The 268427-nt window shown below is 59.5% G+C and overlaps 17 protein-coding genes across 45 annotated transcripts; 10 read left to right on the plus strand and 7 right to left on the minus strand.

The window, feature by feature from the left end:
• Window positions 1–2572: 2572 nt before the first annotated feature.
• Window positions 2573–26034, minus strand: TCF7L1 (transcription factor 7 like 1). Its single transcript, XM_059870501.1, has 12 exons — window positions 25750–26034; window positions 25611–25671; window positions 24587–24717; window positions 12353–12436; window positions 11380–11512; window positions 10079–10181; window positions 9745–9828; window positions 8017–8160; window positions 6972–7131; window positions 5584–5691; window positions 3649–3727; window positions 2573–3581 (listed from the first exon to the last, which is right to left on the minus strand). The coding sequence occupies exons 1-12, from the start codon at window positions 25948–25950 to the stop codon at window positions 3169–3171; spliced, it is 1701 nt and encodes a 566-aa protein (XP_059726484.1). The 5' UTR covers window positions 25951–26034; the 3' UTR covers window positions 2573–3168.
• Window positions 26035–29679: 3645 nt separating this feature from the next.
• On the plus strand, window positions 29680–43195 carry DBNL (drebrin like). Of its 3 annotated transcripts, none has more exons than XM_059870490.1 (14): window positions 29680–29813; window positions 30179–30234; window positions 31967–32079; window positions 32707–32781; window positions 33045–33191; window positions 33646–33723; window positions 34892–35043; window positions 35652–35706; window positions 36261–36326; window positions 36418–36520; window positions 39685–39795; window positions 40882–40985; window positions 41843–41948; window positions 42210–43195. In XM_059870490.1, the coding sequence occupies exons 1-14, from the start codon at window positions 29731–29733 to the stop codon at window positions 42347–42349; spliced, it is 1389 nt and encodes a 462-aa protein (XP_059726473.1). In that variant the 5' UTR covers window positions 29680–29730; the 3' UTR covers window positions 42350–43195. The 3 variants fall into 3 exon arrangements, with proteins under 3 accessions (XP_059726473.1, XP_059726475.1, XP_059726476.1); XM_059870492.1 differs by having other exon boundaries at window positions 34895–35043; XM_059870493.1 differs by lacking the exon at window positions 39685–39795.
• Window positions 43196–44559: 1364 nt separating this feature from the next.
• On the plus strand, window positions 44560–51594 carry AEBP1 (AE binding protein 1). Of its 5 annotated transcripts, none has more exons than XM_059870439.1 (21): window positions 44560–44844; window positions 44961–45371; window positions 45584–45655; window positions 46027–46089; window positions 46183–46269; window positions 46786–46917; window positions 47007–47096; window positions 47448–47579; window positions 47658–47732; window positions 47809–47918; window positions 47999–48138; window positions 48226–48310; window positions 48388–48532; window positions 48620–48708; window positions 48973–49096; window positions 49172–49368; window positions 49632–49811; window positions 49889–50228; window positions 50318–50457; window positions 50531–50630; window positions 50710–51594. In XM_059870439.1, the coding sequence occupies exons 1-21, from the start codon at window positions 44601–44603 to the stop codon at window positions 51255–51257; spliced, it is 3504 nt and encodes a 1167-aa protein (XP_059726422.1). In that variant the 5' UTR covers window positions 44560–44600; the 3' UTR covers window positions 51258–51594. The 5 variants fall into 5 exon arrangements, with proteins under 5 accessions (XP_059726422.1, XP_059726423.1, XP_059726427.1 ...); XM_059870440.1 differs by having other exon boundaries at window positions 46789–46917; XM_059870441.1 differs by having other exon boundaries at window positions 44561–44844; window positions 47511–47579.
• POLD2 (DNA polymerase delta 2, accessory subunit) lies at window positions 51556–57485 on the minus strand. The gene is made up of 11 exons (XM_059870487.1): window positions 57323–57485; window positions 56318–56559; window positions 54147–54268; window positions 53498–53621; window positions 53310–53424; window positions 52947–53145; window positions 52762–52842; window positions 52349–52506; window positions 52126–52253; window positions 51948–52049; window positions 51556–51870 (listed from the first exon to the last, which is right to left on the minus strand). Exons 2-11 carry the CDS (start codon window positions 56535–56537, stop codon window positions 51713–51715), a joined length of 1407 nt encoding a protein of 468 aa, XP_059726470.1. The 5' UTR covers window positions 56538–56559; window positions 57323–57485; the 3' UTR covers window positions 51556–51712.
• Window positions 57486–57668: 183 nt separating this feature from the next.
• LOC132339903 (proactivator polypeptide-like 1) lies at window positions 57669–59398 on the plus strand. Of its 3 annotated transcripts, none has more exons than XM_059870525.1 (5): window positions 57677–58021; window positions 58349–58480; window positions 58558–58704; window positions 58784–58958; window positions 59301–59398. In XM_059870525.1, exons 1-4 carry the CDS (start codon window positions 57926–57928, stop codon window positions 58949–58951), a joined length of 543 nt encoding a protein of 180 aa, XP_059726508.1. In that variant the 5' UTR covers window positions 57677–57925; the 3' UTR covers window positions 58952–58958; window positions 59301–59398. The 3 variants fall into 3 exon arrangements, with proteins under 3 accessions (XP_059726509.1, XP_059726508.1, XP_059726510.1); XM_059870527.1 differs by having other exon boundaries at window positions 57865–58022; window positions 58353–58480; XM_059870526.1 differs by having other exon boundaries at window positions 57669–58021; window positions 58784–59398.
• A 1545-nt stretch (window positions 59399–60943) lies between these two features.
• Window positions 60944–67355, minus strand: GCK (glucokinase). Of its 2 annotated transcripts, XM_059870488.1 has the most exons (10): window positions 66662–67355; window positions 64478–64640; window positions 64218–64372; window positions 63885–64004; window positions 63700–63795; window positions 63273–63372; window positions 62496–62679; window positions 62128–62283; window positions 61277–61510; window positions 60944–61195 (listed from the first exon to the last, which is right to left on the minus strand). In XM_059870488.1, exons 1-10 carry the CDS (start codon window positions 66704–66706, stop codon window positions 61051–61053), a joined length of 1398 nt encoding a protein of 465 aa, XP_059726471.1. In that variant the 5' UTR covers window positions 66707–67355; the 3' UTR covers window positions 60944–61050. The 2 variants fall into 2 exon arrangements, with proteins under 2 accessions (XP_059726471.1, XP_059726472.1); XM_059870489.1 differs by lacking the exons at window positions 63273–63372; window positions 63700–63795; window positions 63885–64004; ... (1 more) ...; window positions 64478–64640; window positions 66662–67355 and having other exon boundaries at window positions 62506–62636.
• A 761-nt stretch (window positions 67356–68116) lies between these two features.
• YKT6 (YKT6 v-SNARE homolog) lies at window positions 68117–72634 on the plus strand. Of its 2 annotated transcripts, none has more exons than XM_059870523.1 (8): window positions 68117–68218; window positions 68768–68889; window positions 70260–70342; window positions 70433–70533; window positions 70815–70919; window positions 71061–71126; window positions 71512–71613; window positions 71908–72634. In XM_059870523.1, exons 2-8 carry the CDS (start codon window positions 68786–68788, stop codon window positions 71941–71943), a joined length of 597 nt encoding a protein of 198 aa, XP_059726506.1. In that variant the 5' UTR covers window positions 68117–68218; window positions 68768–68785; the 3' UTR covers window positions 71944–72634. The 2 variants fall into 2 exon arrangements, with proteins under 2 accessions (XP_059726506.1, XP_059726505.1); XM_059870522.1 differs by having other exon boundaries at window positions 68123–68214.
• A 146-nt stretch (window positions 72635–72780) lies between these two features.
• Window positions 72781–91906, minus strand: CAMK2B (calcium/calmodulin dependent protein kinase II beta). 9 transcript variants are annotated; one of them, XM_059870474.1, is made up of 21 exons: window positions 91774–91906; window positions 89062–89156; window positions 86921–86980; window positions 86723–86777; window positions 86577–86642; window positions 84542–84614; window positions 83765–83867; window positions 83369–83452; window positions 82801–82895; window positions 82481–82603; window positions 82318–82401; window positions 81986–82028; window positions 81476–81550; window positions 79464–79501; window positions 79311–79382; window positions 77830–77874; window positions 77559–77607; window positions 74977–75052; window positions 74798–74892; window positions 74295–74529; window positions 72781–74229 (listed from the first exon to the last, which is right to left on the minus strand). In XM_059870474.1, the coding sequence occupies exons 1-20, from the start codon at window positions 91836–91838 to the stop codon at window positions 74297–74299; spliced, it is 1629 nt and encodes a 542-aa protein (XP_059726457.1). In that variant the 5' UTR covers window positions 91839–91906; the 3' UTR covers window positions 72781–74229; window positions 74295–74296. The 9 variants fall into 9 exon arrangements, with proteins under 9 accessions (XP_059726457.1, XP_059726456.1, XP_059726461.1 ...); XM_059870473.1 differs by having other exon boundaries at window positions 79464–79504; XM_059870478.1 differs by lacking the exon at window positions 81476–81550.
• A 1456-nt stretch (window positions 91907–93362) lies between these two features.
• NUDCD3 (NudC domain containing 3) lies at window positions 93363–118615 on the minus strand. Its single transcript, XM_059870498.1, is given in 7 exon segments — window positions 93363–94417; window positions 94953–95141; window positions 99504–99647; window positions 103822–103954; window positions 116469–116761; window positions 118290–118577; window positions 118580–118615. Coding segments are annotated over 7 exon segments (1194 nt in total). The 3' UTR covers window positions 93363–94306.
• Window positions 118616–125945: 7330 nt separating this feature from the next.
• On the plus strand, window positions 125946–134336 carry SLC20A1 (solute carrier family 20 member 1). Its single transcript, XM_059870467.1, has 11 exons — window positions 125946–126118; window positions 126261–126727; window positions 126815–126955; window positions 127055–127140; window positions 128314–128410; window positions 129967–130086; window positions 131587–131835; window positions 131920–132469; window positions 132715–132900; window positions 133152–133236; window positions 133685–134336. Exons 2-11 carry the CDS (start codon window positions 126412–126414, stop codon window positions 133844–133846), a joined length of 1992 nt encoding a protein of 663 aa, XP_059726450.1. The 5' UTR covers window positions 125946–126118; window positions 126261–126411; the 3' UTR covers window positions 133847–134336.
• An 871-nt stretch (window positions 134337–135207) lies between these two features.
• On the plus strand, window positions 135208–139409 carry LOC132339883 (cytosolic purine 5'-nucleotidase-like). Its single transcript, XM_059870483.1, has 18 exons — window positions 135208–135311; window positions 135740–135813; window positions 135899–136016; window positions 136096–136191; window positions 136277–136368; window positions 136459–136516; window positions 136631–136724; window positions 136828–136881; window positions 136983–137066; window positions 137195–137236; window positions 137679–137786; window positions 137944–138010; window positions 138095–138265; window positions 138440–138491; window positions 138574–138634; window positions 138755–138931; window positions 139053–139154; window positions 139254–139409. Exons 1-18 carry the CDS (start codon window positions 135223–135225, stop codon window positions 139299–139301), a joined length of 1587 nt encoding a protein of 528 aa, XP_059726466.1. The 5' UTR covers window positions 135208–135222; the 3' UTR covers window positions 139302–139409.
• A 1312-nt stretch (window positions 139410–140721) lies between these two features.
• CKAP2L (cytoskeleton associated protein 2 like) lies at window positions 140722–147799 on the minus strand. Its single transcript, XM_059870466.1, has 9 exons — window positions 147589–147799; window positions 146715–146781; window positions 146058–146124; window positions 143678–144762; window positions 142700–142892; window positions 142036–142191; window positions 141641–141704; window positions 141208–141355; window positions 140722–141115 (listed from the first exon to the last, which is right to left on the minus strand). Exons 1-9 carry the CDS (start codon window positions 147608–147610, stop codon window positions 140872–140874), a joined length of 2046 nt encoding a protein of 681 aa, XP_059726449.1. The 5' UTR covers window positions 147611–147799; the 3' UTR covers window positions 140722–140871.
• A 1033-nt stretch (window positions 147800–148832) lies between these two features.
• IL1B (interleukin 1 beta) lies at window positions 148833–151725 on the minus strand. Of its 2 annotated transcripts, XM_059870507.1 has the most exons (6): window positions 150323–151725; window positions 150189–150237; window positions 149918–150107; window positions 149645–149815; window positions 149390–149535; window positions 148833–149304 (listed from the first exon to the last, which is right to left on the minus strand). In XM_059870507.1, the coding sequence occupies exons 1-6, from the start codon at window positions 150361–150363 to the stop codon at window positions 149092–149094; spliced, it is 810 nt and encodes a 269-aa protein (XP_059726490.1). In that variant the 5' UTR covers window positions 150364–151725; the 3' UTR covers window positions 148833–149091. The 2 variants fall into 2 exon arrangements, with proteins under 2 accessions (XP_059726490.1, XP_059726489.1); XM_059870506.1 differs by having other exon boundaries at window positions 149918–150237.
• A 92-nt stretch (window positions 151726–151817) lies between these two features.
• On the plus strand, window positions 151818–177696 carry OGDH (oxoglutarate dehydrogenase). 5 transcript variants are annotated; one of them, XM_059870446.1, is made up of 24 exons: window positions 151818–151940; window positions 155111–155352; window positions 159972–160160; window positions 160584–160674; window positions 164320–164364; window positions 166729–166844; window positions 167973–168127; window positions 168537–168683; window positions 169143–169233; window positions 170105–170284; window positions 171327–171455; window positions 172008–172187; window positions 172347–172499; window positions 173168–173270; window positions 173486–173614; window positions 174498–174648; window positions 174739–174866; window positions 174954–175132; window positions 175270–175341; window positions 175809–175931; window positions 176495–176567; window positions 176977–177140; window positions 177243–177397; window positions 177481–177696. In XM_059870446.1, the coding sequence occupies exons 2-24, from the start codon at window positions 155131–155133 to the stop codon at window positions 177599–177601; spliced, it is 3096 nt and encodes a 1031-aa protein (XP_059726429.1). In that variant the 5' UTR covers window positions 151818–151940; window positions 155111–155130; the 3' UTR covers window positions 177602–177696. The 5 variants fall into 5 exon arrangements, with proteins under 5 accessions (XP_059726429.1, XP_059726428.1, XP_059726431.1 ...); XM_059870445.1 differs by lacking the exon at window positions 160584–160674 and adding an exon at window positions 160793–160895; XM_059870448.1 differs by lacking the exon at window positions 164320–164364.
• ZMIZ2 (zinc finger MIZ-type containing 2) lies at window positions 177620–185428 on the plus strand. Of its 6 annotated transcripts, XM_059870455.1 has the most exons (19): window positions 178728–178822; window positions 179541–179662; window positions 179908–180022; window positions 180111–180313; window positions 180399–180591; window positions 180672–180926; window positions 181003–181176; window positions 181266–181331; window positions 181406–181577; window positions 182172–182316; window positions 182789–182999; window positions 183075–183180; window positions 183334–183491; window positions 183577–183644; window positions 183830–183898; window positions 184014–184258; window positions 184340–184515; window positions 184635–184847; window positions 184961–185428. In XM_059870455.1, the coding sequence occupies exons 2-19, from the start codon at window positions 179613–179615 to the stop codon at window positions 185066–185068; spliced, it is 2727 nt and encodes a 908-aa protein (XP_059726438.1). In that variant the 5' UTR covers window positions 178728–178822; window positions 179541–179612; the 3' UTR covers window positions 185069–185428. The 6 variants fall into 6 exon arrangements, with proteins under 6 accessions (XP_059726433.1, XP_059726435.1, XP_059726434.1 ...); XM_059870450.1 differs by lacking the exons at window positions 178728–178822; window positions 179541–179662 and adding an exon at window positions 177620–177795; XM_059870452.1 differs by lacking the exons at window positions 178728–178822; window positions 179541–179662 and adding an exon at window positions 177620–177795 and having other exon boundaries at window positions 184373–184515.
• A 621-nt stretch (window positions 185429–186049) lies between these two features.
• Window positions 186050–188177, plus strand: PPIA (peptidylprolyl isomerase A). The gene is made up of 5 exons (XM_059870529.1): window positions 186050–186203; window positions 187183–187213; window positions 187314–187402; window positions 187597–187769; window positions 187876–188177. Exons 1-5 carry the CDS (start codon window positions 186135–186137, stop codon window positions 188009–188011), a joined length of 498 nt encoding a protein of 165 aa, XP_059726512.1. The 5' UTR covers window positions 186050–186134; the 3' UTR covers window positions 188012–188177.
• Window positions 188178–192524: 4347 nt separating this feature from the next.
• Window positions 192525–199196, plus strand: LOC132339836 (steroid 21-hydroxylase-like; the record flags this gene model as incomplete). Its single annotated transcript, XM_059870353.1, has 10 exons — window positions 192525–192687; window positions 192969–193058; window positions 193611–193762; window positions 194221–194316; window positions 194594–194701; window positions 195396–195482; window positions 195840–196025; window positions 196676–196836; window positions 197863–197966; window positions 198530–199196. Coding segments are annotated over 10 exons (1395 nt in total), but the record flags the coding sequence as incomplete, so codon positions are not given.
• Window positions 199197–268427: the final 69231 nt, after the last annotated feature.

The following is a 268427-nucleotide window of genomic DNA, read 5'->3' on the forward strand; positions in this document are numbered from 1 at the left end:
TGCGTCCCCCACCCCGCCCCTTCCCCCGGGGCTAATCTGGGCAGGATAAAGGATCAAAAGGAGAAACAATTAGCAAATGGAAGAATTTAATGATGCTAATTAAAATGTATTAAGTGTAGCCACTGCCTCTGCAGCAGCTGCTTTGGCAGGAGCCCTGAGGACGGGAGCAGCAGCCTCACCCCGGACATCTGGCGCGCCCTCCCCTCCAGCCCCCGAAAAAAGAGCTCTGAAAAACCTCGGAGCTCGTGGTGGAGCCCCTAATTAGCTCCATCTCTGCAGGAGACCCCCGGGACCTCATTAGGCTTTTCAATTAGTGCCTGGCCAGCCTGCAGGGGGGAGGGCTGGGCCGGGGAGGGGGGGCTGCAATTAAGCAATGGGGAGGAGGTGACAGGAGGAGCCCCGGGTCCAGAGCGAGCCAGGAGAGCGCTGGGCTGGCCCCAGGTGCTCCCAAGGTGTCCAGGGAGAGCCAGGGGAGCTCTGGGCTGGTCCCAGGTGCTCCCAAAGAGCCAGGAGAGCGCTGGGCTGGCCCCAGGTGCTCCCAAAGAGCCAGGAGAGCGCTGGGCTGGCCCCAGGTGCTCCCAAAGAGCCAGGAGAGCGCTGGGCTGGCCCCAGGTGCTCCCAAAGAGCCAGGAGAGCGCTGGGCTGGCCCCAGGTGCTCCCAAAGAGCCAGGAGAGCGCTGGGCTGGCCCCAGGTGCTCCCGAGGTGTCCCGAGAGAGCCAGGGGAGCCCCAGGCTGGCCCCAGGTGCTCCAAGGAGCCCCTGGCCAGGCTCGGGTGGGCAGCCCCTGGCCATGAACCCCACGGGGCAGTGCCCGGATCCCGGCTCTGCCCAGTGGGGGCACCCAGGGCGGGCTCTGCACCCTGGGGACCAAGTGCAGGGACAAGCCCAGCCTGCCCAGCTCCCGAGCACCCCAGGGCTTCGGGACAGATGTTCCTCTTCCGTATGGGAAAGCACTGAGTCAAACAAAGGAATATTCTCCTGCTGAAGCCCAACATCTGCTCGGAGCTGTCTGGCTCTGGCTGGGGTTTAATCCTTGTGACAGGTCTCTCCATGCCTCTAATGCCCCATGAAATCCAATTCAAGGGGCTGCTTGTCCACAGCCTGCTCCTGGTGCTGGGGAGAGCGGGGCTGAGCGTCCTCCTCACCAAAACCACTTTTTTGGAACGGTTTCTCTCAAAAAAGCTCCGTTTTGGCTCTTTTCAGGCGACGGCCAGGCACGCTCTGGGTGACACCCTAATCCCCTCGGCCCTGGCTGTGTGACACGTGGCTGCTCCTCCCCTGCAGCAGGCCTGCTCCAGGCCAGAATTCACACAGGTTTTCCTCTCTGAAAGCAAGAAATCTGAGTAATTTGGAGGGTGGAGTGGCAGCAGCTCCCCGATCTGGGTGTGGCCACAGGAAGGGCACTCGGAGGGTTTGGGGGCCCCAGAGCTGCTCACGCTCCCAGCTGGGCTCTGGCAGCTCGGGGATGCTCCAAGCTGGCAATTCCAGCTGCCCACCTGATGGTCCTGAGCTGGATAAGGTGGCCACACTCCTGCTGGAGGTGCCGCTGCTGCTTGCAAAGGCATCAGGAGCTTCCACAAGGTTTTGGAGCTGGCCCCAGGTGTGTCCCCAGGGCTCACGTCAGGGCCCGTGCTTGGGGCCTGGTTCAGGTGTGAGTTTTTGTAGTTTTGCTCAGCTCTGGTATGAAAATCCTCAAATCCAGGTGTTTTCTGCTGCAGATATGGACGCCAACATCTGGAAAACACAGCTCCTCCTCAGTCCCATGAAGTTCCCTTTCCCCTCCACCTGCAGACAGGTGCCTACTGCTGCTCCACTTCCTTACAAATACTCCCCTGGTGGCTTCTCAGCACTGGAAAGACAAGAGGCGTGTCACAGCAGGAGGAGAACGTGCCACTGATCCCCCAAATGCACCGAGGTCCCACCAGAGCCAGCAGCTACGGGCTGGGCTCACCCATTGCTGGTGCTGTCACCACCACGCCGTGGTGCCCAAAACAAAGGGGAGGTGCAGGCAGAGAGCAGCCAGGCTGGGCCTGGGAGACAGGAGCAGGGCAGGAAGCTCCAGGGGGGATGGAGCAGGGCTGTGAACCCCCTAAATTAGCTCCAGGCAGGTGCAGCTCCAGGTCAGTCTGCAAGAGAGACAAAATCGTGAGATCCAGGGGGAAATCTGGGGGTTTTCCTGCTGAAATAGAAGGAAAGGCAAGAGTCCTGATTCACCCAAGTACTGAACTGACTGAGGACTCCAAAGGGGCTGCAAATCCACTGGGTTTGTTTTCTGCTGGTCCTTTTTCAGGCCTGGTTTGGAAGAGGCAGGCCCAGAGCACCCAGTACACACCAGTAGCTCCCAGTCCTGGCTTGTCGGGCACTGGTTCAGCAACCCCCCGTGTCCTGGTGCTGGGTAACTCCAGCAAGCTGTACCCTGTTGGTGACACCCCAAACCCCCCAAGCCCATGGCCAGAGGTGTTCAGGGACGCTGGACCTGGGGAGCAGGACTGGAATTCCATCCCGAGGTATTTCCCAGGGAGGTGGCAGAGGAAAAGTGGCTTCCCACACAGACCACACTCACACCGCGAGCTGCAGCTGTAGTTTTATTTCCTTTTGTGAAAAATAACAGGATTTTGAGGTGATAAAAACACAACCCCTCCCAGGGCTCAGCCCCAGATCCTGCCCAGCCCAGCACGACGGCGGGCAGGAGCAGCATCCCCGGGGCAGGACCAGCCCCGTGCCAGGACAGGGCTGGCGACGGGAGCAGGATTTGGGAGCAGCTGGAGGCGTTCCTGCTCCTGGATCCGGGATGGAGTGCCAGTTCCAGTCCACACCTGCCGTGTCTGGTGCTGGCACCACCGTGAGGGTCCATCCCCGTGCCCCACGGCAGCGATGGGCACTCAGCTCCTCCCTCAGAGATCCCCAGCACCTTCTGGAGGGTCTATTCCATTTTTTTTCCTTTTTTTTTTCTCCTTTTTTTAATAAAAACAGTCTTTAGGTTGACTGCAGGCAGCAGCTCTGAGCAGAAAGCCCCTTCCTCCAGAGCCTGCTCCCAAAGAGTTCAGAAAGGGTCAAATATTGACCAATAATGGTTTTGGCTGCGTTTGAATCTTGATTGTGGCTTCTGCAATGTACAGCGGGGAGGGGACGGGGTGGGGAGGAGGACGGGAGGGCCAGGTGTGTCCCTCAGTCAGCAGGTTTGGTGACCAGGGACAGCGGCTGCGTCTGCAGCACGGCCAGGGCGGCGGGCACGGCACCGGGGGCGGCCAGCAGGGCCGGGGGGGTCCCCGAGGCAAAGGGGACGGGCCTGGAGAGCAGCGAGGAGGAGGAGGAGGAGGAGGAGGAGGAGGAGGAGGAGGAGGAGGAGGCTTTGCTGGCGAGGACGGCGAGCTGGGCCCTGGCCTCGGGCTTGGTGGTGAGCGAGAGCGGCTGGGCCTGCTCCGAGTGCGTGGCGGCCGGCGCGGCCGGCGAGGCCAGCGCGGCCGACGGCGTGGCCGGCGAGTCCAGCATGCTGCCGTGGGACGAGGCCGGGCTGGGGCACGGCTTCTCGGCCGGCAGGTAGGGCACGCAGGGCTTCTTGCTCTTGGCGGGCAGGGAGCCTGCGGGGACAGGCACGGCGTGAGGGGCGCGGCGCGGCGCGGGGGGACGCGGGCGGGGGGCACTCACCGTCGGCCTCGTGGCTCTGCTGCTGCTGCTGCTGCTGCTGCTGTGCCAGCTTCTCGCGCTTCCGCTTCTTCTTCTTGCCCTGGAAAGGAGAGCTTCAGCTCCTCCCGCAGCTCCTGCCCGCCACGGGGGTGCTGGGTGGGAAGCACGGCTGGCAGAGCCACGTGGAGGGGCTCGGCACTGTCACCCGCTGCCCCAGCAGCCTGAACTCTGCCCCCGAGCACAGCCAGCCCCCTCCCCAGCCCCCGAGCACAGCCAGCCCCCTCCCCAGCCCCCCAAACTGCCCCTGAGCACAGCCAGCCCCCTCCCCAGCCCCCCAAACTCTGCCCCCGAGCACAGCCAGCCCCCTCCCCAGCAGCCCAAACTCTGCCCCCGAGCACATCCAGCCCCCTCCCAGCACCCCAAACTCTGCCCCTGAGCACAGCCAGCCCCCTCCCCAGCAGCCAGAGCCCAGGAAGCACAGCTAGCCCCCTCCCAGCCCCCCAAACTGCCCCTGAGCACAGCCAGCCCCCTCCCCAGCAGCCCAAACTCTGCCCCCAGCACAGCCAGCCCCCTCCCCAGCACCCCAAACTCTGCCCCCGAGCACAGCCAGCCCCCTCCCAGCACCCCAAACTCTGCCCTTGAGCACAGCCAGCCCCCTCCCAGCAGCCCAAACTCTGCCCCCAGCACAGCCAGCCCCCTCCCCAGCCCCCCAAACTCTGCCCCTGAGCACAGCCAGCCCCCTCCCCAGCCCCCCAAACTCTGCCCCCGAGCACAGCCAGCCCCCTCCCCAGCACCCCAAACTCTGCCCCCGAGCACAGCCAGCCCCCTCCCCAGCACCCCAAACTCTGCCCCCGAGCACAGCCAGCCCCCTCCCCAGCACCCCAAACTCTGTCCCTGAGCACAGCCAGCCCCCTCCCCAGCCCCCCAAACTGCCCCTGAGCACAGCTAGCCCCCTCCCAGCCCCCCAAACTGCCCCTGAGCACAGCCAGCCCCCTCCCAGCCCCCCAAACTCTGCCCCTGAGCACAGCCAGCCCCCTCCCCAGCCCCCCAGCACAGCCAGCCCCCTCCCCAGCAGCCAGAGCCCAGGAAGCACAGCCAGCCCCCTCCCCAGCACCCCAAACTCTGCCCCCAGCACAGCCAGCCCCCTCCCCAGCCCCCCAAACTGCCCCTGAGCACAGCTAGCCCCCTCCCAGCCCCCCAAACTGCCCCTGAGCACAGCCAGCCCCCTCCCAGCCCCCCAAACTCTGCCCCCGAGCACAGCCAGCCCCCTCCCCAGCCCCCCAAACTCTGCCCCCGAGCACAGCCAGCCCCCTCCCCAGCCCCCCAAACTCTGCCCCTGAGCACAGCCAGCCCCCTCCCCAGCCCCCCAGCACAGCCAGCCCCCTTCCCAGCAGCCAGAGCCCAGGAAGCACATCCAGCCCCCTCCCAGCACCCCAAACTCTGCCCCTGAGCACAGCCAGCCCCCTCCCCAGCCCCCCAAACTCTGCCCCTGAGCACAGCCAGCCCCCTCCCCAGCAGCCCAAACTCTGCCCCTGAGCACAGCCAGCCCCCTCCCAGCCCCCCAAACTCTGCCCCCGAGCACAGCCAGCCCCCTCCCCAGCACCCCAAACTCTGCCCCCAGCACAGCCAGCCCCCTCCCAGCCCCCCAAACTCTGCCCCCGAGCACAGCCAGCCCCCTCCCAGCCCCCTAAACTCTGCCCCCGAGCACAGCCAGCCCCCTCCCAGCACCCCAAACTCTGCCCCCAGCACAGCCAGCCCCCTCCCCAGCGCCCCAAACTCTGCCCCTGAGCACAGCCAGCCCCCTCCCCAGCACCCCAAACTGCCCCCGAGCACAGCCAGCCCCCTCCCCAGCAGCCAGAGCCCAGGAAGCACAGCCAGCCCCCTCCCCAGCACCCCAAACTCTGCCCCCAGCACAGCCAGAGCTGTGGGGCTGGGGGCCCACGGGGTCACACGTACGTAGTTGTCCCGCGCCGACCAGGTCGGGTAGAGCTGCGAGTGCAGCTGCCGCTCCTTCCGCGCCAGCTCGTAGTACTTGGCCTGCTCCTCCCGTGAGAGCGAGTGCCACTGCGGGGCAGAGCATGCTGGGGACCCCAGAGCCACCCCAGGAACCCCCAGAGCCACGCTGGGGACCCCAGAGCCACCCCAGGAACCCCCAGAGCCACCCCAGGAACCCCCAGAGCCACGCTGGGGACCCCAGAGCCACCCCAGGAACCCCCAGAGCCACTCTGGGGACCCCAGAGCCGCCCCAGGAACCCCCAGAGCCACCCCAGGAACCCCCAGAGCCACGCTGGGGACCCCTAGAGCCACGCTGGGGACCCCAGAACCATGCTAGAGACCCCAAATGCACACCAGGAAAACCCAGTTACCTGCGAGGATGCCCAGAGCTATGCTGGAGACCTCAAAGCCATGCACTGGGAACTCCAGAGGTGGCTGGAATCCCCAAATCCACACTGCTGACCCTGAGCTCCTGCTGCTCTGGGCTGCAGAGCTCCATCCCTCCCCATCCCAGGTCACCAGGACCACCCTGGGGGTCCCCGGGCTGGCAGTGCCCAGATGTGGGGGCTGACCCAGGGGCTCGGAAGGGTCCCTGGGCTGGCAGTGCCCAGGTGTGGGCTCTGCAGGCTCCCTGGGCTGGCAGTGCCCAGGTGTGGGCTCTGCAGGCTCCCTGGGCTGGCAGTGCCCAGGTGTGGGCTCTGCAGGCTCCCCGGGCTGGCAGTGCCCAGGTGTGGGCTCTGCAGGCTCCCTGGGCTGGCAGTGCCCAGGTGTGGGCTCTGCAGGCTCCCTGGGCTGGCAGTGCCCAGGTGTGGGCTCTGCAGGCTCCCTGGGCTGGCAGTGCCCAGGTGTGGGCTCTGCAGGCTCCCTGGGCTGGCAGTGCCCAGGTGTGGGCTCTGCAGGCTCCCTGGGCTGGCAGTGCCCAGGTGTGGGCTCTGCAGGCTCCCTGGGCTGGCAGTGCCCAGGTGTGGGCTCTGCAGGCTCCCTGGGCTGGCAGTGCCCAGGTGTGGGCTCTGCAGGCTCCCTGGGCTGGCAGTGCCCAGGTGTGGGCTCTGCAGGGTTGCTGGGCTGGCAGTGCCCAGGTGTGGGCTCTGCAGGCTCCCTGAGCTGGCAGTGCCCAGGTGTGGGCTCTGCAGGCTCCCTGGGCTGGCAGTGCCCAGGTGTGGGCTCTGCAGGGTCCCTGGGCTGGCAGTGCCCAGGTGTGGGCTCTGCAGGCTCCCTGGGCTGGCACTGCCCAGGTGTGGGCTCTGCAGGCTCCCTGGGCTGGCAGTGCCCAGGTGTGGGCTCTGCAGGGTCCCTGGGTTGGCAGTGCCCAGGTGTGGGCTCTGCAGGGCCCCTGGGTCCCCCCGTACCCGCCGGCCCAGGATCTGGTTGATGGCCGCGCTCTCCTTCAGCGTGCACTCGGCCACCACCTTGGCCCTCATCTCCTTCATGTACAGCATGAAGGCGTTGAGCGGCTTCTTGATGTGGGGCTTCTTCTCCTCCTCCTTCTTCACCGCCACGGGGGATTTCCTGCCGTGGGAGGGAGCGGGACGGGGGGTCAGGACCCCCAGGAGCAGCCCCAGGGATGGGGGGGGTCAGGACCCCCGGGAGCAGCCCCAGGGATGGGGGGGTCAGGACCCCCGGGGCTGGGTCAGGACCCCCAGGAGCAGCCCCAGAGATTGGGGGGGTCAGGACCCCCGGAAGCAGCCCCAGGGATGGGGAGTCAGGATCCTCGGGAGCAGCCCCCAGGACTGGAGTCAGGACCCCCAGGAGCAGCCCCCGGGATGGGGGGGTCAGGACCCCCGGGAGCAGCCCCAGGGATGGGGGGGGTCAGGATCCCCAGCAGCAGCCCCCAGGGCTGGGGTCAGGACCCCCAGGAGCAGCCCCCGGGACTGGGGTCAGGACCCCGAGGAGCAGCCCCAGAGATGGGGGAGTCAGGATCCTTGGGAGCAGCCCCCGGGATGGGGGGTCAGGACCCCCAGGAGCAGCCCCAGGACTGGAGTCAGGACCCCCAGGAGCAGCCCCAGGGATGGGGGGTCAGGACCCCCGGGAGCAGCCCCAGGGATGGGGGGTCAGGACCCCCGGGAGCAGCCCCAGGGGCTGGGTCAGGACCCCCAGGAGCAGCCCCTGGGGCTGGGTCAGGACCCCCGGGAGCAGCCCCTGGGGCTGGGTCAGGACCCCCGGGAGCAGCCCCTGGGGCTGGGTCAGGACCCCCGGGAGCAGCCCCTGGGACTGGGTCAGGACCCCCAGGAGCAGCCCCTGGGACTGGGTCAGGACCCCCAGGAGCAGCCCCCGGGACTGGGTCAGGACCCCCGGGAGCAGCCCCAGGGATTGGGGGGGTCAGGACCCCCAGGAGCAGCCCCCGGGGCTGGGTCAGGACCCCCGGGAGCAGCCCCCCTCCCGTCCCCCACTCACGAGCTGCCTGCAGGGCTGGAGCTGGGCTGGGAGGGCTCCTGCTTGACGATGGGGGAGACGATGGTGGGGTGGGGGATGCCCGAGGGGTGCAGCCCGTGCGCGGGCGGCGGCACCATGTGCGGGGAGAAGCGGCTGGACATCAAACTGCGGGGGGCACAGCAGGGTGGGCACGGCAGCCAGGGACCCCCCAGAACCTCCCGGGTTCAGAGACCACCTGACCCCACCCAGCTGAGCTGGAAAGGCTGAGAACGTGCTGGGGCCCCAAAGGCACACTGGAAACCCCAAACCGTGCTGGAACCCCAGCCCACCCTAGAGACCCCAGCCCACCCTAGAGACCCCAACCCACCCTACAGACCCCAGCCCACCCTAGAGACCCCAACCCACCCTAGAGACCCCAACCCACCCTAGAGACCCCAACCCACTCTAGAGACCCCAAATCCACCCTAGAGACCCCAAATCCACCCTAGAGACCCCAGCCCACCCTAGAGACCCCAACCCACCCTAGAGACACCAAATCCACCCTAGAGACCCCAGCCCACCCTAGAGACCCCAAATCCACCTTAGAGACCCCAGCCCACCCTAGAGACCCCAACCCACCCTAGAGACATCAAATCCACCCTAGAGACCCCAACCCACCTTAGAGACCCCAAATCCACCCTAGAGGCCCCAAATCCACCCTAGAGACCCCAAATCCACCCTAGAGACCCCAAATCCACCCTAGAGACCCCAGCCCACCCTAGAGACCCCAGCCCACCCTAGAGACCCCAGATCCACCCTAGAGACCCCAGCCCACCCTAGAGACCCCAGCCCACCCTAGAGACCCCAGATCCACCCTAGAGACCCCAACCCACCCTAGAGACCTCAACCCACCCTAGAGACCCCAGCCCACCTTAGAGACCCCAACCCACCCTAGAGACCCCAGCCCACCTTAGAGACCCCAACCCACCCTAGAGACCCCAACCCACCCTAGAGACCCCAGATCCACCCTAGAGACCCCAGCCCACCCTAGAGACCCCAGCCCACCCTAGGGACCCCAAATCCACCCTAGAGACCCCAACCCACCCTAGAGACCCCAACCCACCCTAGAGACCCCAGATCCACTCTAGAGACCCCAGCCCACCCTAGAGACCCCAAATCCACCCTAGAGACCCCAAATCCACCCTAGAGGCCCCAAATCCACCCTAGAGGCCCCAAATCCACCCTAGAGACCCCAACCCACCCTAGAGACCCCAAATCCACCCTAGAGACCCCAGCCCACCCTAGGGACCCCAGCCCACCCTAGGGACCCCAGCCCACCCTAGGGACCCCCAAATCCACCCTAGAGACCCCAGCCCACCCTAGGGACCCCAAATCCACTCTACAGACCCCAGCCCACCCTAGAGACCCCAGCCCACCCTAGAGACCCCAGCCCACCCTAGGGACCCCAGCCCACCCTAGGGACCCCAAATCCTCTCTGCACTCCCCAAAGCCACGCTGGACACCCTGAGTCCACCTGAAAGCCCCCAGGTCCCAGCCCAGCTTTGAGATGGTGACCCTGGTCCAGCCCCAGCGATGCCCTGAGCCCATGGGATGTCCCCACTCCCCCACCCCTGGGGAGCAGCACGCCCTCCAGGGGCATTTTCAGCCGCCTGGGATTGGTCTGTGCCCAGGCTCTGTGCCCAGCCAGGAGTCCCAAAGCCAGTGCCAGCTCGGGGTGGCCCTGAGGGTCCCTGCCCTGCCGAGACCCACCTGGACATGGAGGCGTTCATGGCCAGGGCGGGGTACGGGTGCCGGAAGCCACCAGCAGGAATGGAGTACACGGGCTGTCCTTGCCTACAAAAACACGAGTTTCAGGGGGAAAAAAGATCCCTTTCCATTTCATGGGCACCCTTGGGCTGGTCTTTCCATCTGCAAGATTCCCAAGTTTTCCAGCTGCAGGGAGCCCCTCCCTTCCCACCCCACCAGAGCCTGCAGCATCCTGCTGAGCCTGCAGGAGAAGTGGATGGAGCAGCAGGAGGAGGAGGAGGAGGAGGGTCTCAGTGAGCCTCCCAGGGTCCCCGTGCCAGGGTCAGCCCGTCCTTACTGTGGCACGAGCCAGCCCAGCGGGTGTGGCAGCTGCCCCACGGCTCCAGGTGACAGCGGGTAGTAGGGGGGCAGCTCGGGGGGGTGCGGCGGCCGTGGGATCCCTGTGAGGGGCAGAGGGAGCCAGGAGGGGGGTCAGGACAGGGGCACGGCCCCAAGGAGCCCCCCGTGCCCTCCAGCACCTTTCCCTTGAGCACCCCTATCCCTCAGCAGGCGTCACCCAGGCTGGGCAGAGCTGAGACAGCCCCAGCAGAGCCCTGGGGGATCCCCACACCCCAGCCTGAGCTGTCCCTGGGCAAGGACCCCCCGGTCCCTGGCTGCACCCCCAGCCCCCTCCCAGACTGGCGTGAGGGGCAGAGGCAGCATCCATGAGAGAGCCCCTTGTTCCCAGCCCATTCCCCCTGCTCCCCCAGCTGTGTCCCCCAGCCCCGCTCACCCCCAGGGGTCCCCCAGGTGTCCCCCAGCCCCGCTCACCCCCAGGTGTCCCCCAGGTGTCCCCAGCCCTGCTCACCCCCAGGTGTCCCCCAGGTGTCCCCAGCCCAGCTCACCCCCAGGTGTCCCCCAGGTGTCCCCAGCCCTGCTCACCCCCAGGTGTCCCCCAGGTGTCCCCCAGGTGTCCCCAGCCCCGCTCACCCCCAGGTGTCCCCCAGCCGTGTCCCCCAGCCCCGCTCACCCCCAGGTGTCCCCCAGGTGTCCCCCCGGTGTCCCCAGCCCCGCTCACCCCCAGGGGTCCCCAGCCCCGCTCACCCCCAGGGGTCCCCCAGGTGTCCCCCAGCCCTGCTCACCCCCAGGTGTCCCCCAGGTGTCCCCCAGGTGTCCCCCAGCCCCACTCACCCCCAGGTGTCCCCAGCCCCGCTCACACCCAGGTGTCCCCCAGGTGTCCCCCAGGTGTCCCCCAGCCGTGTCCCCCAGCCGTGTCCCCCAGCCCCGCTCACCCCCAGGGGTCCCCCAGGTGTCCCCCAGCCCAGCTCACCCCCAGGTGTACCCCAGGTGTCCCCCAGGTGTCCCCCAGGTGTCCCCCAGCCCCGCTCACCCCCAGGTGTCCCCCAGGTGTCCCCCAGGTGTCCCCAGCCCTGCTCACCCCCAGGTGTCCCCCAGGTGTCCCCCAGGTGTCCCCAGCCCTGCTCACCCCCAGGTGTCCCCCAGGTGTCCCCCAGGGGTCCCCCAGGGGTCCCCCAGTCCCACTCACCCCCCGGTGTCCCCCAGGTGTCCCCCCGGTGTCCCCCAGCCGTGTCCCCCAGCCCCGCTCACCCCCAGGTGTCCCCCCAGGTGTCCCCCCGGTGTCCCCAGCCCCGCTCACACCCGTTTTGGGGTCGATCTCTGGGGACAGGTGGCCGGGCGGTGACCCGGGCGGGAAGGGCTCGCTGCTGTAGGTGATGAGCGGCGTCAGGGGGTGCATGTGATGGGCGTGCTGCACCACGGGCACCTTGTTGGACTGCGGGCAGAGCGTGTGGCACGGCTCACCCCACGGCAGCAGCCCCTGGCAGCGGGGCAGCACGGCCACGGCGCCCCGCCAGCCCTGCAGCTGCCCCGGGGACGGTGTCCCTGCCCTGGGGAAGGTGTCCCTGTGCCAGGGAAGGTGTCCCTGCCCCAGTGACAGTGTCCCTGCCCAGGGAAGGTGTCCCTGCCCCAGTGACGGTGTCCCTGCCCCAGGGAAGGTGTCCCTGTGCCAGGGAAGGTGTCCCTGTGCCAGAAAGTGTCCCTGCCCCAGTGACGGTGTCTCTGCCCCAGGGAAGGTGTCCCTGCCCCAGGGAAGGTGTCCCTGTGCCAGAGTCAGTGTCCCTGCCCCAGGGAAGGTGTCCCAGTGATGGTGTCCCTGCCCCAGTGATGGTGTCCCTGCCCCAGGGAAGGTGTCCCTGCCTTGGGAAGGTGTCCCTGCCTTGGGAAGGTGTCCCTGTGCCAGAGACAGTGTCCCTGCCCCAGTGACGGTGTCCCTGCCCCAGTGACGGTGTCCCTGCCCCGGGGAAGGTGTCCCTGTGCCAGGGAAGGTGTCCTTGCCCAGGGAAGGTGTCCCTGTGCCAGAAACAGTGTCCCTGCCCCAGAGACAGTGTCCCAGTGACGGTGTCCCTGCCCAGGGAAGGTGTCCCTGCCCCAGGGAAGGTGTCCCTGTGCCACAGACAGTGTCCCTGCCCCGGGGAAGGTGTCCCTGCCCCCTCTGCATTTAGGACCCCTCCCCAGCCCAAACCACTCCCGAATTCCCCACGGCATGGGAGAGGATCGCTGTCAGGACCTCGGGGTGCTGGGAGCCCACCCCGGGGCTGGGGGCTGCTCTCACCAGGTGGGCGGGCGAGGGCGAGCGGCTGTCCTTGAGCGTGGCCCCGGCCGGCACGTCCAGCAGCGGCCACTTCATCTGCAGGTACTGCGGGAGGGATGGACACTGCCTCCAGGAACCTCACACTCCCCGGCCCCAAAAACCCTGCCCCAGGCCTGAAACACCCCCCAGCCCCAAAATCACCCCAGCCCCGGCCTCAAACACCCCCTGACCCCAGAACAACACCCCCAACCCTGAAACATCCCACTCGGCCCCAAAACATTCCTACAGCCCTCCAAAATAACCCTAGTCCCAAAAGATTCCCCAGCCCCAAAACTTCCCCCAATCCCAAAATATTCCCTAGCTCTGAAACAACCCACTGACCCCAAAATATTCCCTGGCCTCGCCTGCACAGCCAGCTGAGGACACCCCAACCCACGGGCAAAGAGGTTTTGGGGGTTTTCTCCATTTCTGGGTTAACATCTCGCTGCACCTCCGGGGTGTCTCCCTGGCACCCCCAAAGAAAGGGGCTTTGTGCAGCGTTTGGGGGGCCAGAGGCATTTCCCCAGGACAGCAGGAGGGAGGGAGGGTCCCTGGAGATGCCAGGGCTGGAGAATGTGGGAATGTGGCTGGAGCAGCTGCCTGCAGGAATTTCCCCAAACACAAACCTTCCTGAGCTGAGGCAGCTGGAAGGAAAACCCAGCAGGAGTTTGGGGCAGCGTTAACCCTTCCAGGGCTGGGGGGTTCCTCCCCCCTCACACGGCCTCCTGTCACCCCCAAAGTGTCCCGAGTGTCCCCTGCAGCACCTCGGGCAGGGGCTGGCAGCTGGGACACCCCGCATGTGTCCCACAGCCTGGAATGTGGGGGGCCCCACGAGCCCGAGCTCACCGTGACTGCCAGCCCCACACCTCCCGTGGGCTGGCTGTGACCTGCCAGCTGTCACTGTCCCCCCTGGGCTCACTGCCACCCCAGGTTCACTGTCCCCCGTGGGCTGGCTGTGACCTGCCAGCTGTCACTGTCCCCCCTGGGCTCACTGTCACCCCATGTTCACTGTCACCCCTGGGCTCACTGCCACCCCAGGTTCACTATCATATCACCTGTGGGCTGGCCGTCACCTGCCAGCTTGCTGTCACCCCTGGGCTCACTGTCCCCCGTGGGCTCACTGCCACCCTAGGTTCACTGTCACCTCAGGCTCACTGTCCCCCGTGGGCTGGCCGTGACCTGCCAGCTGTCACTGTCCCCCCTGGGCTCACTGTCCCCCAGCCCTCCCTGGCAGGAGGAGCTGCTCCCCAAGGGGCAGCTTTGCTGCACCCTCCAAACCCAGCTCATCCTCAGCTCCAGGGCAGCCAGGATGTCCCAAGAACTCCAGGGCCACCCTGCAGCCACACTGGGGTGGCACTGGGGACCCCCAGCTGTCCCCAGCCGAGGCCCCACACTGGGGTGGCACTGGGGACCCCCAGCTGTCCCCAGCTGAGACCCCACACTGGGGTGGCACTGGGGACCCCCAGCTGTCCCCAGCTGAGACCCCACACTGGGGTGGCACTGGGGACCCCCAGCTGTCCCCAGCCAAGGCCCCACACTGGGGTGGCACTGGGGACCCCCAGCTGTCCCCAGCCGAGGCCCCACACTGGGGTGGCACTGGGGACCCCCAGCTGTCCCCAGTTGAGACCCCACACTGGGGTGGCACTGGGGACCCCCAGCTGTCCCCAGCCGAGGCCCCACACTGGGGTGGCACTGGGGACCCCCAGCTGTCCCCAGCTGAGACCCCACACTGGGGTGGCACTGGGGACCCCCAGCTGTCCCCAGCCGAGGCCCCACATTGGGGTGGCACTGGGGACCCCCAGCTGTCCCCAGCTGAGACCCCACACTGGGGTGGCACTGGGGACCCCCAGCTGTCCCCAGTTGAGACCCCACACTGGGGTGGCACTGGGGACCCCCAGCTGTCCCCAGCCGAGGCCCCACACTGGGGTGGCACTGGGGACCCCCAGCTGTCCCCAGCTGAGACCCCACACTGGGGTGGCACTGGGGACCCCCAGCTGTCCCCAGCCGAGGCCCCACATTGGGGTGGCACTGGGGACCCCCAGCTGTCCCCAGCTGAGACCCCACACTGGGGTGGCACTGGGGACCCCCAGCTGTCCCCAGCCAAGGCCCCACACTGGGGTGGCACTGGGGACCCCCAGCTGTCCCCAGCCGAGGCCCCACACTGGGGTGGCACTGGGGACCCCCAGCTGTCCCCAGCTGAGACCCCACACTGGGGTGGCACTGGGGACCCCCAGCTGTCCCCAGCCGAGGCCCCACATTGGGGTGGCACTGGGGACCCCCAGCTGTCCCCAGCTGAGACCCCACACTGGGGTGGCACTGGGGACCCCCAGCTGTCCCCAGTTGAGACCCCACACTGGGGTGGCACTGGGGACCCCCAGCTGTCCCCAGCCGAGGCCCCACACTGGGGTGGCACTGGGGACCCCCAGCTGTCCCCAGCTGAGACCCCACACTGGGGTGGCACTGGGGACCCCCAGCTGTCCCCAGCCGAGGCCCCACATTGGGGTGGCACTGGGGACCCCCAGCTGTCCCCAGCTGAGACCCCACACTGGGGTGGCACTGGGGACCCCCAGCTGTCCCCAGCCAAGGCCCCACACTGGGGTGGCACTGGGGACCCCCAGCTGTCCCCAGCCGAGGCCCCACACTGGGGTGGCACTGGGGACCCCCAGCTGTCCCCAGTTGAGACCCCACACTGGGGTGGCACTGGGGACCCCCAGCTGTCCCCAGCCGAGGCCCCACACTGGGGTGGCACTGGGGACCCCCAGCTGTCCCCAGCTGAGACCCCACACTGGGGTGGCACTGGGGACCCCCAGCTGTCCCCAGCCGAGGCCCCACATTGGGGTGGCACTGGGGACCCCCAGCTGTCCCCAGCCGAGGCCCTCGGTGCTCCCCCAGCTGTGTGACCGTGTCCAGGACAGGGCAGGAGGTGCCCCCAGCCCAGCTCAGGGGGCTCCCAGACCCCCCAGCCCAGGCCAGCGAGGGCTCGGGGACAGGCGGCGCGGGGGGACGGCACCGGGGAAGCTGCGGGGATAAAAGGCTGGCTCTCATCTCGAGGCCATTTCGGGAGCCTGGGGAAGGGAAAGGGGAAGGGAGCAAGAGGGGGAATCTTTCAAAATATACAAAGTGGGGGGAGCTGGTGAATGGTTCAGTGGTGAGGTGGAAAAATGACGCCCCCTCCCCATCCCTGGGACACAGCCCCCACTGTCCCCCCACCGGGTCCGAGCTGTGAAACAGCAGGAAAAAAAAAGAGGGAAATAGTTGAAAATCGGTCACATTCCAGAGAGATTAGAGCCAGTCCTGGGTCCTCCTTACCAGCCAATTAAAGCCAGGGGTAACCCCTTCCCTGCAGGAGCCCATCCCCCTGGGAGCCCCCAGACCCCCGGAGAAGGGGCCAGGGGATCCCCTGATGTCCCACTGGGGGCGTTCACCAGAGGATTTCCACTCCTCCTCCCCTGCCCAGGCACCAACCCAGCTGTGCTGCTTTCCTGGGAAGGGGAAGAGCCCCTGGTGGGGCTGGCTGGGGCCTGGGTCCCACCGTGGGTCCCACCGTGGGTCCTGCGTGTCCCAGGGCTGCAGGTCCCCGTGTGTCACATCCTGCTGCTGTGTCCCACCCCAGGGCTGCAGGTCCTGGCAGCTCCACCTGCTGATGTCCCATGTCCCGGGGGAGTTTGTCACCCTGTCCCAGGGTTCCACCACCCAGCTGCGTGTCCCAGCCCCTCCTGTCCCTCTGTCCTGGTCCCAGCCCCTCCTGTCCCTCTGTCCTTGTCCCAGCCCCTCCCATCCCTCTGTCCTGGTCCCAGCCCCTCCTGTCCCTCTGTCCTGGTCCCAGCCCCTCCTGACCCTCTGTCCTTGTCCCAGCCCCTCCTGTCCCTCTGTCCTGGTCGCAGCCCCTCCTGTCCCTCTGTCCTGGTCCCAGCCCCTCCTGTCCCTCTGTCCTTGTCCCAGCCCCTCCTGTCCCTCTGTCCTGGTCCCAGCCCCTCCCGTCCCTCTGTCCTTGTCCCAGCCCCTCCTGTCCCTCTGTCCTTGTCCCAGCCCCTCCTGTCCCTCTGTCCTTGTCCCAGCCCCTCCTGTCCCTCTGTCCTGGTCCCAGCCCCTCCTGTCCCTCTGTCCTTGTCCCAGCCCCTCTTGTCCCAGCACTGCTGTGCAGGTGAGAAGGGCTTTCTGAGGGAACTGGGTTTTCCAGGCTGGATCCCAGGTGTCCCAGGATCACCCAGCCCAGCCCAGCTCCACTCTCCAGGCTCTCCAACTCATCCCAGTGCTGCTCATCCCATCACTTGTCCCAGCACAGGCTCCTCCCTGCTGGGATCAAAGCCTTGGTACCCCTGGCCTCGTTTTGGGACAGAAAAGCTGTTTGGGACCACCTGGGGCAGGAGCCTCCCTTTGCCTGCAGAGGCTCCAGCCCAGAGAGGACCCCCGAGGAGCCCCCTGGGGAGGACCCAGGTGATCCCAGGATGTGAGTGCTCCGCCCCCTCCCCAAACCCCCCAGGTGAGCTGGGACGATTCCCACAGGCATTTAAGCACCCATCCCTTTGTCCCAGAGCAGGAGGCAGGGAATGGCCACCCACCCTCATGCCAATCCCCTTTCCAGCCTGAATTCCCAGGGCTCTGCAGAGTCCCCGGAGCCCCCCTGGAGACCCCCAGACTCCCAGCCTGTTTGCACAGCTGCAGGACAACCAACAGCCCTTCCCCCTCCTGCCTCTGCTCCCTTTCCCCCAAAATTCATCCCAAAGTCACGCCAGGCCAGGCAGCACGGCCAAGCACGAGGGCAGAAAATGGGGGTTTGCAGGATGTTTGAGGGAGGCCCCCAAAATCTTTGTCCAGGTGTGGCCACTGCAGCCCCATGGCACCCCCAGATCCAGCTTTGAGCCGTGTCACCGGCTTGTTTGGGGAAAAAACACCCAAATTTGGCTCCAGGAGTGGCAGGGAATGTGATTTTTGGGAGAAATGGGGATTCTGGGCTCATCCAGTTCCTCAGAACTTTGTGCTTGGGCTGAGAAGGTGAGAAAAAACCCCCAAACCTGCCCTGGCAGGAGGGTCTGGGGCTGCAGCCAGGGGGGCTGCAAGGGGGATGGCACCAGTGGGGACTGGGGGAAGCCCCAAACTGGGGGAAAAAGGGACTGGGAAGGGGGAAAAGGAGAGGGAATGTGGGACCTGGTCTCTCACCTTCCTGAGGCAGGACTGGGTGTCCTTCCCAGCCCAACAAACCTCCCCAGTGCCAACAACCAGGGAGCAAAGCCAGGAGCATCCTGGCCCCACAGCTGCTGCATTCCCTGGGATAACTGGGGAGGCAGAAATCCCAATTACAGCTGGATTTACAGCCCCGGCAAGGAGACATAAATCTCTCCCCCACCCCCGCCATCCATTGGCTTCCCAGCCAAATAATCTCCTCCAGATGCTGCCCATGAACACCAGGATGACAAACTCCAGCCAGGAGACTCCTGGGAGGGTCTCCTGCACCCTCACACCCCAGGGAGAACCCCAAAAATCCCCCAAAAGAGGAGTTATTTTCCCTGCAGGACTCAGGGTTTCTCCAGGCTGATACGGGGTTGAGGAGACATCTCCACGTTCCCTTCTGGCATTTTTGGTGACACCAGCCAGGCAGAGGGTGTCCCAGCTGGGGACAGGGATTTTGGGGAGGGAATGATGCTTGTGACAGCCTAACAGCAGATGATTGTCCATTCCCATAACAGCCACAGACACCAGGTGGGAAATGCCACTGGGGCTGGGAGATGAAAAATAAGTAAAAAACCCCAAAAAACCTCAATTTGGGAGGAGCTTGGAGAGGAGGCACCTGTGCAGCCTGATCCCCACCCACAGATCCCATGTCCCCACCCTGGGGACACTGGTGGCATCCGAGGGACAGCTGGGTGCCAGAGGAAGGTGGGATTGGAGGGGATTGGAGGGGGTGGGTGGGGTGGGATGGGGTGGGATGGGATTGGAGGAGGTGGGATGGGGTGGGGTGGGATTGGAGGGGGTGGGGTGGGGCGGGGTGGGGCAGGGTGGGGCGGGGCGGGGTGGGGCGGGGCGGGGTGGGGTTGGATGGGGCGGGGTGGGGTGGGGTGGGGTGGGATTGGAGGGGATGGGGTGGGGCGGGGCGGGGTGGGGCAGGGTGGGGTGGGGCGGGGCGGGGTGGGGCAGGGTGGGGCGGGGCGGGGTGGGGCGGGGCGGGGTGGGGTTGGATGGGGCGGGGTGGGGTGGGGTGGGGTGGGATTGGAGGGGATGGGGTGGGGCGGGGCGGGGTGGGGCAGGGTGGGGTGGGGCGGGGCGGGGTGGGGCAGGGTGGGGCGGGGTGGGGTGGGGCGGGGTGGGGTGGGGTTGGATGGGGCAGGGTGGGGCGGGGTGGGGTGGGGCGGGGTGGGGTGGGGCGGGGTGGGGTTGGATGGGGCGGGGTGGGGTGGGGTGCTGGGGATGAGGCTGGAGCACTGCAGTGGGGACAGCCCAGGGTGGCCCTGGCCCACACTGGGTGCCCCAAGCATCCCAAGCCTCCCCCACCCAGAGAGGACCCCACTCCCAGCCCCTGCTCCCTGTCCCCACACCCAGTGCCCCAAACCCTGCTGCTGGCCCAGGCTTCTGTCTGCAGCTCCCAGACCTGAATGGATCCATTCATGTCCTGCATCCTCCTGGGGATCCCAGTGGGAGCAGCAGGCTCAGCCTGCCTCAGCACCAACCACCCTGTCCCAGAGCCCCCAGAGCATCCTCGGGCTGGGCTGGCACCAGCACAGCCAGCTCCTGTCCCACAGCCCCTGGAGATGACACCAGCACAGCCAGCTCCTGTCCCACAGCCCCTGGGCTGACACCAGCACAGCCAGCTCCTGTCCCAGAGCCCCCAGAGCTGACACCAGCACAGCCAGCTCCTGTCCCACAGCCCCTGGGCTGGCACCAGCACAGCCAGCTCCTGTCCCACAGCCCCTGGAGATGACACCAGCACAGCCAGCTCCTGTCCCACAGCCCCTGGGCTGACACCAGCACAGCCAGCTCCTGTCCCACAGCCCCAGAGCTGGCACCAGCACAGCCAGCTCCTGTCCCACAGCCCCAGAGCTGACACCAGCACAGCCAGCTCCTGTCCCACAGCCCCTGGGCTGACACCAGCACAGCCAGCTCCTGTCCCACAGCCCCAGAGCTGACACCAGCACAGCCAGCTCCTGTCCCACAGCCCCTGGGCTGGCACCAGCACAGCCAGCTCCTGTCCCACAGCCCCTGGAGATGACACCAGCACAGCCAGCTCCTGTCCCACAGCCCCTGGAGATGACACCAGCACAGCCAGCTCCTGTCCCACAGCCCCTGGGCTGACACCAGCACAGCCAGCTCCTGTCCCACAGCCCCCAGGGCTGACACCAGCACAGCCAGCTCCTGTCCCACAGCCCCTGGGCTGACACCAGCACAGCCAGCTCCTGTCCCACAGCCCCCAGGGCTGACACCAGCACAGCCAGCTCCTGTCCCACAGCCCCTGGGCTGACACCAGCACAGCCAGCTCCTGTCCCACAGCCCCTGGAGATGACACCAGCACAGCCAGCTCCTGTCCCAGAGCCCCAGAGCTGACACCAGCACAGCCAGCTCCTGTCCCACAGCCCCTGGGCTGACACCAGCACAGCCAGCTCCTGTCCCAGAGCCCCAGAGCTGACACCAGCACAGCCAGCTCCTGTCCCACAGCCCCTGGAGATGACACCAGCACAGCCAGCTCCTGTCCCACAGCCCCAGAGCTGACACCAGCACAGCCAGCTCCTGTCCCAGAGCCCCTGGGCTGGCACCAGCACAGCCAGCTCCTGTCCCACAGCCCCTGGGCTGGCACCAGCACAGCCAGCTCCTGTCCCAGAGCCCCTGGGCTGGCACCAGCACAGCCAGCTCCTGTCCCACAGCCCCTGGGCTGGCACCAGCACAGCCAGCTCCTGTCCCACAGCCCCCAGAGCTGACACCAGCACAGCCAGCTCCTGTCCTGCCCCTCCCTGCCCTCTGCCAAGCCCTGAGCAGCGTCCCCAAGGATCCCCAGCGTCCCCAGGGATCCCCGGGCTGAACACACAGGGTGAAATCCTTGCCAAAAAAACACCAGAAACGGCAATCCGGGAAGGGGCACATCAGCCCTCCCCCCTCCTCCTCCTCCTCCTCGGGAGCCTTCCCACCTCCATCCCCTTCCCCAGACTCCCAGAGAGGAACACAACAGAGCCGCTCCCGACCCCTCTTCCCTTATCCCTCCTCTTCCTCCATCCAGGATGCACCGGGCACTTCCCCCCGGGTTCCTCTTCCCTCCCAAGCTCCCGCCTGCGACTTCAAGGAAGGAAAACTAATGAAAAGCAGCTGCTGGGAATTCCAGAAGGATGATGAATGCGCCTCAGTCCCGGAACAATCCCAGGGCTGAGCAGAGGCGCCCCGAGCACTTACTTCATCGCTTTAATTTGGGAATCGTGTTAGAAAAGGAGGGAGGAGGGAGATTTGGGGGGCGGGGGGGAGTGGAAACCTCCTGTAGGTCTGCAAACTCCGCCCGCAGGGTAATTAGCCGAAGAGCATAATTAAGGAGCGGGATAAAGGGGCCATTGTGTGCGGCAGCTCTGCAGAGCGGGCGGGAGAGTCTGGGAGGAGGGAAACTGAGGCACGGGGAGGGCTCAGGGCCGGCAAGGGCTGGATCAGCCCAGCAGCTGCACGGAGCGACACGGGCAAGCCAAAGAGTGGGAAAAAACAGGGTTTTTCCTTAATATTTACCAGGTGGGGAAGGAAGGCGGCGCTGATGGGGGCAAATCCCAAATCAACCAGAAAATCCCGAATTAGTGCAGCAGGAAGGAGGAACTGCCGTGGTCCCAGGAGGCTGAGCATCGAGCGAGCCCCCACGCCAGAAAAATCCCCCCATTCCAACACCTCCATCCGCATCCCAATGCCAAAATCCCTCCAGGCTCTGCCAGAACCGCCAGCAAGACCCGCCCGGTTTTTGGAGCAGCCCTTTTCCCTGCCAAAAATCCGTATTTTAATCATTTTCCTTGGCAGCAGCGCAGTTAAGGATCTATTTTCTTTAGGAGACAGATAGGGCTCTGTATCCTCGGGAATTCATCGCAGGAGTGGCGCAAAAAAAGCCGGAATAAGTCCAGGTTATGGATTTTTCCCTCATTTATTTTGGGATCGCAGCCTGCCGAGGCGCATTAATTACACCGAGGTGCATTAATTACACCGGCATGGCGTCGGGAGAGCTGTTTGGATGGAATTCCACGCCCGAGGAAGGTTTGGATTTATTTAAATCCTCGCCTCCAGACTCGAATTCCTGGGGTTAAACTGGTTTTTTTGGGAATAGTGCCAATCCTGCGCATGGTCTCGGCTTCGCTGCTCCGTGCCTGGTTCCCATCCTCTTCCCAAGCAGGAGGAAGATGCTGGGATGAGGTTTTACCCCGTATGGATCCCTCTCATTCTGGGGTTGGGGTAAAACCCATCAACTCCACACCATCCTGATGGAATGGATCCGGCAGCACGGCCATAGGGATTTGCATCCATCCATCCAGCTCAGGCACATCCAGAGAATTTCCTCTCCAGCCACCTCGGAGACCTTTGTGTTGTTGGGAATGATCCCAAGGAGCCAAACAGAGCCCCACAGGTGCCCAGCTCCTGATTCCCCACCAGGAAAACCAGGCAGAATCGCTGCTCCAAACAATGCCATCCTTAGATTCCAACAAATTCCTTCACCAGCAAAGCAGAGCCCCAAAAATCCTCCCTGGACAGAAACTGCCAGGAAAGTGATACTGGGGACCACGGAGACTTCCCAATCCCAGGATCCCATTTGGAAGTAACCCAGGAGCAAAGTGAATTCACTCAGGTTGAAGAGCAGGAGCATCCGTCCATTGGGGCTGGGTGGGTTGGCACAGGGGTGTGACTTCTCCTGGTTTGGAGCGTGGGAAGGCACCGTGTAACCAGATTCCTAAACGTTTCCCAGATTTCCATAGACATCCCAGATTTCTAAAGATTTTGGAGTGGAGAAATGCAGAATGCCCGGTATTTCAAAATAAGTCCTTCAGCTGTTTGTCAGATCAGCCCTGGCACCTGCAGGCTCATCCATGCCCAGGATCCACCACCTTCCTGGAGCACCTCCTGGCCCTGGAGGTTATTTGGGCTTTGGGTTTCTTCTCCTAAAATCTTCTTCTCCCTTCCCTCCACAGCACCTGGCTGCGAAACACGAGGCTGGGTTCCCCGGCCTCCGGGATGGCTGGGTCCTGCAGACCACTCCTTCCCTCCAGCGCTGGGCCAAAACAAGGAGACGAGGGAGAGGTGGTTCCCAGGGCAGCCCGTGCCTCCTGCCACCCCGGAGTTCCGCGTGTCCAGGCTCATCCAGAGGGTGGGAGGCGGGTTTGGAGCTCGGCGCTGCAGGGCTGGATCCAGAGCGGACTGGGAGGCTGCTTCCAGCAGAAGGCTGGGAAGCTGTGCCTGGATGCATCCAGGAGGGATCAGGGGGCTGTGTCCAGCTGTGACTGGATGCTTCCGGAGGGATTGGGGGGCTGTGTCCAGCAGAGGGCTGGGAAGCTGTGCCCAGGTGTTTCCAGGTGCTGTGTCCAGCTCCATCGAGGATTCTGTTCCCAGAAGGCTGCAGTGAGCATTGAGGAGGCTGAGCCTGCATGGATCCAGGGTCAGATCCAGGATGCTGTGCCCAGATGGATTCAGGACGGGGTCAGGGATGCCTGGATGGATCAGGAACAGGATCCAACAGGAGATCAAGCATGCTGTGCCAGCAGGCTCTGGTGTGGGAGGGAGGATGCTGCACAGGATCACAGGTGCTGTGCCCGGCTGGATCCAGACCAGGACCAAGGACGCTCTGTCCTGCAGTCTTCTGTTTGATTGAGGATGCTGAGCCTTGCTGGGGCTGGCACAGGATCAGGGGTGCTGTGCCCAGATGGACCCAATCTGGGACTGGGGACACTGTGCCCATGCAGGGGCACGATGCCACCCTGGGATCTGGGGGATCCCTGTGCTGCCATGCCGTGGGAAGGGGGCTCGGTGCTGGGCAGAGCTCAGCTGCTCTCTGTGCGCGAGTGGCCGTGGGATCCAGAGCATCACAAAACTCACCCAGCCCACCCCCAGCATTCCCAGTCCCCCCCCACACCCCTCACTAACTGGAGGCCCCATTCCGCCGGAATTCAGCCCAAATCCTCGCTTTCCCAACCCCAGTCCTCCCCCTGAAACATCCGGGAGGCGACACCGGCTCCAGCCCCTGTTAATTAATCTCCTTTCTGGGATTCATTAAATCATCGTTAGTGGCCGCTTGTGACGGATCCCAAGCCCAATCCCTTCTCATTATCCCGCATTCCTTGCCAGTGTTTGGCATCGCGGTCAGTCCTGCTTCATCCCCAAAACCTCATAATCCCAAGAGTGACAAATTGGGAATACAACATTTATCCAGCCGCCGGCAAAACGCCGGGGTAATTAGCTGATCTGCCCTCCCCATCCCGGGATTTGCACTGCACGCCCCTCCAACCAGTTGCTTCCAGGAAAGCAAAAGTAGGAAAACACTGAAAATACGGAAAACCCTCCAGGGGAACCAGCCGGGTCCCGGGATTTCCAGCCATTATCAACATTGCTACCCCAGCAGGTTCCACATGGGAACACAGTTCCTGTGGGTCCGGAGGAATAACGTGGAAAAGCATCACCGGAGCGAGAAATACACCTGGACAATCGGGAGCGAGGGGGGCTCCAGCCCGGGGGTCCCACTGTCAGCATCCCTCCCCGGAGGCTCGGGACCCCGGAGGGCTGAGAATTCCTGCCAGGATGGCCCTGCAGGAGCACCTTGTGCTCCTAAAACACCTCCACATCCCCCAAATTTCTTCGGGATGCTGCTCAAGAGGTTGAGCGGGATGGTTTGGGGGTCGAGGGATTCTGCTGAGGGGAGGGGGTCGCTCCCCCTCTCCCAGCCCCCCCAGTTCTCGCTCAATTTGCTTAATCACTTCTCCCCCCGCGGCCAATGTTGGCCCATTAACGGCTTTAAAACCCTTTTAAATGAGAAAAGCAGCAGCTCAGGGTCAGGTTTCGGGGCGGGTCCCCCGGAGCGAAGCCCCCCCAAACTCCCCACCCCCCTCAAAGCTCCCCCACAAAAGGGGCGAAGTGAGCCAAAACTAAAAGAAATAAACCAAATTTCTCGGGTTTTTTCCTTTAGCATCAGGCGGTCGCTTTCCAGCAGGACGGGCTGTGAGGCTTAGGGGGGTCTGAGCTCCCGCAAAAGGTGAGGAGAGGCTGGGGAGGGTCCGGGGGGGCACTTACGGTGCGGGCTCCGCCGGGGGAGAGGGCTCCGTTGGCGAGGTAGGGGCTGCCCAGCTCCGGGAGCATCAGGAAGGGGTAGCCGGGGTACGGGGGGCCCTTAAAAAAAGCCCCATCTTGCTGTCGTCTGACCACTGGGGAGAGAAGGAAGGGGGGCGTCAGGGGGCGGCGGGTGGGGGGCGCACGGCGGGGTGCGGGGGGGGTTGCCCAAGTCCCGTGGGGGAGGTCCCTGGATCCTCCGGGGGTCTCCGCCTGGGGGAGGGCGCCCAAGGAATGTTGGGGGGTCCTTGGTTCTCATGGAGGGTGGGTGGGTCCCTCTGGGGAGCGCAAGTCGCTGGGGGGGGGGTCCTTGATTTTCTGGGGGTTTCTACTTGGGGGGCACCTGGGTACGTCCCTCTGGGGGTGCCCAAGTCCCTTAGGGGGGTCTTCGGAGGATCTCCGCTGGGGAGGGGCCCGGAGAGGTCCCTTGGGGGTGCCCCTGGTTCTTCTAGGGGGGTCCCTGCCGCTGGGGACGGGGATCTCGGCTGCGGGGCGCAGTCCCGGGGGTGGCGGGTCCCGGTGCCGGTCACTCCCCGAACGGAGCCGGCCCCGGGGGCGTCCCGAGCCCGCTGCTCCGTGGAGCCACGGGGGGCACCGATCCATCCCCGGGAAGCGACCGGGGCCGGTGACCGGGGCGGGGGGGTGGGAGAGGGGACACGGGAGCTGAACCGGGGGACACGGCGGGTGGGCACACGGGGGGGGCGAGGACACGGAGGGGGGAATTGGGGGAGGGGGTGAGGACACCAGGGAGAGGAACACGGCGGGCGGGACACGGGGGGAGCGGGACACGGGGGGACACACAGGGATGAGGACACGGCCCTGGGGGGACACCCGGGGAGGAGCGGAGGACACGGGGAGCGGAGACGGGGGGGGCACACAAGGGGTCCCGCCCGCAGCCGGGGGCGGAAACAAAGAAGTTGGGAAGTGTCGGCGGGTCCCGGGGGATGCGGCGGGGAGCGGGGGGGCGCCGGGAGGGGGGGTCCGGTACCTTCTGCCAGAGAGTCCCGCGGCTTCTGGAAACTTTCCCGGGGCGGCGGGGGCCGCTCCGCCTGCGGGGAGAGGCGGTGAGCGGAGCGGGGCCGGGCGGGGGGCGCCTCCCCCCGGCTCCCCGCCGCCCCTCGCCTCACCTCGGGGCCGGGGCCGACCACGGGGCCGGGGCCCCCCCGGTTCTCGGTCTCGCTGACCAGCGAGGACTTGAGCTCGTCCAGGTCCCCGTGGGCCGAGCCGCGCCCCGCGCCCTTGTCCTGCTCCTCGCCCTCGTCCTGGAAGGCGATGAGCTCGTCGGGGGCCCCCAGGTCGTCTCCCCCCGTCGGTTCCAGCTGCGGCATCGTGGGGTCCCGCCCCGGCCCCGCCGGGCCCCGCCGCCGCCGCCGCCACCGCCCGGAGGGTCGGGAATGCGCGGGGCGGCGGGGCGGGGAGGAGCCGGGATGCAAACCGACACCGGGGGCCGGGCAGGGGCTCGCGCCGCCCCGCCGGGCCCGCACCGCTCCGCACTGGTCCCGCCGCCGGCTCCGCACCGGCCCCGCGCCCGCCCCGCACCGGGGCCACGCTCGGTCCCGCCGCCTCTGGGGCTCTCTGCACGTTCGGGGGCCCCCCCATCCCGTCCGGGCTCTCCCCGTCCGGTCCGTGCCGCCCTCATCCCATGCGGGGTTCCCCCTCCTGGTCCAGCGTGTCCCAGCTGGGTGCCCCGTTCCCCGCGGGGTGACACTCTGAGTGTTCTCAGCTTGCTCATGGCCTCCCCTTTCCGTCCGTGCTCCTCCCGCCCTGCCCTGGTGTCCCCCTCGTGCCCTGGGTCCCCCCGTCCGCCCCGGGTGTCCCCTCCATCTGTCCCCCCATCCGCCCCGGGTGTCCCCTCCATCTGGGCGCTCCCACCCCTGTCCCCCATCCTGTTCAGCTGCCCCCAGCCCTCCCGGGGTGCCCTCGCTGCCCATTCCCGTTTGGTGCCCCACGGGTCAGGGGGGCCCACACCCCACCGGGGGCACCCTGGCCCCCCACGGTGTCCCCAGCCCACCTCTGTCCCCCACCCCAGGGGATGCTCCGGGGGACATGCCCATCCCTCCCCACAGTGGGAGCAGGGTCCTGCCGTGATGGGACCGGCCAGCCCGCGGGACAGATTCTTCCAAAAAAACCTTTTTCTCCTTTTTTTACAGGGTGGGCTCGTTCCCCCACGGCAGGCGCTTGCAGCGCTGCTGGGGTGGCACCAAACGGGGCTTAATCCATCATCCCCGAGCCATTGTCCCTGTGCCATCACCCACAGCCTGGCCGTGAACCCCAATCTCAGCCACCTCCAGCCCCCAGACCCCCGGGGCCAGCAGCCCCCACCGCCCCCCGGCAGCCCCTCGCTCTGCGCCACAAAGGTTCTTCAGTTGCTTTGCCTGAAATACTTCATGAAAAGGCTTTTGTACCATCGAAATCGCTGGTGACCCCAGTCCCCCCTGCCCAAGATTCCCAAGGAAAAGCAGGAGGCAGCTGCGGGGGGTCGTGCCGGCTGGCCCTTCCCCGCTCCCAGCCCTCCAGATGTTTTATTGCCCTGCGTTTAATTAACATTTCCAGCCACGTGCTGAATGGGGAGCTCACATCTGCCCCTTCTTCCCAGACTGCTCCTTCTTTAGGGGCACACGGAGGAGGGGTATGGATGTGTCCAGGTGTCTGTGTGAGTCCCAGGATGCTGAAATATATAAATAGTCACCTAGGGCATTATTTTTGCCCATATTTCCCGTAAATAACACGGGATGAGCCCTCGGGGCCTGAGGAGGTGGCTGGTTCCCAGCAGGGCACGCCTGGGGGTGAACGTCCCGTGCCACCCAGCGCTCCCCAAAACTTCCCCTCCTGTGACCTCCTAAACCCTGAAACAGGCAGCCCTGCAGGTTTGGGGCGTTCCCCAACATTTCCGTGGGTCCTACAAACACGGGAGAGCCTCCTCCGTGGGTTTCACCCACCCAGAGGTGACAGCTGGTGTTCGGGGGGCCATGGCCGGATGAAGGGATGGGGGATCCGTGGGATGGGGGATCCGTGGGATGGGGGATCCGTGGGATGGGGGATCTGTGGGATGGGGGATCTGTGGGATGGGGGATCCGTGGGATGGGGGATCCTTGGGATGGGGATCCATGGGATGGGGGATCTGAGGGATGGGGATCCATGGGATGGGGGATCCGTGGGATGGGGATCCATGGGATGGGGGATCCGTGGGATGGGGGATCCGAGGGATGGGGGATCCCTGGGATGGGGGATCTGTGGGATGGGGATCTGAGGGATGGGGGATCCCTGGGATGGGGGATCTGTGGGATGGGGGATCCGTGGGATGGGGGATCCGTGGGATGGGGATCTGAGGGATGGGGGATCCATGGGATGGGGGATCCGTGGGATGAGGGATCTGTGGGATGGGGGATCCGTGGGATGGGATGGAGGGGTGAGGGGTGCAAGGTGGCACCATCTGACACCCCAGGACCCCTCGCCACCCAGAGACACCCCCCTGCTGTTCCTTGGTCACCCCAGGAAGTGTGGACACCGCGGGACCCTCAGGCCCCCCAGGACCCTCCATCGCTCCGTTCTCCATCTCCAGCCCCATCCCACCCCCTCAGACACATTTTTCCCTGGAATTGGGGGCACGAGGACCGTCACTGCCTCTGGGGACAGCCCGGGGTCTGGGGGGGCTCGGTAACCCCGCTCACCCTCCCGGGGGGGTGGGGCCCGTTATTTTCCCCATTCCTGGAGGTCGTGGGTCATGGATGAGTCGCTCCCCCCATGGCCCCCGAGGGTGGAGGGGGGCTGAGACGCCGCAGGAATTTTGGGGTGCCCCCCTAAATCTCCCCATCCTTGCTGCTCTCCCAGCTTTAGGGAGCCCCGAATGTGGGGGAAGGCTCGGGGGGAGAAGGGGGCCCATGGAGCGGCACCCCCCGAGCGGGGCCAGCCGGGCGATGGCAGCGGGGGACAACGAGCCGCTAATGTCCCATTAGCGCGTCCTGGGGACACCGCCCGCGCCGCCACTCGCCGCGGGTCACCTCCCGGGGCCCCCGGCCTCCTCCTGCCCCCCGAGTTCACCTCTTCGGGAGGGCCACCACCCCGGGGCGGTGAGAGGCACAGTTTTGATGATTTGGGCTAAAATTGAGTGGCATTTACAGCCCAGGGAGCTGCAGGCTCGGAGGCGCTCCCCGCACGCATCCCCGGTGTGCCCCCCGGCCGGGAAATGAGGGAAACCCCCGGAAACGGCGAGGGTCTGCCCCGGGGCTGCGGCTGAATGCTGGGGGGGGGTCTCCTGTCGGGGTCCGTTGTTTTGGGGGGGGGTCTCCTTACTGGGGGCGTGGCCCTGTCGGGGTCCCTTATTTTTGGGGGGGGTCTCCTTACTGGGGAGGTCGCCCTGTCAGGGTCCGTTATTTTGGGGGGGGGGGTCTCCCTTTCGGGGGGGTCTCCCTTTCGGGGTCCATTATTTGGGGGGGTCTCCCTTTCGGGGTCCGTTATTTGGGGGGGGGGTCTCCTGTCGGGGTCCATTATTTTGGGGGGGGGGTCTCCCTTTCGGGGGGGTCTCCCTTTCGGGGTCCGTTATTTTGGGGGGGGTCTCCTGTCGGGGTCCATTATTTTGGGGGGGGGTCTCCCTTTCGGGGTCCGTCATTCGGGGGCGCGCTCCGGGGTTTGAGGGGCGCTCTCTCGATCGGGGGCGTGGTCTATACATCTAGGGGCGTGGTCTAGCAAGTGGTGGGCGCGGTGTAGCGTCTCGTGGGCGTGGCCTAGTAGGGCGGGGCTGGCCGGGGCGGGGCCTGGCTCTTCCGGGGCGGGGTAGCGGGGGCGGGAGCGGGGCCGGTATCACCGGGGAGACCCGGGGGCGGGGCCGGGGACACCGGTGGGGCGGGGGCGGGGCGGGGCTGGGCCGGGGGCGGTACCGGCAGCTCCGTGTGGGCGGTGCCGGTATCACCGGCGGGGCGGGGCCGTGCCTGGGGCGGGGCCGGGGCGGTGCCGGTATCACCGGCGGGGCGGGGCCGTGCCGGGGCGGGGCCGGGGGCGGTACCGGCAGCACCGGCGGGGCGGGGCCGGGGCGGGGCGGGGCCGGGGGCGGTACCGGCAGTACCGGCGGGGCGGGCCCGGCACTGCCGGCGGGCGGAGCGGGCGCGGCCATGGCGCTGAACCTGGCCAAGAACGGGCGGGCGCTGCAGGAGGCCTACGGGAGCGTGGTGGCCGCGGGGAGCCGCACGGACTGGTGCGGGGGGCGGCGGGGCCGGGGGCAGCCCGGGGGGCGGCGATGGGCGGGGATGGATGGGGAGGGGGGCTCGGGGGTGGGGGGATGGGGGATGGGGGATGGGGGTGCGGGGCGATCCGAGCGGTGGGAGCGAACCGGGGGTGGGCGCGGGGGGGAGCAGGTCCGGCGGGGCCGGTGGCTCTGGGGGGCATGGGGGACAGTGGGGGGGGTTGGGCGGATGTGGGGTGGGTGAGAGGGGCGGTGGGGGGGTCTGGGGGGATCAGGGGGTCCCTGGGGGCTCTGCACCTCAGAAGGTGCCAGGGGTGTGTGAGCAGCCCAGCCGAGCACTGTGCTGGCTGAAAATCCCATTTCTGCCTTAATTTTAGGGCTCTGTTCACCTATGAAGGCAACAGCAATGACCTGCGAGTGGCCGGCTCTGGGGGTGAGGATTTGGGGGACCTTTCCCCGTTTCCAGGGGCTGGGGGCTGATTTTGGGGACCATTCCCCGTTTCCAGGGGCTGGGGGCTGATTTTGGGGACCATTCCCCATTTCCAGGGGCTGGGGGCTGATTTTGGGGACCATCCCTCTGTTCTGGGGCTCTGGGGGGTTCCAGGGCTCACCTCACTGCACCTGCCTGAGATGTTGGGGGGATTTAATCCCCGAGGGTGTGCTGGGGGTGCCCCTGGGGGCTGTGTCGGGGTGTCTGGGGGGATTTTGGAGTGAGGAACACAGAGCAGAGCCTCTCTGCCAGCTCTGCTTCTCCTTCCCTGTCCTTTTCCTCCTTTCCAGAGGATCCCAAGTTGGGATCCTGGCTGCTCCTTGCGTCCCTGGAGTGTTTCAGGTCCCGGATTTGGGCAGGACCACGTGCTGCTCCAAAGCCACTCGCTCAGCCAGGGCTCCCTGCTCAGTGCTCCTGAAGCCCCTCGAGCCCAATTCCCTCCTTCCTGCAATTCTTTTCCATTTGTTTTTTGCCTGGCTGCTGATTCCCACCCAGACACCCCTGGCTGGGCAGCTGAAGCCTCCAGGAAGCAGCAGCACATCCAGGCTGGAATTTGCATCCTCTCGTCCCTCCCCAGCTTCTCCCTCAATTTCCAAGAGCTTTCCCAGCCTGTGGAAGTTCCTGGGATGCTCCACAGGGTCTGGTGCAGCCCATGGAGCCCGGGGTTTGGTGCTGGGCAGTTTTGTTGAGGAGGACTTTTGTTGGCTCCCAGATGGGGTTTTGGGGGGTTTTGGGGGGTTTTGGGGAGCTGCAGAGGGTGTGCCCTGAGCTCCCCCAGCATTCCCTCACCAACCTTCAACTTCCCTGCCGGGTTTGGAGCCGAATTTAGAGGCAAACCATGAATATTTAATCGGGAGGAGGAAATGATCTGGGTGATGCTGCAGAGCAGGGTGAGCTGTGCTGGTCTCTCTGCTCCTGCCAGGGCTGATAAGGAGCAGTGGCTCCTTTCCCACTTGTCAGGGCTCAGACAGCCCAGCACAGGAGGAGCTGTGGTCTGGGGGGATGTTTTTGGGATGAGAGTGTGCATTTTTGGTGGTTTTCCTCCTTTCCTGGTGTTTTTTTGGCGTGGTGGGAGTGAGCAGTTCCCTTCCCATTGCCCCTGCCTGAGCCCTGAGTGGGATTTTCCCTCTGGGGCTGGCTCCCAACTGCCCAGAGCAGCTCTGGGACCACCCCAGCTGGGTGTGACAGGAGGGAGGCGTGGGGCAGGACCCCCCCGGTGCTCTGGCAGGACCTTGCCCCGTGCTGCCCTTCTGGTTCCTTCTCTCCTTCCCATCCTGCAGAGCAGGAACAGGGCCCAGCAGTTCCTCCAGCACTCCTCAGCCCCGTTCCCCCCGAGGTGTTCCTGGCTCTGGGGCAGAGCTGGCTGAGCCCTCCGTGAAGCTCCTGATCGGTCAGGGCTGTGAGCAGCTCCTTCCCCCTCTCCCTCCCTTGGCTGGGGCCCAGGATCTCAGACCCGTGGGGGTTTGTGGGGGCCTGAGGAGGAGGAGGAACGGGGTGATGAAGGCTGCTGGGGCTGGGTGGGGAGTGCTCAGGCCCTGCCTTCTCAGGGCAAGCAGAGAGGCTGGGGCAGCCCCTCGGCTGTGGGAGCCTGCAGGGAGCAGAGCTGGGGGGCTCTGGCTGCTCCCAGCCGGCGCAGGGCGGGCTGGGCTCACCCCTGTGCTCCCTCCCGGGGCAGAGGGGGGCCTGGAGGAGATGGTGGAGGAGCTCAACAGCGGGAAGGTGATGTACGGCTTCTGCCGCGTCAAGGATCCCAACTCGGGGCTGCCCAAATACGTCCTGGTCAACTGGGTGAGTGGGGACAGCCCTGGGGACAGCAGGGACAGCCCTGGGACAGCCCTGGGGGCAGCAGGGACAGCCCTGGGGACAGCAGGGACAGCCCTGGGACAGCCCTGGGGACAGCCCTGGGACAGCCCTGGGGACAGCCCTGGGGACAGCCCTGGGGGCAGCCCTGGGACAGCCCTGGGGACAGCAGGGACAGCCCTGGGACAGCCCTGGGGACAGCCCTGGGGACAGCAGGGACAGCCCTGGGACAGCCCTGGGGACAGCCCTGGGGACAGCCCTGAGACAGCAGGGACAGCCCTGGGACAGCCCTGGGACAGCCCTGGGGACAGCCCTGGGACAGCCCTGGGACAGCCCTGGGGACAGCAGGGACAGCCCTGGGACAGCAGGGACAGCCCTGGGACAGCCCTGGGGACAGCAGGGACAGCCGTGGGGCAGCCCTGGGGACAGCCCTGGGGACAGCCCTGGGGACAGCCCTGGGACAGCCCAGGGGACAGCAGGGACAGCCCTGGGGACAGCAGGGACAGCCCTGGGGGCAGCCCTGGGACAGCCCTGGGGACAGCCCTGGGGACAGCCCTGGGGACAGCCCTGGGGGCAGCCCTGGGGGCTGGGGTGAGCTGCTGGTGTCTCCTGCAGACAGGGGAAGGTGTCAATGACGTGAGGAAAGGAGCCTGCGCCAACCACGTCAGCACTGTGGCCAACTTCCTGAAGGTCTGAGCCTGCTCTGCCCTCCCCAGGCAGTCCCCTCGTGCTCTGGGTGGGAGGGAGGGACCCCAGACCACCCCCCTCTGCCCCCCTGCCACGCTCAGGGACATCTTCCAGTAGAGCAGCTTGCCCAGCAAATCCCCCTGGGTATTTCCTGCTTTTCCTTCCCCTGGGAGCTCTGGAGCACAGCCAGGAGCTCCCGGGGCAGCTGCTGGGTCTGGGGGCTCCCAGAGTGACCCCTCAGGCCTGTGCTGGCTCCTCCTGCTCAGGGGGCTCACGTCACCATCAATGCCCGGGCAGAGGAGGACGTGGAGCCCGAGCTCATCATGGAGAAGGTGGCCAAGGCCTCGGGGGCCAACTACAGCTTCCACAAGGAGAGCAGCAAGTTCCAGGACTCGGGGCCCCAGGCTCCCGTGGTGAGTGGGGCAGGGGGGCTTTTGGGGGGGGGAAGGTCTGGGACCCCATTGATCCCACGGTGGAAGGGGCACCCTGGCCATTGGCCCCTCTGGAATGTTCAGCCTGGGGAATAAAAGAGTCCAGGGAGAACTTGGGGCCCCTTCCAGTGCCTGAGGGGGTTCTGGCCCATCCAGTGCCACCCCTGCCAGGGCCAGGGACACCTGCCACCACCCCAGGCTGCTCCAAGCCCATCCAGCCTGGCCTTGGACATTCCGGGGATGGAGGAGCCACCTGTGCCAGGGCCAGCAATTCCCCATCTCTGGCAGCGTGCACTGGCCTCACCCAGGCCTCCTTTAGACTGTGGGGCAAAGCATCAGGTCATGGGAGCGTCCCAGGGAGGTCCCAGGCTGGGCTGATTTGGGCTGATTTGGTGACAAAAGGTGCAAGAAAGGTGTTTTCTCTGTGTCTGCTCAGGGCTCTGTGTACCAGAAGACAAACGCCATGTCTGAGATCAAGAGGGTCAATAAGGACAATTTCTGGGCCAAAGCAGAGGTGGGTGAGGGTGTGCCCTGGAGCACAGGGTGTTGGGGGTTAGCTGGAGATTGTTCTCCAGTCTGATTCCGTGTCTGGGAGCTGGGAGTGCTGCCTGGGATCAGGGACCAGGGAAGGGCAGAGCTGCTGCCCTGGGGTGCTCCCAGAGGGGGGCTGGAGGTGCTGCCTCATCTCCTTCATCTCACCTGAGTCTGGCCCAGCTGGCAGGGCTGGGCTGCTCCTGGCTCTCCTGGCAGGGCTGAATCCCAGCTCCCAGCAGACCCCAGCAGGGTGGGGAGGCTGGCTTTGGCTGCGGGGCTGCTCCCTGTTCCCTTCCCTTGCACCTTGGCGTTTATGGGGTTAAGCAACGACGTGTGAACCTTCTGACTGGAAAGGTGCCCTGGGATCCACCCTGGGCCCCGGGGGTGTGCTGTGTCCTTGGAACCCACAGTGTCCCTGGGACCCACTGTGTCCCCCCAGACCTGCCCTGTGCCTTGGGGTGCAGAGGGCTGGAGGGCTCGGACCCCCCGGCCCTGTGAGCCCCCATCCCCGTGAGCCCCCGTGAGCCCCCATCCCCGTGAGCCCCTGTGAGCCCCCATCCCCGTGACCCCCATCCCCGTGACCCCCATCCCCGTGACCCCCATCCCCGTGAGCCCCCATCCCCGTGACCCCCATCCCCGTGAGCCCCCGTGAGTCCCCGTAAGCTCCCATGACCCCCATCCCCGTGCCCCCCGTGAGCCCCCATCCCCGTGAGCCCCCATCCCCGTGAGCCCCCGTGAGCCCCCGTGAGCCCCCATCCCCGTGACCCCCATCCCTGTGAGCCCCCATCCCCGTGACCCCCCATCCCCGTGTGCCCCCGTGAGCCCCTGTGACCCCCCATCCCTGTGAGCCCCCATCCCCGTGAGCCCCCATCCCCGTGACCCCCCATCCCCGTGAGCCCCTGTGAGCCCCCGGCCCCGTGAGCCCCATCCCCGTGAGCCCCATCCCCGTGAGCCCCCATGACCCCCATCCCCGTGAGCCCCCGTGAGCCCCATCCCCGTGAGCCCCCATGACCCCCATCCCCGTGAGCCCCCGTGAGCCCCATCCCCGTGAGCCCCCATCCCCGTGAGCCCCCATCCCCATGACCCCCATCCCCGTGCCCCCCGTGCCCCCCGTGAGCCCCGGCCCGGTGCCCCGTGCGTGCCCCCAGAAGGACGAGGAGAACCGGCGCCTGGAGGAGCGGCGGCGGGCGGAGCAGGAGCGGCAGCGGCTGGAGCAGGAGCGGCGCCAGCGGGAGCTGCGGGAGGCGGCGGGGCGGGAGCAGCTGTTCCAGGCCAGGGCCAGTGAGATCGAGGCCCAGAAGTGAGTGGGCTTCGGGGAGCCCGTCCTGCCCGCCGCGGTGCCCGTGGTGCTGGCTGTCCCTGTCGCTGCCTCTCCGAGCTGCCCCCACTCCAGCAGGGTTTATTCCTCAGGGAGGGCTGGGTTCCCTGCAATTCCCACTGCTGGGACTCCTGCAGGCCCAGGAAATCTCCTTTGAGAGAGCAGATTCGAGGGCATCTTGATCCAGCTGTGGAGGGAACATCTCGCTGGCTGCTTGTGCAGCATCACCCCTGAGCCTCCCTGCCCACCCATCCTGCTCCAGGACTCTCCCCCTTTTGCTCCCCAAACTCTTGCTGGCACCCATGGTCCCTGTCTTTGGGCTGCCAGAGGTCCAGGGGGCTCCAGCCCCACGTGGAGGACTCCAGGGAAGCCCACCCAGCTCCATATAAAGATGCTCCTGTCCCTGTCCCCAGGGGGATTTCCCTGGAATGACCCCACTGCCTTGAGCAGCTCCTGCCCCTCTCACCTGCTCCTCTCCTCGAGGCAGGCTGCAGCACCTTCTCTGGCCCCCAGGTGAGGGATGGCCTTCCTGTGCTGGGCCTGGAACAGTGGGGTGGGGTCTCAAAGTTTTAACCCCTTTATCCCCACAGGAGACTCCAGCAGCAGCAGGAGGCTGAGAGCAGGGACAGGGAGCAGCAGCAGTGGGTGAGCTCTGTGCTGGCCCCAGGCGAGGTTTGCCCAGGTGGAGGGGACAGGGACCTGGGACAGGGCAAGTGGAAATGGCCCCCAGGTTGCCCAGGGGAGGTTTAAGTTGGATATTGGGGAAATTCCTTGGTGGGAAGGGTTGTGCAGCCCTGGCACAGCTGCCCAGGGCAGGGATGGCATCCCTGGGGGGATGTCACAGCTGGGGGATGTGGCACTTGGGGACACGGCTCAGGGGTGGCCGTGGCAGTGCTGGGGAGCACTGGACTCTGCTCTCAGGGGTTTTCCCACCCAAAATCATTCCCTGATCCCGTGGCACCAGGCCCGGAATTCCCACATGGTCCTCCCGGATCCGGGGCTCCCTCCTCCTCCTCCTCCCTCCGCCGCGGCTCCCTGGGGCCCGAGGGGGGCAGAAGGGACAGAGGGGGGCAGGTGGCTCTGTCGGGGCTGGCCAGGGCGGGGTGGCTGGTGGCCCAGCCCTGTCCCTGTGGCCCAGCCCTGTCCCTGTGGCCCAGCCCTGTCCCTGTGGCCCAGCCCTGTCCCTGTCCCTGTCCCAGGAGCGCGCCGAGGAGGGCGAGGTGCCCCGGGGCGTCAGGAGGAGCCAGTCGGTGGAGAAGGCCCAGGTGAGGACCTGCCCGGGCCAGGGGGGCTGCCCTGGGGGGGCTGCCCCCTGTTCCTGAGCCCTGAGTGACCCCGTGCCCCCTCCCCGGGCAGGAGGCAGCCACGCTGATCGCGCAGAGAGCCGTCAACCCCCGCGACATCTTCAAGCAAAGGGAGAGAGCGGGGCCGGGGGACACGGGGCTGCCAGCACAGCCAGGTACGGCCTGGGGACACTGCCAGGGGCTGGGGCACAGCCAGGTACGGCCTGGGGACACTGCCAGGGGCTGGGGACACTGAAAGGGGCTGGGGGCACAGCCAGGTGGGGCCGGGGGACACGGGGCTGCCAGCACAGCCAGGTACGGCCTGGGGACACTGCCAGGGGCTGGGGACACTGAAAGGGGCTGGGGGCACAGCCAGGTGTGGCCTGGGGACACTGAAAGGGGCTGGGGGCACAGCCAGGGGACAGGGCAGGGGCTGGGGACACAGCCAGGTGTGGCCTGGAGACCCTGAAAGGGGCTGGGGCACAGCCAGGTGTGGCCTGGGGACACTGAAAGGGGCTGGGGGCACAGCCAGGTGTGGCCTAGAGACCCTGAAAGGGGCTGGGGGCACAGCCAGGTGTGGCCTAGAGACCCTGAAAGGGGCTGGGGGCACAGCCAGGTGTGGCCTAGAGACCCTGAAAGGGGCTGGGGGCACAGCCAGGTGTGGCCTGGGGACACTGAAAGGGGCTGGGGGCACAGCCAGGTGTGGCCTGGGGACAGGGCAGGGGCTGGGGCACAGCCAGGTGTGGCCTGGGGACACTGAAAGGGGCTGGGGGCAGTCCCCAGCCCCCCTGGGCCTCCCTGCACCTGGAGGGGCCCCGCTGGGGCAGCAGCCCTGCGAGGCCACAGCTGCACACCGCTGTTCTCTGCTGGGCTGTGCCCAGCTCCAGCCAAGTTTTAATCACAAAGGCAGCAGATTTCCACACTCTGACTCCCCTGCCGAGCCCTGAAGTTATTTTTTATGTGATTAGAGTTCTGTTAGGGCCAGGAGAGCACCACTGTCACACTCTGTCCCCTCTGCTTGGAGCTGCACCCAGGTTTTGGCAGTGCCCCAGGCAGGCTGCTGTGCTGCCAGGGGGGCCCGATCTGATCTCACTGAAATCAGGAAGTGTGCAAGGCAGAGCTGGGAGCAGCTGAGGAAGTGGCTGTGGGGGGCACGTGACACCCCTGGGTGACTGCCTCTGCCACCTCCTCATCCTCCTCAGCCCAGCCCCCAGAGCTCCTTGAATTGACCCAAATCATCCCTTTCACTTGGTGGTGGGAGCAGGAGCCCTGCTTCCTTGGGCAGGCAGCCGTGCCACGCTGGGAAGGGGTCGTTTTTGATGGTTGAAAATGTCGTTTTGATGGTTGAAAATGTCATTTTTATGGTTGAAAATGTCATTTTTATGGTTGAAAATGTCATTTTGATGGTTGAAAATGTCGTTTTGATGGTTGAAAATGTCGTTTTGATGGTTGAAAATGTCATTTTGATGGTTGAAAATGTCATTTTGATGGTTGAAAATGTCGTTTTTGATCATGAGGAGAGACTGACTTTGAGGTGTTGATTAGGGTTGGATGGTTTTCATGGAGGAAAGGGAGATAAATGGCCTGGAATGGATCAGAGACAGGGTAGGCAGGAGTCTTGGTGCTGGCAGGGCTGGTCCAGGAACTCTCCTCGGGTTCTGTTTGCTTTGGAGGTGGAGGTGAGCAGAGAGCAGCTCAGTTACCTCCTGCCACAGGAAATGCACTGGCAGAAACCAGTTTGCATCATCCCCTCCCAGTCTGATGTCTGTGGCCTGCCCTCCCAGGGGCTCCAGCTCTTCCTCCTCCCCAGAATTACATCCATTCATTACTTTTTAAATTCCCCCTTGGCTGCTGCTGCAGCCAGTTGCCAAACTCGTTTTCCACAGCCAGGATTGGAGCTGGAAAATCCTGCTTGGGAGGGTGAGCCAGCAGTGTGGGGGTGCCCAGGGGGGCTGGGAGCCCCTCCCCGAGCAGCCCTGAGCCCCCTGCCCGCTCTGGTGCCCAGGGGTCCCTCCCTGAGCCCCCTGCCCTCTGTTGTGCCCAGGGGTCCCTCCCTGAGCCCCCTGCCCCCTGTGGTGCCCAGGGACCCCCCTCCCTGAGCCCCCTGCCCCCTGTGGGTGCTCTGGGGTCCCTCCCTGAGCCCCCTGCCCCCTGTGGGTGCTCTGGGGTCCCTCCCTGAGCCCCCTGCCCCCTGTGGTGCCCAGGGGTCCCTCCCTGAGCCCCCTGCCCTCTGTGGTGCCCGGGGGTCCCTCCCTGAGCCCCCTCCCCTCTGTGGTGCCCAGGGGTCCCTCCCTGAGCCCCCTGCCCTCTGTGGTGCCCAGGGGTCCCTCCCTGAGCCCCCTGCCCTCTGTGGTGCCCGGGGGTCCCTCCCTGAGCCCCCTCCCCTCTGTGGTGCCCAGGGGTCCCTCCCTGAGCCCCCTGCCCTCTGTGGTGCCCGGGGGTCCCTCCCTGAGCCCCCTCCCCTCTGTGGTGCCTGGGGGTCCCTCCCTGAGCCCCCTGCCCCCTGTGGTGCCCGGGGGTCCCTCCCTGAGCCCCCTGCCCCCTGTGGTGCCCGGGGACCCCCTCCCTGAGCCCCCTGCCCCCTGTGGTGCCCGGGGGTCCCTCCCTGAGCCCCCTGCCCTCTGTGGTGCCCGGGGGTCCCTCTCTGAGCCCCCTGCCCCCTGTGGTGCCCAGGGGTCCCTCCCTGAGCCCCCTGCCCCCTGTGGTGCCCGGGGGTCCCTCCCTGAGCCCCCTGCCCCCTGTGGTGCCCAGGGACCCCCTCCATGAGCCCCCTGCCCTCTGTGGTGCCCAGGGACCCCCTCCATGAGCCCCCTGCCCCCTGTGGTGCCCGGGGGTCCCTCCCTGAGCCCCCTGCCCCCTGTGGTGCCCGGGGGTCCCTCCCTGAGCCCCCTGCCCCCTGTGGTGCCCAGGGGTCCCTCCCTGAGCCCCCTGCCCCCTGTGGTGCCCAGGGACCGCCTCCCTGAGCCCCCTGCCCCCTGTGGTGCCCGGGGGTCCCTCCCTGAGCCCCCTGCCCCCTGTGGTGCCCAGGGGTCCCTCCCTGAGCCCCCTGCCCCCTGTGGTGCCCAGGGACCCCCTCCCTGAGCCCCCTGCCCCCTGTGGTGCCCAGGGGTCCCTCCCTGAGCCCCCTGCCCCCTGTGGTGCCCAGGGGTCCCTCCCTGAGCCCCCTGCCCCCTGTGGTGCCCAGGGACCCTCTCCCTGAGCCCCCTGCCCCCTGTGGTGCCCAGGGACCCTCTCCCTGAGCCCCCTGCCCCCTGTGGTGCCCAGGGGTCCCTGACTGAGCCCCCTGCCCTCTGTGGTGCCCGGGGGTCCCTCCCTGAGCCCCCTGCCCTCTCTCCCCCAGGGAAGCTGCGCAGCCCGTTCCTGCAGCAGGAGCTGAACTCCGTGCCCAGCCCTGCCTCCCCCAGCAGGGGGGTCTGGGGGTCCCCCCCGGCCTCCCCCGGGCCTGCAGCAGGTTGGTGCTGGCTCCCTGCCCTCCCCAGAGCCTTCCCCCCCCTCTCCAGCTGATCTCAGGGTTTGGGGTTTGGTTTGCCCCGGGCTCTGCCTGCAAGGGGCTGAGCTGGCACTGAAGATGAGGATGGTTCCTGCCCCTCAGCTGGGGGCTCAGCCCCTGGGCAGGGGGTGTCTCCTGCTGGAGCTGGGCTCTGTGCAGCCCCAGCCTGCCCCCAGACCCGCCCCAGGGGCTGTCACAGCCAGGCTGGGGCTTCTCCCCTGTGCCCCAGGCCCAGCCCCGTGCAGGGGCTCCCCTGCCCCAGAGCTGGGCTGGGCTCTTTCCTTGTGCCAGGGAATGGCCAGAGGGCAGGGACGGACGGAAACTGGGCAGGGATGTCCCTGTCAGCGTGGGCAGAGCAGCTGGCAGTGCCCAGGCCAGGCTGGGCACTGGGGCTGGGAGCACCTGGGGCGCTGGCAGGTGTGCCTGCCGTGGCAGGAGGGATCTTCCAGGTCCCTTTCAGCCCAAATCATTCCAGAGGCCGTGTGCTGACTCAGGCTGGGTAGGAGGGTGGTGCCAAGGGTGCCCCTGGCTCCCTGGCAGTGCCCAGGCCAGGCTGGGCAGGGTTTGGAGCACCTGGGCCACTGGGAGGTGTCCCTGCCATGGCACTGCTCTGGGGAGGAACTGACCCAGGGCAGGGCTGGCTGTGCCCAGGGCTCTCCCCCTGTGCTGCAGGTGGCACCGGGGGCTGGCCTTGTCCCCAAACCACGGAGTCACACCTGGGTTGGGCTGGCATGGGCTCTCAGGATCCCCCAGCTCCACCTGCCCGGCCGTGCTGGGCTCCAGCTCGGTGTCCCCAGGCCACTGTCACCACTAGATGCTGCTCTTGGCCAGGGCTCTGCTCCAGCCCCTCCCCTCCCAGGCAACTATTCCATCCCGAGGGGTGCATCCCTTCCCTGCCAGGGGTAGATCTGTCCTTTGTCCTTCCCTCTGCTCCCAGACCCCTCCTCACTCCATCCCCGGCTGGACTGGGGACCAGGGGACCCCCAGCCTGGGCCAGGTGGGGGGACAGGGCCTGGCTTTGGGGACAGAGCCCTGGTTTCTCCTCAGGACGAGACTCTGGGTACAGTTCTGGAGTGCCAGGCTCCCACGGGGAGGAGAACCTGTACGAGGAGCCCCCGGAGCCCTCGGCCATCTACGAGGAGCCCCCCCAGGTGAGTCTGGGGGCCCTGGGTCTGGCTGGGGGAGCGTGGCTTGTCCCTTCCCCAGGATGAGCCTGGCACACTTTCCTGAGCTAAAATCGTTGGAAAGGGGGAAGCCCAGGGCTCAGGGGTGCTCAGGATGCTCCCGTGTGGCAGAGGGGGCTGCTGTGTCCCCTCCCAGGGGGGGCCCTGGTGCTGAGTCCCTGCACCCCCTGCACCCCAGGGCTGCTCCAGCTGTCAGTGCCAAATCCCAGAGCCAGTGTGGGGAGAGGATCTGCCTCAGCCTCCTCCAAAGCCCTTCCTCCTCCTCCTCCTCCTCTTCCCTGCCCCTCTGGACCATCCCAGCTGCTCCTGGTGCTCTCCAGGGGCTGCTGCTGTGCTGCCCCTCTGGTTTGTTCCGTGCTCACCAAACCAAGCATTCCAAGCATGTTCTCATTCTGGAGCTTGCCTGCAGGTGCCCAGCAGGTTCCAGGGGATCCCAGGGGAGATGGGCTCCGTGCTCCCCTCAGCCAGCCCAGGCTCTGGCAGGAATCTTTCAGGAGTGGGGCCTGTCTGCTGGGGGATGAGCTCTGTGCAGCTGGGGTCCCGAGGGCTTTTCTGCCACTGGTGTTGCCACTGGGGTCAGGTCCCAAGGGACAGGAAGTGCTGTTGAGCCTCGTGGCCACGCTGGCTCTTGGGCTCAGAGCTGCTTTGCTCCCGTGGCAGAGACGTGGCACGGCTCCCCTGGAGCCCAGGTTTTATTCCAGAGGCACCCAGACCTCCAGCCCCCCTCCCCAAGCCTCAGGGGCTGACGGACACTCCTGGGCACTGTTGTTCTCTTCCCTCCCCCTGTTCTCCTGCTAATTCCTGCTCTGCTCTCCTTCCTGAAGGAACAAGCTGACGGTGCCAAGTATGACTACAGGGTGGAGTACCAGGAGCCCCCAGACCTGGCGGGGAAGGGGCTCTGTGCCCGGGCACTCTATGACTACCAGGCTGGTGAGACCCTCTGAGCCACTGCCCTTGTCCCAGGTCCCTCTCCAGCTCTCGTGGAGCCCCTTCAGGCCCTGGAAGGGTCTCCCTGGAGCTTTCTCTGCTCCAGGGGAACATTCCCAGCCCTCCCAGAGGGGCTCCAGCCCTGGAGCAGCTCCGTGGCCCCTCTGGGCTCGCTGCAGCAGCTCCAGCCCCGTTACCCGGGGAGCCCCAGGGCTGGGGTGGCTCCGGGGCTCTGACCCCGCTGCCCCCTCTGTCCCCTTGCAGCTGATGACACCGAGATCTCCTTTGACCCTGAGAACATCATCACCAACATCGAGATGATCGACGAGGGCTGGTGGCGCGGCTACGGCCCCGACGGCCACTTCGGGATGTTCCCCGCCAACTACGTGGAGCTGATCGAGTAGGGGGGCTGCTGGGGGGCTGCTGGGGGCCCCAGAGCCCTGGGACTGCGCCAGACCCCGAGCCCACCCAGCTCCTGCCTTGTGGCTTTTTCTTCTGTCCCTCTCTCTCTCAGTGAAGTGCCATTCCCCAGCCCCTCGGCAGTGGGGCCCCCAGGAGCTGCCCCCTGCCCCCCCAGCTGCCCTTGGGTGGGGGAAGGAAGGGTCCCATCCCACCCGGAGCCCTCCTCCCTCAGCTCTGGAGTGGGAAGGAGGAATTTTTCACGGGAATTTTCAGGGAACAAATGACCTCCCCCCTGTGCTCCCTCCCTCCCTCCCTCCCCGTGACCCTGGGCCTGCCACAGCCACACTGGAGAAGCCACCTTCCCAAGCTTATTGCATTCATTGGAAAAGCTCATCAGAGTAATTTTGGGATCCTGCAGGGTCTGGCAGGGCCAGGAGAGGTGACTCCTGGCCCTGTTCCCAGCACCCTGAGCAGACTGATGTGATCCTGAGCTCTCCTCCCTGCTCTCCCCGCTGTTCCCCCACCCCAAACATGCTCTGGGATTTGAGCTGGGAGTGAAAAACCTCTGCAGCTCAGATCCAGCCTGGCCAGGCACGTGGGACCCCCCTCCCCACCCCAAACTCACTGTGAACAAGGAAAAGCCCAGCCCAGCCCCTCCCTCTGGAGCTTCCTGCCCTGCTGTCACTTTAGGAATAAAAGGAGAGAAAGGCTTGGGGGGTCCCAGCTCACCCCCCTCCTGCAGGTGCTGGGGGCCATGGTGGCTTCTCTGAGCCCCTGCCCTGAGCTCCTTCTCCTCCCCGCTCCCCCCGGGCCCCCCCAGCCTCAATAAAAGGGCTTTTCTTTGGTGATGGGTGCAGCGGGGTCCTGCTGGGGCCTGGGAGGAGTGCCAGGGCTCGGTGTCACACGGCGAGGTGCAGGTGGGGCCCCCCAGCTCCGGGCAGGCCCCAGCATTGCTGGGCAGTGAGTCACGGCCGGGGGGGCCACGCGTGGGCCGGGGCTGGGGCCGAGCTGCCACGTGGCCCTGCCACCAGCGGGGCCCGGGGAGCCTGCGGGGCCGGGAGGGTGGGGGACACCCGGGACACCCCCAGCATCATCCCCGGGGCTGCCTGGGTGTGCTCCCCCAGCCTGAGCGCCAGCCCTGCCAGCTGGGGGGTCACACGGGTGTGATGTGTGTGCAGAGAGTGTGCCCTGCATCCCCTGCATCCCCTGCATCCCCTGCAGGCTGCCTGTGGGCAGGGTCCCTGTGCTCTGCATCCCCTGCGTGTGCAGGGTCCGTGTGCCCTGTGTGACCTGTGTGGGAGGGGATCCCGTGTGCAGGTGTGTTCTGTGTGTGTGTGTGAGATCCCATGTGCAAGGTGTGAGATCCCATGTGTTCTCTGTGTGTGTGTGTGTGTGTGTGTGTGTGTGATCTCATGTGCAAGGTGTGTTCTGTGTGTGTGTGTGATCCCATGTGTTCTCTCTGTGTGTGTGTGTGTGTGAGATCCCATGTGCAAGGTGTGGTGTGTGTGTGTGTGTGAGAGAGCTCATGTTCTGTGTGTTGTGTCTGGGATCGTGTGTACAGGGCACAGGGGCACAGGGGGTGCTGGGGATGAGGTTACAGGGGTCTGGGGGTGCAGGCGGTGCCAGGTGTGGGGCACAGGGGTCTGGGGGTGCAGGCGGTGCCAGGTGTGGGGGCACGGGGGTCTGGGGGTGCAGGCGGTGCCAGGTGTGGGGCACAGGGGTCTGGGGGTGCCAGGTGTGGGGGCACAGGGGTCTGGGGGTGCAGGCGGTGCCAGGTGTGGGGCACAGGGGTCTGGGGGTGCAGGCGGTGCCAGGTGTGGGGCACGGGGGTCTGGGGGTGCCAGGTGTGGGGGCACGGGGGTCTGGGGGTGCAGGCGGTGCCAGGTGTGGGGGCGCAGACGGGCAGGCGCTGCCGTGTGCCCGCCCGTGCTGGGAGCGCGGTGCCGGTGCCAGCCCCGGGGCCGGGCTGGTGGCACTGGGCTGGTGGCACCGCTGTCCTGCTGCTCCCCAGCCCCTGCGAGCCCCGCACGGCGCCGGTGTGGGCTCGGTACCAGTCCCAGCCGGTGCCGGTGCCGGTCCCAGGCTGTCCGGTGCTGATCCCGGTGCCAGTGCGGGTTCCCGGCAGTCCCGGGGAAGTGCCGGTGCCCGTCCCGTTCGGTGCCGAGCGGGTCCCGCCCCCGGCCGAGCGCCGCCCCCCGCCCGCCCGCCCGGGGCTCTCGGGGCTCTCCGGTACCGGGGCCGGTGCGCAGCGCCATGGTCCCGGCGGGGCCGCCCCGCTCCTGCCTCCTGCTGACGGCAGCGCTGCTGCCGCTGCTGCCGGTACCGGCACCGGGGGCGGCCCCGGGCCCCCCCGCGCTCTCCGACGCCGAGATCGAGGAGTTTCTGCGGGGCTTCCTCGGACCCGGGGACGGCGGGGACCGGGACGGGGACGGTACTGAGCTGGGCTTCGGTACCGACCTCGGCATCGGCACCGGCACCGGCACCGGCACCGGCACGGGTGAGCGCTGGGCACCGGGACCCCCCGGGAGCGGGGCTGCGGGACGGGGGCTCCCCCGGGCCGGCCCCGCCGCGCTCACCCCGCCTCGGCGGCCGCTCCCCCTCCCGTCCCCGCAGGCGCTCCGGGGCCGCTGCCGGAGCCTGAGAAACCCAGGAAGGGGAAGAAGGAAAAGCCCCCCAAGAAGCCCAAGGAGAGACCCCGGGGCCCCAAGAAGGACAAGGTCAAGGACAAGGACCGGGGCAAGAACAAACCCCCCAAGAAACCCAAGGAGAAGCCACCCAAAGGCTCTGAAAACCCACCAAAAGGCTCAGGAAAAACCCCAAAAGGCTCAGAAAAGGCCCCAAAAGGCTCCAAAAAGCCCAAGGAGAAGCCACCCAAGGCCACCAAACCCTCTGGCAAGAAGCCACCAGTGCCACCAAGCCCCCCCACTATCCAACAGCCCTCCCAGGGCAAGGAGGATGAAGAGACACCCGAGTTCCTGGAGCCTTCTCACAAGGAGGAGGAGGAGGAGGATGGAGGTGTCCGAGGTGAGCTTTGGGGACACCCATCTTGCCCCTGGTGGGGCTGGAGTGGGAGCTCTCAGCAGAGCTTCCCCCCCATCCTGGCAGCACCTTACAGCTGGCTGGGCTCTGTCCCCCCACTTTCCCCCCATGGGATTTTCTCCCTGCCGTGGGGCTGGGGGGGCCAGGACAGGGCCTGGGGAGGCCGTGCCACCCCCTTGCTCTGTCCCTGTCCCCAGGAGAGCTGGAGGAGCCCCCAAATGAGCGCTGGGGGCTGGGCCGGGAGGACTGGGACCCTGAGCCCCAGCCAGGTGAGTGCCCAGTGCCAGGGCCACCACCCTCTGTCCTGGGAACGCTCCTCTGCAGGCCAGGGCCACTGCTCTGCACCCTGGGGCTCTCTCCTTGTGTTGGGACTCCCTCCCTGTCCCCCACATGTCACCTTCCTGCCCCCCTGTGTCACCTTCCTTTGTGCCCCATCTCCCTGCACCCAGTGCCATCCCCTTGCATGCCAGGGTCACCTCCCTCCTCCCTGGTGTCCCTTCCCTGCCCTGGACCCATTCCCTGCTCCCGTGTCACCCCCTGTGTGCCCCAGGGCCACCACCCTCACCTCAGGGCCTCCCTCCCGTTCTCAGTGCCACCTCCCTGCTGTCCCCTGCCTCAGCCCTGTGTCCCTTCTCTGCAGAGGAGCCGGAGCCCCCGACCCTGGACTACAACGAGCAGCTGGAGCGGGAGGACTACGAGGACTGTACGGAGCTGGGCTGAGCCGGGGGCACCGGGGGCACCGGGCACGTCCCCCTGCCCCTCAGCACACAGCCAGTGCCACCCTCTGTGTCCCCAGTCGAGTTCATCCGGAGGCAGCAGAAGCCCCCCAAGCCCCCGGGCAGGAGGAGACCTGAGCGGGTGTGGCCCCAGCCCGAGGAGACACGTACGTGGGGGGGGGACACGGGGGCTGGCACCCCTCAGGGTGACACTGGGGACAGTCCCCAGCCTTGGGAACACAGGGAAGCAACCCTTTGGGGCAGCCTGGAGCTGGGGTGGACGTGGGGACAGTGTAAGGGGTGCGGGGACCCTCTAGGGGTGTGGGGATCTCTTGGTGGCACAGGGGTCCTGTGGGGACATAGAGGGATCCTGTAGGGACACAAAGGACCCTGTGGGGGCATGGGGACCCTGTGGGGGCATGGGGACCCTGTGGGGGCATGGAGGTCCCATTGGAGCATGGGGAGCTCTTGGGGGGACACTCGTGGGGATCTCCTGGGGGCATGGGCATCCCAGTGGGATACAGAGGGGTCTGGTGGGGACATGGGGACCCAAAAAGGAAATGTGGGTGCCCGAGGGGTGTGCTGACCCCAAAGGGACCCCAGAAGGGACAGAGGGCACCCTTCAGGGACATGGGGACCCTCACTGCATCCCCATCTCCAGCACGGCCCCTTCACCCCCCAAGCAGGGCCCGAGGAGCCCCCACCACAGCCCCCCCTGCAGCCCCCCCCGCAGCCCCCCCCGCAGCCCCCCCTGCCCGGCCCGGTGACCGAGGGCGACTACGGCGAGGGCTTCGAGCCCCCGGACTACGATGACTGTGAGTGATGAACGGGGAGGGACGGGGAGCCCCAGCACCCCAAACACCCCCATCTCCAGAACCTGCCCAGACCCCCCTGTGCCCCCCAGGGTCCTACGGGCTGCCACCCCCCCCCAAGCCCCACGAGCACCCGGACAAAGAGGACGGGATCGAGACGGACGAGGAGAAAATCAGAGCCTGTGAGAGGGGAGGGCAGGGCCCGGCGGGGGGGACACGTGTGCCCCAGGGTCGATGGCAGAGCCTCAGGGAGGGTGGCATGTGCCTGGGCTGGCTTCCATCCCCATGGTGGGTGGCACATCACCAGGGCGGGTCACGTGTCCCGTGGTCAGTGACATGTCCCTGGGATAGGTGACACATCTGCATGGGGAGTGTCACTCCCTGGAGTGGATGTCACATTGCCAGGGTGGATGTCATGTCTTCAGGGATGGGGGCACATCCCACAGGAGTGGGTGGCATGTCCCTGGGGCGAGTGACATGTCTGCATGGTGAGGGAGGTGTCATGTTCCTGGGGTGGGTGTCACACCCCTTAGCATCAGTGGCACGTTCCTGGGGTGGGTGGCATGTTCCTGGGACTGGTGTCACCTCACCAACAGCGAAGCCCAAGAAAGAGGAAGAGGAGGAGGAGGAGCGCTGGGCGGAGGAGAAGGGCCAGGACCGCAAAGGTGGGTGGCAGCCCCCATTCCTGTCCCCTCACACCTGTCCCCGTCCCTGCCCCCTCATTGTGCCTTTTCCTTTGCCAGGAAAACCCAAAAAACCAGGAGGGAAGAAGTGGGATCCAGATGAGGAGGAATGGGCCCCTCCAGCAGAGAAGAAAAGTGAGAGTCCCCATTCCTGGTGTGACAGGGACACCCTGATGGGGGGGGGAAGCTCATCACCCCTTTCTGTCCCCAGGGTGTCCCCCCATCGGGCTGGAGTCCCACCGCATCGAGGACGACCAGATCCTGGCCTCCTCCATGCTGCGCCACGGGCTGGGAGCCCAGCGCGGCCGCCTCAACATGCAGGTGAGGGTCAGCCCCTGCCCCACGGTGACAGCCCTGCCCACGCCCCATGGGTCATGGTGACAGCCCTGCCTGCTCCCCAGGCGGGCACCAACGAGGAGGATTTCTTCGATGGCGCCTGGTGCGCCGAGGACGACAGCCGCGCGCACTGGCTCGAGGTGGACACGCGCCGCGTCACCCTGTTCACCGGGGTCATCACCCAGGGCCGCGACTCCCAGATCCAGTACGGGCACCTGGGGCTGCAGCCGGGGACCTGGCGGGGGCAGCAGCCTGGGGACCCCTGTCCCAACCTGTCCCTGTCCTCCCACAGCGATGACTTTGTCACCAGCTTCTACGTGGGCTTCAGCAACGACAGCCAGCACTGGGTGATGTACAGCAACGGCTACGAGGAGATGGTGGGGGCTGTTCTGGGGGGGTGACAGGGCAGCCGTGGGGAGGGAGCCTCTGGGGTACATCTCTCCCTCCTGGGCAGATGTTTTATGGCAATGTGGACAAGGACACGCCGGTGCTGAGCGAGTTCCCCGAGCCAGTGGTGGCCCGTTACATCCGCATCTACCCCCAGCGCTGGAACGGGAGCCTCTGCCTGCGCCTTGAGGTCCTGGGGTGTCCCCTCTCTGGTAACAGTCACCCCAAAGCAGCCTGGGACCACAGGGGTGGGACCTCTGCAGCCATCCCCCGCTGCTCTATCCCTGTCCCTTCCACAGCTGTCAGCAGCTACTACACCCAGCAGAATGAGGTGACCTCCACGGACAACCTGGACTTCCGACACCACTCCTACAAGGACATGAGGCAGGTGGGCATTGCTGCGAGGGCTAGGATCCTTTGTAGGGGATGGGACGCCCTTGGCTGTGGGATCCTTCATGGTGGTGGGTTCCTCCATGAGGAGTGGGCACCTCTGTGGTGGTGGGCACATCTTTGGGGCATGGCATTCTCTGTGGTTGTGGGCACTTCCATGGTGGTGGGCATCTTCATAGGGTGGGACCCTCCATGGGCATGGGATCGCTGCAGCTCTGGGCTCGTCCCCCCAAGCACTGCCCCATGCCTCCCCACCCTACAGCTGATGAAGGTGGTGAATGAGGAGTGTCCCACCATCACCCGCATCTACAACATTGGCAAGAGCTCACGGGGGCTGAAGATCTACGCCATGGAGGTCTCCGACAACCCGGGCGAGCACGAGACGGGTGAGGGAGGTGTGAGGCACCGGGGCCCCCAGCCACGGTGCCGGGTGTTTGCTGACCCTGCTGGGCCCCCTCCAGGTGAGCCCGAGTTCCGCTACACGGCGGGGCTGCACGGGAACGAGGCGCTGGGCCGGGAGCTGCTGCTGCTGCTGATGCAGTTCCTGTGCAAGGAGTACCAGGACGGGAATCCCCGCGTGCGGGGCCTGGTCAGCGACACCCGCATCCACCTGGTCCCCTCCCTCAACCCCGACGGCTACGAGCTGGCCCACGAGGCGGTGAGGGGGCCACGGGGCAGTGAGATGGGACAGCGGAGCAGCAGGGGAGGATGTGGGGTGGGCTGTGGGGCAGTGGGAGGGGATGGCAAAGCAGTAGGATGCAGCCCCCCCTCACAGCTCAGCGGCTGAGGGGGGGCTGCAGGGCTCCAAGCTGGGCACCTGAGATGTGTCAGGGGAGGGGATGGGACCTGGAGCAGTGGGATGGGACGTGGGTGGTGACACACAGCCCCCCTGGACTCACCAGCGTACTGGGCTGCCTGCAGGGCTCTGAACTGGGCAACTGGGCACTGGGCCACTGGACAGAGGAAGGCTTTGACCTCTTTGAGAACTTCCCTGACCTGGCCTCGGCACTGTGGGCAGCCGAGGAGAGGCGGCTGGTGCCCCACCAGTTCCCCAACCACCACATCCCCGTCCCGGAGCACTACCTGTCTGAGGATGCGGCGGTGAGTGCAGCCCAGGGCATGGGGCCGGGGACAGAGTGGCAGGGGGTGACACCTCATGCCCTGTGCCCGCCTCACAGGTGGCAGTGGAGACACGGGCTGTCATGGCGTGGATGGACAAGAACCCCTTTGTGCTGGGAGCCAACCTGCAGGGTGGGGAGAAGCTGGTGTCCTTCCCCTTCGACACGGCCCGGCCCAGCCCCCCGACGCCAGCGGCTGCCCCTCGCCCGCTGGACTATGAGGACGAGCGCCCCGAGCTGCAGGAGACCCCCGACCACGCCGTGTTCCGCTGGCTCGCCATCTCCTACGCCTCGGCACACCTGAGCATGGCCGAGACCTTCCGCGGGGGCTGCCACGCGCAGGACGTCACCGACGCCATGGGCATCGTGCAGGGCGCCAAGTGGCGTCCCCGGGCTGGCAGTGAGTCGGGGCCAGGGGCCTGGCTGCCCCACAACCCGGCCACTGGCAGGTGAGCGAGGGGCTGGGTGGGCGTGTCTGTGCTCTTGCAGGTATGAATGACTTCAGCTACCTGCACACCAACTGCCTGGAGCTCTCCATTTACCTGGGCTGTGACAAGTTCCCCCACGAGAGTGAGCTGCAGCAGGAGTGGGAGAACAACAAGGAGTCTCTGCTCACCTTCATGGAGCAGGTGTGGAGTGGGACACGACCACAGCTGCCCCACCTGTCCCACACAGTTCCACTCATCGCTCTTCCTCACCCAGATCCACCGGGGAATCAAGGGTGTGGTGACAGACCAGCAGGGAGAGCCCATCGCCAACGCCACCATTGTGGTGGGGGGCATCAACCACAACGTCAGGACAGGTAGGGAGTGTGAGGTGCTGGCAGGGCGCTGGCAGCACTGTGCCACCCCCACCCCACCTGCTGCCCCCCGAATCCGCAGCCAGCGGCGGGGACTACTGGCGCATCCTGAACCCGGGCGAGTACCGCGTGTCGGCGCGGGCCGAGGGCTACAACCCCAGCGTCAAGACCTGCCACGTCCTCTACGACATCGGGGCCACCCAGTGCAACTTCGTCCTGTCCCGCTCCAACTGGAAGCGCATCCGGGAGATCATGGCCATGAACGGGAACCGGCCGATCCGCCGCGTGGTGCCGGGCCGGCCCATGACGCCCCGCGAGCGGCTGCGCCTGCGGCTGCGCCTGCGGCACCGCATGCGGCTGCGGGAGCAGCTGCGGCTGCGGCGCCTCAACGCCACCACCACCGGCAGCCCCACGGCCCCGCCGCCCAGCACGGCCCTGCCCTTCCCCTTCAGCAGCACGGCCTACACGCCCTGGAGCCAGGAGCCACCCACTGCCGGCACCTGGGAGATGGACACCGAGACAGAGGTGGTCACCGAGCTGGTGACAGAGACGGAGGGCTGGGAGTCGCACACGGGCACGGCGCAGCCGCTCACCACGGCCGAAACCTACACCGTGAACTTTGGGGACTAGGGACACGGGACCCCTCACTCTGCTTCAAGCCACGGTCGGACGCTTTGGCATCCGCCTCCAACACCTTCCCTGAGCCCAGGCAGCTGTTCCAGGTGGGCTCCAGCCCCTCATCTTGCTGCTTCCAAGGACTGCAGGCATTGTCACCAACAGATGGGTGCTGTCAGGGACATGCTACCCCATCCCTCAGAGCCAGGCAGGGCCAGCCCACTGTCTGTGTCCCAGCGGGGTGGCAGGGGTGGTACTGCTCTCCTGGGCAGGGCCCATGGAGGCGGGCACAGCCTTCCTCCCCTCCATACAGTTTTTGTTACACAAATAAATCAAGTTATATTGGTATGAACATCTGGTCCCTCCAGTGCTTCCCCAGCTCTGTCACCCTCCCAGACGACAGAGAGCGACAGTGGGTGCCAGGACCCCTCGAGGGGTGGGAGCTTGTGCAGTCTGTGCCCTCCCTGTGGTCAATGTCCAACTTCCATGTCCCCGTCCTCACTGTCAGCCCCGAAGCTGGAGAAGGTGATGGGCTGGCAGCTGAGGTCGCGCAGGTTGACGAGGCAGGCAGTCTGCGTGGCACTGAAGTCCGGCACTGTCACCAGCAGCACCCGCTGCCCCTCCTCCCCTGCAAACACAGGAGGGTGTCAGGCAGAGGAGCCCCCCGGCAGCCCCAGGAGGGTCTGGGGGTGCTGTGAGACCCACCTTGGAGCAGCTTGGACTGGAAGCGGGGCGCGTTGCCGCAGAAGTAGATGTGAGGGCACTCGGTGAGGATAAACGGGTCAGATTTGTAGAATGGGTAACAGCCTGGGGAAGATGGGAATTAAAGGGGGAGCCCCTGGCAAAGCCCCCCCATTCAACAACCCCCCAGCCCTCACCATACCCAGGGTGTCTGGGGCTGTGGGGCTGATGTGCCCTGCCAGCAGTGTCCACTCCAGGATCTCCAGGTAGTCGTCCATGCTGCTGTACTTGAAGATATCACTGATGTTCTGTCCTGATGTCCCTAAAAACCTGCAACACGGAGGAGGGGAGCCGTAGGTGCTGGACGTGCCGCGCCCCTCGGTCCCGCGGCACTGACAGCCAGCAGAGCTGGTGGCTTTGCTGACCTGACGCCGTCCAGGCTGGCCTGGTAGGGGTTGGTGACGAGGCGCAGCGTGGCGTAGGCGCTGGCCAGGGGCAGCATGCAGCGGTGCAGGGGCTGCTGCGGCAGCGTGTAGTTGGTGGGGTCGAACTCGCCGGGCATCACGTCCACGGGCACCGAGGTCTGTGGGTAGAGTGGGATCAAACCTCCCTCCAAGGGGGCTCAGGGCAAAGCCCTGGTGTCACTGCTGTTCCTTTTCCCCAGGACACCCTGCTCGGCTTCACCGAGGATCCCAGGAGAAGGATTTGGTGCTTACAGGGAAGCTGGGTGCTGGGGAAGGAGGTTTTGCCACCCTGCACCTCAGACTCTGCCCTGCCTCCAGAACAAGGCTCCCTCCCCCAGAGGAACCCGACCTCCTGGCCAACCCCGAGCACTCACACAGAGCTGCAGCAGGATCTCATCCAGCATCTTCACAGCTTCCACGCTTGCAGCCTGTGTCTTCTTGGTCAAGTACTTGGCCTGGGTAAGTAGGAAGACAGCGAGGGACAGCCCTGAACCCCTCTGCCCCCTCCCCACACCCTCCTAGTGCCTCAGGCGAGGAAGCAGCCCCCTCCCTGCTGTACCTTGTTGATGGTGTCTCGGCTCTGGGTGTTCTGGCTCAGCAGATTCCCGGCCAGAATGACACGGGTGATGTGGGCAGCACAACTCTGCTCACCCTCTGCACCCAGCTGCCCCGTCACCACATCCACCAGCAGCTGAGTGCTCAGCAGGGCCTCCCCACTCATGCTGCCCAGCCCCAGCCCCGAGGCCAGCAGCACGAACCTGCACAGATGGAGAGGCTCAGGCAGTGTGCCATGCTCCCAACTCAGGGGCTTCAGAGAGCCAGGGCAGGGGGCCCAGACCCCCTGGCAGCCCCCCTGGCAGAAGGGGCTCAGGGACACAGCAGGGACACAGTGCCAGCCCCAGTCCTGCTGCTGCTGCCTCACCGGTCGGAGCTGGGCCCGCTCCAGGGCAGCGGGGGCGGCAGGTCGGCGAGGCAGTGATCCTCCACCAGGAACCTGCCATCCTCCTGCTCACAGCCGTACACAGCCACGATGGTCCCTGCAGCACAGCAGGCACTCAGCCCCAGCCAGCCCCTGCAGGGCGGCTGCCACCAGAGCCAGCTGTCCCTCACCTGTCACCAGCCTCTGCACATCAATGGCTCCTTCCAGCTTGATCCGCTGCAGCTCGTCCTCCAGTATCAGCTCGTCACAGGGCTGGATGTACTTGGGCAGGGGTGGCTGAGGCACCAGGTTGTGCTGCGAGGGTACGGGGACAGCTCTGATGGTCTCAGCAAGGACCAGGAGCCCCCAAGGACCCTTCCCAACCCCAGCCCCCCATCACCAGTACAGCCAACACCCCAGCTGGGGGCCCTGGCAGCTGGAACCCCCTGGGTGGGCTGGTTTCACTCACTGAGCAAGAGTGGGGGCAAGTGGGTGGGGGAACAGAGGGACAAGGGCTGGGTTTAGACTGGATTATGGGGAAGGAATGTGAGGGCAGTGAGGCCCTGGCACAGGCTGCCCAGAGCAGCTGTAGCTGCCCCTGCATCCTTGGAAGTGTCCAAGGCCAGGTTGGATGGGGCTTGGAGCAACCTGGGCTAGTGGAAGGTGTCCACACATGCTGGCACCAAGAGGTGACACCAAGGTGGCATCCAGGGCCAGGCCATCCTGCTCAAATCTCTGCCAGTTCCCTGGCTAGAAGGAGCACAGGGAAGCCATGGTGAGCTCTCAGGTGTGCTGGCACAACCCTCCCGAGCTGTGTGGAGGAGGGGGCGAGCCCCTTACCTCCTCGCTGATCTCCTGCAGGATGGAGGGCTGGAGCTGCATGGCCTTGAAGAGCGTCCCCACCACGCAGCACTTCTCTCCCTCCTGCAGCTCCGAGAGCCTCCGCAGGGCAATGTCATTCCCTGTGGAGACACGGGGGTCAGTGGCCCCGGGGTGGCAGCAGGCAGGGGCAGGGCTGGCGGGAGCACTGAAGGGCCCTGGTGCTGGGGAATGTTGGGAGCCTCCTGCCTCTCCTCGAGGCACGGCGCCCAGCTGACATGTGTGGGCCAGATGGGGCCAAGGAGCATTCCAGAGCCTGCAAGCCTGCAGGCATTTCCTCTGCTGGGGGGAAAGCTGGGTCACGATGCTGCGCTCAGCTCCCACTAACAGCTCTGCCTGGGAAGGGCCCAGGATGCACCCTGGGCATGGGGGGCTGCTGCTCCTGCTCTCCACCCAGGGGATGACCAAACAGGAGATCACTCAACACCCCAAACCTGGCCTCTGCCAGGGCCAGATCCTCTGCCCCAGATCCCCGCTGGAATTCAGGATCCCCCTCACTTCCACAGAAGGTCCTGGCATGCTGACAGGTCCCTGGGCTTTAGGCAGGGATCCACAGGGGATGTAGGCTGTGAGAGGAGCAAAAATCTCCCTCACCACAAGGTGAGCCCAAAACTGGGGAGGCAGAGGCGCTCCAGCCCCATCCAGTGTGTGTCCTCCCATCCAGGATGTGGCCGTGGCACTGTCATTCCCTGTTTAAACCAGCCTGAGCCTGAGGCCCTGGAGAAGAGCAAGGAACCTCCTCTCGGTCTCCTCTCCCAAAGCAACACTGCTTGCACCAGCTCCTCATCCATTCTGGGTGACATTTCTCCTCCCCAAAATCCCACTTTGCTCATCATGTGCCGCTGAACGTGACTCTTGTCCCAGGGAGAGCACCCCGCTGCCATCCCTGGCACCCCACACTGGAAACATGGATTCCCGAGCCCAGGAATGCAAACACTCTGAGTCAGAACAAAAACAATCCTGCTGAAGTTTCTTATTTTTGGCTCAAACTCCCCAGAATGTGTGTTCGGGGGGAGGGGGCTGTGCTCTCCAGATTTTTGCCTGCAGGCGCTTCCTGCTGGGAGACAAACCCCAGAATCTGGTCCCATCCCAGGACTCCAGGAGGTGGAGCTTTACAAACCACTAGGTCCTGTCACACTTGGCAAAGTCCAGGGTGGCCAACCAAGGAGTGACATCTGCAGTGGGACCGGCACTGGCTTTGCTTCCACACAGCCCACGGGGCTGGGGAGAGCACAAGAGCAGGCGTCTGGCCCAAAAGCTCCCACTGAAGGGGTTTTTGCCCATAGAAGGGCAAAGCTGAAGGAAATTTGATCTCAGGCCGTGCCCAGGCTGGGGAGGGGGGGCAGAGCCCCAGCAGTGTTGCTTCATCCCGCGGATGGAAACTCTGAGCGAGGGTCCCACCCGCAGAACCACAACCCCCCAGGACAGGAAACAGCCCCCCCAGCACAACCAGCATCTCTCAACCCCCCTGCACCCCACTTCCTGGCTTGGGTCCCCCAGCCCCACCCTGACAAACCTCACACTCAACTCCAGCTCCCTAAATCCTGTGGGGGGGGGATGTGACAATCGTGGTCTCCCTGCCCTGGGGCAGTGTTTTCCGGGGCAGTACCTTCCCCTGGGTAGTGCCTTTCCCCGGGGCAGTGTTTCCCCCTTCCCTGGGGCAGTGTTTTCTCTGGGACAGTGTTTCTCCCTGGGGCAGTATTTCCCCAGTGCAGTGCCTTTCCCCTGGGGCAGTGTTTCCCCAGTGCAGTGCCTTTCCCCTGGGGCAGTGTTTCCCCCTTCCCCGGGGCAGTGTTTTCTCTGGGACAGTGTTTCTCCCTGGGGCAGTATTTCCCCAGTGCAGTGCCTTTCCCCTGGGGCAGTGTTTCCCCCTTCCCCGGGGCAGTGTTTTCTCTGGGACAGTGTTTCTCCCTGGGGCAGTATTTCCCCAGTGCAGTGCCTTTCCCCAGGGGCAGAGTTTCTCCCGGGGCAGTGTTCTTCTCAGTGCTCTGCCCTTTTCCCCTGGCGGTGTTTCTCCTGGGGCAGTGTTTGCCCTTTTCCCCTGGGCAGTATTTCCCCGAGGCAGTGTTTTCCTCAGCGTTCCCCTCTTCCCCTGGCAGTGTTTTTGCCCCGGGGCAGTGTTCCCCGCTCACCCCAGCGGCCGCGGGCGCGCCGCTCCAGGCGGGGCCGCATGCCGGCCAGGCGCACGGCGTAGACGTGGGCGTACTGCCGGGAGAAGCTGCGCTCGCCCAGCCGGAAGGGCTGCGACAGGTCCGAGTAGCCCGCCACCGGCAGCCGGGGGAAGGTGGGGGGCTCGCCCGAGGGGGGGGCCAGCAGCCCCTGCGCCGTGGGGGCCGCCTGCTCCGAAAACATCCTCGGGGATCCAACCACGGCTCTGGAAAGCAAACCGGGGAATGAGGATCTGGGTCCCGCCTGGCCATCGCTGTCACCCCAAGGCAAAACAGTCTCCCCGAAAATGATCTTTCCACCCCCAAAATACAAACCGCGTCCGGGTCTGACCCTCCCTGTGCACGCTGCACCCCTCGGCCCCCGTTCCTCCCACCCAGGGCATGCCCAAACTCATCCCGGTGACCCTCGGCCCCCCTTCCTCCCACCCAGGGCATCCCCACACTCATCCTGGTGACCCTCGGCCCCCCTTCCTCCCACCCAGGGCATCCCCACACTCATCCTGGTGACCCTCGGCCCCCCTTCCTCCCACCCAGGGCATGCCCACACTCATCCTGGTGACCCTCGGCCCCCCTTCCTCCCACCCAGGGCATGCCCACACTCATCCCGGTGACCCTCGGCCCCCCTTCCTCCCACCCAGGGCATCCCCACACTCATCCCGGTGACCGCACCATCGTCTCCTGCGATCCCCCGCAGAGCAGGACACCTGAAGCCCCCACAAAGCACACCGGATCCCCGCAGGCCCCTGTCCCCGAAGGACCCAGTCCCTGCACAGCCCCCTGGCCGTGCCCAGCGCCCCCCCATCAAACACAGTGCCTCCGGCACGATCCCCCTCCCCGCGGCACCGGGAGCCCCCAGGACACTGCAGCCCCCCAGACCGCAGACCTCACAGGATCCCCCAGCCGGGTCTCCCCCGCTCCCAAACGGGTACAGCCGCTCGGCCGCGGCCCGGGGCTCCCGCAGGTCCGTACCGGGGGGGCGGTGGTCGCAGGCCGGTCCGTGCCGGGTCAGGGGTCGGTCCGTCCCGGGTCAGGGGTCGGGGGCCGAGGGTCGCCGCCAGTACCGGGGCCCGCCATGGGGGCGGGGCCGCGGCGGGAAAAGGCGCGAACGCCGCACACACGGAAGCGGTGCGCCGCGCGGGGAAGTGACGTCAGAGCCGCCGCGAGAGCCGCCGCGGGCCGCGGCCGGCGCGAGACCGCGGGGGGGGGGGGGAACACGACATGGCGGGGACCGGGACAGCGGCACCGAGCCGGGTCCCTCGGGACCCATGGGGTGAAGGACACACCGTGACCGACCCCAGGGGGGACACCGAGCCCTGGCGCTCCCCGGAGCCCGGAGGGGTCCCGGGAGGAGCCGGGACAGACCCCCCGGTAGGCCCTCGGGGGCCCGGCCGGTCTCTGAGGGGCGAGGCTGGGGGTGCTGAGCTCCCCGTGTCCCCTCCGACCCCCTTCGCGCGGGGGTGGAGTTGTGAGGCAGGAAGGGCCCTGGGGAGCAGCCGTGTTGGGCTTTAAGGGGTTTTGGGGTTTCGGTCCCCCACCCCCACAGCCCGCCGCCCCGCTATAAAAGGTGTCAGGATGCAGGCAGCCACCCACGGCCAGTCAGTCCCCTGCTGTCACCGGCACAGTGGGCTCACCATGGCTGCCACCCTCCTCCTCCTGCTGCTGCTGGGAGGTAACGGGACCCTCCTGCCTCCCCGGGGGGACGGGCACCGCGAGGGGAGGGGACAGGACACAGGGGGACAACGGGAATGGCAGCTGGTGTGACGGAGCTCAGGGGGCTGGGGTCTGTGTGGGGAGCTGTGTGTGGTGGGGATGGGGTCTGTGTGGGACAGGCACTCAGGGGTGTGGGAAAGAGAACAAGGGGACAGGCAGGAAGGGTGGTGGGGATGGGGCTGAGTACCTGGGGCTGGTCCTTCAGGGTCTGGGCACCTCCAGGACCCCTGGGGACCTCGGTGATGGGCACCCAACCTGCAGCCACTCTCACTGTCCTGTCCCCGTGCAGCAGCAGCACAGGCTACGGCCCCCCCGCCCTGCCAGGGTGACCCCAGCTCCTGGTGCTGGGACACGGCCATGGCCATGCGCTGTGGCTGGGAGCAGCAGTGCCAGCACCTCCAGGACAGCCTGGCCCTGGTGAGCACCCCAACCCCAAGCACTGCCAGGGCCACCCGGGGGTCCAGGCAGCCCTGAGGGTCTTTGTGTCCCCACAGGGGAATGTGGCTGATGAGGACAGCGTGGCTGATGGGGACAGCGTGGCTGATGGGGACATGGTGGCACCGGGCAGGGGGATCAAGTGCAGCCTGTGCACCAAGGTCCTGAAGAAGATGCAGGCGCTGGCAGGTGACAACCCCGACAAGGTGAGGGGTGATGAGGGCCTGGGGGGCCGGGCCGGGGGGCCTCTCCCTGTGTTCCCCTGACCTGTGGTGGCTTTGGCAGTCGGCGGTGAAGGCAGCTCTGCAGAAGGGCTGCCGGGCGCTGGGCCGGTCCGTGGGCAGGCGGTGCCAGCAGCTGGTGAGCAAGTACCGGGAGCAGATCACCGAAGGGCTGCAGAACGGGGACATGCCCCGGGACATCTGCACTGCCATGGGCATCTGCCGCTCCTGAGCACAGGGTCAGTGCCCACCTGCATCCTGATCCTGCATCCCCATGCCATACCCCATGTCCCACACCCTGTGTCCTGCACCCCACATCCTGATCCTGCACCCTGCATCCTGAACCCCATGTCCTGCCTCCCGTATCCCTCCTCTGTGTCCCACACTTTGTGCCCCACATCCCTCACCCCACACCTGCCGGAGGGGTGAGAGTGTGCTTGGGGTTTCTGAACCTTCCCTGCTGCACTCTGTAGGGTGAGGGTGAGCCAGGCCACCCCCCAGAGCATTGTGGAGCAGGGGGAGGGCTGGAGGAGCTGCTTCCACTGGCCCCTGACTCCGCCTGCTCTTTCCTTTCTCCACAGGCACAGCCCCCAGTGCCCCCAAACCCGACGCCGCTCCAGCCCCGATGCCCCCACAGCCCAGCCATCCCCCTCCCCCACAATAAAGTCCCTCCTCTGGCTCCAGGGTCTTGTTTGTCTGCCCTGGGGGTACACGGTGACAAGGGCGTATGGCACCAGGCACGGGCAGGGGCCAGCCTGGCCCTGGCCTGCCCCCAGCAGGGCCAAGGTGACACCAGTGTGCCAGCGGGAGGGTGGGGATGTGTCCCGTGTGGGCTGGGGTGAGCGGTTCCCTTCACACACCTGGGTGGTCCTGGCTGTCACTGTCCCCTCCCCATGCACCCCATGCCTGGCACTGCATCTGTCCCTGGAACTGTCACTTGTCACCTGCTTGTCACCAGTGCTGCCATGGGCTTGGGATCGTCCTCACTGTCCCAGCTGAGCACAGGGCATCCCTGCTTCAGTCCCAGCCAATCAGAGCACAGGGAGCCCCACACTCCTCCCCTTCCTTTAATTCCAGCCAATTGGAGTGCAGGGAATCTCTTCTGTTTGCCCCCAGCCAATCAGAACAGAGAGACTGCGGTTCTCTGAGGGCTGCCACCAATCAGAGCTCCAGGATGTCTTTCTGGTGTGAGCCAATCAGAATGCAGGGAATCCTGCAGGCTGAGGGCTGCAGCCATGCAGAGCAGAGGGATCCCCGTCCCCACCTGCAATGGGGATCCCTGGGGATCTCAGTGCCACCCCTGGGGCCCTCAGGAGCAGCACCCCTGGGTGGCTTTGTCCCTTGGGGTGACATGGACACCCCCTGTGTCCCCAGCCCCTGCGTGGGGTGACCCTGCACTTTGTGAGGACACCAAGATCCCTCAGCAGTCCCAGCCCCACACCCTGTGCTGATCCAGGTGGTCCTGGATGCCCAAGAGTTGCCCCAGCACCCTGAGATGTCCCCGTGTCCCAGGGCCCCCCAGACCCCAGCAGTGGCCCCAAATATCACAGATGTAACCCCAGACCACCAGGAGGGCCTGTACCTTCGGGGTGACTGCAACACCCTGAGTGGGCCCCAAACTGCCAACACCCTGTGGTGTCCCAGGAGGACCCCTCCACCTGGGGTGCTCCAGACCCTCAGAGTGGCACAAAACCCTCGGTTGCTTCCAGAGCCTTCAGAGAACCAACCACAATGTGCTCTGGTACTGCCAGATCCTTAAAAGAACACCCACACCCTGGGGTGCCCATGAGCCCCAGAGGGACCCCAACACTCTGCTCCAGAGCCTCTGGTGAACTCTCTGGGGTGCCCCAGACCTTTCAGGGGACATGGGTGGGCACATGGCTGGAGGGGACCCTTCAGTATGCCCCCCTCCATCTGGCCCATTTCTGGTGCACTCTGGTCAGCCTCTGCACCCCAGGGATCACTGGTGGGGAGCTCCTCTACCCTGACATCCCCCCCAAAGTACCCCCAAAGAGCCCTTATCTCTAGGCCACCCCCCTTGGGGGGCTTTCTTCCAGCAAAGGGGCTGGGGTGTGCTGGAGCCCCCCTTGCTGCAGCTGTGTGAGGGTGAGGGAGGGAGATGAGGGCATGGGAAGCTCCGTGGCTGCCCCATAGGTGTGGGGCAGCCCCATGGGGGTCTCTCTACCAGCACGGGGAGAGAGCAGCACTGGCCCGAACGGCCCCAGAGAAGTCCACACACACCCCATTTATTGGGGGGCCGGAGCCGCCTCCTCCCCGCGTCCGTGTCTGCTCCCAGAGGAGCGCCGGCCCCGCCATCCCCCGGAGTCCAGCTCACTGCCCCATCATGCAGGCCATCTTGCAGGCCACGGCCGAGATGAGGGCGGCCCCGCGCCCGCTGCCTTCCTCAGACTGGATGAAGGTGATGTCGCAGCCGGGCGTCAGCTGCCGCACCGTGGCGTGGAAGTGGTCCTTGAAGCTGGGGAGGGGGAACACACGGGGTCAGGGCTCGGGGGATGAAGGGAGGGCACAGGGGTGTCCTGGGCTCTGGGGTCCCCACCTGGGATGGAGCTTGTAGACGGAGCCGTCGACGCCGACGGTGATCTTGAGGGTGTCCTGGCTGCGGCTCTCGCGCATGCGGTTGATGACGCCGGCCAGCCCGGCCGAGCACATCTGGGCAGCGCGCGTGGACACGCTCTCGCACACCCGGCGCACGATCTCGCAGTCCGTCCGCGACGGCAGCAGCTCGAAGGCTGACAGGATGTTGTAGATCTGCTTGCGGTCGTCGGAATCGCTGAGGTAGGGGGAGAAAAGGGCATTGGCAAAGGCTGAAGGGTGGGGAGCCTGGGTGAGGCACCCGGAGAGGGATGGGGGAGTGAGGGGATGGGGGATCCTCACACGGGACGGCTGTATGAGGTCCCAGGATGGGGAACCCCAACTGGGTCAGTCACAGCGGGTTGGGGTGATGGGATAGGGGACCCCAAATGGGGCTGCTCTAGAGGGCTAGTGTGGGGTGATGGGACAGAGGGACCTGGCAGTGGGCCCCCCTAATGTGGGGTGATGGGACTTGGGGGCCCCAATATGGGAAAGAGCAGGCAGGTACGGAATAATGGGATGGATCATGATGGGGCCATGACAGGGTACAATGTGGTTTGGGTGGCAGAACACAGGGACTCCAAGGTGGACAGTCAGAGTAGGCTGATGTGGGGGAACAGGATAAAGGACCCCAAAATGAGGCAAAGAAGACTGCTATGGGATGATGGAACAGGGGGAACCCCTGTGGGACAGCCCAGTGCAGAGGAAGAGCACAGACTCCTCAACATGCCTGGAGCAGTGCAGAGTGAGAGCACAGGCCTCCCAGTGCCATGCAGCCTGGCAGGTGGTTTGGGGGTGCCCCCCCCAGCCTCATACCTCTCAATCTGGGACATGAAGCGGGTCTCAAAGGTCCCGCGAGTCTTGAGCTTCTCAGAGGCCTCCCCGTTGAAGAGCAGGTTCTCATCCACCAGCTTCAGCAGCACCAGCCGCACAATCTCCCCCATGTACTTCCCCCCAATGATCTTCTCGTACCTGCGTGGGGCACAAGCCAGGGGGCGGCATCAGAGCTGGGATTTGAGGGCTCACATCCCAGAGCACCCCCTCTTTCCTCCCCCCTCCCTGCTGGATGTGTTCCCGTGCGCGGGCATGGCCCAAGGCGGAGGACGCCCTGCTGGGGGCTGAGCCCAGCGCGGTGCAGGGACGGGAGGGGCGCCCAGAGGAACTGGATCTCTCCTATTCCTTACAGTTGCTGACCGGGGTTAAGGGAGGTCTCGTCCACCACGCGGTCGTACTCCAGGAGGAACTCGTCCAGCTCCCCGGAGGCACCAAAGGCCCCCCACTCCGTGTTGACGCACATGCGCCCCTCGTCGCCCTCCACCAGCTCCACGTTGTGCATCTCCTCCATGTAGCAGGCGTTGCAGCCCGTCCCTGCCAGGAACTGGGCATGGGTCTGGGCAGGGGGCAGCACTGACACCCCCCACCACAGCCCTCCATCCCAGCTGGGATAAAACTGGGACAGTGCTGTGGAGCAATGGGGAAGAACTGGAGGGGTCCAGACATGCCAGGGCAGGGGTTGGGACCCATATGGAGCCTGAGGGATGTTCCTCAGGGTGACTGGCACCATGGTATGCAACTGCTTCAAGGGTGGCTCCAGGACATGGGGAAAAGGTTTCAGACTAAAAGAGGGGACATTTAGATTGAATACCAGGAAGAAATCCTTCCCTGTAAGGGTGGTAGGGACTAACACAGGCCAGAGCCACCAACAGCCTGGGGCCAGGGCAGCCCTTTGGGGACCAGCCCTGTTATGATGACCACCCCCTTTCTCCTCCCAAAGTGCCCCAACCATGCTGGGGCCAGGCAGTGCCATCGGGTGTCCCAACCGCAGGACGCCTCAGCAGAGTGCCACTGCCACCCCCTGTGGTTGGTGTGTCTCCCCAGAAGGACGGGGCAGCAGCAGGGGAGCGGGCCCAAGGACAGCTCCCTGTGCCCAGCCACGTGTCCCTGCAGAAGGGGCATCTTACCCACAATCATCCCAACCTCGCACCGGTGATCTTCGTAGTAACAGGAGATCATTGTGGCCACCGTGTCATTCACCATCGCCACCACGTCCATCTCAAAGTCCTGGGGACAGGGACCAGTGTGGGCTCCTGGGGGGCCAGGCTGTCCCCAAACAGGTGGGTTTGGGGCGGACAGTCCCCAAGGGTGAGGGCCTGGGCACGTGTCATGCACCTGTGTGTGCACACACATGGAACAGCCCTGCCCAGAGACACACTTGGCTCCAGCAGCCCCATCTGGGGACAGCTATGCTCCAGTGGTCCCTTCCTGGGGACACAGCAGGCTGCAGTGGCCCTGTGGCAGCAGAGGCAGGCTGCAGTGAGCCCCTGGTAGGACAGCTGGGGTGCCCAGCTGTGGGTGCCAGGCGGTGCCAGCACAGTGGGATCCTCTCACCCCTCGCCGTTTGATGGCATCCCTCAGCAGCCCCACCACGTTGTTCCCTTCTGCGCCCGAGGCTTTGAAGCCCTTGGTCCAGTTCAGGAGGATGCCCTGCAATGGGGGTCAGACCGAAATGGGGCTGTGGTTTAGGTGAGGCTCGGGGACCCCCAAGCCCTCATGCTGCCCGGACACCCCCTCACCTTGTCGATGTCCTCGTGTCGCACAGGGAAGGAGAAGGTGAAGCCCAGGGGCAGCTTTTTGTGCTTCATCTGGTGCTTGTCCAGAAAATCAGAGATGCACTCGGAGATATAGTCAAAGAGCTGGAAGACAGGAAGTCCAGCCTTTCCTGAGGGATGTCCCCACCCTCCCACTGCCCTTGGACAGATGCTGTCCCCCACCACGGGTTCCCCAGGCCTGGCCACCCCCAGCTTCTGCTGGCTGGATGGATGAGTGTGTCCCCTCAGGTGTTCCCCCTAAACACAGACAATGAAAGGGACTGGGATGGGATGGGATGTCCCGTGTGCTCCACTGACCATCTCAGCCGTCCCAGTCATGGCATCCTCCGGGATGGAGTACATCTGGTGCTTCGTCTTCACCTTCCACTGCCCCTCTTCCCCCTCGCCCACCTTCACCAGCATCACACGGAAATTGGTGCCGCCCAGGTCCAGGGACAGGAAATCTCCCACCTCTGCAAAGCCAGGGAGAGGGGGAGAAGGTGATGGGCTCTTGGTAGGCTCAGCCTTCCACAGGGAGCTGGAAGGGTGGCACACAAGGGACTGGAGTGGCACCGTACCAGAGCCCTCGGGGGTGGAGCGCACGTAGGTGGGCAGCATTTTGACAGAGGCTTCCTCGTGTGTCTCCAGCTTGAGCCCTCGGTCCATCTCCTTCTGCATCCGGTACATCACCTTCTTCAGGTCCTCCTCCTTCAGACGGAACTCCGACAGGATCTGCTCCACCTGCACACAGCACAGCGTCAGCCAGCGATCAGGAATCTGGGATGCAAGGGGCCTGAACCACAAGAAATAGCCAAGTTTCCCTTCCCCCAGCCCTGTTTTCACATGGACACCTCGAAATGACTTATCCTGTTGCTCTGTTATTCTCCTGCTGAGCAGGGAATCCATAGCACTGTCATGAGGCACCAAGGCCCCTTCTGGTGCTTTCTGCAGGATGCCACGGTCAGCTCTGGTGTCCCTGGGGGCCAGGGTTGGCACTGGGCTCCTGCCATCCCTGTTAACCAGTTGAATTGTTTGGGTGGCTGAGAAGAAGCCGTCACCATTCCAGCAGTGACCTGGGACCTCCCATCCTGATGAATCCCAGAGCCATTCCCAGCCAGGAGTGCTCCTGGCCATGCCCTTGAGGAGCACAGCATCTCCCACCAAGGATGGGGGATTCTTTAATGATGAAGATGCTGGTGTGGCCCCCTTGCTCCCCTGGGAGCATCCCTCTCCCTGTGTCCCACTGGGAATCGCGAGTACCGTTTTTCACCTACCAAATGTGGGGCTAAAATGGGGCAGAGAGCAGGCAGGCAGGAATGCTCCTGGGGACTGCTGCCGCCTTGTCTCGCTGCCAGGGAGAGCCGCAGGGCCCACTCCAGGGAAGCACCTGGCAAGCAGGATGCGTGTTTATCCTTTCCGTAGCAACCCCGGGCTCGGCGCAGCCTCCATTAGGCGGCAGAGCTGGGGCCAGGTGCCCCGGCTGTCAGATGGAGCGGGGCCGGCATTCCCTCCCGGCCAGCTGCAGCCGGCAGCATTAGGGCTCATTAGTCACCGCCTTTCCCCGGCACACAGATGTTTGCCTCGAGGCTGCTGCTTCCTGACAGGTTTTGGGGTAGGGGGCTCAGGAAAGTGTTTGGGGTGTGGTTTGGAGCGCCCCAGCTCTGGGGGCACCCCTTGCCTGGGCTCAGCCTGGCTGCCCTGGCACATCACCTGGCCCCCAGTGCCATGGCTGCAGCACGGAGCCCCTGGAACAGGGCTGTGCACCCACAGCAGCACTGTGGCAAGGTTTGCCCTGATCCTGAGGGTGTTTGGGCAGAACGACTGGAAAAATCCTGCCAGGAAAGCATGGAGCTGGATCTGATCATCCCTCCTGGGCTGTTGGCTGCAGGTATTCAGTGCCAATCCATCCCATGGCACCACTTGGCATGGGAACCCCAGATCTGCCACAGCCAGAGGGTCCTCGTCCCAAGGGTGGCACCTGGGAGTCTGAATTTTATTTCTCCAGAGTTTTTCCCATCTCAGCACCTCGTGTCCCTACTCATCTCCCCACTCGCCTTCAAAACCATGGGTTTGGCCCTTCCCTATCAGGACTTGGCTCTTCCCACATGACGTTATTTGGCTCTCAGCTTCCCATGGAAATGATGTGCTCCAACACATCCCACCAAAGGGATGGGGCTGGGAACCCTGTGGCTGCTGGCTGCAGTGGCCAGTGACACCCATCTCTGCTGGTCCAGCATGTGATGAGTCTCCTCGGTGTCCCCTCAGTGTCCCCTTGGTGTCCCAGCTGGCAGCAGGGGATGTCTCCACTGTCCTCACCCATGACCCCCTGAGCTCAATCCATCCGGGAGAAGATGCTTTCCACAAACAGCTGGTTGTTGGCTGGGGATGAGCCCTGTGTCACCCTGTTGGGTGCCTCAGTGACCACGGTGACAGCCAGCTGAAGGAGGTGACAGGCCCCATCTCATCCTGGGGATGCAGCTGGGCAATGCTGGGAGGGTGGGAGTATCCCAGGCCAGCAGAATGTCCCACAAACGCCCCCAGCTCCATCACGAGCCCCCCGTGCTGTAGGGCCTGTACTGTGCTGGGGGGTGACCTCAGGGATGGGGACCCCCAGGGCTGCCCCTCGTGTCCTCCCCAGCAGCCACCATCCTCTGGCCTGGAGCCTTGGGAGCTGCTGGGAGCACCAGGGAAGGCAGGGCCCCGGTGAGGCTCCGCACTCTTCCCCTCACCCCCCGGCCCCCCTGGCCCCTGAAGCACCTCACCTTCTCCTTCCTGCTGCTCTCCATCCTGGCTCGGTGATCCAGCATGGGGGCAGGCGCGGGCTGGGGCGGGCTGCGGGCCGAGCCGTGCCCCCCTCGGCCGCTGCGGCCCCACCGTGGTGCCCGGCCCGGGGCAGCGCCCTGCCCTGGCCTGGAGCGCGTCCGCCGGGCCCTGGGCTGCTCCGTGCCGCGTCCCTCGCTCCGTCCCTCGCGGATGCTCCACTTTCGCTGCCTTATCTCATCCGAGGGCCCGAGCGGCCCCGGCGAGGCGGTCCCGGCCCCCTCAGGCGGAGCGGCAGCGAGCGGGCCCCGGGGCCGCGGCGGGGTCAGCCCTGCGGCCCCACATGCTCTGCTCGGCTCCGGCGGCTCCCTCAGGGACTACGGGCTGCCTGGGGGTCCCAGCCCAGCGCGGGGGGCTCCGGCAGCCCTAGGGACCCCTGGTGCGCTGGCCGGGCTCGGCCGGGACCCTCCCCGCCGCACCCCGCCCCGGGTCACCCGTGTCCCCGTTGCCGTGCCAACGGCTCGATGGTGGCGGCAAGCACTCCAGCGGCCGGCTTGGCAACCGCGCTCCCATGGCGACCGGGCACGGCCGGGGGCAAGGGCGGCCGGAGCGCTGCGGGCCCCGGCCCGGGACAGCGCGGCACCCCCGAACCGGCACCGCGGGGACCGGGATGGCGCCGGTGTGGGGCCGGGGATGGGGCACCCCGGCACCCCCGCAGCCACGTCATGCTCCCGGTGTGGCGGAAATAGGGGAGGTCCGAGTGGGATGAGGAGCACCCCGGTGATGGGTGGACCCCAAAAGCTCCGGTGCCGCTCTGGGACACGTCGGGAAGCCCGGACGGTGACAGCCCTGGGGGCTCTGGCGGGGCACAGGGTTTTGGGCGGCAGGGCAGGCCCTGAGGGATGCAGGGTCACCCCACAGCATCCCCTGCCCCTCCGGGGTCACAGGAGGGCCCTGGCAGCCCTGCCCCTGTGTCACCAACCGCGAGGGCTCCCCACATCTCTGAGGGGTCCGAAAGTCGCGGGGTTCAGCCCCTACCCCCCCACCGTGGAGGGGTCCCCACCCCGGGGCAGAACCGCCCCATGGAAGGGTCCCCACTCCCCAGGGAGGCCCCCAGCACCCGGCGGAGGCTGTTCCCGCTTCTCAGAGAGGGTCACTCCACCTCGGGGACAGGGCCCCACGCAGGGGACCCCCGGCCCACACAGGGGACCCCGGCCCATGGAGCAGAACAAGCCCCTCCCCAGGGAGAGACCCCGCCCCAGGGAGCGGAGCAGGCCCCGCCCCCGCTGCTCCGCAGGCCACAGCGCCCCCTGCTGTCCGCCCCGAGGAACGAGCGCCGCAACTCGGGCTGCGCTGATTGGTCGCCCGGTTGACGCCGGAATGCGAGGAGGCGGGCGCTGATTGGCCAGAAGGCTGATGGGGCGGAGCGATCTTGGCGCGTGCGCACGGCAGGAGGAGTCCCGTGGCAGGGCAGACACTTCCGGCCGCTGTGTTCCACTTCCGGGTCGCGCCCATCGCCGCCCGGCCGCCGCCCGCGCTGAGCCGCGACCGCCGCGTCGGTACCGGGGGGTCCCGAGGGGTCCCGGGGGGGTCTCGGAGGCAGCTGGGCTTCCCGGGGGCCGAGGGCTGGGTTGCAGTGGGTTGTAGTCGGGAGTGGCCGCGATACACTGGGTGGCGGGGCTGGGCTATACTGGGGTGGGTTATACTGAGTTACACTGGGCTGTACTGGGGGGTTTTACTGGGTTATACTGCGCAGTACTGGGCCATACTGGGTCATTCTGGGTCATACTGGGCTATACCGGGGTGGGTTGTACTGGGTTTTACTGGAATGGGTTATTCTGTGTTATAGTGGGCTGTATTGGGGTGGGTTTTACTGGGTTTTATTGGGTTTTACTGGGTTATATTGGGGTGGGTTTTACTGGGCTGGCCTGGCCTGGCCTGGCTGAGCAGGGGTCAGGGTGAGGAGCCAGGGGAGGCTCTGGGGGTAGAGGCCTCCAGGGGCAGGGGTTTGACTGCCTGGGTGGGCAGGAGGGTCTGGGGGAGCCCCAGGGGGGTCCGGGGTGTCCCGGCCCCCTCCCGGCCCCAGCCCAGCCCCTGCTCTCCCCCAGGCCCCCCGAGCCGCCGCCATGAGGCTCTACAGCCTAAGTGTCCTTTACAAGGGTGACCCCAAAGTGCACTTGCTCAAAGCTGCCTACGACGTGTCCACCTTCAACTTCTTCCAGAGATCCAGGTGGGGCTGGGCAGCTGCTGGGGGCTGGCTCAGGAGCACCTCGGGCAGGGGAGGCAGCAGCTCTTGGGCTGCAGTGGCATTGGGAGAGGCTTTTCCTGGGGGAGGGTACGCCAGAGCTGCTCCCTGGGTTTGGTGCTTGGCCAGATGATGCTTGGCCCAGGTGTGATGTCTGGGGTGTGTTGAGCTGGATCTGGGATGAGCAGGGCTGTGGAACCTGCTGGGCAGGAGCACAGGGCTGGGCTGAGGAACTGGGCAGGGTCAGGGAGGCAGAGGAAGGCACTGAGTGCCCACTTCCTTCCAGAACACTGGGAAATCAGAATTCCCAGTGGAAATCAGCCCTTGGGGACACATCCTGGCATCCAGCTGGCACCTGGCTGGACTTGGTGGTCTCGGATGGTTTTTCCGTGGTGTGTGTGAAACCCTGGGGCAGTGGGGCTGGCTGCAGGACCCTCCACGTGGGGAGAGGTGTCTGTGCTCCCCCTCTGATGGAGCAGGGATGTTCAGGATGTCCAGGAGTCCTTGGGCTGGGCTTTCCCTGCAGTGCAGGGTCTCTGTGGAGCTGGTGTCTGGGCTGGGAGCAGTGCAGACCCCTCAAGGGATGTAAACTGGGAGGCAGTTTCCCCTCTGGAGCTGCTCCCAGCAGTGGGAGGCTGTCAGAAAACCAGTCAGCCACCCCAGTCTGTGCCCAGTGACGTTTCCTTGGCACCCATCACCTCCCAGGCAGGAGCTGTCCCCCTCCCTGGTGTTTGGTGAGCTCTGTACCCCATCCCTGGTAAAAATCCCTTCCTGGGGTTTCCCAGCTGGGCTGGGGACTGTGTTGGCTCACCTTGGCTAATCCCAGCCTGCCCAGGATGGGGTGTCCTGGAAACAACTGTGTTTGACTCCTGCTCGTCACTTCTGGCCTCCTTTCCCTTGCTGAGGGGTGCTGAGGAGCCTGTTGGACGAGCCTGAGCCTGGGCAGTGTTCTCCACATTAGAGCAAGTCTGGCTTAGGGGTGTTCCTTGCCTTTGACTCACAGTGGCTGGGTGCCTGGGGGGTCAGACACCCCTCCCAGCCCAGCTCCTTCCATGCTGCAGCTGGTCACCAGCTGCTGGCCAGGCAGAGCCGGGCTCAGGGGTGTTTCTGCTTGCCAAATCCCCACAAAGCAGGTTCAGCCCGAGGACAGAGGCTGTCGCTGCCCCGGGGGGCTCTGGGTGCTCCCCTGGGGACTGCCGCTGCTCGGGGGGCAGGGGCAGGGCTTGTTACCCAGCACAGCGGGGGCTGTGGCACAGCTGGCTCCCCAGCCTGTCCCCAGCCTGTCCCCAGTGTCCCCAGCCTGCCCCCAGTGTCCCCAGTGCCCCCAGTGTCCCCAGCCCTGCCTGTCCCCGCAGCGTGCAGGAGTTCATGACCTTCACGAGCCAGCTGATCGCGGAGCGCTCGGCGCTGGGCAGCAGGGCCTCTGTCAAGGAGCAAGGTGAGAGCTTCCCTGGCCCCCCTGGGAAAAGGCACCCCCAAACAGAGCCTGGGGGGGCTGCTGCCACCCTGACAGGAGTTTCCTTGGCAGAGTACCTGTGCCACGTGTACGTGCGGAGCGACGGGCTGGCTGGAGTGGTGATTGCAGACAATGAGTATCCCCAGAGGGTTTGCTTCACCTTGCTGGACAAGGTGAGGGCTCCTCCAGCCTCCCTGCCCTGGCACACAAGGGCTTTCAGGCACTCAGGGCTGGCCACCTCGGCCTGGCCATTATTTGCCAAGGCTGTTTGTTCACATCTCCTCCTGGGGCTCCAGCCCCTTCCCCAGCTCTGTCCCTGCCATGGCAGGGCTGTGGATGAGCTGTGAAGTCCCTTCCCCAAAATCTCCAGATCTCCTATTTTGATGAGCAAAACCCTTCCAGCCACTGTGGCCCCACAGCTGTGGCTCCTAACTGCTGCTTCCTCACCTGGCAGGTGCTGGAGGAGTTCTCCAGGCAGGTCAGCAAGATGGACTGGCCTTCAGGGTCACCTGCCACCATCAGCTACTCTGCCTTGGATGGATACCTCAGCAAATACCAGGTACAGACCCCCTGCAGGTGTGCTCCCCCAGCCCTGGAAATGGCAGGGGGCATCTGGGCAGCACTGGCACCTGCTGGGACCCTGTGCACCCTGGTGCCCCTGTGTTGGTGCCAGCAGCATCTCCCTGCTGTTTGTCCCCAGAACCCCCGTGATGCTGACCCCATGACCCGAGTGCAGGCGGAGCTGGACGAGACCAAAATCATCCTGGTGAGGCTGCAGGGCTGGGTGCTGGTGCCTGCACAGGCCAGAGGGGCCCTGGGGCACCTGCTGGGGCAGGGTAGAGCCCCCCAGGCCATTCCCCAGAGACCTCCCTGGGGTGGGAGCTCCCTTTTCTCTTCCCCTTTTTGCCTTTCCCCCCTTTTCCTCCTTGGGCTTTTCCCAGCTGGCAGGACACGAGCACCAGGGCTCTGCCCCTGCTCCTCATGCCAGTCTCCTCCCTGCTGGTCACCTCCTCTCTCTCCCTGCCCCTGGCCAAGTCCCATCTCCCCTGGGGCTGCAGGGGCTCTAGGAATGTGGGTGAGGGGTGGTGGCACCCCCACCTCGTGCTGCAGGCTGCTCTGGGGCTGGGGCTCAGCACACCTTTCCCTGGCAGCACAACACCATGGAATCACTGCTGGAGCGTGGGGAGAAGCTGGACGACCTGGTCTCCAAGTCGGAGGTGCTGGGGGCACAGTCCAAAGCCTTCTACAAAACGGTGGGTGTGGAGGGTGACCCCTCCCTGAGGGGCTGGCAGGGAGGAGGGTCACCCTTGGGGGGCACAGCTCGGGGGGCCAGGCAGGGATCCCCCCTGGTGCTGCAGGCTTTGGGCCTGGAGGGAGCCTCGTGCCCCAGCCCCGGCTGCTTTCTAAATCCCCAGAACAACAGGAGCCTCCGGGCCACCAGCCTCTGTGCTTTGTCCTCCTCTGGGCTGTGTGGGACCCCAGGGGGGTGGCCCTGAGACCCTTAGACCCTCGGGGGGCTTCACAGATGGTTTTCCTTCTCTTCTCAGGCCCGAAAGCAGAATTCCTGCTGTGAAATCATGTGACCTGGAGCCCGGGGTCTCCACCTCCGGAGCACCAGCCCTGCACCCCCCTCCACAGCCCCCCCAGGGCTGTTCCTGGGGCTGGGCCGGGGGTCCTCAGCCCCCTGGGCTGATGTGACTGTTGTCCACCTTGAGGGGACACCAAGGCTGGCACCGGGCCAGCACCCCGGGGGCTGGTCACACTGAAGACCCCCACCCTTGCTGTTCCTGGGACAGCTGGGACCAGGGGGCACCTGGCCACGCACTCCCCTGCCTTCACAGCCCCCTGAGCCTGGAGGAGCCCCCCACTGCTGGCCGGGGGGCTGAGGGGGCAGGCAGAGCCCCTGCTGCCAGCCCAGGCAGCTTTTATGTATTTGTGTCCTAAGGGTGAGCTGGGGGGTGGGACAAGGGGGGAAGGGAAGAAGGTTTTTTGGGTGGGAGGTGCTCTCTGCCTCCCTGGGCAGCTCCTCCCCACACTCTGAGCCCGGAGCTGTGTCCTGGTGCTGGGGAGGGGGGAACTCACCACCCTGCACCTGAGAGCCCCTGCCCTGCTGCCACAGCTGGGGTGGGGGGCTCAGCACCCACCAGGGCCCAGCAGCCCTCGCTGCCTCCTCCTCCTCCTGGTCGGGAAGGGAAAGGCTGGGCTTGGGCTGTACCTCGGGTTGTTTCTATGCCCTGGCTGCACGGCCAGGGGATAAAGTGTCTTTGGCAGTTGTTCCCTGGTCCTCTCATCTTTGGCAGTTGCAGCCCCGTTCCTCTCTGTGGCGTCCCGGGTGGGGTTTCAGTCAGACACATCCTGGGCACCCCAGCAGGGATGGATGCACCTGGCCTTCCCTCTCTCCACCTCTTATTTACTAATCGTTGGTTTTTCCTCATAATTTATTTGCAGTTTTCCCGAGACAAAAACGAAATCAGAGTCATCTTTTACACTTACAAGGCTCAGAAAGAAAAGACGAAGGGATTTTTTTTGGGGGGGAGGGGGATGGGGGGATATGCTGGGGAGGGGGAGACAGAAAAAGAATGAGAGAAAAGGGGAGGAAGGAGAAAAATTTGGCAACGATCCACCAGCATTCATGGGACAGGAACAGCTCAGCTCCTCAACATACAGCGTTAGCGCCCGAGGGTTGCTCCCGCGCAAAGGGCATGCAGAGAAATCAACAGAATAATTAAAAAATAATTAATATCCCCCGCCCGCCCCGCCCCCTCCCCCCAGCCAAAACCAGCCCTCAGCGTGGTGGGGATGCCCTGGGGAATGGGTGGGGAGTACCTGGCGTGGAGTGGAGCCTCCCCGGGCTGGGGGGGCCGGGTCCCCCCGGGCGCTGGCCGTGGGAGGGGGGTGCAGGGTGTGCTGCCGGTGCCCCCGTGCTGGGGGGCCCGGCGGAGCAGCCTGTGCCCCCTAAGAGACCCATTCTCTTAGTCTAAAGTGCTTTCAATGCTGCGTCAGTGCTGGCTGGATCGTGCTGAGCCCCCCACCCCGAACCCAACACCCCCAGCTGCCCTCTGCCCCCTGATGTGGCACCCACGTCCCCCCTGCCAGAACCTGCCAGCACCCCGAGTTGGCACCCGTGACAGGGGGTGCTGGGGTGGGGAGCAGCGGGGTGGGGACACGGGGGTGCCACTGGTGGACCCTCCCCAAGGCACCCTCGTGTTCCCTGCGCAGCAGTGCCCAGGGTCAGCCTCGGGCCCCCACGGGCAGCACTCCCAGGGGAGGCACTGGACTGGGCTGGGGGGGAGAGAGTCTCTGCCTGTCCCCCCCACCTCACTCAACCCCTGGCAGCCCCCCGTTGCTGGGGACCCCCGTGGGAATTCAAAAATAAATAGCTCTCTCTATGTACAGGGGCTGGGGCAGGACAGAGCAAAGCGGAGCCCAAAGAACAACATCCACCACCAGCGACAGCAACACGCCATGAGCACAGCCGGGAGGGGGGCCGGGACCCCCCTTCCCCCCCAGCAGAGACGGGCCAAGGGGGGGGGCTGAGCCCCCCAGCGCCCTCGCCTGTGGCCGAGCGGCTGGGTTGGATTTGGGGGTGTGGGTGGGGGTTTGGGATTGGGGTGGGTTTGGTGGGTTTTCCCCCTTTTTTTTTTTTTCTTTTTTTTTCTCCTTTTTTTGTGGTCTTCATCTTTTTTTTTTTTTTTTTTTTTTTTTTTGTCTTTTTGTTTTCTGCAAACACAGGCACCGGAGGGGGGAGCGGGGCCGGGGTAGGGGGGACAGGCATGCGGACGCGTGCTCGGGGGGCCGCAGCTCCGGCTGCCGCCTCGGCTCCCATCGCCGTCTCCATCGGGCTGGAACCAGGACAGCCACCGCCAGCTCTGCGGGGACACCGCCGTGAGCCACCGCCGCGGCTCCCCGTCCCCCCAGGCCGAGCCCGGCTCACCTTCACTGCAGCGGGGCCACGGGGGCCCCCGAGCCGTGGAAGTGCACGTTCTGCCACTTGCCGTCGCGGCGGTGCCAGACCCGGGTCTCCTCGGACTGGCTGGTGCGGGGCCGGCCCTGCGCGTCGATGTACTGCGTCAGGCGGATGTAGGCGATGCACGCCGCGTCCTCGCCGATGACATGCACGTGCGGGTTCAGGATGGTCGTGTGGATCGGCTTGTTGTTCTTGGAGAGCACTGCGGGGCGGCGAGGAGAGCGGGGCTGGCACGGGCACGGGCACGGGCAGGGAACAGACAGGGATGGGGCAGGGATGGCGACAGAGAAGGGGCAGAGGTGGGGGCAGTGCAAGCGGACAGAGGGCCCAGCAGGGGAGGGCTGGGGACAGGCAAGCGAGGTGAGCAGGATGGGCAGGCAGTGGGCAAGAGACGGGACAGTGAAGGAGGCAGGAGGGGTCGGGCTGGGCTGGCCAGGGAGAGGACGGGCAGGGGCAGCTCGGGTACTCACAGTTCTCGAAATAGAAGCGGTGGAAGTCCATCCCCTCCACCAGGTTGCCCAGTGCCTCGGGCTCAAAGGAGGTGAGCCCCGGGTCGCAGATCTTCCTGCAGGCAGCAGGTGAGAGTGGCCCCGCCTTGCCCCACCCCACTTGGCCCCGCCCCAGCCCCGCCCAGCCCCGCCCCACTCACGCGTAGGCCTCGAAGTCGCCGTTGTTGACGGCCTCGATGAGCTGCTCCGTGATCTTGATGATCTCCTGCTTGCGGGCTGGGGGCACGCCACTGTCACCGCCACCGCCCCAGCCCCCGGTGACACCGTGGGGGGTGAACGGGGTGGTCATGGGACATGAGGGGAGGCTTGAGGACAGACACAGGGACAGACAGACAGACCTTGGGGGCAGAAAAACCTCGGGGACAGACAGACAGACCATGGGGACAAACACAGGGACCTTGGCACAGACAGACCGACCAGGAGGGCAGACAGGGCAGACCACAGGGACAGACACAGGGACCTCGAGGACAGACACAGAAACTATGGGGACAGACAGACACCCCTTGGGGACAGATAGGGACCACTGTGCTCCCAGGACCGGACCCCCACAGCTCTGCCACAGCAATATTGGCATCATCCTCTCAGCACATCCCATTGCTGGCCCAGTGCCACCCCTGCCATCCCAGTGCCCTCCCAGTGCCCTCCCAGCATGCTCAAGCATCCCAGTGCCTGCTCAGCCTGTCCCAGTAGCTCCAAGGGCCTCCCAGCACTACTCCTTCGAGTCCAGTACATCCCACTGCCATTCTAGAACAGCCAGTTCATACTGGTGCTTCCCAGTGCATCCCAGTACCCTCCCAGTTCCATGCATCCCAGTGCAATCCTAGTGCATCCCAGAGCTGCTCGTGTGCCCTGATGCATCCCAGTGCCAGCCCAGTGCATTCCAATACACCCCAGCTCAACCCTACTGCATTCCAGTGCCAGCCCAGTACACTCTAGTGCATTCCAGCTCCATTCCACTACATCCCAGACACATCCCAGAGTGTTCCAGTACCATTCCAGGGCATCCCAACATATCCCAGTTTACACCAGTACATCTCCAGAACCATCCTACTGCATTTCAGTGCAACCCAGTGCCAACCTACTGTGTCCCAATGCCCTTCTAGTATATTCCAGTTCACCCCAGTTCCATCCCAGTGCCACTTCAGTGCATTCCAACACAGCCCAGTTCCATCCCAGTATCTCCCAGTGCTATTCCAAAGCATACCAGTACACTCCAGTTTGCCCTGGTGCATCCCAGTAATATCTCACTGCATGTCTGTGCCAATCTCTGTGTCCCAGTGTTATTCTAGTGTATCCCAGTGCACCCCAGCTCCATTCCAGTGCATTCCAGTATCCCCTAGTTCCATCCAGGGCATCCCACTGTCACTCCAGTGCATCTCAATTCATCTCAGTACCATTCTACTGTATCCCAGTGCTCCCCAGTCCATTCTTTTGTCACCCTCATGTGCTCCAACCACCTCAGTGCCACTCTGCTACAGCCCAGTTTGTCACAGTGCATCTCAACGTCCCTCCTGTGCCCTCCCAGTGCATCCCAGTGCCACCTCTGTGCATTCCAACACCGTCCATTTCCATCCCAGTATGTCCCAGTACAGTCCAGTTTGAGTCAGTGACTTCTCACCACATCTCAGTGCCAACGTTCTGTACCTCACTGCTATTCCAGGGCATCCCAGTACATCCCAGTACAGCCCAGTACAGCCCAGTTCTACCCAGAGAACCTCTTGGTACCATCCCAGGATGTCCCAGTATTATTGCAGTGCATCCTGATGCCATCCCAGTGCCTCTTCAACTAACCCCAGCTGCCATTCCAGGGCCATTCCAGCATGTCCCAGTCTATCCCATTTTCATCCAAGTGCACCCCAAAGCCTCCCAGTACCCTCCCAGTGCACCCCAGCATGCTCCCAGCGCATCCTGGTGCCACCTCAGTGAATCCCAGTGTCAGCCCAGCTCAATTCACGCCCCAGATCAATTCCAGTGAGTTTGAACATTCTCACAGTGCATCCCAGAAATGTCCCAGTGCCATCCCAGATCCCACCCAGTGCATTCCAGTGCTGCCCCAGCACATCACAGTGCACCAACTGCATCTTGGTGCCATGCCAGTCCCCCCCAGTTCATCCCAATGCAATTCCAGTGCAATCCAAGGCATCCTAGTGCCAAAGCATCCCAGCTCTATTCCAATGCATTCCATCCAGCACGCTCCCAGTGCATCCTCGTGCCACCCCAACGCACCCTGGTGCCATCCCAGTGCATTCCAGTGCCATCCCAAGGCATCCTGGTGCCATCCCAGCTCCTTCCCAATGGAGTTCAGTGCTGCTCCAGTGCATCCTGCTGCTACGCCAGTGCCATCCCAGTGCCATTCCAGTGCACCCAGTGCATCTTAGTGTCATCCCAGCACATCCCAGCTCCCCCCAGTGCATTCTAACACATTCCCAGTGCATCCCAATACATCCTAGTGCCATCCTAGTGCATTCCACAACTGTCCATCACAGTGCCATCCCAGTGCATCCTGAAGCCATCCCAGGTGATCCCAGTACCATTCCAGTGCACCCCAATGCATACTTTCGCCATCCTAGCACCCCCCAGTGCATTCAAAGACCCTCCCAGTGCATCCCAGTGCCATTCCAGTGCAACCCAATGCATCCCAGCACCACCCCGGTGCACCCAGCTCCCTCCCAGTGCATCCCAGTGCACCCCAGTGCACCCCAGCCGCCCCCACGCCCGTCACCTTTGGTGTCCTCGTCCTCGATGGTGGTGTTGGTGCTGTCAGAGGACTCCTGCTCGCGGGGCGGCGGCGGTGGGGGGGAGACACAAACAGGGGGTCAGACCTGGCCCCGGGGGGGACGGGGAGGGGGGACGAGCCCGGCCGGGGCTCGGCAGGACCCCGGCAGTGCCGGACGCCGCGGGGGGACCCCGCTGTCCCCACGGCCCCCGCGCTCCTGTCACCCCCCCGGCCATGGCTGATGCGGGGGATGGAGGCGGAGGGCGGGCAGCGGTACCTTGGCGCCGTCCCCCGGGTTATGGATTACGGTACTTTGAGGCTCCTACAGGAGAAGGGAGAGAGACAGGCGGGGTGGGGGAAGCGAGAGCCCGGAGGGGACAACGAGGAGGGACGACGGATTGAGCAGCACGTGGACAGGGGCGAGGAGAGACCCAGACCGGGTTTGGGAAGGGGATAGAAAGGGGGAAGAGAAGCAGAGAGTCATTAGTCCAGCAAAGCCAAATGGTTTAATTCACAGACATGGAGGGGGAAGAAAGGGGGGAAAGAGGTGGGCAGAGCCGGGGGAGAGACGCAGTGAGGCCAAAAGGATGGGCTGGGCTGGGGGCCAGCTCTGTGCCCCTGTCCTGCATCCCGGTGCCCAGGGGCTCCACTCACCATGCATCTGAGCATCCTGGGCATCCCTGTGCCTGAATCCCAACCATCCTGCTGCCTGCACGCCGAGCACTGCCCATATCCCTGCGCATCCCTCAGCTGGCACCCAGACCACTGTTGTGCCTGCATCCCAACTATCCCACTGCCTGCATCCCAAACATCCCCTGGCTTGCATTCCAACCGTCCCTGTGTCTGGATCCTGAGCATCTCAGTGCCCACATCCTGAGCACCCCCATCCACAGCTCCCTGCTGCCCATCCCACTCTGACTGTGTGGGGTGGGCACCCCTTTTTCCACATCCTGCACTCACCGACCAGCCAGGCACACCTTCCCCAGTGCACAGCACTCTGTGCCAGCTGGGCATCACCCTGCCTGCATCCTGCTCTCATGGTTCCATGCCCCCGCCCTTGTAGCACCCCTCGTGCCATAAAGGTCACAACGGGCACACCTGCACCCACATCCTGCACCTACCTTGCTGTTGGCATGGCCACAGCACCCCCAAATCCTGCACCTGCTGTTCCAGACAGCCATGCCTTTACTGCGCCAGCTGGGCAGTCCCGGGTCTGGATCCTGCACTTACCTCACCTGCGAGGTCAGCAGCCCCATCCTTGTGACCTGCACCTGCCTTGCCACTGGCATCGCAGGGCGTCCCCACCCCCCAGCCCTCCACCCATCTGCATTCTGTGTCACCAGGTTCCTCCTGCCTGTGCCTTGTCCCCATTATGGGGCATCTGTGCTGTACCCTGCACTCACCTTGTCCCCATCCTCATGCCCTCATCCTGCACCCACCTACAGCAAGGTAGGTGGGCACCCCATGGCAGGTACATCTCTGTGTGCGTATCCTGGACCTACCTTGTCCCTACGTGGGACACCTGCACGAGCGTGTCCTCACCCATGTCACTGTCCCCACGGCTGAGGGAGACACGGGGCTGTCCCTTCACCCACCTGCTCTGTCCGGCGGGGTCCCCCTGTGCCCCCGTCCTGCACACCCCTCTCCATCCTCGGGACACCCCCTCCCCAGGAGCAGCCAGATGGGATGGGATGGGATGGGCTGTGGGATGGATCCCATGGGAGGGGGATTTGGGGGCGCAGGGCAGGGGTCACCTACCAGAGCGGTGGGCGGGAGGGTCCCCTTGGGGCTGGTGACGCCGGCGCTGCCTTTGGTGCTGTTGGTCTGGGGCTGGAGGGGACAGATGGGGGGCTCAGTGCCATGGGGGGAAGGAGACCCCCCTGGGCCCCCCCGGCCTCTGGGGCCCCTCACCTTGACGCCGTCTGCCTTCTTGTTCAGTAAGCTCTTAGCTGCTGCGGGGGGAGACAGCGTCAGTGTCCCCCCACACGAGGGGCACGCAGGTCCCCCCAGACCCAGGCTCCTCCCAGCCACCCAGCCCGATCCCACCCTGGGCAGCACCTGCTACCCCAGTGCCAGAGAGGGGGAGCACACCAGGAAGGTGCAGTCCCCATCCTGGGGGAGGTCCCCATTTTAGAGGGGTGGTCCCCATGCAGGGAGGGGTGTCCCCATTCTAAGGGGGCTCCATTTTGAGGGGTGTCCCCATGTTGGGGGTATTCCCTTACAGGAGGGAGTCCCCATGCTGGGTGGGGTGTCCCCATCCTAGGGAATCCCCCTTTTGGGGGAGTTCTCCATGCTGGGAGGGATGTCCCCCACCTGGAGGAGTCCCCAGTCTCAGCAAGGTCCCTATCCTGGGGGAAGAGAGCGTCCCCACCCAGGGAGGGGTTTCCCCAACCTTGTGGGACCATCCTGGGGGGTGTCCCCCTCCTAGTGGGAGGTTCCCAAACTCAGGGGGGTCCCCAACCTTGGGGGGCTGTCCCCAGCCTGGGAGGGATGTCCTCAACCTGTGGAGATCCCCATCCCTACCCTGGAGGGAAGGGTCCCCACACTCAGTGGGTCCTCAGACTGGGGGAAGGAGGTGTCCCCAACCTGAGGGGGGTCCCCATCCTGGTAGCCCCCACGTGGGGGGGCAGGGCTGGCTTACCTTGGAGAAATGCAGAGAGGAAAGCGAGAGAGAGGAGTGGGGAGGGGGGCAAGAGAGAAATGGGGAGGGGGGAAAGGAGGAAAAGGGGAAAAACATAAAAAAAGAACATAAAAAAGATGAGTTGAGTACAGGGGGCGGGGACAGCCGCCTGTGCCCCCCCGTCTCCCTGGAGGGGGACAAGGACGGGCACGGGTATGAGCATCTGTCACTGCTACTACGACCTCTGGCCGTGACGGGGACGTGGTGGGGCACAGGTGGTTGTGGGGGTGTGGAGGGCAGGGGGTGTCATCTAGAGCAGCCTCATCATTCCTCCACACTGAGGGACGCCTCCCCTGGCTGGCATCACAAGCTGGGGGGAGATGTGTGGTGACAAGTCCAGTGACAGCAGGGCACCCATCGGCACCAAAGGAGGGGGAGATGACCCACACATCCCTCCCCCGTGGCCCTGTCTCTCCTCTCTCCCTAGCAGGGTGTCCCCAAGGGTCCCGGTCCCTCCTCTGAAAGCAGGCGGGCGCTGAGAGGTGGGGGTTTAAACCAGAGCCGAATTGGGGGGCGGGAGAGGGGGACCCCTGGAAGGGGGCCGGTGGTAGCCCTTGGTGTGGGGTGGTTTAAGACCCGCCGAGTGTTTCGCGGCACCACAAACACTGGCTGCAGCTCTCAGAAGCCACGGGGAGGCACATGCCGGCGGGGGGACACGTGCAGGGGGGCACATGCAGGGTGGGGACGCAGGGGGGGCACGGGGGGACACAGGACATGCAGCCTGTTTGCCTCCCCCCCTTCATGCACTGCTGTGCCCCCCCTGTGTGCAGGAGGGGTGGGAGCAGTGGGGAGGCATACCCGAAAATCACCCCCCACCCCAGCTCCCCGTGTTGACCCAGATGGGCACCTGGGGATGCCACCACCGTGCACCTGGGGATGTCACCTGTGTGCACCTGGGGACGCCACCAGTGTGTCCCCTCCAGGGTCAGGCACTCAGCAGCCCCGCCTTGGGGGTGGGAGCTGCTGCAAGGACCCCTCCCCGGGGCCGGGTGCGGGATGACAGCGGGGGGACAGCGGCGTCTCTCGGTGCCCGCGGGGACGGGGGAGAGGCTGCGGGGGCAGTGCCGGGAGGCCATGCATGCGCTCCGATTTCCGAGGAGGGCACCCGAAACCCGTTGGGGAGGTGGGAGGCAGGGAAGAGGACGGGTGGGAGAAGAGGGTGACGTGGGGATGAAGGATCCGGGGACACACAGAGACCAAGCGGGGCCGGGGGGCCGGGGGGGCCCTTTGCGGACGCGTCTACCTTGTTCCACCAGCCCCAGCGGGGCCCCGGCAGCGGCCGCCGACATGGTGGGAGGAGCGGTGGTCTGTCTGCCCACTGCGGGCCGGAGAGAGAGAGAGGGAGCGGAGCTCCTGTTAGGGGGCCACAGGGGCTGCGGCCGGGACCCCCGCCTTCCCCCCCCCAGCGAGAGCTCTCGGGGCGCCCATCACCCTGGCCCCAGGCCTGGCGGGGCTGCTGCTGTCCGTCCCCCTCCCCGTGTCGCCCCCCGCAGCCAGCGGGGCGGGGGGGACACACGGGGACCGGGCTCTACCTGCTGCCGTGTGCGTGGGGCGGGGGGCGCGTCCGGCCCCACCTTGGCTACCACATGCCCCGTCCTCACCGATGGGGAAAAAATGGGTGGGGGGGTTAAGGAAGGGAGGGGAGAAAGAGAGAAAGACAGCGAGATAGAGAGAGGGGGGCACCGGCCCGGGGGGGGGCGTGGAGGGGGGATGCGGCCCCCGGCCCCCCCGGCCAGGGGGAGCCCCCCCTTACCTGAGAAGTTCCTGGTGGCCAGCATGGTGGTGAGGATGGCACCCTGTGGGGACAGACAGTGTGAGCCAGGGAGAGGGGCTGGGCTGGGATGGGCTGGGCGACATGGAGGGGGACAAATGGGGTGATGGGATGGGGTGGTACAGGATGGGACCCACAGGACTGGGACTGCAACACCCCATGGGAAGGGACTGTGCCCCACGGAAGGGCAGTGGGCAGGGCAGGGGTCCCAAGCGGGCAGGGAGGGTCCCACAGGAGAGCCCCACGGAGAGGCAGAGTGGTGCTGGGGGGATAAGCAGTGTCCCCAGCCCACAGCTCCCCACCAGCCCCCTCACCTTGAGCTTCCTCCGGGCATTGAACTTTTTCAAGCACTCCACTGTCTCCTGCCTGTGCATCATGGAGGCCACGGTGGAACGTTGCTGTGGGGGACACGGGGGTCAGCACCAGGTGCCAGGGTCACTGGCTGGGTGCCATGCTCTGGGGACACCCTGCACTTACGCAGACCCACGGGTGCTTGAGGGCCTCGTGGGCTGTGATGCGCTTGGCGGGGTTGATGGTCAGCATCTGGTTGATGAGGTTTTTGGCTTCGGGGGTGACCGTGTCCCACTCAGGTGAAGGGAACTGGGGGAGCACAGGGATACGGGGGTGACAGCTGAGCAGGGGCAGCCCCATGGCGCCCGTGTCACTCCACATGCCCACATATCCCCAGCTAGCCACCAAAGACAAGCCCACAGCCACCCCCCGGCTCTGCCTGCTGCAGATCAGCTGTAGGTCCCAGAAGGTTCTGGAGTTAAGGGGCCCTGGCACTGGGCACTTACATCGTAGGCCCCAGCCTTGATTTGTTGGTAGAGTTTGTGCTGGTCCTCGTCCCAGAACGGCGGGTAGCCCACCAGCAGGATGTACAGGATGACCCCTGGGCCAGGGAGAGTGGGGTCAGGGCAGTGCAGGGACCCCAGACCACCCCTGGCTCCCTCCGGCCCTGCAGTGTCCCCATGACAAAGCAATTATTCCCAGCATGGGCCGTGCCCTGTGCTGGCAGGATGGCACAGACAGGGGACAGTGTGGCACTGCCGGGCACATGGCACAGGATGGCCCCAGGATGGCGTCAGAGCTGGAACAGGAACTGGGACAGGCACAGAAATGGGGTGGGAAAGAGGGTGATACTGGGATGGGATAAAACTGGAATGGAGCCTGGAAAGTGCCAGAATGGGAGTGGGATGGGATCAGAAAGGGACTGGCAGTGATGGGGCAGGGATTAGGATGGGATTGGGCAGGGGCTGGGCAGGGATCAGGGCAGGGACAGGGGCAGGGTTCAGGATTGGTACCGGATCCAGGTCTGGGATGGGGCAGAGAAGGGGCAGGGCCAGGGCAGGGACTGGCTCTTACCACATGCCCAGATGTCCACGGGTTTGCCATAGGCCTCTTTGCGCAGCACCTCAGGGGACAGGTAGCCAGGTGTGCCTGCAAATCCTGGGACAGGGACAGAGAGAGCATGAGGAGAGACAGGTGAGCCACAAGGGGAGGGGGACAAGGACAGGACACGGGACTGGGACATGGGGCAGGGATGTGCTGGGCAGGGGTGGGCACGGGGCAGGATGCTGTGGGCTCAGGGGCAGGGACACGGTGGGTAGGGGATGGGGCAGGGGTGGGCCCGGGGCAGACGCAGCAGGAACTGAGCAGGGACTCAGGGGACATGCAAGGACACAGCAGACACAGCGCAGGGGTCCAGAGCAGGACACGGTGGGCAGGGGCTGTGGGGGACAGGGGGGCAACAGCACTCACCAAACCAGGCCTGCTGATCCCCCTGCACCTCGATGGCAAGGCCAAAGTCGGCCAGCTTCACTGCTGCCCCTTTGCACTTGCTGGCCAGGAGCAGGTTCTCTGGCTGCGCGGGCACAGGGAGCACCAGGCACGGGCAGCACCGGGCACAGACACGGGGGAGGACAGAGAGGAGGATGCAGCAACTAGAGGGACTTTACTGCTCCCAGTGACCAGGTCCTACCCCTCCACCCCCTGTGCTGTGGGGCTGTGGCTGTGGGTGCCCTCTGCCAATGGCTGAGGGTGCCAATGGCACAGCCCCTTGGCCAGCTCAGGTTCTTCCTGTGTCTCGCTGGCCTCATCCCAGCCTCCCCCCGTCCCCCCGTCCCTCTGTGTCCCACCATCCCTCTGTGTCCCACCATCCCTCTGTGTCCCACCATCACCCTGTGTCCCACCGTCCCTCCCATGTCCTGCCCTGACCCCCAGCCAAGCTCCAGCTGCTCCCACCCCCATGCCCCCCATCCCCACAGCTCACACTCCCCCCGGGGCAATGGCAATGGGAGGGGATGCAGTGAGACCCCCGCAGCAGCACAGAACTGTGACACAACTGGGGGACACGTGTGCATCCCCAGGAAAGGTGGATGGAGTGCTCAAAGCTGAAGGGACCCCAAAGCCCAGCAAGATCTCAGTGAGTCCCCAGAACTCACCAGGCCAGGGCCACCCCCGGCTTGTGGGGACCCCAAGAACTGGGCAGGGGGAGAGGGGCAGAGGGAAGGAGGGGGAGTGGGGGGACACACTTACCTTGAGGTCCCTGTGGACCACCCCCATCTGGTGACAGTGCAGGACAGCCTCCAGGATCTGCTGGATGCAGTGGCTGCGTGCAAATGGGAGGGGTCAGAGGTACGCTACCCCCCCACCTGCCTGGCACCCTGTCCCCAGCCTGCACCTCCAAACTCAGGGGAACTGGCAAGAACAAGTGGTGACCTGAGATTTGTGTGCATGACAACCCCTCTGTACCCCGGCCAGGGGGCTCAGCCCTGGGGCACCACCCCTGGGGGGGGTCCTGGGACATCACCACCTGGGGGGGTCATACAGAGGGGTTACCCTTGGGGAGAGCCCCACCTGCGGTGGGTCACTGCCTGGGGGACACCTGTGGGGATGCCACTGCCTGAGGAGGGGTCATCCCTGAGGGTGTCCCTCCTTCCTGGGGGGCACCACGCCTGGGGGCATATCCCTGTCTGGGAGCCATCCCTTGGGGTCACCCTGGGCCGTCATCCCAGGGCTGTCACTCCAAGGGGGTCACTGAGTGGGGTCACACCTGTGGGATCATCCTCTGGGGGGTCACTGCCCGGGGGTCACCCCTCAGCGCTCACCAGGTGAGCTCCACCCTCGGCACAGAGCCACGGGGACCAGCCCAGTGGTGCTTCTGTGCCCACCCCTGGCCCCCACGGGAGTCCCCCATCCCTGCTGCCGCCCAGACACTGGGATCCCCCAGACAGGACTCACGGGAAGGGGAAACAGGGGATGGGGGGCGGATGGAGACGAGACAAGAAAGAAAGAGGGAAGGAGCGAGGGGATGAGAGCCTGAAATGGGGGTGAAGGGGGGCCCCGCTAGCTGGGGGAGCGGGGCAGTGGGGGAGGGGCAACTGCCCTGTGAGGGGGGAGGCAAAAAAGGGGGGTCAGGGAGAAAAAAGAGTGAGGAGAAAGCCCCACACCAGAGCGGGGTCCTGAGGAGCGGAGCGGGGCCGGGAAGCGGGGGCAGCGCGGGTGGGGGCAGCGAGGGGGAAATGGCCCCCCCGGCCCCCCCCAGATACTGACCTGCGGCTCCCTCTGCTCAGGGGCAAAGTGATGGGTGGGAGGAACGCGGGCAAAGAGCTCATGGACACAGTGACTGCAAAACAGAACGGGGGGCGGGGGTGGGGGTGGGATGGAGGGTTAGGGGTGGGAGAGGGGCAGGGGAGGGGCAGGAGAGGGCAAAGGGGGTGGGAGGGGGGCGGGATGGGGTGAAGGGGTGCAGGATGGAGGGGTAGAGGGTGGGAGACGGGGGCAGGGTGGGGTCAGGATGAGGTAAAGGGGGTGGGAATGGGGGGCAGGTTGGGGGGTGGGATGAGGTAAAGGGGTGGGAGGGAAGAAGTGGGGGCCGGGATAGGTTGGGGGTAGAGGGGTGGGAGAAAGAGGCAGGAGAGGGGCATGGGAGGATAGGAGGCATTTTGGGGGCAAGGACGGGTGGAGGAGGCAAAACAGAGGGCAAGGGCTGGGGGGGCAGCGAGCGGAGGGCAGCGGTGGGACGGACAGACACACAGATGGACACACGCACAGAGCCCGAGCAACGTGTGATGGGAGACGAGAGGGACAGAGGGATGGGGGGATGGATGGAGGAGGTGAGGAGCACGAGGGGCACAGGGACGGGGGGAGGCAGAGATGGGGGGAACGAGAGAGGGGGAGAAACAATGTTGTGAAAGCCCAGAGACCACGGGGAGGGGCACACGGCGGCACACAGGGCACTGGGGGGCTGGGACAGCACACGAGGGGCCCTGGGGCCCCCCACTTGCCACCAGCCCCCCCAGCACAGGTCATGGTAGTGCCAGGATTCAGCGGCAGAGGGGGGAGCATGGCGGGGGAAGTGGAATATGGGGGTGCCCCAGCTGGGGGCCCCAGCCCACCCAGCAGCAGGATGGAGGGGCTACAACAACACAGGGGCTGAGGGGGTGCACCCCCCTCCCGCTGGGCGCCCCCCTGCCTGCCTGGCTGAGCTGCCCCATCCCTGCAGGCCCCCAGGGCAGGGTGGCTGGGGGTCTCCAGGGCTTTAGGGGGTGCACGGGGAGGGAAGGCTCACCTGGCATCAGCCTCACTGTAGTACTCCCGTGCCACAATGTCCTCAAAGAGCTCGCCGCCTGTCACCCTGAAACACAGCCAGGCCCCACATCAGCCCGGGAGCCCCGGGGGCCCCGGCATCCCCTGAGCCCCTCCTGCCACACTCACAGGTCAAAGACGAGGTAATGGAACCCCTCCTCGGAGATGCTGTCGTGGAGCCGCACTGTGGGGACCAAATGGGGACAGGGACAGGCTCAGTCTCAGCCCGCCACCAACCCTCTGGTCCCCACTCCCAGAAGCTGCAGGTGTCACTCGGGGTGTCCCCAGGTCCCCAGGGGTGACACCCCCGGTGTCCCGGTCACTCACCGATGTTGGAGTGCTTGAGCAGCCGGCAGATCCGCGCCTCGCGCTCCAGCTTCTGGTGGTCTGGGGGGGCAGAGGTCAGGGGGCACCTGCCCGGCCCTGCATCCCCCTCACCTGCCCTGCCCTGCGCCCCCTCACCTGCCCGGCCCTGCACCCCCTCACCTGCCCGGCCCTGCACCCCCTCACCTGCCCTGCCCTGCACCCCCTCACCTGCCCTGTCCTGCATCCCCCTCACCTGCCCTGTCCTGCACCCCCTCACCTGCCCTGTCCTGCACCCCCCTCACCTGTCCTGCCCTGCACCCCCTCACCTGCCCTGCCCTGCACCCCCTCACCTGCCCTGTCCTGCATCCCCCTCACCTGCCCTGTCCTGCATCCCCCTCACCTGCCCTGTCCTGCATCCCCCTCACCTGCCCTGTCCTGCACCCCCTCACCTGCCCGGCCCTGCATCCCCCTCACCTGCCCGGCCCTGCATCCCCCTCACCTGCCCGGCCCTGCACCCCCTCACCTGCCCTGTCCTGCACCCCCTCACCTGCCCTGTCCTGCATCCCCCTCACCTGCCCTGCCCTGCACCCCCTCACCTGCCCCCAGCCCAACCCCAGCGAGAGGAGCTGAAGATGCCCATGTGGGAGCCACGTGGCTCTGTGGGTGTGCAGGTATGCACTGGGGGCAGGGCTGGGGGCTGCACCTGTGGGCTCGTGCACGTGTGCCTGGGTGTGCACGTGTGTACAGGTGTGTACAGGTATGGGTGGGGTGTGCAGGTGTGTACAGGTTTGCAGGTATGGGTGGGGAGTGCATGTGGATACAGGCACGCACACTCTGCAGGTGTGCACAGGTGTGCACATTCATCTGTGGGCCTGTGTGTGGGGCTGTGCCTGCCTGTACACAGGTACAGATGGGAGTGCAAGCACCTGTGGCTGTACCTGTGTGTGGGTGTGCAGGCGTAGTGTGTGTCCGTGCCCTGCAGCTGTGCACACAGGTGAGTGTGCCTGTGTGTGGCTGTACCTGTGTGTACCTCTGTGTGCAGCCACACAGCTCCGTGGCTGTACCTATGTGCAAAGGTGTATGTGTGTGTGTGGCTGCCCCATGTGCATCGCTGTACCTGTGTTTGTACGGGGTGTGGAGTGTGCAGCTGTTCCCCTGTGCGTGGTGGTTCCTGCATGTGCTGGTGTGTGCAGGTGTGCAGCTCTGTGTGTGCCTGCAACAGCCACTGTATGAGTGCACACGTGTACCTGTGTGTGCAGCTGCACCTCTGGATGTGTCTGCATTCAAGGGCACACAGACACGTGCATAGACATGCACACAGCTCACACACACGTGTGTGTGCACTGCTCACACCTGTGCACACAGCTCACACACACACACACACACACACACACACGTGTGCACACACCACACACACACCCCCTGTGCCACTCTATGCAGCCTCTTATCCAGGTGCACATCCTGAACATCCACACCCCCGCACACTGTCACACATCCCACACCTGCAAACACCTGTGCACCCCCATTGCTGTGAGCACACCCCACAGGCACCCACTCTGCTCACAGATGTGCACACACAGCAGTGCCCACCCTTGTGTGCAAGCACACACTCACACACTGTTGTGCACACTCGGCTGACACGCGCTCCGCTCACACCTGCCTGCACACCAAGCACACACACCTGTGCACACACACTCAGGTACCCCCCACTGTTCACTGTGCACACACCCACCATCACACACACCCCCATGTAGACACACCTGTGCACACACAGCTCACACCTGCACACACACAGGGCTGGCACCTGTGTGTGCACACCCTCCCCTCCATCCACTTACACCTGCATACCTGCAGGACACCCCTCAGGGACAGATGAAGTTCTGAGGGGCCCCGGGGGAGGCAGCAGGGGGATAACGGGGATGGACAAGGCCAGATCCCACCCCTGGAGCATTCAGCCATCCCTCCCACCAGTGCCACTGGGCTCACAGCTGTCACACCTGCCATGGGCACCACAGGTAGCCCGGCTGCCATGGCACCAGGGGTACCAGAGGTGTCACAGTGCCATGGCCACCAGGGGCTATCCCAGGCACCAGGCCTGTCTGGGAGTCCCCCCGGGGGTGGCAGAGGGGTGCTGAGGAGTCCCAGGCTCCTGGGGGTCCTACCTCTGGCTGAGAGCTTTTTGGTGTTGATGATCTTAGCAGCGTACTCATGGCCAGTGCAGAGCTTGACGCAGCGCCGGACGACCGAGAAGGCTCCCCTGGGGAGGGACAGGCTCAGCATGGCCCCGAGCACGGGGGGCGTGGGGGCGGCCCCCACCCATGACTCAGCACCGGGTCAGGGGGCTGCACCCGCCGTGACTCAGCACCAGGGGGTGAACCCCGACTCGGGGGTGGGAGGGGGGGCCCTGCCGGGGGGGCTGGGGGGCACCGGGGGGTGGCTGGGGAAAGAGGGGGGGGCTCGGTGCCACGCAGCATCACAGGAGGGGGGGGTCGCAGGAAGGATCCAGCACTGGCAGCTCGTTGCCATGGGAACAGTGGGTGGCCCGGATGGCAGCAGTGGCCGTGGTGGCGGTGATGGTGATGATGGTAGTGGCGGTGACAGTGGTGACAGCGGTGGTGGTAGCAAGGGGCACAGGACCCAGCTCCGAGTATGGGGAGCTGCAGCCACCAGCTGTCCCCCCCAGGGACAGGGACAGAGATGAGAAAAGCAGGGTCGTGCCCATGCCAGGTGGAAGCACCGGCAGCCCCTTCAAGTGCCATCAGCTCCTGTCCCCCTTCCAGGACCCGTGTCCCTGCACATCCCCTGCCTGTCCCTTGCTGAGGGGGCCAAGGCAGCCTCAGGGCACACAGAGGAGATCCCTGGGAAGGCTGGGGACATGGCTGGGACCAGCACCACCCCAGGCCTGCCACGGAGAGGGAGCCATGTGGGACGTGTGCCCTGGGAGGGGAGCAGGGCCTGGCTGTCTCCTGCCACTGCCCCACCTCCCCATGTCCCCAGGCACCAAGGGCCCCAAGCTGGCCAGAAGAGTGGCAACCCTCTCACCACCAGGGGAAAAGTGGGGGCTCGCAGGGCCCTGACCCCTCCCTTCCCCACGTGGCCTCCAGGACAGGGGACATGGTGGGTGCCAGTCCCTGAGGGGGGCACACTGTCCTGGCCCGAGCCGTGCCTCAGTTTCCCCCTGGCAAGAGCAATACCCCCCCCTCCCCCGGTGACGGGGGGACACATGCGCGATGGCTGGCAGGCTACACCGAGAGATGGGAAGGGGGAAACAGGACCACGTTGCCATGGCAACCAGGATGGGCTGGATTTTGGGCAGAGCGAGAGAACAGCCCCCGATTAGCACCATGTTCCCCCTGCTGGCACCCCCAAAGGGACTACAGCCACCCCTGCAAAACGGTCCCCCCATCTAGGAGGGGGTGCACCCCCCTCACCAAGGGTCTGACCCCCTCCCCGCTCCCCTCATTTTACTCCCAGCCAATCCCTGCCCGTGGATGGGGGGTAAACTGCACCCCCCATGGCCCTGGGGGCAAATGAACCCCCCAAAACAGCTCCTCTCCAGCTCCCCACAACACCCACCCGAGGGGGGCACGATGGGGGGGCACAGCTGGGGGCCTGGAAGGATTCAGGGCAGCAGAGGGGCCCTGGGAGTCATTAAGGCCCGGGGGGCCCAGGAGGGCTGGAGTCTGTAAGGACCCAAAGGGGGAGTGGATTTGGGGAGTTATATAAGGCCCAAAAGGGTCTAATAGGGGATGGGGGGAATATGGTTTAAAAGGACCAGGAGGGAGAGGGATGGGGGGGTAAGGGGGGGTCTGTGGAGATGGGGGAGGGCCTATGGAAATGGGGGGGCTGGAGGGATGGGGAAATCCATCAGGGTGAGGGGCAAAGGGGGTCCTGAAAAGGGAGATCTAAAAGGAGCAGGTGCCTATAAATAATCAAGGATGGTCTGGAAAATGGGGGGGGGGGGGGGTGGTGCCAAATAGGGGTTGTAAGGACTAGGGAGGGGGGATTGAGGAGGGTGGAGGATGTGGAAGGGACCAGGGGGGGGCTATAAGGACTGGAGGAGGTGGGGGCTTCTAGGAACTTTGGGGGGGATCTGGAAGGATGGGGATCTATAAGGACCAGGAAACGTGGGGGGCTGGGGGGTCTGTAAGGATGGGGGGGTCTGTGGGGATGGGGGCAAGGGGGCTCTAAGGACTGAGGGGGTCTGCAGGAGGCAGGGGCAGGATTAGGAGAGCTGGGGGAATCTGTGAAAACTGGGGGGGTCGAGGAGGAATTGGGGGGTCGGTAAGGATGGAGGGTCCATAGGGTCAAGGGCAGCTGTAAGAACTGAGTGGGGGTCTCTAGGGACAGGAGATTGGGGACTGCAGGGGATCTGGAGGGATGGAGGAGGGGTCTGGGGTGACCGGGACTGCGGGATGAGGGCTGATCGGGGAGAGTAAAGGTGAGGGTCCATAAGGATGGGGAGCAAGGGGGCTGCAGGGACCAGGGGGGGCTACGGGCGGGGGGGGGCCCAGTGAAGCTGAGGGGTCCGGGCTGCCGGGTAGGGCTGGAAGGGCCCAAGAGGGGGGCGGTATAAGGGGTGGGGGCCATTGGGGGGGGCAGGGCCAATACCGGGGGGAGGGCAGTACCGGGGGGGGGGGAGCTGGGCAGGGCCGGTCCCGGGGGGGGTGGGCTGGGGGGGGCCGGTCCCGGGGGGGGCGGGGGGGGGGGCCAGTCCCGGGTGTCCCATCCCGGGGGGAAAGGGGGGGGGGGGGATGCGTCACGTCTGCACCGAGCGGCTCCCCGAGCCCCGGGCAGCGCCCCCCGCCCCCGCCGCGCCCCGGGGCCGGGGCCAGGGCCGGAGCCGGGGCCGGGGCCGGTGCCGCCGCCCTTACTTGCCGATCTCCTCGTAGAGCTGGTACTCGTCGGTGAAACGGGTGCAGGGCACGGTGGTGGCCATGCTGCCGCCGCGCCGCGCCGCAATGAGCCGCCCCGGCACCGGCTCCGCTCGGCTCCGGCTCCGCCCGGCGCGGGGGGGCGGGGGGAGGCGCCGGGCCGGGGGAGGCTCCAGCCCGGGACAGCCCCCGCCGCCCCCCCGCCCGGGATCCCCCCAGCCCCCTCCGCGGGCACCCCCACCTCGGAGCTGCCCCCGCACGCCGGGGGGATCCCCTTGGTCTCAACAAGGGCCCCATGACCGGACCCCCCGACCCGGGACCCCTTTATCCCAAATTACCCTCGGCAATGGCATGCCAAGCCCCCACCCCTAAAGGCCCCATATCCAGACGCCCCTTCCCGGGATTCCCCCCCCCCAAACAGCCCTGTGTCCAGGCTCCCTCCGACAGATCCCCCCAAGGACCCCAAATCCAGACTCACATCCACACTCCCCACAATAGGAGAACAGGAGTCAGATCCAGACCCCTCTCAAGAATCTCACAACCCCCCCAAAGGACCCCAAACCCGCACCCCCTCCGGATCCCACATTCTCCCCCTAAACAGCCCCAGTATCCAGACAACCTGCTCAAAGACCCCACATCCATGCCCTCCCTTCTCCCCCCTCGGGGAATCCCCCCTATTCCCCCCAATACCGAGCTCCCTCCTCCCGCACCACTGTCACCCCAAACAACCCTTCCAGGCTCCAACCCCTCCCCAAGCAAAACACCCGGGAGAGGTCGGGGCGGGACAGAGTCACCCCCCTGCTTCCCCCAAGGGCACCTTGAAGCCCCCCAGTGTCAGCAGCACAATGCGGGGGTGGATTTTGCTGCGGGGGACACACAAACGGCCGCCCTGGAGGGCAGCAGCAGCCACAGGGCTCGGGGACAGCGGGTGTCCCCCCCGTCCCGGAGGGGTGGGTGGGTGGGCGCGGGTGGGCGGCGGGCGGCTGGCGCTGCCGTTGCCATGGGGACCGTGGGCGGCCGGGGGGGGCCGCGGGCCCGGTGAGCGCATCAGCACCGGGAGATGCCGGCACTGGCGGAGAGGGAGAGGGGTGGGTGACACCTCGGGGGTGGCATCCCCAAAGCACCCACCATGTGAAACCTAGCCAGCTTTGGGGATCCCAGATCCACGCCCCTGTCCCGAGGACACAAAAATCCAGCACCTCTCCCCAGGCATCTCATACCACAGCCCAAGGAGTCCAAAATCTAGCCCCCCTCCCCCGGGATCCCACATTCCAACACCCCCGCACCCAAGTAACCCATAAATCCGGCCCTCCGCAGGGCATCCTACACCTAGCCCCTCCCAGCGATCTCAGAATTCACTCTCTCCACCCCCAGGAATCCTACATCCACACCCCGAAGGACCCCCAAATTCTACTCTCCCCCAGGAATCCCATATCCACCACACCACCCACCCCGCTGTCTGGAGCCCGTGCCGGCAGACAGACAGACACCCTGGGCTTGGTGTCCCTGTCCTTGTCCCCTAAGCAAGGTGATGGTGGAGAACAGGGCCCACTCATCTCCCCAGGGTGGCACCGAGTCACTCACAGGCCCCAAGGTGACATGTGTTTATTACAGGCTGGGGGTGAGGGGGGGGAACTGGCCGGGGACCCCCAGCCCACAGACCCCAGTGGGGAGGGCTGGGGGGAAGCTGTGAGAGCCAGGCTGGGCTTGCTGGGGCCTCCTCTCCCAGGCAGCCCCCACTCTCAGACCCCAAAGTACCACGCCAGGGAAACCCGTATGTTTCAGGGGCTCCTGCCCAGCTGCTGGCCATGAGGGATGGACCTGTAGCCCCCCCAAACGCCACTGCTGTGGGGAACACCCCTGCTGCTCCCTGACAAAGGGGGAGCAAACCCTCGGGGATGGCTGTGACCTCTGCCCACTCCCAGGTGTCCTGACAACCGTCCAGTGAGGAAGTGAAGGAGGGGGAAGCCAGGAGAAGGCCTCCCCTGGGGCTGGGTAGAGGGCGGGGGCAGCACAGCCCCCTTGGGATACCCTGGAGTGGGGTAGGTGAGAGGATATGGGGGTGCCAGGTGGGCAGGGTGCTGGCAGAGGCAGGCAGGGGCAGGCTTCCCCATCCCCACTGCCCCTACCCAGCACCCATCTCCACCTGTGAGGGTCAAAGCTGCCCTGTGCCAGGGCAGGGAGGGCTCCCAGAAACCCCAAAAGCAGTATCCTGCTCCACCAAAAACAATAATTATGCCACCCAACGCGACCCAACACGCTCCCTCTATTCCAGAAAAACATGGAGCATTGGCAGCTCGAGGTGAGGGGAGGGGAGAGGAGGGGAGGAGAGGGGTCCTGCTGCCCAGGTTGCCGTGGTGACAGGATGTAAATCTGCCCACTTCCTCAGGCTTCCCCTCACAGCATGGATGGGTGCCGGCAGCGTGGATCAGTGAGTCCCGGGCACTGGCGCTGGCTGGGAGGATCCTGGTGGGCATCCAGGGGCAGGCAGGTCGCCTCTCCCTGCTTTATTTTTCAGTTGTTTTTGCCACTGTCAAAACTGGACGGCGCCGGGGGAGATGTTGAACATGGAGGGGTCGAATTTCTGGCCGCGGAATGGCGAGCCCTCGGTGTCCCAGCCCTTCTTTAACATCTCATGCACCTTCTGCAAAGAGGCCGCAGGCTTCCGTCAGCCCGGGGTGACGCCACGCTGCTCCCCACACCCCCTGCTCTCCCAGCAGCTCATTCCACAGCCCTTGGGGCTGCGTGGCCACCTGACCCATGGGAAGGGATGTGGGCAGCAGTGCCCCTTCCTGCTTGGCTGGCAGTGGTCATTGCCAGGGGCACACACCATTTCTGTGCCTGGGAAAGGGCAGACAGCACCCAGAGCAGCACCAGGCGGCTCCTGGGTCGGGCTGAGCCCAGACCCATGTGGGTGCAGCCCTGAGCAGGGCCAGCTGGGGAGAGAGGCTCAGGGATGTGGGGTCCATCCCTGGTACAGGGGTCTGGGCTTACAGGCACCTCCCAGGCAGGAGTTCATGGCAAAAGATCAATCAGCAAAACCTCACCCCTCCAAATCCGAAATGTTAGTGTGGGGGAACATGTGAAGAGGAGCTCTGAAATGGAGCAGAGCCATGGGGCCCCTTTTCCTGGGGATGGGACCCTTGAAAGGCAGGTGGCCCAAGGTAGCCAGCACCTACCAGCTCATGGCTCTGGGGCTTGCCCTGCAGCTTCTGGTGGTAGTCAAAGGTGAGGCGATCCAGCACAGCATGCTCCTCCTCGTCCACCGTGGCCATGGAGCGCTCCTTGTTGATCTTGTCAATGTCGATCTGCTCCTCGCCCTCCAGGATGGCATTCCACCAGTACTCATCCCCCTTGTTCAGGCTGATCTGGGGACAAGCTGTGGGTCAGCGAATGGGGAGAGCAGCCCCTGTCCTGCCCAGGATGTGGCTGGTACCCTGCCCACCTCACAGTTCCATGGCAGGGATGCAGAGCTCAGCTGACAGCAGCATGGCGCTTGCCCACCAGTGGAAGTCAAGCTCACACTAATCCAGCCTCACAGCTGGCAGAAGGGTGGCATGTGCCTCCCTCCCTCAGCAGCCAAAAGCTTTGCACAACCCTGCTGTGGGCCCCCACAGCCCCACCTCACACCCTGAGGATGAAATCTCAGCCCACGCTATGGCTCAAAGTCAGGACCAGTGTCCCCCAGCAGTGCCTGCCTGGGGGTGACACTGGCCTGGGGCCACATGGCTGACACAGCAGCAGTGGCAGAGCCCAGGACTGTGGGATGAGGAGGCTGTGTCTGGTGGAGTGTGCAGCCATCTTGCCTTTCTCTAACCTAGAAGGAACCTTGGCCTCAGCTCCTCTGGCTGGTGGGTGGCAGCACGGGTGGCAAAGGAGGCAAGGTCATCACCTGCTGCTCTGTGCCACCCCTGCTGACTGCTAGCACCTGCTTCCCGTGGCACCACAGCTCAGCAGCAGCCCTGGAGGGATGGACAAGGAGAGGGGATATCTCCCTGCTCCAGCCAACACCCTCGGTGGGAAAAGCCACCTGCTGCAGTCACAGGCATCCTGGTGGCAGTGCCTCGAACAGAGCTGGCTGGCCAGAGGGGCTGTGCTGAGGCCAGCATGGGGCATCCTGCAATGGGAACTCCAACTTGCTTTTAGCTTTTCCAGGAAGAGTGGGCTGCTTCCTCCCATGTTATTTTAGCACTAATCCCAGCAGCAGGGCAGATTTATGGCATTTGTCGGCCTCTGCAAAATCATCAATAAAGGCAGACAATACAATTTGCTCAAACCTCCCAGGAAGCTCAATAGCTCCGGAGGGGAGAACACGGACAGCCATTCCTGTTACGGAGCCAAGCTTCTCCGTGGTGTGAAGAAAAGGAACCAATTAATACAGGAAGGGGGTGGCTGGGGTTTAATCCTTCTGGGAGAGCAGAGCCGGTAAAATATTCCAGCTTGGGGAAGGAGTTAGTTTTTCCAGCTAGACAGGCATGCTTGTTCTCTTTTTAATTGCACAGTTCCACTCTGGAGGGGAGGGAGAGCCACTGAGGGTTTGCTCCTGGGCTTCCCAACCCTGGGTGGGCAGGTGGAGGAGTGGAGGAGCCCCCAGAACATCACCCTAAGACAGAGAGCAAAGCGGAGGGACAGCAGCCCTGACTGTCCACACTTGCAGCAGGAGCACCCTTCAGGCTCCTCAGGTTTGGAACATGAGGGATGACCCCGTGGTGCTGCTGGCAAGCTGTGAACTGCCCCGGTGAGGGCTCTCAGCAGTATGGGGAGGGCAGGGCTGAGCACCATGAACTGTATCCCCTCAGCCTCACGGCTCACAGGATGGCAAGCCGAGACTGCAATAAACCTTCAAGGCAGGACTTGCTGACAAAAGCCCAAGCGTGGAAAACAAAGGCTGAGAGGAAGAGAAAAAGAGAAGGAATGGGAGAAAAATCCTCCACAACGAAAATAATACCAAAAGGAGTTGTGCACAACACCCAGTGGGGATTGCTAAAAACAGCGAGGTTATTTTAATCTCACTTTCAACAAGCAAGCGGGTGTGACAGAGAAGGGAGAGCACAGGGATGACACCCAGGACCAGGGTACTGTGCAGCATGCCACAGGCAGGGTCACGATCCTGGGACAAAATCCTGAGCAGGAGGAATGGACAGGCCCCCTTCCCACGTCACCAGAGCACTGCGGAACAATGCCAGCTGGATTCTGCTGCCGTGCACACGGGTGTGCCAAAGGATGAGATGAGAAACATGTTGGTGTCAGGCTGGGCTCCAGCTGGGAGAGCTCCATGGAGCAGGAGGCGGAAGGCAGAGTGGTCTCTGAATGCTGGTGAGGGGAGTTCTGGGGCTGCTGGAGTGTGAGTGACATAATGAAGATGATATATGAATAAGAACACCAGGCAGGATGGGGGAAGCAGAACTAGGTTGGGTTGTAAGACAAAAAAATCTTCCCAGGATAAGAGCTAGAGGAGAAGGGAGTCTGCTCGTGGCACGGCCGTGAGTGGCATCCCAGAGGGAGCTGGGAGGAGGCCAGGGAGGCTGAGGACAGTGAGAAAGCTGTTACTGCAGCCACCTGAAGAATCTGGGGATCTTGATGATCCCGGACACGCCCTGCAAGAGGACACAGGACTCAACAGCCTCTCTGCACAGCACTGAGACCTGTTCAGACAGACAGGACCAAGCAAGAGAGATTCCACCTCCTTGGCACCAAGACCAAGTTCTGCTGCAGGGATCACATCAATTCACAGACCATGAACATGCAGCATGGACAGGGCCACCAAGCTGCCCCAAGCAGTCCCCAAGGCAGGCAGGATCTCCTTGGACAACCCCAGCACTGGCAGTGGGTGAGCTCAGTTTTGGCTACATCCACACCCTGCCAGAGAATGCCACCCCTGGGTCTCACAGGGAAGCTGGGCAGCAGGCAGCACCTTGCAGCTTCTTGCAGGAGGGAGACAGTCCAACTGCTGCATTTGGAGCTCACACGGCGCGATGCACAAACTGGGGCACAGAAAGGGTCCATGTGCCACATAAGCTCCAAATGAACCCCAATGGCCCCATCCAGGCGCTGAATGAAGCAATGCCTTCCCACAAGGGTGGGAGTCCCCTGATGAATGAATCGGGAGGAGGCGCAAACCACTCCTGGCTACTCAGCGCATGGAAAAAGGAGCTGCTCTTGGGCGAGGATTACTCACTCTGCTCCAGTTACCTTACAATTCTTCAAGCGAGATCTCATCCCACCATCAATATGTTGGCAGCCAGCTGGAGATCCTCACAAGCCTGGGCTCGTGCTATTCCAGGCAGGACCCAGCTCTAGGGTCGGGGTGATGGGCCCCCTCTGCTCCCCGCGGCCACTCTGGGAGGCACCGAGCCTCGCTCCGCCCGCACCGTTCCCAGCCTCTGACGGGCACTCAAGAGACACTGCCTCCCTTGCTGATGCTGGCAACACCCACCAGGGACTTCCAGATTTCCATCCACACTGTGGAGCAGCCACTCATTGGGCCACCTCCTCTTCAACGCATTCATGCCTTTCCAGGATTGTTTCTTTGTCCCAGATAATTTTCAAGATGTTTATGAATATTTACAAAATGCAGGTTAAGGATGCCAATACCACATCCCTTCAATGGCCTAGCAGCATCAGAGGAGCTCCTCTCCCTTGCAGGGATCTCACTCAACCTTTTGACACCAGCCTGTCACTCGAGGTACGCCCCTGTGGATCAGCAGTGGTCGAGTGGCACTGTGCAGCCTCCCCAAACACCATTCACAGGATTCCTGTCTCTGGCAGCATATTTCCACTCCATTTTCCACTGTGAGGGCTTGGATTTGGGTGCTCATCTGCTGCCACCCTCGTGCCACAGGGAGAAAGGCTCAGAGCCACCTCACTCCCTCCCAGGAGACAGTGTGTGTCCCCTCCTGGGTCTCACAACAGCTTTGGGACTCCTGAAACTCTCCTGGAAAAGCCTCTGGGTAGAAAAGGATAGGGCAAAGATGGTCACAGGTAGCAAAATCCTGCTCCTAGCACAATCCTGGCCCCCAAACTGGTATATGAACTTTGGAAACTGTTTGACACTCAAGATCCCAGGGTGAAGGGCAGAACTCCTGCAGCAGCTCTGGCTGTGAACACAGCTGAACTCACACGCTCAGCCTGAACATCTGGAGCACTTCAGAAATGAGGCTTGGAGCTGGGAACCCAACAATAATACACAGCTGAGCATCAGCTGCCCTGAGACCTCCTTGACAGGGATGATTTGGGACAACAGGCCCACAGCAAACCACCTGCAGGAGGCAGAGGGGCCACAGTGCCCACCTCAAACAGGGCAAGTAGGAATCCCATGACGGGACAGAAAGGAATGGGGGGGAACAGGCACCTGCCAAGATGCTGGGGTCAGAGTGGGGCCAGGAGAACTGGAGGGCAGAGTCAGCAAGGCCAGGTGGGCAGGACCAGCACTGCAGTGCAGGGCCCCATGCTGGGATTGAGGGCAGAGACCACCCTCAAGTGATGGGTGTGCTGCCCACCCTCAGCTGGAGCTGGGGACCCCTCTGCCCGGCCCAACAGTTGTGCTGCCCAGCCCACACCCTGACAGCCAAGTCAGGAGTAGGAGGCAAGGCACAGCACACAGGCAAGGGCAGCATGAGCCAGGAGCTGGACAGGCAAAGCCAGACACATCTAGAGCTGCTCCAGTTTCCTGGGTTAAGCGTGGCAGAGCTGCAAGCCAAGGAGACACAGCTGGTGTAGACCACCCTTACCAAAACACACTTCCCAGGCTCCAGGCTCCACAGGGAACTCTCCGTGTTGATCTTGTGGGTGAGCTTCCCTTCCATGAGGACGTGTTGGCTGCTTCCCTCCAGCACTGCTACACGAATTGCACCACTGCTGATATCCACAGACACCTGGAAAAAAAGACAGACACAATAATCCTGAAGGCTCCTGCTTCCCTTCTCACTGTGCAAGCTGGGGTTTGGGGTCAAGTGCACTTGCAGGGGATGAGAGAGAGAAGAGCTTCCAGCCCTGCCTGTAGCAGCAGGGTGTGAATCCCACTGTTCTCTCATAGCAAAGAGTGACAGTTTGGAGGAGAGAGGGAACCTCTTCAGGGAAAGAAAAGCAGTACAGCCCAGCAATCGGGGGGACCCCTGACGGATTCAAGTTAGCTGGTTCTACCCCGTGCCTCAGTTTCCCCTCAAAGAAGACCAGTAATGCTACAGGCCTCCAAACAGCATCCACAGGTTGGACATCTACTTGCTGTGAGAGAGCTCTTTAGGGGTGTGTCTGTCTGCCACCGTGCCAAGCTGGTCATGACTGTGTGATGATCCTGACTGGTCATGATCCTGATAGCTGAGCAGGGGCTGATAGTGTCGAGGCTCCCACACCAGGGCTGCAGCAGGTAATCCCCTATTTGCTGTACCATGCTGAAAGCTTGCTCCTTGGCTCTGCTTCTGCTGCTGGAGCCAGCCCTGGGCTCAGCCCAGGCCTCCTGTCGGGTGTGTGAGGAGGGGCTGTGTGCAGGAGGAATGCTGCAGCACGCTTTCCTGGCTCCCAGCTACAGGGGCAGCTCTGTCCCCAGGAACAGGGCCAGCTCCCGCCCACAGCAGCCATATGGGGAACCCTGCTCTGACCTGCCATGCAGGTGACATGGCTGTCCCCTGGGGAGACAGAGGCAGGCTGTGAGAGGCACGCAGTTCTCTTGGTCTCTGTAGAGACCATATGTTCTCTCCTGTCCCCTCCAGCCCTGAGGTGCTGCCAGCAGAGCCCGTGCCAAGCCAGGGGATGTGGGGAGGACCTGGCTGGGAAGGGGCAGGATTGTGGCCCCCTGCACTGGCCTGAGAGGAGGAGACTGCAGTGAGATTTGCCTGCATTCTCTCCCAGAGTTCCCCCAGATCTTCCTCCAGCTCTGCAGATCTCATTTGAAATGTTATTACATTATCCATTACCTAGGAGACTTCCAGCAGCTCACTAGCTCCACGCAGGCAGAAGACAGGCAGAGCTGCTCCAGCCAGGGAGGGAACGCGGCTGTGTGTGACTGATGTCACCAGGGTACAGCCCCCGGAGCTGCTGTGTGCTCCAGTAGGGGCACAGGAGGCCCAGCTCACACAGCACAGGGACTGAGCTCCAGGGGGAGCTGGGAGCAGGACTGTGCTCACAGGGGACCGGGGAAGGGATGAGAGGATGGCAGAGGACAGCAGCTGTCACCTGGCATGTGGCTCTGGACAGCCTCTGCAAGAGCAGCTGCCCTGGGATGAAAACACCTCCAGGGGAGGTGCTCTCCCCATGGAGCAGCTCCCTCAGCCCAGTGATGACACCTTACTGCAGAGAGGCAAGGGGATGAGGCTCTGCCCTCCTCTACCATCATCTGCCCAGGTTCCTGGGTGCAAGGACAGAGCTGCTGATGCTGGGCTCTCAGCACGGGACAGGGCCTGTCCAGAAAGGACCAAGGGGAAAAAGGCAAGGTGACTCCTAAGCTGAAGACACGGACGGCACCGGTCTGCAGCAGGCATTGTGTCTGTGGGTTCTGCATGGACAAGAACAACCAAATGTGAGAGGGCTTTATTCACAGGTGGCTGCACGAGATACCTGGTGGGGCCAAGGAACACCTTTTAGGTAGCTCTGGGACCAGCAACGCCTTGGGAGAGGGAGCAGAGAAACCCAAACGGAAGAGGAGATACAGTCTGGGAAGACTCCACCTGGCCACTTTGCTGTGCAAGAAGACAACATGAGAAGCAATTGCAACACCTCCTTCTATCTGCATCTAGCAAGAAGGTCCCACCCAGCACACCAGCCCCCCAGGAGTAGGGACAGGGGCAGCACATACCCTGCTGGAGAGCCCTGCCCCTCCGTGCATGGAGGGACATGTCTGAGAGGACTCATGCATGCACAAGGTGGTACCTGTGGACAGCCCTCACCTGGGCAAGGCCAAGAACAACCCACAGTGCTCTCGCAGCTCTGAAGCATCTTCTCCCTCCCCACGTGCTCCCTGTGAGCACCTTTGCTCCCCGGAGCACCTGGCTGTCCCCAAGGAAAGCCAGCTCTCACTGTGTGCTGTGGCCTTTTCACCACAGTGATTTCTGTGCACACTGCACGCCCACGCCCACCCACGCAGCCCAAACAAGCAAATACAAACCGAGAGAGGAATCGAGCTTGTCTCCTTTTGAGTTCAGCAAAGAGAGGGCCTGGAGTCATCATCTCTATTTGAGGGCTCAGATCCATGGACCTCTGTAGCGCCCACAAGTAGATCAGAGGGAGGGGACCATGGAGGAAGAAGATGTTCTCACCTACCCAAATCCCCATTCCTGCTTCAAGGACACCTGAGCTCCATACAAGGAAACCTTAAGCTCACCAGAGCAAAATGTGCCATAGCAACAGCCTGAAACCCAAAAAGTGTCATAAGGAAGACTGTGAGCAGCATTAGAGTTGGGTGCACTCTGAACCCAGGGACCAAATGGGGAAATTTTTAATCTTGCCTTGGCAGGCAGAAGCCAAAAACCTGGTAATTTTTTTAAAATATGAAGTTGTCTGAATGCAAGAGAATGTTGCTCTTGTGCAAGTACCCATGAACAACATGTCCAAAGTACATGGAGATTTTAAATTGCTCTGAGCCCTCCTGCTCTGGCCCAAGACCCAGCCTGTCTGTTCTCATTCCGAGGCTGGGAATACACAGAATCATTTGGAAATGGAAACTCAGCTGCCAAGAGGAGCCCCAAGGATGGATGAACAAAACACCAGGAAAAAGAGTGCAAGAGAAGGGAAGTCCAGCATCTGAACAACCAATTGCTTCAAGAGGGCAGCGTGGGCAGGTACTGGGGCAAGGGTAGAAAGAGCCATGCCACAGGCACTGGCAGAGGAAGGGGATGTCTTAAAGCCCCTCTGCCTGCTCTGAGGTGCAGGGACTCTTCCACAGCCATGGCACAGTCTTGAACCAAGGAAAGGTTAGGAAACCACATCCTGTCTCCACTCCCGTGAGCTCCTGCAGGCTCCTGAACCTCCCAATGGCCAAGGATGGAGCAGACAGAGCCCTGTGGGGGGTTTTTGGCAAGAATACAACTTCCCTGGCATGGAGGAAACTTCTCTAGTCAGGGAGAGGAGCCTTGATCAAAGTTTGATGCAGAGGGATGGAATATCCATCTGGACACCCCAGAATCCCTTCAAGAAACAGAGTGGGTTTGTTTTAGAGACCCACTGGGAGAGATGCATCTTCCTGGTGCCCTGCTGTGCCTGTGACAGCCGTGTGCCCCCTCACCCCTCTGGCCCGGGCTGCTGCTGCTGCTGCCAGTGACATTCCTTGGCATGCTGAGGAGCTGTGTAGGCTGAAGCCAGTGACAAACTCCAGCATGCTCCTTTCAGCCACCCTGGAAGCAGAGGAGAGCAGGAGGTGGGGGAGCACAGGCTTCCCAAATGGAAAAATACAGAGGGAAGGGCAGCACTTGATAAAGAGTTCTAGCTCCAGCTAAGGCCAGCCACGGGCACACTCCTTCTGGGTCCCTGACCAGGAGGGAACAGAAGTGGTGCAGGAAAAACAACGTGAGCACAAGCAGAACAGGAAGTTCCTGCCTGAGCCAAAGAGAGAGGAGAGACCTCTGTGCACAAAGCCAGCCAGGAAGAGGGGCTGGCCCGCAGCCTCCACCCCAGGCCGGCTCCCTTCCATCTAGAGCAGGTCAAGCCACACAGGGGCTGTGCCTGATCCAGCTCCCCAGTGCCAGGGGAGCTGTTCCAGCAGCTCCTGCTTCCAAACAGAAGGCAGAAGACACTCAGAGCCAGAGGAACAACTGAGGAAGGGCATCCATCCCCAGACAGGCTCCGAAACATGCGTGTGAGTATGCAGGTAGTGAAAGCAGAAAGAAAAAGCACAGAAGGCATGAGGCAGAGCCAGGGAGCCTAGCTGAGATGGAGCAGAGGACACTGCAGCACAACAGGAACACGGACAGGCTGTGATCTCAGTCCTCACAAGACTCACACTGTGGAATAAGGCACAACCATATCTTGGTCCTTCAATACAAAACACAGTCTGCCAGGAAAGCTACGCACCCCAACGGTAAGGGAAATGCTGAAGAGACACCACTCACATCACTTTACCTGTTTGCCCTTGACAATGTGCTTGGGCACAGGCACTTTAATTTCCAGGTCACTGTAATCTTGGGACCAGGTGTAATTCTCTCGCACAGCTCCGTTGTAGCTGTCAGGGTTTGTCTGGAACTGCTCCTGTCTCCTGTGGGGGGAGAAAGAAGAGACAGGTTAAATGTCAGATAGATCAGAGCCTGGAGAGAGCAGGAAGCCTGAGAACAGGATGCAAGAAACCAAAGGGAGGGCATAGCCTCTGCTTGGTCCTCCTACAGCATCTCCAAGGCTGGGCTCCTGCAGAGTCTCCCCCTCACTGCTGGCTCTATGGAAGGCAGCAGGTCCAAGTAAGCAGGCACAGGACAGAGGGACCACAGCCACCCTGCCCACTGTGGGTGATTCACATTCCTGTCTCCCCAGTCTGCTGTAGGGACAACAACCCTGCTGAAGGGACAACGGGTGAGACACACGATGGTTTGGCTGCCCAAAAGGTGCAGAGTGGCCCCCAGTGGGCCCAGGGTGCCTTCCTGGCCACCTCTGCTCCAGTGCAGAGTTCCTCGTTCCCTCCACTTCCCATCAGCTGGAGCAGGGACACTGGCACAAGCTGGGTGTGAGCTGTCCCCCAAGCCACTGTCATGGCTGCAGAGGTGGTGGCCTATGGTTGTGACCTGAAAGCACAGCAAGCACTGGTTCTCCCCACCCCGACTTTAACATTTGGGAAAACCACCAGCTGTTATGAGCAGGGCAATTGCTCACAGGGAGGTGATGAGCTGGGGACCAGGATGCCTCAAAAGCCATACCAAGGTGCCTGGACAAGTGAATCATGGGCAACACTCTGAGCACAACACTCTGAGCACAACACTGCCCCTTCCAGCTGTGGAAACGCCAGAAAGCTGAGGAGATGGCTGCAGGGGTAAGATGGAGTTTATCAGATCAATAAGCAATAATCAATACAGTGTTTCCAGACAAGAAAAGAGATCACCACACCTATATCCCTTTAAACTGCTGGGCTGGGGATCTATTCCACTGAACCCTCACAGAGAGGGCTTTCAAATAAAATCAAATCTCTTCTAAAGATAGCTGTGGTGCTAACAAAAGGCAGAGTTATTTTAAAATGTTTTGATACCCACCTAGGCTTCAATGTAGAGCTGGATAAACATGGGGCTCAGGAACTTACATAAAGGGGGGGCTGGTGAAGAGCAGCCCCAGGGCACAGACAGTCCTGGGGAGCCTATCTTCCTGTGCCCCACTGCCTTCCTGGCACCCCCACTCTGGGGGGGCCCTCACCAGTATGGGGTGGGGCTGGCTCCAGCAGCACAGTGCCCTGAGGGTTATGTAAGAGCCATCTCTTTAAATTCAATTAGGCTGTAAGACAGCTGGAGGGGGCTGTCAATGTGGCTGCACCTCCCCATTTTTTTTCTCTTTGGTTTCACCGGGTGCACCAAGGGTTTCACCTGCCCTGTTCCACCTGTGCACCGGGGTAGTTCCGATCCGCTCCCAGGCCCTGAAGGCACTGCTGGGACTGGCAGCTCACAGGCTGCCAGCCTCAGCTGGCCATTTCAGGGGGCATCGCTTCATTTTTCGGGCATCTTGGCCTTGCCTGGCAGTCGCCCATTGGGTGCCCATTGCCATGGAAACAGGGTTGGCATGGCAGCGCGCACCGGGCTGGTGCGTTGGCTCCAGCTGTCGCTTCCCAGCCGCCCCCGGACTGGAGGAGTCAAACAGGCTGGAGGGCGAGGAGCCGAACGCTGCAGGCGACCAGGGGCTGTGCTGGCAGGGTCTGCAGGGCCCAGCGCTCACCCCCGTGGGAAGGAAACCTGCTGAAATGCAAAGGCATGGCCCCAGGCATTGTCTCTTGTGGCCCCTGGTCCCCACCTAGGAACAGCCCAGTGGTGGCAACCAGCTTGGCTCTCAAGGCACAACTGTCTCAGAGACCACCCTGCCTCAGCCCCTGGCATGGAGGAGGGTCTGTGCAGCCCAGGGCAGCTTGGCTGGTTAAATACCCTTGCAAGATGTTTACCCATGCTGTGGGATCTGCCCAGGCACGGCATAGCTTCATGGGATTCCTGCTCTCCACCCCAGGCTGGTCACAAGGCCATACGGTGAACCAGAGGACAAATCTGACCCGATTTTAAACCCAGCTGGGTTTTTTTCCTCCTAAGAGAGTGTTTCCTTCTAAGCAGTGTGGGCCACTATCTGTTCTTCTGTGATCTTCAGGGGCAGCAGCATGGAGGGGGTTCAACATCCAAAGTCCTACCTGCACCACCCTTCAGTTCTCTGCAGCCTCCCTCCATGAGAAGCCCAGCCTTCTAGCTCAGTGGCCATGCTGGCCAAGGCGGAGCCCAACCTGGCTCCTCCCAAACCTGCCAGCAAGTCACCTGGAGGAAGCTGGGAATTGCCACCCCAAGTGTCGATGGCTCCCCACAGTCACAAAAGAACCAGACAAGAACCATCAAACAGCTGTTTTCCCTGGCCTGTTCCCTCTGGACCTCTCCTGGGAAAAAATCAAAAGGGAGCAGGAAGAGGCAGTGGGCTTATGCCCAGCCAAGGCTTGTGAGACCAGATGCAGATCATCAAAGGTGGGAGAAATCCACTGGTACAAAGGCACACACAGTGAGATGCCAGCTGCAAATGCCACACAGCCTCAGCATGGATAAATACACTCACTGTCACAAAGCCACCAGGTCTGCGTGGATGTCCCTTCTCTTCCTCAGGAGAAGAGCACCGGGGCAGAGCAGATCCCAGCCAGGCAGTTCTGGATGTTGTAGCCCCACTGGGAGATTACCAAATGCCATCTCACTGCTCATGAGGGCACGAGTGGACTCACCAGCCCCACAGCCAGTTTTAACTGTGCAACAGGGAAACTGAGGCAGGACTTGCTCTGCAGGGACGCTGTCCAACGTCTCTCTGCTCAGTACAGGAACTGTGCAGGTGACAGCAGCCTTACTCCCAGCCCAACTGTCCCTGTGGGACAGCTCTATCATTCTCCAGAGCTGCTACTGTGCCAAAACTGGAGCACAGCCAGTTGAAGAAGGGACATGTCACCACCACCTCTGCCATCACGTGCAGCTCACTGGACGAGCTCAGCCCCACTGCCTCGGCCCTGCAGACCCTCATCCAGCTTCAGGGGGAGAAGTCCCCCCTGAAGAGTGTCTAAACCTCCCTCCAGCCACAGCTGCTCATCCTGGGGGTGTGAGTTCCAGAGCCATCACTTCTCCACTCCTCTCCTCCCCAATTCCCAGTCCAAATCCCTCCAGATGTTTACCCAAGACACCACCAACCTCTGCTTCAGCTCTGTTTCCAATGTTAAAAATCCATGCAGTGGGCTTTGTACCCCTGAACAGGATCACTGGGGGACTCGCAAAGCCTGGATAATTTCACTGCCAGTGTAACTGCCAGCTCTGGAGCCATGGAGGATCCAGGGTGGTGAAGGCAGGCCACAGCCTTGTTAAGCACTGCTGACAAACGGCTGACAGCTCTACCACCTCCTGGAGCAACTCTTCCTTTTCTGGACGTTTTCCAACCAGATCTCTGCCTGGTCCAACTGTGCTTAGCACACACCAGTGTCACTCCAGAATTGGACCCTGCTCCTTGGCTGGGAGGCAGCTTCCCTCACCGTACACAGGAGACAGCTCTGGCTCACAGCAGGCTGGGCCAAGCCACGCCGCCACGCCCGAGGTGGCTCTCCTGGCCAAAGGCATCCGTCACGTTGTCTTAAGAGCACCACTGTGCAGGGGGCAAGAGAACCTCCTGCACCAACACCATGGCTCCTGCTCCCATCCCCAGACCCAGCAGCTGAAGAGAGAGGTCAGATCCAGCACGCATGGGTTGGGTGGCGATTGTCCACGCTCCTGGTGCCACGGTCACCCACCGGACTGCCTGAACGCCTGCTGGGTTGGGGCAGGTGGTGGCAGGACTGAGAGGAGGGAGGGTGACAAAGCACCAGCTTTTAAACCCAAGGGTTTGGCACTGCGTGCACTTGGCTGCCGGGTGGTGGGGATGGTGGGGGTGGGTCTATGTGTTCTGTCTTGTTCTATTTTTGCTCGCAATGTGTCATTTTGGGGGAGGTGAAACCTTTAACAATGCACCGTCGAGAAGCAGCCGATCTGTTCCCCACTCCTCAGAGCCACATGGCACAGCCGCTGCGCATCCCTGGGACTGGAGCCACTCCCTCCCTACACAGGGGCCAGACCCTGGGCAGCCACACAAGGGGGCAAGCCTCCCGGAGAGGTGGCAGCGCTGTCCTCGCTGGGCATGCTGGATGTCAAGCCCCATACACAGATTCCTGGGCATTTCTTACCCCGGGAATCCCAGCTCCGTGGGTTGGTGACGCACAATGAGCTGAGCAATGTGGAAATGGCAACAGCAATCCCCGCTCTGTGGACAGTCAACTGAGCACGTTTCTGTCCTTGGAACTCAACAGCTGCAGCACCAACTCTGTGAACACAGTGCTGGACACAAAAGAAGAGCAGGAACCAAACACACTAAAGGATCTGGTTGGTTGAGCTGAGAAGAAGCAGGGCAGCTCACTGAGTTCCTCTTCACTCAGGAGTCTTGGTGCAAGCATGCAGAAGTTGAGGAAAAGACACAGCAGTATGAGGAGCAGAGGTGAGAAAGTGTTATGGGAGGGAACTGATACGGCATTATGCCAATGGACCTCTTTTTTCCCCCGTAAGAAGAAGGAAAAAATTCCAAGGATTTTGAGAACAACTCGATGAAGGTGATCCTCTCAGCCTGGAGCAGTTCAACTGCAGGTAGCACAGGGCTGCTGGGAACCAGCACCATGTCAGCAACCACCATCCTCCTGCTGTGGCAACACTCATGTCACCCACCTAGGGCGGCCTGTCAGAGCCCTGGCAGCCTCCAGGCACTCATACCACCCCCAAATCCCTGCTCCCTCCTGGGGAAGCACCTTGCACCACACCTGCATCCTGCCCTTCCAGCACTAAAGGGGCTGCATGCAGCCCAGCAGGGCAGAAACCACAGAAGAGTGCCAGCTAGGCAGGCAGGCAGGCAGGGGGATGGCAGAGCCCATTCTGCATCACTGCAGAAAGACCACGCTCACCCAAAGACACCAGCACACACAACAGAATACAGATTTACTGGAATACGGATTTCCAGAATTTCTGCCTACTAGCCCTTCAGATGAGAACCAAAAGTGCCTCAAGCTACAGGAAAGTCTGTGCACCCCAAAAAGCTGCTACCAAGCTTCAGCCAAAGCTAAAAACACCAGCTTCTAAGATTATTTTGAGGAGGGTAAAGTGTTCCCTCTGCTCCTCAGGGTTCCAGTGTGGCTGCTGTAGCAACAGGTAGGGAAGCCAGAGGTTTGACCTCATCAGAAAGCTGCATTCCCAAAGCTGCAGGGACCGTGCACGGAAAATCCCAGCTTTGCGCTCCTGCTGCAAGCAAGCTGAAAAGGAGCCTCCCTCCCACCTCCAGATTTAACATCTTTTGGCATCAAAACATCAGGACTGTTGCACTTTCTGTCTCTGGGTTCTGCCTGGGAAGTGCCAGGGTAGGAAAACGTAGACTGCAGCTCTCAGACCTTCGCTGGGGTCCAGGAGGCACCCAGGGCTCCACAAAGGCTTCTTTGTACCAGCACTTCAACTAATGAGGGCTCTGGCACAGCACTAAGCAAGCTGAATGCCAAATCCCTTCCTTTACAGTTCAAGTCACACTGCAGTCAATAAGCTTCAGGATCCACTCTGATCCATCCCGATCCTCTCTGACACTCCTTGTCCAGCAGCAAGCTCCAGCCCTCAGCAGCAGTGGTCCAGGGCCCTCCCAGTCCTCAGGATTTCTTCCAACCCAGGTGTGTTTGGTTTGCAGGAGAACCACCCAAATCCAGTTTTGGAAAGTCTTCTTCATCCCCAAAGTGGGCAAAGGTCTGTCAACACTTCCCCATAGCCCATTATCCCTGGGGTCCTCAGCACACACCTCCAGGACTGCACTGTGCAGTTTGGTGACTCTGCTCTCAAAAACACAAAGCGAAAAACGCAAGCCAGTGCCTTCCCCCTTCAGGCAGAGCCCAGCCAGGAAGTGCAGCCCAGGCTCAAGCCTGCAGTGCCCACCATCAGCCTTACAAGGATCATGGAATCGTGGAATTATTTTGGTTGGAAAAACCCTCTGAGACCATCAAGTCCAATTGTGTCTCCAGCACCGTCAAGGCCACCACTAACTCACGTACCCAAGCACCAAATCTGCACATTTGTCAAACCCCCCAGGAATAAGTACTCCATCATCATGGCCCTGGGCAGCCTGTGCCAGGGCTGGACAGCCCTTTCCATGAAGGAACCTTCCCAATAGCCAACCTAAACATCCCCTGACACAACTTGAGGTTGTTTTCTTTTCTCCAGTCCCTTGTTCTCTAGGAGCGGAGCCAGATCCCCTCCTGTCACAGAGCTGTCAAGAGTAAGAAGGTTCCTCCTGAGCCTCCTTTTCTCCAGGATAAGCCCCTTCAGCTCTATCAGCTGCTCCTCATATGACTTGTACTTCAAAGGTCACCTCACCTTCCAGAAGCCTCCGAGCTACAACTTACCACCAGGATGGGACCAACAACCAAAACTCAAGCCCATCAAGACACATTTCCCTAGATCCCATTGTGTCACCAAGCCTGGGTGACGCAGTGGGAAGGTGCCCACATGATGCCTTTGCTGCTCTACTCAGCAGCCACCCAACAAATCCACCTGCCTCCTCTGCATCTGGAGCCCCCACCAGCCCCACCAAGATGCTCTGCCGCCCTCCCTGCTGGGGGAGAGCCTTGCTCTTTTCCAAGCTCGCTCATTTCAGGAGAGCTCTGAGCCTTCCCTTTTGCGTCCCAAGTTATTTACAGAGCTGTTCCACAGCGCCAGCTTACTGACATTAGGCAAGTTGAAATGCCACCACCAGCTTGCAGAAAAGTGCTGGAGTGCTGGCACCAGGGGGCTAAATTTCACTACTGCTGGGATATTTAGGTCAAGGACATGCCACCATTTGGAAAAGACCCCTGGAATCTTTATTGTTTGCACAGCACTTATACACCCGTGGGCTTCACAGATCCCCTGAGGGAGAGACCTACACGCAGCCAGCCAGGCTGCCCTGGGAAAGGGGGATAAGACCAAAGGAAGCCAATGGGATTGAGCTGTGGGAATAGAGGACAAGGTAGCCTCTCAGACTCCGGCACCACCAACATAACCTGGCCCAATCCAGGTAGTTTTCCATGTTAGGCCCCTTTTGGTGAGCACTGCAATATTAAACCAAGCAAACAGCGATTGCTTTTTTACCTAAGAATTGGGCACATGCTGTCCCTTGGTTTCCAGCCCTGGGATTTTCTGCTTGTTGAGAGAAAAATTTATAGGTTTTAATTTAGTTATTTTTGGTCCCAGGACCTAATTTTGGAGCTCAGTACCTTGGTAGGGCAACCAAAAGCCTTAGCAGTCAGTGCAGCACAGGGAAGGTGGCACTCTGCTGCTGATCTCAGCTACCCAACCAGAGGGGCCTGGTTCTCCATGAGAACACTGGAAAACTGGACCCTGACTGCTCCTCATCATCTAATAACAATCCCCCCAAAGGGCTGAAGGAGCAAGTGTTTAGAAAGCCTCTGAGCCACTATGTATCAGGGTAGGGTGGAAGCACAGAGAAAGTATCACTGCACCGCTCATTCTGTTCTTCTCTCTTCCCCCAGCATCTGCTGCCGATGGAGACAGGATATGGGGCCAGATGGAGCTCGGCTGTATCAGGTCAGGCCGTTCTCTGAGCTCTGTCTGACTCCTGCTCATGACAGGCCTTGGCCGTGCTGGAGGAATTCCCTGTGCACAGCCCCACGTGCATAAGAGGAATCAGAACCAGGACAGATTCTCCTTAAATATGGATCAAGATCAGCTCTTTTCTAGGTCAGGCTGGAAAAACAGCATGGACTCTGAGATGAGCTCATCAAGAAAGCCCAAAGGGGCACTGAGGAAGGAAACCAGTTTAACTGGCTGCTCGTCTGGACAGTCCCAAACAAAACTGCTTGAGCACCTAAGGGTTCCCATCCTTCTGAATAGAAAAGGCTTGATAGGAGAAAGCTTGGGACAACGCAGCTTCTGAGTCAAACAAAACCAGCCTTGAAGTTAGCAGTGTGCAGCAACAGCTCCTCTTCATAGCCCTGCTCCCCCAGAGAGGGTGACCAGCAGTGAAATTCCTGTCCCCGGCACCTCAAGGAGGATGCAGCCATGCCAGGAAGCCCATCCTGCAGGCACCTCACAACAAAATGCCATCTGGGCTTCCAGCAAAGCCAAGCTGTTGCTAAGTTGAGTTAGATTCACACAGGCGCCTCATGGAAATTTCCCGGAGCACTGCTGTGTCATCCCAGGGATGCTCCCAGTGTGGCTCACAAAGGGTTAACTCCAGGTCGCCAAGGACTCTGGGAATGGGAGTGGTGGGTCTCAGGAGAGAGCTGGAATGTCAGGAGTGCCTCACCACATTAATGCATTTCAGTTCAATCCAGCCAGCCAGCCAGGAGTACCCCAGGGATTTCTGTAGGTCACTGCTGAGCCCCAACTCCCGCCCCCAGGGACAGCAGAGCAATGCCAGGTAGACCAGCCAGGTGCAGGGCTCACCTGGACCAGGTGAATGAGGCACTCAGCATGGCAGGGCTCTGCTGCTCAGCAGCAGCCTGTCTGCCCTCCTCCTTGGCACAATGGTACTGTGTGCGTAGGGTGAGTGGAGCCCCTTCCCCAGTCACAGACCTCAGAACACCGGAAGGGTCTCCTTCAAGGCCCCACAAAGTGGGGAGCCATGAAGAGCCTCCTCCTCACCTCAGCCCACTCCTCTTGCTTCCCCTTTCCTCTCCACACCACAGAAGGCTGAGGCCACAGAGACCCCAGGGTTTCATTCTGCCCTGCATGTTGCTGTGCCCAGCAGCAGCCAAAGGCTTCCTCAGGAACAAGGCACTTGCACATCCTCCTGGCCCCACCTGGCACAGTGTTCTGTGCCCCAGTGGCCCTGCTTCCAGCCCTGGCTGTGCTGTCCACACCCAAAGATCCTCCTCTCAGAGACCTCACCTGCCCAGATGATCACTAAATTACAGACCAGAGCTGCCCCACCCTGAGCACACCTAGCTGGAGCACCTAGCAGAGACTCAAGAGCTGGAGGGAGAAACACCTGAAGGTGAGACATTCACCATCATGCACAGGCTTCCAGGACTGCCCTTCCCAGCCTCCTGCACTACCTCCTGCCCATACCTGGAATAAGAGAAGGGACTCACAGGACAGGGGGATGAGAGCTTCCCCCCCAGTTCACACTGGGAGAAAGCAAGGAGCAGAGGGAAGCCAGGAACCAAAGTCATAAAGCACAAGCACAGGCCAGGCTGCGCAGTGCCACACGTGGGCTGCCAGGCTCTATTTTAAATGCTGTGTGGCAAATATATGCAGGATGGAATCCAAGCTGGGGGAAGGGGAGGGTGCTGGGCAGCAGAGGTGTTCAAAATTAGGAGCTGAGCTCAGGCAAGGATGGCTTCTGGGAGCAGATGGGGGAAGAGCCAGAGCTGGGACTGTGCAGCTGCAATGCGAGGAAGAACAGCCCCATGGTGAGGTGTGAGGGCTGTGCCCTGCTACCCTCCTGGCAAGGCAGGGACAGCAAGAGAGCTGCAACAACTGGGGCAGCTGCAAGAGGAGCCTGGATTCTTCCGTGGCACAGAGACCTCTGTCCCCCTCGGCACAGCTCCTGGCACGAGTGTCACCCCAAAGATACCTCAGTCCCAGTGTATTTACACCAGCTGCTGCTGGGCCATCTGGCACAGCAACATGCAGGGCAGCAAAGAGGAACTGATTCCCCTACCTTTCCCAAGTGAGGAAGGTGAGGGAGTTGGGGAGACCTGGCCGGGCCCCAGACAGAGCCCTGAAAACCTCCACACCTGCAAAACTGGCTTGATTCATCTGGATCGACCCTGAAAAAGCTGCTACCATCTCCCTGTGCTTCCTAAGATGTTCCCAACCAACAGCCCAGCATCCAAGCACAGCGCGAGGCTCTGATGGGAGCTGGCAGATCTGGGATGGTACCTGCCCTACATTTCCAGAGCTGTCAGGTTGACAGAATGAGCAAGTTTTTATATAGATTCTAGTGGCAGCGGTTTTCTTCACCAGCGGCTGGAGGGGTGGGGGGAAGGAAGGGAAATGGAAAATATTTTTGTTTAAGCTCTTTTCTGCATTCCTGTTGCCAGATTTGTGCATTACTCATGCGCCCCTCGTAGCCAGGCTGGTAGCTCTGGGTTTTGCTCAGAAGGAAGGGGCTGTGGAGAATTAAGCAGTTGGTTAAATTATTAATAGTCTGTCGGGGGGTGCCCGCCCGGCCCCCAGTGCCTTTTCGGGGGCTCCAGTGCCCCCCAGAGGCATCGAAACCAACTACAGCGCCTTGGCAAACCCGCGGGCTCCTCTGCCCTCCTTCAACCCGCACACACCCCACTCTACGGGTCTGGGAACCACGAGACTCCTGCGACTGGGACGGGGCCACCTGCACCTGGCCTCACCCACCACGGGTTCAAACTGGGTGGGCGCCAAGGGGGTTGCAGGTGTTCCACCCCACCAGCAAGTTTAGGGTGATGGGAGCAGTAAGAGAAGAGGGAGAAGAGCCCATTGGGGAGGACAGAAGTTGCAGTGACAGCTCTATGCAGCAGAAGGCACCTTCTATTAGTGGCAACACCCAGGGGAGAGCTGCCACGCAGGGCTTGGTGTTCAATGCCACAGCTGCAGGCTGCAAAACAGCACCTGAGGTTGAGGAATGACAGGGGCCAAGCTGCAGCAGTGCCAGGACACACTCAGAGGGTGGCACTTGCAAGGGTTGAGTTTTAACCAGGCTCTCACCACACAAAGCAGAAACCATCCCTCTTGGCTCCACCACACTCGCTGTCAGACCAATCCTGCTCTCACATGAGCCCCCACCTTCCTTCCTGATCCCTCCAGTTTCCTTCCTGCAGCCCTGACATTTGTTTTAGGCAGCTGAACTCTCCTCACACCAGCTGCTGCCCCACAACCAAAGTCCTGAGGTGAAACTTCACGGGGCAAGCCACAGCAAACATGGCCTGCACAGGGACAGGAGCAACTGGCACTCAGCCCAGCCCAGCTCCCTCTGCTCACAGGCCTCCCATCTCTCCCTCTCTTCTCCACTGGGAGAAAACTGGGCTGGACACACCCCGGCCTCTGCTGTGCACTCTGGCAGGGCTTTTTCTGACTTGCTAATTTTGCCCAGGGACAACCCACCTTTACCAAGAGAGCTCCAGCACAGGCCTTGCAGATGATTTTGGTTTTGGCTTCTGGATTATCTTTACCCCGTGGAATGCACATCAGTTACACACAAGCCCTTTCTCCTCCTCCCACTGGGCCATGTGACTCAGCAGGCCCTCGCCTGTCCCCTTTGCCCCTCCCCAAGGGTGGCCACTCCAAGGCTCATCCCCAACACAGCCAGAGCTCAGGCTCTTCTCCAACACAGCCTCTAGCCAAGGCTGCAGAACCTGACTCCACATTGTCCTAGAATAATGCAATCATGGAATACCCTGAGCCGGAAGGCACCCACGAGGACCATCGAGTCCAACTGCTGGCCTTGCACAGGACAACCTCAACAATGCCACCATTTGCCCGAGAGCATTGTCCAAATGCTCCTTGAGCTCTGGCAGCCCTGAAGCCGTGACCACAGAGCCCATTTGAGTGCCCAGCCATCTCCTGGGGGAAGAACCAAACGTCTCCATTCCTGCCACCCATCATTCCCCTGCTCCCAAGATTTTGGTCCTCAGACTATGCCTTCCATAGGCCAAGGCATATGGAATATGCCCCAGAGTCTGAGCTCTGAATTCTCTATCCCCTCAGAGGCATCAGCCATCCCAGTCCTTACAGGATTTGGGGTTCCTCCAGTGGTCCACTTCTTTCTGACAGCTTGCTCTTCCAAATGACATGTTCAAAACCAGCTGGGAGGAGGGATCACCAGCCCAAGCTTCCCTCCTCACCAAGCACCAGGGGACAGCAGGGACAAGGCACAGCAAAGCCCCGCATGTGGTCAGGACCACTGTGGTGATCAGAGAGGGTCAGCACAGCCACCACATGGGTCTGGCCATAGAACACACCAGGGAGGGGAGGAGATGGAGGAGATGGAGTCTGCACAGCCAGCTCACAGCATCACCCCCAACCTGGTCAGCAAAGAAACACAGGAGTCTGAACCTCAGTGAGGCATGAGGGCCCTGAGTAAGGGCTGGGCAGCTCTGACTTGTCTCAGGGTCAGGGTGATGCCAGGGAATGATGAATGAAGCCTGTACAGGACCTGCATTCAAGTACATGGTTCAGAGAGGCCATGCTGGCCCTCTGCAGCCAACAGCTTGCTGCTCAGCAGAGCCAGACTGGAAGTGTCCCAGAAGCTGTGGAACGACTTTGACACAAAGACATTTCTGCACAAATGGAGACTGCTTGGCACTGCTGGAAAGCCACCAAGCCTAGCTAAAGAGAAAACTCTGCAGCACTTGCTGGATCTTCCTTGTGGGGAGTTACACAATACCTCCAACCTTGGAAGCCTGCAAGAGAAATCCTCACAGACTCCCGAAGGGCTGAGTGCCTGCAGAGGAAAGCCAAAACCCAAAAAGGGCTATGCAGGGAACAGTGGATGCCCTGTCCACAGTTCTGCCTCCCCCCACCAGGAGCACGAAAAGAGTGAGAGAGCCTTACGTGGGCAGCTCTGCTGGGGCAGCAGCCCCTGGAGGCTCCACTGGCAGCGGGCTGGGGGCTGCAGCGCCCTGGGCTGCAGCTGGTTCCTGCGTGCCTGCAGCTTCCCCAGCATCTGCTGCTGGGATGTGCTCCGTCGTCTCCACCTCTATCTCCTGAGCTGCAGGACACAGCTTCACCCTCTCAGCAGCTGCAGCTGCCTCCTCCTCCTCCTCCTTCCTCCTCAGCTTGGCCTCCAGCTCGCGGCGCCTCTTCTCATCGTCCTGCCTGGCCATGCGCTCGAACACCCGGAACGCCTGGGGGGAACAGAAACACAGTGAGCAGCACAGTGAGCAGCACTCCAGCTCTGCCTGGTGCCAGACAAGGACAGGAGCAGCATCACACACCTGGGCACCTGCTCCTTCCTGCCCTGCCTCTCTCTGCACCACACACCTACCCCGAACTGCTGCAGTCACCACAAAAGCAGCTGATGGCTCTTTGGAAAGTCCAATGGCTACGTCAAGCACACCTCAGAAACCCCTGGGGGCATTTTGGAATTGTTTCTAGGGTTGTGTTCTCAGAACCATCCACACCCTAGCCTGGAAAGAGGGCTGGTTACTCCAAGGAAAAGCAGAGCAGTGAGATTCAGCTCTTGGCAGGAGAGGGCTCCAAGAAAGCCTTCCCATACCCCGTATTCCAGGCTCACCCAGGGACAAGCCTGGACTCAGAAAAAGTCTCCAACAGGCAAGCAGGACGAGCTGCCCCAGGAGAAGCTGCTGGACAGCTGAGCTGGCACTGGCTGTGCCCAGGCAGACAGGTGCAGGAGAAGATGTGATCCCAGGAGATGCAATCCTACCCCTCAGCTGGCCTCCTGCCCAGCCTGCCCAGTGCAGGCTGGAGGTCAGACATGACCCACAACTGTGCCTGCAGCGAGGGATGGCCACTCCAACCCTGCACCTGCTCCTTGGACGGGCTGCGAGTCCTCCCACCCCACTGCCAGGCTTTGGGGCTGTAAAAGTGTGTGCTCTAAAAAGTGTGCAAGCATCCAACACAGCCCTCCTTCGTTTCCCAGGAACATTCTGGAGGCAGATTTAGTGCTTGCAGCAGGGGACTGGCACACCTGCTTGATTTGAGTCTTTCTCTGGGCCCAGGAGGTGCACGATGGCCCAAGGAGGGCTCCTGTCAGCACAACCACAACAGCACAGAAGCTCGTGCCACTCAGCCCAGCTCTCCTCCCCATGCAGTGAGCACAGGGGAGGGTGTGGGAGAGGTGAGTACCAGCCCTGCATGGATCATGGAAAGCAACACCTCAGAACTGTGTCAACAGCAGCTGAGCAAGGATGAGGAGGAACGAGCCCCTTCCACACTGTCCCCACACCCTGGGTACCTCTGGTTGTGCCATGAGGCTGCCCTAACACCCTCCCACGGCAGGAACGCTGCCCCTCCTGCATTGTGCCCGGTCCCAGAAGCTCTCGAGGGGACACCAGCCAGGAACCCAAGTTCGGACCGAGGTCCGGGCTGATGTCACAGTCTGGCTCTTCCTTCCCACCAGGGTCTCGCAATCCCCGCCTGCCTCTGGGGCTCCTTGTCTTCTTACAAGGGTGACGCTTTCCCCGCTTCAAGGGACCTCTCCTGCCTTCCTCTGCGCTCGTCCGGGCAGCGCCGGTGCCCCGGGGGGTGCTGTGCTGCCCGACCCCCGCTCTGCCCGGAGCTAACCCCGCGGCCGGCCCGATATCAACACCGCCCAGCCAGGGAGACACGGCCCGTGCGGCTCGGCCCCGAGGCAGCGCCAGCCCCGGTCGCCGGCAAGGCCGGGCCGCGCCATCCCCCCGGGCCCGCCGGTACCTGCAGGGCCATGGCCTGCGCCGCGCCGGGCGGGAAGCCCAGGCGGTCCCCGGGCCGCAGAAGGAGCCGATAGAAGTCGGTCTTGCGGTAGAGGAAGCCGAAGAGAATGCGCAGGAATTCCTCCACGTTGCCGACATGCTGCAGGATGCCCAGCAGTGCCTGGTCGTACATGTCAGTGAGCGCGGCCTCCATGGCGGCCCCGGGCCCGCTGTCACGGCAACGGGTTCGGCCGTACTTCCGGTCCGCCCGGAACCCGCCTCGCGCACATCTATTCCGGCCGCCCGGGAGTTCCTCCCCCCCCCCCCCCACTCAGGGTTCCAGGGCATTCCCGGTCCCCGGTGGCACGGCTGGCACCTCCTGGCGCTTCCCAGCAGCAGCAGCGGACGCCTAGACCCCGCGGCCCCGTGCCCGGTGTCCCACTGCCCGTGCCCTCCGTGTCCCCCGTGCCCCCGGCCGCCCCCTCCCCTCGCCATCCCCGGCTCTGCCCGCGGCGGGAAGGGGCTGCAGCTCCCACTCCGCGCCTGCAGGTGGCGCCCAAGCCCCGCGGCCGCCGCTCATGGGCGGGGCCAGGGCAGGGTGCGGCACCGGAAGCGGCACCGGAAGCGGCACCGGAAGCGGCACCGGAAGCGGCACCGGAAGCGGCACCGGAAGCGGCACCGGAAGCGGCACCGGAAGCGGCACCGGAAGCGGCACCGGAAGCGGCACCGGCCGGGCGGGGCGGGTGGGGGCGGCTCCGGCCAGAGCGGCTGCGTTTATCCAGCCGTCCACAAAGGCCCCGGGACACACCGCATTAAAGCTACCGAAACCAAAAACGGTTCCATCAGCAGCTCCCCTCGATCAGCACTGCGACCATCCAATAACCCACCCCCCGGAGGCCCCCTGCAGTGCCCCTCTCCGAGCCCGCAGGGGTTGGGGTGCCATCCCCCAGAGAGGGGCCACCCCCAGAGAGGGGCCATCCCCCAGAGAGGGGCCACCCCCAGAGAGGGGCCATCCCCAGGCCGCCCTTTGGCCCCGTGTGGCGTTGCTCCGTGCAGAAGGGTAGTCAGGCAGGAGCTGCCCCTGGTGAAGCTGTGCTGGCTGTCCTGGGTCACCTCGTGCCCTCCGGGCCTCGGCAGAGCTCCCAGGAGGAGCTTAGGGATCTGCTCCCTCATCTCCCCAGAACAGGATCTGCTCCCTCATCTCCCCAGAACGGGATCTGCTCCCTCACCTCCCCAGAACGGGATCTGCTCCCTCACCTCCCCAGAACGGGATCTGCTCCCTCACCTCCCCAGAACGGGATCTGCTCCCTCACCTCCCCAGAACGGGATCTGCTCCCTCATCTTCCCCGGCGCACGGTTGAGCCCGAGGAGCTGGTAGTTCCCAGAGTCTGGGTATTTCTTTTCAGTCAGGTGTAGATCCTGTTCATGAACATTTTAATGCCTGTAGTAACACTGGAACAACATACTTTGCTCTGTGCTGTAAAACACGTTTACAACTCTGCAGATACTTTTTAGGTTATTTATAAGTTGTCTAAGGACCTGGCTGAAAGTTGCCCAGGGCAGTGGCACAGTGGCCTGGCACGGAGGTGGCCAGCAAAGGTGGGTTGGTGAAGGAGCAGCTGCATGGTGCCCCGCAGACATCTGGGGACTGGTTTGGCATTGGTTAGCAGGTGCTGAGCAGTTGTAATGTGCATCACTTGTTTTCTTGTCTGTTGTCTCCCTCTCACCAAGTCCATTATTATTATTATTATTATTATTATTATTATTATTATTAATTATTATTATTACTATTACTATTTCAATTCTTAAACTGTTTTAATCTCAGCCCACAAGTTCTGTTTCCTTTGCTTTTCTGAGTGTTCTCCTTACTCTCTGAGGGGCCAAATAAGTGAACAGCTTCCTGTGCCAGCTGCCAGTCCTTTTTGGTGACTGATGTGGGCACCAAGGGTTCGAGATCACTCCTAGGTGCCAGCTCCTGACTCCTCCAGGGGAACTCCAGGAAGCCTTTGGTCCCTGCTCAGGGCAGGTGCACCCCAGCAGCTGCCTGATACCCTCAGGCTTCCTCTGGACTTCCTCTGGACACAGGTAAAGTCCCAGGTGGTCTCTGCAGAGTTTTCTAGAGCAGCTCCAGAGAAGCCTGTGTGTGCTGGGGAAGGGCTGGTGGCTCTGCCTGAGCTGTCTCCAGCAGCTGGGGAACATTTGGGTGGAGATGGAGAACAGGAGACACTGCCGTGGAGATGGCAGAACGTTGCTGGTAGAAGCCCCTGAGGTCACAAAGGGCCCTGTGGAACCCAAAGCCAGGCCTGCAGGTGTGCGGTGCAGGGAGGTGTGGCGGGTGTCACGGCTGCAGCAGCTGCAGCATGGCACAGGCACGCTGGGCCCTGGCTCTCAGCCTGCTCCTGCTGGCCCTGCCAGCCCGGGCTGCTCCGTGGCAAGCCCAGCCCGTGGGTAGGTGGCAGCCAGGCCAGGTCTGCTCTGCAGAGCCCCACAGGCAGCAGGGGCTCAGGATGCCCTTACTCTCTGTCTCTCTGCAGCACAGGAAGAGGAGGAGGAGGCCCCTGGGGAAGGCCTGGCAGGCCCCGGGGAGAGCGCCGTGCACACAGCAGGTGTGTGGGGATGGCCATGCTTTGGCCATGCAGCCTGGCTGTGAGATCCCTGAGGCCCCAGCACAACACAGGGGATCCCTCCTCACAGCTGGGGCCCAAAGGGGGGCACCCCCCTGACACTGCAGTGCGTTTTGTCCATCTCACTCCAAGGGTCGATTGGTCAGACAGCTGTGCTCCCCCTGTCCAGCTGTGCTCCCCCTGTCCAGCTGTGCTCTCTGTGATCCCCCCATACTCTCTGCCCAACCCCCTGAGTCCTGACCACGGGGACAGCTGTATCCTTCAGCAAAGATGGGCAAGTGCAAGAGGAATTGTGGGGAAATGTGAAGGATCCCCAGGATCAGGGAGCACAGTCTGGGTGTGCTATGTTCTTCCATGATCCTCTTCCCTGTTCTGTTCCATCAGGACAGATGGTGCTCCAGGCTATGAGGGGAGCTCCCTGGGGAAGTCTGGTTGCAGCTGTGGGCACAAGCAGGGCTTTCCCAACTTCTCAGCTGGACCCTGCACTGGAATTCCCCTGGCACTGCAGGAGTCACTCGTCAGTCCTGACCGACTGCATGGCCTGAGGGCTGCTCCCAGGGTTTGCTGGGGGCAAAATGCAACTTTATTCTCTGCATTAAGGTCCAGAGTATCAAGATGGAAGGGGACAATCTTCCGTGGAGACATCCAAAGTGCTGCATGACATCCTGAGGGAGCTGAAGATGATAGTAGGAGGTGGGTACAGGTCACTCCTGAGCAGCACAGTCAGGCAGCAGAGGTTTCAGGTGCATGTAGGGGCACACCATAGACCCCCCACCCACACTCAGACCCTCACTGAGGGACCCTCCATGTCATGCCCTGTGGGCACTGGTGAGCTGCAAGAGTGGTCCAGAGTCTGTAGTGCCAGCTGTGTCTCCAGCTGAGTCCTGGGGACCGTGTTTGCCGCAGTCAGATCATCCCTGGCCAGAGCACAAGAGAAATTGTGGGAAAAATCCCCAGGAGCAGGGAGCAAAGGCAGACACTGGAAGAACTGGATTAAGGCCACTCCAAACTGTTAGCAAAGCTGGGAGGAGAGAAAGGGTGCAGAGAGTGGGGACCTGCAAGGCCTTTGGGAGTTCCCTTGGTTTCTACTGAAGCCATGGAAACGTTGCCACCACAGGATATTCCCTTGCTCAGAGCAGCTAGCGAGGTGGCAAAGAACATTTGTTGGCAATGTCAACCCTCTGGTGAGATGGCCAGAGGTGTGCAGGACACACTGATGTGCACCTCTGGTGCTGCAGGTGTGAAGAGCCTGAGGCTCAGCAGCGCTGTCAGCAGGAGATCGGCCGGCGCCGGGGGCAGCGGGGCCGAGGCGGGCGCCGCGGACGGCGAGGCAGAGCCCAACACCGTGCTGGGCAGGGCAGACACAAACGCCGTGGATGCCAGCTCCTTCCAGACATACTGCATCGAAGGCATCATGGCCATCCTCGGCTCCATGCTGCTGGGGATGGTGCTGTGCTGTGGGATCCTGGTGTGGAGGAAGAGGAGAAAGTGAGTTGGGGGGGCAGAGGACAGCTGCTGAGGCAGCACTGGGTGGCATGAGGTGTTTCGAGCTCTGGGTGACCAGGAAGTGGAGAGTGGTGCTGTGAGCTGGCCCAGAGCTCTCTCTGTGCCCTGTGCAGTGGGCACCCACAGCCCAGGGGTGCCCAGGCTGCTCCACAGCCTCACACCCACCCTGTGCCCCAGCACACCTCAGCAGCTTCCTCTGTCCACAGGCGCCTTGCAGCTGCCTGAGCCAGCTCAGAGGGCTCAGGCAGCCAGACAGGAGCTAGCAGAATGTTTGGAGAATATTTGTATATATAAATAAAGAGCAGCAGCACAATCAATTGATTCTAATTTGATTTTCACTCTATGTATTATCCATGCTGTAAGCAATACAGTGACCCTGGACATGACCCTTTGTTGTGTTTTTGCAAATTCATATTAATTCCAGCTGAACGTGAGGAAGAACTCTGTGCGGGTGGCCACGCACTGGAACAGATTGCCCAGGCTGTCGAGTCTCACCCACTTGTGATATTCCAGGACTGTCTGACCACAATTCTGTGCAATGTGCTCCAGATGACCTCGCTTGAGGAGGGAGGTGGGACCAGATGATCCCACTGTTGGTGCTTTCAGCCTTACCCACAATGTGATTCAAGTTTGTGTTCACTAATGCCTTTGCTAGTGATCCACCAGCACGCAGTGAGTGGGTCTCCCATTGTTTCATATGCTTGGGCACCATCCCCTGGAGAAATGCACGGCAAGGAAAGGAGCTGGCTGAGTGAGCTGGGGCTGATCTTGGCAGGGCTTTTTCCATCCCAACTTACTGGAACACCAGGAGAAGGTGGGCTGCCTGTGCAGGTGTCGCCTGTGGAGCTCTGTCTGTGTCTGGCTGCTGTCCAGAACAGGCACTGAGTGCCTCCCAGCCTCCAGAAACTCACAGACCCAGGAATATTTTATATCTATTCTGTTCTATACCTTTTGTCACGACATATTAACACTCTGTGGTTCATGCATTTATTCTGAACCTGCTTTCCTGTTGCTCCAACAAACCAAACTATTCATGAATCTGGATCGTGTAAGTTCTCACAGAACATGACTGCACTTTCAGTGCCCAACTGGTGACACAGGGAAGGGCCATGGAGGCACATGTGGCAGGGGTGAGAGCCATGGAACAACGTTTGGGGTGAGGTAAGGAGAGAGAGATCATTCAACAGTTAAGTCATGGGCAAAACGCTTGACTTGGGAAAATTAATTTTAATTTATTACCAATTAACAACCAAGTAGGACAATGTGAAGTAAGAGGATCAGTCAGGAGTGGAGCTCGGGTAGGCAGGGACACCAACAGCTGCAATGCTGGGGGTTTCTGGAGACTGCTGATGAACCTAGGAGGTCCAGAGTGTGCCAATGAGTGCTGGGATGCCCAGTGATGCTGTTGAACACCGGGGACCTGCAGGTCCCAGCCAGCACCAGGACTGGGAGTGGTGATGCCAAGCAGGTGGATTTCAGGGCACACTCAGCATCCATCAAAGGCTCCCAGTGCAGGAGTTGCAGACTTACTGGTGTTACTGGGACGGGGGATGTAGCCCCTGGCTCTGCAGGTGAGATGTCCACAGGCTGGAGTGTTTCCCAGGGTGTTTCCCAGCAGTTCCCAGAGTGCTGCCTCACTGCCTTAATTGCCTCCAGTGTCACAGTCCCACTGCTCGGGGTGGGGCTCACTGCAGGAGTGAAGCTGACAAAGGTCTAAGGATCCCCTCCCAGTGCTGGGAACCTGCAGTGTATTGTTCTGGGGCCACCCAGCCTGCTCCTTCCCAGCACATCCTTGGCCCTGAGTCCATCTCTTCAGTTCTGTGATCTGTGCAAGGCTCTGTACCCCTCTGTACCCCCTGCAAGGCTCAGGGCTACAGCCTTCCACACTTGGCCCCACACCTGCGCACTTTGTGCTGTGTCTCATGCACCTGTAGCTGCACCTGTCTGCCCAGTACTGCTCCCCAGACCTGCCTCTACCCCTGCAGGGGTGTAGACACACCTGGATCCCTTCTCAGCTTGGGGATACAGGATCTGGGCACCTAGAACATGGATCCTACCAGCTTCATCCAGGGACTCCTGCCAGTTTCCTCCCCAGTTCACACACCTAGCGCAGATTGGGACACCCACTGGTTACAGGAATGTGGAGTGGGGACAGGGGAAAGGTGTGGGCTCACCCCCGCTGAAGCTTTGGCGAGCTGAGAGTGGCAGGGGGTCCCCAGGCCCCAGGTACACGTCCCTCCTCCCCCCAGGCCCAGCCTGTGTGGCTCAGTGCACACAGTGCTGCACATGGCCTGGGGCACAGGGCCCATGGGGACATGGGATGGACTCTGCCCGGGTGACGCAGGGGCAGCCATGCAGCAGGGCTGGGGCACCCTGGCCACTTCCCCCGGTACCAGGGGCCATCTGCAGCCCCCTGTCACTGCTGTCCCCATGACGTGGTGGTGTGCAATGGCCTGGCTGTGCCAGCTCCAGCCACTGACCCATGCAGCCCCACAGGCCCTGGCCACACACCCCAGCTTCCTGTGCCGGCTGACCCCTGCCCCGGGGCTGCCCGTGGCCTCTGAGCACTGAGCCGTGGTTCCTGCTGGGAAATGATCACCCCAGATGGGAATGGGAGTGGGGCTCCCCCTGCTCCAGGCACACGTGTGCCCCCAGCGTGCGCCTGGGCACGTGGGGCTGAGTGTGCACACCTATCCACAGACACTGCACGCGAGGGGCTCACCCCTGCCTGTGCCACCCAGGCTGGAGGGGCTGGGGGGACCCTGCAGGACCTCCTGGGACCTTGCAGGACCCCCTGAGCTACCACCACCCAACTGGATCTGGTGCCGTGGTTGATTCTGGTGGGAACTGGTTTCAGTCCCCACGTGTGGTCCTTGCTCAGGCCGGTGGGGACACCTGGGCTGGTGCTGGTCTCCACCAGTGCAGGCCCAAGACCCGTGTGTGGTGCCAGTTCAGAGATGGAGCGGGACTGAGCCACACTGGAGCAGGACTGAGCCACACTGCAGTGCCAGCCCTGTGGCCAGCAGCTCCGTGCCCGCCTGGGCTGGTGCAGCACTATTGCAGTGCCTGGCACAGGCTGGTCATGCTGGAGCTGAGCAGAGCTGTTCTACACGTGGGCCAGACCCACACGGACCCACACCCGTGCCAAAGCGTGTCGGGCTGTGCTAGAGCCCAGCCTGAGTCCTCACACATGCTGGGCTGTGCCCGTGCCACACTGTAGCGGAGCCCACATCGGTGGCAAGCCGTGCCAGATGTGCCCGGCCAGGCCGGGTCATGCCGTGCCGGTGCCGTGCCGGTGCCGTGCCGGTGCCATGCCGGTGCCATGCCCGGCCATGCCGTGCCGGTGCCGGTTCCGGGACCGTCCCTCCCCCGGGGCACACCGGGCGTGCACGTGGTTCTCCGGCGCGCCGCCCGCAAGAGGGGCGGGCCCGGGCCCGGTCTCCGTGCTCAGCGCTGCCCAATGGCGGCGCGGCCTCGCCCTCTCCCTCGCCCACGGGCCAATGGGAAGCGAGGGCGGGGCCGGGCCCGGCGGGGGCGGGGCCGCGGTCACGCTGGGGCGGAGGGCGGTGTTAAAGGCGCCGCGCGCTGTGAGTCGGGCGGCTGGGACCGACCGGAGCCGACCGGGAGTGCAGCGGGGCCCGAGCGGCAGCGCAGCGGCACCGCAGCCAAGCGGCACCGCAACTGGGCATTCCCGGTTAGCGCGGCCCGGCGCGGCGCAGCGGTGAGCGGCGGTGACGGGCAGGGGCGGGCGCACGCACGCATGGCGGCGGGAGGGGGCGGTGGCGCGCGCGGGAGCGGCCGTTACCAGCGGCGGGAAGGGCCGGTTCCGGTGCTCGCCCTGCTCAGCTCTGTCCTTCCCGCAGGATGAGGAGCGGCGCGGACCATGGCGCGGCAGCCGGCCCCCAGCCCCTGCGACCGACGGGCCCCTAGGACGGCGCGGTCTCCCCGAGCCCTATAGCGATCCCTCTATTTAATTTTGTACCTAATTTATTAACCCATCCCCCCGCCCCCGCCATGGAACCGACCCCCGCCGTGCTCACCGCCCCCATGACCGACTTCCTCTGGATGCTGGTCCTGGGTTTCATCATTGCCTTCGTCCTGGCCTTCTCTGTCGGTGCGAACGACGTGGCCAACTCCTTCGGCACGGCCGTGGGCTCGGGGGTGGTGACCCTGCGGCAGGCCTGCATCCTGGCCAGCATCTTTGAGACGGTGGGCTCCGTGCTGCTGGGAGCCAAGGTCAGCGAGACCATCCGCAAGGGTCTGATTGATGTAGAGATGTACAGCTCCAAACAGGAGCTGCTGATGGCAGGCTCGATCAGCGCCATGTCCGGTAAGGAGCATGGAGGTCACGGTGTAGGGACCCTGTGTCCCAGGGTGCCCTGGTGATGGCTTTCTTAGTCGGCTGCTTCTTTTCCAGGATCTGCTGTGTGGCAGCTGATGGCTTCATTCTTGAAGCTCCCCATTTCTGGAACCCACTGCATTGTTGGAGCCACCATTGGCTTCTCACTGGTGGCCAAAGGGCAAGAAGGTGTCAAGTGGTCTGAGTTGCTGAAGATTGGTAAGTGCAGCTGGCAGGACCACCCCAGCCGTGGACCTAGTGCGTCCCTGGGCTTCCTTTTCCAGCAGCAGGATGCTGATTGTGCCTCCCACTTTCTAGTGTTGTCCTGGTTCATCTCACCCCTTCTTTCGGGCATCATGTCTGCTATCCTGTTCTTCCTCGTCCAGAGGTTCATCCTCTGTAAGGTAAGGGTTATCTGCCCTGTTTTCTGATGCTTTGGGGCTCTGGGCTGCTCTCAGTGGACTCGTTGGTTGGCTTATGGTCACCAGGGCTTCTCCTGGCACATCCATGAGTGTCTGTGTTGGCATCAGGGGAGCCCTTTGGGAGCTAAAGACGTGAGAAAATGGGGCCTGTGGCCACTCCACAGAGTGGACTTGGAGGGTGTTGGGGCATCACCTCCCCTCTGAAACCTGGGAGTTGTCTTGCCTGGCTTCAGCAGGAACAGCTCTGTTTCCCAGTAATGAAATTGCTCAGAATTGATAAGACCAGAGCTGTCAGCCGGGCTTTTCCAAAATCCTGGTGTAGGGATTTTTTTTTTTTTCCCATGGGGTGGGCTGCAGGTGAAGGTATTTATCCACAGCCATGGCATTCCTCAGCTAGGAGGGACAGAATTGTTCCTGTGGCTGGGGAAACCACATTCCTGAGACCCCAACTATGTAGAGAAACTCCACCATTTTCTTCTGCATATCTGAGGTTAAATTCCTTTAAGTTTTACCTCTAACAATTGAAGAGACGTTTAGATCTTATCAGGCAGCCCTTTAAAACAGCTCAGCGTCACCGCTGTCACAGTAACCTTGTGTAACCAGCAACCAGCCTCCCAAAGCGTGGCTGGCCCGTGCTGCTTGGCATTCAGGAGGGCTTGGTGTGCTTGTCCTGATGCCAAATCCCAATTGCTGGGCAGCAGTGGGGATTAAGCACTCCTGCTGCTGGGGTGAGGGCCTTGCTGCCAGGTATGTGGTCAAATAAGCTCCTTTGTGACTAATGGACTTTTTATTTTGTTCAAGTCAGCTGGAAAGGGGCAAAAGCTTTGAAAGTTATTGGAAAGTTGAAAGAAAAATGTAAGTGGAGGTGGCAGTTTGGGGAGCCGGGGAAAGGGTTCAGAAGCCAGACAGAGATGAGTTGTTCCAGCCTTGGGAGTGCTGGAACCCTTGGCTGGGCCTGGCCCAGCTCTCTGGGAGCCATGTGGGATCCAGGTATTGTGCTGCCTCCTGCCCTCCCAGCCAGGGCCGTCTGACTGGGGGCTGTCATCTGTAGGTGACTGAGGGCACAAACTCCTTCTGGACAGAATCTGTTGCTGCTCCTGGGATGCTGCACAGCCCCCAGTGTGCCTCTCTGCAGCACTGCTCTGTGTTTTCCAGGCAGATCCTGTTCCCAACGGCCTGCGAGCTTTGCCCGTCTTCTACGCTTGCACTGTGGGAATCAACCTCTTCTCCATCATGTACACTGGGGCACCCTGTAAGTGCACAGCAAATGCTTCAGCCTGAATTTTGAAATTCTTTCTAAAGCCTCCATTAAATGCACGATTTACCCCTTTTTTGCTTTACAGGGCTGAGATCTCCTAGAAGGCGGCTGGCCTGTGCCGGCTACGGAAGGCGGCAGGCTAGCCTGCACTGTCTGGGCTAGGTAGTTGCCCAGCCAAAGAGACCTGCTCAAACTAAACTCCTCCAGACCTTTCTCCTTAGACTTCCCAGGACTGGCCAATAACATGGCTTCCCCTTCCCTTCTCTTACCTGTGCTAAAACTCAGGTATCTGCTGGCTGCCGGCAGTGGGGCTAGGAGCAGGGATGGGGCTGCACCTCCTGCTTCATCCTGTCCCTAAAAACAAGCTAATTACTCTTGTCCAGAAGAGCTGGCCTGTGTGCTGCAGAGTCTGAGCTTCAGGTGGAAAAGCCAAGCTAGGATGCTGTGTTGCAGGGGACAGGTCACAAGCAGGACTAAGAGAGGGCTCAGCAGGGCTAGGTGGATTTGCCCGTGGAGCCAGAGGCTCCGTCACCTCCATTGTTTGCTTCTATGACTCGGCCTGAGCTGTTTTCTGGTGTCAGCGTGGGTTTCCTGTTGTGGAGGAGCCTCTGGAGGTGGGATGCAGGCAGGCAGTGCTGGCTCTGGCAGGGTTTGCTCTGTAAACAGTGGCTGGAAAATTTTTTGGAGGGATGTCAGCTTTCCTTTCCCCGGACTCTGCAACATGGGGGAGAGAAGGACAGGCTTGCAGTGGTGCTGCTGGGGGCACTGGTGCTGCTCCCAAATCACTTGATCACTTTACACGTCCAAAGTGGATCTGTGTTTATCCTGAGCCCTGAACTGCTGAGTGAGCTCTAGGTTGCTTGAGCACAGGGTTTGCAGGCAGACTTGTGCCTGCTGAGGTGTCTGGGCTGCTCCAGGAGCAATAAGGCACTGCCTGCAGCAGCAAATGCAGGGTTTGGATAGTCACAAGCACCTGATGCCCTGCCTGGGCTAGTGTGATGCCAGTCCTCTGCTCAAAGTCAGGCTGCCTGTGAGAATGCTCCTAAGTGGGTCATGTATCACCTCAGATGCCATGAAGCCTAAATTGCCATTGACTCCTGGAGCAGAAGAGCTGCCCTCCCCAGAAACTGCAGGGGCTGAAGAGCTCCAGGGGGGGAGCAGCCCAGGCGTCTGTGTCCTCTCCAGAGCAGGGAAGCAGCACTGGCGCTGCAGCAGCCACACTAGGAGGTGTTTTTTCCTTTGACATTGCAGCAAATGAGGAGACAAGAGCTGTGTGGAGCCTGGGGCATGCACCACTCTGTACAGGGCTTGGCTGGGGGAAGGGGCCGTGAAGGGTCAGCTGCTGATGGGAATGTGACCTGTGAGGCTGAGAGCATACCTGGGGTCTCAGCATGGTCAGTGATGCCTTCCCAGTGGTGTTTCTCCCTGGCAGATGGATTAGCTCAGGGCTGTTGCAGGTGATGGAGTCCCTGTGCCTGGGAAAACCAAAGTCATAAATTGAGGAGGGTTTTGCCCGGAGGTTTTCAAAGATCCATTGTTTTATTTCCTAGTGCTGGGCTTTGACAAACTTCCTCTCTGGGGTATCCTCCTAATTTCGGCGGGGAGTGCTGTTGTCTGTGCTCTCGTCGTCTGGTTCTTTGTATGTCCAAGAATGAAGAAGAAAATCGACCGTAAGTACCACGTCCCTTTGCAATCCTTGGGAAGGGCACTCTCTGGCTAACCCACTTCTCTTCCCAGTGGGAGATCCCATTAGCTGTGGGGCTGTTATTAACAGAATCCTCCTCTTCACTGGGGGATTAACCTGCTCTGAGTCACTGGGGCACTCAGCACCCTGGGCTCTGCCTGCTCCTAACCCAGGCACCCAAACCCCCCCAGGAGCAGCTGTTGTGCTGCTGAGCAGTGTTTGGGGCTGATGGATCTTGCAGGATGATCTCTCCTGGAGCTGTGGGCAGTGTCAGACAGCTTGTCCCGCTCTAATAGAGGAGAGAGAAGGCAAGAGACAACGTGCCTGTTGTAACCTTTAATCTTCTCATACCTGCTGAGCAATCCTTGGCCTGGCTGATGCAGATCACAAGTTTAAAGCTGACGAAATCCTTCCCCTGTAGCAAAAAAACCCAAAACACTCTATTGAAAGGCATCCAAAGGATCAGCCTGGAGCTCTGCCTCTGGAGCAGTGCTTGGAAGTGCATGTGGTCCTGAATATCAATGATGTGTGCAGGCTGGGACCTTGGGAGTTGGTGATGAGGGGATGTCCTTGTTGTGCTGGTGTAATTGGGGTGTGACTAACAGCTTTATGGCTGCTCTTGACAATCCTCCAGCTGTTTAACTTAACTCCTGCCCCTGAGGTGAGGTAGGCTCTTCTGTCTGTCAGACATGCTCCCTGCCTGCCCACAGCATCCCTGGGAGGAGGTGGGCATGCAGGGGGAGACAGTTCTTCTGGGCCTGGGTGCCAGGATGGAAGGTTGATGCCACAGCCCAGCCCTTGAGGCAAACAAAGTGACAGGGAAATGGTCATGTTTATGACAAGAAGGTGGTTTTGGTTGTTGTCTGAAGGAGCTGACCTCATGTTTTCACCTGGAGAAAACATGCTTTTACTGTCAGAGGTGGAGGAACAGCCACAGGTTCCACAGCTTGGTGCTGCTGGTTTGGCTGCCCAGGGTGGACAGGAAACCAGGCTGCCTTTGGGGGGTGGAGACCAGCTCCTGTTTGGGTTTGTCATCCATCAGTGGAAGCTGGAGAGGAGCCCATGCTGGAGCTGGTGGGCTGGTAGAGGGGCTGGGCTCTTCTGGGCGCCTCTCTGTCAGCTTCAGGGGTCATAGCCGCTCCAGAAGTGGGTCCAGAGCATCCCACTGCCCACAGGGATGGGACAAACATGGCCCAAAGAGGAACCTCTGCACTAGACATTACTGACATAAAAGCCCCATAATGGTGTTCACCACACCCCGTGTGGGTGGGGGTGTCTAAAAATAGGGGATGAGCTGGCTTAGATGGTTTGGCTGTTGTGCCCGGGACAAGGTGTGACTGTCCAGCAGTTTCCAAAGTTCAGGATGTGGAGGAGCTGTAAATTTTATTTGGCTGCCATAAATCTGAGTGGCAAGGGGTGTGGGCTTGCTGCTGGCATTGGGTGTAGTGGTGGAAAGGGGTTTGATGGTGACTGCCTCTCTTTGCAGGAGAGATAAAATCAAGTCCTTCTGAAAGCCCCTTGATGGAGAAGAATGTTTGCCCAAAGGAGGAGCAGGAGGAGGCCAAGATGCCCTTGGGAGATGCCAAGGGCCCCGCTGCTGATGCAGGGTCAGCCATTCCCCCCCGGGCAGTGGAGGAGGAGAGGATGGTCTCCTTCAACCTGGGGGAGCTGGAGGAGGCCCCAGAGCAGGAGAGGCTCCCCAGCCTAGACCTGAAGGAAACAAGCATTGACAGTGGTGAGTAGCAGGGGGTGATTGGGGTGCCAGGACTCCCCCAGCCCAGGCACCCCTTGGTGCTAACCCCGCTGTCCCTGCTGGCAGGAGCTGTGCGGCTGCCCAACGGCAACCTGGTCCACCTGAGCCAGGCAGTGGGCCACCAGCTGGGCTCAGGGGGGCAGTACCAGTACCACACTGTGCACAAGGACTCCGGCCTCTACAAGGAGCTGCTGCACAAGCTGCACCTGGCCAAGATGGGGGACTGCATGGGGGACTCGGGGGACAAGCCCCTGCGGCGCAATAACAGCTATACCTCCTACACCATGGCCATCTGTGGCATGCCCCTGGACTCCCTGCGTGCCAGGGACGCTGAGGAGGGGGAGAAGCTCAGCTGGTCTGTGGTGGATGCTAAGAAGAGGGTCCGCATGGACAGCTACACCAGCTACTGCAACGCGGTGGCGGACGCACACCCGGCTGCAGATGTGGACCTGAACACAGCCCAGGCAGAGCTGGGGCCTGCTGACCGCAAGGGCAGCACTGGCTCCCTGGAAGAGTGGCACGAGCAGGACAAGCCTGAGGTGTCTCTGCTCTTCCAGTTCCTGCAGATCCTCACAGCCTGTTTTGGCTCCTTCGCTCATGGTGGCAATGATGTCAGGTCAGTGGAGTTACGGGAGCCAGGGAGGCTGCTAGCTGGGGCTGGTGCTCATAGAATCGTGGAATCACAAAATAGTTTGGGGTGGAAGGGACCTTAAATACCTTGTTCCAACCCCCTGCCATGGAGATGTTCCTCTTGACCAGGTTGCTCCACTTGCCATCCAACCTGGCCTTGAACACTTCCAGGGATAATCTATCTTGCCAAGAGCCTCTGGCCCTCTAGACCAGATCCTCTTTCTCTTCCAGCAATGCCATTGGGCCCCTGGTTGCACTCTTCCTGGTCTATCAGACGGGCGATGTGGCTACCAAGGTGGCAACTCCCATCTGGCTGCTTCTCTATGGGGGTGCAGGGATTTGCATTGGCTTGTGGGTCTGGGGAAGGAGAGTCATCCAGACAATGGGGAAGGACCTGACTCCCATCACACCATCCAGGTAAGGGCTACCATGGAGCAGAGGGGAGGTTCCATGCAGCCTGAGAGCTGCGTTCTGCTCCAGGAGCCCCTCTCCATTCTCTCCTGGGGGTTTCAGTGGTGGAGCTGGGGTGTGTGTGGCTCCAACACCTTGCTGCATCCTGGGGGGCTCATATGGGAGGCTGCAGAGCCAAGCTGTGCTGCCTTGAGCTGAGCCCACGGTGTTTTGGGGTAGCCAGTGCCCCTGTTCTGATCTGCTCTCTGTCCCTGCAGCGGCTTCAGCATCGAGCTGGCATCAGCGCTGACGGTGGTCATTGCCTCCAACGTCGGCCTCCCAATCAGCACAACCCACTGCAAGGTAGGAGGGCTAGCAGGGGCATGGCTTTGGCTCAGTGTGAGCACAGAGTTCCCAGCCCTTGGTGCTCACAGGGCTGAGCTGGTGGGAGGCCCCACTCTGGGCCACTGGCCACTGTCAGCTCCCAGCTCCGCTGCTTGCATCTCAATGTGGCAGTGGCTGCTCAGCCTCGGGGTGGGCCCCTGGGGCACTTGGGAGATGATGGCAGAACAAAACCCCTTTCATGGTCCCCTAGGCTCTGCCAAAAGGCCATGGGAACCCGAGTGCTGCGGGATCCTGGTCTTGTCACCCCACTGGGCTGGCAGCTCCTCGCCCTGCACTCCCTGCCTGCGCTCTGTGCAGTGCCCACAGGCCAGGGCAGGACCCAGGGCTCTGCCTGAGGGGTGAAGCGTGTGTTTGGGGGGTGCAGAGGGCTGCTCTGGTGCTGAGAGTGCCCTGGCTCCTCGTGCAGGTGGGCTCCGTCGTCTCAGTGGGCTGGCTGCGCTCCAGGAAGGCAGTGGACTGGCGCCTCTTCCGAAACATCTTCATGGCCTGGTTCGTCACCGTCCCCATCTCTGGCCTCATTAGCGCTGCCATCATGGCTGTCTTCAAGTTCGCTGTCCTGAAGGTGTGAGGGCACCAGGGCTCCCACTGCTCCTGCTTGCCACTGCTGTCCTCCCTTGAGGAGCCACCGAGGCTGCCTGCTGTGGGGTGGCGCCTGCGCCCATCTGCGCATAGTGCTGTCACTGAAGTATCTTTTTTTTTTTAAATATAACTGTCTTGGCACTAACATTGTAGGGGTGCACTGCCAGGGCTGTATGTGCCCCCAGGTGACCCCCTGATCTGCTGTAGCTGTAGATAAGCAGTTACTGGGGGCCACTTTCTCACTTCTGCCGGTCCCCTGGCAGTGATTTTTGGGGGAAGGACAGAGGTTGGTCCTTGCCTGCCCTGGAACAAAGGGCCGGGGAGCCGTGGGGTGCCCCTCTTGCAGGCTGTGCAGCGTTCAGCTTTGCCTCCATTGCGTAGTGCTGTGGACACCATCCTGCTCAGGGGCCCTGGGGGCTGCCCTCGGCCCCTGTCACTGCTGCTACCTCGGACTTAATAAAGATTTCCTTCATAGGGCAGTGCTGCCTGTGGTTCTGGGGATTTGAGATACAATGGGGGCCCCAGCTGCTGCCCCACAGCCGTCCCTGCCTTGGCCCTGTGCCCCAGGAGGGAGCTGGGGACAGAGATAAGAGCCCCACGTGCCCCGTGTGTCACGGGAGGGGCTGTCAGCAGCCCTGCACTGGGGTTATCGGGGCCCTGCACCTGGGGGCGGCTCCTGCCGGCTGTGGGGAGATGTGGGTGTGTGTCCGGCCTTAACCGTGCCCCTGCAGCCCGGGGCCAGCAGCTGCTCCGCTGCCCCTGCAGCTGCCGTGGGCTGCTGCCTCCTGCCTGGGTCAAGGCCGGCCCGGGGCTCACGTCAGCGGCCCTGGGGTGTCGCAAGAACCCCGGCGGGGGCAGCCGGGAGAGGGGGCCCGTGCCTGGGGCGGCTCATGCAGGGTTCGGGAGGCGCTGTGTGCAGACGTGAGGCAGCCCCTGGGCTCGTCGTGCCCCGCGGGTGTCCCCCGGGCCGGGCGTGCCCCATCCTCCCGATCCCCCTGTGTGAGGCCGGGGCGGCTCCACGGTGCCCTGAGGGTGGCTGTGGGGCGGCGGCGGGGCCGGGCCCTGACCCCGGTTAATGATTCGCCGCTGGGCAAACAGGGCCCGGGGCTGCGGGCCCGGCCGGGGGGCGCGGGGGCAGCGCCGGGAGCGGAAGCCCCGTTCGGGGGGCGCGGGGAGCGCTCCCCATGTGAGGGGCACAGGCGGGAAGGGTTGTCCGTGCCCCGGGGGAGCACGGGGGGCTGGCTGCCCCGGCCGGGGGTCACGGCCCCGGGGTGCCCCAGCCCCGTGCCGCCCGAGGCGGGGCCGGGGGGGCGGTTCCGCAGGGCCCCGTTAAAGCGGCGGCGACCCGAGGCGACGGCGGAGGCGATGGGCAGCGAGGGCCAGCGGGGCCCGGCGGCGGCCCGGGGCCCGGGGCTGGGCGACCCCCGGGCCCTGCGGAGGGACTGCCAGCACCGGTGGGCTGGGGACCGCGGGGGGCTGCGAGCGCCGGGGGCAGCAGGAGCGGGGGATGCGGGGCGAGGGCTGCGGGAAGAACAGGTCGGGAGGGGAGCGGGACCCCGAGCAAGGGCCCGGGCTTCAGGTACGGGACAGGACCCTTGTCGCACCGGGAGGGGGCAGAGGCCCTGGCTGCTGTGTCGACATGCCGGGGTGGGAGCAGGTCCGAACAGGGGCTTACTGTTTCCCGTCCCTTCTCCAGCTCCATTTCCAGCTCCACAGCCCATTTTTCTGCTCCAATAACTTGCTGTGGGGGCCCTGGGCCGGCATGAGCCCACAACTCTCCCAGAGCACTGACCAGGGACTGGGATAGGGAAACACGACCCCATCTCTTCCTCTGTGCCACCCCCAGCCCTAAACGTCTCCTCACCCCATAACTCACCCCCAGGATCTTCGTCAACCGGAGCCTGGCGCTGGAGAAGATCAAGTGCTTTGGCTTTGACATGGACTACACTTTGGCCAGTGCGTTTTGTGGGGCCCTAAGGCAGGGTGGGGCAGTGGTGGGATTCCCCCAGCCCCTGCCCACATCCCCCTCTCCCCCCTGCAGTGTACAAGTCGCCTGACTACGAGGAGCTGGCCTTCGCTCTTTTGCTGGAGCACCTTGTCACCATCGGGTACCCTCCTGAGATCCTTGCCTACAAATATGATCCCACCTTCCCCACCCGGTCAGTTTGTGGAGGGGGGTCCCAGGGATGGGAGGGGAGAGGAAGGGAGCCCCCCACCACTGACAGCTGTGTGGTGCAGGGGGCTGGTGTTTGATGCCCTGTACGGGAACCTGCTGAAGGTGGATTCCCATGGGAACCTGCTGGTCTGTGCCCATGGCTTCCGTTTCCTCAAGGGGTGAGTCTGGGAATTCACCACCCCTGGGGCAGGGGGAGGTTGGAGGTCCCTCAGTGTGGAGTGCAGCTCCATGTTCCCTCCCCAGAGCTGAAATCCTCCACTATTACCCCAACAAGTTCATCCAGCGGGATGACATGAAACGCTTCCACATCCTCAACACCCTCTTCAACCTCACAGGTGAGTGAGAACCCCCATTGTCCTGGCCCTCCCACCACCCTGGGGTGCTGTCCTGCCCTGCACCCCTTCTCACAGCCCCCTCCCTCACAGAGGCCCACCTTTATGCCTGTCTCGTGGACTTCTTCACCAACTGCTCCAGATATGTCAAGTAAGAGGGAGGTGGTGGGTGGGGGCTTGGTGTTGAATTGGACAGGTGTAAATTCTGGGGGGAGCTTCCCTTAGCAGGGCAGCCCTTTCACCCCTCCCTTCCTGCCTGTTGCAGCTGTGACACCGGCTACAAGCACGGGAACCTCTTCATGTCCTTCCGCAGCATGTTTCAGGATGTGCGTGAGGCCATGGACCACGTCCACCTCTCTGTAGGTGCAGGGGGCAGGGAGCTGGTGCTGGTGGGAGTGCTGGGGTTTTCCCACACGCACACCCTGGGAGGTTTTGGCCAGCCCCACCCCATTCCTCCTGCAGGGCTGCCTCAAGGAGAAGACACTGGAGAACCTGGAGAAATACGTGGTAAAGGATGTGAGTTGTACAGATCCCAGGGACCCCTCCCCACACGGCTCCCCTCGGTCAATTCCTTGTGGCCCCCCCGTGCTCCCCCCCACTGACTTGCCCCTCACTAGCCCCGTGTGCCACTGCTGCTGAGCCGCATGAAGGAGGTGGGGAAGGTCTTCCTGGCCACCAACAGTGACTACACCTACACTGACGTGAGTAGGGGTGTCCCTGTCCCCCACCCCCCCTGCCCTGCATGGGGGAGGCAGAGGGGCTGTGTTGAAGCACAGGCAGGGTCTGCCTTGCCTGGGGGCAGCAGTGATGATGCCAGATGTCCTTGCAGGCCATCATGTCCTACCTGTTTGACTTCAGCAATGAGGTCAAGGTGAGTCTGTCCCCACTGTGGGCTGGGTGGGTATTGTAGCAGTGGGCCCCTGCATAAGGTAATAGTTAGCATTGACTCCATGATTCCAGAAGCGTGATCAATCACTTTATTATACTATACTTTATTATACTATTAGGAAAACCATTCCAGACAGCCCACACAATCTGATACAGCTTTTTCCAGATTAGTCAATTGAATCCAAACACCTTCACCCTTGGCCAACTAAGAAATCACCCCTTGGTAAACAGATCTCCATAACACATTCCACATGTGCAGCAGGTGAAGATAAGAGCTGTTGATCATTCTTTTCTCTGGTCTTCTCACAGCCTTCCCCAGCACAGTGCCTGGGAAAGTTGTGCCTGCTGCTCTCTGTGGAGAGAGCTGCAGCCACAGGTGGGGGGCACAGTGTGCACCCTCTTGCTGACCCCCTCCCCATCCACAGGCTGACGTCCCTCGGCGGCCCTGGAGGTCCTATTTCGACCTGATTGTGGTGGACACCCGCAAGCCCCTCTTCTTTGCTGAGGGCACCGTCCTGCGCCAGGTGGACACGGTGGGCACCTCTCCCCTGCTACAGGGCTGAGGGGGGCAGGCACTATCTAGGCCCTGAGGGGGCTCCTGTGGGCACAGCAAGGTGGATTCACGGCTGATTGGCCATCGAGCAGGCACAGGTCACAGTGTCCCCATCCTGGGGCCCTCTTGTCCTGCAGGACACAGGGAAGCTGCGCATTGGGACGTACACTGGCCCCCTGCAGCACTGTGCTGTGTACTCCGGTGGTAAGCGCCCAGCTGGGCTCTCTGGGTTCTGTGGGCAGCAAGGGGGACATGCCCACCCCCCACCCTGACCCCTGGCTCTCACAGGCTCCTCAGATGTGGTGTGTGACCTCCTGGGTGTGAAGGGCAAGGACATCCTCTACATGGGGGACCACATCTTTGGGGACATCCTGAAATCCAAGAAGCGGCAGGGCTGGCGCACCTTCCTGGTGGTGCCTGAGCTGGCTCGAGAGCTGCAGGTCTGGACAGAGAAGAGTGGTGAGCAGTGCTGGGCTGGGGACACAGACTGTACCATGCAAGGGCAGGTGACCTGGAGCCTCCTACACCCCTTGATGGCAAAACTGCCTCAGTAGGCCATGCCCTGACCCTCTGTTGGTTGTGCTGGGCCGTGGGTGATGCTCCTGCACTGAGCTGGCCCTGGTGCCCTTGCAGAGCTGTTTGAGGAGCTGCGGAGCCTGGATCTCTTCCTGGCCGAGCTGTACCAGTGAGTTGGTTGGGGTGGGAGACAGGCAGGGCTGGAAGCACACCCTCCAGGTGAGCCCTTAGCGGGGTCTGTTCCATTCTAGGCACTTGGACAGTGGCAGTAGTGAGCGCCCAGACATCAGCTCCATCAAGCGTCGGATCCAGGTGACACCCAGGGCACTGTGCCTGCTGGCACACAGCTCAGTTCACCCCCCTGCCACAACTTCCTCTGTGGAGGGCCCCCAGGAGCCACGGGGTGCCCTGACTGTCCTGCTACACCCACAGAAAGTCACACATGAGATGGACATGTGCTATGGGAAGATGGGCAGCCTGTTCCGCTGTGGCTCACGTCAGACACTCTTTGCCAACCAGCTGATGCGCTATGCAGATCTCTACGCTGCCTCCTTCATCAACTTCCTCTATTACCCCTTCAGCTACCTCTTCCGGGCTCCCCCTGTCCTGGTAGGCACTCCCCAGGCCTTGCTGGTCACCCACTGTGCCTCAGTTTCCCTCCCTGCCTGAGGGGGCATGGGCTGGTGCCAGCCTCTCTCTGGGAGCCTTGTTGTCCCCCCCCACTCTGCAGATGGCCCATGAGTCAACGGTGGAGCACTCTCACCGGGACTCAGGGGACGCCAGCACTGCCCTTCCTCCCTGGCTGGCTCAGCATGGTGACCCTCACCAGCAGGTGGGTGGTAGGAGCACAGGGGCAGAAGGACATTGGCATCCTGCCACACTGGTGCCCTTGGGCTTCTGTGCCCACTGAGCCCCTTCTGCACTGCCTCAGGTCCCCCAGGACTCAAGTGAGGAGGAGGAAGATGATGGAGAAGCCTGAGCACACACCAACTGCCATGCCACCCACGGGAAGACATTCAGTGGCCCTGGACCACTTGCACTCATGGCTAGCTACCACCAGAGACATAAAATTGGTTTTAAAGGAAAACTGCTTTGTCCCTGCACCTGAGAGGCGGAGGCAAAGGGCAGTCTGCAAATCCTTGTCCAGCAGCTGGGGCAAGCACAAGCCCCTAGGGAGAAGGTGGCAGCCCCGAGCTATCCCCAGCTCTGCAGAAGGGCCAGGCCAGCAGCAGTCCACAGAGCAGAGCCACCCCACGCTGGAACTGCTCTGAGGCTTCTGCCAGCATCCATTTCTCAGTCAAGATGCTGAGCCAAGGCTGGGTTCGGGAGAGGGAGAGGAGAAGAGCGTGATGGGGCCAGGGGCACTATTTGCTGGGGCTGGATGGGTGACAGTGGGGCTCCCCCACCTTCCACAGCTGCAGTATGGTCACTGTTCACAGCAGAGAGCACCTGCCAGTGTGGGAAGATGGATTGTAGGAGAATAGAGACAATGCTGAAGGCAATCTCCCCTGGCGAGTTGCAGCTGTACTAATTACCAAAGAGTAGGAACAGGCCTGCCCTTAATTGGCCACAGCTGTGTCCAGTAAGGATGACTGTTAAAAAAGAGTGGGTTAGATAGTTGAGAGTTGGAGTTTGTTAGCTGTGCTGTGAGGAGGAAGGCTCAGGTGGTTGTGTGAGGGACAGGAAGAAGTCAGCCAGCCATGCAGAAAAAAGAGAAAAGGAGTTGGTGTTGTGAGGAGCTACCTGCAGGAACTCACAGATAGAGGGTAAGAGTGTTTTACACTAAGATAGCAAAGTGGCAATGACAGTCTGTTTCCATCCACCGTCGCTGGTGCCGAGCACCAACACCAGCAATGGGTGGCCCATATGGGGATGGGCCAATCCCCTCGCCAGTCTCTTGCCTGATCCAAGTGCAGGGACAGCAGCAGACGGTGCCTGAGTGCACTTACAGGGCTCATCAGTCCCAGACCCCAACCATGGCCAGGAGCTGGGGGCCTGGCCTGCTGCAGCCCAAGGTCCTCTGCAACCCTTGGTGCTGCTGTCAGTCTCTGCACAGAAGAAGCTGGGGCACTGCAGGGCCCCCAGCTCCTCAGGTAGAGCCACTGCCACCACCTGTGCCTCCAGACACTGGGGCTGCAGATATGCCTCTCAAGAGGGGTCACACAGATGTGTCCACGTGGGGCACAAGGCAGTTCCAGAGGAAAGCACTCAGGACATTGCTTCCAGATACTGGGAGGTGCTGGGAACACTGCAATCCAACTGAGAGCATTCTACAGCAGGAGAACCAGAGTGAGTGTCATGGCAGGGGAGCTGAGGGCAGTCCTGGGGGACACAAACTCAGGAGACACAGCTGGTGTTTCCACACCACTCACTAGCCCACACACATCTCCACTGCAAAGTTCAATATTTAAAACTGCATTTAGATATTTTATTAATGCTTATTCTGTGCCAAACCCTCCCCCATAGATCTGAGGGGCAGCAAGAGCAGTCATGGGAGTGTGTACAAGGCAGCACGGCAGGCAAGGCAGCCTGCTCCTGCTGGGAACCCCTCAGGGGCTCTTGGGGGGATATGAACTCAAGCCCTCCAGCTCTGTCACTTCTGGCAAAGCCTTGTTTTTCCGGAAGAAGAAGAGAGTCTCCTCCTCAGCATCCAGGATTTCACTGAGGGATGACACCACAGGGTCATGGTCCTTCAGCATCTCTGGGTAGCGACTCCGAGCGCTCTCAGTCCGTAGGGAGCGCCGCACAGGTGTTAGAAATTTCAGTTCTGGGCCTTCCAGGAATTCCCTTCCTCTGTGGAGAGAAGAAGAGCCTTGGGTAAACCCTGCATAGGACCACTGGCATGGAAGGGTGTGTGCTGCCAGGAGCAGGAGGTTCAGCCTTACCTGGATGCAGATGTAACCTGCAACTTGACTGAGGGTGGGAGGGAGGCCATGGGTCTCCCCAGCACGCCTGGAGTTGATGCTATGGGCTGCCTCTCAGCTGGACAAGGCGTGGTAGGCTCCAGAGGAATGGGTTCCTCTGCCTTTTCTCCTGGCACAAAAGGAAAAGGGCAAGACAGTTGCAGTGCTGGCTAGGGATTACACCTCAGCCCTCTGGACAGGGGCAGGGTGCCTGCCTTGCAGAGGCTTGCAGGGCCAGGACCCTCCTTAGCCCAGGCAGAGTAACAGTGTCCCATTTTTCAGATCAGGATTCCAGACTTTCACAGCACTCCTCAGGAGGGACAAGAGGTGCTGGGACAGACTGTAAACCGTGTTGCCTCCAGGCTGGCAACAACAGGGAGCCCCATGCTTGTCAACCCCACAGTGCTCAGGTTACCTTCCAGTTTTTGGCCTGCATCCTTCAAAATATTGAGAGCAGTTTCTCTGAGCTCTTCGACTGGCTGCAGGAAAAGCAGAACATGGGTCAGGGCAGGTCTAGCATGGGAATAGAGACCAGAGTTAGAGCTGAATGGGAGGAAAGGCTTTTGCTGCTCAGCCTGTGCTGAGGACAGCAGGAAGAGGCTGCAGTATTTCCCTTTGCCCAGTGGGATCCATCAGCACTTAGCACAGCTGGCCAGGTGCCCACCCTGCATGGGCACATCCTGCAGCATGGAATGGGATTGGCAGCTCTAACAGACTTTTTCACCAGTGACTGATGCTGCTAAACTCATTTGAAAACGCGGCTCCTGGATCTTGTGGAAGCCCTTCAGAGCAGAGGCAGGGAACACTCACCTCAGCCCCAGCACTGACTGCTTCTCTGTACAGCTGTAACACATCAAAGGGGCCACTCTGGGCCAGCAGCTTTGCTTGGCAGATCCAGAATTTGGCAAATTTCTCTGCCTGGGGCACAAGGGACAGCACTGCCAAGATCTCCTCTGCATGGACACCCTGCAAGGAGAAGGGTAAGGGCATGAAGAAAGGTGTCCATGGCATGGATGAGTGTGTGCACCAGGAAGCAGACCGTGCCTGACCACAGCTCCCAGCACTTTCCAGGAGGAGGCCCTCAAAAGTCTGGCTTTGCAAACCTCCTACATAACTGTGGCAGAAAAAACTGCCCTGCCTCTATCTTCCCCTGAGATAATTGAGTCTAATATTCCAGAGGGCGGTTGAAGGATAGAAGACTCCAGTGCTGGCATTAATTGGGGCCAGTAAACCCTGGAGCAGGGCTAGTGATCAGTGTTGGTCTGGTCTCTCCCTTCTCCCAGTCAGCACAGCTCACTGCATGCCTTTGGCCTACCCATAACTTTATGAGCACTTGTATTTTCCTATGTTTCCCCTCTTGCCACTGAACACTTGTTCCCAACTCCTCTTAGCTACTGGAGGGACATGGCCCTCATCCCCTGGCATGCTTCAGGAGAGGAGAAGCTCATTCAAACAGCTCCTTTCCTATTCTCACCTCCTCAATGAGCTTCAGGCACTCAGTTAATATGTTGTTGATCTTTGCTTGGCAGCGCTGCTCTGGATTCTCTTGCTTCTCAGTTGCCTTGACCTTTCTGCAGGATGGTTTCACTGCCTGCTTCTGAAGCAGCATCATCGGCGGCCGCTTGTATGTCCTGCCTTTGGATGCCAACCACTCCTCCAGCTGTTTCCTGTCCAGGGACACAGATATTGTAAATCAAAGATGACTCCGACGTTGGCGAGGGAGAGAGAGAATGATGCATCTGACTCCATCATCAGAAGGCTAATGAATTACTTTATTAATTATACTATACTATGTACATTTCATCTAAACTGAATCTGCCATGCACTCACTCTCTCACAACTGCACAGAACTGCACCCACCCCTGATTCTCTCGTGACTGTCCCGTGACAATCCGACACACACACACTCTCATTGGCCCTGATAGGCCAAGGGAACAAAACATCCTCACTTTGGCTAAACAATCTCCATATTGCATTCTACTTTAGCACAACACAGGCACAGCAAGCAAGATAAGAATTGTGTTTTCCTTCTTCTCTGCTTGTCTCACAGTTTCTCGCTGTTCAGAGGGCATGTGAATACCACACAGAGAAATCACAGTTACCACAGCAGACAGTAGCTTGGCAAGAGCTGGCTGTTTTTCCTGGGAATCTTCCTTTAGCCAACTTCAGCTGCTTAAAAAGAATCAGTATATCTATCTCAGAAACACACCTGAGCTCTAGACTGGGAAAGGAAATCACTCTCAAGCCGAAGCCTTGAGGCTGAAGCAGGAGAGTGGCCACACACTCCTTGCACTTACTGAATCGGTGGGAGAGAAACCCAGGGTGCCACCCAACATTATCCCCAACCCCTTCTTTTTCAGGGCATCAACCTCCCCACAAGCTTTCACTCATAAAAGATTTTGGACTCCATTTTCAGCAGGATGGTGCTGGCCCACTCAGAGCTGACACTTACCTTCGATCTGCAGCTGATGGAGTCCTTGGAACACGCCTAGCCTGCATGCCACTTGCCTTTGGCAGCTCTGGTTTAATCTGGTCTCTCCTGCTTCTCAACTCATCCTCAAGGACATGAGTTTTAGAGTTGTGTATGCTGTGAGACTGGTTTTTGGGACCTGACCCTTGGGATGCTGTTGTGTGTCCAGGAGCCACCACCTTCATGTCCTTCCTGTCCATCACCTCTTTAACCATGGGCCTTGGCCATGGTAAAGTGACTGCTTGGTTCAGGTTGGATTTCAGGTTTGTGGTCCCCTGGGGCTTGCCCAAGGTGGTAGACTTAGTGGGAAATCTTCTCACTGAGGGAGGCTGGCTGTGCTGCTTAAGACTTCCCCCTGGAGTTGTGCCAGGTTGCCTCACAGTAATACTTTCTCCTTGCTTTGTCCCTGGGTTTTTATGTATCAAAGTAGAAGAAGCGGGAAAGAACCGAGAGGGCTGCAATGGCTGAGTTCTGTTATTTGTATTTTGTGACATCCTCTTTGATTCTGGCAGGGCTTTCCCGAATTTATCCAAATCTGGCTCTTCCTTAGCCTGGTGGTTACCCATTCTTCCTTTTTGACCCAGAACGGACCTTGATGTTCCAGGTCTTCCTTGCCTGTGGGCCAAGACTCTCTCCTTCCTGAGACTGTTTTTATTGGAGTGAATAGTTCTGATCAGCTCTGAGGACGTGGAGGCTTGTGGGCCAAGGTTTTCCTTATTGCAGACCAGCCTGTCCTGCAGCCCCACATTCAGGGAGTGCAGAGTGTGCTCATTTCCCACCTGAGGTGCTGCTGCAGTGACAGTCTCCTGTGCAGGCTTCTGGTCTGTGTTTGGATTTAGGTGACCAGAGCTTGAAGGTGGGAGCCTGCCTCTAGTCTGTGCAGAAGCAGGAAATGTCACATTGTTCCTTGGCAGCACTGGACACACCCCTCCTGCTCTCTGGCACGTATTTGAAGCCTTCTTCAGAGCAGTATGGCCAGTCTGCTGCCTGGATTTGGTTCCAAGCTTGCCATCCTCCTGAGCACCCTCCATCACAGTCCCAAGAACATCCTTCTTGTTGCTGTTAACCTGGAAAGAAAGCAGCCCTCAGCTCCAAGGAGAACATATCATAGCAGCAGTGCCCACCAGGGAATAATTAGCATTGGCTCCATGACTGCAGAAGGCTGATCAATTGCTTTGTTATACCATACTATTAAGGAAAACCCATCGCCCTTGCCAGGCAGTCCAATACAGCTTTGACCTGATTGGCCTTTGGGAATCTTCTCTCACCTACTGGTCAAGAAGGGACAATTCCTTCTTGGAAACATCTTTAACAGAGATTGCCTGCCAGGTGCAGAGATTGAGATAATAATTGTTTTAATTCTTTCTCTGAGCTTTCTCACAGCTTCCCAGGAAAATTCTGGAAGAGCTATGCCTCTCTCTGTTCAGAGGATGTGTGATTACCACATGACAAAGCAGCTGTCAACAGAACAATAACACAACACCCACCAGGACATGGGCAAAGGAACAGTCTCCCAGACTGAAACTCCTAACTAAGCTAAACTCCTTTGAAAAACAGCTAGTTGACTCATTGCCAGCTGTTTAGCAATCTGTGGTATGTTGTGGATAAGGGAGAGAGAAACAGCAAGCGTTTCTCACAGCGGCTTGTGAGAAATTGTAGGGAGCTGGAAAGATGTGATAACTGTTGACTATAAACAATTTGCAGGCGCTGTTTTTCTGCCTTTTCAGCTCCTCTCAAGGGCAGTGCGTGAGAAAGATGTTGCTGTTAGTTAGCCAATAGAACAGAATCTATCTCACCACTCTGTACAAACCGCGCGGTTCTTCTGAATAAAGTTCTTTTTTGCCTTTGCTACCATCCTGCCCCTCGCCTGTTCCTGCCCCGACCCTGGCTCAAGAGTGACAGTATGTCCCCCATTTGGAGTCAGGAACTCATAACCCTGACTTGGGGATGTGGTTTTCAAAGTAAGTCGTCTGGATTGCAGCCAGGATGAAAAATTATTATGACTAAAGTACATTCTCTTGTGACCCTGTAAGCAGTGATCCTGAGTGAGAGCTTTTGAGCTCTCTTGGACTGCTGTGGGCTGTGACCAGCATCTGCCACTGAGTGGGGCTTCTCAGAGCCAGCAAACTCTCACATTTGCTGTACTTGGAGGAACATTTGTGTTCTGGTTTCAGACTGATTGATTTTAGATTTTAGCTTGCTTTTTCTCTATGTGCTTTAACCATCCAGTAAGTAGAGTGAAGCTTGACAATGAACTTTGTCATGCTTTCACTTTAATATTAAACCTGTTTTTGCCTTTGCCAGTGATTCTTTAAACAAGCACTCACTTAAAGCATGAAAGATTCAAAAGCTTCCTACTTACATGCTTGAGTTTAGAGACTGGTTCTAAGGGTGGATTCAGGTGATTAGTCCAATCCTTTAAAAAGGGTCTGTAAAAGTCCAACAAGTTATCAGGTTATTTAACAAATTATCAGGTTATTTATCAGCCATTAGAAAAGCAGAAAGAATTAAGTATCTAACCCAGTGCTGGTTGTCTCAGACACAGGAGCTTAGGAACAGCTTTCAGAAATCAAAAACCTGTCAAGGAATACTACCACACTATTAATTCTTTTCTTTTGTGTGGCAACAGAAAAGCAACACGAGCCATTAACATCCAAGGTTGTCACAAAACTTCTATGGACAACAAAACTAATAAAAATGATTCCTGCAGGCAGGGTTTAGAGGAATCTCCCAAACTGCCAGAGCCAGGAGCTGAGATTAGGAAGTTTCACAGAGTCTCATAAAATATGTAGAAGAGACACCATCAGCCATTGGGAAACGCCAGCACTCAAACCCTTCCTTTGCTCCTGCTGCCAGTAACTGCAGATTGGTGCCAGGGTGCTGCGGGGGCAGAGCCCTGACACGAGCTGGTTCTTGGTACACAGGCCAGAGAAAGTAGACACTGGCCAGTGGGGAGAGCCAGCTATACCTCAGACTTTTACATATCATCTCATCCAAGCCAAACACCCGCCTAACTTACTTGGCACTTGTGCATTTTAGCCTTTCCTTGGCTACTTGGCAGTTCTGCAGCTGGCTCCTCCGTTGTGCTGCAAAGAGATGACAGGAAATGCAGTGCACACAGGACGGTTCCAGTACTCAAAGAATGAGTACTTATGACATTGTATTTCTGCTACTCTCAAACACTACATTGCACACCTCTTCGAAGTCCCTGCCTGGGGAGCCTGGCAATGCTGTTCCCAGAAACTCCCTTGCTCATGATATTGCCCAGAGGCACGCTGGCACTTAAGCTTCCTGACCTTCACAGTGTGATGCCACTCAGCACCTCAACTGTGCAGGGCTCAGTTTGCAGAGGGAAAGGTTTCCACTGAGCCCCGAGAGCAGCACGACCTCCCAGCACACTCCCACTCGTCCCAGACCGCGTCCCTGGGCCCGTTTTGCGGGCACCTGCCGCGGGTTCACACATCGGGACGCACACTGCCCGCCCTCAGCCCCCTCCGCAGGCCTCAGCAGCCCCCCAGGCGGCCCCTGACACCTCCCCATCGGCCTATCTGTGCCGCCTGCAGTTCAGCGCTCCCACAGAACTCGGGCCTCCCCACAAGGTACCCACCCCACAGGGTCCGCAGCTCCGCCACGCCGCAGGCCCGCATAGCTCCGTCTGCTTCGCCCCCACCCCCAGTACCGGGGCCCCTCAGACCCCGCTCCGAGACTCCCTTACCCGCCGCTCCCGCCCCCTCAGACCCCGCTCCGGGGCCCCCTCACCCGCCGCTCCGGCCCCCTCAGACCCCGCTCCGGGGCCCCCTCAGACCCCGCTCCGGGGCTCCCTCACCCGCCGCTCCGGCCCCCTCAGACCCCGCTCCGGGGCCCCCTCAGACCCCGCTCCGGGGCCCCCTCACCCGCCGCTCCGGCCCGCTCCATCCCGGGCGCCGCCGACGAATGACCGCCAGCACTCCCGACAACCGCCGCGCCGCCGTTATTGGCCGCCGCCTTCTTCAAAACGACCAATGGGAAGAGCCAATCGCCGGACGTGGCTTCGTGATTGGCTGAGAGGGTGGGCGGCGCCGGGCCGGGGCGTTGCCCGCAGTGACAGGTGCCGCGCCGTGACGAGCCGTGTGGTGCCGCACCGAGCCAGGCCCTGCCGTGCTGTTAGAAACGGGACACACTCCCGGGACTAAAGGGATTTCAGCATTTATTATAATAAAAAAAAAGGCCTGAAACATGAGGGCCTGCGGGCCCAGCAGGAGCGTGCCCGTCGAGGATGCTGCAGCGCCGGCGCTGGGTTTGCTTGAGCAGCGATGTCCCCGAGGTTCCAGGTGGAGCGGCACGGATTCACTGTGTCGGATGCTCCTTTTTATCCTGTTTTTTGTTCCTTCTGATTGGTTTCTGTTTGGATCCTTCATTTGCATGAAGGTTTAAGGCCCTTGATTGGCCATTACAGTTCTGTCCAGGCTGGCTCGTTTCGCTGGGGGTGGTGCACTTTACTGAGGTGTGTGAGTACCGTACTTCTTACAACTACCCTTTTAACCCCTTGTACAATATAATAACCAAACTAACAGCACACGCTTAACAATCTATCAACTATTTTACAACAGTTTCTAACCTATTTTGGACAGTGCCACGGCACGGTGTGTGATGCCGTGCCGCGTTTGGCCATGCCATGCCGTGCCGTGCCATGCCCCATAATGCCATACCACGCCATGCAATACCATGCAAGCACACCAAGCTATGCTGCACCATGCTGTGCAACTTGATAAGACATGTTGTGGTGTGACATTGTATTATATAGTGCACCCCATGATACCATGTGATATCATGCCACAGCCTGTAATGCCACGCCATGCCATGCCACTCATTGTCCTGCTGCACTGTGGCCCACCATGCCACGTGCTGGCCGCAGCTGGGGCAGAGGTGACAGTTTCAGGCAGCTGCCAGGGATCCACCATGGGATGCCCACCTCAGTCACCTCCCAGCTGTGATGTGGGCATGGAGACAGAGTGGTGGAGGGTCCTGCATGGGTCAGGGTTGTCCCTGGGCTGTGGGGTGGCCCCCCACACCCTGGATTTTCACCCAAAAAGCAGCCAAAGCAGAAGGATTTTCCCATCCATAACCCCATTCCCCATGAGCAATGAGCTGAGCAATGTCATCCTAGAAAACTTTTTATTTCCAGCTCCATCCACATACAAGTTAAAAGCAAAAATAAATAAGGGGGCACAACAAATAAGTACCAAAGCAATGGGCAGACACAATAAATAAATATAGACTGGTATGGCTCAGGCCCATGGGGCCCAGAGCTGCTATTTCACATGAAATAGATGGGGAAGGGGGTTGTGTCCCAGGGGTTGTACTTAGTACATACAGCCTGAAAACCGGTGACTGCCGGTTGGGTTGGTGCAGGGTCTTCAGCGCCCGCTCAGCTCATAGGTAGCAATGTTCACCTGGTCTGGGGTGTTGGTGATGCCGACGGGCTGGCGGGGCTGCAGGGACGTGCAAACGAACCAGCCGGGGAAGGCGGCTGACTCGAAGCGGGTGGTCCCCTCAGCTGGGCTGTCCAGGCGGTAAAAGATGAAGCGGGTCAGCTCCACACTCTCAATATCCCTCCTGATGTCAGCTTCCTATAGCCAGGGGGGTGAAATGGTGGTCACGGTGGAATGGAGCCCCCAGCCCCACAGAGGACAAACTGGTGGGACCCCTGCTCACCTCCAGCTGCAGCACGGGCTTGGTGCCACTCATCACACATGACATGTAGAGCTGGTAGCCCTTGATGCCCAACGCCACTGGCACCCTCCCAGACCCTGGAGCGCCCTGCGATGACCGGGGACGGTACAGAGCAATGTTGAGCTTCACTGCAGAGAGAAGGGACAGGTAAAGTAGGAGTCCTGGGGTTGTGGGGTGGCTCCTGGCTGGTCCAAGGTTTGGGGACAGGGACATTGGGATGGGAGCATATGCTCTCACCTTTCTGTCCAGCAGAGGGTCCCTGCAGGTGCAGGGCCACCAGCTGGGTGGGTGACTCCAGTACGAAGCACTTGTGGTCAATGTCCAGGATGTCGAAGGACTGGGAGCGAGTATAGCGGAAAACGGGTGCCCTGGTATAACTGTCCTTGATGCACTGGAAGGAGACAGGCTCTGTGGGGAATGAGACAGTCAGGAGGATGCTGCTCCCAGGTCCAAGAATGTCCCCCAAGAATATCCTCTGGCTGGGTGCTACCCCTGACATCCCCCTCATACCAAAAATATCATCCAAGAAGCTGCCAAGGTCACTGTCAGCGAAGTCCTTGCGTGTCGGCTGCTTTAGGAGCTTGGTGACAGCAACCACCAGGATGGCAGCCTGGCGAAAGGTCCTGGAAAGGGATCCTTTTGTCACCGTCACCTGGATGCCCACCCCAGGTGATGTCCCCTCCAATTCCAGTCGGGGCTTCTGGGGAAGAAAGGGGATGTAGGGTGAGAACCTGGCTTCCATACGACGTGGACCCCACCACTCCCACCACCACAGCGTTACCTTCTGCGGGCACAGGCAGCTGGGGCCATACAACGTCTCCTCATTCAGGCTGAAAGGCAAAGGGAGATGGTGAAGTCAGAGTCAGAAATGCAGCAACACATCCACAAAGTCCTCTCTGTCATGTCTATTCTTACCTGCTGCTCTCCAGTGTGTCCAAATCAGGGACGAATGCCATTGCCGCCACTGACTGCAGAGTCCTGGGCAGAGACTTTACAGCACCTGCAACTTCTGCGGCACTTGCTTGCCTGCTCCTCTCTGCAGTGCTGCTCGGCTGCTCTCTGAGTCCAGCGTTGGTGTGGCTGGTTTTCAAGAGCCTCTAGAAGGAAGCACTGTCAGAGTGGGATTTCCAGGTTTCGCAACACCCGGTTTTGCCCAATTACTTTGTTGAGACTGGAGGGCTGTGGGGGGTTGGTTGCCCCCTAGCAGTGCAGTGGGGAAGGAGAGCACGGAGCAGAACAGGGGATACTCCAGGACCAGATATGGGTCAGAGCAGGGGATGATCCGGAGCTGGGTTGTGGGGCAGAGCAGAAAGATGCTCCAGGGCTGGTGTGTGGGGCAGAGGGCAGAGGGGCTGTTTGGTGTTGATGTGTGGGGCCTGTGACCATGTGCCAATCTGCCATTTGGTTGAGTAAGTCCAGCACTGAGTGAGTCCAGCAGGGAGCTGGACTCACTCAGTGCCAGCTCCGACCCCAGTCCCAATGCCAGCCCCAGTCCAGCTGTGACGACACCCATCACCGTCAGGGCCGGTGGTTGCGGGTGTCCCGGAAGTGGCCGGTGATGTAAGCGCTGCCACTCCACCATTTCCCCACAGCTTCCTCCCGTACTGCCCAGACCCCTGGTGCCACGGCCAGCTGTACCCCCTCTGTCACCCCTCTTGTCCCCACTGCCCCAACACCAGTGGGTGCAGGACCCTGCTGTCCGCTCAGTTTCTTGTGCCCACTCATGCCACCCTGGGGACATGGCCTTCACGACATGGCTTTTAGGGGCACTCCTCATCCTCATGTCCATCCGGTGTGCCAGATTGCACCATGCTGGGAGGCCCGGGGATGTGCGTGCCGGGCTTGCGTGGACTCGGGCTGTTGGGGTGTTTTCCTGGTACCCGTTTCACTTCCTGAAAGTGCCATCCAGCCCTGCACAGCTCCTGTGGCTGAGACTGACACCACCATGACTCACTGCCAGGAAATTGCCAGAAACGCAGAGCTCCCAGAGCACCTCCTGTGCCCTCCTGGGCATCCGCTGGCTGTCGCACATGGCGGGATAGCCCCAAAAGCCTGAGCTGCCCCAGAGCAAGGGGTTCTTCACGACACAGTGGAGGTCTCTAGGCCATGGCAGAGGCCCCCAGGGCACGGTTGGGGTCCTGAAGCCATGGTGAGAGTCACCAAGCCACGATGAGGGCTGAGAGCCATGAGCCACGGAGGGTGTCCTCAGGCCATACCAGGTGTCCAGGCCGCAGTGAGAGTTCCCCGGCCATGGCGGGGGTTCCCAGCCCGTACAGAGACCCCCGGGTCCCACAGGCACCTCAGCCTGTCCGGGCCCCGGCCCGGCCCCGCGCCCCGCCCCGCCTCAGCCCCGGCTCCGGCTCCGCCCCACCGCTGCACGCCAGACGGCGCAGACGCATTGGGCCGTGATCGAAGGGCGTGGCAAAAGGGGCGAGGTGACGCGACGTGGTGACGCACAGGAGAGTTGGGGCGGGACCGGCGGTCGGGGCCGCTGTCAGAGACGGGCCCACGAGCGGGGCGTACGGACACGCCGGTGAGTTCCGCGGCAGGGCCGAACGGTGGGGCTGGACCTAGCCGGGCGGGAGAGCCGGGGGCGGGGGCCGGAGCCGGGGCCGAAGCGAGGCGAGGGTCGCGCCGGGGGCCGCGCTGGGCCGGTAGCCCGCGGTCGCGCCCCGGTGTCCTTGGCGCCGCCCGGGCGCCTGGGAGGAGGGGGGCGGGAGGGCGGGACTGTGGCGAGACGGGCAGCCCTGCGGCCAATGGGAGGGCTCAGCTGTTATCTTCGGGCCTATAGACAGCGAGGGACGCCGAGCCCGGGCGGTGGCGGCGGGCGCTGATTGGGGGGCGCGGGGCGGGGGCGGGCCTGGCGCTCTCTCGGGGGCGGGGCGGGGGTCCCTGTGCCCCTTCCCGCGCTCCTCACGGCGCCCGCGCCCGCCCGGCCCCTCCGCGGGGCCGCTCCGTTCCCTTCGCCCGCTCCGGGAATGCCGTCCGAGCCCACGGCGGCTCGCCGATATCTCCAGAGGGCTCTGGTGGGCCGGGGTCGGCCTTGCAGCGGACACGGAGGGTCTGCCCCGGCCCCCGCCCGCTCTGAGGCCCTCGCCTGCCGCGGGCCCGAAGGTGCCCGGTGCTGGATCAGCTGTGGCTGCAGCCGGTGGCGCTGGCCCCGCCGCTTCCTGGAAGTTGGAATTTGTGCTGTTTTTAACCTAGAAAGTATTCCTAAGTCGCAGTCCTTACCAAGCACCTGCCATCTGTGCCGACGTCCCCATCCCGGCTGCGGGTGGGTCACATTTAGCACTTTAATCTGCTTATTGGCGCGCTCCGGGCCGTCATCTGTTGTGGGCATTCCTGAGGTATGACCTTTTGGTGAGGTTTGGGCTGTGGCTGGCTGCCCCTCTTCATGCTCCTCAGGCATCACTCCCAGTGTGACCTTTGCATTCCTGGGTGACCCTGATATCCCTTATCTCAGACTTGGTTTCCTACGTCCTTGCTTCTGGTTCTCTATTATGATCCAGCTTGCAATCATCCCAGCTCCAAGCTTGCCTGTCCGTATGCAGGCTTCTAGCTAACCTTTCCTGCAAGAGATATTCAAAGAGCAGCTAGTTCCACTCAGTTTGGGTCAAACTCTGGCATTAACCTCACTGTTTTCCAGAGAGATCACGGGATGCTGCTGAGTGACAGCACCAAAACTGGATATGAAACCGGAGATGATGATGCTACTTCTGTCCTAAAGCTCTTTCCCTGCCATATGCATGCCTGTGTTCTGGCACCGGATTCAGTTGGCTCTCTGAAATATCACGGAATCATGGGATGCTTTGAGTGGGAAAGGATCTTAAAGATCATCCAATTCTACCCCCCCACCATAAGCAGGAACACCTTACACTAGCTGAAGTTGCTCCAAACCCCATCCACCCTGGCCTTGTACACTTCCAGGGATCCAGGGCAACCTGTACCAGGGTCTCACCACCCTCACAGGGAATAATATCCTCCCAATATCCCATCTAACCTGCTCTCTGGCAGTGGGAAGCCATTCCCCCTTGTCCTGTCATTCCAGGGTCTTGTCTAAAGTCCCTCCTCAGCTCTCTTGGAGCCCCTTTAGGGACTGTGGGGGTCTCTAAGGACTTCCTGGAGCCTTCTTTTATCTAGGCTGAATATTCCTGGCTTTCTTAGCCTTTCAGAAAAAGAACAGTGTGTGTTTTGCTGTGTGGATCTGATGAGGGTGAACTGGGAGAATCCCCAGTGCTGTGGCACTTGTGGTCCTGCACCTGCTGGCCTTTCTTGTCAGGTGTTATTGTGGGCAGGGGGTAAACCTGTCAAACACTTTGTCTGAATTCAAGTGGCTGTGGGTCTTCCTCAGGCTCTTTGAACCAAAACTTCATAGTTTGCAATGGGGAGTGTAGCCCCTGCCATGCCAGGCAGCCAGAACTACAGAATCACAAACTATGCTCAGTTGGAAAGGACCCACAGGGATCACCAAGTCCAGCTCCTGGCCCTGCACTGGACCTTCCCCAAGAGTCACACCCTGTGCCTGAGAGCACAGTCCACATGCTTCTTGAACTCTCAGGCTTTGACCACTCCTCTGGGGGGGCTGTTCCAGTGTCCAAACATCCTCTGGGTGAAGATCCTTTTTCTAACCTAAAACCTCTCCTGATGCAGCCCGTGTCTGAACTAGATTCAGCTAGAAGGCTGGCTAGCAAAATGCTGGCTGTGAGGGTGTGTTGTTTTCTCTAGTCCCTTGTGAAATTTCATTTTAATCTGCTGAGCCGTGGTAACTGCTTTGCCATTGGGCTGCTGCTCGTTGGACTGGTCTATGATATGGAAACCAGCCAGCTGGGTCACCTCTAGCCTTGGGTCCTGCCTCTTGCAGGAGGAGCTGGGTGGAAAGGGCAGCTCCAAGAAGAGTTGCTCCAATTGCCTGCACTTCTTTCAGGATGATTTCCAGTGCTTTCCTTGGGCTGCCGTGGTTGGTTGGATGTGTGTAAAATCCCTCTGCAAACCCCCTGGCTGACCCCAGGCCTCCCAGTACATGCCCTGCGGAAAGCTGTAAGGTGGGACCTCTCAAAGGTCCCACACCAGCTCTGGGTTACTTTTCTGGGTTCTCTGAGCAGGGAGGAGTTCCTCTCTGGGTCTTTCACCTACACTGATATTCTTGGGTCTAGGCTTTTGAGGAGCAGCAGTCCTTCCTGGAGCCCACTTCTCAAGTGCTTTGCACTACAAACCCCTACTTTGCCAGCGATTTTCCCTGTAGATGGTTTCTTCCCAGCTTTATCCTGGTGCACATCACAGCAAAATAAGAAGAAAATCTTGGTCAAGCAGAGTGGTCATAGAAATGGAAGCCCAGACCAGCTTGGGAAGGAGAGTGATGGAAGAAGCTGAAATCAAGAGATGTGTGTGGCTTTGGTGTGCAGTGGCTCATTCGAGGCCGGTGTTGGGTACCCACCAAGCAATTTGCTTTGCACTGTCGTGACAGGGGAGATGATGATGCCAGGCTGCCAGGGATAGGAGAGGCAGACCTGGCCATGCCAAGTGTACTGAGCAAAAACTGCATTTCCAAGCCATCAGGGACCTGGCTGTGGGACAGGGTGGATGGATTAATCCATATTAAAAACTGATCCTAAGCTCGGTTCTCTGTGCTCGGGGAGGGGGTGGTCTCTGTTCAGTGTTCTCCTTCAGTAATTAATAACCCACTTTTCTGTTCTCCCTCAACAGGACCTTGTGTGAGGACAAAAATGCTTAACTTAAGGACTTGTGCAGCAAAACTGAGGCCGTTGACGGCCTCACAGACTGTAAAGACAATTTCCCAACACAGACCGGCAGCACCCAGGACGTTCCAACAGCTCAGGTGCTACAGTGCACCGGTGGCTGCCGAGCCATTTCTGAGTGGGACTAGTTCAAACTATGTGGAGGAAATGTATTATGCTTGGCTGGAAAATCCCAAAAGTGTACATAAGGTAAGGATCAACCTTGCCAGGATGTCACCTTCACTTCTCTGTGTGTCTGAATAGTGGGTGCAGGTAAGTGCCACCTCTTGAGAAGGAGTGAATTCGTCAGTAGGGGCTGGATGTTTGTGGATGATCCTTCTGCCTCACTTTGGCCAAAAGCAACAGCAGTGATTCCTGGAGCAAGAAGCAAGAGAAGCTTTTTCTGTTCGAGAGGAAACGCCATGAGCTTGGGACATGGGCAGCATCCTGGATAACAAGCGGATACAACCAATGGCTTCTGGGAATCCACTTGTAGCAAGCTCCCAATGCTGTGTTTTTTCCGTCTCTGGTGACTCATCAAGAGGATTGATTCTGGAGTCGAGGATGGGGAAAAGGGGCAAGGAGGGTATTCTCCACACTGTGGCTGGTTTCCTTTTTGTCTCTGGCATGGGTGGTATTCTGTTTTGGGGCAGACATAGTTAAGCTTGGCTTTGAGCTAGTATGTGCAAAGCCAGATTGCTGATCTACAGACTTGGCCTTATTCTGGCCTTGTCTCTTGTGTGGACTCCACCTTGTTCCAGTGACCTGTTTAACAAGATTCCTTCCCAGCTCCTCTCTGCACTCCTTTGTCCTCTCTGCACTTTTTGATGGGTCCCCTGATGCTGAGCTGCTGGGCTTGCAGCTGTCTCTGGTTGTGTTGGCTTGCAGGCTTCATCAGCCTGTGTGCCCTGCCCATGAGAGGAAAGTGCCACTCCTGTCCTTGATAAGCATTGGCCTCTGTCCTGCCAGATGGAGGGTCAGATCCTAGGGTGGAGCTCTTGGAAGGAGTCAGGCTGTCATGGGGACTGAGGTTTTTCTGTCCTTGTGTCGCGCAGAGACCAGCTGCTCCTTGCTGTGCTGTGTCCCACCAGGGAGGAGGGACATGTTCAGCTGGGAAGAGCTGGAATGTCTTTGTTGTCACCAAAAACCTCTGAGGCTTCTTGCTGGTGTGATGGTCCCGGCTGAGCACACTGAATGCATTTCCTCCCTGGACACACCAGGGGTTTAAACTGCAGAACAAGTTTTAGTACTTGCTTAAAATAGGGAAGGTAAAAAATAGGTTATTTTAGGGCATAGAATCCTTTAGCTGAGCTCCAGTTTTCAAGTCCAATGAGCAGAGTTGGATAATAATAACAGTAGAATAATAAAAATTAGAGAAGAGTGGGAGAAAGAGGAGGTGAAGTCATGATGGATGGGTGAGTTGTCATAGGGTCAGTCAGTGCTCCTTGCTCCTGGGACTGCATCACCTTAAAAGTGGGGACACCATCCTCCTGCCCTCCATTTGACCAGCTTGGGTGCTTGGTATAGCCCACACTGTCTCCCCATACCCTAAGCAACATGATGGGTGGTTCAGGGAAGGTGGCCAAACATCTGTGGCTGCAGGTGGGTGCTACCTCATACATCTCAGGTCTGTTCAGCCTCCCTAAGCAGCAGCCCTGGAGTTTGGGTCAAACTGGGTGACAGGGACACAGCTCTCCCCATGGATCTGTACATGAAACAGCCCTTAACACAGACCATTTAACTTGCCAGTGTTTGGGATTCCCTTTTTTAAATTGAAAGGGGTTTTAAGACTCCATCACCCTCAGAAAACTGAAGGTCCTTGTCCTGGTTGATAAAGAACACAGCAATGTGCATAGCATGAACCCATTGCTTGCTACTTGACTGCCTGCTCTCAGCAAAGATTCAATTTGCCTTAAGTTTGGTTCAGGCTACTCCTCGTCCTGCAGCTGTAAGTTCTGATGTTCATCATTTTCTCCCTGCTGGAGCAGGAGGTGCTGCCAGACCTGCAGACCATGCCAAGCAGGGTTGATGCTTCTGGAGCCCGTGGCAGGGGAAGGAGCAGGAAGCAGCCTGAGCTGGAGGTGGAGGCAGTGTGTCCCTTATGCACGTCCCAGCCTGAAGCACCCTCAGTGCCTGCAGTGGATGGGAAATGTCACCCCTGTTCCCGTGCTCTGCATGCCTGACCTCCAAGCTGAGAAACTGGGAAATGACAGTATGAGCCCACGCCCTTCTTCAGTAGCTGAATTTGGTAGAAGGTGCTGGTTTGGCTTGGTGAGCTGGTTTGGGATTTTTCTCAGTAGAGGAGCCTGCCCTGAGCTCCACTCACAGAACTGAGCTCGGGATCCCTCTAAAGCCTGAACTATACTGGTGTGTGGCAGGCAGCTTGTTCACCAATCTTTGCCAGTGCATGGAGGAGCACTGGGAAAGTCAGTCCAGGCTAATACTTTGTGTTGCAGCTGTGGGACTGTGTAAAAATGCCCTGAATCTGACCTCTCTTGTACCCAAAATGTATAATTTATGTACTTTATATCCTGTATGCATCTATACAGGGTGTAAAAGTGAGTGGAGCACTCACAGAGCTGCCACCAGCAGAGAAAAGTCAGAGGACAACCCCATGAGTTTATTACTGCTGTTACCTTTGACAAGTGCTGGATTAAGTTCAAAGTTCTCCTTCCCATGATAAAGCAGGATAACTCTGATGGGGCAGCCTCTCCCATATGAGACGGGAGCTCCAGAGGCACCTCTGTGCTCCTCAGAAACGCATGGGATAGCCCTTGGATTCTCTTGAATTCAAAATCACTTCAGCAGGTTGAAAGCTGATGTTTTTATGGCCCTTATCACGGCCCCAGCCTGCCCTGTGCCATCCAGACATCATTCTGTGGAGCAATAAACCACTCAGTGAAAGTGCCACACCTTGTTTGCAGAGTTTAAAGGGAACTTTTTCTTCCAAAACAGAAGCTAATTGCCACTCCAAGAGAAATGAATGGCAGAAGGGCGAAGGTTATAAAGGCAGCACCCCTGGCTCTGTCCCTGTCCCCATCACCCCCCTCTCAGGCTGACAGGTGCTCCTTTTCTCTTGCCTGTCTCTGTTTGCTAGTACATGAGCCAACCTTAAACCGCGGAGCAAAGTCTCCAGCCAGGTTCCTCTCCATCCCAAGGGCACAGAGCCCATCCCTGGGTGCTGCTCCCTCCATTTGCAGGAGCTGATGGCTTTGGGGGCACCCAGGAGCTCTGTGAGCCTGTGGAAGGGAAGGGCTGGGAAGGAACAAAAAGCAGCTCTTCCTATTTTCCCACTGAAATTTCCTTTATTAGTCAGAACAGGGTTGGGTGTTTTCTGTCTTCCCTTTTTTTCCCCTTGGGGGAGTTATTGTTTATCAGTTACAGTGTCAAAATGTTCCAGATCTTATTTCTGTTCCTTTAGCCTGACCTGTTTCTAAATTTATTCAGCTTGTGCAGTCATGTGACGGGACAATGGGGTGTTTGGGTAAATTGGGACTGAAAATACCTTCCTGGGGCATGTGATGGGTGCTGCAACCGGAGGAGCTGCGGGGGGAACAGCTGAGCTGGGGCGACTCCAGCAGAGGGCAGATTTTCAGTCCTTTCCGCCCTGCTTCCAGGGAACAAAAACTGATTTCTGCCCCAAACAACCCCTGCTTTGAGGGCATTTTTCTACTTGATTTAAACACTCTGGGGATGGCTGAGCTTTGCCCATCTCTGATTGCCAAAGCTGCATTTGGTGCTCTCTGGGGTGCAGGATGCAAAGCTCCCAGTCAGTGGAGAGACCCTTGGGCTGAAGCCAGCATGCAAATCCCACAGGATTTGTTTGCCATAGCAGCTTCCTGGGTCTGTGCTGGCACACAGCTGCTGTTCTGCTGTGCCCTCATCCTTTGCCATCATTTGGTGGCACATGAGACGAGGCACACGCGTGATGGGAGGATGTGCATTGGACTTTGTTTGGCCAGGCTCTCTCCTCCCCCAAGTCTGTTGGTGCTTCTACCAGGAGACCGGTTAACTTGGGTTTGGCCTGGGGCACTTCCAGGCTTTTCAGACAGTGCTAGAAGAGTGTGACAGTACACCAAGTCTCTCCAGGGCTTTTTTCCAGTGTTTTGATTTGTTTTCTTAACACCTAGAAATGCTCATCTGCAAAGGGAACAGGAGTGGAGGAGGCAGCTGCCTTGTTCTGGGCATGGGAGAGCTGGTATGGGGGTACCTCTTAGTGCTGTCGTTGGTGTCACCAAAAGGATGGGAGAAAATTGAAGAAGAAATAGAAAAATAAAAGCATTGCCGGTTGAGGGCTGAACAGCACAGTTTATGATGGGATTTAGGTCTCTGGCCATTCAGACCATGGAAAGAGGAAGAGGTGTGTTTGATTACAGGGCAGAAATATTTTTCAGAAAATATTGGGGTATTTAGAGAGCAGTGGCCTCCCCTGAGGAGAAGGAAATGCACTGGAAGTCCCGGCTGGGGCCTGTTGCTCAGAGCTGTGGTTCCAAGAGCAGAGCCAAGGGATGGAATATCACTCTGTCCTGTCCTGGTGCCCCTGCCAAGGGAGGGGTGGCTCCGGTGTTGGCCTCATGCCAAAAGAAACAATCCAGATGGATGGGAAGTGGGATAGTGATGCAGCTGGAATAGTGGGAGAGCTTTATTGCTCTTTTGTTCAAGGCAGGTGATGCTTTCAGCAGCAGTTGCATGGAGATGAGATACAGGGGAGGAGGCAGTTCTGTCCCCTGTTTTGGCAGTAAAGTTGAGACCTCTGTAACCTTGACTGAAGGAGATGTTTGGACTGCAAGTGAAGACCCTGGTCATCTCTCTTCTTTCCTTTTTCCTAGTCATGGGACATCTTTTTTCGCAATGCCAATGCTGGAGCTGCTCCAGGCACTGCTTACCAAAGCCCCCCTTCGCTGACTACCAGCCTCTCCACCCTGTCCCAAGCCCAGTCCCTGGTTCAGGCACAGCCTAACGTGGATAAACTGGTGGAGGACCATCTTGCAGTGCAATCTCTCATCAGGGCATATCAGGTAAGGGGACTTTGTGCCGAGGAGGGTCACCTCCTTTGTAGAGGGGCTTGCAGGGGCTGAGGTGGGCTCGAGTTAGTGCTAACGATGCACATGTTTGCATGGAGAGCACGCGGGATAGGAGCTGGGCTGCCTCACAGGAGCAGCTGATCTGTTGGGGCAGAAGCTCAGCTGATGCTTTGCTGGACAATAGGAAGATTAAAGCTATTGTCATCTAAACAGGGTGGTAGGGAGGGGGAGATCTTCTCCACACTGGGTGGTTTGCTGCTGTCTGGAATGCTGCCCCAGTGCCATGGGCTCCTGCCATGCTTAGCAGTGGCATGGAGCACCCATCCTGCTTCCCCCTGTTGCTGACAGGACTTCCGAGGAAAGGAATGTCTCTTCAGTTACCTTGTTTTAATGACTAATCTGTGTTGTTGCTTCCAGGTCAGGGGTCACCACATTGCAAAGCTTGATCCTCTCGGCATTAGTTGTGTAAATTTTGATGATGCGCCAGTAACTGTTTCTCCAAACGTCGGTGAGAATTACTCTGCAAATTAATTCTAATGTAATTTAACTTTTTTACCCCTCCCCTCTTTTGTTTTTCTCTCCCTTTTGGTTCCTGTTCTCCTTTCCATTCCTGATGCATTTCATAGATTCGAGGGCATCATGTAGCACAACTCGATCCACTGGGCATCTTGGATGCAGATCTGGACTCCTCCCTTCCAGCCGATATTATCACATCCACAGACAAACTGGGTGAGGGCTTTGAGAGCAGTTGGTGCTGCATTGCTTGAGCTCCCCTCTCTTTCACAGCTTTGTAGGTAGATTGCTTCACAGGCCAGGGGTCTGAAGTTTCCTTAGTAATGATCACTCTAAAATTGTGGTTGCCGGTAGCAGCAGCAGTGCAGTCCTGCCACCCTCTGGCTGTCACTCCAGCACTCAGCTCACGTATCTTCAACCAGTACCAATCAGTGTTATCACTGATCTTGCTCATCCAGAAGCAAAAACCCAGAAGGGCTGGAAGCAATTGCATCTTCTAGAAATGCAAAGCAGAGAGGTTTTTTTGTTGGTGAGAGCTGGAGGTCTGTTCTCTCAGCTCCTCTTGCTGCCCTTGGGGACCCTCAGAGCTGGGGGAGAATGTACTGGGTTCATCTCTGCAGGGCTGAGGCTCTCCTGAACTTCAAGCTTGCCCCAGCATCTGTAAATCCTTTAATTGCCTTTTGTCCAAGAAGGAACTATGAGTCCCTACTGGTGATCATAACAAGGAAGCTTTGGGATGCATTCCTGTCCAAGCAGAGAGGTGGAAATTCCAGTGCATTTGAGTGAGAGCTGCATGAATGTTGTACAGAAGTGTGTGTGGTTCCCAGGACTTGAAATCCTGATCTTAAAGTGCTTAAACCCAGCACCTCTCCATGTGCTTTAGAGCTGATTTCTGTAGTTTGCTACCATTCTCCTAGCCAGGATGAGGTCACTGAACTCTGTCACCTCACTGGGGCTTCCCAGGGTGGTTCCCTGGCTCTCTGAGTGCTCCAGAGGCATGCTCTTGCTCCTAACGTAGAGTAGAGCAACAGTGATGATTACTAACCTCGCCAATTGACACAGCCAATCAGAGTGCACGGTGCATGTAAACCTCCTTGATTCCTTATTCATCTGCCAGCACAGGGACACCAGCCCTGGACCTGCTGGACCTTCGGACAGGATTACATGTACCAGGAGCAGTAGGGAAGGGAGTAGGTTTTGCTTGGACCAGTTCACTGGATGATGAGGAAGCTGCTTCATCCCATAGTCTGGACATGCTTCTCTGGAAGACCAACCCTTGGATGAACCTCAGGAGCCATCCGGCTCCAGCTAGGAGTGTGTCCTGTGCCTCTTGCCATTTCGATGGCAAGTGGGGAGATGAGTGCTGTGAACCCAGCTGTGGGAGAAGACACATGTGCTCATAGTTACCATTGTGAGGAAAGCAGGAAGACTTTTTAGGTGAACTTAAAGCCACTCACCATGGCTGTGTAACTCAGTTGTTACAGTGTACAGCTGTAACAACATCTGGGGGAAGCAGTCCAGGCTCCGTTTTCCCTGCTTCTCCAGGGTGAGTTGCCACAAGCCAAGCAGTATGTCCCAGTGTGGCTCACTGCGGTGTCAAGCATTCAGGTGTAGATGGTCCATAGGCATTGGCTGGAAGGAACCTCAGCATGGGATCTCTTGTGTATGAGCAAGCCCTTAAGCTTAATCTCTGTTCCTTTGTGCCATATTAAAATGAAAGCCACAAAGGAACAGTGGTTAGTGGTGTTTGATTTGCTTCCCAGGAGTCCATGAATTCATAGGAAATAATGACTCCTGGGAACAAGATATAGTGGTGGCAGCTGCTGGCTCATGCAGGGATTGTGTCTCATGGTAGAACGCCAGACTCAGGTGGCTAGGTCTTAGCAAAAGACTTTGTTTAACTTGCTATAAGTATTATTTATACTGAGTAGATTTCCCCTTTATATTCTTATCTTGGAAAACCTCATCTAGTCAATCCTAGGTGTAACAAAATGAATTTAGCTTGCAAATAGTGTTCAGGAAGAGGGGAAGAAGTTGCGGTGGTGCAGAAGACAGAACTCCAAGGTTGGGTGTTGCCTGCTTGTGGCAGAAAAAGCCAATTTCTAAGCAGATCCTGCTGTCTTTTTGCTTTGAAGGAATGTGTAACACTTGACAGGGCAGTTAATAACAGGAGTGGTTTGGTTTTGAAACTTGGAAACAATCTTGTTTCTTCTTTCTGAACAGCAATGTCCTTTAAAGGTCAGCTCTCCTGGTGTGATTACAGTTGCCAACAGTTTAAGTGGCAGTGCTGTGATTCAAATGAGTTGGATGGTTAATCTGAGAAATTGATCCTCTTCTCAATTGCCTTTTGTTTAGCAACTGGTTTGGCTCTGGTTTGGAAGCTCTCTTTGGATTAAGCAGTGCGATCTTTGGGGAAAATGTCAGAGGGAGAAAACCTGTCCAGGGCTACTCCGTCTGAGGAGTGGTGAGGCTGGAGCCACCCAATTCCCCTTTCTCTTGTCTTTTCTATTTAAAAAAAACCCGAGTAATCTCATCCTGGTCTTCCACTGCAGCTGGTCTGGCATGGTAAGTGTGTAAAACAAGGAGAGGATGACTACAGGAACACAGTATGACCCTGAAAATAGAAAGAAAGAAATAGTACCTTAGCACACTGAAATCCGTGTGGTGTGTGGAAGGCTGTGTGTGTCTAAGTGTCTGTCTGTCTGTCTGTCTTTCTGTCTTTCTGTCTTTCTCCCCGTGGAAGGCAGCTGCCTCTGCCTCATGCCAAGGGGAATTGATGGAAATCCTCCTCCAGCTCAGGAGGAGCCAGGCGAGCCCCTGCAGGGACCTGGGCTTGAGGTGCTCCCACCTTCTTTTTTCCCACTTTGGGGAAATGTCTGATTTTCCCTGCTGACCCAAATGACAAGTGTTTCCAAGGCCTTTTAGTAACCTAGGTGAGATTGAGGCACTTGGATCATCTAACCTAGCTGGGCAGGCAGCTCTGGTGCTGCATGCTTGCCCAGTGTTGCAGTGTGCTGGCACTCCCACCTGCACCAAGCATGCTCCAGAGAGGCGGCTGTGCATGCCTGCTGTGCCGCCATCTTCCCTGTCTTCCTCATGAACTGCCTGCTTGTCAACACCCCAGTCCTCCTCCTCTGTGCAAAGGCAGCACACTTACCTCCGTGGGTTGACCTTGAAATCCTCCCAGTAGCACGAGCAGGGCAAACCTTCTGGAGCAGGTGTTGGTGGGAGGCAGCTCCCAGCTTCTGCAGAGGGTCCCACTCCCTGTGATGCAGTTTGGCAGGATGCTTTAGGTGGTGTCAGATGAAGATGCCAGGCCACCCTCTCTCCCATCAAGGTACAAGAGGAGATCTCAAACCATGCAGCTCAACTACTCCCCAGTGTCTGATGCCCCCTTCCCCTCCTGCTCCTCCCTCCTCTCATCAGACTTCCCACCAAGATTCCTTTTCTGCCTGGTGTATAGTCATCCTCCATCCGTGCCCTTTTGCCTCTGATGGATTTTACCTGTATTTTAAATGCTGTATTTTTTTGACTTGTGCTTTCCATGACTAGTTTTCACAGTTCCAGATTTTTTTTACTAACTTTGACTGCATCTCTCTGTCTTCTCCCTTTCTGCATCCCCCCTCCCTGCCCTCCCCAGACCTCGCAGTGTTCAAGGAGCGGCTGAGAGTGTTAACAGTAGGAGGTATGCAATTAATGAGCCCTTAACCCTCTGGAGTGCAGGACTCTCTTTGAATAGGTTATTCTGGGCATGAACTGAGCTGGTAAAGTGGACCCCTCCCATCTCCCTCCACTCCTGAATTTTGTGGCATGTTTTATTTTTAATTTCTACTCAAAGTCTTAATGTAGGTGTGTGAGTAGTGACACTTTGCCTTGTATAAATGCTCAGTTTAAACCTTGCTGGCCTTTTCTATACTGTGTTTGCATGCCTGGCTTGCTAGAGTACATGTTTTGTTGTGAATATTAATTTTACAAGGCCTCAATCTCCCTCATTGGTTCAAGACTCCTAAAAATCCAAGCTGTCTTCTGCTGGTTTTGTCGCAGGGAAAATTTGGCAGCTCGTCCCTTGTCTATCTCCATCTGATGGTGTTGCTGCCTATAAATACCAAGTGTTGTCAGAGCTGTCAGGCTGCAGCAAAGAAGAAGCAAAGATGCTTAGATGTCCTAAAACTCCTTCTAAAATCTGATGCTCCCCAAAGTGTGCCAGAGTGTCTTCAAAGCATCACAGGAGAACAAGCCAAAGCCCTGTGCTGCAGGTCTGCACGCTTCAGCAAATTACTGAGGATTCCCTGAAACCCTTCAACAGGCAGTTTGTGTGGGATGCTCCCTGCTGCCTCTCTGTGGGATTTCTGTTTGAATGGGAACCAAAGAGAAGCCCCAGAGATATGGGGCCAGACTCTCAACTCTTGTCTGGTTCTAGGCATAGCTCCGGAGCAGAGCTGCTGGGGCCTGTCTTCATTCCCTCTCCTGGGACTCGAGTGTCCCAGGAGCAGAGGGGATGAACAGCAGTGGCAGCCAGGAATGTGTTCCCAGTTTCTGGACTCACCCCTCAAGGCTGCACAGGAATGAGCCATGACCAGCCCTGTTGTCATGGAATCACAGACTGGCTTAGGCTGGAAGGGGCCTTTCATACTACCCAGTCCACTAGACCAGGTTGCTCCAAGCCTGGCATTGAACACTTCCAGGGATTGGGCTGTCTACAGCTTGCTGTCCATTCCTGACCAGACAGCAAGGGATAGACTTCTAACATGAAGTTCAAGGAAGGGGCCAGCTCAGGAGGGGCCAGTTTTTGCCTTCCATTCCCCCGAGGAAGGTGGATTACACTGCCCTGTCATGCTTAGATGGCGTTCCTCATCTCCTCTCTGAAAGAACAGGTCCTCTAAAAGCTCCCTCTCTAAAGTCTGGGGCCCTGGGCTGGTTTGGAGGAAGCTGGGAGTAGTGGTATGTGTGTCTACTGCATCTCCTGACCTGGGGTTAGGAAACACCTTGGGACAAGGCCTTGTTGGGGAGTGCAGGAGGGATGAGCAGGAGCCTGAAGAAGGGCTGTAGACCGACTCCTTCATCCACGCTCCTGCTTCAGAAGGGTCATGGGACTCTCCAGTTCCTGAACCTGCTTCTGCCTTTCTACATTGGTTTAGCAAGGTCAGCACTGTCCCTCCTATTCTGTGCCTCAGTTTCCCCAGAGACAACCCTGAGCGTCAGCTGGTAGTGAGGCACCTCTGATGGCTTTGGGGTACAGCGGGACTTGCCTGCAGCCCTAAATCCCAACCTCCAGCTCTTGAGGCCTGCTTGGTGCCTCTCCAGGCCCAGCTCAGCTCCCCACAGCCCCATACCATGAGTAGGAACTGCCTCCAAATTGTCAGCTGCCAGCACCAAAGGGTGGAGGTTTGCTGAGCAGAGCTAGGCAAAAGCTCTAATTAAAAAACTGTTGATTGGGGTGAAAGGGTACCTGGGCAGCCGAACCCCTGAGTGGCTGCTGGCCACCCTGCTCCCGGGCTGAGCTGTTCAGGAGAGTCCATCAGAGCCCTGTTGCCTTTTCTCTTTTTTGCTTCTCTGTCTCTGCCTCCTTGGGGTTTTGTCTGTTTGCTTGTGTCTGTTTTAACTGTTTCCTTCTCTGCGTTGACTCTCCCTTTTTAATTCCCACCATGTGCCGACACCTCTGATGTGCTCCATGACTCCTCAATTCCTGTTTCTTTTCTCTCCCCTTTGTTATAATTTGTTGCATGTTTTTTGTGTTCTTGGGGCTCCAAACTCCCTGACTCACCCTGGACTTTAATTGCCCATTTCCATGCATATACATTGCTTTGTGGTTCATTTCCTGCGGTGCCTTCTGTAATAACTCATTGTTCTGTGCTTAATGTCTTTTTGTTTAATTGTGGCTTGGTTTTTATCCATATAAACCTCCTTCATGTTTATTATTTTTTTATGCTGCTTTTTTTTTGTCCTTTCCCCACTTCTCCAAAACATACCTGGTCCCTGTGTGATGGTATCCACGTCCCTCTTCCTTCCTTCTTTCTCTTGCTTCTCCCACCCATGACAAATCCTGCAGGCTTTTATGGTCTGGATGAATCTGACCTCGACAAAGTTTTCCACTTGCCCACAACCACGTTCATCGGTGGAAATGAATCGGCTCTTCCACTCCGGGAAATCATCCGTCGGCTGGAGGTGAGGAGGGCTGGGGTCTCACCAGCTCTGTGTGCAGCCAGGGGCAGGGGCAGAGCAGTTGTCTTTGTAAAGTCCTTGGAAAGGGTCAGCCTGCACATACTAAGATTTTCAGGTTGGGAACTGCTTCTCAGCACTAGCCCCACTCACAAGAGTCACCTCGAGTAACCTGCTCAGCTCTGATTGTCTCCAGCTTTGTGCTGCATTGCAGCAACGCACTTGGTTTGCCCAAGGTGGAGCAAACCCCAGGCAGCTGGATATTGCCTTTTTTGAAACCTCTCCAGCTATGCTTTCCAGTTTGAAGCAGCAGCTGGTACTTGCAGAGCACAGGAGTGGGCTGGAGGCCAGTGATCCCCTCTTCAGGCACTGCAGCAGTGTTGCTGTCCTGCATGGGCATCCATCAGAGGGTCTTGGTGCAGGTTTGAGACCCCTGGGGCTGGAGCTTCCCACTCATACAGGCAGTTCCCCTTTTCTGCCAAATTTCATCCCCTCCTGTGCTTGGACTGATCTCAAGCAGCTCTCAGGCACGCTGCAGGCTGCTCAGCTGGTCTCTGCTGAGACTAGTTGACCTTGGAAGAAGTAAAACTGCCAAGATCTTTGCCCATCTGCAGGAATGGGCTCGTCATTGTGGGAGGAGCTTCTTCTGATTCTCCCCTGCCCTGTGGTGTGGGATTTTGGACTGCTCACAGGTGATGCCATGAAGAGGGAAAATCTCTCCTCTGAGGTGGTTGTAAAGGATTTGAGGGACTGATTGTGGGCCCCTCATGGAATGGGAATTAAATGGCTTGATGCTGGGTCATGTGCACGGTCCGAGCTGGCCTGCAGCATCCCGGAGCATGTCCTGCCACAGCCTGTTTCCTGGGAGTACAACTCATACAAGGCTCCTAAAGTGGGACTGTTGCAGGGCTGGCAGCTGAGTTCCCTCAGGATCCCCCTCCAGCTGCCAGGAATGAGGGTTGATGTCCCTGCTCTCATAGAAGGACTCTTTGGCTGAAAGGGTAAAGGGGGAGATGAAGAGCCCCTGGCCCTGTGATCCAGAGGGGTGCTGCGAGTGCCAGTCCTTTGGGGTTTGAGGTGCTGAAGCCCTGGCTGTTACCTGATAGCCCCTGATTTCCCTCCCTGTTGGAGCAGACGGCATACTGCCAGCACATTGGCGTGGAGTTCATGTTCATCAATGACCTGGAGCAGTGCCAATGGATCCGGCAGAAGTTTGAGACCCCAGGCATCATGCAGTTCACCAATGAAGAGAAACGCACGCTGCTGGCCAGGCTGGTCCGCTCTACCAGGTACCCTGGGGGGGCTTCACCTTCTCCATATCTTCCCCAGAGGTTTGCTCCCAGCCAGAGTGATGCAGTCACCAGCTGAGTCACATCTTGACATCATCTGTCGCCCTCACCTTCATGAGCAGGTTGACGCCACTGAGCTGCCCGTCTGGCAGGCTCAGGTGCTGGCAAACAGCCTGAAAATGTGGATGATCCTGAAAGAAAAGGTCTAAAAATAAGGATTAAGTGCAGCATGGTGTTGCAGGGTGGGGGGGAATGGCCAGCTGAACTCTGTGGGAAGACACTGAAGTGACTGTTGTGTGCTGCATGGTACCAGCTTGAGCATCAGCCAGTGCTGTGGCTGCCTTGGTGCAGTCACTTTCCCTTCTCTGGTTTCTGCCCTCATTGATCCCTCCCTCCCTTTGCGTCCTAGGTTTGAGGAGTTCCTCCATAGGAAATGGTCTTCAGAGAAGCGTTTTGGTCTGGAGGGATGCGAAGTGCTGATCCCAGCCTTAAAGACCATTATTGATAAGTCAAGTGAGAAGGGAGTGGATTATGTGATCATGGGAATGCCCCACAGGTAACCTTGCCTCTAGCCATGGTGCTGCCTGGTGCGGGTAGAAGGTGGGAGGATGCTGCTGGGGTTTGGTACTGGAGTGCACACTGGTTTCTACCATCACCAAATTGATCTTGGTTGGTGATGAACCTCAGCTGGAGAGCTCGGGCCTTGGCTGCTCTCTTCTCATCAGGATCTTTCCAGCTTCTCTGTAAATTCATCTGGAGAGGGGTGGTAGCTTGAGGTCAGAGCTGGAATCATGCTGGAATCCCAGCACCTACCCACTCTGGGGCATCTCAGCAAGTATGTAGGATGTGGTGTTGGCCAAACCATCCCTATGCTGAGGGACCTTCAGACTCCTCCTGGGGAGTTCCCATATCTGGGTGACCCCACAGCCATCACAGGAGGTGTGGCCTGTGGCAGGAGGGGTTATAGATCACCATCGGCACTCAATGGCTGTCAGCAGTGGCCTTGCTTTTGCAGGGGACGCCTGAATGTGCTTGCCAACGTGATCAGGAAAGAGCTGGAGCAGATCTTCTGCCAGTTTGACTCCAAGCTGGAGGCTGCTGATGAGGTGAGCTTCTCTCCTGCCTGCGGCAGGCTGCTGCTGCCTGACTCTGAGCAGTCCCCAGGGGCTGTGACTTCTTCTAGTGTCACTCAGTGGTACCGGTGTTGCACGGATTTCCACATTGCAAGCACACCTGGGTGATGGGAGCCTTTGTAGAAGTGCCAGTGGTGATCTGTCCTTGCCTGTCCTGGGGGTGATATGTGCCATTGTCTCCAGCACAGGCTTGGCTGTTGGCAGCTCTCCAGGGCATGAAGCAGCCTTGGGGTGGTTGCTGAGAGGTGGCCAGGAGCAGAAGTTTTATTTGTGCCCCTGGTCCCCATCTGCAGTTCTAAAGCAGCTCCAAAAGCAGCTCTGTCACTGCAATAAACTCATGTTCCAAAGCTTCAGCATCATAAGCTGGGATGATTTGGCTTTTGGGAAGCTGGGCTAGGCTGGTTTGATCCTGCCATGACCTTCAGTAGGATTTCAAGGTCAGAAAGCAGCAGCCTGGGGCCTCGAGGTGCCCTGATGTGCTACCTGGCTGCATATTGGGAGTGGTGCCGTGGATGGCCATGCTGCTGCAGTGTGGGTAGAGCTCAGGCAAGCGTTACCTGTTATTCAGGGTCTTTGCCCAACCCACCACACTTGCTTCATCCCCCACACCTTCAGCTGTATTTAGATAGGCTGGGTGCATGTCTGAAGTTGGTGGTGGTTTGGCACCTGGAACAGGCTTTCCTGGATGCCAGTTCAGCTCCTACAGTGAGTGCCTGCTGTGTTGGGGCAGTACCTACGAAAAATGCCCCCCTCTTCCAGCCTTGGGGTCCGCACTCCTCTGTCTCCTTCCAGGCCCCCAAAGCTGCTCATGCTCCTGGGGTGACTCTCCTGTCCCCTCCACCAGGGCTCCGGCGACGTGAAGTACCACCTGGGAATGTACCACCGGCGGATTAACCGCGTCACTGACAGGAACATCACCCTTTCCTTGGTGGCAAATCCTTCTCATTTGGAAGCAGCTGATCCTGTAGTTCAAGGCAAGACTAAGGCAGAGCAGTTTTACTGTGGGGACACGGAGGGGAAGAAGGTGAGTGCTGCTTAGACGTGTGTAGTGACGTGGCCTAGGCTGGGTGGATTTTGGTGGTGACAGGCTGGTGGGAAAGTGAAGTAACTGGTCTGCTTTCTGTTTGACGTGCCACTTCCCCTGATGTCACCCTGACTTTGCTCCCCCATCCTTCCCTTTTGTTTTTGGAGATAACTTTGGGAGGGGCTTGTCCTCCCTAGGCTCCCATTGCTGCTTTCTTCATCTCTGAACTGAGCTGGGCTGTGGGCACAGCAAATGCACAACCCCTGAGTGGAAGACAGGGACATGAGGGGAACCCCAAGGCAATCCAAGCACCACACCTTGGAGAGCTTGGCAGCAGGATCTCAGTGTGACTAGAGATAACCATTTCTGGGACTGGGAAAGCTGGAACTGGCAACAGAAGGCAGTTCTCCACACCCCGTTGGGAAGGGGCTGTGGGGAGCTGTTTGCTGTGTGATTCATTGCAGACCTGTCTCCAATCCTAAGAAGTGAAAGAGTGAGATCCAAAGTGCTTCCCTCCCTCCTACACCCCAAGGGCTGGATATAAATAGACTGATCCTGTCCTCGCCTGGCAGGCGATGTCCTTAGCCAGCCCCTGGGATGGTGACAAAATAACATCAGTGGCTCTGAGGCTCCTGGGCCTGCTGCTGCCCCTGGGGCTTCTGGGTTGAAAGTGTGAGAGAGCAGGGCTTCTCTTCTTCCCCCAGTGAGAAAAAGGCTTTGCTTTGGGATGTATGTATTTGGGAATGGGACTTGCTGCCCAGCTGGGGCATACCAGGTGTTGTTTTGCTGTCTGCTCAGAGTGCCTCAAGTGTGCTGCCCTCGCTGCAGGGGGGGGCTGGTGGCTGCAGTCTCTGCCCAGTGATGTGTCAGCCATGGCTGACTCCCCTCCCATCCCCTGGGAAAGCATTGGATGTGTTGATGAGCTGGTCTGTGTCCTTTCTGGGACATAAAGGTGAAAGCTCATGGGGAGGAAAGCTGGGCCCTTTCCTGGTGGTGCCCTGTTCTCTGTCCCTGATGACCTCCACGGCTTCCCCTCTCCCAGGTGATGTCCATCCTCCTGCATGGAGATGCTGCATTCGCAGGGCAGGGCATCGTGTACGAGACATTTCACCTGAGCGACCTTCCCTCCTACACCACCCACGGCACTGTCCATGTTGTGGTCAACAACCAGGTGAGGAGCAAACACCCTGTGCCTCTGGGTCCCTGGCAGAGCTGTCACTGCAGGCTCTCGAGCAGGGAGTAGCTGGAACCAGCAGCAGCTGTTTTCCTGCCAGTGTTCGTGGCAGGAGCCCTAACCTGGGGTCAGCAGGGGGTACTTCTCACCCAGCTGCTCAACAGCAGCAGCTTTTGAGCCCAGTCTGGTGCAGAGGTGATACAACCTGATGCTCGGTGTGTGAGGTCTGACTGGGCCGATCCTGTCTACTGCCACGGAAAGCAGGGGTGTTTCACTGGGACCAGCCTGTGTCCACAGCTGCAGCAGGTATCAGGATGTGCCACTGTGTCCAGACACAGGAGACAGGCAGGTTGTGCATCTGTAGCCCAGCTGCAGCAGCTGAGCTGCCCTTGGAGCTGTGTGGACAGTTTCCTGGGACAGCAAAGTGCAGCTGCCTCACGCTGAGCCAGCTGTGATATCAGTGTCCAAAGAAGGAGCTGCATAGCAAAGCTGTATCCCAAATGCAGTTGGTAACACTGTGCTTATCCTGTCTGCCCTGACTTGCTGCAGATCGGCTTCACAACAGACCCGCGGATGGCCCGCTCCTCGCCGTACCCCACCGACGTTGCGCGCGTGGTCAACGCGCCCATCTTCCACGTCAACGCGGACGACCCCGAGGCCGTGGTCTACGTGTGCAATGTAGCAGCAGAATGGCGAAGCACCTTCCACAAGGACGTGGTGGTGGATTTGGTAAGGAATGTGGCACAAGTAGCCTGAAGCTGGGACTCTGCCAGGGGTGTGCTTGGGTCCCTCCTGGGCTGTTTGGGACCCTCCCTCACGTGACCCAGGTAGCTCCCAAGTGCTTTTGGAGTGGTAGGTCACAGGCAGGCATCTTTCCTTTCCTGGCAGGTTTGTTACAGGCGCAACGGGCACAATGAGATGGATGAACCCATGTTCACGCAACCCCTGATGTACAAACAGATCCGGAAACAGAAGCCAGTGTTGCAGAAATACGCAGAGCTGCTGATTTCCCAGGGGGTGGTAAACCAGCCGGAGTATGAGGTACCATCTGCGGGGCCTGAAAGGGGAAAACTGCTGATGGCATCTTCAGGGAAAACTACTTATGTGGTTCAGACCTGGGTGTGAAGGCCCATGTGGGCCTACAAGAACCATGTTCTTGTGCTTGTAACCTAAAGGTGGCAGAGCTGTGCTGGGGTTGGGTGTGCACTGCAGACCTGGCAGCAATGGAGTTCAGAGCCAAGGCTTGTCCTTGAACTGTGCCAGCTCTGAAAAGTGCAGGAACATCTAGTTCAAGGATCACCCTGTGATCAGTGTGGAACAGGCGATGCAGCTCTGAGCCACTGCAGCACAGGCAGGTCCCAGTGCTCAGAACTCCTGTGGCCACGGGTATCTGGGGCAGATCCTGTCCTGGTTCTGCTGCTTGGGCAGCTCACGGTGCAGAGGTTCCACCAGCACTGCTTGCCTTGGCACCACCTTTCAGCACCAGTGGAGTTGGACAGCTCTGAGCATAGCAGAGCTACCTTGGGGTACAGGGGTCCCAGCTGTGGCTGTGCTCTCTGAGGCTGGACTGCACATCTTTGGGGCTTCTTGTGGTGGGGACAGCCTCTGCCCTTCAGCACCCTTGCAAGCTTACCAAGGTCCTGAGGCTCAACACCCTCATTTGGAGATCCCCTGTTAATGTTTTTCTGCCTCTTGGTTCTGCCTTTCAGGAGGAAATTGCCAAGTACGATAAGATTTGTGAGGAGGCCCATGCTAGATCCAAGGATGAGAAGATCTTGCACATCAAGCACTGGCTGGACTCACCTTGGCCAGGTAAGTCACTAGCAGCAATTTGGAGGCCATAGCAAGGCACCTGACCTCTCCAGATCCATGGCAGAAATTTTCTAGTAAGCCACCCCACAGGGGAGGTTCGTGGTGCTCTTCCCGTTCCTGGTGTCCCTACCTTTGCTTGAGGGTGTCCATGACCTTGAGGTCTTCCCACAGATCTGGCACACCTCCTGCAACATGTTGTTTCCCCTTTCTGACAGGTTTCTTCACTTTGGATGGGCAGCCCCGGAGCATGACCTGCCCTTCCACTGGTCTCAATGAAGAGGACCTGACACACATTGGCCAAGTGGCCAGCTCAGTGCCAGTGGAGGATTTCACTATCCATGGAGGTAGGAGCTTGTGAAAGCTGTGCCAGACTGGGCATTTGTTCCAGAGAGATGTGAGATAGGGCTGGGATGTGGCCTGGAAGGAAGGGACATACTGGTCTGCTTCAATATGGGTGGGCAGCAGGTCAAGGGTGGGGATCCTCCCCATGGGTGCTGCAGTCTTGAGACCCTGCCTGGAACAAAACCTGGCCCTGTTAGAGCAGGTCCAGAGGAGGCCTTGAAAATGATAACAGTACTGGAGCCCCAGTGCAGGAACTCTGAGAGACCTGAGTGTGTCTAGCCTGGAGGAAAGAAGGCTCCAGGGAGACCTTAGAGACCCTTCCAGTGCCTAAAGGAGCTTTCAGAGAGATGGAGAGGCACTTTGCACCAGGGTATGGAGTGAAGACAAGGGGGAGTGGTTTCCCACTGCCAGAGGGCAATGTTAGATAGGATATTGGGAAGGAATTCTTCCCTGTGAGTGTGGTGAGGCCCTGGCACAGGTTTTCCAGAGAAGTTGTGGCTTCCCTGAAAGTGTTCAAGGCCTGGCTGGACAGGGCTCGGAGCAACTTGGTCTACTGGAAGGTGTCCCTTGTAGTGCAAGAAATTCCTATGGCAGGGGTCGGGCTGGATGATCTTTAAAGTTCCTTCTCACCCAGACTCTTACGAGAACTAGTTCATGAGGGAGCTTTGAGTAAGAGAAGTGAACCAAGGAAAAGCTCTTCTTTGGAGCTGATCCTTCCCTGTAGTCCTGATTTCCTCATCCATGATTCATCCCCCCTGAAGAGGTGAATCCATTCCTCTGCCCATGACAATTGCAGTCTGTCAGTCCGGGGGCTGGTTGTGGAGCAGAGCTGGGGTCACTGAAGCTCTGTCCCATGCTGGCTGTGAACTGGCTCTGTCCTGGCAGGTCTGAGCCGTATCCTGAAAACCCGTGGGGAGATGGTGAAGAACCGGACGGTCGACTGGGCCCTGGCAGAGTACATGGCATTTGGCTCCCTGCTCAAAGAGGGCATCCATATCCGCCTGAGCGGCCAGGACGTTGAGAGGGGGACATTTAGGTAAAGCCCTGCTTTTGGAGGCTTTAAAGGTAATTCAGCCCTTCTGGAAGGGATCCAAAGGCTGACAAGTTATTCTTCTCCCTTTTCCAGCCATCGCCATCATGTCTTGCATGATCAGAATGTGGACAAGAGGACATGTATCCCCATGAACCACCTCTGGCCCAACCAGGCTCCGTACACTGTCTGCAACAGCTCCCTGTCAGAGTACGGTGTCTTGGGTGAGTGAGTAGGTCTGTGCTCACTGCCCAGGGTGAGGCTGCACTGGAAGGGTAACTCAACCCTCTCACTGCTCTTCCATTCCTCAGGATTTGAGCTGGGCTTTGCTATGGCCAGTCCCAATGCCCTGGTGCTTTGGGAAGCCCAGTTTGGGGATTTCCACAACACTGCTCAATGCATCATCGACCAGTTCATCTGTCCTGGGCAGGCCAAGTGGGTCAGGCAGAACGGCATTGTCCTGCTGCTTCCCCACGGCATGGAGGGCATGGTAAGGACTCCCCTGGCTCACCCTGGAGGTGGAACTCTGCACAGCAGTGGCACTGCTCATGATGTGGCCGTGCCTGACTTTGGGTTCTCATGCTTGCCTTGGCCTGCAATGACCATCCCCCTTCCTGGTCCCCTTAGGGTCCTGAGCACTCCTCTGCCCGCCCAGAGCGATTCCTGCAGATGTGCAACGATGATCCCGATGTCTTCCCTGTGAGTGGTGGCCCCCATGGTGGTGTGGTGCTCAGCCTGGCCCTCCTGTGCCCTGGATTGGGCTCAGTGGAAGGCAGCAACACCTGTGTGGGCTTAGCACAGTGGGAGCCGATGGCAGGAGGCATGGAATGATGCCTTGGTCTTGTGCTGGCTGGAGGGTTTGGGGAAAGGGCCTGAACCTGGTGCCCAGGCTGCACCTCCACGGAACCTGGGGCCATGGCATAGTCCAAGGGAGGGGTAGCCCTGAAAGTGGCATGAGAGTGGGTTGCTGGCCACCCCCATGGCCAGACTAAGGAGGGCACAGCCCTGGAGCCTCTCCCAGATCTCTGTGGGTCTCTGTGCTCTGGAGAATGAGGGAAGGGAGGGAAGGAGGGCTGGGGACTACTTCTCTGCCTGCTGCTGGAGCCACAAGGCCAAGAGGTACCTTGTGTTTCCTGAAACCCCCTCACCCATGCTGGCCAAGGCAGAAGCTGGATGACTTTGATGTGCGTCAGCTCTATGAGTGCAACTGGATCGTCGTGAACTGCTCCACTCCAGCCAACTTCTTCCACGTCCTGCGGCGCCAGATCCTCCTGCCCTTCCGCAAACCGGTCAGTGCCAGCAGCTCCGTGCCCAGCTTGGTGCCCAGGCAGGGCACTGCGTTCCTGCTGGGTGTTTCCCTGGACTGGGATTGGGCTGGGGGCAGCTTCTTCCTGCACCTCGGACATGGACAGCTGGCTGCTGCCTGGCCAAGAACCTCATGGTGCTCAGGACTGGCTTGGCACTTGATGTGCAGCTGCTGTCTCGTGTGGGCTGCAAGGGCTGTGACCCCTTCCCAAATTCCACGGGGAGGTCCGGGCTGTTGGAGCCAACAGACAGTGCTACATAACCTACTTCAGCCAGTTCCAGTCAGCTCCAGCCATGGGACAGGCCAGGTCCCTGGTAGCCTTTCCACCTCTTCCCCAGGGGACATCCCGACTGGGATGGTTGGTGCTGTCGGGAGTGGGTGCCCAATCTGGCAGAGCACTGCAGCTGAGTGAGAAGCAAACCTCTGGCAGCTGCTCCCTTGCTCAGGCAGGATGGGCAGGCAGGTGGCTGCTCCAGCACTGGCTTGCAGGGGAGGTGTTTCTGGCAGGGCTGACTGTCTTGCTCTGCCTCTTCTCCCCCACTCCAGCTGATAATCTTCACTCCAAAGTCGCTGCTGCGCCACCCTGAAGCCCGCTCCAGCTTTGATGACATGCTGCCAGGTACAAGTAGCACGGAGCTGCCTGTGTTCCCCCCGGCGCCGCTCTGCAGCGTGAAGGGCAGGAGCCTGTGGCCTTGGGCCGCAGCCCAAGCCTTGGCAGCAGCCTCCCCATGCTGGAGGCTGGCCGAGTGAGGCCAGGGCCTTCTCCTTGGCACACCAGAACCTCATTAGGGCTGAGCCTGGCACCCTTGGGAGACTTGGCTCCATGGTGCTTCCTCCATCAGCAGCCACTTGCCGCTGGGATTTGGCAGCCCCAAGTGTCACGTGATGGTTTGTGGTGGGAGTTGTGCCTGTACCTGGGTGAACTGACTCTACCTCTCAGGGTCCCAGAAGGGGCTGGCATGGGATGTGGCTGCTGGCACAGTGCTGTGAACTGCTGTGGCTCAGGGTGCTGTTTTCTTCCTTGGCAGGCACCCACTTCCTCCGTGTCATCCCTGACAGTGGCCCTGCAGCCCAGAACCCCGAGCAGGTGAAGCGGGTGCTGTTCTGCACTGGCAAGGTCTACTATGACCTGACCCGCGAGCGCAAGGCCCGGCAGATGGAGGCCGATGTGGCCATCACCAGGGTGGAGCAGGTGAGCAGGGTCCTGCCAGCGCCTTGCCTGCGGGCTGGGGGTTCTGCAGCCCCTGAAATGCTGCCCCACGTCTCCTGTGACACCACTCTCTGTCCCCTGCAGCTCTCCCCGTTCCCCTTTGACCTCCTCCAGCGGGAAGCCCAGAAGTACCCAGCTGCCGAGCTGGTGTGGTGCCAGGAGGAGCACAAGAACCAGGGTTACTATGACTATGTCAAACCGCGGCTTCGCACCACCATCAACCGTGCAAAGCCTGTCTGGTAAGGGTGCAGGGGGTGGCTGAGAGGCTGGGAGGGAACTGGTTGGTACAGACTCTTCTCATGGCCCACCTTCTCCCTGGCAGGTATGCAGGGCGGGAGCCAGCAGCTGCCCCTGCCACTGGCAACAAGAAAACCCACCTGACAGAGCTTCAGCGGCTGCTGGACACGGCCTTTAACCTCGATGCCTTCAAGGACCTGGCCTGAGCGCCGGCGTGGCGCAGCATGCTCCTCCGTCTGTCTGTCCGTCTCTCTGTCCTTCGCTCGCCTCCCCCCCTCAACTACAGATCTTGTCAACCCCACACTGGTGCCTGGAGTCCTTGTCTGCCTCATGCCAGGGTCGCTCTGGTGCAGCCAGCCTGGGAGCATGAGGGTCTGGGGAGTGCCTGCTGCCATGGTGGGTAAGACCCATGGCCCCCCAGACCCCTGGAATGTCTGCTCCCTGGGCCTTTTCTCTGGGGGTGTCCCATACCCCCCAGGAGGGGCTGGTCCCCATAGCTCTTCTATGGGCATGTCCAGTGCAGTGAGTCACGTTCTTCGCAGTTCCTCTCAGTCTTGGACTTGCCCGTGTGCAGCCCCTGTCTCTTGGAGGAAGGACGTAGGGCATCTGCACGTCCTGAGGGCCCTGGCAGGTGTAAGAGTGCTGTGCCCATGTCTCAGCTCTACCTGTCCTCGGGGAGCATGTTTTTCCCCTCTGCATCTGCACCATCCCGCAGCTCTGAGCCCCCACAGGGACAGACAGGGCTGGTGCTGGGTGGCATGTTCTCTCATTGGAGATCCTGAGTGGGGGTCGAGGGAGGTGATCTCCCGAAGGGGGCTCGTTGTTGGCATCTCCTGCGCCCACCCCGTCCTCCCACAGGAGTCCCATAGGGGGGGACAGGGGCAGCCCCAGCTGGGACTTGCTGTCGGTGTCCCCAGGAACCCACCGCTGCTTTTCGGTGCAACGCAGGTCTTTCAGCTGCAGGGGGGAGGCCGGGGGTATATGTGCCACACCCCGCCGCATACCCGTGGCTGCGCTGTCACACACCGGGTCCCACACGGTGTCATTGCGCACCGTCCCCGCGCGCACACCGGTACCGGGTGCCACATGCCCGCGCGTCTGGCGGTGCCGCCGCTGCGGTCGCGCTCGTCACGCGCGCTGCCCCCGGGGCCGCGCCCAGGGAGCTGCGCCCTCCGCCGCTGCCCTCGCCCCGCTCCCCCCCACAGCCCGGACCCCTCTTCGGCGCTCGGCTACCCGCGCCTGGCCGGGCGGGGGCGGGGCCTGCATACTGATGAGCGCGCGGCCCATTGTGCGCGGCGGCGTTCCGGCCCCGCCCCTCGGCCCCGCCCCCCGCGGAGCTACGGCCGCGCGCGGCTGAAGATCCCGCGCAGCCTCCGCGCAGCCGCGCGCGCCCCGCGCCGCCAGGGCCATCTTGGGCCGCCGCCGCGGTGAGAGCGGGAGCGCCGGGCGGGGGGACGGGGCGGAAGGCGAGCGGGGCTGGCGGTGCCCCCGCGGGCCCCCCCCGCCGTGCCGGGGGTGGAGGGGGTGGTTGCCATGGCAATGGGGGGGGCCCGGACCCGGGGCCTGTCCCTGCGGTGCCTTCGGGGAAGGAGCGGAGGGGGCTGTCACCGCCGGCGAGGGGCGCCGGGGGCCGGTGGTTCCGTGGTGGCGGCTCCCGGGAGCCGGGGCAGGCCCGCCGCGAGTGTTCCCCTCTCCGTGTCTTTTCTTGCGGCGACCCCGTCTCCGCCGCCCTCCCGCGGCGCCGGGAGGAACCGAAAGCGCCGGTGACCCCGCGGCCCCCTGCTGCCGGGCCCGGCTGGAAATACCCCGGGCAGCGGGGCGCAATGCCGGGCCGGGGGCCGTGTCCCTTCTCCGGGAAGTCCCCGTGGTTCCCCCCCCCCCCCCCCCCCCCCCGCAGGTGCGGGGGAAGCCCCCGGCGCCCGCCGCCCCGGGGAGCTCTGACGCCGCGGTGGCCGGCGCGGAGCGGGGGGGGGTGGCCCGGAGCGGAGGCGGCGCGTGCCGGCCGGCGCCCCGTGCCAGCCGCGGGCCGGACGCCAGCCCCGGCCGCGGAGGCTGGGGGGTCGCGAAGCCTACGGGCTGTCCCCCCCCGCCCCGGCCTCTCCGGGGGCGGCCGCCCCTCACCCGCCGCTCCACTGCTTCCCGCAGCCCCAGTGACAGACGGTGCCGCCGTCCCGCAGTGCCCGCCGCGGCCTCGGAAGACCCAGCCCACACCCGCTGATGAGCTCCATGAACCCCATGAAACCCTCGCTGCCGCCTGCGCCCCACGGGTGGGCGCCGGGGCAGCGTCCCTCCATCCACCCATGCGTCTATCGCTTCATCCATCCTTCCTTCCATCCATCCATCCATCCATCCATCCATCCATCCATCCATCCATCCATCCATCCATCCATCCATCCCCTTGTCTGTCCCTCCATCTCTTCCATTCTTCATCTCTCCATTTCTTCAATCCCTCCATCCCTGTGTCCCTCCATCCCTCTGTCCTTCATCTTCATTAATTTGTTTTTCTTTCTAGTGATGGTTCATTTGCATACGAGGCTGTTCCTTGGCAACCAAGCACCAATCAGCCGCCGGGATCCCTCTCCGTGGTAACCACTGTCTGGGGTGTCAGCAACCCCTCCCAGAGCCAGGTACCAGCAGCACCCTCACCCCAGGTGTCCCCTGCACCTGGATGCCACTGCCCCTGCCTGACCCACTGCCTCCCACTGCGCCCTCCAGGTTTTTGGCAGCCCCATGGGCCCTGGGGGAAGCAGCTCCAGCACCCCACTGCTGCCTGGCATGGCAGGCACCAGCTCGGGCATGAGCTCACCGCCATTCCTGCCACAGCAGCCCTTCGCTGAGGGGCCATCAGGGAAGGGTTATGTGCAGCCAAGTGTCTATGGGCGCAACACCTACCCCAGTGGGCCAGGCTTCGCTGCCAGGTAAGGCCAGCCCTGTGCTTTGTGGCCTGGCATGTACCCTGCTGCAGGGCCACTGCATTCCCCTTCCTGCTTCTCTGTTCTCCAGCTACAATGGTGGCCCGAGTGGCCCTGGAGGGATGGGGCTCCCCTCACATGCCAGCCGGGCCACTGCTGATTTCACCCAGGCAGCAGCAGCTGCTGCTGTGGCTGCTGCTGCTGCCACAGCCACGGCCACAGCCACGGCAACGGTGGCTGCACTGCAGGAGAAGCAGAGCCAGGAGCTGAGCCAGTACAGTGCGGTAAGAGCCTGGCTGTGGCAGAACTGGGGAGCTGACAGCCCCCCTGGCCTGCTGTGACCCTTCTCTCTTCGTTGCTGCAGATGGGCACAGGGCAGTCTTTCAGCAACCAGTTCCTGCCCCATGCTGGATCCCGTGGCCCCAACAGCATGAGCCCAGCTGGCATGGCAGGTGTTGTGGCCCCCTCTGGTGTCTCCCCTGTGAGCATGAGCCCAGTGCGGGCCCCCGGGACTGGCTCCCTCTATGGTGGGCAGCGAGTGCCTCAGCACACCTACCCTGGACCTCCCCAGAGCCAGCAGCTGCCCCGCCAGGGCCTCAAGCGGGCATACTCCAATGAGGTGAGTGCTGCGTTGGTGAGGGCTATGGCATGTGGTGAGCCCCTTTCCCACTGGTGCTGACTCCCTGGCCCCACAGGGGTACCCAACACAGCAGTACCTCCAGGGTGGGCAGTACGCTGCAGCTGGTGCCCAGTATGCCCCCAGCGCCCCCCAGTCCTCCGCTCCGTCCCCCTCATACCCTGGCCACAGGCTGCAGCAGAGCGTGGGCCAGTACCTCTCCGCTTCAGGCAGTGCTGGACCCTATTACAAGGTACCACAGGGGAACATGGGCAAGGGGTGGAGGTCTGGGTGTCCACCATCCCCCGGTGCCAGCCCCTGGAGACCCTCCTCCTCCCATAGCCAGCCGAGCAGTTCAATGGGCAGAGTGCCAGCTTCAGCACCTACAGCCAAGCAGCCATCAATGGGGTGAGTCTGGCAGCGGGCGGGGCGGGGGCTCTGCTGGCCTGGCTGGACGCTGAGGGCACGTGCTGCCTCTACAGCCGGGCCGGTCACTGCCGGGGTACCCCAGCTCGCCGCTGGCCGGGAACCCCACGCCGCCCATGACACCAGGCAGTGGCATCCCCACCTATGCGTCCCCTGGGCAGGATGTCAAGTCGCCCTTCCTGGCAGACATGAAGCCCAGCGTTGCCCCCGTGCACCCGTCCCCTTCAGGTGGGTGTCCCTGGTGCGGGTGAGGGAGGCACTTCACAGAGATCACCCCCATGTGTACGGTGCAGATCTCGCTTCTGACAGCTCCCTGGCCTTTGCTCCTTTAAATGGAGAGTGGGAGGGAATTCAGAGAAGAGGGCGTGACCACTGCCAGGGTTTGGGGGCTGATAGAGGCTGGGGGCTGCTGCCTGTGACTAGTGGGAAGGGCTCGATAAAAGGGTGTGGCCTCAGGGGGCAGGGCTTTATAGGAGTGCTAGTTTGGTGGGGGGCTTCTGCTTTTATGGTGGGACCATCCGGATCGGGAGGGGCTTGGATAGGGTGTGGTTTCCTGGAGCGAGCGGGAGGAATCTGCGGTGGGATGGGCTTCCTCCAGAGGAGTGGGAGGGGGGTGGTCCCCAGGGCTGGGGCCACTTTGGGTGGGAGGGGCTTCCTGCATTGCCCGGGGCGCGGTTTCCGGGGTGGGGAGGTCGCGTTGTGGAGGTTGGGCTCCCTGCGAGGTGGGTCTTTGTGCGGTGGGCGGGACGCGGCTGGGGCGTGGCCAGGGTGTGGCTGGCACCCTGGGTAAGGTGTCCTTTCCCTGATGCCGGCGTCCCGAAGGGCCGGCCCCCGGCGAGGAGTTGCGACTGACCTTCCCGGTGCGGGACGGCGTGGTGTTGGAGCCCTTCCGCCTGCAGCACAACCTGGCTGTCAGCAACCACGTCTTCCAGCTCCGTGACTCTGTCTACAAGACGCTCATGATGAGGTGGGAATGCTGGGGGTACCTTCTGTAGTGTCACACAGTGCTGCTCGGGGGGTGCTCTATGGCATCGTGTGCTGTGGAGTGGGGTTGTGCTGGGCAGCACAGCTGGGCACTCTGTGGTGCTGTGTGGCACGGGGGTGTGTGGTCTGGTATGGCTGGGCATGGCGCTGTCCTGCATCACGGTGTGAAGTGTGGCTTGGCACAGCTGTACTTGCCGTGGTTCAGCGTGGTGTCATGGTGTTCAGCACGTTGTGGCGCAGCGTGGTGCTTTGGGACATGGCTTGGCATGGCACAGCATGGTGGGATGTGGTGTGGCCTGGCATAGTGCTGTGCTGTGGTAGGGGTTGGTCACAGTGCCATATGACTCAGTGTAACATGGAATGGCTTAGCATTGCACGGTTCTGCATGGCTTGGAGCAGCATGGTGTGGTGACACGTGTGGACACAACCCCTGCCCACACCGTGCCTGTCACCAGGCCTGACCTGGAGCTGCAGTTCAAGTGCTACCACCACGAGGACCGGCAGATGAACACCAACTGGCCGGCCTCCGTACAGGTGAGCGTCAACGCCACGCCGCTCACCATTGAGCGTGGTGACAACAAGACCTCCCACAAGCCACTCTACCTGAAGCACGTCTGCCAGCCCGGCAGAAACACTATCCAGATCACTGTCACCGCCTGCTGCTGTGTGAGTCACCAGGAGGGTACCAGGAGAGGGAGGGTGGTGGCTGGGGCCACAGCTCAGCCTCCCATCTCTCCACAGTCCCACCTGTTCGTCCTGCAGCTGGTGCACCGGCCCTCGGTGCGCTCGGTGCTGCAGGGGCTCATCAAGAAGCGCCTGCTCCCCGCTGAGCACTGCATCACAAAAAGTGAGCACCTGGGGCTCAGCAGGATGCACTGTGGCAGGGAGGCCACAGTAGGTTGGGGGTGATGGTGCAGTATTGCCCAGGTGCCACCACGGTGCCACCCCCATCCCAGGGTCCTGGTTCTGACCCTTGGTGCCCCTCGCCCCACCTTCCCAGTCAAGCGCAACTTCAGCAGTGGGACCATCCCGGGGACACCAGGGCCCAATGGTGAGGACGGCGTGGAGCAGACGGCCATCAAGGTGTCCCTCAAGTGCCCTATCACCTTCCGGAGGATCCAGCTTCCAGCCAGGGGTCATGACTGCCGGCACATACAGGTAGGGCATGGTGATGACAGGGTGCTGGGGGTATCCCCCACCCAATATCCTGCCTCCTCCATCTCAGCTGCTGCTCTCCCCACAGTGCTTTGACCTGGAGTCATACCTGCAGCTCAACTGCGAGAGGGGGACATGGCGGTGTCCTGTCTGCAAGTGAGTGGGGTCTGCAATGGGGCCATGCCCTGTTGTCCCTGCCTGCAGGGCATGGGTGTGTGTTTCACTACCTGTGGGGGATGTATTTCCTGCCCTGGGAGAGGAGTAATTCTTGCCTGAGGGGGAGGTTCCTGTCTGGTGGGGGTTCACTCTCTTAGCTCACTCTCTTCTCGCTCTGCCTGCAGTAAGACAGCCCTGCTGGAGGGGCTGGAGGTTGACCAGTACATGCTGGGCATCCTGATCTACATCCAGAAGTAAGTGCCTTCCCTTTGGCTGTCTGTCCATCCGTGCCTGGTCCTGTGCCACCCCTGGGAGGCTGTGCAGCCAGTGCCCCCAGCCTCACCTCCCCTGTGCTCCTGCTGCCCCCAGTTCAGAGCATGAGGAGATCACCATTGACCCGACCTGCAGCTGGAAACCTGTCCCTATCAAACCTGACATCCACATCAAGGAGGAGCCGGAGGGGCCAGCGCTGAAGCGGTGTCGGACACTCAGTCCTGCACACATGGTGCTGCCCAACATCATGGAGATGATTGCGGCCCTGGGGCCTGGCTCTGTGCCCTTCTCAGCACTGTCACAACCTCCAGCAGGGGCTGCCACTGACTACGGCACCCCGGGTACGGGGGGGACCCATGGGGGACAGGACTGAACCCCATCCCTGTGTGTGTGTCCCCCAATTGCCCCATTTCCTCTCACAGGTTCCAGCTTTCTGGGTCCTGGGGGCTTCCCAGAGCCTTTTGCTGCCCCTGGTGTCCCTGGCCCCTCAACGCTGAGTGACTTCACACCGGGCCCCTCCTCCATCTCCTACCAGCCCAACATCCCAGGCAGCCTTCTGGCCCCTGAGAAGCCTCCTGTGCCCCCTCTGCCTGCACAGGTCAGCTGGGCTATAGGTGGAGGGACTCCCCCCAAGCCCTCATGTCCTACTGTGGGGGGGCTGGGGGTTCCCAGGGGAGGGGGGGTCTCATGGCTATGCTCTTTCCCCCCACTCTCCAGCTTCCCCCACCGGGACGAATGGAGCCGTCCCACCCCGCCGTGCAGACGGGACTGCACAGCGCTCCCTCGGGCGGCCAGCCGAGCTCCACGCTGCATTCCCGGGGCACAGTGGCACGGCCACCCCTGGGAGCCCCGGCCCATCCCGCCGACCTCGTCTTCCCCCCCGCACCCAGCATGGCCGCGGCGGGCGATGGCTCCGAGGCTGCCCTCGACGTGAGTACTCGGGGGGGTGGACAAGGGTCCTGGTGCTGGCTCGGGACCCCAGCTGCTGCAGGGGGGTGGGCAGAAGCTGCGGGGAGCCGATCATCACACACTGCCGCCCCCAGCTCCTGCCCGAGCTGACGAATCCTGACGAGCTGCTCTCCTACCTGGGGCCCCCCGACCTCCCCAGCAGCAGCAACGATGACCTCCTCTCTCTCTTCGAGAATAACTGAGCCATCCTCGCCCCCCTCCCGGGGCTGGGGGGCAGCACTGTGTGCCCCTGCCCGCTGCAGAGCTGGAAGCCCCACAAGCAGGGGCTTTCTCAAAGGGCTGCGATGGGACAGAGGGGCTGAGCCCCCCCAGAAGCACAAGGCTGTACATAGTGTAGAAACACTACTGCTCCCCCGAGACTCCCCATATTTAAAGGCAAGTGCGTCACTGAGGGGCTGCCCCTGCCCTTCTATCAATGTGCAAATGCTGCTGCCCCTTTTACCGCACGGGTCTGGCGTGCGGTGCGGAGCTCAGCTCCCACTGCCCCGCGCCGAGCTGCCCTGTATGTCCCCGATGGCTATTAAAGGATCCTTCTGCAGGGCCACGTGTGTCCCCCCTCTTTTGTCACCCCGCTATGGGGCTAGCCCCGCCACCCCTCTGAGCGAGCAGGGGAGGTCCTCGGGTGGCGGGAGGATCCAGGCCTCTCTGTGGGCAGAGGGGGGAGGGTGTGTCCCGAGCAGCGAGGGAATCCTGCCCTGTCCCCGAGCAGCGGCCCGGCCGGACGGTGAACCGGACCTGTGGCGTCAATCATTAACCGGGGCCGGCTGGGCGGTGCTGCAGTCCGACGGCGGAGGAGGGGAATCGGGTGTCTCCCCACGTCGGGCGGTGGGCTGCCAAGGCTGGGCCGCAGCTCCGGCAGCTCCAAGCCCCAGAGGCCCTTGTGCTGCCCCCCAAGCCGCCCCACACGGCGGCCCAGCGCCGCGCCCGCCGCCCCTGCGCCGCTCCCGCCCCATCCCGCCGCTCCTCGCTCTCCGCATGGCGCATGCGCGCCGCGCCCTGCCCAGCGCCGGACCGCGGCCTCCGCCCCGCCCGCGCTTTTTTCCCCCCTTCCCCCCTCTTTCAAACGCGGCACTGCCGATTGGCTGCCTGCCCTGACACTCCGCCACTCCGCCAGCGGCCGTTGGTCGGCGCTGCGAGGGAGGCGGGCCCTCCTCAACCCTATATAAGGGGCGGCGGGGTGCTGCGCTCTTTCTGCTGCGCCGCGCCCGCTGTACGGACGAGTGTCTACTGCCCTGCTCGCGTGTCGCCATGGCCAACCCCATCGTCTTCTTCGACATCGCCGCTAATGGCGAGCCCCTGGGTCGCGTCACCTTCGAGGTGGGCGCGGGAGGCGGCCGGGGAGGGTTGGGGGGTGCCGCTGCCATTTCCTTGCCGGGCGCGCGGCGCCGGTGGGGGGCCGGCAGGCGTCGCGCGTGCGCGGCGGGGGCGCGTTGGTGGCTGCGGGGCCCCCGGCCCGGCGGGGCGAACAAAGGGCCCCGAGCGTCGCGCTCGGGCGGCTCGAGGAGCGGCAGCGCGGTGCCAGCCCTGGGCGTGCCGTCGCCCGAGGGAATCCGTGCGCACCTGGTCCGGTGCCGCTCGTTCCCCGTTGCCGCTGGCCTCGCTACCGCTGTGTTCCCGCCGCGCCTCCGCTCCGCCCCGGGGCCGGGGGGGGGGGGCGCGGCAGTTCCCCCCCCACTGCGGGTCGCGGCCGTGGCGGCTCCGCCGCCATTTTATCGCAAGGCCCCCTGAGCATCGGGATAAGCCGTGTCGAGCTCCCGGCCGGTGCTGCTCGAGTTTAAGGATGCTGGCGGGCAGTACCGGCAACCCGATCACCGCGGGATTGTCGCTGGAAGGGAAAGCATTTATCACCCCGCTCGGGGCGCAGAGCATCCCTGGCACGGCTGGGCCTGCTCTGGGCGCCGCGGCTGCTGCGGATTCGGCGCCGGGCTCCCGCACGGGCGGCGCATCCAGCCCAAAATCCTCCCGAAGCGCTGGGAGGCGGCGCGCGCGCCCCGCCCAGGAAGGCTTCGAGCACATTCATGTTTAATTTAATCCAGGCCAGCGGAACGAACGCTTCTCTGCGCCGCTGGTGAGATGAGCGATGCTGCAGCTGTTAGTTCAGAGCTTGCAGATTAGGATGTGAGGCGGGGAGGAATCGAGAGCTGCTGGCACGGCTGGGAAGCCCCTGTCCGGTGGGGGTCCCTGAACTCCGAGCAGTGTCTGGGGGGATTCCCGCGGTCCGGACTGGCCTCGGGAAGTGGGGGGCAGTGGCCAGTCATCAGCCCGGATTTGACGAATGCCTTTCCTGTCTTCACAGCTCTTTGCAGACAAGGTGCCGAAGACAGCAGGTTGGTAAAGCAACTTTGGCTCCACTGCAACTGCACCAAGCCCTACTACTGTCCAGAACTCAACAAATCTGTTCATGGTGGGGTTTTATTTTATTTGCAGAAAACTTTCGTGCTCTGAGCACTGGTGAGAAGGGATTCGGCTACAAGGGGTCCTGCTTCCACAGAATCATTCCTGGGTTCATGTGCCAGGTGCGTGGTGCTCCTGCTCCAGCGGGTAGGTGGGTGGGTGGGTGAGGCAATCTGGCACTCAGGTAGGTTTTGGAGTTGGATGCTGGCAGATTCAGGGTGGTAGGTTGGTTCTGCCTTTTGCCTGCACCCAGTTCCATTCCAGAGTGTTCTTCTGCATGAAATTTTCCATATCCTGAAATTGTGCCTTTTCACAGGGTGGTGACTTCACACGCCACAATGGCACTGGAGGCAAATCCATCTATGGGGAGAAGTTCCCAGATGAGAACTTCATCCTGAAGCACACAGGTCCTGGTATCCTGTCGATGGCCAATGCCGGCCCCAACACGAACGGTTCCCAGTTCTTCATCTGCACTGCCAAGACCGAGTGGTGAGTCATGGACTGTGGGAGGAGGAGCTTGGGGGGGTCTGCATCTGGAAGATGTCCTCTGTTGGGGGATATCAGGGGCCGGCTGTGACTGGTGCTTCTCCGGCAGGCTGGATGGCAAGCACGTCGTCTTCGGCCGCGTCAAGGAGGGGATGAATGTGGTGGAGGCCATGGAGCGCTGTGGCTCCAAAGATGGCAAAACAAGCAAGAAGATCACCATCACTGACTGCGGGCAGCTCTCGTAAACCCTTCTCTCACCGACTGACGATTCCTCGGGCAGCCTGGGCACCACGCCCCCCTGCAGCTCACCCGCTCCCACCCCAGTCCTGATGTACTGCTGCGTTTCTACTGGGTCACGGTCCCACTGGGCCGCAGTTACCTTCGAGTCTAAATAAAACGAGTTAAACTACACACACCATAGCAGTTCCCTTCTGTCCCCAGCTGGGGGAGTGCAGGCTTTGGCACTGGTGGAAGAGGAAATTAAAGGTGTTGAGGGGCAGGAGGGACCCCTGCCAGTGCGGTGGTTACACCAGGCACCCCAGTAGGATCCCAGGTGTAGTGTAAGCTGGTCGAGGCACTGAACTGATCCATGGGGGTCCATAGTGTTTTAGCTGGGGAAGGGTTTTGTTCCTTTGGCCACTGCCGTGCACCTGTAAGTATAGGAGGGGCAGTGACACCCCAGCAACCAGCAGCAAACCCCAGATGACTGTGCTCCTGGTGTGTGTTTATCATTCTGCCTTTATTCTGAAACCACTAATTGCCCCCTGAAGCTATCCAAGAGTGGGTTCTGTTTCTCTGAGGGCTGAAGGGCTCTGGGCTGGTCCTGCAGTGCGCATCTGGTTGAGTTGGGCAGCTGTGGGGCTCAGGTGGAGGCAGGTGTGTTATGTGCCTACCTAGGCTGGGAGGGGCCAGTTCCCTGGTTCTCTAAGGAGATGGACTGGTTTTCCAGGCACAGGTGAGGACTGTTGGTTTGTGGCCCAGCTCTTAGAGGTGCTGGGGCAAGCAGCTCAGCTGTTCAGGGGCAAGGGAGGGCTGCTGGTGTCCGGATGGTTCCTTCTCCATCCTGCCTTGAGGCAGAAAGGATGCCTGCTGAAAGCTGGTCTGTATGGGTGGGGGCAGGACATTCCTCTGGGATGCTGAATGGGCAAATTGCTGGAACTCCCAGGACAGTTTGTCTGCAGCCAATACAAGGGAGGAAGAGCGATTGTCTTTGTGCTCCTGAAACAGGTGAGGCACTTCACCATCAATGCCCCTCTGTCACTGCAGACCATCACTGCCAGTGAACTGGGAAATGACAACAGTATGCCCTGTGTAATGTTCCTCCATGTGGATCGTGTGCATCGAGCTTTGTCTGGCTCTGGGTGACTGTGCCTCACGAGGCTGACCCCTTGACAAGTGTCCGGGGTCTTTGTTCAGCCCGATGACAATTTACAAAGAATTTACCACCCCTGACTGCTGGGTTGTGACACCTGCCTTTCTTTCCCACTCCCCCCACCCTGGAACTCCTCAATATCCCCCTGGACTCCCAAACTCCCCTGGGACTCCACAGGTCTTCCAAGAAATCCATTCTGGGAAACTTCCCAAACAGCCCCTGGGACCCTTCCAAATCCACCCCAGGACTCCCAATGTTCCCCAGGATGACCTTGTATCTCCACAATCCTCCAGGGCTGCCTTGGTACCCTCCAACAGCCCCTCAGGAGTCCCTCAAATCCATCTTGGGACCCTCAACATCCATCAGGACCTCCCCTCCAGGCCCTGTCACCCTCCCTGGTCCCCCAAATCTACCCAGGGTTCCCCCAAATCAACTCTGGAAACCCCAAATCCCCATCACCCCCCCCAACACCTGCAGCCTGCAGCCCCCTAGACCCTCAAAATCCACCCTGCATCCCCCAAATCAACTCCAGGATCCTCACAAACATCCCCTGGGACACTCCAAATCCACTCAAGGACATCCTGACCCCTCAAATTCACCACACGACCCACCCCCGCTCAGAAACCGTCTACTCCCTGTGACCCCTCTGGCAGCCCCCAAATGTAACCTGGAAACCTCTCCCTCCCAGGAATCCCCCAAACACCTACCGTGACCCCCCAAACCCCTCCAGACTGCCCTCCCCCCAGTCTACCCTGGAACACTAAATTCCACCTTCAAAATCCCTGCAAACACTCTCTGGAACCCTCCAGCCCCCTCCAGACCCCCTAAATCCACCCTAGTACACCCCAGAGTGACTGGGAACCCTCCAACCCCCATTTGATGCCCCCAAATCCACCCCAGGATCCCCTTGGGGTCCCTCACCACCCTCTGGATCCCCCAAATCCACCCTGAGATGTGCAAACATCTGCTGAGAAGCCCCCAGGACCACACAAATCCACCCTGGGACCCCCCTAAAGACTCCCTAGAAGCCCCTGGGACCACTCCCCCACAAAGGCCTCCCCTCCACACTGTTCCAGCCCCACCATGTCCTTGCCTTCCCCCCAGCACATGGCCTTGTCCTCCCTCAGTGTCCTTGTGTGTCTCCTAATGTCCTTGTGTCCACCCATCCCCCAGCGGCCTCCCAGCCTGGATGTCCCCTGTGCCACTTCCCCTGTGGTGGCACTGTCTCCCTGTCCCATTAGGGGGTCCCTAGAGGGCTGTTTCCATGCCCCCAGGCTATCACTGTGTCCCCTTTCCCCACAGTGGATGTCTGCAGGGAGGTGCCCTCCAAGTCTCCATGCTCAGGATATCCCCAAGATGTCACCTCCTTGTCCCCCTACCCGGGGTGTCTCCAAGGTGTCCTCATCCAGTGTGCCCCTGTCCCTGGGGTGTCCCCACAGTCTCCCCAGGGTGACAACCAGGGTCTTCCCATGCTCCTGGCATGTCCCTAGGGTGATGTGGCCCCAGAACAGCATGTCCCCACGTCTTCCCATGTCCTGATGTCCCCCCACAGCCCCCCTCTATGTCCCCTATGCCCATCCATACAATTCCCACTCCTGTGCCTTCCATGAACCCCACACATCGCCATGGCCCCGCATGTCCTGCCATGTCACCACATACCCCATGTCCCCCTGTGTCCCCCAACATTCCCCGCGTCCCCCTGTGTCTGCTGGCAGTGCAGGAGGGCCAAGGGAGGTCCAAGTGGGAGCCTTCTGTGGGAATTGAGGGGGGCTGGGAGAATTCCATGGGCACTTGGAGGGGAGCTGTGAGTACTGGGGGGGATGGGGGTGTCCAGAGGGGCTGTGGCAGATCCTGGGGGTCCTGGGGGTGTCTCTGGGGGATTAGGGAGGTCTAGGAGGATCTCTGTGGGTGCTAAGGGGATGTTGTTGGGGCCCAGGGAGAGCCCATGGGGGCTGAGAGGTTTGTGGGGCCAGTCTATGTCCCCCACAGATGGGGCTGGCAGAAGTGCTATGGGGGGGACCCTTCCCCCAGGGGGAGGTCTGTCAGGGTATGGGGGGAGGGTCGCTTGATATTGGGGCCCACTACCCACTTTGAGGGGCACAGGTGTTTGAGCTGCCTGTGGCTGGATTTGAAAGGACCCTGTGCCCTGAGAGTGTGTTCAGGGGGTTTCTGCCCCTGGGAGATGCTGTCAAGGGGTCAGGGGGTGCTGAGGGGCTTCAGAATGCAGGTGATGGAGGACACATAACTGTGCTCACTGCCCACTGAATCATCTTGCTCCCCAAGGACCTGCAGCTGGCCCAACACTTGCAGGGGCTCCAGAGGGGGAGCATCTGGTGGGGGACACCTCCAGGATCCCCACACCATGGCTCTATGCCTGGCACCCCCCCACAGGGGCCCCTCTCCTCACTCCTTCACATCCCTAATCTTATTGGGGTCCCTGGAGGATCCCCATGTTGAGACAACCCCCTCCTGGAACTCCCTTCTGCAATACCCCTCCTGAGAGCCCCCACCATGGCACCCCACAAACTCCCCCAGAAACACATCCCCGGGGAGGGGGCTTCCTGACTTCAGCACTTCTCAGATTATTGCGGGTCCCCACCTGTAATCATTCCAGGACCCATGAACTGGGGGGACATCACCCCCCAAGGGGACATCCCTAGGACTCACACTCTATTGGAGACCTCCCTCACTACTGCTGGACCCCAATAAATGTCTCTGATCCTCAAATGCTGCTGCCAGAGTGAGGGAAATTGGGGGGAGGCACCCGTGAAGGAGGCTACGGGTGCAGGGACTTAAGGGGAGGTGGGAGCACCTCCATGAGGGCTGTGGGGATCGGGATAGGGGATATCTGGAGAGGCGAGGGGGAGGACAGAGCTTAAAACGTCCCTTTTATAAGGCGGTGTTTGGAGGGGCAGGGCTTGAGGGGACACTTTATTATAGTGTTGGGGGGTTAGGAGATTAGAGGTTTGCTTTATGGAGGAATCAATGCATCATGAGGCAGGGATTCTGGGGCAGGGACTACGGGTCTGTTTGATAGAGGATGGGGAGGATGGGGGGCTGCCTCCAGGGCCGGAGGGCAGGGCTCCCCTTTATAAAGGCAGAGCGGCTGGTGAGGGGCAGGGTTTGATGAGAGACGGGGCTTTGAGCCTCCTGTGTAAGGCCCGAGCCTCAAGTGGTAGGGTTTTAAGGGGCGCTCTTCATGAGGCTGGGCTTAGCGTTCACTTTTATGCTTACAGAGGGGTTGTCGTGGTGGGGTGCGTGTGCGCCACCTGCGAGGGCAGGACTTAAGGCTCCGTGGGGCGTGGTTGGGAGGGCTCCCCAATATAGGGGCTCTCCGGACCGCTCCCCCGCGGGTCATGGCGGCTGCGGCGCTGCTGCTGTGCCTGCTGTCGCTGCTGCTGCTGCTGTCGCTGTCGCTGTCGCGGCGCGGCGATGGGCGCGGCCCGCGCTGGGGCGCGCTGCACCTGCTGCACCCGCAGGGGGCGCTGCACCTGAGCCGCCTGGCGCGGCGGCACGGACCCGTGCTGCGCCTGAGCTCGGGGGGCCGCGGTGAGTGCGGGACCCCCAAAACTGACCTCACCCGTACTGCCGGGGACCCCACAGTCCCCCAAACCCTCCCTCTCTACGGACTCTCCGAACCCCCAACCCTGCCCTTTCCCCCTGCCGCAGGGACCTCCCCAAACTTCGGACTTCTCCTCAAATCCCCCAAACCTTTCCTGGGGCCCAAATCCCCCGATGCTCCCCCCAGAATCCCACGCCAGGACTCTCCACTTGGTTTGGGATCTCCCCCAGGTTTGGAGTACCCCCCCAGCCCCTCCTCTTCCCTGCAGACGTGCTGGTGGCGAGCTCGGTGGCGACCATCCGTGAGGCGCTGGTCCGGCACTGGGGGGACTGGCTGGGGCGCCCCAACAGTTATCTGGGTATGCGGGCAGGGGGGGCCGGGTGGGCTATGTGGGGGAGGTTGGAGGGGTTCGTGTGGGGTTTGGGAGGTATCCTGTGTGTAGTAAAGCCCTTCGGGGGATTTGAAGGGAGTCAGTGTGGGGTTTGTGGGGTTCTCTGTGGGGCTTGGGGGGGGGGTCACTAAGGGTTTGGGGGGGGCTATGGGATGGCAAGTCCTTATAGGTTTTGAGGGCGTCCCTATGAGATTGAAGGGGTTGTTACAGGGTTTGGAGGGGGTCCCTATGGGGCTAGGGACATGAGTACTGGGAGGGGGTGGGGGCAGTTCTGGAGGGGTGGGTTGCCTACAGGGGCTAGGGCAGTTTCTAGAGGTCTCTGCCCCACCAGAAACACCCTTCTGCCTCCAGGGTGGCATTAGGAGGGTCCTATGAAGGAGGTGGCTATGGGGTTGAAGGAGGTTTTATGAGGTAGTGGGGCCCTGTAGAAGACCCCTGTTGAATTGGAGGTGGGTCCCTATAGGGGCTGGGGGGGGGGGGGGTTTCTGGGGGTCCCTGACTCCTCCTGCCCAACGCCAGGGTCGCTGGTGTCACGGGGGGGCCGGGACCTGGCGCTGGGAGGCCCCTGCCCTGGCTGGCGGCGGCAGCGGGGAGCAGTACGGGGGGCACTGGCACGGGCTGGGGGGCACCTCGGGCCCCTCCTTTGGCTGCAGGGCCGGGAGTTGTGTGAGGTGAGACCCTGAAAACGACTTCTCCCCAAACTGATCTTCCTGCAACCCTGACACCCCCACTCTCTGCATTCCAAAACAGATCCCCACACAATATTGACCAGGAAAATCCTGCCCCATGCACCCCAAAACTGATACCTTAAACCCTACCCCCTTCACCCAAACCCCACCCGTGCACATTCACCATGGCCCCTGCATCTGAAAACTGCCCCCCAAACCCTGCTCCCTGCACTCAACTCCCAATCTCTGCATCCCAAACCTGATCCCCAAACCCTGCACACCACTGTCCCCCAAAACTGACCCACCCAAACCTCACCCTCTGTACCCCAAAAAGGGCATTGTCCCTGTGAGTCCCCAATACTCCCTAGAGCTCTGCACTTCTCTTGTGCAACCCCCTAGACCAGCCTTGGACTTCCCCTTTATTTCCCCCAGGGCTCTCTCTAACCTTCTCTTTCCCCCAGGAGCTGCGTTCCCATGGGGAGGCCCCCCTGGACCCCTTTGAGGTGTTCACCTTCCACACCTGCAGCACCATCGCACGCCTCCTCTTTGGGGACCTGGTGGGGATCCGGCGGGAAGGGGGGCCCAGGATGGAGACGGGTTTGGAGGAGGACCCCAGTTTTTATGGGGGCCCAGGGGTTTGGGGGGGACCCAGGAGTTTGTGGAGGGAACATCCAGCTGTTCAGGGGGACTGAGCAATTTGCAGGTGGGTGGCAGGGATTTGGGGGCACACAGGAGTTTGAGGGGACCCAAGTGTCTGAAATTATGTTGGGGGTGTTCTGGGGGATCCAGAGAGAACTTGAGTACTGGACAGTACCCAGGTGTGTCCTCCTCCAGGTGCCCCCTCCAGGGGAGCTCCGGGCCTTCTCCCGCTGCCTGGGGGAGCTGCTGCAGGTTTGGGGGCACAGCAGTGTACGGGTGCTGGACCTGCTGCCCCTGCTGCGGGTGAGCCTGGCAGGTCCTGGGGGTGGCTATGGGGCTGTGGCCTTTTTGCTGCAAGAGGATCTAGAGAGCCCTGTGGGGGCAGTGAGGGAATTGTGGGGGGCTACAGGGGGGCTATGGGCCTTTGGTGGGGGGGGTGGGGGGGGGGGGGCTTAAGGGCCCTGGGAAAGGCTATGAGTGTCAGGGGGGTTATGTGGCCCATGGGAGGGATATGGGGCTGGTAGGATTATATAGGGTTGGGAGTGAGGTTATAGGATCTGTGTGGGACTGGAGGAGGGTCTGGAGGGCTGACAGGGAGCTTATAGGGTCTATGGGGAGCCTGGACAGTGTCTGTGGCACGGGGAAGGGACTGTATAACCCTAGGAGGGGAATTATGGGGTCTCTATGGGGCTGGACAGGGGTTATAGTGTCTGTGTGGGGCTAGGGGGAGTGTTACAGGGTTTATATGGTGTTGGGGATCTCCATGGGCCTGGGAGGGGCAGCTGTGGGGGCTCTATAGGGCTGAGGTGGGGTAAAGTGTCTCTATGGAGCTGAGGGTGCCTATAGGACATTGGAGGGGTCTGTAAGGCTCAGGGGAGCAGCCATAGGGTTTCTCTGGGGCTAAGGAGATTTATGCAGCATCTCTGGGGGAGGGGGTGTCTCTCTGAGGTCAAAGGTTTCTTGGGAGTGGGGGTCCCTATGGAGTCCCTGTGCGCAGGCCCTGCCCAACCCAGGACTGCGGAAGCTGCTGTGGCTTGTTCAGCACCGTGACACATTTGTGGAGACCCAGATCCAGCGGCACCAGGTGGGGAGGCCCAGGGAGCTGGGGAGCAGCCAGGGGTCAGGAGCAGTGTGGTTGGAACAGAGGCTCAGGGGAGGCTCAGGGGTTTGGAAACTACATGGGGGTCTGGAAGAGCCCAGGTTCTGGGTGGAAGTCAGGGGCTTGGGGGCACCCACATATTTTGGGGGAAACAGAGGTGTGGGGGGACCCAAGGGGATGGGAGGAGCCAGGGGTCTGGGGGGGATGTAGGGCTGGGGAGATGTAAGGCTTGGGGGAGAGGGCCAGGGGTTTTGGTGGACTTGGGGGCTTGGAAGAGACTCCTGTGTTTGGGGACAGCTGGGGATCAGGAGAAACCCCCAGCACATGTCACCTCTTTGCCAGGCATGCCCCTCCCCTCCCCCAGACACAGTTCTGGGGGCACTGCTGGGGTGTAATTCTGGGGCACGGGGGGGCCCCCTGAGCCCCCCCCGGCTGCACATGGCGCTGGTCGACCTGTTCATTGGGGGCACCGAGACCACGGCGGCTGCTCTGGGCTGGGCTGTGGCGTTCTTGCTGCACCGGCCCGAGGTGAAACGCATGTCCCTCCCTGTCTTCCATGCAGCCCTGGGGGGGGTCCTGTGTCCCCACCCACATCCTGTATGTGTTCTGTATGTCCCTCATGTTCCCTTCTCTGTGGATTTTCTGCTGCTCTGCCCCCTGTGGCACCCTGTGTCCCCTGTACAGTGCCAAGGCTCCATGTGTGTACTTGGGGTCCCATATCCCCACCTGTGTCCTACATGTCCCCCATGTCCTCCTCCCCAGGGCTGACACTGTGCCCTTGCACCACCCTGAGGTGCCACATGGATGGCACAGACATTTCAGAGCTGTGTCTGTGTCCCCACGTGGCTCCTTGGTTTGGGGTTTCCATGGGGAGGTGGCTCAGGGTCTGGGGATAGAGGGTCCCAAGAGACAGATCTGGGGGCTCAGGGTTGTCCCCAGGGAGGAGGGAGGAGCAGGTTTGGGGGTTGGAGGGATCTGGGGGTTCGAGGGGGTCCCCAAGGGAGAGGGCCAGGCTTGGGGATGGTTTGGGGTCCCAGGGGTGGGTTTGTCAGTTCAGGAGGGTCTGGGGTTCTGGGGAGTCGCCCTGTCATCCCATTGCCATTGCGTGCCCCCTGGGCTGCACCCCGTCCCCTGATACCCCACGGCAGACATGGCACACCCGTGCTCCCCCTGTGCAGCTGCAGGCGCGGCTGCGGGCAGAGCTGCGGGGGGCACAGGGACCACCTGGGCCAGGGGACATGGGGCGCCTGCCCCTTCTTCAGGCCACCGTCAGCGAGACCCTGCGGCTGCGACCCCCTGCACCCCTGGCGCTGCCCCACTGCGCCCTGCGCCACACCAGGTACCAGGGCAGGGCCAGCACGGGGCAGGTGCTGGGAGGAGCCACTACCAATGAGTCTGGGTGAGGGGCGACTGAGAGCAACCACTACAGACCAGGAAGGGACTGCCTGGTATCATCAGTAGGGTCTGGGAGAAGCCAGCAGAGCCCATTAGACCCCAGTGAGTCCCACTAAGACCCATCAGGTCCCAGTATGGCCCCGGTAAGACCTGAATATACCAGTAAATCCCAGGAGGGCCCAGTAGAAGCAGGGCCACAGTAGACTCCAATAGACCAGTACAGCCTGGTAAGTCCTTGTAGGACCCAGTAGGCTTCAACAGACCCCAGTAAATCCCAGTAAGACTCATTAGGTCCCAGTAGGCCCCAAGAGGTTCTGGAATTACCCCATTAGACTCTAACAGACACCCAGTCGATCCTAGAAGACCCCACAATAGCCTCAGTAGGCCCCAGCAGAGCCCAGAAGATCCCAGCAGGAGTTCCCAATATATCCCAGGAAGTCCCAGTGTGGCCCCACTAAACCCCAGCAGACATCCAGTAGCCCCCAGAAAAGCTCACTATGGCTCCTGCAGTTCCCAGTGAACCCCAGCAGACCCCAGTATGGCCTCAGTAGATACCAGAGAGCTCCAGTATGGCCCCAGCAGGACTCCAGCAGATCCAGTATGGCCCAAATAGACATCAGCTGATACCCAGTAGCTCACAGCAGATTCCACCCAGTATGCTAGTAGACTCCCAAGAAATTCTAGTAGGTCTGAGTATGGCTCCAGTAGATTCCAGTAGGGCATTAGTAAATTCCAATAGGCACCCGATAGATCCCAGAAGACCCCAAAGAGCCCCAGCAGACTCCAACAGACACCCAAAACCTCCCAGTAGCACCTGCCAGATCTCAGTATGGGCCCTGTAGACCCAAACAGACATCCAGTCATACCCAGTAGCCCCCAGAGAGCCTCAGTAGGTCCCAGTATGGTCCACGTAGCTTTCAGTAGTCCCCAGCAGACCCCAGTCTGCTCCATGCACCTTGTCCCCTTCCAGTCTTGGGGGACTCCCTGTAGCGGCCGGCACTGTCCTGGTCCCCAACCTGCTGGCAGCCCAACAGGACCCTGACATCTGGCAGCACCCTGAGGTCTTCCTGCCCGGTATGTGGGTATGCCTGTACTCTGAGTGCCCCCCCGAACTCCTGGGTTTCCTCAAACATCAAACTGGCTTCCCTGAGCCATGGGGTTTTCCCTGATTCCCGGGTATCATGGGAACACCTTGGTGTCATGAGTGCCCCCCTGGTGCCTGAACCACCCCAAACCCACAGCCCCTCCCCCAAACCTGTGGTTTCCCCTCCATCCCCATTAGTCCCCCCATATATCTGTGTACCCCCCAAAACCTGTGGGTCTTTCTGTTCCTCCCCTCTATCCCCCCACCCCCAAACCCCTGAAACCCCCCTAAGGTGTCTGAACCTTCCCCTAACATGTGAATCCCCTCTGTTGTCCTGGGGTCTCCCCCGAGCCTTAGGTTCCCTCTGAACTCCTGGGCCACCCCAAACTCCCATGTCTCCCTTTTGAACCCCGAGGTCCAACCTGGGGAACCCTCAGGTTCCCTCCAGACTTGTGGGGGGTCTGCCCCATGTCTTGGGTCCCCCCACCGCGCCCGCTCCCCCCAAGCCCGCGGGTCCCCCCGAACCCCTCGAAGCTGACCTGCCGCCCCCCAGAGCGGTTCCTGGCCCCGGGCGCCCCCTCGCGGTCGCTGCTGCCCTTCGGCTGCGGGGCGCGATCGTGCCCGGGGGAGGGGCTGGCGCGGGCCGAGCTCTTCGTGTTCCTGGGGCTGATCCTGCGGGAATTCCGTCTGGTGCCGGGCCCGGAGGGACTGCCGGGGCTGAAGGGGTCGCCGGGCACGGTGCTGCGCTGCCCCCCCTTTCGCCTGCGTATGGTGCCCTGCCAGCTCCCGGGCTCACCCTGACCCTGGCCTGATTCCACTTGACCACTTTATTACTTTTCTGAACACTCTCTGACGCACCTGAGATTTTTTGACCCTTCCTGAATACACCTGGCTTCACCTGACCCTGCGTGACACTGTCTGAACCTGGCTGACCGTGACCCCCTGACTGACCCCACCTGACCTCAGCCTCACCCCTGCCAACCCTATGCCTCACCTTGACACCGTCTATGACCCCAGCTGTGACCCTACCTAACCCTATCTGACCCTGTTTGAACCCCGCCTGACTCCATCCCAACTCACCTGACACCTGACTCCGCCTGATCCCTGGGTGCCCCCATTCAACACCCCAGATGCCTGGGTCTCCCCCCGATGCCAGGGTCAATGCAGTGTGGGAGGGCCCCATTTACCTCCTCCTAATAAAATTTGTACTTTTGACTCCACCCCGCAAGTCCCGGCTCTTCCTGGGACCCCCTAAACCTCAGGAACGCCCGAAGCCCAGCCTTGCCCCCACCCTGACCGGCCAATCTCGGCACCCGCTACAGCTGCAACCCTCGGACAGCATCAGGTGATACCGGTCTGGGTGATTTGCACTTCCCCGCTCCACTAAGCCCTTCCCGGAGAGGCTGCGGTCCGGGTTGGGCTCGCAACCCTGCGAGACTCGGCGGGTGTCCTTGCTCTGTGCGTCCTGCTATCAGCCTGAGAACAGGTGACTCGAAGAGTGAAGCGCTCTGATTGGCCGAGGCCTGGTGTGCCTGGCAACCGATTGGCTTAAAGCTGTTGGGGGCGGGAGGGGAGTAGAGCGCCGTCCCCAGAGCGACGCCCCGAGACGGAGGGATTCGAGTAGCGGGCAGCTGGCGGGCGCTGCAGGGTGGAGTGCCCGCTCCGAACATAGCGAGGGAGCAGGAGGCTAGGAGCACTCCCTCCGGCGCGAAAACACGAGGGAGGGAACAGCGAGGAGGGGCACGGAGAGGACGAGACCGCCCGCTCCCCCGTGTCCAAATGGGGACAACGGCAAGGGAGGGGTAGGCAGGGGAGGGTTGGTCGGTGAGGAACGGCAAAGGAGGGATGGGCAATTCAAGGGGCCAGCAATACAAGGCAAGGCAACCGTGGGGTAGGTAAGGCAAGGAAAGGGAAGGGTAAGAAACGCTATGCAAGGGAGGGTTAAACAAGGCAAAACAACGGAGGGGAAGGCAAGACGAGGGAAGCGGGGGTTGGTAAAGGCAACGAGAGGAAAGAGAGGGGCGGGCAAGGGAAAGCAAGGCAAGGCAGGGGATCCAGGCAAGGCAAGGGAAGCCAAGATAAGGAGAGGAAATGGAGGGGTAGGCAAGGTAAGGCAGTGCAAGGCAACGGAGGGGTTGTTAGCTGCACTATCCAGCTGCAGGATTGGAAGAGTCTGTCACCCTCTGTAAAACCCAAGGGGAGAACAACGCTCAAAAGGCAGCTCTCCATGCTGCCGGGACCTGCTGCTGGAAACTGTGTCGGGGGGCGCGCTCCGGTGGCCAAGGGGGTGGGCAAGGGCGGAACCGCAGCCCGCGGTGGCGCGCCTGTCCCGGGGCCCCCACCTCCGCGGGTGCCGCCCGCAGCTCCCGCTCCATCATCCCCGTAGACCCCGCGCTCCCAGCGCCCCGGTGACATAACTCAGGTTTTCCACAGGGTCCCCGTGATTTGCGGAAAATACTCCACAACTAGTTAAAGTCGTGAAGTAGGTCTATGTCTTCATCAGCGTCAGACGCATGCAGGATAGCTCCAGAAAGAACATGCGCGCAATCCGAGAGTCCAAACTCCCCTTTATCCCCCCAGCCTATTGCATATGCATTAAGTTTCGCAATAGGTTCACGCATATTCATCGCTTTACAATTAGCTCATATCAGTCCTTGAGCAGAGAGCTCTCTGGTCGTCCGTTGTCTCCTGCAGTCTCAGTTTTGGCTTGCTTCCTGTTTCAAGGTTCAAGGAAACCCCTCTTAGCTTCCTCTGTCTTGGAAGCTCACACTCCTTTCACCTTGTTTGAGTCAGTTCTGCGAGCTACAGGCTTTTTTGAACACAGCAAATTTAACAGACTAAACAAGTTAAACAATTAAAAAAATCACACGCCACCTAAATCTGAAACTGATTTTTAATCCAAGTTAATTCCTAACCCCATGTCTCATTTGGCAGGAAATGAGGGATTTTTAGGGATTTTTTAGGACTAAGGAGGGAATTTTAGGACTCTTTTATGAGCAGGATATTTTTAGGGTTTTTGAGGGAATTTTGAGGTATTTTTGGGGATAGAATTTTGCTCCTGCAATCTGCCATCAAGTACCAGGGTGGGTGAGTTTTGATTCCCAGTGCAAAGAGCCAGCATTGGTTATCGGGGCCTGTGTCCCGGAGCGGCCGGCTGTCTCCTAAAATTCCGCATTGCGCAGGTTGCCTCCCAGCAACTCAAGCTGGCACCGCTCTCTACACGGGCTGGTTTAAGAGTGCCAATTGGCTCCTGACCCCTGCCATCATGAACCTGAGCTGGTGAGTTTTGCTTACCTGGGAAAAGGGCCGGCGTTGGTGTTCCACGGGCCCGTGTCCCGGAACAGCCGGCTGTCTACTAAAATTCCACACAGCGCAGGTTGCCTCACAGAACATAGCTGGCAACAGTGCCAAGCCAGGCTGGTTTGAGAATGCCAAGTACCTCCTGTAAACTGACACCATGAAACTGAGGTGGAGACTTGTGCTTACCTGGGAAAATGGCCGTTGTTTGTGTTCCAGGGCTGTGGCCCAGAAAGGCCGGCTGGCACCTAAAAATCCATATTGCGCAGGATGCCTCCCAGAGGAAAGCTGGCACCAGTGCCAAGTCAGGCTGGTTTGAGAGTGCCAAGTACCTCCTGCAAACTGACACCATGAAACTGAGGTGGTGACTTTTGCTTACCTGGGAAAATGGCCATTGTTTCTGTGTTCCAGGGCCTGTGGCCCGAAGATGCTGGCTGGCACCAAAAAATCCATATTGCGCAGGATGCCTGCCAGAGGAAAGCTGGCACCAGTGCCAAGTCAGGCTGGTTTGAGAGTGCCAAGTACCTCCTGCAAACTGACACCATGAAACTGAGGTGGTGACTTTTGCTTACCTGGGAAAATGGCCGTTGTTTCTGTGTTCCAGGGCTTGAGGCCCGAGGAGTCCGGCTGGCACCTAAAAATCCATATTGCGCAGGATGCCTCCCAGAGGAAAGCTGGCACCAGTGCCAAATCAGGCTGGTTTGAGAGTGCCAAGTACCTCCTGCAAACTGACACCATGAAACTGAGGTGGTGACTTTTGCTTGCCTGGGAAAATGGCCGTTGTTTTTGTGTTCCAGGGCCTGTGGCCCGAGGAGTCCGGCTGGCACCTAAAAATCCATATTGCGCAGGATGCCTCTCAGAGGAAAGCTGGCACCAGTTCCAAGTCAGGCTGGTTTGAGAGTGCCAAGTACCTCCTGCAAACTGACACCATGAAACTGAGGTGGAGTTGTGTGCTTACCTTGGAAAATGGCCGTTGTTTTTGTGTTCCAGGGCTTGTGGCCCGGAGAGGCCGGATGGCACCTAAAAATCCATATTGCGCAGGATGCCTGCCAGAGGAAAGCTGGCACAAGTGCCAAGTCAGGCTGGTTTGAGAGTGCCAAGTACCTCCTGCAAACTGACACCATGAAACTGAGGTGGTGACTTGTGCTTACCTGGGAACATGGCCGTTGTTTGTGTTCCAGGGCCTGTGGCCCGAAGAAGCCGGCTGGCACCTAAAAATCCATATTGCGCAGGATGCCTCCCAGAGGAAAGCTGGCACCAGTGCCAAGTCAGGCTGGTTTGAGAGTGCCAAGTACCTCCTGCAAACTGACACCATGAAACTGAGGTGGTGACTTGTGCTTACCTGGGAAAATGGCCGTTGTTTGTGTTCCAGGGCCTGTAGCCCGAAGAGTCCGGCTGGCACCTAAAAATCCATATTGCGCAGGATGCCTCCCAGAGGAAAGCTGGCACCAGTGCCAAGTCAGGCTGGTTTGAGAGTGCCAAGTACCTCCTGCAAACTGACACCATGAAACTGAGGTGGTGACTTGTGCTTACCTGGGAAAATGGCCGTTGTTTGTGTGTTCCAGGGCCTGTGGCCCGAAGAGGCCGGCTTGCTCCTAAAAATCCATATTGCGCAGGATGCCTGCCAGAGGAAAGCTGGCACCAGTGCCAAGTCAGGCTGGTTTGAGAGTGCCAAGTACCTCCTGCAAACTGACACCATGAAACTGAGGTGGTGACTTTTGCTTACCTGGGAAAATGGCCGTTGTTTTTGTGTTCCAGGGCCTGTGGCCCGAAGATGCCGGCTGGCACCTAAAAAACCATATGGCGCAGGATGCCTCTCAGAGGAAAGATGGCACCAGTGCCAAGTCAGGCTGGTTTGAGAGTGCCAAGTACCTCCTGCAAACTGACACCATGAAACTGAGGTGGTGACTTTTGCTTACCTGGGAAAATGGCCGTTGTTTGTGTTCCAGGGCCTGTGGCCCGGAGAGTCTGGCGGGCTCCTAAAAATCCATATTGCGCAGGATGCCTCCCAGAGGCAAGCTGGCACCAGTGCCAAGTCAGGCTGGTTTGAGAGTGCCAAGTACCTCCTGCAAACTGACACCATGAAACTGAGGTGGTGACTTTTGCTTACCTGGGAAAATGGCCGTTGTTTCTGTGGTGCAGGTCTTGTGGCCCGAAGAGTCCGGCTGGCACCTAAAAATCCATATTGCGCAGGATGCCTGCCAGAGGAAAGCTGGCACCAGTTCCAAGTCAGGCTGGTTTGAGAGTGCCAAGTACCTCCTGCAAACTGACACCATGAAACTGAGGTGGTGACTTTTGCTTACCTGGGAAAATGGCCGTTGTTTGTGTTCCAGGGCTTGTGGCCCGGAGAGGCCGGCTGGCTCCTAAAAATCCATATTGCGCAGGATGCCTGCCAGAGGAAAGCTGGCACCAGTGCCAAGTCAGGCTGGTTTGAGAGTGCCAAGTACCTCCTGCAAACTGACACCATGAAACTGAGGTGGTGACTTGTGCTTACCTGGGAAAATGGCCGTTGTTTGTGTGTTCCAGGGCCTGTGGCCCGAAGAGGCCGGCTTGCTCCTAAAAATCCATATTGCGCAGGATGCCTGCCAGAGGAAAGCTGGCACCAGTTCCAAGTCAGGCTGGTTTGAGAGTGCCAAGTACCTCCTGCAAACTGACACCATGAAACTGAGGTGGAGTTGTGTGCTTACCTTGGAAAATGGCCGTTGTTTTTGTGTTCCAGGGCTTGTGGCCCGGAGAGGCCGGATGGCACCTAAAAATCCATATTGCGCAGGATGCCTGCCAGAGGAAAGCTGGCACAAGTGCCAAGTCAGGCTGGTTTGAGAGTGCCAAGTACCTCCTGCAAACTGACACCATGAAACTGAGGTGGTGACTTGTGCTTACCTGGGAACATGGCCGTTGTTTGTGTTCCAGGGCCTGTGGCCCGAAGAAGCCGGCTGGCACCTAAAAATCCATATTGCGCAGGATGCCTCCCAGAGGAAAGCTGGCACCAGTGCCAAGTCAGGCTGGTTTGAGAGTGCCAAGTACCTCCTGCAAACTGACACCATGAAACTGAGGTGGTGACTTGTGCTTACCTGGGAAAATGGCCGTTGTTTGTGTTCCAGGGCCTGTAGCCCGAAGAGTCCGGCTGGCACCTAAAAATCCATATTGCGCAGGATGCCTCCCAGAGGAAAGCTGGCACCAGTGCCAAGTCAGGCTGGTTTGAGAGTGCCAAGTACCTCCTGCAAACTGACACCATGAAACTGAGGTGGTGACTTGTGCTTACCTGGGAAAATGGCCGTTGTTTGTGTGTTCCAGGGCCTGTGGCCCGAAGAGGCCGGCTTGCTCCTAAAAATCCATATTGCGCAGGATGCCTGCCAGAGGAAAGCTGGCACCAGTGCCAAGTCAGGCTGGTTTGAGAGTGCCAAGTACCTCCTGCAAACTGACACCATGAAACTGAGGTGGTGACTTTTGCTTACCTGGGAAAATGGCCGTTGTTTTTGTGTTCCAGGGCCTGTGGCCCGAAGATGCCGGCTGGCACCTAAAAAACCATATGGCGCAGGATGCCTCTCAGAGGAAAGATGGCACCAGTGCCAAGTCAGGCTGGTTTGAGAGTGCCAAGTACCTCCTGCAAACTGACACCATGAAACTGAGGTGGTGACTTTTGCTTACCTGGGAAAATGGCCGTTGTTTGTGTTCCAGGGCCTGTGGCCCGGAGAGTCTGGCGGGCTCCTAAAAATCCATATTGCGCAGGATGCCTCCCAGAGGCAAGCTGGCACCAGTGCCAAGTCAGGCTGGTTTGAGAGTGCCAAGTACCTCCTGCAAACTGACACCATGAAACTGAGGTGGTGACTTTTGCTTACCTGGGAAAATGGCCGTTGTTTCTGTGGTGCAGGTCTTGTGGCCCGAAGAGTCCGGCTGGCACCTAAAAATCCATATTGCGCAGGATGCCTGCCAGAGGAAAGCTGGCACCAGTTCCAAGTCAGGCTGGTTTGAGAGTGCCAAGTACCTCCTGCAAACTGACACCATGAAACTGAGGTGGTGACTTTTGCTTACCTGGGAAAATGGCCGTTGTTTGTGTTCCAGGGCTTGTGGCCCGGAGAGGCCGGCTGGCTCCTAAAAATCCATATTGCGCAGGATGCCTGCCAGAGGAAAGCTGGCACCAGTGCCAAGTCAGGCTGGTTTGAGAGTGCCAAGTACCTCCTGCAAACTGACACCATGAAACTGAGGTGGTGACTTGTGCTTACCTGGGAAAATGGCCGTTGTTTGTGTGTTCCAGGGCCTGTGGCCCGAAGAGGCCGGCTTGCTCCTAAAAATCCATATTGCGCAGGATGCCTGCCAGAGGAAAGCTGGCACCAGTTCCAAGTCAGGCTGGTTTGAGAGTGCCAAGTACCTCCTGCAAACTGACACCATGAAACTGAGGTGGTGACTTTTGCTTACCTGGGAAAATGGCCGTTGTTTCTGTGTTCCAGGGCTTGTGGACCGAAGATGCCGGCTGGCACCAAAAAATCCATATTGCGCAGGATGCCTGCCAGAGGAAAGCTGGCACCAGTGCCAAGTCAGGCTGGTTTGAGAGTGCCAAGTACCTCCTGCAAACAGACACCATGAAACTGAGGTGGTGACTTGTGCTTACCTGGGAAAATGGCCGTTGTTTCTGTGTTCCAGGGCTGTGGCCCGAGGAGTCCGGCTGGCACCTAAAAATCCATATTGCGCAGGATGCCTCCCAGAGGAAAGCTGGCACCAGTTCCAAGTCAGGCTGGTTTGTGAGTGCCAAGTACCTCCTGCAAACTGACACCATGAAACTGAGGTGGTGACTTGTGCTTACCTGGGAAAATGGCCGTTGTTTTTGTGTTCCAGGGCTTGTGGCCCAAAGAGGCTGGCTGGCTCCTAAAAATCCATATTGCGCAGGATGCCTCCCAGAGGAAAGCTGGCACCAGTTCCAAGTCAGGCTGGTTTTAGAGTGCCAAGTACCTCCTGCAAACTGACACCATGAAACTGAGGTGGTGACTTTTGCTTACCTGGGAAAATGGCCGTTGTTTTTGTGTTCCAGGGCCTGTGGCCCGGAGAGGCCGGCTGGCACCAAAAAATCCATATTGCACAGGATGCCTCCCAGAGGAAAGCTGGCACCAGTGCCAAGTCAGGCTGGTTTGAGAGTGCCAAGTACCTCCTGCAAACTGACACTATGAAACTGAGGTGGTGACTTTTGCTTACCTGGGAAAATGGCCGTTGTTTGTGTTCCAGGGCCTGTGGCCCGAAGAGGCCGGCTGGCACCAAAAAATCCATATTGCACAGGATGCCTCCCAGAGGAAAGCTGGCACCAGTGCCAAGTCAGGCTGGTTTGAGAGTGCCAAGTACCTCCTGCAAACTGACACTATGAAACTGAGGTGGTGACTTGTGCTTACCTGGGAAAATGGCCGTTGTTTGTGTTCCAGGGCCTGTGGCCCGGAGAGGCGGGCTGGCACCTAAAAATCCATATTGCGCAGGATGCCTGCCAGAGGAAAGCTGGCACCAGTTCCAAGTCAGGCTGGTTTGAGAGTGCCAAGTACCTCCTGTAAACTGACACCATGAAACTGAGGTGGTGACTTATGCTTACCTGGGAAAATAGCCGTTGTTTCTATGTTCCAGGGCTTGTGGCCCGAAGAGGCCGGCTGGCTCCTAAAAATGCATATTGCGCAGGATGCCTCCCAGAGGAAAGCTGGCACCAGTTCCAAGTCAGGCTGGTTTGAGAGTGCCAAGTACCTCCTGCAAACTGACACCATGAAACTGAGGTGGTGACTTTTGCTTACCTGGGAAAATTGCCGTTGTTAGTGTTCCAGGGCTGTGGGCCGGATAGGCCGGCTGGCTCCTAAAAATCCATATTGCGCAGGATGCCTGCCAGAGGGAAGCTGGCACCAGTGCCAAGTCAGGCTGGTTTGAGAGTGCCAAGTACCTCCTGCAAACTGACACCATGAAACTAAGGTGGTGACTTTTGCTTACCTGGGAAAATGGCCGTTTTTTCTGTGTTCCAGGGCTTGAGGCCTCAGGAGTCCTGCTGGCTCCTAAAAATCCATATTGCGCAGGATGCCTGCCAGAGGAAAGCTGGCACCAGTTCCAAGTCAGGCTGGTTTGAGAGTGCCAAGTACCTCCTGCAAACTGACACCATGAAACTGAGGTGGTGACTTGTACTTACCTGGGAAAATGGCCGTTGTTTGTGTTCCAGAGCTGTGGCCCGAAGAGGCCGGCTGGCTCCTAAAAATCCATATTGCGCAGGATGCCTGCCAGAGGAAAGCTGGCACCAGTTCCAAGTCAGGCTGGTTTGAGAGTGCCAAGTACCTCCTGCAAACTGACACCATGAAACTGAGGTGGTGACTTGTGCTTACCTGGGAAAATGGCCGTTGTTTGTGTTCCAGGGCTGTGGGCCGGAGAGTCCGGCTGGCTCCTAAAAATCCATATTGCGCAGGATGCCTGCCAGAGGAAAGCTGGCACCAGTTCCAAGTCAGGCTGGTTTGAGAGTGCCAAGTACCTCCTGCAAACTGACGCCATGAAACTAAGGTGGTGACTTTTGCTTATTTGGGAAAATGGCTGTTGTTTCTGTGTTCCAGGGCTTGAGGCCCGAGGAGTCCGGCTGGCACCTAAAAATCCATATTGCGCAGGATGCCTGCCAGAGGAAAGCTGGCACCAGTTCCAAGTCAGGCTGGTTTGAGAGTGCCAAGTACCTCCTGCAAACTGACACCATGAAACTGAGGTGGTGACTTGTGCTTACCTGGGAAGATGGCCGTTGTTTGTGTTCCAGGGCTGTGGCCCGAAGAGGCCGGCTGGTTTTTAAAAATCCATATTGCGCAGGATGCCTGCCAGAGGAAAGCTGGCACCAGTTCCAAGTCAGGCTGGTTTGAGAGTGCCAAGTACCTCCTGCAAACTGACACCATGAAACTGAGGTGGTGACTTTTGCTTACCTGGGAAAATGGCCGTTGTTTCTGTGTTGCAGGGCTTGTGGCCCGAAGATGCTGGCTGGCACCTAAAAATCCATATTGCGCAGGATGCCTGCCAGAGGAAAGCTGGCACCAGTGCCAAGTCAGGCTGGTTTGAGAGTGCCAAGTACCTCCTGCAAACTGACACCATGAAACTAAGGTGGTGACTTTTGCTTACCTGGGAAAATGGCCGTTGTTTGTGTTCCAGGGCCTGTGGCCCGGAGAGGCGGGCTGGCACCTAAAAATCCATATTGCGCAGGATGCCTGCCAGAGGAAAGCTGGCACCAGTGCCAAGTCAGGCTGGTTTGAGAGTGCCAAGTACCTCCTGCAAACTGACACCATGAAACTGAGGTGGTGACTTTTGCTTACCTGGGAAAATGGCCACTGTTTCTGTGTTCCAGGGCTTGTGGCTCGAAGAGGCCGGCTGGCACCTAAAAATGCATATTGCGCAGGATGCCTGCCAGAGGAAAGCTGGCACCAGTGCCAAGTCAGGCTGGTTTGAGAGTGCCAAGTACCTCCTGCAAACTGACACCATGAAACTGAGGTGGTGACTTGTGCTTACCTGGGAAAATGGCCGTTGTTTGTGTTCCAGGGCCTGTGGCTCGGTGAGGCCGGCTGGCACCTAAAAATCCATATTGCGCAGGATGCCTCCCAGAGGAAAGCTGGCACCAGTGCCAAGTCAGGCTGGTTTGAGAGTGCCAAGTACCTCCTGCAAACTGACACCATGAAACTGAGGTGGTGACTTTTGCTTACCTGGGAAAATGGCCGTTGTTTCTGTGTTGCAGGGCTTGTGGCCTGAAGAGTCCGGCTGGCTCCTAAAAATCCATATTGCGCAGGATGCCTCCCAGAGGAAAGCTGGCACCAGTTCCAAGTCAGGCTGGTTTGAGAGTGCCAAGTACCTCCTGCAAACTGACACCATGAAACTGAGGTGGTGACTTGTGCTTACCTGGGAAAATGGCCGTTGTTTGTGTTCCAGGGCCTGTGGCCCGAAGATGCTGGCTGGCACCTAAAAATCCATATTGCGCAGGATGCCTGCCAGAGGAAAGCTGGCACCAGTGCCAAGTCAGGCTGGTTTGAGAGTGCCAAGTACCTCCTGCAAACTGACACCATGAAACTAAGGTGGTGACTTTTGCTTACCCGGGAAAATGGCCGTTGTTTGTGTTCCAGGGCTTGAGGCCTGAGGAGTCCTGCTGGCTCCTAAAAATCCATATTGCGCAGGATGCCTGCCAGAGGAAAGCTGGCACCAGTGCCAAGTCAGGCTGGTTTGAGAGTGCCAAGTACCTCCTGCAAACTGACACCATGAAACTAAGGTGGTGACTTTTGCTTACCTGGGAAAATGGCCGTTGTTTGTGTTCCAGGGCCTGTGGCCCGGAGAGGCCGGCTGGCACCTAAAAATCCATATTGCGCAGGATGCCTGCCAGAGGAAAGCTGGCACCAGTGCCAAGTCAGGCTGGTTTGAGAGTGCCAAGTACCTCCTGCAAACTGACACCATGAAACTGAGGTGGTGACTTTTGCTTACCTGGGAAAATGGCCACTGTTTCTGTGTTCCAGGGCTTGTGGCTCGAAGAGGCCGGCTGGCACCTAAAAATGCATATTGCGCAGGATGCCTGCCAGAGGAAAGCTGGCACCAGTGCCAAGTCAGGCTGGTTTGAGAGTGCCAAGTACCTCCTGCAAACTGACACCATGAAACTGAGGTGGTGACTTGTGCTTACCTGGGAAAATGGCCGTTGTTTGTGTTCCAGGGCCTGTGGCCCGAAGAGGCCGGCTGGCAACTAAAAATCCATATTGCGCAGGATGCCTCCCAGAGGAAAGCTGGCACCAGTTCCAAGTCAGGCTGGTTTGAGAGTGCCAAGTACCTCCTGCAAACTGACGCCATGAAACTGAGGTGGTGACTTGTGCTTACCTGGGAAAATGGCCGTTGTTTTTGTGTTCCAGGGCCTGTGGCCCGCAGAGGCCGGCTGGCACCTAAAAATCCATATTGCGCAGGATGCCTCTCAGAGGAAAGCTGGCACCAGTTCCAAGTCAGGCTGGTTTGAGAGTGCCAAGTACCTCCTGCAAACTGACACCATGAAACTGAGGTGGTGACTTTTGCTTACCTGGGAAAATTGCCGTTGTTAGTGTTCCAGGGCTGTGGGCCGGATAGGCCGGCTGGCTCCTAAAAATCCATATTGCGCAGGATGCCTGCCAGAGGGAAGCTGGCACCAGTGCCAAGTCAGGCTGGTTTGAGAGTGCCAAGTACCTCCTGCAAACTGACACCATGAAACTAAGGTGGTGACTTTTGCTTACCTGGGAAAATGGCCGTTGTTTCTGTGTTCCAGGGCTTGAGGCCTGAGGAGTCCTGCTGGCACCTAAAAATCCATATTGCGCAGGATGCCTGCCAGAGGAAAGCTGGCACCAGTTCCAAGTCAGGCTGGTTTGAGAGTGCCAAGTACCTCCTGCAAACTGACACCATGAAACTGAGGTGGTGACTTGTGCTTACCTGGGAAAATGGCCGTTGTTTGTGTTCCAGGGCTGTGGCCCGGAGAGGCCGGCTGGCACCTAAAAATCACTATTGCGCAGGATGCCTGCCAGAGGGAAGCTGGCACCAGTGCCAAGTCAGGCTGGTTTGAGAGTGCCAAGTACCTCCTGCAAACTGACACCATGAAACTGAGGTGGTGACTTTTGCTTACCTGGGAAAATGGCCGTTGTTTCTGTGTTGCAGGGCTTGTGGCCCGAAGAGTCCGGCTGGCTCCTAAAAATCCATATTGCGCAGGATGCCTCCCAGAGGAAAGCTGGCACCAGTTCCAAGTCAGGCTGGTTTGAGAGTGCCAAGTACCTCCTGCAAACTGACACCATGAAACTGAGGTGGTGACTTGTGCTTACCTGGGAAAATGGCCGTTGTTTGTGTTCCAGGGCCTGTGGCCCGAAGATGCTGGCTGGCACATAAAAATCCATATTGCGCAGGATGCCTGCCAGAGGAAAGCTGGCACCAGTGCCAAGTCAGGCTGGTTTGAGAGTGCCAAGTACCTCCTGCAAACTGACACCATGAAACTAAGGTGGTGACTTTTGCTTACCTGGGAAAATGGCCGTTGTTTGTGTTCCAGGGCTTGAGGCCTGAGGAGTCCTGCTGGCTCCTAAAAATCCATATTGCGCAGGATGCCTGCCAGAGGAAAGCTGGCACCAGTGCCAAGTCAGGCTGGTTTGAGAGTGCCAAGTACCTCCTGCAAACTGACACCATGAAACTAAGGTGGTGACTTTTGCTTACCTGGGAAAATGGCCGTTGTTTGTGTTCCAGGGCCTGTGGCCCGGAGAGGCCGGCTGGCTCCTAAAAATCCATATTGCGCAGGATGCCTCCCAGAGGAAAGCTGGCACCAGTGCCAAGTCAGGCTGGTTTGAGAGTGCCAAGTACCTCCTGCAAACTGACACCATGAAACTGAGGTGGTGACTTTTGCTTACCTGGGAAAATGGCCGTTGTTTCTGTGTTGCAGGGCTTGTGGCCCGAAGAGTCCGGCTGGCTCCTAAAAATCCATATTGCGCAGGATGCCTCCCAGAGGAAAGCTGGCACCAGTTCCAAGTCAGGCTGGTTTGAGAGTGCCAAGTACCTCCTGCAAACTGACACCATGAAACTGAGGTGGTGACTTGTGCTTACCTGGGAAAATGGCCGTTGTTTCTGTGTTCCAGGGCTTGAGGCCTGAGGAGTCCTGCTGGCACCTAAAAATCCATATTGCGCAGGATGCCTGCCAGAGGAAAGCTGGCACCAGTTCCAAGTCAGGCTGGTTTGAGAGTGCCAAGTACCTCCTGCAAACTGACACCATGAAACTGAGGTGGTGACTTTTGCTTACCTGGGAAAATGGCCGTTGTTTGTGTTCCAGGGCTGTGGCCCGGAGAGGCCGGCTGGCACCTAAAAATCACTATTGCGCTGGATGCCTGCCAGAGGGAAGCTGGCACCAGTGCCAAGTCAGGCTGGTTTGAGAGTGCCAAGTACCTCCTGCAAACTGACACCATGAAACTGAGGTGGTGACTTTTGCTTACCTGGGAAAATGGCCGTTGTTTGTGTTCCAGGGCTGTGGCCCGGAGAGGCCGGCTGGCACCTAAAAATCCATATTGCGCAGGATGCCTGCCAGAGGAAAGCTGGCACCAGTTCCAAGTCAGGCTGGTTTGAGAGTGCCAAGTACCTCCTGCAAACTGACACCATGAAACTGAGGTGGTGACTTGTGCTTACCTGGGAAAATGGCCGTTGTTTGTGTTCCAGGGCCTGTGGCCCGAAGATGCTGGCTGGCACCTAAAAATCCATATTGCGCAGGATGCCTGCCAGAGGAAAGCTGGCACCAGTGCCAAGTCAGGCTGGTTTGAGAGTGCCAAGTACCTCCTGCAAACTGACACCATGAAACGGAGGTGGTGACTTTTGCTTACCTGGGAAAATGGCCGTTGTTTGTGTTCCAGGGCTTGAGGCCTGAGGAGTCCTGCTGGCTCCTAAAAATCCATATTGCGCAGGATGCCTGCCAGAGGAAAGCTGGCACCAGTGCCAAGTCAGGCTGGTTTGAGAGTGCCAAGTACCTCCTGCAAACTGACACCATGAAACTAAGGTGGTGACTTTTGCTTACCTGGGAAAATGGCCGTTGTTTGTGTTCCAGGGCCTGTGGCCCGGAGAGGCCGGCTGGCACCTAAAAATCCATATTGCGCAGGATGCCTGCCAGAGGAAAGCTGGCACCAGTGCCAAGTCAGGCTGGTTTGAGAGTGCCAAGTACCTCCTGCAAACTGACACCATGAAACTGAGGTGGTGACTTTTGCTTACCTGGGAAAATGGCCACTGTTTCTGTGTTCCAGGGCTTGTGGCTCGAAGAGGCCGGCTGGCACCTAAAAATGCATATTGCGCAGGATGCCTGCCAGAGGAAAGCTGGCACCAGTGCCAAGTCAGGCTGGTTTGAGAGTGCCAAGTACCTCCTGCAAACTGACACCATGAAACTGAGGTGGTGACTTGTGCTTACCTGGGAAAATGGCCGTTGTTTGTGTTCCAGGGCCTGTGGCCCGAAGAGGCCGGCTGGCACCTAAAAATCCATATTGCGCAGGATGCCTCCCAGAGGAAAGCTGGCACCAGTTCCAAGTCAGGCTGGTTTGAGAGTGCCAAGTACCTCCTGCAAACTGACACCATGAAACTGAGGTGGTGACTTGTGCTTACCTGGGAAAATGGCTGTTGTTTTTGTGTTCCAGGGCCTGTGGCCCGCAGAGGCCGGCTGGCACCTAAAAATCCATATTGCGCAGGATGCCTCTCAGAGGAAAGCTGGCACCAGTTCCAAGTCAGGCTGGTTTGAGAGTGCCAAGTACCTCCTGCAAACTGACACCATGAAACTGAGGTGGTGACTTTTGCTTACCTGGGAAAATTGCCGTTGTTAGTGTTCCAGGGCTGTGGGCCGGATAGGCCGGCTGGCTCCTAAAAATCCATATTGCGCAGGATGCCTGCCAGAGGGAAGCTGGCACCAGTGCCAAGTCAGGCTGGTTTGAGAGTGCCAAGTACCTCCTGCAAACTGACACCATGAAACTAAGGTGGTGACGTTTGCTTACCTGGGAAAATGGCCGTTGTTTCTGTGTTCCAGGGCTTGAGGCCTGAGGAGTCCTGCTGGCACCTAAAAATCCATATTGCGCAGGATGCCTGCCAGAGGAAAGCTGGCACCAGTTCCAAGTCAGGCTGGTTTGAGAGTGCCAAGTACCTCCTGCAAACTGACACCATGAAACTGAGGTGGTGACTTGTGCTTACCTGGGAAAATGGCCGTTGTTTGTGTTCCAGGGCTGTGGCCCGGAGAGGCCGGCTGGCACCTAAAAATCACTATTGCGCAGGATGCCTCCAAGAGGAAAGCTGGCACCAGTGCCAAGTCAGGCTGGTTTTAGAGTGCCAAGTACCTCCTGCAAACTGACACCATGAAACTGAGGTGGTGACTTGTGCTTACCTGGGAAAATGGCCGTTGTTTGTGTTCCAGGGCTGTGGCCCGGAGAGGCCGGCTGGCACCTAAAAATCCATATTGCGCAGGATGCCTGCCAGAGGAAAGCTGGCACCAGTTCCAAGTCAGGCTGGTTTGAGAGTGCCAAGTACCTCCTGCAAACTGACACCATGAAACTAAGGTGGTGACTTTTGCTTACCTGGGAAAATGGCCGTTGTTTTTGTGTTCCAGGGCTTGAGGCCTGAGGAGTCCGGCTGGCACCTAAAAATCCATATTGCGCAGGATGCCTCCCAGAGGAAAGCTGGCACCAGTTCAAAGTCAGGCTGGTTTGAGAGTGCCAAGTACCTCCTGCAAACTGACACCATGAAACTAAGGTGGTGACTTTTGCTTACCTGGGAAAATGGCCGTTGTTTCTGTGTTCCAGGGCTTGAGGCCTGAGGAGTCCTGCTGGCTCCTAAAAATCCATATTGCGCAGGATGCCTCCCAGAGGAAAGCTGGCACCAGTTCCAAGTCAGGCTGGTTTGAGAGTGCCAAGTACCTCCTGCAAACTGACACCATGAAACTAAGGTGGTGACTTGTGCTTACCTGGGAAAATGGCCGTTGTTTGTGTTCCAGGGCCTGTGGCCCGGAGAGGCCGGCTGGCACCTAAAAATCACTATTGCGCAGGATGCCTGCCAGAGGGAAGCTGGCACCAGTGCCAAGTCAGGCTGGTTTGAGAGTGCCAAGTACCTCCTGCAAACTGACACCATGAAACTGAGGTGGTGACTTTTGCTTACCTGGGAAAATGGCCGTTGTTTCTGTGTTGCAGGGCTTGTGGCCCGAAGAGTCCGGCTGGCTCCTAAAAATCCATATTGCGCAGGATGCCTCCCAGAGGAAAGCTGGCACCAGTTCCAAGTCAGGCTGGTTTGAGAGTGCCAAGTACCTCCTGCAAACTGACACCATGAAACTGAGGTGGTGACTTGTGCTTACCTGGGAAAATGGCCGTTGTTTGTGTTCCAGGGCCTGTGGCCCGAAGATGCTGGCTGGCACATAAAAATCCATATTGCGCAGGATGCCTGCCAGAGGAAAGCTGGCACCAGTGCCAAGTCAGGCTGGTTTGAGAGTGCCAAGTACCTCCTGCAAACTGACACCATGAAACTAAGGTGGTGACTTTTGCTTACCTGGGAAAATGGCCGTTGTTTGTGTTCCAGGGCTTGAGGCCTGAGGAGTCCTGCTGGCTCCTAAAAATCCATATTGCGCAGGATGCCTGCCAGAGGAAAGCTGGCACCAGTGCCAAGTCAGGCTGGTTTGAGAGTGCCAAGTACCTCCTGCAAACTGACACCATGAAACTGAGGTGGAGACTTGTGCTTACCTGGGAAAATGGCCGTTGTTTGTGTTCCAGGGCCTGTGGCCCGGAGAGGCCGGCTGGCTCCTAAAAATCCATATTGCGCAGGATGCCTCCCAGAGGAAAGCTGGCACCAGTGCCAAGTCAGGCTGGTTTGAGAGTGCCAAGTACCTCCTGCAAACTGACACCATGAAACTGAGGTGGTGACTTTTGCTTACCTGGGAAAATGGCCGTTGTTTCTGTGTTGCAGGGCTTGTGGCCCGAAGAGTCCGGCTGGCTCCTAAAAATCCATATTGCGCAGGATGCCTCCCAGAGGAAAGCTGGCACCAGTTCCAAGTCAGGCTGGTTTGAGAGTGCCAAGTACCTCCTGCAAACTGACACCATGAAACTGAGGTGGTGACTTGTGCTTACCTGGGAAAATGGCCGTTGTTTCTGTGTTCCAGGGCTTGAGGCCTGAGGAGTCCTGCTGGCACCTAAAAATCCATATTGCGCAGGATGCCTGCCAGAGGAAAGCTGGCACCAGTTCCAAGTCAGGCTGGTTTGAGAGTGCCAAGTACCTCCTGCAAACTGACACCATGAAACTGAGGTGGTGACTTTTGCTTACCTGGGAAAATGGCCGTTGTTTGTGTTCCAGGGCTGTGGCCCGGAGAGGCCGGCTGGCACCTAAAAATCACTATTGCGCTGGATGCCTGCCAGAGGGAAGCTGGCACCAGTGCCAAGTCAGGCTGGTTTGAGAGTGCCAAGTACCTCCTGCAAACTGACACCATGAAACTGAGGTGGTGACTTTTGCTTACCTGGGAAAATGGCCGTTGTTTGTGTTCCAGGGCTGTGGCCCGGAGAGGCCGGCTGGCACCTAAAAATCCATATTGCGCAGGATGCCTCCCAGAGGAAAGCTGGCACCAGTTCCAAGTCAGGCTGGTTTGAGAGTGCCAAGTACCTCCTGCAAACTGACACCATGAAACTGAGGTGGTGACTTTTGCTTACCTGGGAAAATGGCCGTTGTTTCTGTGTTGCAGGGCTTGTGGCCCGAAGAGTCCGGCTGGCTCCTAAAAATCCATATTGCGCAGGATGCCTCCCAGAGGAAAGCTGGCACCAGTTCCAAGTCAGGCTGGTTTGAGAGTGCCAAGTACCTCCTGCAAACTGACACCATGAAACTGAGGTGGTGACTTGTGCTTACCTGGGAAAATGGCCGTTGTTTGTGTTCCAGGGCCTGTGGCCCGAAGATGCTGGCTGGCACCTAAAAATCCATATTGCGCAGGATGCCTGCCAGAGGAAAGCTGGCACCAGTGCCAAGTCAGGCTGGTTTGAGAGTGCCAAGTACCTCCTGCAAACTGACACCATGAAACGGAGGTGGTGACTTTTGCTTACCTGGGAAAATGGCCGTTGTTTGTGTTCCAGGGCTTGAGGCCTGAGGAGTCCTGCTGGCTCCTAAAAATCCATATTGCGCAGGATGCCTGCCAGAGGAAAGCTGGCACCAGTGCCAAGTCAGGCTGGTTTGAGAGTGCCAAGTACCTCCTGCAAACTGACACCATGAAACTAAGGTGGTGACTTTTGCTTACCTGGGAAAATGGCCGTTGTTTGTGTTCCAGGGCCTGTGGCCCGGAGAGGCCGGCTGGCACCTAAAAATCCATATTGCGCAGGATGCCTGCCAGAGGAAAGCTGGCACCAGTGCCAAGTCAGGCTGGTTTGAGAGTGCCAAGTACCTCCTGCAAACTGACACCATGAAACTGAGGTGGTGACTTTTGCTTACCTGGGAAAATGGCCACTGTTTCTGTGTTCCAGGGCTTGTGGCTCGAAGAGGCCGGCTGGCACCTAAAAATGCATATTGCGCAGGATGCCTGCCAGAGGAAAGCTGGCACCAGTGCCAAGTCAGGCTGGTTTGAGAGTGCCAAGTACCTCCTGCAAACTGACACCATGAAACTGAGGTGGTGACTTGTGCTTACCTGGGAAAATGGCCGTTGTTTGTGTTCCAGGGCCTGTGGCCCGAAGAGGCCGGCTGGCACCTAAAAATCCATATTGCGCAGGATGCCTCCCAGAGGAAAGCTGGCACCAGTTCCAAGTCAGGCTGGTTTGAGAGTGCCAAGTACCTCCTGCAAACTGACACCATGAAACTGAGGTGGTGACTTGTGCTTACCTGGGAAAATGGCTGTTGTTTTTGTGTTCCAGGGCCTGTGGCCCGCAGAGGCCGGCTGGCACCTAAAAATCCATATTGCGCAGGATGCCTCTCAGAGGAAAGCTGGCACCAGTTCCAAGTCAGGCTGGTTTGAGAGTGCCAAGTACCTCCTGCAAACTGACACCATGAAACTGAGGTGGTGACTTTTGCTTACCTGGGAAAATTGCCGTTGTTAGTGTTCCAGGGCTGTGGGCCGGATAGGCCGGCTGGCTCCTAAAAATCCATATTGCGCAGGATGCCTGCCAGAGGGAAGCTGGCACCAGTGCCAAGTCAGGCTGGTTTGAGAGTGCCAAGTACCTCCTGCAAACTGACACCATGAAACTAAGGTGGTGACGTTTGCTTACCTGGGAAAATGGCCGTTGTTTCTGTGTTCCAGGGCTTGAGGCCTGAGGAGTCCTGCTGGCACCTAAAAATCCATATTGCGCAGGATGCCTGCCAGAGGAAAGCTGGCACCAGTTCCAAGTCAGGCTGGTTTGAGAGTGCCAAGTACCTCCTGCAAACTGACACCATGAAACTGAGGTGGTGACTTGTGCTTACCTGGGAAAATGGCCGTTGTTTGTGTTCCAGGGCTGTGGCCCGGAGAGGCCGGCTGGCACCTAAAAATCACTATTGCGCAGGATGCCTCCAAGAGGAAAGCTGGCACCAGTGCCAAGTCAGGCTGGTTTTAGAGTGCCAAGTACCTCCTGCAAACTGACACCATGAAACTGAGGTGGTGACTTGTGCTTACCTGGGAAAATGGCCGTTGTTTGTGTTCCAGGGCTGTGGCCCGGAGAGGCCGGCTGGCACCTAAAAATCCATATTGCGCAGGATGCCTGCCAGAGGAAAGCTGGCACCAGTTCCAAGTCAGGCTGGTTTGAGAGTGCCAAGTACCTCCTGCAAACTGACACCATGAAACTAAGGTGGTGACTTTTGCTTACCTGGGAAAATGGCCGTTGTTTTTGTGTTCCAGGGCTTGAGGCCTGAGGAGTCCGGCTGGCACCTAAAAATCCATATTGCGCAGGATGCCTCCCAGAGGAAAGCTGGCACCAGTTCAAAGTCAGGCTGGTTTGAGAGTGCCAAGTACCTCCTGCAAACTGACACCATGAAACTAAGGTGGTGACTTTTGCTTACCTGGGAAAATGGCCGTTGTTTCTGTGTTCCAGGGCTTGAGGCCTGAGGAGTCCTGCTGGCTCCTAAAAATCCATATTGCGCAGGATGCCTCCCAGAGGAAAGCTGGCACCAGTTCCAAGTCAGGCTGGTTTGAGAGTGCCAAGTACCTCCTGCAAACTGACACCATGAAACTAAGGTGGTGACTTGTGCTTACCTGGGAAAATGGCCGTTGTTTGTGTTCCAGGGCCTGTGGCCCGGAGAGGCCGGCTGGCACCTAAAAATCACTATTGCGCAGGATGCCTGCCAGAGGGAAGCTGGCACCAGTGCCAAGTCAGGCTGGTTTGAGAGTGCCAAGTACCTCCTGCAAACTGACACCATGAAACTGAGGTGGTGACTTTTGCTTACCTGGGAAAATGGCCGTTGTTTCTGTGTTGCAGGGCTTGTGGCCCGAAGAGTCCGGCTGGCTCCTAAAAATCCATATTGCGCAGGATGCCTCCCAGAGGAAAGCTGGCACCAGTTCCAAGTCAGGCTGGTTTGAGAGTGCCAAGTACCTCCTGCAAACTGACACCATGAAACTGAGGTGGTGACTTGTGCTTACCTGGGAAAATGGCCGTTGTTTGTGTTCCAGGGCCTGTGGCCCGAAGATGCTGGCTGGCACATAAAAATCCATATTGCGCAGGATGCCTGCCAGAGGAAAGCTGGCACCAGTGCCAAGTCAGGCTGGTTTGAGAGTGCCAAGTACCTCCTGCAAACTGACACCATGAAACTAAGGTGGTGACTTTTGCTTACCTGGGAAAATGGCCGTTGTTTGTGTTCCAGGGCTTGAGGCCTGAGGAGTCCTGCTGGCTCCTAAAAATCCATATTGCGCAGGATGCCTGCCAGAGGAAAGCTGGCACCAGTGCCAAGTCAGGCTGGTTTGAGAGTGCCAAGTACCTCCTGCAAACTGACACCATGAAACTGAGGTGGTGACTTGTGCTTACCTGGGAAAATGGCCGTTGTTTGTGTTCCAGGGCCTGTGGCCCGGAGAGGCCGGCTGGCTCCTAAAAATCCATATTGCGCAGGATGCCTCCCAGAGGAAAGCTGGCACCAGTGCCAAGTCAGGCTGGTTTGAGAGTGCCAAGTACCTCCTGCAAACTGACACCATGAAACTGAGGTGGTGACTTTTGCTTACCTGGGAAAATGGCCGTTGTTTCTGTGTTGCAGGGCTTGTGGCCCGAAGAGTCCGGCTGGCTCCTAAAAATCCATATTGCGCAGGATGCCTCCCAGAGGAAAGCTGGCACCAGTTCCAAGTCAGGCTGGTTTGAGAGTGCCAAGTACCTCCTGCAAACTGACACCATGAAACTGAGGTGGTGACTTGTGCTTACCTGGGAAAATGGCCGTTGTTTCTGTGTTCCAGGGCTTGAGGCCTGAGGAGTCCTGCTGGCACCTAAAAATCCATATTGCGCAGGATGCCTGCCAGAGGAAAGCTGGCACCAGTTCCAAGTCAGGCTGGTTTGAGAGTGCCAAGTACCTCCTGCAAACTGACACCATGAAACTGAGGTGGTGACTTTTGCTTACCTGGGAAAATGGCCGTTGTTTGTGTTCCAGGGCTGTGGCCCGGAGAGGCCGGCTGGCACCTAAAAATCACTATTGCGCTGGATGCCTGCCAGAGGGAAGCTGGCACCAGTGCCAAGTCAGGCTGGTTTGAGAGTGCCAAGTACCTCCTGCAAACTGACACCATGAAACTGAGGTGGTGACTTTTGCTTACCTGGGAAAATGGCCGTTGTTTGTGTTCCAGGGCTGTGGCCCGGAGAGGCCGGCTGGCACCTAAAAATCCATATTGCGCAGGATGCCTCCCAGAGGAAAGCTGGCACCAGTTCCAAGTCAGGCTGGTTTGAGAGTGCCAAGTACCTCCTGCAAACTGACACCATGAAACTGAGGTGGTGACTTTTGCTTACCTGGGAAAATGGCCGTTGTTTCTGTGTTGCAGGGCTTGTGGCCCGAAGAGTCCGGCTGGCTCCTAAAAATCCATATTGCGCAGGATGCCTCCCAGAGGAAAGCTGGCACCAGTTCCAAGTCAGGCTGGTTTGAGAGTGCCAAGTACCTCCTGCAAACTGACACCATGAAACTGAGGTGGTGACTTGTGCTTACCTGGGAAAATGGCCGTTGTTTGTGTTCCAGGGCCTGTGGCCCGAAGATGCTGGCTGGCACCTAAAAATCCATATTGCGCAGGATGCCTGCCAGAGGAAAGCTGGCACCAGTGCCAAGTCAGGCTGGTTTGAGAGTGCCAAGTACCTCCTGCAAACTGACACCATGAAACGGAGGTGGTGACTTTTGCTTACCTGGGAAAATGGCCGTTGTTTGTGTTCCAGGGCTTGAGGCCTGAGGAGTCCTGCTGGCTCCTAAAAATCCATATTGCGCAGGATGCCTGCCAGAGGAAAGCTGGCACCAGTGCCAAGTCAGGCTGGTTTGAGAGTGCCAAGTACCTCCTGCAAACTGACACCATGAAACTAAGGTGGTGACTTTTGCTTACCTGGGAAAATGGCCGTTGTTTGTGTTCCAGGGCCTGTGGCCCGGAGAGGCCGGCTGGCACCTAAAAATCCATATTGCGCAGGATGCCTGCCAGAGGAAAGCTGGCACCAGTGCCAAGTCAGGCTGGTTTGAGAGTGCCAAGTACCTCCTGCAAACTGACACCATGAAACTGAGGTGGTGACTTTTGCTTACCTGGGAAAATGGCCACTGTTTCTGTGTTCCAGGGCTTGTGGCTCGAAGAGGCCGGCTGGCACCTAAAAATGCATATTGCGCAGGATGCCTGCCAGAGGAAAGCTGGCACCAGTGCCAAGTCAGGCTGGTTTGAGAGTGCCAAGTACCTCCTGCAAACTGACACCATGAAACTGAGGTGGTGACTTGTGCTTACCTGGGAAAATGGCCGTTGTTTGTGTTCCAGGGCCTGTGGCCCGAAGAGGCCGGCTGGCACCTAAAAATCCATATTGCGCAGGATGCCTCCCAGAGGAAAGCTGGCACCAGTTCCAAGTCAGGCTGGTTTGAGAGTGCCAAGTACCTCCTGCAAACTGACACCATGAAACTGAGGTGGTGACTTGTGCTTACCTGGGAAAATGGCTGTTGTTTTTGTGTTCCAGGGCCTGTGGCCCGCAGAGGCCGGCTGGCACCTAAAAATCCATATTGCGCAGGATGCCTCTCAGAGGAAAGCTGGCACCAGTTCCAAGTCAGGCTGGTTTGAGAGTGCCAAGTACCTCCTGCAAACTGACACCATGAAACTGAGGTGGTGACTTTTGCTTACCTGGGAAAATTGCCGTTGTTAGTGTTCCAGGGCTGTGGGCCGGATAGGCCGGCTGGCTCCTAAAAATCCATATTGCGCAGGATGCCTGCCAGAGGGAAGCTGGCACCAGTGCCAAGTCAGGCTGGTTTGAGAGTGCCAAGTACCTCCTGCAAACTGACACCATGAAACTAAGGTGGTGACGTTTGCTTACCTGGGAAAATGGCCGTTGTTTCTGTGTTCCAGGGCTTGAGGCCTGAGGAGTCCTGCTGGCACCTAAAAATCCATATTGCGCAGGATGCCTTCCAGAGGAAAGCTGGCACCAGTTCCAAGTCAGGCTGGTTTGAGAGTGCCAAGTACCTCCTGCAAACTGACACCATGAAACTGAGGTGGTGACTTGTGCTTACCTGGGAAAATGGCCGTTGTTTGTGTTCCAGGGCTGTGGCCCGGAGAGGCCGGCTGGCACCTAAAAATCACTATTGCGCAGGATGCCTCCAAGAGGAAAGCTGGCACCAGTGCCAAGTCAGGCTGGTTTGAGAGTGCCAAGTACCTCCTGCAAACTGACACCATGAAACTGAGGTGGTGACTTGTGCTTACCTGGGAAAATGGCCGTTGTTTGTGTTCCAGGGCTGTGGCCCGGAGAGGCCGGCTGGCACCTAAAAATCCATATTGCGCAGGATGCCTGCCAGAGGAAAGCTGGCACCAGTTCCAAGTCAGGCTGGTTTGAGAGTGCCAAGTACCTCCTGCAAACTGACACCATGAAACTAAGGTGGTGACTTTTGCTTACCTGGGAAAATGGCCGTTGTTTTTGTGTTCCAGGGCTTGAGGCCTGAGGAGTCCGGCTGGCACCTAAAAATCCATATTGCGCAGGATGCCTCCCAGAGGAAAGCTGGCACCAGTGCCAAGTCAGGCTGGTTTGAGAGTGCCAAGTACCTCCTGCAAACTGACACCATGAAACTAAGGTGGTGACTTTTGCTTACCTGGGAAAATGGCCGTTGTTTGTGTTCCAGGGCTTGAGGCCTGAGGAGTCCTGCTGGCTCCTAAAAATCCATATTGCGCAGGATGCCTGCCAGAGGAAAGCTGGCACCAGTGCCAAGTCAGGCTGGTTTGAGAGTGCCAAGTACCTCCTGCAAACTGACACCATGAAACGAAGGTGGTGACTTTTGCTTACCTGGGAAAATGGCCGTTGTTTGTGTTCCAGGGCCTGTGGCCCGGAGAGGCCGGCTGGCTCCTAAAAATCCATATTGCGCAGGATGCCTCCCAGAGGAAAGCTGGCACCAGTGCCAAGTCAGGCTGGTTTGAGAGTGCCAAGTACCTCCTGCAAACTGACACCATGAAACTGAGGTGGTGACTTTTGCTTACCTGGGAAAATGGCCGTTGTTTCTGTGTTGCAGGGCTTGTGGCCCGAAGAGTCCGGCTGGCTCCTAAAAATCCATATTGCGCAGGATGCCTCCCAGAGGAAAGCTGGCACCAGTTCCAAGTCAGGCTGGTTTGAGAGTGCCAAGTACCTCCTGCAAACTGACACCATGAAACTGAGGTGGTGACTTGTGCTTACCTGGGAAAATGGCCGTTGTTTCTGTGTTCCAGGGCTTGAGGCCTGAGGAGTCCTGCTGGCACCTAAAAATCCATATTGCGCAGGATGCCTGCCAGAGGAAAGCTGGCACCAGTTCCAAGTCAGGCTGGTTTGAGAGTGCCAAGTACCTCCTGCAAACTGACACCATGAAACTGAGGTGGTGACTTTTGCTTACCTGGGAAAATGGCCGTTGTTTGTGTTCCAGGGCTGTGGCCCGGAGAGGCCGGCTGGCACCTAAAAATCACTATTGCGCTGGATGCCTGCCAGAGGGAAGCTGGCACCAGTGCCAAGTCAGGCTGGTTTGAGAGTGCCAAGTACCTCCTGCAAACTGACACCATGAAACTGAGGTGGTGACTTTTGCTTACCTGGGAAAATGGCCGTTGTTTGTGTTCCAGGGCTGTGGCCCGGAGAGGCCGGCTGGCACCTAAAAATCCATATTGCGCAGGATGCCTGCCAGAGGAAAGCTGGCACCAGTTCCAAGTCAGGCTGGTTTGAGAGTGCCAAGTACCTCCTGCAAACTGACACCATGAAACTGAGGTGGTGACTTTTGCTTACCTGGGAAAATGGCCGTTGTTTCTGTGTTGCAGGGCTTGTGGCCCGAAGAGTCCGGCTGGCTCCTAAAAATCCATATTGCGCAGGATGCCTCCCAGAGGAAAGCTGGCACCAGTTCCAAGTCAGGCTGGTTTGAGAGTGCCAAGTACCTCCTGCAAACTGACACCATGAAACTGAGGTGGTGACTTGTGCTTACCTGGGAAAATGGCCGTTGTTTGTGTTCCAGGGCCTGTGGCCCGAAGATGCTGGCTGGCACCTAAAAATCCATATTGCGCAGGATGCCTGCCAGAGGAAAGCTGGCACCAGTGCCAAGTCAGGCTGGTTTGAGAGTGCCAAGTACCTCCTGCAAACTGACACCATGAAACGGAGGTGGTGACTTTTGCTTACCTGGGAAAATGGCCGTTGTTTGTGTTCCAGGGCTTGAGGCCTGAGGAGTCCTGCTGGCTCCTAAAAATCCATATTGCGCAGGATGCCTGCCAGAGGAAAGCTGGCACCAGTGCCAAGTCAGGCTGGTTTGAGAGTGCCAAGTACCTCCTGCAAACTGACACCATGAAACTAAGGTGGTGACTTTTGCTTACCTGGGAAAATGGCCGTTGTTTGTGTTCCAGGGCCTGTGGCCCGGAGAGGCCGGCTGGCACCTAAAAATCCATATTGCGCAGGATGCCTGCCAGAGGAAAGCTGGCACCAGTGCCAAGTCAGGCTGGTTTGAGAGTGCCAAGTACCTCCTGCAAACTGACACCATGAAACTGAGGTGGTGACTTTTGCTTACCTGGGAAAATGGCCACTGTTTCTGTGTTCCAGGGCTTGTGGCTCGAAGAGGCCGGCTGGCACCTAAAAATGCATATTGCGCAGGATGCCTGCCAGAGGAAAGCTGGCACCAGTGCCAAGTCAGGCTGGTTTGAGAGTGCCAAGTACCTCCTGCAAACTGACACCATGAAACTGAGGTGGTGACTTGTGCTTACCTGGGAAAATGGCCGTTGTTTGTGTTCCAGGGCCTGTGGCCCGAAGAGGCCGGCTGGCACCTAAAAATCCATATTGCGCAGGATGCCTCCCAGAGGAAAGCTGGCACCAGTTCCAAGTCAGGCTGGTTTGAGAGTGCCAAGTACCTCCTGCAAACTGACACCATGAAACTGAGGTGGTGACTTGTGCTTACCTGGGAAAATGGCTGTTGTTTTTGTGTTCCAGGGCCTGTGGCCCGCAGAGGCCGGCTGGCACCTAAAAATCCATATTGCGCAGGATGCCTCTCAGAGGAAAGCTGGCACCAGTTCCAAGTCAGGCTGGTTTGAGAGTGCCAAGTACCTCCTGCAAACTGACACCATGAAACTGAGGTGGTGACTTTTGCTTACCTGGGAAAATTGCCGTTGTTAGTGTTCCAGGGCTGTGGGCCGGATAGGCCGGCTGGCTCCTAAAAATCCATATTGCGCAGGATGCCTGCCAGAGGGAAGCTGGCACCAGTGCCAAGTCAGGCTGGTTTGAGAGTGCCAAGTACCTCCTGCAAACTGACACCATGAAACTAAGGTGGTGACGTTTGCTTACCTGGGAAAATGGCCGTTGTTTCTGTGTTCCAGGGCTTGAGGCCTGAGGAGTCCTGCTGGCACCTAAAAATCCATATTGCGCAGGATGCCTGCCAGAGGAAAGCTGGCACCAGTTCCAAGTCAGGCTGGTTTGAGAGTGCCAAGTACCTCCTGCAAACTGACACCATGAAACTGAGGTGGTGACTTGTGCTTACCTGGGAAAATGGCCGTTGTTTGTGTTCCAGGGCTGTGGCCCGGAGAGGCCGGCTGGCACCTAAAAATCACTATTGCGCAGGATGCCTCCAAGAGGAAAGCTGGCACCAGTGCCAAGTCAGGCTGGTTTGAGAGTGCCAAGTACCTCCTGCAAACTGACACCATGAAACTGAGGTGGTGACTTGTGCTTACCTGGGAAAATGGCCGTTGTTTGTGTTCCAGGGCTGTGGCCCGGAGAGGCCGGCTGGCACCTAAAAATCCATATTGCGCAGGATGCCTGCCAGAGGAAAGCTGGCACCAGTTCCAAGTCAGGCTGGTTTGAGAGTGCCAAGTACCTCCTGCAAACTGACACCATGAAACTAAGGTGGTGACTTTTGCTTACCTGGGAAAATGGCCGTTGTTTTTGTGTTCCAGGGCTTGAGGCCTGAGGAGTCCGGCTGGCACCTAAAAATCCATATTGCGCAGGATGCCTCCCAGAGGAAAGCTGGCACCAGTTCAAAGTCAGGCTGGTTTGAGAGTGCCAAGTACCTCCTGCAAACTGACACCATGAAACTAAGGTGGTGACTTTTGCTTACCTGGGAAAATGGCCGTTGTTTCTGTGTTCCAGGGCTTGAGGCCTGAGGAGTCCTGCTGGCTCCTAAAAATCCATATTGCGCAGGATGCCTCCCAGAGGAAAGCTGGCACCAGTTCCAAGTCAGGCTGGTTTGAGAGTGCCAAGTACCTCCTGCAAACTGACACCATGAAACTAAGGTGGTGACTTGTGCTTACCTGGGACAATGGCCGTTGTTTGTGTTCCAGGGCCTGTGGCCCGGAGAGGCCGGCTGGCACCTAAAAATCCATATTGCGCAGGATGCCTCCCAGAGGAAAGCTGGCACCAGTGCCAAGTCAGGCTGGTTTGAGAGTGCCAAGTACCTCCTGCAAACTGACACCATGAAACTGAGGTGGTGACTTTTGCTTACCTGGGAAAATGGCCGTTGTTTTTGTGTTCCAGGGCCTGTGGCCCGGAGAGGCCGGCTGGCACCAAAAAATCCATATTGCACAGGATGCCTCCCAGAGGAAAGCTGGCACCAGTGCCAAGTCAGGCTGGTTTGAGAGTGCCAAGTACCTCCTGCAAACTGACACCATGAAACTGAGGTGGTGACTTGTGCTTACCTGGGAAAATGGCCGTTGTTTGTGTTCCAGGGCCTGTGGTCCGGAGATGCCGGCTGGCACCTAAAAATCCATATTGCGCAGGATGCCTCCCAGAGGAAAGCTGGCACCAGTGCCAAGTCAGGCTGGTTTGAGAGTGCCAAGTACCTCCTGCAAACTGACACCATGAAACTGAGGTGGTGACTTTTGCTTACCTGGGAAAATGGGTGTTGTGTTTGTGTTCCAGGGCCTGTGGCCCGAAGAGGCCGGCTGGCACCTAAAAATCCATATTGCGCAGAATGCCTCCCAGAGGAAAGCTGGCACCAGTGCCAAGTCACGCTGGTTTGAGAGTGCCAAGTACCTCCTGCAAACTGACACCATGAAACTGAGGTGGTGACTTGTGCTTACTTGGGAAAATGGCCGTTGTTTTTGTGTTCCAGGGCCTGTGGCCCTGAGAGGCCGGCTGGCACCTAAAAATCCATATTGCGCAGGATGCCTCCCAGAGGAAAGCTGGCACCAGTGCCAAGTCAGGCTGGTTTGAGCGTGCCAAGTACCTCCTGCAAACTGACACCATGAAACTGAGGTGGTGACTTGTGCTTACCTGGGAAAATGGCCGTTGTTTGTGTTCCAGGGCCTGTGGCCCGGAGAGGCCGGCTGGCACCTAAAAATCCATATTGCGCAGGATGCCTGCCAGAGGAAAGCTGGCACCAGTGCCAAGTCAGGCTGGTTTGAGAGTGCCAAGTACCTCCTGCAAACTGACACCATGAAACTGAGGTGGTGACTTGTGCTTACCTGGGACAATGGCCGTTGTTTGTGTTCCAGGGCCTGTGGCCCGGAGAGGCCGGCTGGCACCTAAAAATCCATATTGCGCAGGATGCCTCCCAGAGGAAAGCTGGCACCAGTGCCAAGTCAGGCTGGTTTGAGAGTGCCAAGTACCTCCTGCAAACTGACACCATGAAACTGAGGTGGTGACTTGTGCTTACCTGGGAAAATGGCCGTTGTTTGTGTTCCAGGGCCTGTGGCCCGGAGAGGCCGGCTGGCACCTAAAAATCCATATTGCGCAGGATGCCTGCCAGAGGAAAGCTGGCACCAGTGCCAAGTCAGGCTGGTTTGAGAGTGCCAAGTACCTCCTGCAAACTGACACCATGAAACTGAGGTGGTGACTTGTGCTTACCTGGGACAATGGCCGTTGTTTGTGTTCCAGGGCCTGTGGCCCGGAGAGGCCGGCTGGCACCTAAAAATCCATATTGCGCAGGATGCCTCCCAGAGGAAAGCTGGCACCAGTGCCAAGTCAGGCTGGTTTGAGAGTGCCAAGTACCTCCTGCAAACTGACACCATGAAACTGAGGTGGTGACTTGTGCTTACCTGGGAAAATGGCCGTTGTTTGTGTTCCAGGGCCTGTGGCCCGGAGAGGCCGGCTGGCACCTAAAAATCCATATTGCGCAGGATGCCTGCCAAAGGAAAGCTGGCACCAGTGCCAAGTCAGGCTGGTTTGAGAGTGCCAAGTACCTCCTGCAAACTGACACCATGAAACTGAGGTGGTGACTTGTGCTTACCTGGGAAAATGGCCGTTGTTTGTGTTCCAGGGCCTGTGGCCCAGCAGAGGCCGGCTGGCACCTAAAAATCCATATTGCGCAGGATGCCTCCCAGAGGAAAGCTGGCACCAGTGCCAAGTCAGGCTGGTTTGAGAGTGCCAAGTACCTCCTGCAAACTGACACCATGAAACTGAGGTGGTGACTTTTGCTTACCTGGGAAAATGGCCGTTGTTTGTGTTCCAGGGCCTCGGGTCCGGAGAGGCCGGCTGGCACCTAAAAATCCATATTGCGCAGGATGCCTCCCAGAGGAAAGGTGGCACCAGTGCCAAGTCAGGCTGGTTTGAGAGTGCCAAGTACCTCCTGCAAACTGACACCATGAAACTGAGGTGGTGACTTGTGCTTACCTGGGAAAATGGCCGTTGTTTGTGTTCCAGGGCCTGTGGCCTGAAGATGCCGGCTGGCACCTAAAAATCCATATTGCGCAGGATGCCTCCCAGAGGAAAGCTGGCACCAGTGCCAAGTCAGGCTGGTTTGAGAGTGCCAAGTACCTCCTGCAAACTGACACCATGAAACTGAGGTGGTGACTTTTGCTTACCTGGGAAAATGGCCGTTGTTTTTGTGTTCCAGGGCCTGTGGCCCGCAGAGGCCGGCTGGCACCAAAAAATCCATATTGCACAGGATGCCTCCCAGAGGAAAGCTGGCACCAGTGCCAAGTCAGGCTGGTTTGAGAGTGCCAAGTACCTCCTGCAAACTGACACCATGAAACTGAGGTGGTGACTTGTGCTTACCTGGGAAAATGGGTGTTGTTTTTGTGTTCCAGGGCCTGTGGCCCGGAGAGGCCGGCTGGCACCTAAAAATCCATATTGCGCAGGATGCCTGCCAGAGGAAAGCTGGCACCAGTTCCAAGTCAGGCTGGTTTGAGAGTGCCAAGTACCTCCTGCAAACTGACACCATGAAACTGAGGTGGTGACTTGTGCTTACCTGGGAAAATGGCCGTTGTTTTTGTGTTCCAGGGCCTGTGGCCCTGAGAGGCCGGCTGGCACCAAAAAATCCATATTGCGCAGGATGCCTCCCAGAGGAAAGCTGGCACCAGTTCCAAGTCAGGCTGGTTTGAGCGTGCCAAGTACCTCCTGCAAACTGACACCATGAAACTGAGGTGGTGACTTGTGCTTACCTGGGAAAATGGCCGTTGTTTGTGTTCCAGGGCCTGTGGCCCGGAGAGGCCGGCTGGCACCTAAAAATCCATATTGCGCAGGATGCCTCCCAGAGGAAAGCTGGCACCAGTGCCAAGTCAGGCTGGTTTGAGAGTGCCAAGTACCTCCTGCAAACTGACACCATGAAACTGAGGTGGTGACTTGTGCTTACCTGGGAAAATGGCCGTTGTTTGTGTTCCAGGGCCTGTGGCCCGGAGAGGCCGGCTGGCACCTAAAAATCCATATTGCGCAGGATGCCTCCCAGAGGAAAGCTGGCACCAGTGCCAAGTCAGGCTGGTTTGAGAGTGCCAAGTACCTCCTGCAAACTGACACCATGAAACTGAGGTGGTGACTTGTGCTTACCTGGGAAAATGGCCGTTGTTTGTGTTCCAGGGCCTGTGGCCCGGAGAGGCCGGCTGGCACCTAAAAATCCATATTGCGCAGGATGCCTGCCAGAGGAAAGCTGGCACCAGTTCCAAGTCAGGCTGGTTTGAGAGTGCCAAGTACCTCCTGCAAACTGACACCATGAAACTGAGGTGGTGACTTGTGCTTACCTGGGAAGATGGCCGTTGTTTGTGTTCCAGGGCTGTGGCCCGAAGAGGCCGGCTGGTTCCTAAAAATCCATTTTGCGCAGGATGCCTGCCAGAGGAAAGCTGGCACCAGTTCCAAGTCAGGATGGTTTGAGAGTGCCAAGTACCTCCTGCAAACTGACACCATGAAACTGAGGTGGTGACTTTTGCTTACCTGGGAAAATGGCCGTTGTTTCTGTGTTGCAGGGCTTGTGGCCCGAAGAGTCCGGCTGGCACCTAAAAATCCATATTGCGCAGGATGCCTCCCAGAGGAAAGCTGGCACCAGTTCCAAGTCAGGCTGGTTTGAGAGTGCCAAGTACCTCCTGCAAACTGACACCATGAAACTGAGGTGGTGACTTGTGCTTACCTGGGAAAATGGCCGTTGTTTGTGTTCCAGGGCCTGTGGCCCGCAGAGGCCGGCTGGCACCTAAAAATCCATATTGCGCAGGATGCCTCCCAGAGGAAAGCTGGCACCAGTTCCAAGTCAGGCTGGTTTGAGAGTGCCAAGTACCTCCTGCAAACTGACACCATGAAACTGAGGTGGTGACTTGTGGTTACCTGGGAAAATGGCCGTTGTTTGTGTTCCAGGGCCTGTGGCCCGGAGAGGCCGGCTGGCACCTAAAAATCCATATTGCGCAGGATGCCTCCCAGAGGAAAGCTGGCACCAGTGCCAAGTCAGGCTGGTTTGAGAGTGCCAAGTACCTCCTGCAAACTGACACCATGAAACTGAGGTGGTGACTTTTGCTTACCTGGGAAAATGGCCGTTGTTTGTGTTCCAGGGCCTGTGGCCCGGAGAGGCCGGCTGGCACCTAAAATTCCATATTGCGCAGGATGCCTCCCAGAGGAAAGGTGGCACCAGTGCCAAGTCAGGCTGGTTTGAGAGTGCCAAGTACCTCCTGCAAACTGACACCATGAAACTGAAGTGGTGACTTTTGCTTACCTGGGAAAATGGCAGTTGTTTTTGTGTTCCAGGGCCTGTGGCCCGCAGAGGCCGGCTGGCACCTAAAAATCCATATTGCGCAGGATGCCTCCCAGAGGAAAGCTGGCACCAGTTCCAAGTCAGGCTGGTTTGAGAGTGCCAAGTACCTCCTGCAAACTGACACCATGAAACTGAGGTGGTGACTTGTGCTTACCTGGGAAAATGGCCGTTGTTTGTGTTCCAGGGCCTGTGGCCCGGAGAGGCCGGCTGGCACCTAAAAATCCATATTGCGCAGGATGCCTCCCAGAGGAAAGCTGGCACCAGTGCCAAGTCAGGCTGGTTTGAGAGTGCCAAGTACCTCCTGCAAACTGACACCATGAAACTGAGGTGGTGACTTGTGCTTACCTGGGAAAATGGCCGTTGTTTGTGTTCCAGGGGCTGTGGCCCGAAGAGGCCGGCTGGCACCTAAAAATCCATATTGCGCAGGATGCCTCCCAGAGGAAAGCTGGCACCAGTGCCAAGTCAGGCTGGTTTGAGAGTGCCAAGTACCTCCTGCAAACTGACACCATGAAACTGAGGTGGTGACTTGTGCTTACCTGGGAAAATGGCCGTTGTTTGTGTTCCAGGGCCTGTGGCCTGAAGATGCCGGCTGGCACCTAAAAATCCATATTGCGCAGGATGCCTCCCAGAGGAAAGCTGGCACCAGTGCCAAGTCAGGCTGGTTTGAGAGTGCCAAGTACCTCCTGCAAACTGACACCATGAAACTGAGGTGGTGACTTGTGCTTACCTGGGAAAATGGCAGTTGTTTTTGTGTTCCAGGGCCTGTGGCCCGCAGAGGCCGGCTGGCACCTAAAAATCCATATTGCGCAGGATGCCTCCCAGAGGAAAGCTGGCACCAGTGCCAAGTCAGGCTGGTTTGAGAGTGCCAAGTACCTCCTGCAAACTGACACCATGAAACTGAGGTGGTGACTTGTGCTTACCTGGGAAAATGGCCGTTGTTTGTGTTCCAGGGCCTGTGGCCCGGAGAGGCCGGCTGGCACCACAAAATCCATATTGCGCAGGATGCCTCCCAGAGGAAAGCTGGCACCAGTGCCAAGTCAGGCTGGTTTGAGAGTGCCAAGTACCTCCTGCAAACTGACACCATGAAACTGAGGTGGTGACTTGTGCTTACCTGGGAAAATGGCCGTTGTTTGTGTTCCAGGGGCTGTGGCCCGAAGAGGCCGGCTGGCTCCTAAAAATCCATATTGCGCAGGATGCCTCCCAGAGGAAAGGTGGCACCAGTGCCAAGTCAGGCTGGTTTGAGAGTGCCAAGTACCTCCTGCAAACTGACACCATGAAACTGAGGTGGTGACTTGTGCTTACCTGGGAAAATGGCCGTTGTTTGTGTTCCAGGGCCTGTGGCCCGGAGAGTCCGGCTGGCACCTAAAAATCCATATTGCGCAGGATGCCTCCCAGAGGAAAGCTGGCACCAGTGCCAAGTCAGGCTGGTTTGAGAGTGCCAAGTACCTCCTGCAAACTGACACCATGAAACTGAGGTGGTGACTTTTGCTTACCTGGAAAAATGGCCGTTGTTTGTGTTCCAGGGCCTGTGGCCCGAAGAGGCCGGCTGGCACCAAAAAATCCATATTGCACAGGATGCCTCCCAGAGGAAAGCTGGCACCAGTGCCAAGTCAGGCTGGTTTGAGAGTGCCAAGTACCTCCTGCAAACTGACACCATGAAACTGAGGTGGTGACTTGTGCTTACCTGGGAAAATGGCCGTTGTTTGTGTTCCAGGGCCTGTGGCCCGGAGAGGCCGGCTGGCACCTAAAAATCCATATTGCGCAGGATGCCTCTCAGAGGAAAGCTGGCACCAGTTCCAAGTCAGGCTGGTTTGAGAGTGCCAAGTACCTCCTGCAAACTGACACCATGAAACTGAGGTGGTGACTTTTGCTTACCTGGGAAAATGGCCGTTGTTTTTGTGTTCCAGGGCCTGTGGCCTGGAGAGGCCGGCTGGCACCTAAAAATCCATATTGCGCAGGATGCCTCCCAGAGGAAAGCTGGCACCAGTTCCAAGTCAGGCTGGTTTGAGAGTGCCAAGTACCTCCTGCAAACTGACACCATGAAACTGAGGTGGTGACTTTTGCTTACCTGGGAAAATGGCCGTTGTTTTTGTGTTCCAGGGCCTGTGGCCCGGAGAGGCCGGCTGGCACCTAAAAATCCATATTGCGCAGGATGCCTCCCAGAGGAAAGCTGGCACCAGTGCCAAGTCAGGCTGGTTTGAGAGTGCCAAGTACCTCCTGCAAACTGACACCATGAAACTGAGGTGGTGACTTGTGCTTACCTGGGAAAATGGCCGTTGTTTGTGTTCCAGGGCTTGTGGCCCGGAGAGGCCGGCTGGCACCTAAAAATCCATATTGCGCAGGATGCCTCCCAGAGGAAAGCTGGCACCAGTTCCAAGTCAGGCTGGTTTGAGAGTGCCAAGTACCTCCTGCAAACTGACACCATGAAACTGAGGTGGTGACTTGTGCTTACCTGGGAAAATGGCCGTTGTTTGTGTTCCAGGGCCTGTGGCCCGGAGAGGCCGGCTGGCACCTAAAAATCCATATTGCGCAGGATGCCTCCCAGAGGCAAGCTGGCACCAGTGCCAAGTCAGGCTGGTTTGAGAGTGCCAAGTACCTCCTGCAAACTGACACCATGAAACTGAGGTGGTGACTTGTGCTTACCTGGGAAAATGGCCGTTGTTTTTGTGTTCCAGGGCCTGTGGCCCGGAGAGGCCGGCTGGCACCAAAAAATCCATATTGCGCAGGATGCCTCCCAGAGGAAAGCTGGCACCAGTTCCAAGTCAGGCTGGTTTGAGAGAGCCAAGTACCTCCTGCAAACTGACACCATGAAACTGAGGTGGTGACTTGTGCTTACCTGGGAAAATGGCCGTTGTTTGTGTTCCAGGGCCTGTGGCCCGGAGAGGCCGGCTGGCACCTAAAAATCCATATTGCGCAGGATGCCTCCCAGAGGAAAGCTGGCACCAGTTCCAAGTCAGGCTGGTTTGAGAGTGCCAAGTACCTCCTGCAAACTGACACCATGAAACTGAGGTGGTGACTTGTGCTTACCTGGGAAAATGGCCGTTGTTTGTGTTCCAGGGCCTGTGGCCCGGAGAGGCCGGCTGGCACCTAAAAATCCATATTGCGCAGGATGCCTCCAAGAGGAAAGCTGGCACCAGTGCCAAGTCAGGCTGGTTTGAGAGTGCCAAGTACCTCCTGCAAACTGACACCATGAAACTGAGGTGGTGACTTTTGCTTACCTGGGAAAATGGGTGTTGTGTTTGTGTTCCAGGGCCTGTGGCCCGAAGAGGCCGGCTGGCACCAAAAAATCCATATTGCACAGGATGCCTCCCAGAGGAAAGCTGGCACCAGTGCCAAGTCAGGCTGGTTTGAGAGTGCCAAGTACCTCCTGCAAACTGACACCATGAAACTGAGGTGGTGACTTGTGCTTACCTGGGAAAATGGCCGTTGTTTGTGTTCCAGGGCCTGTGGCCCGCAGAGGCCGGCTGGCACCTAAAAATCCATATTGCGCAGGATGCCTCCCAGAGGAAAGCTGGCACCAGTGCCAAGTCAGGCTGGTTTGAGAGTGCCAAGTACCTCCTGCAAACTGACACCATGAAACTGAGGTGGTGACTTGTGCTTACCTGGGAAAATGGCCGTTGTTTTTGTGTTCCAGGGCCTGTGGCCCGGAGAGGCCGGCTGGCACCTAAAAATCCATATTGCGCAGGATGCCTCCCAGAGGAAAGCTGGCACCAGTTCCAAGTCAGGCTGGTTTGAGAGTGCCAAGTACCTCCTGCAAACTGACACCATGAAACTGAGGTGGTGACTTGTGCTTACCTGGGAAAATGGCCGTTGTTTGTGTTCCAGGGCCTGTGGCCCGGAGAGGCCGGCTGGCACCTAAAAATCCATATTGCGCAGGATGCCTCCCAGAGGAAAGCTGGCACCAGTGCCAAGTCAGGCTGGTTTGAGAGTGCCAAGTACCTCCTGCAAACTGACACCATGAAACTGAGGTGGTGACTTGTGCTTACCTGGGAAAATGGCCGTTGTTTTTGTGTTCCAGGGCCTGTGGCCCGAAGAGGCCGGCTGGCACCAAAAAATCCATATTGCACAGGATGCCTCCCAGAGGAAAGCTGGCACCAGTTCCAAGTCAGGCTGGTTTGAGAGTGCCAAGTACCTCCTGCAAACTGACACCATGAAACTGAGGTGGTGACTTGTGCTTACCTGGGAAAATGGCCGTTGTTTGTGTTCCAGGGCCTGTGGCCCGGAGAGGCCGGCTGGCACCTAAAAATCCATATTGCGCAGGATGCCTGCCAGAGGAAAGCTGGCACCAGTGCCAAGTCAGGCTGGTTTGAGAGTGCCAAGTACCTCCTGCAAACTGACACCATGAAACTGAGGTGGTGACTTGTGCTTACCTGGGAAAATGGCCGTTGTTTTTGTGTTCCAGGGCCTGTGGCCCGGAGAGGCCGGCTGGCACCAAAAAATCCATATTGCGCAGGATGCCTCCCAGAGGAAAGCTGGCACCAGTTCCAAGTCAGGCTGGTTTGAGAGTGCCAAGTACCTCCTGCAAACTGACACCATGAAACTGAGGTGGTGACTTGTGCTTACCTGGGAAAATGGCCGTTGTTTGTGTTCCAGGGCCTGTGGCCCGGAGAGGCCGGCTGGCACCTAAAAATCCATATTGCGCAGGATGCCTGCCAGAGGAAAGCTGGCACCAGTGCCAAGTCAGGCTGGTTTGAGAGTGCCAAGTACCTCCTGCAAACTGACACCATGAAACTGAGGTGGTGACTTGTGCTTACCTGGGAAAATGGCCGTTGTTTTGGTGTTCCAGGGCCTGTGGCCCGGAGAGGCCGGCTGGCACCAAAAAATCCATATTGCGCAGGATGCCTCCCAGAGGAAAGCTGGCACCAGTTCCAAGTCAGGCTGGTTTGAGAGTGCCAAGTACCTCCTGCAAACTGACACCATGAAACTGAGGTGGTGACTTGTGCTTACCTGGGAAAATGGCCGTTGTTTGTGTTCCAGGGCCTGTGGCCCGGAGAGGCCGGCTGGCACCTAAAAATCCATATTGCGCAGGATGCCTCCCAGAGGAAAGCTGGCACCAGTTCCAAGTCAGGCTGGTTTGAGAGTGCCAAGTACCTCCTGCAAACTGACACCATGAAACTGAGGTGGTGACTTGTGCTTACCTGGGAAAACGGCCGTTGTTTGTGTTCCAGGGCCTGTGGCCCGAAGAGGCCGGCTGGCACCTAAAAATCCATATTGCGCAGGATGCCTCCCAGAGGAAAGCTGGCACCAGTGCCAAGTCAGGCTGGTTTGAGAGTGCCAAGTACCTCCTGCAAACTGACACCATGAAACTGAGGTGGTGACTTGTGCTTACCTGGGAAAATGGCCGTTGTTTGTGTTCCAGGGCCTGTGGCCCGGAGAGGCCGGCTGGCACCTAAAAATCCATATTGCGCAGGATGCCTCCAAGAGGAAAGCTGGCACCAGTGCCAAGTCAGGCTGGTTTGAGAGTGCCAAGTACCTCCTGCAAACTGACACCATGAAACTGAGGTGGTGACTTTTGCTTACCTGGGAAAATGGGTGTTGTGTTTGTGTTCCAGGGCCTGTGGCCCGAAGAGGCCGGCTGGCACCAAAAAATCCATATTGCACAGGATGCCTCCCAGAGGAAAGCTGGCACCAGTGCCAAGTCAGGCTGGTTTGAGAGTGCCAAGTACCTCCTGCAAACTGACACCATGAAACTGAGGTGGTGACTTGTGCTTACCTGGGAAAATGGCCGTTGTTTGTGTTCCAGGGCCTGTGGCCCGGAGAGGCCGGCTGGCACCTAAAAATCCATATTGCGCAGGATGCCTCCCAGAGGAAAGCTGGCACCAGTGCCAAGTCAGGCTGGTTTGAGAGTGCCAAGTACCTCCTGCAAACTGACACCATGAAACTGAGGTGGTGACTTTTGCTTACCTGGGAAAATGGCCGTTGTTTTTGTGTTCCAGGGCCTGTGGCCCGGAGAGGCAGGCTGGCACCTAAAAATCCATATTGCGCAGGATGCCTCCCAGAGGAAAGCTGGCACCAGTGCCAAGTCAGGCTGGTTTGAGAGTGCCAAGTACCTCCTGCAAACTGACACCATGAAACTGAGGTGGTGACTTGTGCTTACCTGGGAAAATGGCCGTTGTTTGTGTTCCAGGGCCTGTGGCCCGGAGAGGCCGGCTGGCACCTAAAAATCCATATTGCGCAGGATGCCTCCCAGAGGAAAGCTGGCACCAGTGCCAAGTCAGGCTGGTTTGAGAGTGCCAAGTACCTCCTGCAAACTGACACCATGAAACTGAGGTGGTGACTTGTGCTTACCTGGGAAAATGGCCGTTGTTTTTGTGTTCCAGGGCCTGTGGCCCGGAGAGGCCGGCTGGCACCAAAAAATCCATATTGCGCAGGATGCCTCCCAGAGGAAAGCTGGCACCAGTGCCAAGTCAGGCTGGTTTGAGAGTGCCAAGTACCTCCTGCAAACTGACACCATGAAACTGAGGTGGTGACTTGTGCTTACCTGGGAAAATGGCCGTTGTTTTTGTGTTCCAGGGCCTGTGGCCCGGAGAGGCCGGCTGGCACCTAAAAATCCATATTGCGCAGGATGCCTCCCAGAGGAAAGCTGGCACCAGTTCCAAGTCAGGCTGGTTTGAGAGTGCCAAGTACCTCCTGCAAACTGACACCATGAAACTGAGGTGGTGACTTGTGCTTACCTGGGAAAATGGCCGTTGTTTGTGTTCCAGGGCCTGTGGCCCGGAGAGGCCGGCTGGCACCTAAAAATCCATATTGCGCAGGATGCCTGCCAGAGGAAAGCTGGCACCAGTGCCAAGTCAGGCTGGTTTGAGAGTGCCAAGTACCTCCTGCAAACTGACACCATGAAACTGAGGTGGTGACTTGTGCTTACCTGGGAAAATGGCCGTTGTTTTTGTGTTCCAGGGCCTGTGGCCCGAAGAGGCCGGCTGGCACCAAAAAATCCATATTGCACAGGATGCCTCCCAGAGGAAAGCTGGCACCAGTTCCAAGTCAGGCTGGTTTGAGAGTGCCAAGTACCTCCTGCAAACTGACACCATGAAACTGAGGTGGTGACTTGTGCTTACCTGGGAAAATGGCCGTTGTTTGTGTTCCAGGGCCTGTGGCCCGGAGAGGCCGGCTGGCACCTAAAAATCCATATTGCGCAGGATGCCTGCCAGAGGAAAGCTGGCACCAGTGCCAAGTCAGGCTGGTTTGAGAGTGCCAAGTACCTCCTGCAAACTGACACCATGAAACTGAGGTGGTGACTTGTGCTTACCTGGGAAAATGGCCGTTGTTTTGGTGTTCCAGGGCCTGTGGCCCTGAGAGGCCGGCTGGCACCAAAAAATCCATATTGCGCAGGATGCCTCCCAGAGGAAAGCTGGCACCAGTTCCAAGTCAGGCTGGTTTGAGAGTGCCAAGTACCTCCTGCAAACTGACACCATGAAACTGAGGTGGTGACTTGTGCTTACCTGGGAAAATGGCCGTTGTTTGTGTTCCAGGGCCTGTGGCCCGGAGAGGCCGGCTGGCACCTAAAAATCCATATTGCGCAGGATGCCTCCCAGAGGAAAGCTGGCACCAGTGCCAAGTCAGGCTGGTTTGAGAGTGCCAAGTACCTCCTGCAAACTGACACCATGAAACTGAGGTGGTGACTTGTGCTTACCTGGGAAAATGGCCGTTGTTTGTGTTCCAGGGCCTGTGGCCCGAAGAGGCCGGCTGGCACCTAAAAATCCATATTGCGCAGGATGCCTCCCAGAGGAAAGCTGGCACCAGTGCCAAGTCAGGCTGGTTTGAGAGTGCCAAGTACCTCCTGCAAACTGACACCATGAAACTGAGGTGGTGACTTGTGCTTACCTGGGAAAATGGCCGTTGTTTGTGTTCCAGGGCCTGTGGCCCGGAGAGGCCGGCTGGCACCTAAAAATCCATATTGCGCAGGATGCCTCCCAGAGGAAAGCTGGCACCAGTGCCAAGTCAGGCTGGTTTGAGAGTGCCAAGTACCTCCTGCAAACTGACACCATGAAACTGAGGTGGTGACTTTTGCTTACCTGGGAAAATGGCCGTTGTTTTTGTGTTCCAGGGCCTGTGGCCCGGAGAGGCAGGCTGGCACCTAAAAATCCATATTGCGCAGGATGCCTCCCAGAGGAAAGCTGGCACCAGTGCCAAGTCAGGCTGGTTTGAGAGTGCCAAGTACCTCCTGCAAACTGACACCATGAAACTGAGGTGGTGACTTGTGCTTACCTGGGAAAATGGCCGTTGTTTGTGTTCCAGGGCCTGTGGCCCGGAGAGGCCGGCTGGCACCTAAAAATCCATATTGCGCAGGATGCCTCCCAGAGGAAAGCTGGCACCAGTGCCAAGTCAGGCTGGTTTGAGAGTGCCAAGTACCTCCTGCAAACTGACACCATGAAACTGAGGTGGTGACTTGTGCTTACCTGGGAAAATGGCCGTTGTTTTTGTGTTCCAGGGCCTGTGGCCCTGAGAGGCCGGCTGGCACCAAAAAATCCATATTGCGCAGGATGCCTCCCAGAGGAAAGCTGGCACCAGTGCCAAGTCAGGCTGGTTTGAGAGTGCCAAGTACCTCCTGCAAACTGACACCATGAAACTGAGGTGGTGACTTGTGCTTACCTGGGAAAATGGCCGTTGTTTGTGTTCCAGGGCCTGTGGCCCGGAGAGGCCGGCTGGCACCTAAAAATCCATATTGCGCAGGATGCCTCCCAGAGGAAAGCTGGCACCAGTGCCAAGTCAGGCTGGTTTGAGAGTGCCAAGTACCTCCTGCAAACTGACACCATGAAACTGAGGTGGTGACTTGTGCTTACCTGGGAAAATGGCCGTTGTTTGTGTTCCAGGGCCTGTGGCCCGGAGAGGCCGGCTGGCACCAAAAAATCCATATTGCGCAGGATGCCTCCCAGAGGAAAGCTGGCACCAGTGCCAAGTCAGGCTGGTTTGAGAGTGCCAAGTACCTCCTGCAAACTGACACCATGAAACTGAGGTGGTGACTTGTGCTTACCTGGGAAAATGGCCGTTGTTTGTGTTCCAGGGCCTGTGGCCCGGAGAGGCCGGCTGGCACCTAAAAATCCATATTGCGCAGGATGCCTGCCAGAGGAAAGCTGGCACCAGTGCCAAGTCAGGCTGGTTTGAGAGTGCCAAGTACCTCCTGCAAACTGACACCATGAAACTGAGGTGGTGACTTGTGCTTACCTGGGAAAATGGCCGTTGTTTTTGTTCCAGGGCCTGTGGCCCGGAGAGGCAGGCTGGCACCTAAAAATCCATTTTGCGCAGGATGCCTCCCAGAGGAAAGCTGGCACCAGTGCCAAGTCAGGCTGGTTTGAGAGTGCCAAGTACCTCCTGCAAACTGACACCATGAAACTGAGGTGGTGACTTTTGCTTACCTGGGAAAATGGCCGTTGTTTGTGTTCCAGGGCCTGTGGCCCGGAGAGGCCGGCTGGCTCCTAAAATTCCATATTGCGCAGGATGCCTCCCAGAGGAAAGCTGGCACCAGTGCCAAGTCAGGCTGGTTTGAGAGTGCCAAGTACCTCCTGCAAACTGACACCATGAAACTGAGGTGGTGACTTTTGCTTACCTGGGAAAATGGCAGTTGTTTTTGTGTTCCAGGGCCTGTGGCCCGCAGAGGCCGGCTGGCACCTAAAAATCCATATTGCGCAGGATGCCTCCCAGAGGAAAGCTGGCACCAGTGCCAAGTCAGGCTGGTTTGAGAGTGCCAAGTACCTCCTGCAAACTGACACCATGAAACTGAGGTGGTGACTTGTGCTTACCTGGGAAAATGGCCGTTGTTTGTGTTCCAGGGCCTGTGGCCCGGAGAGGCCGGCTGGCACCTAAAAATCCATATTGCGCAGGATGCCTCCCAGAGGAAAGCTGGCACCAGTGCCAAGTCAGGCTGGTTTGAGAGTGCCAAGTACCTCCTGCAAACTGACACCATGAAACTGAGGTGGTGACTTGTGCTTACCTGGGAAAATGGCCGTTGTTTGTGTTCCAGGGCCTGTGGCCCGAAGAGGCCGGCTGGCACCTAAAAATCCATATTGCGCAGGATGCCTCCCAGAGGAAAGGTGGCACCAGTGCCAAGTCAGGCTGGTTTGAGAGTGCCAAGTACCTCCTGCAAACTGACACCATGAAACTGAGGTGGTGACTTGTGCTTACCTGGGAAAATGGCCGTTGTTTGTGTTCCAGGGCCTGTGGCCTGAAGATGCCGGCTGGCACCTAAAAATCCATATTGCGCAGGATGCCTCCCAGAGGAAAGCTGGCACCAGTTCCAAGTCAGGCTGGTTTGAGAGTGCCAAGTACCTCCTGCAAACTGACACCATGAAACTGAGGTGGTGACTTGTGCTTACCTGGGAAAATGGCCGTTGTTTGTGTTCCAGGGCCTGTGGCCCGGAGAGGCAGGCTGGCACCTAAAAATCCATATTGCGCAGGATGCCTCCCAGAGGAAAGGTGGCACCAGTGCCAAGTCAGGCTGGTTTGAGAGTGCCAAGTACCTCCTGCAAACTGACACCATGAAACTGAGGTGGTGACTTGTGCTTACCTGGGAAAATGGCCGTTGTTTGTGTTCCAGGGCCTGTGGCCCGAAGAGGCCGGCTGGCACCTAAAAATCCATATTGCGCAGGATGCCTCCCAGAGGAAAGCTGGCACCAGTGCCAAGTCAGGCTGGTTTGAGAGTGCCAAGTACCTCCTGCAAACTGACACCATGAAACTGAGGTGGTGACTTGTGCTTACCTGGGAAAATGGCCGTTGTTTGTGTTCCAGGGCCTGTGGCCCGGAGAGGCCGGCTGGCACCTAAAAATCCATATTGCGCAGGATGCCTCCCAGAGGAAAGCTGGCACCAGTGCCAAGTCAGGCTGGTTTGAGAGTGCCAAGTACCTCCTGCAAACTGACACCATGAAACTGAGGTGGTGACTTTTGCTTACCTGGGAAAATGGCCGTTGTTTTTGTGTTCCAGGGCCTGTGGCCCGGAGAGGCAGGCTGGCACCTAAAAATCCATATTGCGCAGGATGCCTCCCAGAGGAAAGCTGGCACCAGTGCCAAGTCAGGCTGGTTTGAGAGTGCCAAGTACCTCCTGCAAACTGACACCATGAAACTGAGGTGGTGACTTGTGCTTACCTGGGAAAATGGCCGTTGTTTGTGTTCCAGGGCCTGTGGCCCGGAGAGGCCGGCTGGCACCTAAAAATCCATATTGCGCAGGATGCCTCCCAGAGGAAAGCTGGCACCAGTGCCAAGTCAGGCTGGTTTGAGAGTGCCAAGTACCTCCTGCAAACTGACACCATGAAACTGAGGTGGTGACTTGTGCTTACCTGGGAAAATGGCCGTTGTTTTTGTGTTCCAGGGCCTGTGGCCCTGAGAGGCCGGCTGGCACCAAAAAATCCATATTGCGCAGGATGCCTCCCAGAGGAAAGCTGGCACCAGTGCCAAGTCAGGCTGGTTTGAGAGTGCCAAGTACCTCCTGCAAACTGACACCATGAAACTGAGGTGGTGACTTGTGCTTACCTGGGAAAATGGCCGTTGTTTGTGTTCCAGGGCCTGTGGCCCGGAGAGGCCGGCTGGCACCTAAAAATCCATATTGCGCAGGATGCCTGCCAGAGGAAAGCTGGCACCAGTGCCAAGTCAGGCTGGTTTGAGAGTGCCAAGTACCTCCTGCAAACTGACACCATGAAACTGAGGTGGTGACTTGTGCTTACCTGGGAAAATGGCCGTTGTTTTTGTGTTCCAGGGCCTGTGGCCCGGAGAGGCCGGCTGGCACCAAAAAATCCATATTGCGCAGGATGCCTCCCAGAGGAAAGCTGGCACCAGTGCCAAGTCAGGCTGGTTTGAGAGTGCCAAGTACCTCCTGCAAACTGACACCATGAAACTGAGGTGGTGACTTGTGCTTACCTGGGAAAATGGCCGTTGTTTGTGTTCCAGGGCCTGTGGCCCGGAGAGGCCGGCTGGCACCTAAAAATCCATATTGCGCAGGATGCCTGCCAGAGGAAAGCTGGCACCAGTGCCAAGTCAGGCTGGTTTGAGAGTGCCAAGTACCTCCTGCAAACTGACACCATGAAACTGAGGTGGTGACTTGTGCTTACCTGGGAAAATGGCCGTTGTTTTTGTTCCAGGGCCTGTGGCCCGGAGAGGCAGGCTGGCACCTAAAAATCCATTTTGCGCAGGATGCCTCCCAGAGGAAAGCTGGCACCAGTGCCAAGTCAGGCTGGTTTGAGAGTGCCAAGTACCTCCTGCAAACTGACACCATGAAACTGAGGTGGTGACTTTTGCTTACCTGGGAAAATGGCCGTTGTTTGTGTTCCAGGGCCTGTGGCCCGGAGAGGCCGGCTGGCTCCTAAAATTCCATATTGCGCAGGATGCCTCCCAGAGGAAAGCTGGCACCAGTGCCAAGTCAGGCTGGTTTGAGAGTGCCAAGTACCTCCTGCAAACTGACACCATGAAACTGAGGTGGTGACTTTTGCTTACCTGGGAAAATGGCAGTTGTTTTTGTGTTCCAGGGCCTGTGGCCCGCAGAGGCCGGCTGGCACCTAAAAATCCATATTGCGCAGGATGCCTCCCAGAGGAAAGCTGGCACCAGTGCCAAGTCAGGCTGGTTTGAGAGTGCCAAGTACCTCCTGCAAACTGACACCATGAAACTGAGGTGGTGACTTGTGCTTACCTGGGAAAATGGCCGTTGTTTGTGTTCCAGGGCCTGTGGCCCGGAGAGGCCGGCTGGCACCTAAAAATCCATATTGCGCAGGATGCCTCCCAGAGGAAAGCTGGCACCAGTGCCAAGTCAGGCTGGTTTGAGAGTGCCAAGTACCTCCTGCAAACTGACACCATGAAACTGAGGTGGTGACTTGTGCTTACCTGGGAAAATGGCCGTTGTTTGTGTTCCAGGGCCTGTGGCCCGAAGAGGCCGGCTGGCACCTAAAAATCCATATTGCGCAGGATGCCTCCCAGAGGAAAGGTGGCACCAGTGCCAAGTCAGGCTGGTTTGAGAGTGCCAAGTACCTCCTGCAAACTGACACCATGAAACTGAGGTGGTGACTTGTGCTTACCTGGGAAAATGGCCGTTGTTTGTGTTCCAGGGCCTGTGGCCTGAAGATGCCGGCTGGCACCTAAAAATCCATATTGCGCAGGATGCCTCCCAGAGGAAAGCTGGCACCAGTTCCAAGTCAGGCTGGTTTGAGAGTGCCAAGTACCTCCTGCAAACTGACACCATGAAACTGAGGTGGTGACTTGTGCTTACCTGGGAAAATGGCCGTTGTTTGTGTTCCAGGGCCTGTGGCCCGGAGAGGCAGGCTGGCACCTAAAAATCCATATTGCGCAGGATGCCTCCCAGAGGAAAGGTGGCACCAGTGCCAAGTCAGGCTGGTTTGAGAGTGCCAAGTACCTCCTGCAAACTGACACCATGAAACTGAGGTGGTGACTTGTGCTTACCTGGGAAAATGGCCGTTGTTTGTGTTCCAGGGCCTGTGGCCCGGAGAGTCCGGCTGGCACCTAAAAATCCATATTGCGCAGGATGCCTCCAAGAGGCAAGCTGGCACCAGTGCCAAGTCAGGCTGGTTTGAGAGTGCCAAGTACCTCCTGCAAACTGACACCATGAAACTGAGGTGGTGACTTTTGCTTACCTGGAAAAATGGCCGTTGTTTGTGTTCCAGGGCCTGTGGCCCGGAGAGGCCGGCTGGCACCAAAAAATCCATATTGCACAGGATGCCTCCCAGAGGAAAGCTGGCACCAGTGCCAAGTCAGGCTGGTTTGAGAGTGCCAAGTACCTCCTGCAAACTGACACCATGAAACTGAGGTGGTGACTTGTGCTTACCTGGGAAAATGGCCGTTGTTTGTGTTCCAGGGCCTGTGGCCCGGAGAGGCCGGCTGGCACCTAAAAATCCATATTGCGCAGGATGCCTCCCAGAGGAAAGCTGGCACCAGTTCCAAGTCAGGCTGGTTTGAGAGTGCCAAGTACCTCCTGCAAACTGACACCATGAAACTGAGGTGGTGACTTTTGCTTACCTGGGAAAATGGCCGTTGTTTTTGTGTTCCAGGGCCTGTGGCCTGGAGAGGCAGGCTGGCACCTAAAAATCCATATTGCGCAGGATGCCTCCCAGAGGAAAGCTGGCACCAGTTCCAAGTCAGGCTGGTTTGAGAGTGCCAAGTACCTCCTGCAAACTGACACCATGAAACTGAGGTGGTGACTTGTGCTTACCTGGGAAAATGGCCGTTGTTTGTGTTCCAGGGCCTGTGGCCCGGAGAGGCCGGCTGGCACCTAAAAATCCATATTGCGCAGGATGCCTCCCAGAGGAAAGGTGGCACCAGTGCCAAGTCAGGCTGGTTTGAGAGTGCCAAGTACCTCCTGCAAACTGACACCATGAAACTGAGGTGGTGACTTGTGCTTACCTGGGAAAATGGCCGTTGTTTGTGTTCCAGGGCTTGTGGCCCGGAGAGGCCGGCTGGCACCTAAAAATCCATATTGCGCAGGATGCCTGCCAGAGGAAAGCTGGCACCAGTTCCAAGTCAGGCTGGTTTGAGAGTGCCAAGTACCTCCTGCAAACTGACACCATGAAACTGAGGTGGTGACTTGTGCTTACCTGGGAAAATGGCCGTTGTTTGTGTTCCAGGGCCTGTGGCCCGGAGAGGCCGGCTGGCTCCTAAAAATCCATATTGCGCAGGATGCCTCCCAGAGGAAAGCTGGCACCAGTGCCAAGTCAGGCTGGTTTGAGAGTGCCAAGTACCTCCTGCAAACTGACACCATGAAACTGAGGTGGTGACTTGTGCTTACCTGGGAAAATGGCCGTTGTTTGTGTTCCAGGGCCTGTGGCCCGGAGAGGCCGGCTGGCACCTAAAAATCCATATTGCGCAGGATGCCTCCCAGAGGAGAGCTGGCACCAGTGCCAAGTCAGGCTGGTTTGAGAGTGCCAAGTACCTCCTGCAAACTGACACCATGAAACTGAGGTGGTAACTTTTGCTTACCTGGGAAAATGGCCGTTGTTTTTGTGTTCCAGGGCCTGTGGCCCGGAGAGGCAGGCTGGCACCTAAAAATCCATATTGCGCAGGATGCCTCCAAGAGGAAAGCTGGCACCAGTGCCAAGTCAGGCTGGTTTGAGAGTGCCAAGTACCTCCTGCAAACTGACACCATGAAACTGAGGTGGTGACTTTTGCTTACCTGGGAAAATGGCCGTTGTTTTTGTGTTCCAGGGCCTGTGGCCCGAAGAGGCCGGCTGGCACCAAAAAATCCATATTGCACAGGATGCCTCCCAGAGGAAAGCTGGCACCAGTGCCAAGTCAGGCTGGTTTGAGAGTGCCAAGTACCTCCTGCAAACTGACACCATGAAACTGAGGTGGTGACTTGTGCTTACCTGGGAAAATGGCCGTTGTTTGTGTTCCAGGGCCTGTGGCCCGGAGAGGCCGGCTGGCACCTAAAAATCCATATTGCGCAGGATGCCTGCCAGAGGAAAGCTGGCACCAGTGCCAAGTCAGGCTGGTTTGAGAGTGCCAAGTACCTCCTGCAAACTGACACCATGAAACTGAGGTGGTGACTTGTGCTTACCTGGGAAGATGGCCGTTGTTTGTGTTCCAGGGCCTGTGGCCCGGAGAGGCCGGCTGGCACCTAAAAATCCATATTGCGCAGGATGCCTCCCAGAGGAAAGCTGGCACCAGTGCCAAGTCAGGCTGGTTTGAGAGTGCCAAGTACCTCCTGCAAACTGACACCATGAAACTCAGGTGGTGACTTTTGCTTACCTGGGAAAATGGCCGTTGTTTTTGTGTTCCAGGGCCTGTGGCCCGGAGAGGCAGGCTGGCACCTAAAAATCCATATTGCGCAGGATGCCTCCCAGAGGAAAGCTGGCACCAGTGCCAAGTCAGGCTGGTTTGAGAGTGCCAAGTACCTCCTGCAAACTGACACCATGAAACTGAGGTGGTGACTTGTGCTTACCTGGGAAAATGGCCGTTGTTTGTGTTCCAGGGCCTGTGGCCCGGAGAGGCCGGCTGGCACCTAAAAATCCATATTGCGCAGGATGCCTGCCAGAGGAAAGCTGGCACCAGTGCCAAGTCAGGCTGGTTTGAGAGTGCCAAGTACCTCCTGCAAACTGACACCATGAAACTGAGGTGGTGACTTTTGCTTACCTGGGAAAATGGCCGTTGTTTTTGTGTTCCAGGGCCTGTGGCCCGGAGAGGCCGGCTGGCACCTAAAAATCCATATTGCGCAGGATGCCTCCCAGAGGAAAGCTGGCACCAGTTCCAAGTCAGGCTGGTTTGAGAGTGCCAAGTACCTCCTGCAAACTGACACCATGAAACTGAGGTGGTGACTTGTGCTTACCTGGGAAAATGGCTGTTGTTTGTGTTCCAGGGCCTGTGGCCCGGAGAGGCCGGCTGGCACCTAAAAATCCATATTGCGCAGGATGCCTCCCAGAGGAAAGCTGGCACCAGTGCCAAGTCAGGCTGGTTTGAGAGTGCCAAGTACCTCCTGCAAACTGACACCATGAAACTGAGGTGGTGACTTGTGCTTACCTGGGAAAATGGCCGTTGTTTGTGTTCCAGGGCCTGTGGCCCGAAGAGGCCGGCTGGCACCTAAAAATCCATATTGCGCAGGATGCCTCCCAGAGGAAAGCTGGCACCAGTGCCAAGTCAGGCTGGTTTGAGAGTGCCAAGTACCTCCTGCAAACTGACACCATGAAACTGAGGTGGTGACTTGTGCTTACCTGGGAAAATGGCCGTTGTTTGTGTTCCAGGGCATGTGGCCCGGAGAGGCCGGCTGGCACCTAAAAATCCATATTGCGCAGGATGCCTGCCAGAGGAAAGCTGGCACCAGTTCCAAGTCAGGCTGGTTTGAGAGTGCCAAGTACCTCCTGCAAACTGACACCATGAAACTGAGGTGGTGACTTGTGCTTACCTGGGAAAATGGCCGTTGTTTTTGTGTTCCAGGGCCTGTGGCCCGGAGAGGCCGGCTGGCACCAAAAAATCCATATTGCGCAGGATGCCTCCCAGAGGAAAGCTGGCACCAGTGCCAAGTCAGGCTGGTTTGAGAGTGCCAAGTACCTCCTGCAAACTGACACCATGAAACTGAGGTGGTGACTTTTGGTTCCCTGGGAAAATGGCCGTTGTTTTTGTGTTCCAGGGCCTGTGGCCCTGAGAGGCCGGCTGGCACCAAAAAATCCATATTGCACAGGATGCCTCCCAGAGGAAAGCTGGCACCAGTGCCAAGTCAGGCTGGTTTGAGAGTGCCAAGTACCTCCTGCAAACTGACACCATGAAACTGAGGTGGTGACTTGTGCTTACCTGGGAAAATGGCCGTTGTTTTTGTGTTCCAGGGCCTGTGGCCCTGAGAGGCCGGCTGGCACCAAAAAATCCATATTGCGCAGGATGCCTCCCAGAGGAAAGCTGGCACCAGTGCCAAGTCAGGCTGGTTTGAGAGTGCCAAGTACCTCCTGCAAACTGACACCATGAAACTGAGGTGGTGACTTGTGCTTACCTGGGAAAATGGCCGTTGTTTTTGTGTTCCAGGGCCTGTGGCCCGAAGAGGCCGGCTGGTACCAAAAAATCCATATTGCACAGGATGCCTCCCAGAGGAAAGCTGGCACCAGTGCCAAGTCAGGCTGGTTTGAGAGTGCCAAGTACCTCCTGCAAACTGACACCATGAAACTGAGGTGGTGACTTGTGCTTACCTGGGAAAATGGCTGTTGTTTGTGTTCCAGGGCCTGTGGCCCGGAGAGGCCGGCTGGCACCAAAAAATCCATATTGCGCAGGATGCCTCCCAGAGGAAAGCTGGCACCAGTGCCAAGTCAGGCTGGTTTGAGAGTGCCAAGTACCTCCTGCAAACTGACACCATGAAACTGAGGTGGTGACTTGTGCTTACCTGGGAAAATGGCCGTTGTTTGTGTTCCAGGGCCTGTGGCCCGGAGAGGCCGGCTGGCACCTAAAAATCCATATTGCGCAGGATGCCTGCCAGAGGAAAGCTGGCACCAGTGCCAAGTCAGGCTGGTTTGAGAGTGCCAAGTACCTCCTGCAAACTGACACCATGAAACTGAGGTGGTGACTTTTGCTTACCTGGGAAAATGGCCGTTGTTTTTGTGTTCCAGGGCCTGTGGCCCGGAGAGGCCGGCTGGCACCTAAAAATCCATATTGCGCAGGATGCCTCCCAGAGGAAAGCTGGCACCAGTTCCAAGTCAGGCTGGTTTGAGAGTGCCAAGTACCTCCTGCAAACTGACACCATGAAACTGAGGTGGTGACTTGTGCTTACCTGGGAAAATGGCTGTTGTTTGTGTTCCAGGGCCTGTGGCCCGGAGAGGCCGGCTGGCACCTAAAAATCCATATTGCGCAGGATGCCTCCCAGAGGAAAGCTGGCACCAGTGCCAAGTCAGGCTGGTTTGAGAGTGCCAAGTACCTCCTGCAAACTGACACCATGAAAGTGAGGTGGTGACTTGTGCTTACCTGGGAAAATGGCCGTTGTTTGTGTTCCAGGGCCTGTGGCCCGGAGAGGCCGGCTGGCACCTAAAAATCCATATTGCGCAGGATGCCTCCCAGAGGAAAGCTGGCACCAGTGCCAAGTCAGGCTGGTTTGAGAGTGCCAAGTACCTCCTGCAAACTGACACCATGAAACTCAGGTGGTGACTTTTGCTTACCTGGGAAAATGGCTGTTGTTTTGGTGTTCCAGGGCCTGTGGCCCTGAGAGGCCGGCTGGCACCAAAAAATCCATATTGCGCAGGATGCCTCCCAGAGGAAAGCTGGCACCAGTTCCAAGTCAGGCTGGTTTGAGAGTGCCAAGTACCTCCTGCAAACTGACACCATGAAACTGAGGTGGTGACTTGTGCTTACCTGGGAAAATGGCCGTTGTTTGTGTTCCAGGGCCTGTGGCCCGGAGAGGCCGGCTGGCACCTAAAAATCCATATTGCGCAGGATGCCTGCCAGAGGAAAGCTGGCACCAGTTCCAAGTCAGGCTGGTTTGAGAGTGCCAAGTACCTCCTGCAAACTGACACCATGAAACTGAGGTGGTGACTTTTGCTTACCTGGGAAAATGGCCGTTGTATTTGTGTTCCAGGGCCTGTGGCCCGGAGGGGCCGGCTGGCACCAAAAAATCCATATTGCGCAGGATGCCTCCCAGAGGAAAGCTGGCACCAGTGCCAAGTCAGGCTGGTTTGAGAGTGCCAAGTACCTCCTGCAAACTGACACCATGAAACTGAGGTGGTGACTTGTGCTTACCTGGGAAAATGGCCGTTGTTTGTGTTCCAGGGCCTGTGGCCCGGAGAGGCCGGCTGGCACCTAAAAATCCGTATTGCGCAGGATGCCTCCCAGAGGAAAGCTGGCACCAGTGCCAAGTCAGGCTGGTTTGAGAGTGCCAAGTACCTCCTGCAAACTGACACCATGAAACTGAGGTGGTGACTTGTGCTTACCTGGGAAAATGGCCGTTGTTTGTGTTCCAGGGCCTGAGGCCCGAAGAGGCCGGCTGGCACCTAAAAATCCATATTGCGCAGGATGCCTCCCAGAGGAAAGCTGGCACCAGTGCCAAGTCAGGCTGGTTTGAGAGTGCCAAGTACCTCCTGCAAACTGACACCATGAAACTGAGGTGGTGACTTGTGCTTACCTGGGAAAATGGCCGTTGTTTGTGTTCCAGGGCCTGTGGCCCGAAGAGGCCGGCTGGCACCTAAAAATCCATATTGCGCAGGATGCCTCCCAGAGGAAAGCTGGCACCAGTGCCAAGTCAGGCTGGTTTGAGAGTGCCAAGTACCTCCTGCAAACTGACACCATGAAACTGAGGTGGTGACTTGTGCTTACCTGGGAAAATGGCCGTTGTTTGTGTTCCAGGGCATGTGGCCCGGAGAGGCCGGCTGGCACCTAAAAATCCATATTGCGCAGGATGCCTGCCAGAGGAAAGCTGGCACCAGTTCCAAGTCAGGCTGGTTTGAGAGTGCCAAGTACCTCCTGCAAACTGACACCATGAAACTGAGGTGGTGACTTGTGCTTACCTGGGAAAATGGCCGTTGTTTGTGTTCCAGGGCCTGTGGCCCGGAGAGGCCGGCTGGCACCTAAAAATCCATATTGCGCAGGATGCCTCCCAGAGGAAAGCTGGCACCAGTGCCAAGTCAGGCTGGTTTGAGAGTGCCAAGTACCTCCTGCAAACTGACACCCAGAAACTGAGGTGGTGACTTGTGCTTACCTGGGAAAATGGCCGTTGTTTGTGTTCCAGGGCCTGTGGCCCGGAGAGGCCGGCTGGCACCTAAAAATCCATATTGCGCAGGATGCCTCCCAGAGGAAAGCTGGCACCAGTGCCAAGTCAGGCTGGTTTGAGAGTGCCAAGTACCTCCTGCAAACTGACACCATGAAACTGAGGTGGTGACTTTTGCTTACCTGGGAAAATGGCCGTTGTTTTTGTGTTCCAGGGCCTGTGGCCCGGAGAGGCAGGCTGGCACCTAAAAATCCATATTGCGCAGGATGCCTCCCAGAGGAAAGCTGGCACCAGTGCCAAGTCAGGCTGGTTTGAGAGTGCCAAGTACCTCCTGCAAACTGACACCATGAAACTGAGGTGGTGACTTGTGCTTACCTGGGAAAATGGCCGTTGTTTGTGTTCCAGGGCCTGTGGCCCTGAGAGGCCGGCTGGCACCAAAAAATCCATATTGCGCAGGATGCCTCCCAGAGGAAAGCTGGCACCAGTTCCAAGTCAGGCTGGTTTGAGAGTGCCAAGTACCTCCTGCAAACTGACACCATGAAACTGAGGTGGTGACTTGTGCTTACCTGGGAAAATGGCCGTTGTTTGTGTTCCAGGGCCTGTGGCCCGGAGAGGCCGGCTGGCACCTAAAAATCCATATTGCGCAGGATGCCTCCAAGAGGAAAGCTGGCACCAGTTCCAAGTCAGGCTGGTTTGAGAGTGCCAAGTACCTCCTGCAAACTGACACCATGAAACTGAGGTGGTGACTTGTGCTTACCTGGGAAAATGGCCGTTGTTTATGTTCCAGGGCCTGTGGCCCGAAGAGGCCGGCTGGCACCTAAAAATCCATATTGCGCAGGATGCCTCCCAGAGGAAAGCTGGCACCAGTGCCAAGTCAGGCTGGTTTGAGAGTGCCAAGTACCTCCTGCAAACTGACACCATGAAACTGAGGTGGTGACTTGTGCTTACCTGGGAAAATGGCCGTTGTTTTTGTGTTCCAGGGCCTGTGGCCCGAAGAGGCCGGCTGGTACCAAAAAATCCATATTGCGCAGGATGCCTCCCAGAGGAAAGCTGGCACCAGTGCCAAGTCAGGCTGGTTTGAGAGTGCCAAGTACCTCCTGCAAACTGACACCATGAAACTGAGGTGGTGACTTGTGCTTACCTGGGAAAATGGCTGTTGTTTGTGTTCCAGGGCCTGTGGCCCGGAGAGTCCGGCTGGCACCAAAAAATCCATATTGCGCAGGATGCCTCCCAGAGGAAAGCTGGCACCAGTGCCAAGTCAGGCTGGTTTGAGAGTGCCAAGTACCTCCTGCAAACTGACACCATGAAACTGAGGTGGTGACTTGTGCTTACCTGGGAAAATGGCCGTTGTTTGTGTTCCAGGGCCTGTGGCCCGGAGAGGCCGGCTGGCACCTAAAAATCCATATTGCGCAGGATGCCTCCCAGAGGAAAGCTGGCACCAGTTCCAAGTCAGGCTGGTTTGAGAGTGCCAAGTACCTCCTGCAAACTGACACCATGAAAGTGAGGTGGTGACTTTTGCTTACCTGGGAAAATGGCCGTTGTATTTGTGTTCCAGGGCCTGTGGCCCGGAGGGGCCGGCTGGCACCAAAAAATCCATATTGCGCAGGATGCCTCCCAGAGGAAAGCTGGCACCAGTGCCAAGTCAGGCTGGTTTGAGAGTGCCAAGTACCTCCTGCAAACTGACACCATGAAACTGAGGTGGTGACTTGTGCTTACCTGGGAAAATGGCCGTTGTTTGTGTTCCAGGGCCTGTGGCCCGGAGAGGCCGGCTGGCACCTAAAAATCCGTATTGCGCAGGATGCCTCCCAGAGGAAAGCTGGCACCAGTGCCAAGTCAGGCTGGTTTGAGAGTGCCAAGTACCTCCTGCAAACTGACACCATGAAACTGAGGTGGTGACTTGTGCTTACCTGGGAAAATGGCCGTTGTTTGTGTTCCAGGGCCTGTGGCCCGGAGAGGCCGGCTGGCACCTAAAAATCCATATTGCGCAGGATGCCTCCCAGAGGAAAGCTGGCACCAGTGCCAAGTCAGGCTGGTTTGAGAGTGCCAAGTACCTCCTGCAAACTGACACCCAGAAACTGAGGTGGTGACTTGTGCTTACCTGGGAAAATGGCCGTTGTTTGTGTTCCAGGGCCTGTGGCCCGGAGAGGCCGGCTGGCACCTAAAAATCCATATTGCGCAGGATGCCTCCCAGAGGAAAGCTGGCACCAGTGCCAAGTCAGGCTGGTTTGAGAGTGCCAAGTACCTCCTGCAAACTGACACCATGAAACTGAGGTGGTGACTTTTGCTTACCTGGGAAAATGGCCGTTGTTTTTGTGTTCCAGGTCCTGTGGCCCGGAGAGGCAGGCTGGCACCTAAAAATCCATATTGCGCAGGATGCCTCCCAGAGGAAAGCTGGCACCAGTGCCAAGTCAGGCTGGTTTGAGAGTGCCAAGTACCTCCTGCAAACTGACACCATGAAACTGAGGTGGTGACTTGTGCTTACCTGGGAAAATGGCCGTTGTTTGTGTTCCAGGGCCTGTGGCCCTGAGAGGCCGGCTGGCACCAAAAAATCCATATTGCGCAGGATGCCTCCCAGAGGAAAGCTGGCACCAGTTCCAAGTCAGGCTGGTTTGAGAGTGCCAAGTACCTCCTGCAAACTGACACCATGAAACTGAGGTGGTGACTTGTGCTTACCTGGGAAAATGGCCGTTGTTTGTGTTCCAGGGCCTGTGGCCCGGAGAGGCCGGCTGGCACCTAAAAATCCATATTGCGCAGGATGCCTCCAAGAGGAAAGCTGGCACCAGTTCCAAGTCAGGCTGGTTTGAGAGTGCCAAGTACCTCCTGCAAACTGACACCATGAAACTGAGGTGGTGACTTGTGCTTACCTGGGAAAATGGCCGTTGTTTATGTTCCAGGGCCTGTGGCCCGAAGAGGCCGGCTGGCACCTAAAAATCCATATTGCGCAGGATGCCTCCCAGAGGAAAGCTGGCACCAGTGCCAAGTCAGGCTGGTTTGAGAGTGCCAAGTACCTCCTGCAAACTGACACCATGAAACTGAGGTGGTGACTTGTGCTTACCTGGGAAAATGGCCGTTGTTTTTGTGTTCCAGGGCCTGTGGCCCGAAGAGGCCGGCTGGTACCAAAAAATCCATATTGCGCAGGATGCCTCCCAGAGGAAAGCTGGCACCAGTGCCAAGTCAGGCTGGTTTGAGAGTGCCAAGTACCTCCTGCAAACTGACACCATGAAACTGAGGTGGTGACTTGTGCTTACCTGGGAAAATGGCTGTTGTTTGTGTTCCAGGGCCTGTGGCCCGGAGAGTCCGGCTGGCACCAAAAAATCCATATTGCGCAGGATGCCTCCCAGAGGAAAGCTGGCACCAGTGCCAAGTCAGGCTGGTTTGAGAGTGCCAAGTACCTCCTGCAAACTGACACCATGAAACTGAGGTGGTGACTTGTGCTTACCTGGGAAAATGGCCGTTGTTTGTGTTCCAGGGCCTGTGGCCCGGAGAGGCCGGCTGGCACCTAAAAATCCATATTGCGCAGGATGCCTCCCAGAGGAAAGCTGGCACCAGTGCCAAGTCAGGCTGGTTTGAGAGTGCCAAGTACCTCCTGCAAACTGACACCATGAAACTGAGGTGGTGACTTGTGCTTACCTGGGAAAATGGCCGTTGTTTGTGTTCCAGGGCCTGTGGCCCGAAGAGGCCGGCTGGCACCTAAAAATCCATATTGCACAGGATGCCTCCCAGAGGAAAGCTGGCACCAGTGCCAAGTCAGGCTGGTTTGAGAGTGCCAAGTACCTCCTGCAAACTGACACCATGAAAGTGAGGTGGTGACTTGTGCTTACCTGGGAAAATGGCCGTTGTTTGTGTTCCAGGGCATGTGGCCCGGAGAGGCCGGCTGGCACCTAAAAATCCATATTGCGCAGGATGCCTGCCAGAGGAAAGCTGGCACCAGTTCCAAGTCAGGCTGGTTTGAGAGTGCCAAGTACCTCCTGCAAACTGACACCATGAAACTGAGGTGGTGACTTGTGCTTACCTGGGAAAATGGCCGTTGTTTTTGTGTTCCAGGGCCTGTGGCCCTGAGAGGCCGGCTGGCACCAAAAAATCCATATTGCGCAGGATGCCTCCCAGAGGAAAGCTGGCACCAGTGCCAAGTCAGGCTGGTTTGAGAGTGCCAAGTACCTCCTGCAAACAGACACCATGAAACTGAGGTGGTGACTTGTGCTTACCTGGGAAAATGGCCGTTGTTTTTGTGTTCCAGGGCCTGTGGCCCTGAGAGGCCGGCTGGCACCAAAAAATCCATATTGCGCAGGATGCCTCCCAGAGGAAAGCTGGCACCAGTGCCAAGTCAGGCTGGTTTGAGAGTGCCAAGTACCTCCTGCAAACTGACACCATGAAACTGAGGTGGTGACTTGTGCTTACCTGGGAAAATGGCCGTTGTTTTTGTGTTCCAGGGCCTGTGGCCCTGAGAGGCCGGCTGGCACCAAAAAATCCATATTGCGCAGGATGCCTCCCAGAGGAAAGCTGGCACCAGTGCCAAGTCAGGCTGGTTTGAGAGTGCCAAGTACCTCCTGCAAACTGACACCATGAAACTGAGGTGGTGACTTGTGCTTACCTGGGAAAATGGCCGTTGTTTTTGTGTTCCAGGGCCTGTGGCCCGAAGAGGCCGGCTGGTACCAAAAAATCCATATTGCACAGGATGCCTCCCAGAGGAAAGCTGGCACCAGTGCCAAGTCAGGCTGGTTTGAGAGTGCCAAGTACCTCCTGCAAACTGACACCATGAAACTGAGGTGGTGACTTGTGCTTACCTGGGAAAATGGCCGTTGTTTGTGTTCCAGGGCATGTGGCCCGGAGAGGCCGGCTGGCACCAAAAAATCCATATTGCGCAGGATGCCTCCCAGAGGAAAGCTGGCACCAGTGCCAAGTCAGGCTGGTTTGAGAGTGCCAAGTACCTCCTGCAAACTGACACCATGAAACTGAGGTGGTGACTTGTGCTTACCTGGGAAAATGGCCGTTGTTTGTGTTCCAGGGCCTGTGGCCCGGAGAGGCCGGCTGGCACCTAAAAATCCATATTGCGCAGGATGCCTGCCAGAGGAAAGCTGGCACCAGTGCCAAGTCAGGCTGGTTTGAGAGTGCCAAGTACCTCCTGCAAACTGACACCATGAAACTGAGGTGGTGACTTTTGCTTACCTGGGAAAATGGCCGTTGTTTTTGTGTTCCAGGGCCTGTGGCCCGCAGAGGCCGGCTGGCACCTAAAAATCCATATTGCGCAGGATGCCTCCCAGAGGAAAGCTGGCACCAGTTCCAAGTCAGGCTGGTTTGAGAGTGCCAAGTACCTCCTGCAAACTGACACCATGAAACTGAGGTGGTGACTTGTGCTTACCTGGGAAAATGGCTGTTGTTTGTGTTCCAGGGCCTGTGGCCCGGAGAGGCCGGCTGGCACCTAAAAATCCATATTGCGCAGGATGCCTCCCAGAGGAAAGCTGGCACCAGTGCCAAGTCAGGCTGGTTTGAGAGTGCCAAGTACCTCCTGCAAACTGACACCATGAAAGTGAGGTGGTGACTTGTGCTTACCTGGGAAAATGGCCGTTGTTTTTGTGTTCCAGGGCCTGTGGCCCTGAGAGGCCGGCTGGCACCAAAAAATCCATATTGCGCAGGATGCCTCCCAGAGGAAAGCTGGCACCAGTGCCAAGTCAGGCTGGTTTGAGAGTGCCAAGTACCTCCTGCAAACTGACACCATGAAACTGAGGTGGTGACTTGTGCTTACCTGGGAAAATGGCCGTTGTTTTTGTGTTCCAGGGCCTGTGGCCCGAAGAGGCCGGCTGGTACCAAAAAATCCATATTGCACAGGATGCCTCCCAGAGGAAAGCTGGCACCAGTGCCAAGTCAGGCTGGTTTGAGAGTGCCAAGTACCTCCTGCAAACTGACACCATGAAACTGAGGTGGTGACTTGTGCTTACCTGGGAAAATGGCTGTTGTTTGTGTTCCAGGGCCTGTGGCCCGGAGAGGCCGGCTGGCACCTAAAAATCCATATTGCGCAGGATGCCTCCCAGAGGAAAGCTGGCACCAGTGCCAAGTCAGGCTGGTTTGAGAGTGCCAAGTACCTCCTGCAAACTGACACCATGAAAGTGAGGTGGTGACTTGTGCTTACCTGGGAAAATGGCCGTTGTTTGTGTTCCAGGGCCTGTGGCCCGAAGAGGCCGGCTGGCACCTAAAAATCCATATTGCGCAGGATGCCTCCCAGAGGAAAGCTGGCACCAGTGCCAAGTCAGGCTGGTTTGAGAGTGCCAAGTACCTCCTGCAAACTGACACCATGAAACTGAGGTGGTGACTTGTGCTTACCTGGGAAAATGGCTGTTGTTTTGGTGTTCCAGGGCCTGTGGCCCTGAGAGGCCGGCTGGCACCAAAAAATCCATATTGCGCAGGATGCCTCCCAGAGGAAAGCTGGCACCAGTTCCAAGTCAGGCTGGTTTGAGAGTGCCAAGTACCTCCTGCAAACTGACACCATGAAACTGAGGTGGTGACTTGTGCTTACCTGGGAAAATGGCCGTTGTTTGTGTTCCAGGGCCTGTGGCCCGGAGAGGCCGGCTGGCACCTAAAAATCCATATTGCGCAGGATGCCTGCCAGAGGAAAGCTGGCACCAGTGCCAAGTCAGGCTGGTTTGAGAGTGCCAAGTACCTCCTGCAAACTGACACCATGAAAGTGAGGTGGTGACTTTTGCTTACCTGGGAAAATGGCCGTTGTATTTGTGTTCCAGGGCCTGTGGCCCGGAGGGGCCGGCTGGCACCAAAAAATCCATATTGCGCAGGATGCCTCCCAGAGGAAAGCTGGCACCAGTGCCAAGTCAGGCTGGTTTGAGAGTGCCAAGTACCTCCTGCAAACTGACACCATGAAACTGAGGTGGTGACTTGTGCTTACCTGGGAAAATGGCCGTTGTTTGTGTTCCAGGGCCTGTGGCCCGGAGAGGCCGGCTGGCACCTAAAAATCCGTATTGCGCAGGATGCCTCCCAGAGGAAAGCTGGCACCAGTGCCAAGTCAGGCTGGTTTGAGAGTGCCAAGTACCTCCTGCAAACTGACACCATGAAACTGAGGTGGTGACTTGTGCTTACCTGGGAAAATGGCCGTTGTTTGTGTTCCAGGGCCTGAGGCCCGCAGAGTCCGGCTGGCACCTAAAAATCCATATTGCGCAGGATGCCTCCCAGAGGAAAGCTGGCACCAGTGCCAAGTCAGGCTGGTTTGAGAGTGCCAAGTACCTCCTGCAAACTGACACCATGAAACTGAGGTGGTGACTTGTGCTTACCTGGGAAAATGGCCGTTGTTTGTGTTCCAGGGCCTGTGGCCCGAAGAGGCCGGCTGGCACCTAAAAATCCATATTGCGCAGGATGCCTCCCAGAGGAAAGCTGGCACCAGTGCCAAGTCAGGCTGGTTTGAGAGTGCCAAGTACCTCCTGCAAACTGACACCATGAAACTGAGGTGGTGACTTGTGCTTACCTGGGAAAATGGCCGTTGTTTGTGTTCCAGGGCATGTGGCCCGGAGAGGCCGGCTGGCACCTAAAAATCCATATTGCGCAGGATGCCTGCCAGAGGAAAGCTGGCACCAGTTCCAAGTCAGGCTGGTTTGAGAGTGCCAAGTACCTCCTGCAAACTGACACCATGAAACTGAGGTGGTGACTTGTGCTTACCTGGGAAAATGGCCGTTGTTTGTGTTCCAGGGCCTGTGGCCCGGAGAGGCCGGCTGGCACCTAAAAATCCATATTGCGCAGGATGCCTCCCAGAGGAAAGCTGGCACCAGTGCCAAGTCAGGCTGGTTTGAGAGTGCCAAGTACCTCCTGCAAACTGACACCCAGAAACTGAGGTGGTGACTTGTGCTTACCTGGGAAAATGGCCGTTGTTTGTGTTCCAGGGCCTGTGGCCCGGAGAGGCCGGCTGGCACCTAAAAATCCATATTGCGCAGGATGCCTCCCAGAGGAAAGCTGGCACCAGTGCCAAGTCAGGCTGGTTTGAGAGTGCCAAGTACCTCCTGCAAACTGACACCATGAAACTGAGGTGGTGACTTTTGCTTACCTGGGAAAATGGCCGTTGTTTTTGTGTTCCAGGGCCTGTGGCCCGGAGAGGCAGGCTGGCACCTAAAAATCCATATTGCGCAGGATGCCTCCCAGAGGAAAGCTGGCACCAGTGCCAAGTCAGGCTGGTTTGAGAGTGCCAAGTACCTCCTGCAAACTGACACCATGAAACTGAGGTGGTGACTTGTGCTTACCTGGGAAAATGGCCGTTGTTTGTGTTCCAGGGCCTGTGGCCCTGAGAGGCCGGCTGGCACCAAAAAATCCATATTGCGCAGGATGCCTCCCAGAGGAAAGCTGGCACCAGTTCCAAGTCAGGCTGGTTTGAGAGTGCCAAGTACCTCCTGCAAACTGACACCATGAAACTGAGGTGGTGACTTGTGCTTACCTGGGAAAATGGCCGTTGTTTGTGTTCCAGGGCCTGTGGCCCGGAGAGGCCGGCTGGCACCTAAAAATCCATATTGCGCAGGATGCCTCCAAGAGGAAAGCTGGCACCAGTTCCAAGTCAGGCTGGTTTGAGAGTGCCAAGTACCTCCTGCAAACTGACACCATGAAACTGAGGTGGTGACTTGTGCTTACCTGGGAAAATGGCCGTTGTTTATGTTCCAGGGCCTGTGGCCCGAAGAGGCCGGCTGGCACCTAAAAATCCATATTGCGCAGGATGCCTCCCAGAGGAAAGCTGGCACCAGTGCCAAGTCAGGCTGGTTTGAGAGTGCCAAGTACCTCCTGCAAACTGACACCATGAAACTGAGGTGGTGACTTGTGCTTACCTGGGAAAATGGCCGTTGTTTTTGTGTTCCAGGGCCTGTGGCCCGAAGAGGCCGGCTGGTACCAAAAAATCCATATTGCGCAGGATGCCTCCCAGAGGAAAGCTGGCACCAGTGCCAAGTCAGGCTGGTTTGAGAGTGCCAAGTACCTCCTGCAAACTGACACCATGAAACTGAGGTGGTGACTTGTGCTTACCTGGGAAAATGGCTGTTGTTTGTGTTCCAGGGCCTGTGGCCCGGAGAGTCCGGCTGGCACCAAAAAATCCATATTGCGCAGGATGCCTCCCAGAGGAAAGCTGGCACCAGTGCCAAGTCAGGCTGGTTTGAGAGTGCCAAGTACCTCCTGCAAACTGACACCATGAAACTGAGGTGGTGACTTGTGCTTACCTGGGAAAATGGCCGTTGTTTGTGTTCCAGGGCCTGTGGCCCGGAGAGGCCGGCTGGCACCTAAAAATCCATATTGCGCAGGATGCCTCCCAGAGGAAAGCTGGCACCAGTGCCAAGTCAGGCTGGTTTGAGAGTGCCAAGTACCTCCTGCAAACTGACACCATGAAACTGAGGTGGTGACTTGTGCTTACCTGGGAAAATGGCCGTTGTTTGTGTTCCAGGGCCTGTGGCCCGAAGAGGCCGGCTGGCACCTAAAAATCCATATTGCGCAGGATGCCTCCCAGAGGAAAGCTGGCACCAGTGCCAAGTCAGGCTGGTTTGAGAGTGCCAAGTACCTCCTGCAAACTGACACCATGAAACTGAGGTGGTGACTTGTGCTTACCTGGGAAAATGGCCGTTGTTTGTGTTCCAGGGCCTGTGGCCCGAAGAGGCCGGCTGGCACCTAAAAATCCATATTGCGCAGGATGCCTGCCAGAGGAAAGCTGGCACCAGTTCCAAGTCAGGCTGGTTTGAGAGTGCCAAGTACCTCCTGCAAACTGACACCATGAAACTGAGGTGGTGACTTGTGCTTACCTGGGAAAATGGCCGTTGTTTTTGTGTTCCAGGGCCTGTGGCCCTGAGAGGCCGGCTGGCACCAAAAAATCCATATTGCGCAGGATGCCTCCCAGAGGAAAGCTGGCACCAGTGCCAAGTCAGGCTGGTTTGAGAGTGCCAAGTACCTCCTGCAAACAGACACCATGAAACTGAGGTGGTGACTTGTGCTTACCTGGGAAAATGGCCGTTGTTTTTGTGTTCCAGGGCCTGTGGCCCTGAGAGGCCGGCTGGCACCAAAAAATCCATATTGCGCAGGATGCCTGCCAGAGGAAAGCTGGCACCAGTGCCAAGTCAGGCTGGTTTGAGAGTGCCAAGTACCTCCTGCAAACTGACACCATGAAACTGAGGTGGTGACTTGTGCTTACCTGGGAAAATGGCCGTTGTTTTTGTGTTCCAGGGCCTGTGGCCCTGAGAGGCCGGCTGGCACCAAAAAATCCATATTGCGCAGGATGCCTCCCAGAGGAAAGCTGGCACCAGTGCCAAGTCAGGCTGGTTTGAGAGTGCCAAGTACCTCCTGCAAACTGACACCATGAAACTGAGGTGGTGACTTGTGCTTACCTGGGAAAATGGCCGTTGTTTTTGTGTTCCAGGGCCTGTGGCCCGAAGAGGCCGGCTGGTACCAAAAAATCCATATTGCACAGGATGCCTCCCAGAGGAAAGCTGGCACCAGTGCCAAGTCAGGCTGGTTTGAGAGTGCCAAGTACCTCCTGCAAACTGACACCATGAAACTGAGGTGGTGACTTGTGCTTACCTGGGAAAATGGCTGTTGTTTGTGTTCCAGGGCCTGTGGCCCGGAGAGGCCGGCTGGCACCAAAAAATCCATATTGCGCAGGATGCCTCCCAGAGGAAAGCTGGCACCAGTGCCAAGTCAGGCTGGTTTGAGAGTGCCAAGTACCTCCTGCAAACTGACACCATGAAACTGAGGTGGTGACTTGTGCTTACCTGGGAAAATGGCCGTTGTTTGTGTTCCAGGGCCTGTGGCCCGGAGAGGCCGGCTGGCACCTAAAAATCCATATTGCGCAGGATGCCTGCCAGAGGAAAGCTGGCACCAGTGCCAAGTCAGGCTGGTTTGAGAGTGCCAAGTACCTCCTGCAAACTGACACCATGAAACTGAGGTGGTGACTTTTGCTTACCTGGGAAAATGGCCGTTGTTTTTGTGTTCCAGGGCCTGTGGCCCGCAGAGGCCGGCTGGCACCTAAAAATCCATATTGCGCAGGATGCCTCCCAGAGGAAAGCTGGCACCAGTTCCAAGTCAGGCTGGTTTGAGAGTGCCAAGTACCTCCTGCAAACTGACACCATGAAACTGAGGTGGTGACTTGTGCTTACCTGGGAAAATGGCTGTTGTTTGTGTTCCAGGGCCTGTGGCCCGGAGAGGCCGGCTGGCACCTAAAAATCCATATTGCGCAGGATGCCTCCCAGAGGAAAGCTGGCACCAGTGCCAAGTCAGGCTGGTTTGAGAGTGCCAAGTACCTCCTGCAAACTGACACCATGAAAGTGAGGTGGTGACTTGTGCTTACCTGGGAAAATGGCCGTTGTTTGTGTTCCAGGGCCTGTGGCCCGAAGAGGCCGGCTGGCACCTAAAAATCCATATTGCGCAGGATGCCTCCCAGAGGAAAGCTGGCACCAGTGCCAAGTCAGGCTGGTTTGAGAGTGCCAAGTACCTCCTGCAAACTGACACCATGAAACTGAGGTGGTGACTTGTGCTTACCTGGGAAAATGGCCGTTGTTTGTGTTCCAGGGCCTGTGGCCCGGAGAGGCCGGCTGGCACCTAAAAATCCATATTGCGCAGGATGCCTCCCAGAGGAAAGCTGGCACCAGTGCCAAGTCAGGCTGGTTTGAGAGTGCCAAGTACCTCCTGCAAACTGACACCATGAAACTGAGGTGGTGACTTTTGCTTACCTGGGAAAATGGCCGTTGTTTTGGTGTTCCAGGGCCTGTGGCCCGGAGAGGCCGGCTGGCACCTAAAAATCCATATTGCGCAGGATACCTCCCAGAGGAAAGCTGGCACCAGTGCCAAGTCAGGCTGGTTTGAGAGTGCCAAGTACCTCCTGCAAACTGACACCATGAAACTGAGGTGGTGACTTTTGCTTACCTGGGAAAATGGCCGTTGTTTTTGTGTTCCAGGGCCTGTGGCCCGGAGAGGCAGGCTGGCACCTAAAAATCCATATTGCGCAGGATGCCTCCCAGAGGAAAGCTGGCACCAGTGCCAAGTCAGGCTGGTTTGAGAGTGCCAAGTACCTCCTGCAAACTGACACCATGAAACTGAGGTGGTGACTTTTGCTTACCTGGGAAAATGGCCGTTGTTTTTGTGTTCCAGGGCCTGTGGCCCGGAGAGGCCGGCTGGCACCAAAAAATCCATATTGCGCAGGATGCCTCCCAGAGGAAAGCTGGCACCAGTGCCAAGTCAGGCTGGTTTGAGAGTGCCAAGTACCTCCTGCAAACTGACACCATGAAACTGAGGTGGTGACTTGTGCTTACCTGGGAAAATGGCCGTTGTTTGTGTTCCAGGGCCTGTGGCCCGGAGAGGCCGGCTGGCACCTAAAAATCCATATTGCGCAGGATGCCTCCCAGAGGAAAGCTGGCACCAGTGCCAAGTCAGGCTGGTTTGAGAGTGCCAAGTACCTCCTGCAAACTGACACCATGAAACTGAGGTGGTGACTTGTGCTTACCTGGGAAAATGGCCGTTGTTTTGGTGTTCCAGGGCCTGTGGCCCGGAGAGGCCGGCTGGCACCTAAAAATCCATATTGCGCAGGATGCCTCCCAGAGGAAAGCTGGCACCAGTGCCAAGTCAGGCTGGTTTGAGAGTGCCAAGTACCTCCTGCAAACTGACACCATGAAACTGAGGTGGTGACTTGTGCTTACCTGGGAAAATGGCCGTTGTTTTGGTGATCCAGGGCCTGTGGCCCGGAGAGGCCGGCTGGCACCTAAAAATCCATATTGCGCAGGATGCCTCCCAGAGGAAAGCTGGCACCAGTGCCAAGTCAGGCTGGTTTGAGAGTGCCAAGTACCTCCTGCAAACTGACACCATGAAACTGAGGTGGTGACTTGTGCTTACCTGGGAAAATGGCCGTTGTTTGTGTTCCAGGGCCTGTGGCCCGAAGAGGCCGGCTGGCACCTAAAAATCCATATTGCGCAGGATGCCTCCCAGAGGAAAGCTGGCACCAGTGCCAAGTCAGGCTGGTTTGAGAGTGCCAAGTACCTCCTGCAAACTGACACCATGAAACTGAGGTGGTGACTTGTGCTTACCTGGGAAAATGGCCGTTGTTTGTGTTCCAGGGCCTGTGGCCCGAAGAGGCCGGCTGGCACCTAAAAATCCATATTGCGCAGGATGCCTCCCAGAGGAAAGCTGGCACCAGTGCCAAGTCAGGCTGGTTTGAGAGTGCCAAGTACCTCCTGCAAACTGACACCATGAAACTGAGGTGGTGACTTGTGCTTACCTGGGAAAATGGCCGTTGTTTGTGTTCCAGGGCATGTGGCCCGGAGAGGCCGGCTGGCACCTAAAAATCCATATTGCGCAGGATGCCTGCCAGAGGAAAGCTGGCACCAGTTCCAAGTCAGGCTGGTTTGAGAGTGCCAAGTACCTCCTGCAAACTGACACCATGAAACTGAGGTGGTGACTTGTGCTTACCTGGGAAAATGGCCGTTGTTTGTGTTCCAGGGCCTGTGGCCCTGAGAGGCCGGCTGGCACCAAAAAATCCATATTGCGCAGGATGCCTCCCAGAGGAAAGCTGGCACCAGTGCCAAGTCAGGCTGGTTTGAGAGTGCCAAGTACCTCCTGCAAACTGACACCATGAAACTGAGGTGGTGACTTGTGCTTACCTGGGAAAATGGCCGTTGTTTGTGTTCCAGGGCCTGTGGCCCGGAGAGGCCGGCTGGCACCTAAAAATCCATATTGCGCAGGATGCCTGCCAGAGGAAAGCTGGCACCAGTGCCAAGTCAGGCTGGTTTGAGAGTGCCAAGTACCTCCTGCAAACTGACACCATGAAACTGAGGTGGTGACTTTTGCTTACCTGGGAAAATGGCCGTTGTTTTTGTGTTCCAGGGCCTGTGGCCCGGAGAGGCCGGCTGGCACCTAAAAATCCATATTGCGCAGGATGCCTCCCAGAGGAAAGCTGGCACCAGTTCCAAGTCAGGCTGGTTTGAGAGTGCCAAGTACCTCCTGCAAACTGACACCATGAAACTGAGGTGGTGACTTGTGCTTACCTGGGAAAATGGCTGTTGTTTGTGTTCCAGGGCCTGTGGCCCGGAGAGGCCGGCTGGCACCTAAAAATCCATATTGCGCAGGATGCCTCCCAGAGGAAAGCTGGCACCAGTGCCAAGTCAGGCTGGTTTGAGAGTGCCAAGTACCTCCTGCAAACTGACACCATGAAAGTGAGGTGGTGACTTGTGCTTACCTGGGAAAATGGCCGTTGTTTGTGTTCCAGGGCCTGTGGCCCGGAGAGGCCGGCTGGCACCTAAAAATCCATATTGCGCAGGATGCCTCCCAGAGGAAAGCTGGCACCAGTGCCAAGTCAGGCTGGTTTGAGAGTGCCAAGTACCTCCTGCAAACTGACACCATGAAACTGAGGTGGTGACTTGTGCTTACCTGGGAAAATGGCCGTTGTTTGTGTTCCAGGGCCTGTGGCCCGGAGAGGCCGGCTGGCACCTAAAAATCCATATTGCGCAGGATGCCTCCCAGAGGAAAGCTGGCACCAGTGCCAAGTCAGGCTGGTTTGAGAGTGCCAAGTACCTCCTGCAAACTGACACCATGAAACTGAGGTGGTGACTTGTGCTTACCTGGGAAAATGGCCGTTGTTTTGGTGTTCCAGGGCCTGTGGCCCGGAGAGGCCGGCTGGCACCTAAAAATCCATATTGCGCAGGATGCCTCCCAGAGGAAAGCTGGCACCAGTGCCAAGTCAGGCTGGTTTGAGAGTGCCAAGTACCTCCTGCAAACTGACACCCAGAAACTGAGGTGGTGACTTGTGCTTACCTGGGAAAATGGCCGTTGTTTGTGTTCCAGGGCCTGTGGCCCGGAGAGGCCAGCTGGCACCTAAAAATCCATATTGCGCAGGATGCCTCCCAGAGGAAAGCTGGCACCAGTTCCAAGTCAGGCTGGTTTGAGAGTGCCAAGTACCTCCTGCAAACTGACACCATGAAACTGAGGTGGTGACTTTTGCTTACCTGGGAAAATGGCCGTTGTTTTTGTGTTCCAGGGCCTGTGGCCCGGAGAGGCAGGCTGGCACCTAAAAATCCATATTGCGCAGGATGCCTCCCAGAGGAAAGCTGGCACCAGTGCCAAGTCAGGCTGGTTTGAGAGTGCCAAGTACCTCCTGCAAACTGACACCATGAAACTGAGGTGGTGACTTTTGCTTACCTGGGAAAATGGCCGTTGTTTTTGTGTTCCAGGGCCTGTGGCCCGGAGAGGCCGGCTGGCACCAAAAAATCCATATTGCGCAGGATGCCTCCCAGAGGAAAGCTGGCACCAGTGCCAAGTCAGGCTGGTTTGAGAGTGCCAAGTACCTCCTGCAAACTGACACCATGAAACTGAGGTGGTGACTTTTGCTTACCTGGGAAAATGGCCGTTGTTTTTGTGTTCCAGGGCCTGTGGCCCGGAGAGGCAGGCTGGCACCTAAAAATCCATATTGCGCAGGATGCCTCCCAGAGGAAAGCTGGCACCAGTGCCAAGTCAGGCTGGTTTGAGAGTGCCAAGTACCTCCTGCAAACTGACACCATGAAACTGAGGTGGTGACTTTTGCTTACCTGGGAAAATGGCCGTTGTTTTTGTGTTCCAGGGCCTGTGGCCCGGAGAGGCCGGCTGGCACCAAAAAATCCATATTGCGCAGGATGCCTCCCAGAGGAAAGCTGGCACCAGTGCCAAGTCAGGCTGGTTTGAGAGTGCCAAGTACCTCCTGCAAACTGACACCATGAAACTGAGGTGGTGACTTGTGCTTACCTGGGAAAATGGCCGTTGTTTGTGTTCCAGGGCCTGTGGCCCGGAGAGGCCGGCTGGCACCTAAAAATCCATATTGCGCAGGATGCCTCCCAGAGGAAAGCTGGCACCAGTGCCAAGTCAGGCTGGTTTGAGAGTGCCAAGTACCTCCTGCAAACTGACACCATGAAAGTGAGGTGGTGACTTGTGCTTACCTGGGAAAATGGCCGTTGTTTGTGTTCCAGGGCCTGTGGCCCGGAGAGGCCGGCTGGCACCTAAAAATCCATATTGCGCAGGATGCCTCCCAGAGGAAAGCTGGCACCAGTGCCAAGTCAGGCTGGTTTGAGAGTGCCAAGTACCTCCTGCAAACTGACACCATGAAACTGAGGTGGTGACTTTTGCTTACCTGGGAAAATGGCCGTTGTTTGTGTTCCAGGGCCTGTGGCCCGCAGAGGCCGGCTGGCACCTAAAAATCCATATTGCGCAGGATGCCTCCCAGAGGAAAGCTGGCACCAGTGCCAAGTCAGGCTGGTTTGAGAGTGCCAAGTACCTCCTGCAAACTGACACCATGAAACTGAGGTGGTGACTTTTGCTTACCTGGGAAAATGGCCGTTGTATTTGTGTTCCAGGGCCTGTGGCCCGGAGGGGCCGGCTGGCACCAAAAAATCCATATTGCGCAGGATGCCTCCCAGAGGAAAGCTGGCACCAGTGCCAAGTCAGGCTGGTTTGAGAGTGCCAAGTACCTCCTGCAAACTGACACCATGAAACTGAGGTGGTGACTTGTGCTTACCTGGGAAAATGGCCGTTGTTTGTGTTCCAGGGCCTGTGGCCCGGAGAGGCCGGCTGGCACCTAAAAATCCATATTGCGCAGGATGCCTCCCAGAGGAAAGCTGGCACCAGTGCCAAGTCAGGCTGGTTTGAGAGTGCCAAGTACCTCCTGCAAACTGACACCATGAAACTGAGGTGGTGACTTGTGCTTACCTGGGAAAATGGCCGTTGTTTGTGTTCCAGGGCCTGTGGCCCGAAGAGGCCGGCTGGCACCTAAAAATCCATATTGCGCAGGATGCCTCCCAGAGGAAAGCTGGCACCAGTGCCAAGTCAGGCTGGTTTGAGAGTGCCAAGTACCTCCTGCAAACTGACACCATGAAACTGAGGTGGTGACTTGTGCTTACCTGGGAAAATGGCCGTTGTTTGTGTTCCAGGGCCTGTGGCCCGAAGAGGCCGGCTGGCACCTAAAAATCCATATTGCGCAGGATGCCTCCCAGAGGAAAGCTGGCACCAGTGCCAAGTCAGGCTGGTTTGAGAGTGCCAAGTACCTCCTGCAAACTGACACCATGAAACTGAGGTGGTGACTTGTGCTTACCTGGGAAAATGGCCGTTGTTTGTGTTCCAGGGCATGTGGCCCGGAGAGGCCGGCTGGCACCTAAAA

Source organism: Haemorhous mexicanus, chromosome 30 (genome assembly GCF_027477595.1).
Source record: "Haemorhous mexicanus isolate bHaeMex1 chromosome 30, bHaeMex1.pri, whole genome shotgun sequence".
NCBI classification, from domain to species: domain Eukaryota; kingdom Metazoa; phylum Chordata; class Aves; order Passeriformes; family Fringillidae; genus Haemorhous; species Haemorhous mexicanus.

Coding starts and splice junctions, on each gene's coding strand:
- OGDH (XM_059870445.1), top strand. CDS start 155,131: ATGCTTAACTTAAGGACTTGTGCAGCAAAACTGAGGCCGTTGACGGCC. Junction 169,234..170,104: donor AGCTGGAGGCTGCTGATGAG/GTGAGCTTCTCT, acceptor CCCCTCCACCAG/GGCTCCGGCGACGTGAAGTA. Junction 176,568..176,976: donor CTTTGATGACATGCTGCCAG/GTACAAGTAGCA, acceptor CTTCCTTGGCAG/GCACCCACTTCCTCCGTGTC.
- LOC132339883 (XM_059870483.1), top strand. CDS start 135,223: ATGGGCAGCGAGGGCCAGCGGGGCCCGGCGGCGGCCCGGGGCCCGGGG. Junction 136,725..136,827: donor TGGACCACGTCCACCTCTCT/GTAGGTGCAGGG, acceptor TTCCTCCTGCAG/GGCTGCCTCAAGGAGAAGAC. Junction 137,067..137,194: donor GTGACTACACCTACACTGAC/GTGAGTAGGGGT, acceptor ATGTCCTTGCAG/GCCATCATGTCCTACCTGTT.
- IL1B (XM_059870506.1), bottom strand. CDS start 150,363: ATGGCATTCGTCCCTGATTTGGACACACTGGAGAGCAGCAG. Junction 150,238..150,322: donor GACACACTGGAGAGCAGCAG/GTAAGAATAGAC, acceptor TTTGCCTTTCAG/CCTGAATGAGGAGACGTTGT. Junction 149,305..149,389: donor AGCCCGTGCTGCAGCTGGAG/GTGAGCAGGGGT, acceptor CCCTGGCTATAG/GAAGCTGACATCAGGAGGGA.
- POLD2 (XM_059870487.1), bottom strand. CDS start 56,537: ATGTTTTCGGAGCAGGCGGCCCCCACGGCGCAGGGGCTGCTGGCCCCC. Junction 53,425..53,497: donor TGTGCAGAGGCTGGTGACAG/GTGAGGGACAGC, acceptor GCTGTGCTGCAG/GGACCATCGTGGCTGTGTAC. Junction 52,507..52,761: donor AGATCCTGCTGCAGCTCTGT/GTGAGTGCTCGG, acceptor CTCTACCCACAG/ACCTCGGTGCCCGTGGACGT.
- GCK (XM_059870488.1), bottom strand. CDS start 66,706: ATGCTGGATCACCGAGCCAGGATGGAGAGCAGCAGGAAGGAGAAG. Junction 63,796..63,884: donor GACACGAGGACATCGACAAG/GTGAGGGGGTGT, acceptor CCCCCATTGCAG/GGCATCCTCCTGAACTGGAC. Junction 61,196..61,276: donor GTCTACAAGCTCCATCCCAG/GTGGGGACCCCA, acceptor CCCCCTCCCCAG/CTTCAAGGACCACTTCCACG.
- CKAP2L (XM_059870466.1), bottom strand. CDS start 147,610: ATGGAGCGGGCCGGAGCGGCGG. Junction 142,893..143,677: donor CCATCAGCTGCAGATCGAAG/GTAAGTGTCAGC, acceptor GTCCCTGGACAG/GAAACAGCTGGAGGAGTGGT. Junction 141,356..141,640: donor TGCAGGCCAAAAACTGGAAG/GTAACCTGAGCA, acceptor CTTTTGTGCCAG/GAGAAAAGGCAGAGGAACCC.
- TCF7L1 (XM_059870501.1), bottom strand. CDS start 25,950: ATGCCGCAGCTGGAACCGACGGGGGGAGACGACCTGGGGGCCCCCGAC. Junction 9,829..10,078: donor CTGGGCTGGCTCGTGCCACA/GTAAGGACGGGC, acceptor GTGTTTTTGTAG/GCAAGGACAGCCCGTGTACT. Junction 7,132..8,016: donor TCCAGCCCTGCAGGCAGCTC/GTGAGTGGGGGA, acceptor CTCCCACGGCAG/GAAATCCCCCGTGGCGGTGA.
- ZMIZ2 (XM_059870450.1), top strand. CDS start 177,620: ATGCTCCTCCGTCTGTCTGTCCGTCTCTCTGTCCTTCGCTCGCCTCCC. Junction 181,578..182,171: donor CGTGCACCCGTCCCCTTCAG/GTGGGTGTCCCT, acceptor GGCGTCCCGAAG/GGCCGGCCCCCGGCGAGGAG. Junction 184,848..184,960: donor GCTCCGAGGCTGCCCTCGAC/GTGAGTACTCGG, acceptor TGCCGCCCCCAG/CTCCTGCCCGAGCTGACGAA.
- LOC132339903 (XM_059870526.1), top strand. CDS start 57,926: ATGCAGGCAGCCACCCACGGCCAGTCAGTCCCCTGCTGTCACCGGCAC. Junction 58,022..58,348: donor TCCTCCTGCTGCTGCTGGGA/GGTAACGGGACC, acceptor TCCTGTCCCCGT/GCAGCAGCAGCACAGGCTAC. Junction 58,481..58,557: donor TCCAGGACAGCCTGGCCCTG/GTGAGCACCCCA, acceptor GTGTCCCCACAG/GGGAATGTGGCTGATGAGGA.
- SLC20A1 (XM_059870467.1), top strand. CDS start 126,412: ATGGAACCGACCCCCGCCGTGCTCACCGCCCCCATGACCGACTTCCTC. Junction 126,956..127,054: donor GTCTGAGTTGCTGAAGATTG/GTAAGTGCAGCT, acceptor CCCACTTTCTAG/TGTTGTCCTGGTTCATCTCA. Junction 133,237..133,684: donor TCAGCACAACCCACTGCAAG/GTAGGAGGGCTA, acceptor CTCCTCGTGCAG/GTGGGCTCCGTCGTCTCAGT.
- CAMK2B (XM_059870473.1), bottom strand. CDS start 91,838: ATGGCCACCACCGTGCCCTGCACCCGTTTCACCGACGAGTACCAGCTC. Junction 81,551..81,985: donor GGCCACCAGGAACTTCTCAG/GTAAGGGGGGGC, acceptor TCCGGCCCGCAG/TGGGCAGACAGACCACCGCT. Junction 74,530..74,797: donor CCGCTTCTATTTCGAGAACT/GTGAGTACCCGA, acceptor GCCGCCCCGCAG/TGCTCTCCAAGAACAACAAG.
- DBNL (XM_059870490.1), top strand. CDS start 29,731: ATGGCGCTGAACCTGGCCAAGAACGGGCGGGCGCTGCAGGAGGCCTAC. Junction 36,327..36,417: donor AGTCGGTGGAGAAGGCCCAG/GTGAGGACCTGC, acceptor CTCCCCGGGCAG/GAGGCAGCCACGCTGATCGC. Junction 40,986..41,842: donor TCTACGAGGAGCCCCCCCAG/GTGAGTCTGGGG, acceptor TCCTTCCTGAAG/GAACAAGCTGACGGTGCCAA.
- YKT6 (XM_059870523.1), top strand. CDS start 68,786: ATGAGGCTCTACAGCCTAAGTGTCCTTTACAAGGGTGACCCCAAAGTG. Junction 70,920..71,060: donor GATACCTCAGCAAATACCAG/GTACAGACCCCC, acceptor GTTTGTCCCCAG/AACCCCCGTGATGCTGACCC. Junction 71,614..71,907: donor CCAAAGCCTTCTACAAAACG/GTGGGTGTGGAG, acceptor TTCTCTTCTCAG/GCCCGAAAGCAGAATTCCTG.
- AEBP1 (XM_059870439.1), top strand. CDS start 44,601: ATGGTCCCGGCGGGGCCGCCCCGCTCCTGCCTCCTGCTGACGGCAGCG. Junction 47,580..47,657: donor GAAGGGCCAGGACCGCAAAG/GTGGGTGGCAGC, acceptor TTCCTTTGCCAG/GAAAACCCAAAAAACCAGGA. Junction 48,139..48,225: donor GGCCGCGACTCCCAGATCCA/GTACGGGCACCT, acceptor GTCCTCCCACAG/CGATGACTTTGTCACCAGCT.
- PPIA (XM_059870529.1), top strand. CDS start 186,135: ATGGCCAACCCCATCGTCTTCTTCGACATCGCCGCTAATGGCGAGCCC. Junction 186,204..187,182: donor TGGGTCGCGTCACCTTCGAG/GTGGGCGCGGGA, acceptor CTGTCTTCACAG/CTCTTTGCAGACAAGGTGCC. Junction 187,403..187,596: donor TTCCTGGGTTCATGTGCCAG/GTGCGTGGTGCT, acceptor GCCTTTTCACAG/GGTGGTGACTTCACACGCCA.